The sequence below is a fragment of the Oncorhynchus tshawytscha genome, linkage group LG13 (assembly GCF_018296145.1).
Source record: "Oncorhynchus tshawytscha isolate Ot180627B linkage group LG13, Otsh_v2.0, whole genome shotgun sequence".
Lineage (NCBI taxonomy): Eukaryota > Metazoa > Chordata > Actinopteri > Salmoniformes > Salmonidae > Oncorhynchus > Oncorhynchus tshawytscha.
In genome coordinates, this window is record NC_056441.1 from 68,706,884 (window position 1) to 68,987,248 (window position 280,365).

Consider the following 280,365-nt stretch of genomic DNA (forward strand, 5'->3'; position numbering starts at 1 on the left):
ATGCTTTTGCCACCGTGTGGATTGTATTTGAGGTAGTAGTTCAAAAACTAAGTGACAGCACCAATATATAATGCTGCGTTGATGTGCTAGTCGGAACTAGGAAACTCGGAAATGTTCAACTTTCTAACTGGTTGTAGTTATACATGTGCTACGTTCAATGAATCAGTAAGTAATGCATTTCCTAGTTCCAACTAGCATTTGAACGCAGCATAAATTATTGGACATCACTGGGGCTCATGCCTCGTTTTTATTATCTCGGAAATGTCGACTTGCTAATCTAGGCGGCAGTGTCGGATCCCGAGTTACCCATTTGGGATGTATCAGGGTGTTTTCACACTTGGACCCTTTCAGACAATTTTTGTGAACTCTGTACGGTTCACTTATTTTGTGTGCAGTGTGAATAGTCCATAGGAACTCAGACCCCTCAAAAGCCCCTGAAGCGAACCAAACTGAGACCATCTCGAGAGGTGGTCTGAGTTCTGTTCCCTTTTTTGGGGGACAATGTGAACACAAGGCTCCCCAGGTTTGCTTGTCATTATTCCTGCACCACAAACTATCAAATAAAATTTTATTAGAAATACAACAGGCGACCATAAACAGGCGTCACCGTAAATGGTCGCCGTGTCTAAACACATATGGGACACAATTTGAGGGATTTTAAATGATATTATTAGTAACCAATCAGATCAGTAACCAATAGACCTTAAGGTAAAATGGTTACTTACGAGCCCCTAACCAACAATTCAGTTTCAAAAGAATAAGATAAAAGTAACAAGTAATTAATGAGCACCAGTGAAATAACAATAGCAAGACTATATACACGGGGGTACCGATACAGAGCCACTGCGGGGACACCGGTTAGTTGAGATAATATGTACATGTAGGTAGAGTTAAGGTGACTATGCATAAATGACAACAGAGAGTAGCAGTGGTGTAAAGAGAGAGGGGGGCAATGCAAATAGTCTGGGTAGCCATTTGATTAGATGTTCAGGAGTCTTATGGCTTGGGGGTAGAAGTTGTTTAGACGCCTCTTGGACCTAAACTTGGCGATCCGGTACCACTTGCAGTGCGGTAGCAAAGAGAACAGTCTATGACTAGGGAGGCTGGAGTGACAATTTTTAAGGCCTTCCTCTGACACCGCCTGGTATAGAGGTCCTGGATGGCAGAAAGCTTGGCCCCAGTGATGTGCTGGGCCGTTCGCACTACCCTCTGTAGTGCCTTGCGGTCGGAGGCTGAGCAGTTGCCATACCAGGCAGTGATGCAACCAGTCAGGATGCTTTTGATGGTGCTGTATAATATCCTTTTGAGGATCTGAGGACCCATGCCAAATCTTTTCAGTCTCCTGAGGGGGAATAGGTTGTGTTGTGCCCTCTTCACAACTGTGTTGGTGTGCTTGGACCATGTTAGTTTGTTGGTGATGTGGACACCAAGGTACTCGAAGCTCTCAACCTTCTCCACTGCAGCCCCGTCGATTAGAATGGGGACGTGCTCTGTGCTCTTTTTCCTGTAGTCCACAATCATCTCCTTTGTCTTGATCGCATTGAGGGAGAGGTTGTTCTCCTGGCACCACACGGCCAGGTCTCCGACCTCCCTATAGGCTCTCTCGTAGTTGTCGGTGATCTCTAGACTACTGTAACACCGTTTCCCCTACCATAAACCCTCTCACATTGGTGCCACAAAAGAGAGAAGTTGATGATGTGCAGGTTGTCAGAAACAAATGGGTGCTGTTTTTGGACAGGCCTATTGATTAGTGATTGTCAAGGATGCACAGAAATTCTTAAATATGAGTTTTTAGTTCAGATTATTTGTTTACAATATGTGATCTTTAGGCTAAGAAAGCTGCATAAACCTTTTATTCGATTGTAGGGTTTGAATAGTGTGAGAAGACACCAACATATTTGGTGAGAATCACAACAGAGTACAAATCAATTATAGCTCTTAACGAGGCAGTAGCCTACATGGGGTGTAAAATTTTCAATTACAGCATAATTCTTTTTTACCCCCTTTTTCAATCTTGTCTCATCACTGCAACTCCCTAACGGGCTCGGGAAGCGAAGGTTGAGTCATGCGTCCCCCGAAACATGACCTGCCAAACTGCGCTTCTTAACACCCGCTGGTTTAACCCCGAAGCCAGCCGCACCAATGTGTCAGAGGAAACATTGTTTAACTGACAACCGAGATTAGACTGCAGGTGCCCGGCACGCCACAAGGAGTTGCTAGAGTGTGATGAGCCAAGTAAAGCCTCCCCCGGCCAAAACCTCTCCTAACGCGGATGACACTGGGCCAATTGTGCGCCGCCCTGTTGGGACTCCAGATCACGGCCAGGTGTAACACAGTGACGCCTCTAGCACTGCAATGCAGTGCCTCAGACCGCTACGCCACTCGGGAGGCCCCTTTACAGCATTATTCAATCTGCAGTTATTCTTCTGTTATTTATTATTACCAATAATGTTTAAATGTTAATAGTATCTTCTGATTACAATTATTTCTCATATTTTAATTTATTTGCAATCTATTATCTTCCAAAATGTAAGTAGTGGCCATGTACTCTTATAATCTCCACCAGACACAGCCTGGTTCCTCTCAATGTTTCTTCCTAGGTTCCTGCCTTTCTAAGAAGTGGAGGAGGGCATTGATGCTATGGACTGGCCTGCCCGTTCCCCAGACCTGAATCCAATTAAGCACATCTGGGACATCATGTCTTGCTCCATCCACCAACGCCACGTTGCACCACAGACTGTCCAGGAGTTGGCGGATGCTTTAGTCCAGGTCTGGAAGGAGATGCCTCAGGAGACCATCCGCCACCTCATCAGGAGCATGCCCAGGCGTTGTAGGGAGGTCATACAGGCACGTGGAGGCCACACACACTACTGAGCCTCATTTTGACTTGTTTTAAGGACATTACATAAAAGTTGGATCAGCCTGTTTTGAGTGTCACTCCAAATCCAGACCTCCATGGGGTGATAAATTTGATTTCCATTGGTCATTTTTGTGTGATTTTGTTGTCAGCACATTCAACTATGTAAAGAAAAAAGTATTTAATAAGAATATTTCATTCATTCAGATCTAGGATGTGTTATTTTAGTGTTCACTTTATTTTTCTGAGCAGTGTACATTTGATTTGATTTAGTTATATCTAGCTGTCCAATAACGCATTGTGATGGAATGGCTTTTCCTGCACTTTGTAAAAAACCAGAGTGCATTGAGTGAATGTCCTTTCTAAACATACAGTAGCAATGTGAATGCAAAGAGGACTCAGACCACAAAATAGGTGAAGTGAACTGGTAAAAAACGTGAGTCCTCATTCAAAGGCAAGGGCAGTGTGAATACAAAGATAAGAGTTATTTTGCTTCTTTTTTTTTACACAAGAATTCACAGTAAAGAGTACTGAGATCGTTTATTTTAAAGCGGACTATATGTGATAACACCTTCAGAATTAACCAATAGGAAGCTCTACGCAAATAACCTACTTTCATTTGAATTCGGAGGTCCCAAGTTTCCGACAGGACATGAACGAGGCATAACCCATTTTATAAATCTTTCAGCACTTTCGGTACAAATTATGCTATATGTTACAGGCAAAACAATTATTTATAGTTATGCCTACCATTCCGCACCATTAAGACATATTTTGGAATATTAATGTAGTGCCAAGTTGATCAAGTAAATGTGGCAATATACATTTTGATCAATTTATAGTATTCTTCAGCACAAAAATGCATTTCCCAATCATTAGCTAACATGTGGAAGCTGTTCGCTTGACTGTCAAATTCTACCAAATGCTTGCTAAAAACATATTTTACGTTTATCACTGGATAGTTAGCTATCAACCCATCTGAAGATATCTGGATTTTGCGTGTACAATACTTAACTTTATTCTTCAGCCTAATCATTCAAAGTGGATTGGTAGCTAAATTATTGGTTAACGTTAGCTAGCATGTCCTCGAAGTCGTTTCTCCATTGTTTACAGTACTAGCAGTGTCAGTGGGTTAGTCAGTCAAGTCATCTGTAGATCGCTAATTAACGTAAGTGCCCATCATGTCAGCTTGCAAGCGTTTGCTTTACATTGTTAAACACAGAGGGATATGGCCATCGATATGGAGGAGAAATGTCACCACTTGGTCACCTGTAGGAGCTGCCTTCAATGCCAAACCTCACAGAAGACTTGAGTTGTTTGAAAAAAATGTGGTATGTTCATCAAGTCATGAAACTACAGTATTCCCAAATGTATCTTAGCCTATGTGATGTAGTTGTTGTTTTATCTAACACTACTGTATTTGATTTGCACTTGTCACTATACTGTTTTTACAAACACTGCTTTGTCCTTCAGTCAAGAAAAGTAACTAATAGTCAGATTTTTCTGTTCACATAGCATTTGGTCTAGACTAGTAACAGTATTTTAAATTCCAACCCACATAATGTAGTCAAACGGTATCCTAAAACCTTCACAGGGCTTGTTTGGAGTCCCAGAGCTGAGCTCCCCTGCTGGCTTCGAGGTGACCACTAAAAGGGCTCTGAAGGACACACAGGAGCTGGTGGATAAAGTCTGCAGCAGCCCTCCTGGAGCTGTTACTGTGGAGACTTTTGACCAACTCTCAGATGGCTTGTGCAAAGTAGCAGACCTGGTAAGATGTATACAGTACCAGTCAAAAGTTTGGACACACCAACTCATTTAAGGGTTTTTCTTTATTTTATCAATTTTCTAAAGTGTAGAATAATAGTGAAGACATCAAAATGATGAAATAACACATATGGAATCATGTAGTAACCAAATATAAATATATTTTAGATTATTCAAAGTAGCCACCCTTTGCCTTGATGACAGCTTTGCACACTCTTGGCATTCTCTCAACCAGCTTCACCTGGAATGCTTTTCCAACAGTCTTGAAGGAGTTCCCACATATGCTGAGCACTTGTTGGCTACTTTTCCTTCATTTTGCGGTCAGACTCATCCCAAACCATCTCAATTGGTTTGAGGTTGGGTGATTGGCCAGGTCATCTGATGCAGTACTCCATCACTCTCCTTCTTGGTCAAATAGCCCTTACACAGCCTGAAGGTGTTTTGGGTCATTGCCCTGTTGAAAAACAAATAATTATCCCACTAAGAGCAAACCAGATGGGGTGGGATAACACTCCAGAATGCTTTGGTAGGCATGCTGGTTGTGTGCCTTGAATTCTAAATAAATTCCTGACAGTGTCACCAGCAAAGCACCATCACACAACCACCTCCATACTTCACGGTGGGAACCACACATGCGGAGATCATCCGTTCACCCACTCTGCGATACAGCGGTTGGAACCAAAAATCTAAGGACAGATTTACACTGGTCTAATGTCTGTTGCTTGTGTTTCATGGCCCAAGCAAGTCTCTTCTGCTTATTGGTGTCCTTTAGTAGTGGTTCCTTTGCAGCAATTCGACCATGAAGGCCTGATTCACGCATTCTCTTCTGAACAGTTGATGTTGAAATGTGTCTGTCACTTGAACTCTGAAACATTTATTTGGGCTGCAATTCATCACCCCTTAGTGGCTGGTAACTCTAATGAACGTATCCTCTGCAGCAGAGGTAACTCTGGGTCTTCCTTTCCTGTGGCGGTCCTCATGATAGACAGTTTCATCATCAGGGATGCAAACTAGTCACCATTCGGCGAAATTCGCAGTTTTGAATCCAAAATAGGTTACCTACGTGGTTCGTGTAGATCCGACAAGAAAGGTTTGGGAGTTTGGCCTGTATAGGCTGTCATATAAATAAGAATATGTTCTTAACTGACTTGCCTAGTTAAATATACAGTGGGGAGAACAAGTATTTGATACACTGCCGATTTTGCAGGTTTTCCTACTTACAAAGCATGTAGAGGTCTGTAATTTATCATAGGTACACTTCAACTGTGAGAGACGGAATCTAAAACAAAAATTCAGAAGATCACATTGTATGATTTAAGTAATTCATTTGCATTTTATTGCATGACATAAGTATTTGATACATCAGAAAAGTAGAACTTAATATTTGGTACAGAAACCTGTGTTTGCAATTACAGAGATCATACGTTTCCTGTAGTTCTTGACCAGGTTTGGACACACTGCAGCAGGGATTTTGGCCCACTCCTCCATACAGACCTTCAGGTTTCGGGGCTGTCGGTGGGCAATACGGACTTTCAGCTCCCTCCAAAGATTTTCTATTGGGTTCAGGTCTGGAGACTGGTTAGGCCACTCCAGGACCTTGAGATGCTTCTTATGGAGCCACTCCTTAGTTGCCCTTGCTGTGTGTTTCGGGTCGTTGTCCTACTGGAAGACCCAGCCACGACCCATCTTCAATGCTCTGAGGAAAGGAGGTTGTTGGCCAAGATCTCGCGATACATGGCCCCATCCATCCTCCCCTCAATACGGTGCAGTCGTCCTGTTCCCTTTGCAGAAAAGCATCCCCAAAGAATGTTTCCACCTCCATGCTTCACGGTTGGGATGGAGTTCTTGGGGTTGTACTCATCCTTCTTCTTCCTCCAAACACGGCAGGTGGAGTTTAGACCAAAAAGCTCTATTTTTGTCTCATCAGACCACATGACCTTCTCCTATTCCTCCTCTGGGTCATCCAGATGGTCATTGGCAAACTTCAGACGGACCTGGACTTGCCCTGGCTTGAGCAGGGGGACCTTGCGTGCGCTGCAGGATTTGAATCCATGACGGCTTAGTGTGTTACTAATGGTTTTCTTTGAGACTGTGGTCCCAGCTCTCTTCAGGTCATTGACCAGGTCCTGCCGTGTAGTTCTGGGCTGATCCCTCACCTTCCTCATGATCCATGATGCCCCACGAGGTGAGATCTTGCATGGAGCCCCAGACTGAGGGTGATTGACCATCATCTTGACCTTCTTCCATTTTAGAATAATTGCACCAACATTTGTTGCCTTCTCACCAAGCTGCTTGCCTATTGTCCTGTAGCCCATCCCAGCCTTGTGCAGGTTATCCCTGAGGTGCTTACACAGCTCTCTGGTCTTGGCCATTGTGGAGAGGTTGGAGTCTGTTTGATTGAGTGTGTGGACAGGTGTCTTTTTATACAGGTAACGAGTTCAAACAGGTGCAGTTAATACAGGTAATTAGTGGAGAACAGGAGGGCTTCTTAAAGAAAAACTAACAGGTCTGTGAGAGCTGGAATTCTTACTGGTTGGTAGGTGATCAAATACTTATGTCATGCAATAAAATGCAAATTAATTACTTAAAAATCATACAATGTAATTTTCTGGATTTTTGTTTTAGATTCCGTCTCTCACAGTTGATGTGTACCTATGATAAAAATTACAGACCTCTACATGCTTTGTAAGTAGGAAAACCTGCAAAATGGTCAGTGTATCAAATACTTGTTCTCCCCACTGTATATTAAATACCTCATGAAGCTGCTTGAGAAAATGCCAAGAGTGTGCAAAGCTGTCATCAAGGCAAAGAGTGGCTAGTTTGAAGAATCTCAACTATAAAATATATTTTGATTTGTTTAACACTTTTTTTTGTTAACTACACGATTCCATATGTGTTATTTCATTGTTTTGATGTCTTCACTATTATTCTACAATGTAGAAAATAGTAAAAAATAAAGTAAAAACCCTAGAATGAGTAGGTGTGTCCAAACTTTTGACTAATACTGTATATATTTATTGTTATTAATGTAGAAAGCACAGGATAGAGTCAAAAAACAATCAATTTAAGTTGACAGGTACAGTTATTTTTCTCCCCAAACCAGGCTGACTTTGTGAAAGTGGCACATCCGGACCCGTCCTTCCGTGAGGCAGCAGAGAAGACATGTATAGAGATCGGCACAGTTGTAGAAAAGTAAGTGCCATTGAACTAGGTCTAGTAGAATATGTTATTGAGTGGCATATTGCATAATGATTCTTCACTGTTTGTTTCTCTCACAGACTCAACACCAATGTTGACCTTTGTAGAAGTTTAAAGAATTTGTTGGATAACAAAGACGTTTTTGCTCAGTTGGACCCAGAAACAAGGTATGCTCTCCAACCTAAATCCTTTTACCGGTAGTTAATTTAGCGTAGACTTGACAGTTTCATTCAAGTAATGTAAATGTTTCTGTCTACCTAGGAAAGTGGCTGAGCTGTTCATGTTTGACTTTGCAATCAGTGGAATTCATCTGGATGAAAAACTGGTAAGGTACCCCTTTTAATTGTTTTTTAGTGTGTTGATAACCACCCCTGTCACATGTTTCTTTCATCTCCTTACTGTCTCTTTTCTGACTTTTACATTTTGCAGCGGAAAGAGGCTGTCAAGCTTCACGTCAAGCTCTTGGATCTAAACAATGAGTTTCTTATGGGCTCTCACCTCCCAAACAGAATAGCAAAGTCGGCTATACCTGAGTACATTCATTGCCACTTTGCAACGGAGGGCAGTTTCATTCAGATTGGGGGTCTACACGCTGAGTCCTCTAATGACCTGGTATGTTTTCATTTGCAAATGTTTCTCTTTCACCACCTGGTAGCGCCAATCTCACATGATATCCAGTTGTACTGCTAGCGCTGCAGTCTATCTGGAGAAATGCCTACTTAATGCTGCTTAATGCGGTGTGAAATGCTATTGTTGAGTAATAGTCAGACACTCCTCTGTCCTGCATTTTCCTGATTTTGTCCTGATTTTATTTGATGCTCCATGCCTGGGAGGGTTGCTCTGTGATAGGGATGGCTAAGGGGTGAAGAACCTGAAACACATGCTTTTGACATTCTTTTCAGGTTCGGGAGGTTGCCTATAGGATTTTCCTCTACCCAAATGCAGATCTGATGGAGTGTCTGGAAGAGCTGTTGAAATGCAGGAACAAACTGGCCAAACTGGTGGGATATGAGTCTTACGCACACAGAGCTTTACAGGGAACCATGGCCAAAACCCCAGGTATTATGCTTCCGCCCCTGTCCCCCAACAATGACTTTCACTTCAATTAGTAAACCTTTGGCCTTTTTTGGATTCATATGTATAAGCATTGGTAGTTCTTCAGTGTATGATTAGGGGGGATATTTAGCAATGACTACCATTTCAGCCAGATACCGCCAAGTTAGTAAACACACTTGTTCAACTAGGTTTACCAGCAGTTTACATGAATGAATGAATGAATGAATGATTCAACCAATGCCCTCTATTAAACACAAACAAATCACCCAGGCAAAAACTGTCACCCAGTTAGAATATTACACTACAACTGTGCTACACTGTTGATGTTGGGAATGATAAAGCCTTTGTGTGTGACTGCTATAACATGGCCCGCCTTTCTTCTGCCCATAGAGACGGTGATGAACTTCCTCCAGCTACTGACGGACAAACTCTCCGAAAGGTACAGCACATAATACAAGTACAATAAAAAATGAGCTATGCCAAAATCAACACAATTTGTTCACCTTATATACAGTATATAGCTATAAGGAAATATGTAATCCACCTTGTCTTGAAAAGCTGACATGTATCCTCTCTACCACAAGGTGACGATATAACCTTGAAAGAGTGAAAGAGCTTTATAAGTTTAGTGAAGTGAAGGTTTGAAAAAAATGATGTTTGAATTCCAATTTATATGCTGGAGCTTTCAGAGATCCAGTTATTTGGATACAGAATTGACTATAAAGCAGAAATAATAGTTTGTTAAATAGATGAATACACTTTTCACATATTGATTTTGAATTAGGCCTGACAGTGAAGTCAGCAATCACATCAGCCACTCATTTGAAATCTCTTCCCATACAGAACCGCAATAGACTTTGAGATGATTAAAGACATGAAGACAAAACTCAACCCCCTTAATGCGGTAAATACTGCTTTGTTGTCGTTTATAAATATTTATATTCCAGCTGATGTAGCAATGTACATATAAAGATATGAGTCCATAGTGAGATGGAAAAAAGGTGAATACAAATGGTTGTGTGTTATTTATTCTTGTCACAAGCTATTAGTAATATGTTTATCTTCCATAGGAGCTTATGCCATGGGATCCTCCATACTTCAGTGGTGTGTTGCGTGCTGAAAGGTGAGTATTACAGTCCCTAGATCTATTATTCAAACAAAGCAACTGATCCAGTTATTCTCTGCCAACTGTCAATGAGATAAATCTGTTTGATTTCTATCTATCTGTCTGTAGTTGGGGTGGGTGGCAATTTTGTATTTCAGTGCAGTGCAGCGCATCATTTTATTTTTTTTACCTGGTCTTCCTCGGGTATCAATTGTGTTAGGATAGGAGCATGGGAGCTCCCGAGTGGCGCAGCGGTCTAAGGCACTGCATCTCAGTGCTAGAGGCTTCACTACAGACACCCTGGTTCGAATTCAGGCTGTATCAGGCCGTGATTGGGAGTCCCATTGGGCGGCGCACAATTGGCCCAACGTCGTCCGGGTTTGGCAAGTGTAGGCCGTCATTGTAAATAAGAATTTGTTCTTAACTACTTGCCTAGTTAAATTAAGGTTAAATAAATGGGAGCTACGTAAGTCTTCGTATATTCTTTTCAATATAATCAAGCTGGATCAACTTCCTTTGCGCTCAGTTGCGCTGTCACCTCATTTTACCTGAAGATTTTCCCCTCTGCGTTTATATAATTGAATTAATTATCCTTGCGTAATACATGTTCCCTGTCTTTTTTATTTATGTGATGGAACATATCCAAAACAATGGATTAGAATATGCAACCTGAATCACTGTTGCCATGCTACAGTATAGAAAGACAGAGTTTGAATGTGTTAGGCAGATGAGAACCATCCAAAATACAGTGAGGACCCAGACAGCATTCAACTCAGCCTGAACTCATTGCAGGACTAAATCCCATTTTAGTCTGTCGGGAAAGGATATCTCCAATAGCATATACAATATTATGTATTATCTGTTGAGACCCTATGCATTTGTTCTAGTGTGCGTAATATATTCTGCAGTTTTAATGCTGATTAATGGGCTTTGGGTGGTTAAGAAAGCGTATTATCTTTATTGTCAAGGGTAATTCTTAAATGTCATGATTTACAGATGGAGAAGTGGAATGGCCTAATCTGCTGTGAACGTTTGAGTGAATGGGAGATGTGGTTGGTCACATCTAGCGTCTCCAGTTTTGCGCCGGTCTCATGTCGTCTTTTTACGGACATTATTAATGAACTGCTTTTCCACTCAGGCGCTCACCAGAGACCAATAAGTCTAACGGTTTATTAAAGCTTTAATGCAGACATTCCAGGTCCTGGGGGATGTCCTCAATGGCTGTTTCCACAATGGGATTTGGCACAACCTCTGTCTGAGGAGGGGGAGAGGTGTTTTTTTTCTTCTTTTAACTGAGGAAAATCTGTTTCCGAATCACTTTCCCCTCAGCCCTCTTCTTGGTGTGCTATGTTGGTTGTTAGGAGTTGGGTTTAGAATGCGGTCGGTTCCCAGGGATGGCTGGTTGCCCATAGTTACCCACACCGTTAAGTGGCTCCTGTTGCCCTTTTCTCTTAGTCAGCAGCATTAGTGGTTTGCAGTTCCTACTGAAGTCAGTTGGAGAATGTTCATGTCCTACTGAAAGGAGTTTCAGATTATGTGTGGTAAATGAAGGCCCAGTAGTACATCATGTGCAAGATAGTATAAATTACTCCCTTTAGTCTTTAGGAAAGATCATATGATTACTGCTATTATTCCATTAGCAGTCGGTGAAAAAGCTTCCTGTTGCCACAGACACTGTCCCATATACAGTGCATTCGGAAAGTATTCAGACCCCTTGACTTTTTCCACATTTTGTTACGTCACAGCCTTATTCTAAAATTGATTACATATTTTATCCTCCCTCATCAACCTACACACAATACCCCATAAAGAGAAAGCAAAACATGCTTTTAGGAAAAAAAAAAGGGAAAAAAAGAAGAAATTTACATAAGTATTCAGACCCATTACTCAGTACTTTGTTGAAGCACCTTTGGCAGCGATTATAGCCTCGAGTCTTCTTGGGTATCACGCTACAAGTTAGGTACACCTGTATTTGGGGAGTTTCTCCCACTTTTCTCTGCAGATCTTCTCAAACTCTGTTAGGTTGGATGTGGAGCGTCGCTGCACAGCTATTTTCAGGTATCTCCAGAGATGTTCGATCGGGTTAAAGTCCAGGCTCTGGCTGGGCCACTCAAGGACATTCAGAGACTTGTCCTGAAGTCACTCATGCGTTGTCTTGGCTGTGTGCTTAGGGTTGTTGTCCTGTTGGAAGGTGAACCTTAGCCCCAGTCTGAGGTCCTGAGTGCTCTGGAGCAGGTTTTCATCAAGGCTCTCTCTGTACTTTGCTCCAATCATCTTTCGCTCGATCCTGACTAGTCTCCCAGTCCCTGTCGCTGAAAAACATCCCCACAGCATGATACTGCCACCACCATGCTTCACCGTAGGGATGGTGCCAGTTTTGCTCCAGACGTGACACTTGGCAGTCAGGCCAAAGTGTTCAATCTTTGTTTCATCAGACCAGAGAATCTTGTTTCTCATGGTCTGAGAATCCTATAGGTGCCTTTTGGCGAACTCCAAGCGGGCTGTTGTGTGCCTTTTACTGAGGAGTGGCTTCCGTCTGGCCAATATACCATAAATGCCTGATTGGTGGAGTTCTGTAGAGATGGTTGGCCTTCTGGAAGGTTCTCCCATCTCTACAGAGGAACTTCGGAGCTCTGCCAGAGTGACCATCAGGTTCTTGATCACCTCCCTGACCAAGTCCCTTCTCCCCTGATTGCTCAGCTTGGCCAGGCGGCCATTTCTAGGAAGATTCTTAGTGGTTCCAAACTTCTTCAATACTGCAGAAATGTTTTGGTACCCATACCCAGATCTCTGCCTCGACACAATCCTGTTTCGGAGCTCTACAGACAATTCCTTTGACCTCATTGTTTGGTTTTTGCTCTGACATGCACTGTCAACTGTGGGACCTTATATAGACAGGTGTTTGCCTTTCCAAATCACGTCCAATCAATTAAATTTACCACAGGTGGGCTCCAATCAAGTTGTAGAATAATCTCAAGGATAATCAATGGAAACAGGATGCACCTGAGCTCAATTTCAAGTCTCATAGCAAAGGGTCTAAATACTTATGTAAATACATGTTTTTATTTTTAAAAAATAAAATGTTTTCACTTTGTCATTATGGGGTATTGTGTGTAGATTGAGGATTTGTATTTATTTAATCAATTTTAGTATAAGGCTGTAACATAACAAAATGTGGAAAATTCAAGGGGTCTGAATACTTTCCGAATGCACTGTACATCAAGCAAGGAGGCCACATCATGGTAATCATGTCTGTAAAGCTGGGCGTAGGAAATGGGCTTCTCACTGGTTTTAATTCAATCCAAATTACATTTGGATATGCCTCCAGGGCAGGCATTGCTTGCTTCAAATGGCTTGCTTTGTCAACACCAGAAGTGAGTAATCGTGCATGCTCCCCAAGATTGACAGGAGCCTTGCAGATCAACTGATAGGGCTTCCCCTTTGCTAGTCTGAGAGCGTTAGTCTGAAGAGTCAGCATGACAAGTGTTAATCAGAGCATCAAGTAGCTTTAGGGGGAAATAAGAGGAATCTGTAAAACACCATCAATAACTACGGAACCTTGCTAATAGATGCCCATTTGGTTTTAGCATGAGATTCCTGCAATTGTCTACAGTAGCTTGTCACAGTCAGACAACTGAGATTAGGCTGAAGTGTTTGTCATATTGTGGTTGTGTTTTGGTTACAGGTACAACATTGAGCCCAGCCTCTACAGCCCCTACTTCTCCCTGGGGTCTTGTATGGAGGGCCTGAACAGCCTCTTCACCAAGCTCTATGGAGTCTCTATCATGTCTGAACATCCAAGTGCAGGAGAGGTGTGGAATGATGATGTCCGCAAACTGGTAAAAAAAAATATATATAACTATTCAAATGTTCCTAGTGTTTAAGCTTTAATTTGTTTGCTGTGATTACATAGTCTACATTGTGTTTCTATGGTGTGATCTCCTAAGTTTACTGTTTTGTCACTTCCTGTCCAGGCTGTAGTTCATGAGACAGAGGGGTTGCTGGGATACATCTACTGTGACTTCTTCCACAGAGCAAATAAACCTCACCAGGTAGACAGAGCCTCACACGCCACGCCCGCAACGCAACCGGCTTTCTTTAAAGATTACATGAGTTTCAGTAGATCAAAAAAAGTTAGCTAGCATGTTCAAAAGAAAAAAGTATCTGGCCCTGTGGCACTGATCTTGAAACCAGCAGTACATAGAATGTATTTCAAGGCAGGGCCTCAATGTTCTCTTTGTCTCTCCCTTCCTCAGGACTGCCACTTCACCATCCGCGGTGGGCGGCAGTGCCAGGAGAGTGGACAGTACCAGCTGCCTGTAGTGGTGCTGATGCTGAGCCTGCCCCACCCCACCAAGAGCGCCCCCACCCTGCTCACGCCGAGCATGATGGAGAACCTGTTCCACGAGATGGGTCATGCCATGCACTCCATGCTAGGGCGCACACGCTACCAACACATCACAGGTCAGCCATGCTCATCTGACATTCTCAGAGTTGAACTGTTAACTTTAGCAGCTTTAGCCTGGCATTGTGCTTATGGGTAATTCCAGAGTGATGCTGAAACGTCCAAGTCGTCCTTGTCCATAGAGTTGTATGGTTTGTTTAACTTTGCAATCATTGGTTTTTGTTTGACATATACATTTTAAAGTGAAAAATCGGATACTTAGCATCACTCTGTTACCATTGTATTGTCCCTATGTACACTGCTCAAAAAAATAAAGGGAACACTTAAACAACACAATGTAACTCCAAGTCAATCACACTTCTGTGAAATCAAACTGTCCACTTAGAAAGCAACACTGATTGACAATACATTTCACATGCTGTTGTGCAAATGGAATAGACAACAGGTGGAAATTATAGGCAATTAGCAAGACACCCCCAATAAAGGAGTGGTTCTGCAGGTGGTGACCACAGACCACTTCTCAGTTCCTATGCTTCCTGGCTGATGTTTTGGTCACTTTTGAATGCTGGCGGTGCTTTCACTCTAGTGGTAGCATGAGACGGAGTCTACAACCCACACAAGTGGCTCAGGTAGTGCAGCTCATCCAGGATGGCACATCAATGCGAGCTGTGGCAAGAAGGTTTGCTGTGTCTGTCAGCGTAGTGTCCAGAGCATGGAGGCGCTACCAGGAGACAGGCCAGTACATCAGGAGATATGGAGGAGGCCGTAGGAGGGCAACAACCCAGCTGCAGGACCGCTACCTCCACCTTTGTGCAAGGAGGAGCACTGCCAGAGCCCTGCAAAATGACCTACAGCAGGCCACAAATGTGCATGTGTCTGCTCAAATGGTCAGAAACAGACCCCATGAGGGTGGTATGAGGGCCCGACGTCCACAGGTGGGGGTTGTGCTTACAGCCCAACACCGTGCAGGATGTTTGGCATTTTCCAGAGAACACCAAGGTAGCCTGACTGCCATTAGGTACTGAGATGAGATCCTCAGACCCCTTGTGAGACCATATGCTGGTGCGGTTGGCCCTGGGTTCCTCCTAATGCAAGACAATGCTAGACCTCATGTGGCTGGAGTGTGTCAGCAGTTCCTGCAAGAGGAAGGCATTGATGCTATGGACTGGCCCGCCCGTTCCCCAGACCTGAATCCAGTTGAGCACGTCTGGGACATCATGTCTTGCTCCATCCACCAACACCACGTTGCACCACAGACTGTCCAGGAGTTGGCGGATGCTTTAGTCCAGGTCTTGGAGGAGATCCCGAAGGAGACCATCTGCCACCTCATCAGGAGCATGCCCAGGCATTGTAGGTAGGTCATACAGGCACGTGGAGGCCACACACACTACTGAGACTCATTTTTACTTGTTTTAAGGACATTACATCAAAGTTGGATTAGCCTGTAGTGTGGTTTTCCACTTTAATTTTGAGTGTGACTCCAAATCCAGACCTCCATGGGTTGATAAATTTGATTTCCATTGATAATTTTTGTGTGATTTTTGTTGTCAGCACATTTAACTATGTAAAGAAAAAAGTATTTAATAAGAATATTTCATTCATTCAGATCTAGGATGTGTTATTTTAGTGTTCCCTTTATTTTTTTGAGCAGTGTATTTGTACTGTTAATGTGAATAATAATATGGGAATGACTGTATGTAAAGCTCTCTCAAATCAATAGTCCTAATAGTGAGGAGGATTGATTTCGGTATTAATGGTTTCATCCTCTGCTTGTGTAGTGGGTGGTGTTGTGAATGACATCTTATAATGATGGTCACAGGTTAGAATGGCATGCATAGAGGCTGTGTTCAGTCATGGTGTGGAGACTTGAAAAGGCCTGTTAAATCCAATTCAGAATGATACGGCTTGGTGAGGAAATCCACACTGGTTATCATTGGATTGATTGCATGCTCCTTTACTTGTTAGATAAAGACTAAGGGTACGCCTTAGCAAGTAACTCAAGATCCTTAAAAATGTCAATTTCATGGCTAGAGACATCCACTTAGATAACATAGATCAGTAATGGAGCAACTTGAGACTGCTTTTGTCTTCTCAGGAACCAGATGTGCCACTGACTTTGCTGAGGTCCCCTCTATTCTCATGGAGTACTTTGCCACTGATTATCGTGTAGTGAACCAATTTGCCCGCCATTATCAAACAGGACAGGTACACAAACTCACCATTTTTTTGTGTTACTAGATGGGTTACTGTAGAGGTATGGTGCTGTAGTCCGGCTGAGAAATGAATGTCTTTGTGTTTTTGCAGCCTCTGCCTCAGAGCATGGTGGCTCGCCTGTGTGAGTCCAAAAAGGTGTGTGGTGCGGCAGACACTCAACTACAGGTAAATCCCCCTGACAGACAACAACAATGAACAAAATGGGTCACAGCTTTTCCTTGAATGGGATACATTAACACTCATGGGTTACGTTGACACTGAACTCTCATGAAAATGCACAATACAAGGGCAAAACATTTTGCTCTCAAACTGTTTAAAATGTACTGGCACGGCAGCAAACACTGACAACTGTTATCTGCTAATCTTTATAGTAGTTTTTTAACAAGGTATCCTATATTGTTACCGTTGCTTTAAAAACTCAAACACAAATGACATAAGTGCTTTGACTGAGTGATTGATGGTAGTGTAGAGACTTAACAGATCAAATCAAATCAGCCTTTTTCAGGCAACAGAAAATGACTTAACTCTAAGTGGGATATTTGGGAACGTTTCAAAGGTTTAACATGTAACTACATGAATGATTCAGCATGTTTATTTTTTATGTGGACAGATTTTCTACTCTGCTCTGGATCAAATGTATCATGGAAAACCCCAAAACCGGTCAACGACTGATATCTTAAAGGACATGCAGCATAAATTCTACGGCCTACCGTACACTCCAAACACGGTGGGTACCTCAGTATCAAAATGCCCTTTGCCATCACTGAGTTGGTCTGTAGAACTTTGATTAAGAGCTCAATTACAGCCTTTACAGTTAATGAACATTTGAGGGGACATTCTTTGCCTAATCCCCAAATCTTTACCACAGTGCCTTGTCCCGTGCAACAGAGGGACAAAAACAGCAGAGAGAGGGAGTTATTTTTTGGATATTCTTCTCTGGCTTTGTGGTTTTATAGCTCTTACCCAGGCGCAGCACCGTTTAAGGGATTAAAGGTTTTTTGGAGGCCCTGCTCAAATAACAAAGCAGAGGTATACTTTGAATGAGCACTCCCTGGGGGAAATATTTGAAACTCTTCTTTCTGTGGTCCTTTTAATGAAAATAGTCAGGAGGGAATAGAGAATGTAAAACACAGCCATCATTTAACAGGAATGGTCATCATAAGGCATTTATCCTCATCTGTAATTATTTGGGCCATCAGGAATAGACGGCACTCAGTCAGAACTATATTCCACCTTCTTTAATTGAGCTTACAAGCCATAGTTGCTTTACCCTCGCTAAAAGTCCTACTTCCGCTTTTATCCATGCAGCTAACGACCTCCCAGGGGAGTGTGGTTAATGTTATATACTTTCCTTTCTGTCTGAGTAATTTTTCTTTAACTATAAAACCATGCCGAAACTCAACATTTCACTCAAATTACATGTTATGATGGGATGAGTAGTTTTCCTCCTTTTAGCCCCACTTACAAAATTCCTAATTGTGTTGTTAAAGGATCTGTGATGGGATTGGAGCAAGTGAAAACAGATTTGTTTATATTAAAAGGACCATATTTAAAAATATATATATATTTTAATGTTTTATTCTCTTCTCTCCCTGCGCTCGCAAAAAAGCAGTGAAGCCAAACTTTCCACACTAAACTGAACATTTCAATGGCTAATAGGTTACAGAGAGACCCAAATGATAAACACTGGGGTGATTGTGACATGTGTATGGTTTATAGACCAGGGGTATCAGTTCTGACTGGAGAGAAAGACTATCATCTGTTGTTGAGTACATGGACCAAATGGGAATCCCTGGGCCTGCAATAATAATATTTGGAAAATGGCAGTAAGCATGACATTCAATCTGCCATGTTGATGATTCTTTGTTTTTATCTGTTTTCTCTGAGTCCTAGAAAGTCAAGACATGTTCTTTTCTCATGAGTAGTGCTGTGGGGATGATGCATAGGCCTACCCCAGCGCATAAATTCTAGCAGCCTGGTCTGCAAGTATGCCTTTTATCTAATACTTAGGAGAACAGAGTGACATGCTTCTCTAACTTTCCGGGTCTTTGTCTGTGTGGATCAAAAGGGATCTGTCGCTGAGATGTTGACTGGACTATGACCTTCTCAAGTTGGATGGCTCAAAAATAATGCAGAGCACTGGTGTCTGAACTGATTAGTTTGAGTGTTCACTGTCCCTCTAAGTTTTAGCCATTCTTTGTAATACCTGTAATTACGTTTCATGTTCTAAGGTGTTGTGCGGTTGAGGATATCTTGCCACAGCAAGATGAGGGTGAGTTCAAACCGGGTGACCCGATATATGCTATAGGCCTCTGGTACTGCTATAGGCCTCTGGTACTGCCATCTGGGCGGCTGGTGAACTCTCTCCTCATGATTTGTGCTCAGTTTCCCAATATTTTGGTTTCCCCAATGTACTGCCTCTGTCAGGAGTACTGTTTACCCTTATTAAAGTCATTACGGCCCAGATGGGACCCGTCATGCAGACACTTTGCGGCTTCAGCCTGTTTCACGCTAGAGGATCATCCGCCCAGCCTGGAGAACTCTTTCACACTGCCCGCTGTTTAAATAAGCAGCACCTCTCTCAAAGGCCGAGCACAAGGTGCTTTATACTAGCCCCTTTAAACTCAGCTATCGCACCTATCCAAGACGGTACTGTAAAGAGCACAGTCGGGGAAAAATCTTCTCCTAAGAGCTGAAGTCACTTGTTAATTTATAAAGATCTGGGCCCACATTTGGATGTTAGTTAGGGCAACTTCATTTGATGATATCTATGTGGCTCTAGCAAGGTTCGTAAGGTTCCTTATGCATTACAGGCTCAATGCTCTGATACAATACTTAACAGTACTTAGCTTTTCATTTGTGTTTTACAACAACCGTGGAGAATAGGGTATAACATAGTTTTGTTTCACTACTGCTTTCTGACTGACTGACTGAGTGTTTGCCAGGTGAATTTCCCCGGAGTCCAAAATCAGGCCTGATCATAGAGCACGTTGTCTTTACAGATAGGAAGTTGGACCCTCTAGGCAACCAGGGAAAAAGGAAATGTATGCACTCTGCCATTTAGGAATTTCCATGTTTTGTTCCTTTTAAAAGCAAAGTAAAAGGTTTAAAGTAAAATGTATACAGTTAAATCAAAGTCCATATTTGACTTAAACATGGGCCAATTGAACAGTAGCATAAATATTGAAGCAGAAAAAACAGTGACCAGACAGTAACTAGAACAAACTTCAATAGACTGTCTTTAATGGCCCAAATAATATTGGGTATTTTCCTGAGGGGGAAGTAGATGATGACAGAAGAATGTCTCTGCTTGTCTTTTCCTTTAGCAACCTTTATGGGCGGGAACAGTTAAGCCTTCAAAGCTGAATTAGCCTTTCTCTCCAAACTGAACTCTTAAAAAAACAAACATTTTTTGGTACTTTTATTTAACTAGGCTAGTCAGTTAAGAACAAATTCTTATTTACAATGACGGCCTAGGAACAGTGGGTTAACTGCCTTGTTCGGGCAGGACGACTGATTTTTACCTTGTCAGCTTAGGGATTTGATCTTGCAACCTTCCGGTTACTAGTCCAACTCTCTAACCACTAGGCTATCTGCCACCATGCGTAAGCTATTTTAATTGCATTCAATCTGTCTGTTTTTGTTATTGTTTTTTTATGTGAGATAAAATGTTTATTTGTCAGTATACATACAGTGGTGGTCTTTCTGAAATCATGGTATTCAGTGGAACCTGTTGAAAGCCAGTTTAATTTGGGTTATTTATTGGGTATGGTGTTAATGATGTTGTGATCTTGTGAAATGCTTTTTTTTCTTTCGCAGGCATGGCAGCTGAGATTCAGCCACCTCATTGGCTACGGGGCCAAGTACTACTCCTATCTCATGTCCCGCGCTGTGGCCTCCATGGTGTGGAAACAGTGTTTTGTTCAGGATCCTTTAAACAGGTGAGCCTGTGAGCCATTCAGCGTGTCCTCACATAAACTCTTCATCAGGAAATACACACTATATCAAGACATGGTTGTCTGCTGCACATACTTAACTTTTATAGGTGTGACTAAATGCAGGGTCCCTACGGAAGAAAAATCAGTTTACTGTAGCAATACAATGAACTTCCTCCGAGGCAGTCATAAATCGGTGAAACATGACTTTATTAATGTCAAAATATACCAAGACCATTTGGTGATGTATTTTTGTGTGTCCCTTAAGATTTTTTGCCATGTGTAATCACACACCGGGAACTGTTTATGCTACATTCAATGATAGTACAGTTTTATTTATTTGTTATTTTACCAGGTAAGTTGACTGAGAACAAATTCTCATTTGCAGCAACGACCTGGGGAATAGTTACAAGGGATGAATGAGCCAATTGTAAACTGGGGATTATTAGGTGACCGTGATGGCCAAATCTTAAATGATCTCAGAGAGTCAGGACACCCGTTTAACGTCCCATATGAAAGACAGCACCCTACTCAGGGCAGTGTCAATCACTGCCCTGGGGCATTGGGATATTTTTTTAGACCAGAGGAAAGAGTGCCTCCTACTGGCCCTCCAACACCACTTCCAGCAGCATCTGGTCTCCCATCCAGGGACTGACCAGGACTGACCAAGACCAACCCTGCTTAGCTTCAGAAGCAAGCCAGCAGTGGTATGCATGGTGGTATTCAGTGTCTGTTGTTATATCACTGAAAGTTACAGTACATTTGACTGCAAGGTATAAACTTGTTTGCATTTCCAAGAAGACTGAGGCAAATGCTCTCTGACAAGCAACCTTCCCTGAGTAGTGTTAAGTCTCTCAGCTTGACATTGAACTTGACATTAATATGAAATCCACACCAGCTTGGCAGGTGTGGTACAGTAATCCAGTTAGAGCCACCAGCGTCCACATTATACAGCCCCACAGTCCTCCCTATCAGTTCTGCTCTGACTTTGACTTCACAGAGGCTTTGTTTAGAGATTCACCTCAGAGATTTGAGCCCCGCAGTCCTTTTTTCTCTCTCTGTCTTACTTTCTCTCCTTTTCCTTTGACATTGTTTACGTTCCACCTGTGGTTGTTGAACCTCTGTTTCCTATCATCAGCCCTGTGAGGGGAGAGCTGAGACTTTGCTCAGGGTAGGGAAGAGGAGCTGCTGGAGGAGAATGCATGTGACTGTAATCTTATCTTTCCTCTCTCTCCCCCAGGGACATGGGAGAGCGCTACCGTAGGGAGATGCTCGCCCATGGGGGAGGGAAGGAGCCCATGCTCATGGTGGAAGGTATGTCACAGTCTTGACCAATGTGCCCTCTAAGCTGCGCACTTGTGCGGCCGAGCACCTCCTCCAGGAATGCAGCGAAGTGGTTTCTTGCATCATAAAACACCGTAGCAGTTTACAGTCATCTATTTGGCCCATGGCGTTACAGACTAAGTAAAAAATCATAAATTAATGTCTGGCCCTTCATAATGTAAAACCGTTTTTAAAAGTCTTGTGCAAATCAAATGTATTTATATAGCCCTTCGTACATCAGCTGATATCTCAAAGTGCTGTACAGAAACCCAGCCTAAAACCCCAAACAGCAAGCAATGCAGGTGTAGAAGCACGGTGGCTAGGAAAAACTCCCTAGAAAGGCCGAAACCTAGAGAGGAACCAGGCTATGTGGGGTGGCCAGTCCTCTTCTGGCTGTGCCGGGTGGAGATTATAACAGAACATGGCCAAGATGTTCAAATGTTCATAAATGACCAGCATGGTCCAATAATAATAAGGCAGAACAGTTGAAACTGGAGCAGCAGCACGGCCAGGTGGACTGGGGACAGCAAGGAGTCGTCATGTCAGGTAGTCCTGAGGCATGGTCTTAGGGCTTGGGTCCTCCGAGAGAGAGAGAGAAAGAGAGAAAGAGAGAATTAGAGAGAGCACACTTAAATTCACACAGGACACCGAATAGGACAGGAGAAGTACTCCAGATATAACAAACTGACCCTAGCCCCCTGACACATAAACTACTGCAGCATAAATACTGGAGGCTGAGACAGGAGGGGTCAGGAGACACTGTGGCCCCATCCGAGGACACCCCCGGACAGGGCCAAACAGGAAGGATATAACCCCACCCACTTTGCCAAAGCACAGCCCCCACACCACTTGAGGGATATCTTCAACCACCAACTTACCATCCTGAGACAAGGCCGAGTATAGCCCACAAAGATCTCCGCCACGGCACAACCCCAGGGGGGGCGCCAACCCAGACAGGAAGATCATATCAGTGACTCAACCCACTCAAGTGACGCACCCCTCCTAGGGACGGTATGAAAGAGCCCCAGTAAGCCAGTGACTCAGCCCCTGTAATAGGGTTAGAAAATCCCAGTGGAAAGAAGGGAACCGGCCAGGCAGAAACAGCAAGGGCGGTTCGTTGCTCCAGAGCCTTTCCGTTCACCTTCCCACTCCTGGGCCAGACTACACTCAATCATATGCCCCACTGAAGAGATGAGTCTTCAGTAAAGACTTAAAGGTTGAGACCGAGTTTGCGTCTCTTACATGGGTAGGCAGACCATTCCATAAAAATGGAGCTCTATAGGAGAAAGCCCTGCCTCCAGCTGTTTGCTTAGAAATTCTAGGGACAATTAGGAGGCCTGCGTCTTGTGACTGTAGCGTACGTGTAGGTATGTACGGCAGGACCAAATCAGAGAGATAGGTAGGAGCAAGCCCATGTAATGCTTTGTAGGTTAGCAGTGAAACCTTGAAATCAGACCTTGCCTTGACAGGAAGCCAGTATAGAGAGGCTAGCACTGGAGTGATATGATCAAATTTGTTGGTTCTAGTCAGGATTCTAGCAGCCGTATTTAGCACTAACTGAAGTTTATTTAGTGCTTTATCCGGGTAGCCGGAAAGTAGAGCATTGCAGCGCTTCTTAACACCCGGAAGCCAGCTGCACCAATGTGTTGGTGGAAACACAGTTAACTTCTTGATGCACCCATCCCTTTAGCGAGATCATTTTCGTCAACATCCACTGAATTGCAGAGCGCCAAGTTCAAATAAAATTACTAAAAATATTTAATTTTCATGAGCTTAGCTTGTTGTTAACAGCTTAGCTTGTTGTTAATCCACCTGGCATGTCAGATTTCAAAAAAGCTTTTCGACGAAAGCATACCAAGTGTTTATGTTAGGACATCTCTCTCAGCAGACAAAACATTGCAAACAGCTAGCAGCAAAGTAGATTGGTCACACAAGTCAGAAAATAAATAAAATGAATCGCTTACCTTTGATGATCTTCGGATGTTTGCACTCCCAGTTACACAATACATGTTCCTTTTGTTCCATAAAGATTATTTTTATATCCAAAATACCTCCATTTGGTTGGCGCGTTATGTTCAGAAATCCACAGGCTCGAGTGGTCACGACGGGGCAGACGAAAATTTCAAATAGTATCCGTAAAGTTCGTAGAAACATGTCAAATGTTTTTTATAATCAATCCTGTTTTTACAATATATCGATAATATTTCGATAATATTTAAACCGGACTGTAGTTTCTAGGAGAGAGAGAAAGAAAATATCTGCTCCACTCTGTTGGCGCATGCAAAACGCTGCTGGCACCCAGCCATCCAATGATGCGATGTGATCTTTCTCGCTCATTTTTCAAAATAAAAGCCCGAAACTATGTCTAAAGACTGTTCACACCATGTGGAAGCCATAGGGAAAGGAATCTGGTTGATATCCCTTTAATTGGAGCTAAGTAAAGCCCCCCTGGCCAAACCCTCCCCTAACCCGGATGATGCTGGGCCAATTGTGCGCCGCTCTATGGGACCCCCGGTCACGGCCGGTTGTGACACAGCCTGGGATCGAATCTGTAGTGATGCCGCAACACTGCAATGCAGTGCCTTAGACCCCTGCACCACTCAGAAGGCCCCCTGATGTACTTTTTTAGTGTCCATTAGACTAGGAAGGAAGGTGTCAACCAACTTAACTATATTTCAATGAATTGTGTTCAGAAGAGACTAGGTATGTCTGCTCTAGGTGATCCTTGATAACCCCGTGGAACTAGAAAGAGCCAGCAGTAGCCCACCAGATTTGGGTCATAATTCCAGTTATTCACACCTGCTGCTGTTGTGGTTAGCCTGACCTGCGATATGGGCCTCCAGAATGGAGGACATTTAGCTTTCCAGCATTTTTTTACTGCCTCTCTTACCGTGTGTATTACTGGGGCTCTGTCATTATAGAGCTATATAGCCCCTTGTTTGGTGGTGGTTAGTCTTGTATGGTGGTAACTGTTAAGCTATAACAGGACACAAGCCTTTATACATGGTGGCAGTGCCACGAGTGGAGGTCATCCTCCTGCCCCCCCCCCGGCTCAGAGCGGGGGGGACCAGCATTGTAATATCAGGTGACGACGGGTACTGTTAATCTCCCAGCAGGGTCACCCCATTTTATTGTCCTTACAGTTGTCACTCGGCCTATGAAATTACAACTGCCAGGATACTGTTCCACGTTATTAAAGCAGCTGATTAATCAAATAAAATGTTATTTGTCACATGCGCTGAATACAACAGGTGTAGACTATGAAATGCTTATTTATGAGCTATTTCCAAACAGAGTTAAAAAGTAAGACACATTTGCTAAAATGTTAATAGGAAATGGTAACACAATAAAAGAATGACTATATACAAATCAAATTTTATTAGTCACATGCGCCAAATACAACAGGTGTAGTAGACCTTACAGTGAAATGCTTACTTACGAGCCCCTAACCAACAATGCAGTTTTAAAAAATACGGATAAGAATAAGAAATAAATGTAACAAGTAATTAAAGGGCAGCAGTAAAATACAGAGTCAATGTGTGGTGGCACCGGTTAGTTGAGGTAATATGTACATGTAGGTAGAGTTATTCAAGTGACTATGCATAGATGATAACAACTGAGAGTAGCAGTGGTGTAAAAGAGGGGGGAGGGCAATGCAAATAGTCTGCGTAGCCATTTGATTAGATGTTCAGGAGCCTTGTGGCTCGGGGGTAGAAGCTGTTTAGAAGCCTCTTGGACCTAGACTTCAAATCAAATCAAATTTTATTTGTCACATACACATGGTTAGCAGATGTTGATGCGAGTGTAGCGAAATGCTTGTGCTTCTAGTTCCGACAATGCAGTAATAACCAACAAGTAATCTAACTAACAATTCCAAAACTACTGTCTTATACACACAAGTGTAAGGGGATAAAGAATATGTACATAAAGATATATGAATGAGTGATGGTACAGAGCGGCATAGGCAAGATACAGTAGATGGTATCGAGTACAGTATATACATATGAGATGAGTATGTAAACAAGTGGCTAGTGATACATGTATTACATAAAGATGCAGTAGATGATATAGAGTACAGTATATCCGTATACATATGAGATGAATAATGTAGGGTATGTAAACATTATATTAGGTAGCATTGTTTTAAAGTGGCTAGTGATATATTTGACATCATTTCCCATCAATTCCCATTATTAAAGTGGCTGGAGTTGAGTGGCAGCAGCCACTCAATGTTAGTGGTTAGACTTGGAGCTCCGGTACCGTTTGCCGTGCGGTAGCAGAGAGAACAGTCTATGACTAGGGTGGCTGGAGTCTTTGACAATTTTTAGGGCCTTCCTCTGACACCGCCTGGTATAGAGGTCCTGGATGGCAGGAAGCTTGGCTCCAGTGATGTACTGGGCCGTTCGCACTACCCTCTGTAGTGCCTTGCGGTCAGAGGCCGAGCAGTTGCCATACCAGGCAGTGATGCAAACTTGTATTTTTTATTTTTATTATTATTATTTTTAAATAATATGTTTATTATTTTCCAATAAAAAAACTAATAAAAAAGACAGCAATACTAACGATGACATTCATTGTACTGTTGAATGGGATTTTTTTATTTATTTTTATTTTACCTTTATTTAACCAGGTAGGCAAGTTGAGAACAAGTTCTCATTTACAATTGCGACCTGGCCAAGATAAAGCAAAGCAGTTCGACAGATACAACGACACAGAGTTACACATGGAGTAAAACAAACATACAGTCAATAATACAGTATAAACAAGTCTATATACAATGTGAGCAAATGAGGTGAGAAGGGAGGTAAAGGCAAAAAGGCCATGGTGGCAAAGTAAATACAATATAGCAAGTAAAACACTGGAATGGTAGTTTTGCAATGGAAGAATGTGCAAAGTAGAAATAAAAATAATGGGGTGCAAAGGAGCAAAATAAATAAATAAATAAAAATTAAATACAGTTGGGAAAGAGGTAGTTGTTTGGGCTAAATTATAGGTGGGCTATGTACAGGTGCAGTAATCTGTGAGCTGCTCTGACAGTTGGTGCTTAAAGCTAGTGAGGGAGATAAGTGTTTCCAGTTTCAGAGATTTTTGTAGTTCGTTCCAGTCATTGGCAGCAGAGAACTGGAAGGAGAGGCGGCCAAAGAAAGAATTGGTTTTGGGGGTGACTAGAGAGATATACCTGCTGGAGCGTGTGCTACAGGTGGGAGATGCTATGGTGACCAGCGAGCTGAGATAAGGGGGACTTTACCTAGCAGGGTCTTGTAGATGACATGGAGCCAGTGGGTTTGGCGACGAGTATGAAGCGAGGGCCAGCCAACGAGAGCGTACAGGTCGCAATGGTGGGTAGTATATGGGGCTTTGGTGATAAAACGGATTGCACTGTGATAGACTGCATCCAATTTGTTGAGTAGGGTATTGGAGGCTATTTTGTAAATGACATCGCCAAAGTCGAGGACTGGTAGGATGGTCAGTTTTACAAGGGTATGTTTGGCAGCATGAGTGAAGGATGCTTTGTTGCGAAATAGGAAGCCAATTCTAGATTTAACTTTGGATTGGAGATGTTTGATATGGGTCTGGAAGGAGAGTTTACAGTCTAACCAGACACCTAAGTATTTGTAGTTGTCCACGTATTCTAAGTCAGAGCCGTCCAGAGTAGTGATGTTGGACAGGCTGGTAGGTGCAGGTAGCGATCGGTTGAAGAGCATGCATTTAGTTTTACTTGTATTTAAGAGCAATTGGAGGCCACGGAAGGAGAGTTGTATGGCATTGAAGCTTGCCTGGAGGGTTGTTAACACAGTGTCCAAAGAAGGGCCGGAAGTATACAGAATGGTGTCGTCTGCGTAGAGGTGGATCAGGGATTCACCAGCAGCAAGAGCGACCTCATTGATGTATACAGAGAAGAGAGTCGGTCCAAGAATTGAACCCTGTGGCACCCCCATAGAGACTGCCAGAGGTCCGGACAGCAGACCCTCCGATTTGACACACTGAACTCTATCAGAGAAGTAGTTGGTGAACCAGGCGAGGCAATTATTTGAGAAACCAAGGCTGTCGAGTCTGCCGATGAGGATGTGGTGATTGACAGAGTCGAAAGCCTTGGCCAGATCAATGAATACGGCTGCACAGTAATGTTTCTTATCGATGGCGGTTAAGATATCGTTTAGGACCTTGAGCGTGGCTGAGGTGCACCCATGACCAGCTCTGAAACCAGATTGCATAGCAGAGAAGGTATGGTGAGATTCGAAATGGTCGGTAATCTGTTTGTTGACTTGGCTTTCGAAGACCTTAGAAAGGCACGGTAGGATAGATATAGGTCTGTAGCAGTTTGGGTCAAGAGTGTCCCCCCTTTGAAGAGGGGGATGACCGCAGCTGCTTTCCAATCTTTGGGAATCTCAGACGACACGAAAGAGAGGTTGAACAGGCTAGTAATAGGGGTGGCAACAATTTCGGCAGATAATTTTAGAAAGAAAGGGTCCAGATTGTCTAGCCCGGCTGATTTGTAGGGGTCCAGATTTTGCAGCTCTTTCAGAACATCAGCTGAATGGATTTGGGAGAAGGAGAAATGGGGAAGGCTTGGGCGAGTTGCTGTTGGGGGTGCAGTGCTGTTGTCCGGGGTAGGAGTAGCCAGGTGGAAAGCATGGCCAGCCGTAGAAAAATGCTTATTGAAATTCTCAATTATGGTGGATTTATCATTGGGTGACAGTGTTTCCTATCTTCAGTGCAGTGGGCAGCTGGGAGGAGGTGTTCTTATTCTCCATGGACTTTACAGTGTCCCAGAACTTTTTGAGTTAGTGTTGCAGGAAGCAAATTTCTGCTTGAAAAAGCTAGCCTTGGCTTTTCTAACTGCCTGTGTATAATGGTTTCTAGCTTCCCTGAACAGCTGCATAACACGGGGCTGTTCGATGCTAATGCAGAACGCCATAGGATGTTTTTGTGTTGGTTAAGGGCAGTCAGGTCTGGGGAGAACCAAGGGCTATATCTGTTCCTGGTTCTAAATTTCTTGAATGGGGCATGTTTATTTAAGATGGTTAGGAAGGCATTTAAAAAAATATCCAGGCATCCTCTACTGACGGGATGAGATCAATATCCTTCCAGGATACCCCGGCCAGGTCGATTAGAAAGGCCTGCTCGCAGAAGTGTTTCAGGGAGCGTTTTACAGTGATGAGTGGAGGTCGTTTGACCGCTGACCCATTACGGATGCAGGCAATGAGGCAGTGATCGCTGAGATCTTGGTTGAAGACAGCAGAGGTGTATTTAGAGGGGAAGTTGGTTAGGATGATATCTATGAGGGTGCCCGTGTTTAAGGCTTTGGGGAGGTACCTGGTAGGTTCATTGATAATTTGTGTGAGATTGAGGGCATCAAGTTTAGATTGTAGGATGGCTGGGGTGTTAAGCATGTTCCAGTTTAGGTCACCTAGCAGCACGAACTCTGAAGATAGATGGGGGGCAATCAGTTCACATATGGTGTCCAGAGCACAGCTGGGGGCAGAGGGTGGTCTATAGCAGGTGGCAACGGTGAGAGACTTGTTTTTAGAGAGGTGGATTTTTAAAAGTAGAAGTTCAAATTGTTTGGGTACAGACCTGGATAGTAGGACAGAACTCTGCAGGCTATCTTTGCAGTAGATTGCAACACCGCCCCCTTTGGCAGTTCTATCTTGTCTGAAAATGTTGTAGTTTGGAATTAAAATTTCTGAATTTTTGGTGGTCTTCCTAAGCCAGGATTCAGACACAGCTAGAACATCCGGGTTGGCTGAGTATGCTAAAGCAGTGAATAGAACAAACTTAGGGAGGAGGCTTCTAATGTTAACATGCATGAAACCAAGGCTATTACGGTCACAGAAGTCATCAAAAGAGAGCGCCTGGGGAATAGGAGTGGAGCTAGGCACTGCAGGGCCTGGATTCACCTCTACATCGCCAGAGGAACATAGGAGGAGTAGAATAAGGGTACGGCTAAAAGCTATGAGAATTGGACGTCTAGAACGTCTGGAACATAGAGTAAAAGGAGGTTTCTGGGGGCGATAAAATAGCATCAAGGTATAATGTACAGACAAATGTATGGTAGGATGTGAATACAGTGGAGGTAAACCTAGGTATTGAGTGATGAAGAGAGAGATATTGTCTCTAGAAACATCATTGAAACCAGGAGATGTCATTGCATGTGTGGGTGGTGGAACTAATAGGTTGGATAAGGTATAGTGAGCAGGACTAGAGGCTCTACAGTGAAATAAGCCAATAAACACTAACCAGAACAGCAATGGACAAGACATATTGACATTAAGGAGAGGCATGCTTAGTCGAGTGATCAAAAGGGTCCGGTGAGTGGAGAGGTTGGTTGGTGATTTAGACAGCTAGCCAGGCCATCGGTAGCAAGCTAGCATAGGATGGAGGTCTGTTGTTAGCCACCTCTTGCGTTCTGTCAGTAGATTAGTGGGGTTCCGTGTGGTAGAGGGGATTAATCCAAATCACACAACAACAAAAATAAAAACAATAGATATAGTTATAGATGCCCAAGAAGAAAACATAATAATAATAAAAATAAATAAATTGTCCGATTGTCTATTCAGATAGCAGCCGGTAAGATAGCTAACGGTTAGCAGGCCGCAGATGGGCGTTCAGGTAACGTCGCGACGGAGGAGCCAGCCGGATCTCCTTCGGGTAGATAACGTCGGCAGTCCAGTTGTGAAGGCCCGGTGGGGCTCCGCGTAGGCAGTAGAACGGGTCCGGATAGGTGACTGCAGCCCAGGAGTGATTGATGGAACTCAGGAGTGATTGACGGAGCTGGCTAGCTCCGGAATAATTGATGTTTGCTCCGGATGGCCAATTTAGAGGACAAAACTTAACTCACACATACACAAAATAAAACAAAATCCTATTAAGTGTTACATGTATAAGAAGACAGCATATAGTCATTACAAGCAGTGTGGTTAAGCCAAAAATAAATATTGAGTGGAGTACAGCACAGAGTAGCAGCAGATCGTCAACCCACTTATGCAGCGGGACTAGGCCATTTATCCAGTATCGGCTGCCATATTTTGTAAAACATTGGACTTCTATTGGAAGTATTGTATCGAATCTTTTCCATATGTATTACATTCCCTAAATACCGTAACCACATTTCAAAGGTAGGTACAGTCTCCAATTTCCAAAATTGCAATATGAGCCTTTTGGCTAATAGAGTACAAAGAGAGACAGCTTTCCCTTCGTGGTTATTCCCATCAACTGTACCAAACAGAGCGATCAATGGGTCTGGGGCTAGAACTCTATCAAAGGCTCTAGATAAGTAATCAAAAATGAGAGCCCAGTAAATATGTAACTTAGGACATGTCCAGAATAAGTGGGTCAACGTCCCCTCGTCCTGCTTGCACCTCTCACACAGTGGTGAGGTGTCCGGGAATATTTTATGCAGTTTTACTTTTGAGTAATGTAACCTGTGTAACACCTTAAACTGTACAAGGTTGTGTCTGGCATTCACTGAAGTGTGGTTTATATTCCTGAGAGCTTCTACCCAGTCCTCATCTGAGATTTCTGAACCAAGTTCTTGTTCCCAAGCCCTTTTAATGGTGTCTGTGGATACCTCTATGTGGGCCTGTAGCACATCATACAGTCTAGAGACCGACCCTTTTGAATGGGGTTTGACAAGGATCAGGATCAAGCTATCTAATGTAGGACTATTTGGCTTCATGCCATACCGTGGGATATGTGTCCTTACGAAATTCTTGATTTGGAGATATCTGAAAAAATGTGTTGTTGGCATGTTGAACTTTCCCTGTAATTGTTGAAATGAAGCTAACTGACCATCTATGTATAGATTACCAATTGTTGTGAGCCCCTTCTCCCTCCACTGTGAAAACACCACATCATCCAATGCAGGGTGGAAAGCATGATTCAGGCAAATCGGGCTGTCAATGTATACAGTGGGTATGTTAAGAAAATACCTAATTGGTTTCCAGATCCTAAGCATATGACAAATGACTGGGTTAGAGTCATAAGTGGATTTTTTCGCATATGATGGGCTATTAACAAGTGCAGGGAGTGAGGAATGTTGACAGGAGGCCTGCTCAATCAAAAGCCATGAAGGCATATCCTTCTGTCTCATCGCAGGTATACTTTCCCTCCAGAAAGACACAATGTTCAGATTAGCAGCCCAATAATACAGTTTAAAGTGAGGAAGGCCAAAGCCCCTCTCTATCTTGTACTTGCATAAATGCTTCTTTGAAATACTGGCTGCCTTGTTATCCCATAAAAATTGAGTTACTATTGAATCCAGTTTCTTAAAATAGCTTTGTGGTATGAAATTGGGTAGACATTGGAAGAGGTAAAGAAACCTGGGTAGGACAACCATTTTAATAGCATTTATACGACCAACCATGGAGATATGCAGAGTTTTCCAAAAATCTATATTTTGTTTAAGCTGATATATTTTCATGTCCCAATTCGCTTTCAATAGCTGATCAAGGTCTCTTGTCACTACAATGCCAAGGCTTGTGAACTTGTCCATCACTGTTCTAAACGGGGTAGATTGCAGAAATTGCATATCGACAGGCCGTGATATTGGCATCAACTCACTTTTTTGCCAGTTTATCTTGTAGCCAGAGAAGGAGCCAAATGTGTTTATCAAGTTAAGTAAGGGTGGAATAGAAGTTTTAGGCTTGGACAAAAACAAAAGAACATCGTCTGCATATAGGGAAATTTTGTGCTGTGTGTCCTTTATTTTAACAGAAGCTATATCGGCACATGCTCGAATGCGAGTAGCAAGGGGTTCCATGGCAATAGCGAAGGGAGCAGGCGAAATAGGGCACCCCTGTCGGCATCCCTTGAACAAGCGGAATGACTGCGACATTTCTTGATTGGTTACCACGGACGCCATTGGGTGTGCATAAATCATTCTTATCCAATTAATAAATTCCTTTCCAAGCCCGAAGTGCTCCAGAACCGACATCATATACTTCCACTCAATCCGATCAAACGCCTTCTCTGCATCAAGAGCTATTACCACTGCCTCAAACTTATGATCGTGATACATTACGTTGAAAAGGCGTCTCAAATTGTAGTATATATGTCGGCCCGGGATAAAACCTGTCTGGTCAGGGTGTATGATGTCGGAAATATATGTTTTCAATCGGTTTGCCAATATCTTTGTCAACACCTTGTTTTCTATGGGGAGTAACGACACAGGGCGATAAGACGACATCTCAATGGAATCTCTATCTTTTTTCAAGATCAGTGCTATTGTAGCCTCATACAGTGTTTGCGGGAGTTTGGCATTTTCTTTGGATTGTTTAAACATTCACAACATAAGTGGAGATAGACTGGCGCAGTACTTCTTATAGAATTCTATTACATATCCATCGGGCCCAGGGGCCTTGCTGTTTGGAAATTGTGCTAGCGCTGTGTTAATTTCCTCTAAAGTTATCCCTGCATCGAGTGCAGCAGCTGCCCCCCTGTCTAGTTTAGGAAGTTCACATTCAGCGAGAAAGCATTCCATAGTTTGTGGTTCAGTAGCATCGCATTTTGATTGGTATAGCTCTGAGTAAAACGGCGCAAAGCATTTATTAATATCCTGCGGATCTGTTACTATTTTACTCTTCTTGTCTTTTTTTGTGTGAATAGCTCTAGATGCCTGTACATGCCTTAGCTGTCTTGCTAATAATTTATGTGGTTTGTCACCCAGTTCAAAATAACTTTGTTGCGTGCTAGCAAGTAAAGAGCCCACCCGTTTCGAAAGGATGGTATTGTATTCATATTTTAACTTTGTGATCTTCTCAAGGACTGTATACGAGGAATTCGCCCTAAAAACTTTCTCCTGTTCCCCTAACTCTCTTTCAATTTCTCTCAGCCTAGTATTGGCGCATTTCTTCCTCTCTGATGTATAAGAAATAATGTAACGTCTAATCACAGCCTTTAGAGATTCCCAAAGGGTGGAGTCGTCAACATCCCCCGTGTCGTTAGTTCAGAGGAAAAAGACAATCTGCTCCTTCAAATACTGGCAAAAAGCCTCATCTTTCAGCAGGTATGCATCTAAGCGCCACGGTCGCCGACCTGTCGACATATTGTCGAGTTTCAGCACCATGGACAGAGGAGAGTGGTCCGTAATTAGAATAGGGTGATAGGTAACCGACTCAGCTGCTGAAATTAGTTTGGAGTCCAACAAAAATAGTCAATTCTGGAATATGATTTATGAACTGATGAAAAGAAAGAATAATCCCTGTCTGTTGGGTGCGTCAGTCTCCAAATATCGACAATGTTAAGGTTTGTCATCAATGTATTTAGACAAACACTGGCATTTGATTGTTGAAGTGACCTTGATAGCTGTTTATGTAAAAGAGGATCTAATGTACAGTTAAAGTCCCCTCCAACAATAACACTTGTATCCAAGATATTTGGTATGTCCTTAAATACCCTTTGAAAAAATAATGGATCGTCGAAGTTGGGTCCATATAAATTGACCAAGGTTACTGGTTTCGAATTCGGTGTACCAACCACAATAATATACCGACCATTAGGATCTGAAATCGAGGATGAGTAAACAAAAGGAAGTTTTTCCTTTATCAGGATTGCTACCCCTCTCTCTTTTGCAAGTGATGCAAACTTAATAATGGTTTTGGAGTCATGCCTTGTCATGCAGTCATGAGTGAACAGAGAGTACAGGAAGGGACTGAGCACCAACCCTGAGGGGCCCCTGTGTTGAGGATCAGCGTGGCGGATGTGTTGTTACCTACCCTTACCATCCGGGGGTGGCCCGTCAGGAAGTCTAGGATCCAGTTGCAGAGGGAGGTGTTTAGTCCCAGGTTCCTTAGCTTATTGATGAGCTTTGAGGGCGCTATGGTGTTGATTGCTGAGCTGTAGTCAATTAATAGCATTCCCACATAGGTGTTCCTTTTGTCCAGGTGGGAAAGGGCAGTGTGGAGTGCAATAGAGATTGTGGATCTGTTTGGGCGGTATGCAAATTGGAGTGGGTATAGGGTGTCTGGGATAATGGTGTTGATGTGAACCATGACCAGCCCTTCAAATCACTTCATGGCTACAGATGTGAGTGCTATGGGTCGGTAGTCATTTAGGCAGGTTACCTTAGTGTTCTTGGGCACAGGCACTATGGTGGTCTGCTTAAAACATGTTGGTATTACAGACTCGGACAGGGAGAGGTTGAAAATGTCAGTGAAGACACTTGCCAGTTGGTCAACACATGCTGGCAGTACACGTCCTGGTTATCCATCTGACCCTACGGCCTTGTAAATGTTGACATGTTTAAAGGTCTTACTCACATAGACTGTGGATGGCGTGATCACACAGTCTTCCGGAACAGCTGGTGCTCTCATGCATGTTTCAGTGTTATTTGCCTCGAAGTGAGCATAGAAGTAGTTTAGCTCATTTGGTAGGCTTTTGTCACTGGGCAGCTCTCGGCTGTACTTCCCTTTGTAGTCTGTAATGGTTTGCAAGCCCTGCCATATCCAACAAGCGTCAGCCGGTGTAGTACGATTAGAGATTAGTCCTGTATTGACGCTTTGCCTGTTTGATGGTTCGTCGGAGGGCATAGTGGGATTTCTTATAAGCTTCCGGGTTAGAGTCCTGTTCCTTGAAAGCGGCAGCTCTAGCCTTTAGCTTTAGTGTGGATGTTGCCTGTATTAGTGCCAGCCTCAGTCTGTGGTGGTATGTAAACAGCTACAAACAATACAGATGAAAACTCTCTAGGTAGATAGAGTATCTCATGATAAGTTATAGACCACACTATCAGGCGAGCAATAGCTCGAGACTTCCTTAGATTTCGTGCACCAGCTGTTATTTACAGAAATACGTAGTCCGCCGCCTCTTGTCTTACCAGACGCCACTGTTCTATCCTGCCAGTACAGCGTATAACCAGCCAGCTGTATTTGATAGTGTCGTTGTTCAGCCAAGACTCCGTGAAGCATAAGATATTACCGTTTTGAATGTCCTGTTGGTAGTTCAATCTTCCTCGGAGGTCATCAATTTTATTTTCCAAAGATTGCACGTTTGCTAGCAGAATGGAAGGAAGTGGGGGTTTAGAACGTTGGACTAGTAACCGAAAGGTTGCAAGGTCGATTTCCAGAGCTGACAAGGTGAAAAATCTGTCTTCTGCCCCTGAACAAGGCAGTTAACCCACTTTTCCTAGGCCGTCATTGAAAATAAGAATTTGTTCTTAACTGACTTGCCTAGTTAAATAAAGGTACAAAAATAATTAGAATTTGATCGCTTACGAATTCTCAGAAGGCAGCCCACCCTCTGGCCCCTTTTTCTCAGCCTCATCTTCATGCAAATCACGGGGATCTTGGCCTGTTCTCGAGAAAGCAGTATATCATTCGCTTCGGGCTGAAATATTCTGCCAGTCCGTGGTAAGTAATTGTAGTCCTGATGTCCAGAAGTTATTTTCGGTCATAAGAGATGGTAGCATTATGTACAAATAAGTTACAAACAACGCAAATAAACGAACGAAAAACACAATCGGTTGGGGACATGTAAAACGTCAGCCTTCTTCTCCGGTGCCATTTTTTTCAAGGAGTACCGGCACTGAGTCAATGTGCAGGGGTATGAGGTAATTGATGTAATATATACATGTAGGTAGGGGTAAAAGTGACTAGGCAATCAGGATAGATAACAGAGTAGTCACAGTGTATGTGAACATTTTAAAAGTGTCTATGTGAGGGTGTGTGTAGCGTCAATATGCATGCGTGTGTGTGTGTTGGAGTGTCAGTGTAGTATGTGTGAGTGTCTGGGTAGAGTCCAGTGAGTGTGCATAGAGCCGGTGCAAGACAGTCAGTGCAAATAAAAAGGGGGTCAATGAAAATAGTCAGAGTAGCCATTTGATTAACTGTTAAGCAATCTTACTGCTTGGGGGTAGAACCTGTTCAGGAGCCCTTATGTCCCAGACTTGACGTTCCGGTACCGCTTCGGTATCTTTTCAGCCTCCTGAGAATGAAAAGGCGTTGTCCTGCCCTCTTCACGACTGTGTTGGTATGTTTGGACCATGTTAGGTCCATAGTGATGTGGACACCGAGGAACTTGAAGCTCTTGATCCGCTCCGCTACAGCCCCATTGATATGAATGGGTGCGTGTTCGGCCCTCCATTTCCACAGTCAGCTCCTTTTGTCTTGCTAACGTTCAGGGAAAGGTTGTTGTCCTGCCACCAAACTCCTGCGGATCTGACCTCCTCCCTATAGGCTGTCACATTCTTGTAAGTGATCAGGCCTACCACCGTTGTGTCGTTAACGAACTTAAGATGGTGTTGGAGTCGTGCACGACCTAAGCAGTTGCGGGTAAACAGGGAGTACAGGAGGAACTAAGCACGCACCCCTGAGGGGCCCCTGTATTAAAGATCAGCATGGCGAATGTGTTGTTGCCTGCTCTCACCACCTGGAGGCGGCCCATCGGGAAGTCCAGGATCCAGTTGGAAGAGCTTAGTGGGTACTATGGTGTTGATCGCTAAACTGTAGTCAATGAACAGCATTCTCACATACAGTTGAAGTCGGAAGTTTACATACACTTAGGTTGGAGTCATTAAAACTTGTTTTTCAACCACTCCACAAATTTCTTGTTACAAACTATAGTTGGCAAGTTGGTTAGGACATCTACTTTGTGCATGACACAAATCATTTTCCCAACAATTGTTTACAGAGATTTTTGCACTTATAATTCACTGTATCACAATTCCAGTGGGTCAGAAGTTTACATACTCTAAGTTGACTGTGCCTTTAAACAGCTTGGAAATTCCAGAAAATTATGTCATGGCTTTAGAAGCTTTTGATAGGCTAATTGACATCATTTGAGTCAATTGGAGGTATACCTGTGGATGTATTTCAAGGCCTACCTTCAAACTCAGTGCATCTTTGCTTGACATCATGGGAAAATCAAAAGAAATCATCCAAGTCCTCAGAAAAGAAATTGTAGACCTTCACAAGTCTGGTTCATCCTTGGGAGCAATTTCCAAACGCCTGAAGGTACCATGTTCATCTGTACAAACAATAGTATGCAAGTATAAACACCATGGGACCACTCAGCCGTCATACCTCTCAGGAAGGAGACACATTCTGTCTCCTAGAGATGGACGTACTTTGGTGCGAAAAGTGCAAATCAATCCTAGAACAACAGCAAAGGACCTTGTGACGATTCTGGAGGAAACGGGTACAAAAGTATCTATATCCACAGTAAAACGAGTCCTATCTCGACATAACCTGAAAGGCCGCTTATCAAGGAAGAAGCCACTGCTCCAAAACCGCCATAAAAAAGCCAGACTACGGTTTGCAACTGCACATGGGGACAAAGATTGTACTTTTTGGAGAAATGTCCTCTGGTCTGATGAAACAAAATTAGAACTGTTTGACCATAATGGCCATTGTTATGTTTGGAGGAAAAAGGGGGAGGACCCCAAGCATACTTCCAAACTTGTGGCAAAATGGCTTAAGGACAACAAAGTCAAGGTATTGGAGTGGCCATCACAAAGCCCTGACCTCAATCCTATAGAAGATTTGTGGGCAGAACTGAAAAGTATGTGCGAGCAAGGAGGCCTACAAACATGACCCAGTCACACCAGCTCTGTCAGGAGGAATGAGCCATAATTCTCAACTTATTTTGGTGAAGCTTGTGGAAGGCTACCCAAAACATTTGACCCAAGCTAAACAATTTAAAGGCAATGCTACCAAATACTAAAGGAGTGTATGTGAATTTCTGATCCACTGGGAATGTGATTTATTTCAGCTTTTATTTCTTTCATCATTCGCTCTACTATTATTCTGATATTTCAGTGGTGATAAAGTGGTGATCCTAACTGACCTAAGACAGGGAATTTTTACTAGGATTAAATGTCAGGAATTGTGAAAAACTGAGTTTAAATGTATTTGGCTAAGGTGTATGTAGACTTCAACTGTAGGTGTTCTTTTGTCCAGGTGGGAAATGTGTGGAGTGCAATAAAGTTTGCTGTTGGTGCGTTCATGGCTACAGATGTGAGTGTTACTGGGCGGTAGTCATTTAGACATGTTACCTTGTCGTTCTTGGGCACAGGGAATATGGCGGTCTGCTTGAAACATGTAGGTATTACAGACTGGGTTAGGGAGAGGTTGAAAATGTCAGTTAAGACACTTGCCAGCTGGTCAGCGCATGCTGTGAGTATGCGTCTGGCCCTACAGCCTTCTGAATATTGACCTGTTTACTCACAATGGCTACCAAGAGCTTGATCACAGTCGTCCGGTGCTCTCATACATGGTTCAGTGTTGCTAGCCTCGATGCGAGCATAGAAAGCATTTAGCTCGTCTGATAGGCTTGTGTACCTGGGTAGTTCACGGCTGGGTTTCCCTTTGTAATCCGTGATTGCTTGTCAGCCCTGTCACATCTGACGACCGTCAGAGCCAGTGTAGTAGGCTTAGTCCTCTATTGATGCTTTGATTGTGTGTCGGAGGGCGTAGGGCAGGGGTAGGCAACTCCAGTCCTCGAGGACCCGATTGGTGTCACACTTTTTCTCCTTTCCTAGCAAACACAGCTGATTAATCCAATTGCATTCTAAACTGAAGATCATGATTAGGTGATTATTGGAATCAGGTGTGTTAGCTAGGGCTGGGGAAAAGTTATGACACCAATCAGGCCCTCGAGGACTGGAATTGCCCACCCCTGGCATAGCGGGATATCTTAAGCGTCCGGATTAGTGTCCCACTCTTTGAAAGCGGCAGCTCTGGCCTTTAGCTCAGTATGGATGTTTCCTGTATGTAATCCATGGCTTCCTGTTGGGATATGTACATACAGTCACTGTGGGGGTGACGTCGTTAATGCTGTTATTAATGAAACAGGTGACTGATATGGTAAACTCCTCAATGCTTCCAGTCTGGGCTAGCGAAACAGTCCTGTCGCTTTAATTAACTGTTAAGATACACTACATGTGGACACCCCTTCAAATGAGTGGATTCGGCTATTTCAGTCCTTTCAGGGAAAGGTTGTTGTCCTGCCACCAACTTCATGAAATGGGTTTCCATGGGCGAGCAGCCGCACACAAGCCTAAGATCACCATGCACGATGCAAAGCAGCGGCTGGAGTGGTGTAACGCTCGCCGCCATTGGACTCTGGAGCAGTGGTAACGCGTTCTCTGGAGTGATGACTCATGCTTCACCATCTGGCACTCCGATAGATGAATCTGGGTTTGGTCGATGCCAGGAGAATGCTACCTGCCCCAATGCATAGTGCCAATTGTAAAGTTTGGTGAAGGAGGAATAATGGTCTGGGGCTGTTGTTCATGCTTCGGGCTAGGCCCCTTAGTTCCAGTGAAGGGAGATTTTAACGCAACAGCTTACAATGACATTCTAAATATTCTGTGTGGAACAACTTGACTGGCCTGCACATTGCCCTGACCTCAACCCTATTGAACACATTTGGGATGAATTGGAAGGCCTACTGCGAGCCAGGTGTAATTGCCCAACACCAGTGCCCGACCTCACTAATGCTCTTGTGGCTGAATTGATGCAAGTCCCCGCAGCAATGTTCCAACAACTAGTGGAAAGCCTTCCCAGAAGAGTGGAGGCTGTTATAGAAGCAAAGGGGGATCAACTCCATATTACCATACAGTAGGTCGTTATGGCAGTGCGTGCACATCATCTTGTCTACATGATTTACTATATCATCATGACCACTTCAATTACTGTAATAAAGTAAGGTTTGTTTACATGTGTCTGTTCAAGCCTATGGTTTTGAGAAATTAGTTAAAAATCGGGGAACATTTTGAGTGAGTAAAATAATTAGTCATTGGAAGTGACATGTTTACTATGAAGATTTTTGTATCTGCACAGCCTAAAGGAAATATAATTTTAGAAACACTTACATAAACCAACACTGAGCAAACCGAACCCTGTTAAAGAAGCTTGCAGCTAAAGTGGTCTGTTTCCCTGCTGTTCCCTGTAGTATGGGTCTGGGGGTGGAGGATCTTGGTTGAAAGGTGAAGGGGCAGGTTGGGGTGAACCCGGAGCAAGCCCAGAGAGGTTCCTCAGAGGCTGGCCTGGTCTCTTTATCTGGGTGGCTCTCTGCCCGCTCCGTGCTGCGCCTGGACGTTTCCCAGGCAGCCAGCATGTGGTGAAAAGTAGCCCCGGGATTAAATGGCAGCAGAGAGCGTGAAAGGTGATCGACTGACGGCCCATGCTGACTGAAGCCCTCTGTTCTTGGACCCAGGCCACCACAGAGGGGGCTTTCATGGGCCTGCTGTTTCCCATAGCCTCCTCTGCCCACCACGGATCAGGAGGGGCACATGGGACAATGGAGATACCTAAGCAATGGAGCAGGTCCCAGGACCTGGCCTCTCAGCTCAGCCTGGCCCAGTTGGCCTAATCAGGTGTGGATATAATGACCCTGTTCTGAAGTTAATAAACCTTCTAAGCCTGATTCTATTGGCCTTGGTTCTAGTCTGCTACTCCTTTATCTCCCTCTGGTTTAATCAGAGGTTCCCTGTATGCGTAGTATGAGTCTTTAATCACCACAGTATGATTGAGTCCTTATGAACTTAGGAGGGTTTAATGTATAGTCACATTCCACTTCTTGCTGTAAATGTATAGTTACGGGTGTGGAATACACTATACTATGATGTAGAGTTGTAAATGTGTCAGTTAACTTACAATGACTACATCAATACTTATCAGAAGTTCAATCAAGGCTCTAAATGTATTTTCCTCCTCAAATAGTTAGACATCCTCCTCCAAACTGCTCTTTGCAATGTTTGTCATCACTCGTCATGTTTTTTTTTTATACTGTTTTTAAAAGCTGTTTCAAGAAAGAACGGGCTTCCTTAACTTCAAAGACATAATTATAGTGGCAATAAGAAGATAGTTTGCCGCCAGGTTAGAAAGAGGTAATTACTTAAACACCTTGACATGTTTCAAATGGTTATGATCAAAACGTAAAGTGCTAGAGAAACCAGAAATCTGTTATGAACTGTATGATTATGAGAATGATTGTTGCTCAACCCTGTTTGTTCAAAGAGCTCAGCATTATGTTATTGAGTAGGAGGGGCAATATGGTATAAGTAATAGTGATCTATTACTTTCTACTGGTGAAAGTGACATTAAAACATGCAACAATAACTTCAACACATTAAAAAACACTATCTCAGCGATGCCAAGGCAGTTCCTAATGTCTGTCTCTGCTCTAATCCTCTGCAGTCAGTCAGTCAGTCAGTCTGGGACAAGCCTAAACCCCAAAGTGTGGCCAGGCTGGGCTGCCCCAGCACCAGATGACACAGCAGAGCAGCACTCTAGAAGTAGTGGGAATAATGGCTGATCAACAAATGTGGCTCAGCCTGGCACTTTGATGCAGGCAGCTTCTACTGAGACGGAGTCCGTTTCCCTTCCGTCCATCCCCCTGAGTCCTCATTACCCTTTTGTTACTCTGCTGTTAGCCAGCCAGCCACAGAGATACACATCACCACCCTCTGTAATGTAAATAAATAGTGCTGCACTGCACATACTACCTAAATGCAGCCTTTATTTCAGTAATTTTTATGTTTTTAATGGACCTTTAGTTCTTCCGTATGTACCTGTATTTTAAGCACAGGTTAGTTACGCAACTGTTCAGCAAAGGTTCACTGTACAACAAATCGTGCATATAGCCTCTCAGCTGGACTACTGTAACATTTTCTTCTGTAGAAAGCTCAGACTGACAAGTAATTGTTCTTTCCATGGATAAAAGACCTTTGAAACATAATACTTCTGCTGTCCCAGCAAATTGCTCTTTTTCAGAATACAGAACTAGTGGATTATACATTTAATGCCATATAGACCCATTGATGTATGAGTCCGGTCTGCTTTAACCCCTGGGATATGTGGGACACTATTCAAATAAATTACTATAAAAATCAAACTTTCATGAAATCACACATGCAAGATAGCAAATTAAAGCTACACTTGTTGTGAAATCCATCAGATTTCAAAAAGGCTTTTTGGCGAAAGCAAACGATGCTATTGTCTGAGGATAGCACCTCTGTAAAGAGAGAAAAGCATATTTCAACCCTGCTGGCGCGACACAAAACGCAGAAGTAAAAATATAATTAATGTCCTACCTTTGACGAGCTTCTTTTGTTGGCACTCCAATATGTCCCATAAACATCACAAATGGTCCTTTTGTTCGATTAATTCCGTTGATATATATCCAAAATGTCCATTTATTTGGCGCGTTTGATCCAGAAAAACACCGGTTCCAACTTGCTCAATGTGACTACAAAATATCTCAAAAGTTACCTGTAAACTCTGCCAAAACATTTCAAACTACTTTTGTAATACAACTTTAGGTATTTTTTTACGTAAATAATCGATAACATTGAAGATGGGATGATCTGTGTTCAATACAGGAGGAAAACAAACTGTAGCATGTTTTCTGGTCACGCGCCTCTATCTAACAGTACACTTCAAGTGACCCTCATTCAAGATGACCGTTCTTCTTCATTACACAAAGGAAAAACCTCAAACAATTTCTAAAGACTGTTGACATCCAGTAGAAGTGATAGGAACTGCAACAAGGTCCCTTAGAAATCTGGATTCCCAATGAAAACCCATTTAATAGAGTGACCTCAAAAAAAACAATCTGAATGGTTTGTCCTCGGGGTTTCGCCTGCTAAATAAGTTATGTTATACTCACAGACATGATTCAGACAGTTTTAGAAACTTCAGAGTGTTTTCTATCCAAATCTACTAATAATATGCATATCTTATCTTCTGGGGATGTGTGGCAGGCAGTTGAATTTGGGCATGCATTTCATCCGGACGTAAAAATACTGCCCCCTGTCACCAAGAAGTTAAAGTCCTCCTCAGCGCACAGTGGTCATTTTGGAGTGTCTTGGGAGCCTTTTAAGCAGGTTGTGCAATAACCTTCATCAAGGGACATCTTGGTTAAACTTAACCTAATAGCCTGTTTACCTAAACCAGTTTAGAGTTAAATCTTGGTGTTTGTTTAAAATAATAAAAGCCCCACCTTGTGGTAATTTGATTTTGGAAAGACTTTTATTTACTAGCCACTTTGGTTAACATTATTGGCATATAAAATGACATGTAATGGGCATAGCCTCATACCTCAGAGCAGTGCCATTGTGAATGGAGAATGCCAATATCTAAAGGCAATATGACTCATTTGACAAATCCATCATTCTCTGTTGCCAGACTGGGCAGGAGCAGAACATAGCTTACAGGCCTTTGACAGGGTTGTCTCTTTTTGTGTAAACAAGAATGATTATTCTACTGCTATGGTTTCACTTGTGTTTTCCAACAGGATCCGGCACCTCTGTTTTGGACTGTTTAGTTCCAGAACCATTTGCCAGGATCCAGTACCTCTCGTGGCATGAAGAATCATTTTAGACACACCTACTCATTCCAGGGTTTTTCTTAATTTGTTGTATGTTCTACATTGTAGAATAAGTGAAGACATCACAACTATGAAAATAACACACATGGAATTATGTAGTAGCCAAAAAAAGTGATTAAACAAATCTAAATATATTTTATATTTGAGATTCTTCAAAGTAGCCACCCTTTGCCTTCATGACAGCTTTGCACACTCTTGGCATTCTCTCATCCAGCTTGGACACTGTGTTAACTAACCTCCAGACGAGCTTCAATGCCATACAACTCTCCTTCCGTGGCCTCCAACTGCTCTTAAACGCAAGTAAAACTAAATGCATGCTATTCAATCGATCACTGCCCGCACCAGCTCGCCCGTCCAGCATCACTATGGATGGCTCTGACTTAGAATACGTGGACAACTACAAATACCTGGGTGTCTGGTTAGACTGTAAACTCTCCTTCCAGACTCACATTAAGCATTTCCAATCCAAAATTAAATCTAGAATTGGCTTCCTATATCGCAACAAAGCATCCTTCACTCATGCTGCCAAACATACCCTCGTAAAACTGACCATCCTACCGATCCTCGACTTCGGTGATGTCATCTATAAAATAGCCTCCAACACTCTACTCAACAAACTGGATGCAGTCTATCACAGTGCCATCTGTTTTGTCACCAAAGCCCCATACACTACCCACCATTGCGACCTACGCTCTCGTTGATTGGCCCTCGCTTCATACTCGTCGCCAAACCCACTGGCTACAGGTTATCTACAAGTCTCTGCTAGGTAAAGCCCCGCCTTATCTCAGCTCACTGGTCACCATAGCAGCACCCACTCGTAGCACGCGCTCCAGCAGGTATACCTCACTGGTCACCCCCAAAGCCAATTCCTCCTTTGGTCGTCTTTCCTTCCAGTTCTCTGCTGCCCATGACTGGAACGAATTGCAAAAATCTCTGAAGCTGGAGACTCACATCTCCCTCACTAGCTTTAAGCACCAGATGTCAGAGCAGCTTAAAGATCACTGCACCTGTACATAGCCTATCTGTAAACAGCCCATCTATCTACCTACCACATCCCCATACTGGTATTTATTTATTTATTTTGCTCCTTTGCACCCCAGGATCTCTACCTGCACATTCATCTTCTGCCGATCTACCATTCCAGTGTTTAATTGCTATATTGTAATTACTTCGCCACCATGGCCTATTTATTTCCTTATCTTACCTCATTTGCACTCACTGTATATAGACTTTTAGTTTTCTTTTGTTCTACTGTATGTTTTCTTTATTCCATGTGTAAATCTGTGTTGTATGTGTCGAATTGCTACGCTTTATCTTGGCCAGGTCCCAGTTGCAAATGAGAACTTGTTCTCAACTAGCCTACCTGGTTAAATAAAGGTGAAATAAATATATTTAAAAATATATTTAAAAAATATGTGGGAACTCCTTCAAGACTATTGGAAGCTGGTTGAGAGAATGCCGAGAGTGAGCAAAGCTGTCTTCAAGGCAAAGGGTGGCTACTTTGAAGAATCTCAAATACAAAATATATTTTTCTTTGTTTAAATTTTTTTTGGTTATTACATGTTTTTTCATCGTTTTGATGCCTTCACTATTATTCTTCAATGTAGAAAATAGTACAAATAAAGAAAAACCCTTAAATGAGTAGGTGTGTCCAAACGTGTGTGTGTATTAGTGTTAATGTCACTGTGCCCACTACAACAACAAAATATATGTAATTTTCTCCTTGAAACAATTAAAATACTGTTGAATTTCATTCATTCATTCCTATGAAGGACTACTCCTTCTGAGGAGTACCAATATGACTGACCGGTGGCTTCAAAGCCTCTCATTGGCCAATACATAGAATTTGCAATCTGGTGTTTATATATATCATTGGCGTTTACCTGCTGGTTACTCCTTTGTCACATTGTGACTCTGGTTATGCAGATTAGTCTCCATGCTTATTTAACACACTAACCTACAGCACGGTAGGCTGCAGGCTCCCGGCCAGCCCACTGCAAATCCCCTTGTGGAGAGGTGTCTGGAAATAGCTGTCATTAGAGAAAGTGCTAGTGATGCTGCGGACAGCCTTGTGGATCCAGATCAGTGACTGCAGAGTGAGATCTATGGTGAGATACTTAGATGAGCTCACCATTCCCAGCCCAATGATGTCATGTTTTTGTGAAAATCCATTTGGGGTAAACTGCATGCATAGCATTTAGTGGTTAGCCCTCTAAGGTTCATATATGCAATATTATATTACTGCCCTATAATGTCATAGTTTTGTGAGGAAAGAAAAACATGTAGCTTTGAATAGTCCATAGATTTCTGCAATTGAAAATAGCAGGTTTAGCCAAATATTGTACTACTGCTGTATCATCCTCTAGGTCAGTGGTTCCCAAACCTTTTATAGTCCTGTATCCCTTCAAACATTCAACCTCCAGCTGCATACCCCCTCTAGCACCAGTGTCAGTGCACTCTCAAATGTTGTTTTTTGCCATCATTGTACACCTGCCACACACACTATACGATACATTTATTAAACATAAGAATGAGTGTGAGTTTTTGTCACAACCTGGCTCATGGGAAGTGACAAAGAGCTCTTATAGGACCAAGGCACAAATAATAATAATAATAATAATTTTGGTCTTTTATTTAACCATCTTACATATAAAACCTTTTGTTCATCGAAAATTGTGAATAACTCACCATTAATGAGAAGGGTGTGCTCAGTCTTATATAATGCCTGTATTTAGTTTTCATGCTAGTGAGGGCCAAGAATCCACTCTCACATAGGTACGTGGTTGCAAAGGGCATCCGAGTCTTAACAGCGTGATTTGCCAAGGCAGGATACAGTACTCTGAGCGCAGCCCAATCCAAAAATCTGGCAGTGGCTTCTGATTTGAATTCAATTTTCACAGAACCGCTTGTTGCAATTTCGATGATGCTCTCTTGTTCAGATATCGGTAAGTGGACTGGAGGCAGGACATGAAAGGGATAACAAAACCACTTGTTTGTGTCATCCGTTTCGGGAACGTACCTGCGTAATTGCGCTCCCAACTCACTCAGGTGCTTCGCTATATCACAATTGACATTGTCCGTGTGCTTGAGTTAATTTACACACAAAAAATCATACAATGATGGAAAGACCTGTGTGTTGTCCTTGTTAATGCAGACAGAGAAGAGCTCCAACCTCTTAATCATAGCCTCAATTTTGTCCCGCACATTGAATAGAGTTGCAGAGAGCCCTGTAATCCTAGATTCAGATCATTCAGGCGAGAATTAACATCACCCAGATAGGCCAGTCGTGTGAGAAACTCGTCATCATGCAAGCGGTCAGACAAGTGAAAATGATGGTAAGTGAAGAAAACTTTAAGCTCGTCTCTCAATTTAAAAAAATGTGTCAGTACTTGGCCCCTTGATAACCAGCGCACTTCTGTATGTTGTAGAAGCGTTACATGGTCTCTGCTCATATCATTGCATAGTGCAGAAAATACACGAGAGTTCAGGGGCCTTGCTTTAACAAAGTTAACCATTTTCACTGTAGTGTCCAAAACGTCTTTCAAGCTGTCAGGCATTCCCTTGGCAGCAAGAGCCTCTCGGTGGATGGTGCAGTGTACCCAAGTGGCATCGGGAGCAATGCGCGTTACCACTCCGCTATGTCTCCCTGTCATGGCTTTTGCGCCATCAGTACAGATACCAACATGAGTAGCAGCTACGTTTGGCTACATACGGACCGTTAGTGGAATTCCTACGAGAGAGTAACAGTTAATGTGATTGGATGTTAATTATTTGACTATGCTACCTGTATTTGACATTGTGTTGTTATCTCGCTGAACACTAGATGGTTTAATTTTATTTTTGGCAGTGAAATGAGGCTACTCAGGCGAGAGAAAAAAACTCACCCAAATGTGTAGCCCCATTGGAAACTATAAATGGACTGTTTGAAAATGTGAAGGATTTATAAAAAAAATTTAAAAGTATTTAAAAAAATAAATGTGTATCACATTTGGAGTACCCCCCCGTTTGGAAATACCTGCTCTCTGTGATTCAGTGGATGTTTTTCTACCAGAGAACATGTTATCCAATGCCACTATCAGCCAACCACAATGCTTACAAGCAGAACATCAAGCATGATCTAGTTTTTAATAAACCCCTATCATACGAGTGCCTGAAAGCCACCACCTTCATGTGGGTTTAGAACCTTGGTTCAGAGGTCCTGTGACTGTTCTGGTTTGTACCCCTATCTAGCTGTTGGGAGGGAGGGAGTGCGGGCAGGCAGCGTGAAACCTGCTTCTGACTCGTGGCTAAAGTGGAAGATGAACCCTGGTCTGTTTCTCATGCAAGGGTCCAGTGTGGGAGGCAGCCAGTTTAATGCAGGCCAGGGCCAAGCTGATTCAGGGCTCATTTTCCAACTGCTCAGCCAGTTTTAAGAAGGCTAACTTCTCAGAGATGGACTCCCTGCTGTGTGTGTGTGGGGGGGAGAGATGCATGCATGAATGAGTCTCTGTGTATGGGTGTGTGTGTTTTATTATTGGAACCCTTTGCATGTGGTTATAAATGCAAGTGTTTTGTTCCTGAATTTTGATTAAAAAATTGTATCTACATTTTCTTTTTAGTGCCTGTCTATTGCGTGTGTGTGTGTGTGTGTGTGTGTGTGTGTGTGTGTGTGTGTGTGTGTGTGTTGGAAGTGACCCATGCAGGAAGGAGGGAGAGAGGGGAGTGCCTATTTACATTGGCAGCAACACAAGGGGGAAATGAACTAACTTCAAAGCGAGAGTGCAGCGGAATTGTGAAGAGTGTGCACTCCGTGCATGAGCTACCAGACACATATTCCCAGAGCTGCTCTGAATGGCCTGTTAGAAACATACTGGAGCAGGCTAGCAAGGAGACACTACCCCCTAAAAAATATCACACCTTTTGACATTTGTACTGTTGCAGTGATGAAACAACAAATGAGAAATTAGGAGTGTTTACTCTTGAGGACAACTTTAAAGGTACATTAATACACTTCTCTATGTACTCTTGCATTTAATGAATTTGCTCCGTGTTACCTGATATCCACTACAGGCCATAAGCTATATCTTATTTAACTGAAAGTTCTGCTTTTATGTTGTAACTCAGGTGTTTCACTTCAATTCATTGGATGAGTTTTACTTCAGTTACATCATATAAACCTTTTTTAAAGGGCAATATGCTCAATCCCTGTCCGTGTATCTGTGTGACACAGGGATGCTGCAGAGACAGCCCACCATTGAGGACTTTGTGGACGCCCTGGTGACTGACCTGAACCCAGACTTTGAGACCTTCATCATGGACTCTACAAGCTGATTAGCTTGATCAATCTTCGACTCTTCAATTCAGTTTCAGCCACGACTTGAATTGTGTTGCTGTGGAATGGACTCACATGATCAGAAAATGCAATTAACTATTAATCCTTTCAAAAGGCAGATAACTGTAGCTGTATGCAGTCACTGTAAACGTATGTTTTTTTATGCAATTTTTGTATACGAGCTAGCTATTTAGTGATTTGGCTCAACCATAGGTTCTGTGTGGTTCATGAAAGTCTGTGCAGATCTGTGCATATACCACATGTATTATACCATACTGTCTTACACATATTTTTGTCATTGATGCATATAAATTATGGAAAGCACAAAAAGTGCATCATTTCATTCAGAATATTGCAATAATGAGCAATGTAATCTTCAGCACTGAGAATGTATGTTTGAAACATCTGTTCCAATATCCATGTAAATAGATAAGTTGAAGTATGTAGACATTATTTGTATAATCTGTCCAAGAGAAAATACTAAACTCTGTGAGCGTTGAATATCATTTTCTGCAAAAGTATGAGCAGTTCATTGTTATTTCCTGTTCAGATCAGACAGGACAAATACAACACCTGCTATTCCTGACATAGTGTTTTGACTTAAATGCAAATCTGCTCCCTCTGATTTGTCTGTGTTTCTGTTAGGGAGGGAAGGGGAGGAGGGTGGGATGGGAGGTTATGGGCTGAGAAGGAAGGATATGGTCTCTTAGGTGTTGTGAATTGGAGATTTAATTTCGGATTAATTCACACAGAGCGTGATCCAGACTGTGACGACTAGCTAAATCAAGTACTACCGGCTGTTGCATCTGTTTCAACAGATTCTGCCTCTAATTACCAGGGGCTGAGGCTGCAGCTGCTCCCCATACAATGTCCTTACTTGCCTAGCACTGATATCTGACCTGGGGCATCGCCCATCAAGGTGGGATTTACTTCAGATGGTTAATCAAGGTGTGAACATGCTATCAAAGGGAGTGAGCTGGGTAGCTGTAACCACATGTAGGCCTACTGTACATCGCACAGAGCCATGAATAAATTCCTAAATATGAAATCACTAATGGAAGCTTTATTTTCATTACTCGTATCTAGTTTTGAACCAAATTCAATCATAATATTTTGTGGCAAGTAATATCTTGAGTTTCAGAGAGACGCCACTGTATACGGAAGTGAATGTAGTGTCTGTGATGTAGTGATGATTGCAGGTTGTCTTGCAATTGGTGTAGGATTAAAGATGGGCCATTTCAATGTTAGTCACTAGAGACATTTGAACAACAATCAAAATCACCTAGTTTGTCTTGTTGAAGTGGTTTATTTACAAATATATCAAATGAAAGTGTATATGCACAACCACCAATACTACAACTGAAAAAAGCAGGCATATTTGTCATTAGTCAGTCATGTCTACATTTCAAAAATATTAACCTATTTTCTATTTTACAATATCTACAACAAATTTGATATCACACACAACATTCCTCATTGTCTTAACTTGTTCAGTATTATCTAGTTTGTCTTCCATGTGCACCAGAAATCACAGATGTACATTTTGACATGCTTCTCTTACGCCCTTTAATAAGGAGACGTTACCAGTTATTCACTTGTAACAGCGACTTCATGACATAACACATCAATAGTCACAGTCACACTGTGGTACCGATTCTGCTAGTCACCGACTTAAGCAGACATCAGAAACAAAGGGGAAGGCATCTATTTACTTTGTACCAGTCAACACTCATTTTGCATGCGTTCAACTTCATTACATCAGCCTCTGGCCCGGCAACCTCGCGTTGTGCATAGATTTCTTTTCAGTCTCTGCTCTTGTGCTTTATTTTGCCGTGAAGTCATTTGTTAGCATTTATTTGCAGTGCTGTGAAAAGGTATTTGCCCCCTTTTTGATTTTCTACATTTGTGCATATTTTTTATACGGAATATTATGAGATCTTCAACCAAAACCCAATATTAGATAAAGGGAACCTGAATTTACAATTAACAAAAAAATGATACTTTTTTAAATGTAATTAACAAAGTTATGCAACACCCAATTCCCCTGTGTGAAAACGTAATTGCCCCTTATACTCAATAACTGGTTGTGCCACATGACTGCAACCAAATGCTTCCTTTATTTGTTGATCAGTCTCTCACAACGCTGTGGAGGAATTTGGGCCCACTTCTGCAGGCATAACTGCTTTAACTCAGCGACATTTGTGGGTTTTCAAGCATGAACTGCTCGTTTCAAGTCCTGCCACAACATCTCAATTGGGATTAGGTCTGGACTTTGACTAGGCCATTCCAAAACTTCAAATTTGTTGCTTTCTAACCATTTTCATGTGGACTTGATAGTGTGTTTTGGATCATTGTCTTGCTGCATGACCCAGCTGCGCTGCAGCTTCAGCTCACAGATGGATGACCTGACATTCTCCTGTAGAATTCTCTGATACGGAACAGAATTCATGGTTCCTTCTGTTAAGGCAAGTCGCCCATGTCCTGAGGCAGCAAAGCATCCCAAACCATCAAATTACGAACACAGTTGGTATGAGGTTCTTACTGTGGAATGCAGTGTTTGGTTTTCGCCAGACATAATGGAACCCATCTTGTCCAAAAAGTTGACTCAAGTTTGCTAAGAAGCACCTGGATGATCATCAAGACTCTTGTTCTCTGGACAGATCAGTCAAAAGTATAACTTTTTAGACAACATCGGTCCCATTATGCCTGGTAAAAACCAAACGCTGCATTTCACAGTAAGAACCTTATACCAACGGTCAAGCATGGTGGTGGTAGTGTGATAGTTTGGGGATGCTTTGCTGTACACAGGGGCATTGGGTGTTGCATAACTTTATTTATGAAATAAGTATGTGATTGCTGTGTTATTTGTTCACTTAGGTTCCCTTTATCTAATATTGGGTTTTGGTTGAAGATCTGATAACATTTAGTATAAAAATTATGCAAAATTAGAAAGGGGGCAAATACTTTTTCACAGCACTGTACATAGTCCCTTCAGATGTTGTGGGTCACAAACCGCTTGAAAGAGATTGTGTACCACACACTTTTTGGGAATTGGTCTGTGGGCTAGTGTAATCTGAAACGGGATCTTTCTGGACTGTTTTCAGGTCCAGGGCGGTTCAAGGGTGGAACACGAGCCAAATAAATCCATGTCATCCTGGAAAAAGAGAGAGGAGAAAAGCACACACGGTCATTAGTAATCTATCTACCTAACAGGTCAGGCAGGGACCGAGTCCCAACATCAGAAAGCTCAGCTGGGATCGCTGCCTGGCCCTTTCTTTGCTTCTTGACTAGTCCCAGTTTCCATGGACACTGTCCCTGCCAATCAAAGGGAGTACAACATTTGTGGTAAAATACGTGTATGCCTGTGTGTGTTTGAACTATGCTGTTAGGAAACAGAATGTCTCCTCTGACCTGATTCTTCTGTGTTGTAGCTTTCTACTTGACTGTGTTTTGCTGGTGCTTCTGCTGCTCACTCACTGGATTCCATCAGTTCAGACAATCTGCTTTGGCTCTGAAGCTCCATTTGGCAGATACACTGAAGCTTTTTCCATAAATAGTGTGTATCTGTTTTAATGGACTCAACCATTTGTTATCGTTCCAATTTCATATTAAACAGGTATGCTATGCAGAAGAATTCTAAATAGTTTTTGAGGGGAAGGAGAAGCAGTGATTCTTCTTTACTTAATAGTGTTTGCACTTGTATACTTTCCTCTTTTCTTGACACAGTGAAGAATAGTGTGTTACTGTGTTTGTTAATCGCTCATTGGCTTGGTTCATGTATAACTACTGGGAAAGCTTACCCTAAGTGAGCATCTGAAGTATGTTATACACCAAGCATCGCTCAATTTCAAACTGTATTTACAATGAGGATCATTCTGTGTGTGTCTGCATTAAAGTTCATACAGTACAGCAAGACACCACTCACCTTCCAGTGAAGATGGCTGATGCTTTGGAAGGAGGACCTCTGTCAGGGCACCAGTCTTCTCCTGGCTTTGTCTAGCCTGTTCAGTTGATTTCTCCTGTGTGTCCTCACTTGACCTGCACCCCTCCTCCTCTTCTTCCTCGTCTTCCTCTCGGTTGCAGCAGGGTGATCCCAAGCTTTCGGCACAGTCGGGGTTCTGCATGAGCAGCCATGTCTCGCCAGCCTCTCTGGAGATGCAGGGCTCTGGATGGGCTTTCAGATAGGCCAGAACATTCTCCTCACAGGGGTTCACGCCACATCTGTAGGGGAAAATGGAGGCCGTGTCAGCATCATAAATCTCTCCCAGTCCCAGCTGTAATGATCCAACCACAGTCCCAGGGAGGCACTTCTCTGACAGTAATCTCCCAAACAGACCCAAAGTTAACACCATAACAAGATTGTTTTTGGCCTTGTTCGTGTTTCTCTTCCTGTTCTGAACCAGAGGTGTGTAAAGGAATGTTGTTTGGTTTCGCAAACATTATCCACCACAGAAATGGGTTACTGTATGTCTGTCTACACTTCTAGGTCTTTCTGGGAATCCAGGAGACATGATGTCAAGCAATATCAGTTGCTGTACTTGTTTACTGGTTCTTTTGACTGTCATATTTTGGCACCCATGTACTAGAATAGATGTTGATTGGTGTTGATGAATTATGATGGTGTATGGTGTTGAACAATGTTAAATGATGTAGATCGGTGGTTAATTAATGGTGGTTGATGGTTTTGAGTGGAGGTGAGGTGAGTGGTGTTGTGTCATGCTCCTCACCCCTCGTTAAGGCTGATCTGGGACTGGAAGGGGCTGGTGTCTCTGCTTCGGCCCAAACTGCAGCTTTCATCATAGCACAGGGAGGGGATCAGGTGCACTGGGCCTGGAGATCACACAGGAAAAACGTGTACCGACCGCGAACCATCAGAAAGCATGGATGACCTTGCCAAGAAACCTCAGCATATAGCGATGCCAGTACCATAGTGATACAGTCAGACTCCACACAACTTGACAGAGTGAACGGCTTGAGAACCAAGGCTCATAAAGTGTGATGTGAATGTAGAAGCCCACCAGTAATAGGACCTACCACAGGTGTGGCCTGGCCCGTGGTGACATTGGCAGCATGGGTGCTGACGGAAATCATGGAGCCTCCGTCGGTCCAGGCACGACAACTCTGCTCCACTGTATGGACCATCCTGGGACCTTAGAGATGCTGAGGCAAAAATACACTTTCATAAAGGAGACCCTAAACAAGTGCAAGATAGCCCCTGCTATTTTTCTATAGCAAAGCCACCTGTTGGTCCCAGTGCTACACTGAGATTTCCACGACATTGTAATAACTTCTTTCAAGCTCAAGTTGGTCACTCACCGCTGGGCTTCTTCTCCAGCAGCTGTCTCTTGAAGTAGATGACACAGAGGATGAGTAGGGCCAGCAGCACGGTGGCCAGAGCGCTGCAGATGACTGCTGCCAGGGCCATGTCCCGAGGGCTGGTCACCACCGGGGGGATGGGGACCAGGTTCACCCGCCCGCTGCCTGCAGGGGCAGAGATAGAGACGGTGAGAGAGACAGTAAATATGATCAACAAATGTCACCACTGTAGTTCTTCTGACATAAATAATAACATGGGAATTTACAAGGGAAGTTTTAAAAGGGAAAATAAAGTGTTTTTTGAGCTGTCTAGTTTGAGAACGACTACATTTTAGAGTTGACTGTGTCATAACCTTGCTAGTACAATCTGGCCATAATTTTCTACACCTGAATTATGTCTCCTTACTAGGTCTATGTTTATTATTGGCATGTAGTAGCTGTCTTTGACCCACTGAATCCTCCAAGGAGACAGAGGCTCAAAGAAGAAAGCCTGGAGTAGATTCTCTGTCGCTCGTTCTCTCTCCCTCCCTCCAGAGGATGAGTTATTACAGTCATTCTTCCCCCTACCCCAAGGCCCTCTCATGCCAGTCAGACAGCCCCTCATTAAGTCTGTGCAGTCTGGCCAGACGTTTGAAACAAGCCTGGTGTGTGTGTGTGTGTGTGCACATTTGTGCATGTGTGTTTATCCCATTACTGCAACTGCTGCCGCTGTCCTAGGCTAGCCCCCAGGGAAATCTGATGTCACTGTCTAGGCTCCCCACCCCAAACTGTTCACACATTCTCACATCAAGGGACCTGGCCTTGAGGACAGCTTCTCATTAAACACTTTCCCACGAATATGGAACATCAGGGCTTAATTTGCCAGATGTCATAACAAATTAGATACAATCTCCTTATGCTAAATTATGATTCAATGACTAAAATGTAATGATTCTTTATGGGATATAACTATCTGCTTAATTCCTCAACAAAGCCAACAAACTTTGTTGAGGAATAATTTGGTACATGACGAATAGTCATAAGGTAAACACGTGCAATAAGGCCACTGATATTATTTCAACAAGCAACAGAAGTATGATTGTATTATCTGTGATTGTAATTTTTGGTCAATATTACTCTCCCTCATCACAACAATGACATTCTTATAGAATTTGAAGTGAGTTACAACCTGTGCATAGTTGGAGTGTAGGTTTACATAGAGAACATAAAAAATACCTAAGGTAATAATTGTCCTACTATGAAAAAGTGACTGGCTACCCGCTCCCCATAGAGAAACTAGTTATTGTGTTGTGAGATCTGTTTAATATCTTTTTCATTTGAAAAATAATTTTCAATAGGCCCCTTCAATCGCTGTTAGCTTTTTAGTACATTAATCATAAATCCTAAAGCAAAGTGGGTTTGGCCTTTTCAAATTCAAGAGCCCTTTGTTATGCAATGTAAACATTACTTTAGCATTGGCCAATGGTTTTATATTCCAGCGGGATAGAGGATAGGGGATAAGGGTATTTGTACATTCCATCTGAGGAAGAAAAAAATCCCAAACTGCCAGCGAAGCTTAAAATTTCAGTTTGACCTGGGGGGCTAAATAAATAAGCATTTAAATATTTCATCGTAAACAAACAGGTGATAACGGCTTATTAAAACAAGATTAGGACGTTTCAGAGGAGATACTGTAGGTCTTCAAAACTGTTATGACAAAAAGTGCCGTTTTCTAACCATTTTGACAATTGAGTCAACAGGAGTGCACTGCTCACATCAAGGCAAATACATCAATTACAAGAAGCAGTTTATATAGCGGAATTTAACTTGATATAGGTTGACATGATTTTGTGAGGATACAGTAACATTCTCCACTAAATCAAACAACTTTTTTAAAAATCATTGGAATGTGCTTCCTATCAACATTTTGAAACATCCTCTATCCAAAATGACTTGCTGAAAGATTTGACTGAACACCTAAACCCATGCTTACACCTACACCCATGCTTACACAAGCAAGGCACATCATTTTCTCACCATGGTGCAGACACACTCTCAGACTTTTTCTTCCACTGTACAGTTGTTGAGACCCAATGTCAAAGCCGTCCCGCCTCTGATCCAGTCAGCCCTCCTCACTCCCCTCTGCAGCCAGCTGTGTCTTCCCCACACCCCAGCCCAGTGGCAGCACTTATCACTCCCAGAAAAGCTGCAGAAAACACAGATTTAGGCTGGCCCATTGAGGAGACCTCACTTGCTGATCGTATCAACACACCGCACTCTGCCAATAAACTGCTTGTTTTGATATATGCTCTCCTCTCTCCCTGTTGACTTTTAGGAATGCCAAACTTAAAGCCATGGCCTTATGTATGACAAGCCACAAAGAGACAGGGAACCACTAACCCACTGGGCACATACGTCAGTTCAACGTCTAGTTTTGAAATCAACAAAAAAATGGTAAGGTAAGTTGAAAGAAATACAAAATTCTCTTACATTGATAATTTTTTTCAAATCAGTTATCCACATTGATTCAACATCATCACATTCCTTTTTTTGGGTTGAAATGATGTGGAAACAATGTTGATTCAACCAGTTTTTGCCAAGTGGGAAGTATGAATGGCCCCTTCTGAAAACTAATGGTGACCCCATCTGCATACATCATTTGTGAAACTTTGGAGATTTTGACTGGAATGACTTCCCATTGCCGAAGAGGTATGAGCCCTCCACAACCAAGAGTTTGTCTTAGGCTAAACAGATCTTCCTATCATAAATACAGCCAACACCCCTTTTAGTGTTGCAAGAAAAACACACTAGCATTGCTATGCAGTTGTGGTTTTATACATTTGCAAGGATACATGATTACGCCAGTGGTGAGGAGTTTTGTTGCTCTGAGCATAAACACGTCACATGTCAAGTCTTGATTGGCTCTTGAGTGACTTTGTTTTGGTGGAGTTGATTTGAAGGGTTGACTGCTCTCATTTGGCATGCGTTGGTTTGCAACTCAATCTAGATAATTTCCTGCATGCTGCTAATGCTGTACTTTTTTACAGTCAGTGGTTAGGAGACATGGCTAGGACCTTTGAAGTGAGGAAAGTAGAAGGAAAGGTTGAGATAAAGTTGTCTGAATGTAACAAATTGAGAGAAATGAGGATGGATATCAGTTGGGTCATGAGTTTTAGGGTCTTGAGTAGCCCTGGCCACATGCCCTATCTCTAGGAAAACTGTTACAGTTGTATGAAGAGTCTGCATTGTCTTTCAACAGGCTGACCTGTACGCTTGTGGAATTTGCATCAGATTGCTTCAAACAAAATTGAACTGACTTCCTTTTGTGTATGCTGTGAAATCCTGGTTTGAGATATGGCCAAGCACGGCTCCAACACCATCATTAAGTTTGCAGACGACGATGAGACAGCCTATAGGTCGGAGGTCAGAGACCTGGCCATGTAGTGCCAAGATAACAACCTCTCCCTCAATGTGATCAAGACAAAGGAGATTATTGTGGACTACAAGAAAAAGGAGGACCGATCACGCCCCCATTCTCATCAACGGGGCTGTATTGGAGCAGGTTGGGAGCTTCAAGTTCCTTGGTGTCTACATCACCAACAAACTATCATGGTCCAAACACACCAAGACAGTCGTGAAGAGGGCACAACAACGCCTATATCGATTTGGCATGGGTCCTCAGATCCTCAAAAAGTTCTACAGCTGCACCAACGAGAACATCCTGACTGATTGCATCATCGCCTGGTATGGCAACTGCTCGGCCTCCGACTTCAAGGCACTACAGAGGGTAGTGTGTACGGCTCAGTAAATCACTGGGGCCAAGCTTCTTGCCATCCAGGACCTCTATACCAGGCGGTGTCAGAGGAAAGCCCAAAAAATTGCCAAAGACTCCAGCCTCCCCAGTCATAGAATGTTCTCTCTGCTACCACATGGCAAGCGGTACCGGAGCGCCAAGTCTAGGTCCAAAAGGCTTCTTAGCAGATTCTACCCCCAAGCCATAAGACTCCTGAACAACTAATCAAATGGCTACCCGGGCTATTTGCATTGTCCCACCCAATCTGCCATTTTTACGCTGCTGCTACTCTCTGTTTATTATCCATGCATAGTCACTTTACATCTACCTACATGTACATATTACCTCAATTACCTTGACTAACCGGTGCCCCCGCACATTGACTCTGTACCAGTACCCTCTGTATATAGTCTCGCTACTGTTATTTTATTGTTGGTCCTTAATTATTAGTTTCTTTTTTTTCTTTTTTTCTTTCAGTTTATTTTAGTAAATACTTAACCAACAATGCAGTTTTAAGAAAAAAACTGTTAAGTGCTTGTAAGTAAGCATTTCACTGTAAGGTCTACTACACCTGTTGTATTTGGCACATGTGACAAATACATTTAGAATTGATTTGATATGAAGTGCCCCAAAAATATTTATCTGACTGTTAAGCTTCCAATTTATATAAAAGGAATGTCAGGGGATAGAACAAAAAACAGCTTATAGCCAAAGCAATTATTGTTTTTTCTATTAACAAACCAACAGACTAAATTCCCATTTGACCTTGGTGTAAATCTGTTTGAAATTAGTAAAAAATGGCGAAACGGTTCTGGAGCTGGGGATTGGGGGGAATACGGTCGGCCTCTCGCCAGACAACTAATACAACTCTACCATGACACAGATAAAAACAACAGCAGAGGAAATACATTAAAACTGAAGTGCCATCCTACACAGCTGCAGCTTAGCCCAGGGCCAGTATGGCTAGAATGATCTGCCCTTTAAGTTTTCACCACCGTCCACAAGATAAAACCGGAGGAAGAGATATGAAGACTTTCAAACATTTGGAAGCATTCCACTGAGACTCCCTGTAGTAACTACCAGCTTTGCTCTCTCTGGGACACAATGGCCATTTTGTTTCATGGGCCTCTGCAATCAAAAATCAAAATGGCAAGCCAGACAGACAAGCAGACAGACAGACAGACAGACAGACAGACAGACAGACAGACAGACAGACAGACAGACAGACAGACAGACAGACAGACAGACAGACAGACAGACAGACAGACAGACAGACAGACAGACAGACAGACAGACAGACAGACAGACAGACAGACAGACAGACAGACAGACAGACAGACAGACAGACAGACAGAGCTTAGATGTCCCAAGGCCCATGTTCAGTCATGTCATATGTAGACTCTCTTACTAATACGGCATGCTTTATAGTTATTGCTTGAAAATAAATATTTTGGTCGTAATGGTAGTAATAAAACGACCTCATATTGAGGGTGGGACACAGCTTTACATACTACATTTGAGCAAACATTTTTACATCTCCAGGAAGAGTAAATGTAAACTGAGTTTGTGAGTTCAAGTTGTCTGATATCCTGGAGACATCTTCATTTATCTAACAGAGGGGTGCTAGACCTGGCTCGACGGCTCATACACACAGGCTGCCAAACCTTCTCAAGGAACAGCTGTGGCCTCCACAAGAATCAGGAAGTCACACTCAATTACCAAAGGTATAAGTTAGCTAACCCACTCTCTCTGTGTGAGTGCCGAAAATGACAAGGCTATACTTAACCACTGGTAATGGCCGGAAAAAGGTGGCTAACGAGATGTAGTAGTGGCCTACTGTGTCACGTCTGACCTTAGTTCTTTTGTTATGTCTTTGTTTTAGTATGGTCAGGGCGTGAGTTAGGTGGGTAGTCTATGTTCCTTTTTCTATGTTGTGGTTTTGTGTTTGGCCTGTTATGGTTCTCAATCAGACGCAGGTGTCGTTCGTTGTCTCTGATTGAGAATCATACTTAAGTAGCCTTTTCCCACCTGTGTGGTGTGGGTGATTATTTTCTGTTTAGTGTGCTTTGCACCTGACGGAGCTGTTTCGGTTGTGCTTTTTGTTTCTTTGTTTGATAGTGTTCAGTTTAAATAAATAACATGAACAAGTACCACGCTGTGCTTTGGTCCTCACCTTCTTTCACCGACGAACGTTACAGAATCACCCACCAAAAAAGGACCAAGCAGCGTGGTATCGGGCAGCAGCAGAAATCTCTGGACTCATTGACATGGGAGGAGATTCTGGACGGAGAAGGACCCTGGGCACAGGCTGGGGAATATCGCCGCCCCAAGGCAGAGCTGGAGGCAGCGAAAGCTGAGCGGCGGTGGTATGAGGAGGCAGCAGGGCAGCGCGGCTGGGACGAGAGGCAGCCCCAAAAATTTATTGGGGGGGGGGGGTACGGGGAGTGTGGCTAAGTCAGGTAGGAGACCTGAGCCAACTTCCCGTACTTACCATGGAGAGAGGTGGACCGGGCAGGCACCATGTTATGCCGTGAGGCGCACGCATAGTGCACCGGTGCGCAGGCATAGCCCGGTGCGTTACATCGCAGCGCCTCGTATCGGCCGGGCTAGAGTGGGCATTGAGCCAGGTGCCATGAAGCCGGCTCAGCGCATCTGGTCTCCATTGCGTCTCCTTGGGCCGGGGTACATGGCACCAGCCCTACGCAAGGTGTCCCCGGTTCACCAGAACAGCCCAGTGCGGTCTGTTCCACCTCGCCGCACTGGCCTGGCAACGGGGAGTATCCAGCCAGGTAGGGTTGTGCAGGCTTGGTGCTCGAGACCTCCAGTGCGCCTCCACGGTCCGGTCTATCCGGTGCCTCCTCCATGCACCAGGCTGTCTCTCCGTCTCCTTCCTCCAGGTGCTCCCGCCTGTCCAGCGCTGCCAGAGTCTCCCTCCTGTCCAGAGCTGCCAGAGTCTCCCGTCTGTCCCAAGCTGCCAGAGTCTCCCGTCTGTCCCGAGCTGCCAGAGTCTCCCGTCTGTCCCGAGCTGCCAGAGTCTCCCGTCTGTCCCGAGCTGCCAGTGTCTCCCGTCTGTCCCGAGCTGCCGGAGTCGCCCGTCTGTCCCGAGCCGCCCGTCTGTCCCGAGCTGCCGGAGTCGCCCGTCTGTCCCAAGATGCCGGAGTCGCCCGTCTGTCCCGAGCTGCTGGAGTCGCCCGTCTGTCCCGAGCTGCCGGAGCCACCCGTCAGTCAGGAGCTGCCGGAGCCGTCCGTCACTCCGGAGCTGACGGAGTCTCCCGCCTGTCTGGTGCTGCCGGAATCTCCCGTCCATTCGGGGCCCTCTGCTAGGGTCCCCAGTCCGATGTCGGCGGCGAGGGTCGCCGCTCCCAAGGCGCCACTTAAGTGGGCCGAGACTATGATGGAGTGGGGTCCATGTCCCGCGCCAGAGCCACCACCGCGGACAGACGCCCACCCAGACCCTCCCCTATAGGTTCAGGTTGTGCGTCCGGAGTCCGCACCTTTGGGGGGGGTACTGTCACGTTCTGACCTTAGTTCTTTTGTTATGTCTTTGTTTTAGTATGGTCAGGGCGTGAGTTGGGTGGGTAGTCTATGTTCCTTTTTCTATGTTGTGGTTTTGTGTTTGGCCTGGTATGGTTCTCAATCAGACGCAGGTCTCGTTCATTGTCTCTGATTGAGAATCATACTTAAGTAGCCTTTTCCTAACTGTGTGGTGTGGGTGATTATTTTCTGTTTAGTGTGCTTTGCACTTGACGGAGCTGTTTCGGTTGTGCTTTTTGTTTCTTTGTTTGATAGTGTTCAGTTTAAATAAATAACATAAACAAGTACCACGCTGCGCTTTGGTCCTCACCTTCTTCCACGGACGACCGTTACATACTGGAATTAAATACGCTGCTTTATGAACAAAAAACCCTTTAAGAAATGCTTAAGAAAGAAAGTGCTAGCAAAGTGCTAGCATATTGCACTACACAGTTTAAGAATGTCCTCTCTGAAGATACAGTTGAAGTCGGACGTTTGGAGTCATTAAAACTTGTTTTTCAACCACTCCACACATTTCTTGTCAACAAACTATAGTTTTGGCAAGTCAGTTAGGACATCTACTTTGTGCATGACACAAGTCATTTTTCCAACAATTGTTTACAGACAGATTATTTCACTTATAATTCACTGTATCACAATTCCATTGGGTCAGAAGTTTACATACACTAAGTTGACTGTGCCTTTAAACAGCTTGGAAAATTCCAGAAAATTATGTAATGGCTTTCGTAGCTTCAGATAGGCTAATTGACATAATTTGAGTCAATTGGAGGTGTACCTGTGGATGTATTTCAAGCCCTACCTTCAAACTCAGTGCCTCTTTGCTTGACATCATGGGAAAATCAAAAGAAATCAGCCAAGACCTAAAAAAAAAATTATAGACCTCCACAAGACTGGTTTATCCTTGGGAGCAATATCCAAACACCTGAAGGTAGAACTGCCGAAGGGGGCAGAGATGCAATCTACTGCAGAGATAGCCTGCAGAGTAATGTCATACTATCCAGGTCTGTGCCCAAACAATTTGAGCGTCTACTTTTAAAAATCCACCTTTCCAGAAACAAGTCTCTCACCATTGACACTTGTTATAGACCCCCCTCGGCCTGCAGTTGTGCCCTGGACACCATATGTGAATTGATCACCCCCCATCTATCTTCAGAGTTCGTCCTGTTAGGTGACCTAAACTGAGACATGCTTAACACCCCGGCCGTCCTACAATCTAAGCTAGATGCCCTCAATCTCACACAAATCATCAAGGAACCTACCAGGTACAACCCTAAATCCATAACCATGGGCACCCTCTTAGATATCATCCTGACGAACCTGCCCTCAAAATACACCTCTGCTGTCTTCAACCAGGATCTCAGCGATCACTGCCTCATTGCCTGCGTGCGTACTGGGTCCGCGGTCAAATGACCACCCCTCATCACTGTCAAACGCGCCCTAAAACACTTCAGCGAGCAGGCCTTTCTAATCGACCTGGCCCGGGTATCCTGGAAGGATATTGACCTTATCCCGTCAGTAGAGGATGCCTGGTTCCTCTTCAAAAGTGCTTTCCTTTCCATCTTAAATAAGCATGCCATATTCAAAAAATGTAGAACTAAGAACAGATATAGCCCTTGGTTCACCCCAGACTTGACTGCCCTTGACCAGCACAAAAACATCCTGTGGCATTCTGCATTAGCATAGAATAGCCCCCACGATATGCAACTTTTCAATGAAGTCAGGAACCAATATACTCAGTCAGTTAGGAAAGCTAAGGCTATCTTTTTCAAACAGAAATTTGCTTCCTGTAGCACTAATTCCAAAAAGGTTTGGGACACTGTAAAGTCCATGGAGAATAAGAGAACCTCCTCCCAGCTGCCCACTGCACTGAGGATAGGAAACACTGTCACCGCTGATAAATCTACTATAATTTCAATAAGCATTTTTCCACGGTTGGTCATGCTTTCCACCTGGCTACCCCTACCCTGGCCAACATCTCAGCATCCCCTGCAGGAAAACTCCCCCCCCCCGTTTCTCCTTCACCCAAATCCAGACAGCTGATGTTCTGAGAGAACTGCAAAATCTGGAACCCTACAAATCACCTGGGCTAGACAATCTGGACCCTCTCTTTCTAAAATTATCCGCTGAAATTGTTGCAAACCCTATTACTAGCCTATTCAATCTCTCTTTCGTAGCGTCTGAGATCCCCAAAGATTGGAAAGCTGCCACGGTCATCCCCCTCTTCAAAGGGGGAGACACTCTAGACCCAAACTGTTATAGATCTATATCCATCCTGCCCTGCCTTTCTAAAATCTTCGAAAGCCAAGTTAATAAACAGATCACCGACCATTTCGAATCCCACCATACCTTCTCCAATCTGGTTTCTGAGCTGGTCATGGGTGCACCTCAGCCATGCTCAAGGTCCTAAACTATATCATAACAGCAATCGATAAAAGACAGTATTGTGCAGCCGTCTTCATCGACCTGCAACAAAGCCTCCTTCACTCATGCCGCCAAACATACCCTCGTAGAACTGACTATCGTACCGATCCTTGACTTTGGCGATGTCATTTACAAAATAGCCCCCAACACTCTACTCAGCAAACTGAATCTAGTCTATCACAGTGCCATCTGTTTTATCACCAAAGCCCCATATACTACCCACCACTGTGACATGTATGCTCTCGTTGGCTGGCCCTCACTACAAATCCATCGCCAAACCCACTGGCTCCAGGTCATCTATGAGTCTTTGCAAGGTAAAGCCCCGCCTTATCTCAGCTCACTGGTCACCATAGCAACACCCACTCGTAGCACGCCCTCCAGCAGGTATATTGCACTAGTCATCCCCAAAGCCAACACTTCCTTTGGCCGCCTTTCCTTCCAGTTCTCTGCTGCCAATGACTGGAACGAATTGCAAAAATGTATGAAGCTGGAGTCTTATATCTCTCTCCCTAACTTTAAGCATAAGCTGTCTGAGCAGCTTACCGATCTCTGTACCTGTACACAGCCAATCTGTAAATAGCACACCCGACTGACTACCTCATCCCCATATTATTACTTACCCTCTTGCTCTTTTGCTCCCCAGTATGTACCTCTACTTGCACATTCATCATCTGCACATCTATCACTCCAGTATTAATGCTAAATTGTAATTATTTTTGCCTCTTGGGCCTATTTATTGCCTACCTCCCTACTCTTCTACATTTGCACAGACTGTACATAGATTTTCTATTTTTATTTTATTTAGTGTTGTTGACTGTACGTTTGTTTATGTGTTGTTGTTTTTGTCGCACTGCTTTGCTTTATCTTGGCCAGGTCTCAGTTGTAAATGATAACTTGTTCTCAACTAGCCTACCTGGTTAAATAAAGGTGAAATAAAAAATAACATAAATAAGGCCATTCTACTGACAGTGTTTATCTATGGAGATTGCATGGCTGTGTGCTCGATTTTATACACCTGTCAGCAACTAGTGTGACTGAAATAGCCAAATCCACTCATTTGAAGGGGTGTCCACATACTTTAGTATATATAGTGTATTTTGAAACATTGAAACATTTATTTGAGCAATAAACATAGTTGGCTGGCTCAATGAGACTTTACTGTATGAGCTATGATTTTCTCCACCCATTGGGGTTGTGGTTCTGATTACTCTAAGGGCCTTGTGCTGGCATGTTTTCGATGAAGGTACAGTATGTGAATTTGTTCTTAACTGACTCCTAGTTAAATAAAGGTTTAAAAAAATATTTTAAAAAATAAAATAGTGTTTTGTTATGGCTTTATGGCCTGACATGTTCTTGGGGTCTTGGCTGTACTTTTAGCATGGAGTTCAATAGTTTTCTCAATTAATGATGTTCTCAACTTCTCATTCAAGCTACGGATAGTACTTATTAACTGATGTTACACAAGAGAGTGTGAGTGCTCACAGTGTGGCTCATATGGAGGTGGACGGTCCCCACATGGTATGCACTCCATATCTTGGAATCCGCTCAGCTTAGTTTTCCTGTAAAACCTGTTAAACACAACATAGCATTGGATTATTATGAAAGTTCTCATAAATCTGCTTAATTGATTGTATGAGGTAATGAACCAACTTTGACCATTATCTGTAGTAACAGAGTAGTAGTTCACTAGTAGTAGAAGTAGAGTAGTTGTTGTAAGAGATTAAGCCCCTCCCTCACCCGGGCAGACAGTCTCCGCACACAGCATTGCTGGTGGTGGAACAGTTGCCCTTCTGGAAGCGGTTGTTCAGGCCACAGTCCAGGCAGGGCTTGCACTTCTGCAGGCTCCGGTCCTCTTTGTAGCGGTTGCTTCTGCAGGACACGCACCGGGCATCCTCTCCGTAACCAAAGCCACATTCCTGGAGGGATTAACAGGAGAAATCCCCCGGGTGAGAGGTGGGGCTGGGGGCAGCTGGAGAAAGGCTCTGAATGTGGGATACCAGGGTGTCTAGAATTAAAGAATGATCTTGGCTTCCAAGACCGCAAGGGAACAATGGTCCGAATCTTTTGAGAGTCCATTTTACACTGGCAATAATCCCCCTGACTCTCTCAGAATCAATGAGGGGCCTTCCGCTGCAGGCCCCAGAATGGCCAAGTATTTGAATGATAAAAGGCACTCGGGGACACCCACTGTTGTATTATTGCAAGTTTATTGCTGGGGTTTTGTGTGATTGGTTCTTTCTGGAACAACTCAGTGAGTGTCCTGGTGATTGAGAGGCCAGTGTATGTAGGCAACGCTTCAGTTAGCTAGGGGGCAGGGATTATGGAGAGGTGCACAAGCGTAAGAAGTTGAAAACCTCTCCTGGTCTCTACAATGGGACCTGCACTTAAAAAGCACAGCATCTCATTACTCAATGAGTGATCTAATATGGAACCAGCTTAGTTGTCAGGCTTTAACCCCTATAGCGAATCCAAAATGGCAAAATTACTAGACCCATATTGGATATATTATCACCCTGAATATATTATCTAAATAACCTGAGTGTATCTGTTTACCATTGGATTCATGGGTACACCTCAATAAATGGGGACACGAGAATATATATATATATATATTATATATATATATATATATATATATATATATATATATATATATATAGTATATCATTATATTGTTTTTGCCAGTCAGCCTGAGTACCAGTAGTTCTATTTTCTCTCCCATGCACAGGCTACCTTTCATTCCAGCCTGTACAGAAACTCTCATGACTTTCCTCTAGACACGAGAATATAGCCTTTTCTGTTCTGTCTAAAAATATATAATGAGGTGTATGTTGTAGGTCTAGTGTTAATGTGATTCCTATTTGGTACTACAAAGCATTTATTTGGCACACAGAGGCTGGCAACCTTGATTTCCTATGGTAATAGGAACATTTACATTCCTGCTGATCATCGCATCCCACGCCAAGTAAAAGGACCCTGTTGGAATGACATCAGTCATTTTATTGTCTGCAGCAGCTGCCCCCATCCACTGTTAAACCACTGTTACCACACTGCATTCCCAGGCGCGGGGGGGGTGGGGGGCTCATATATCATTAACGTGAAGGTCAGAGTCAAACAGGGAACTTCTCTCCTCGACCGTGTCCTGTTTCACCGCCTGGGCATGCAGTAGCACCGGAATGTGGGCACAGGAGCCCGGGGTTGGGCAGACTGGCAAAGAAAAAATAAGGGAGGCAAAGAGGGGATCCCATTATGGCCCTACAGAGTCAGGGCAGAAGATAGAGGAATTTGGCCATTATAGCCAAACACATGAGACGACATTGGACCTGGGCTCTGGCCAGAGGAGGGCTAGGGCAGGGCTGCAGCTGTTGTTGTGTGCTTTCCATATAAGGACCTTCACACCAGCAGAGCAGGGAACAGTGGAAAGGTGAGAGAGAGAGAGAGAGAGAGAGAGAGAGAGAGCGAGAGAGGGGAGGGGGATGATGATGACAACAGAGAGAAGGAAATACGGTTTGAATTTAGATTTGTGGATGATGTTGAACCCTGGAGCCTGAGTTTCTCCTGGTGCATGCCACGGAAGGCTAGCCGCTGCAAAGCAGTCAGAGCAGAGCTGTTTAGAGTGGTTTTGGATGGAGGATCATCGTCCCACTTCCAGATGAAGGGGCCCTAGGAGGATTGATCCCCACAAAGCTGGGTGCTGGCAAAGACTCTGTCCATGTGGCAATGCATGGCAGGAGAGGGGCTACCACGTACACAGGCCAGGGTAGGGCACAGAACAAAAGGAGCACACAACCAACTTGTCCCCTCTCCACCCAGGCAGTGCTGTAACATCCAGAAATGATCTCTTTCAGTCTTTTGGCATGAATAACAAAGGATCAAAACAAGGTCTAACACCCTGACCTGATCAGGTGTCTAATGTGAGAAAACATCTCAGATAATTGCATGGAAACACATTTTGTTTTTACTATAAAGATGCTGTCAAGGTATCCCATCTTGGGATGCAGCCAGGAATCACAGAATGCTACAGTCTCATTTAAATGGAGCTAATGGGTATAGGCAAATTAGCTTTCAAGTGTGTCATTACTTCCATGGGCTTAGGATGATCTAGCCTCAAAGTGAGCACAAAAGCCAGTGCTTACTCGTCTCATTTTACTCCCATCTCCAGATCTAGTTTTTGGTGAGAATGCCAAGCAAAACAGCACAGATGTAGAGCTATGTGGAGGGAAAAGAGAGAGCTGGTTGGCTGGGGTTAAAGCATGTTCAGACGGGGAGAGATCAGCAGGGAATCACAAGAGTCTCCAGGGGGGCCAGTCATCTGATCCAGTAATGAACAAGCTCGGGAAACAATGTGAGTTTGTTAATGCAGCGTGCCATCTAATGTTCCCCACACACTGCCACACTCTTTCAATGTCTAGTGTCGACAAATCAAAGACATGTTGCCTCTTTGCCAATGGCTCACTGCAAAGTTCCCAGTATGCATGCACTATATGTGGGGCAGTCACTCCTGTATGTATGTATGTATGTATGTATGTATGTATGTATGTATGTATGTATGTATGTATGTATGTATGTATGTATGTATGTATGTATGTATGTATGTATGTATGTATGTATGTATGTATGTATGTATGTATGTATGTATGTATGTATGTATGTATGTATGTATGTATGTATATGTATGTATGTATGTATGTATGTATGTATGTATGTATGTATGTATGTATGTATGTATGTATGTATGTATGTATGTATGTATGTATGTATGTAAAAAGTATTTAGTCAGCCACAAATTGTGCAAGTTCTCCCACTTAAAAAGATGAGAGAATCCTACAATGTAATTTTCATCATAGGTACACTTCACCTATGACAGACAAAATGAGAAAAAAATCCAGAAAATCACATTGTAGGATTTTTAATGAATTTATTAGCAAATTTTGGTGTGATTTTCTGGATTTTTTTTCTCATTTTGTCTGTCATAGTTGAAGTGTACCTATGATGACAATTACAGGCCTCTCTCATCTTTTTAAGTGGGAGAACTTGCACAATTGGTGGCTGACTAAATACTTTTTTGCCCCACTGTATGTATGTATGAATTGTAGATTTGCTCAATTGTGAAGAAATGCTGGATGAAAAACAAGGTGAAGACTTCTGTAACTTTCGTTTAAGGATTTAATAAACAGAGGAAACCAGTGCACCAGTGAGAGCTGTGGGGCTCATAAGTAAGCATTTCACTGTAAGGTTGTATTCAGCGCATGTGACTAATAAAATGTTATTTGATTTGATTTGTGTGATACTCGGAAGAGCTCGCAACAATCTGACACTCAAGGCCAGGAAGCTCGTTAAATACCATCCTCTGTTCGTTCTCCAAGTTCCTGGGCACTGGTCAAAACTTTAATGACGGTTGTTGTCGAGACCACTTGGGTCAGAGTGAATCGTATATTAGCTATATCTGTCACTTGAAACCACCGGTGGCCCGGGGTTCAACTTTTTTATAAAGGACTTCCCTGATGCTTGGGTGGTTCCCTGAACGAAGAGCTAATAGGTTTGTGAAGTTGGTATAATTACTAGAGGTCTAGCCATTATGATTTTTCAACACCAATACTGATTATTGGAGGACCAAAAAAGCCGATACTGATTAATCGGACGATTTAAAAAATGTAATAAAATGTATTTGTAATAATGACAATTACAACAATACTGAATTAACACTTATTTTAACTTCATATAATACATCAATAAAATCAATTTAGCCTCAAGTAGATAATGAAACATGTTCAATTTGGTTTAAATAATGTAAAAATAAAGTGTTGGAGAATAACGTAAAAGTGCAATATGTGCTATGTAAGAAAGCTAACGTTTCAATTCCTTGCTCAGAACATGAGAACATATGAAAGCTGGTGGTTCCGTTTAACATGAGTCTTCAATATTCCCAGGTAAGAAGTTTTAGGTTGTAGTTATTATAGGACTATTTCCCTCTATACCATTTGTATTTCATTAACCTTTGACTATTGGATGTTCTTATAGGCACTTTAGTATTGCCAGTGTAACAGTATAGCTTCCGTCCCTCTCCTGGCTCCTCCCTGGGCTCGAACCAGCAACACAACGACAACAGCCACAACATCGAAGCAGCATTACCCATGCAGAGCAAGGGAAACAACCACCCCAAGGCTCAGAGGGAGTGAAGTTTGAAACGCTATTAGCGCGCGCTAACTAGCCAGCCATTTCACTTCGGTCACACCAGCCTCATCTCGGGAGTTGATAGGTTTGAAGTCATAAACAGCGAAACGCTTGATGCACAAAGAAGAGCTGCTGGCAAAACGCACAAAAGTGCTGTTTGAATGAATGTTTATGCGCCTACCACCGCTCAGTCAGATACTTAGATATTTGTATGCTTGTATGCTCAGTCAGATTATATGCAACACAGGACACGCTAGATAATATCTAGTAATATCATCAACCATGTGTAGTTAACTAGTGATTATGATTGATTGTTTTTTATAAGATAAGTTTAATGCTAGCTAGCAACTTACCTTGGCTTACTGCATTTGCGTAACAGGCAGTCTCCTTGTGGAGTGCAACGAGAGAGAGGCAGGTCATTATTGCGTTGGACTAGTTAACTGTAAGGTTGCAAGATTGGATCCCCCGAGCTGACAAGGTGAAAATCTGTCTTTCTGCCCCTGAACAAGGCAGTTAACCCACCGTTCCTAGGCCGTCATTGAAAATAATAATGTGTTCTTAACTGACTTGCCTAGTTAAATAAAGGTGTAAAAAAATAAATAATAATAATAATCGGCAAATCGTCGCCCAAAAATACCGATTTCCGATTGTTATGAAAACTTGAAATTGGCCCTAATTAATCGGCCATTCCGATTAATCGGTCGACCTCTAATAATTACATTCCATATATCAGCCTTATTAGAAAGTCTCCCCACTGAGGTGCACTATTTATGTGCTCGGAGCTTCCCTACACTGTGAGATGGCTTCCCGCAACCACTTAGAATGAATGAGGCAGCCAATTATTAACCAGGACCCCAGGGCACCGACTATTCATGACTGTTGAACTGGCAGAGGAACATGAGGCCCACTGAAGCGTACCACCACTGACTGCATGTCTGTGTGTACCAAGATAAAAGGCAACCTGGTAGACAAGTATGTGTGCAACAGATGTTCATGAGAGGGAAATTTAGTATAAGATGGAAGGTTTTTTACCTGTTCTTAGTTGAGCATATGATTAAGTGGTAGGAGGGAAAGCATTGCTAAACTAACGTTGCTCAAGGCCTTCCAACCCATTTCTACACAGCCCACACAGAGCACCATCCATGTCTTTGGCAAGAATAGTGATAAAAGGCATACCCCTCTCACTGTACAGCACGTTTATGCATGGTTTCCATCAAACAATGGAGACAATAACTTGGACAGGGAACTTGGGAAAAAACAATGGAATCCATTCAGTAACAGAGGGTCGAAGTATGGGAGTGACTGATTAAAGAGCGGTCTGTGTTCTACAAAAGCCATTGGGCCCCTGGATAACATTCACTATTCTAAACACTGGAATCCATTCTATTCATGAACAGTTGTCTTTCAGAAAAAAAGCTGTGTTTTTTCTTACCAATGGTATATCTTATCCAGAGGTCATTCAGGTTTAGGAAGTTACAAGGAAGTTGAAGTGGTCTGTTTGTATCTAGTATTATCATGGTTTTAGTCTCTTTCCTTTTTATAGATCAAGGGAAACAGTGATAAATGTTTTCCTTTCAACTGTGATGAAGCATCCTATAAACTCGTTCAACTGAGATGGAATCATTGGGCCAACTACATTTTCCACAGATTTTTAAAGTCTGTATGTAAAGTGCAGTACATTTAAGGGCACTCATAAGGAGGTCATCATTTATTGATGTCTGAGTTTTACTGTCTATATAGCGTACATTATTAGGCTCCAAACCTTTGATAGCTCCTGCCCGGCGTCGCACTGCTTGCAGGGTTTACAGTTCCCAAGCTGATCCTTGTACTCCTGTTCCCTGCATTCACTGGTCTCCTCCTCCGCCGTTACAGGAACCTGGGAAGGAATAATCATTTGATACTGAACAGCTAGTGATTCCTGCGTTTCATCACGCCTTTCATCAGTAAGAGATCATGTGGACCGAGTCCAGCGAGGGCATAATCCCCCTACAATAGTGCCACTATTTCACCCACTGGCTTTTACCCCTCAAACTATGTAGACTACTATATCTGTCCGTCCACACATTGATGTCCATGCCAGATCTGACAACAGTAATTTAAAATGGAGACTATTACAGAGTCTATTATACGTGGGCATTACAGATCGCAGATTGGACTATACATGGCCTGTCAAAAGCCTGGAATCACACTAGTTGGGTATATTCAAAGCAGAAAGAACTCACCAGAGATGAGTATATTACATGTAACGTCAGTAGAAATAACCAAATGTGCCCAGGTGTCAAGGCCATTTTGAGGGGCTACTGCAGAATGACTCTGGAAAAGAGAGAAAGATATAGAATGAAGATGTGAATTTCTTCTCTGTTCAACAACAAAAAACAAACATAAAGGAATACTGTGGAACCTCAGATTGCTGTCAAAAAGCCCAATGTATGGCCAGTGAAAATTACCACAATACTCGTGAGCAGGTCAATTATATTTGTTCTCAGCCACTTTCCTCCAAACAGGTTGACATAGTGACCAATCACAACATAGACACAACATACCAGCTTTGCAACATATTCATCTATGTTGTAACATTGTAACAATGTTTTTTATGAGCTAGTTGATATATTCAGCAAGGACAATGATGCTTCATCCTTCCTCAAACCAGCCAGGGCTATGACAGAATGATCTTGTCAAAAGTCTAAATATGTGTTAATGGTTTCAGTTTGTTGAATGTCTCAAAATCATATTGGTTACAAAACAACTGCAGCCCTCTGCACGTTTTACCTGGTATGTGCTGCTGTAGTCTGATGGGTTCTTTAGTTGTCCTTTCCCTGCCTGAATGAGTGTAATTTCAGACAGATATCCACTCCTGTGCGTTCTGCATAGGTCTCCAGACCATTCCAGCCATGCGATGTGCTCTTTGCTCAACTGCGCTACTCCAGTCCAGGCGAATCACCGGATTGAAGACAAAATCAGAGCGGAGATCAAAGGCAGGAATAGCTGCGATCTAAAGCATGTAATCTGATCTCTGATCGGCCACTAGGCCTACATCAAAGCGCAACCACAGGGTGGACACTGCTGCTACAAACAGGTCATTATGATCATATGACAATAACCTCACATGTCGATACAATTGCATACAAGATAGAGGGCTCATTAAAATGTGGAAATGCAAAGAGTTTGCAAAGTGCAAGGCGTCGAGATCTGGTTGTGTTGTTATTCTGCTTTGAAATGCGCTTCCAGCGCCGCCTCCCTCTATGCGATCCCTGGTCTGTTTGTTTGGTTTATCTGGGGGTTCGCTGTTTGATGCCAGGCTTGGGTTTGAAGTTGAGCACAGCCCTCAACATTCCCTTTCATCTAAATGCGCTGCAGATGCTATGACGCCACTCCGCTGTTCTGGGATTGGTCGGGCGGACTGTCTGCAGTTTTTTGAGAGAAAGCCAGTGCCAGAAAGTTAACAATCTGAGAGAGGCTGAGAGCAAACTGTCTCTACTTTATAGTGGACAGTTTGGATAAGATAGGCTGCAGTTGCTACCCTTTTACGTTGAGAGTTTATGCAGGGTTCATAACCAGTTTATAAAGAGCGCATAAGATGTTTATAGACGTTTGTAAATTGTTACAATAAAGGTCAAATCATTAATGTTGTGGATTAGGCCTAAATTGTTAGGGCAACCACATTGACCTGACCAATAACACCATATAAACATTTACAAATTACCTGTCAATAATGTATGAGATTATTAACAACCTATAAACTCTTGCAATATAATACATGTAGGTCTAATGCTAATTTTAACAAATAGCACCCCTTCTCACCTAGGCCTAGCCTTCAGTGTTTCCCAAAAATCATAATTCTACTTCAGTCCTAACTAGGCCTACTAACATTTCTGCTTGTGAAGCTATTTAAATAGGAAGAACTCAAACACAGAGTGAGAGAAAAATAGGGAGGGGAGAGAGAGAGGGAGGGGGCCAGAGTGAGTGGAAAGTTCAATTTTTCAGTCAGAGTAGCCAATTTGAAGACATGTCAGGGCATGTTGTAAATAAATTCTAGAGATTTATGTCATGATTGTACAAACTTGAGGTAGGCTGCAGCATATTTTCATTATTGCCCCACATTTCAAATAATGGATCTACAGTATTTCTACAGTGGAATGTTGCTTCGCTTACTATTTCTCTAATAATGCACCTGGCAAATATATCTGGTTTGAATGCATTATAATAAAGTTGAATGGGGACATATTTCAGAAATGCAAAGTTATTTCTCCGCATAAAAACATTCTATATGTCTGTGTTTATAGTATTTAATTTGTTGTATATATTTGTGTGTATTATAGGGTTGCAGTCCTTTACTTTTTAATGAATGGTACACATCTATAAGACACATCTATAATGGAGCCAGTCACAAATAGAAAAACAACACTCTTCTGCTCTTTGTGCATGTACATAAGACCTTCTTCCAATACACAAGTATAGCAACCAGGGAAAACTGTAGGTGCTTTCACCTCTACAAGTATGTGTTACTCTCAGCCTGGTGGGCACACTGTTATGGAGCTGTAGTTATAAAACTGTCCATCAAGTTGTTTCAATGCATCATTCAATACGTTTCCATATTATCTCTTTATGAGACTGTTGACTGGGGTTTATACATTGTCTCCATCTAGTGCATATAAAATGTCATGATAATTTCATCCATGGGGATTCCTCAACTGTAGGATAGTTTATTTTGGCACACCATTCTCTTCTTCCTGACCTAAAGAGGTTTGCAACTTAAATCATCATTTTCAAAAATCTCTGCTCCCTAAAGTGAATACATGCAGGCCTGGGCCTATATTTGTCTCAGGTGTGAGGGACCACTTTGAATAAACTTATTTGTTGATATCCATAGAAACGTGTGCTAAAATAAGCTGGATGTTTTTAACACAATGTCAAATGTTTTGATAAATCCGTTGTGGTTTGAACCACCATGGTGCAACTTGAACCACAAATTATAACCCCATGTACCTTACCTTTTGGACAATTAAAAAAGTTTCAATTGCATCTGGTGATTGGTTAATTAAGGTGTAATAACACACAGGAAGTGTGTCTACATAGCATAATACAGAAGCCCATTATCAGCTGAGACTGATGGTTGCTGATTTTTATTTTACCTCTATTTAACTAGGCAAGTCAGTTAAGAACAAATTCTTATTTTCAATGACGGCCTAGGAACAGTGGGTTAACTGCCTGTTCAGGGGCAGAACTTTGTCAGCTCAGGGGTTTGAACTTGAAACCTTCCGGTTACTAGTCCAATGCTCTAACCACTAGGCTACCCTGCCGCCCCTGATAATGGGCCTCTGTATGCCTATGTAGATATTCCATAACAAATCAGCCATTTCCAGCTACAATAGTCATTTACAACATTAACAATGTCTACACTGTATTTCTGATCAATTTGATGTTATTTTAATGGACACATTTTTTTGATTTTCTTTCAAAAACAAGGACATTTCTAAGTGACCCCAAACTTTTGAACGGTAGTGTATGAATTATCTTTGCATTGTTGGAAAAGTAGCCTCAGAATTTCACTGTTAGTCTACACCTGTTATTTACGAGGCATGTGACAAATAAAATGTGACTTGATTTTGATTTGGTGTACATTCGGGACACCCATTCATTACTGTAGCTTTAAGAAATGCGTGCGGGAGTGTTGCAGTATTGAACTTGTTCAGAGATGTTTGGACAAGACCCTTCGATATAGGATTCTTTATCACATTGACAGTTTCTCTGAATATTTATGTTGGAAAGATACTGGATAGGCCAATGCATTCGTGTGATCACCCCAGTACAGGACTCCCTTTTTAGAGACTGTCAAGCAGCGACATGCACATGTGAGAGGGTGGAGAGGAAAGGGCAGATGCCGCACAATGCGTGAGAGTGATGCTTCTGGTGGAACCTTGCTCGGATGTAAGTATCCCTGTTGGTATAGGCTACTGCGGCATCAAACATATTCTGAAAATAGCGAACTGGGTCAAGCTGTTCTTTCCCCGCATCATGCATATGATATTGTTTATTTACGAGTAGGGTAGCCAAATAGGCCGAACAATGTGTGTCTGCCCTATGTTTGTTGCATACAACAGTGTCAGTCTTTAATAGATCATATCTTGCGAAAAGGTTTTTTTGACATGCTAAGCATAAAACATTTTAACGAGTGCAGATGGATGGTTTTAAAGTGCTGAAAGTCCTTGACTAAAGGTTGGATGATGTAATTATTCTACGTTGCGTTGGATACTGGTGCCAATTGCACTGCACCAAAATCCAAAAATGTTATGAAAACATTTTCAGAGATGATTACTTCATATTGACAATTATGCAACTACTTCATTCTATAAAACAGGCCTATAAAATAGATGAGAAACTCTATGTGAAATAGATTTACTGCAGACATAGAACGTGTAACATATAACCTAATGAATCACCTGCAAAATATTGCTATTATAACCATGGCATATTTTGCACCCCATAATAATATTGGTTTCTTTGAGAAAGTAGCTAGATGGACGCAATTTGAGAGACTGCAATGTGTTTCTAATCGTGTTACTGTCGTGACTACAACTACCGGAGTTCAGTCGCTTTCCACCAGCAGTCCAGCCAACCGGCAACAGCCGCAGTTATCACGTGCGCTGATAATACATTATTAGAAACAGCGCCTTTGAAGGAATTATCATGTAAGAAGTAACAATTTTGCTAGCTCACGACTGTTTTATCGATCATTTTCAGAAACGCAGATTACAGATCATGAAACAAATGTCTCGGCGTGACAAACGTGAGTAGCGGATAACTGAGCACCGCATTGATACATTGTAGCCTTAGTGGCAGACCCGTTAAGGGGGAATGGCTAAATAAAGCTACAACCGCAACATTGGCTAACTGTACTTAACTCATGGAATGTAAATTAATAGCAATAAACCTACAGTAGATATATGGATAGAGTGAAAACGTTGTGAGGTGTATTGTGAGAAAATAATGGTCCTCTTTGTTTGTGCGACAGTCTTTTCCCGGTGGAGTTTCCCAGCGCTCAGAGCATAAAATAGAAGTCCAATGAATGTGCACGCGGGGACATAGCACGAAAAACGGCTTAGAAGTGATGGCAAACTGTCGAGACCCATGGTAAGTTCTATTTTTACACATTTCAGATTGAAACATGAGGGCTGAAGTAGGTCAATTCATCACGATCCCCATTCAAACTTGCTGTCAAACTATGTTGAGTTGTTTACTCACCATTATTCTCTCTACCCTGGTGTGAGATATCACATACAACTGTTAATTATAGCCCTAATGTAATTTCTGAAGCGGCTATAGAAGACGCATTGCCATTATAGTGAACCTTTGCCTAGAACATGTTGTGTTCCATCCATCCCCCTGTTGAATGCCCCACCCATTTTTTTAAATAGAATTGTGGACATTACAGAGATGGTAGCTTGAGTCAAGTGGTTTGCAGAATAGGCAACGCTATTAACCTCTATTGCTACCTGCACAATCAATATTTGTTGCATAAGTAAATATATGCATACAGGTCTCTGTATTTAAAGACTCAGACAGAACCTAAATAGTGTTATGACTACACTAGATGTTGAAGTCAGGATCTAGCTATTCTCTTTTGGGGAAAGTGCTGCTATTTGCACTGTCTTGAAAACCTTTTTGAGATTGGTGTTTTTTTATGACATTATTTCTCACAGGCAGAGCAGAAAACAGCTGAAACACAAGCAGTATTGAAATGTTAGATAAGGTTATACACTCAGGTTTCTCTTTAATCAATACAAACTGCAAGCAAGCCTTGCTGACCCATTGTTCCTTATGTTTAAGTGCTACTAGCATTCTGTGTCCTTTACATATCAATAGAAGAGCCATCTGATCTCATGAACTCAGGATGACCAAGTAAACATGTAGTTACAATTACATACACATTTCAATTTAGCTTGGTGTTCCTCTATGCTTGTGATCTACCAAATGAAGAATGCAATGCCATCTGTGATTCACAGTGCGATGATTATTATATCTTTTTTTCTTTCTAGGTTGCCATGGGTGACAGTCCGTCATGAGTATATTGGCCGGAAAGCCTACCAGATCCCTCATTCTACAGCTGTCAGGGACATCAAGCAACTCATCTATGAAGAAACTGACCTGCCTGTCATTGAGCAGCAGCTGGTTCACAATGGGAAAGTGGTAGGTAAAAGGCAATTTTACAAATTGTAGCTATTTTAATTACAGAACATGTACAAATATTTTGTGGCAAGGTTTGACTATAGTAGTTGGCATGAGAGCACAATGGTAAGATTAATTGATAAGAGACCATCCCTTGTCTGTGCATACAACCTGTAACCCCATTGTATCATCTCATCTCATACTCATACTCCTCCATTGTTTATTGTTTTGTGATGTATTGAAAAGGTCTTTAATAGAGTAAGTTAAAGTGCTCCATCCTGACAGTGTCAATGTAGGCTACATCAGTGCTGGTTAGATTGTTAGAAAATATGTGTTCTACTAGGAAGCAACATTGGCCCCTTTGTTGGACTGCATAATAATAACAACAACAACATCCAGAAATGTAGTGATTTAGGGATTGTATCTCAGCCGGTGCTGCTGAGTAAATACCTATTTTGTTGCTAGGGCAGGATTAGAACTCATGACATCCATGTTTGTTTTTAGTGTCAATTTCTTTGTGCAGTCAAGCCTGTCTCTTTCCAACACATGTCCTTCTGCATTGTCAATTCAATATTGGAACATGTTAATACCCTCTTCATTATCGCACATCCTGTGCATTGACCTGGCCAAATTTCTCCTTACTACAGTGGCTGAGGGAATAACATGATGTATTTCCTTTATTAATATTTTTTCCAACAGATAACTGTCCAAAGTATTTAATGGCTCTCCATTGCCACAACAACATTACAATGACATAATCTTCACCATTAACAATGTTATCATTGAGAGGACTACATTTTTTTAGTGTATCACCAGTCTGATAGGACTGTGCATTGATTCAATAGTCTCAAGGCTCTTTGTTTTTCATCTTTTGATAGAATTCCAGTCATAGTGATCAAGAGCGCCTATGATTACAGACACAGTTCCTTTTCATGTCTTGCAAAAGTATGCTCTGTGATGTAGCCTGTGATGTATTCTCTAATGTGACATTTAGGATAACTCATTTATTCTGATGTGTACATTCACATACATTATCAGTGCTGCTTGCTGACATGTCTCACCTATTGCTAAACTATGCAACTAGTTTGCTTAAAGTCCCACAGATGGTATGATAGGCCTACTGCTAGGGGCAGGTATTTACACTCCGTTAGACCACCACAACTCAGGATTAAGGTTGGGATTAGACAACTGAGTGTTTGCTGCTACAGATTGATCACCATGCTGTGTGGCTATGTGGAGTATGGTATAGAGTTTCAGATCCCGTTCTGTCTTTCATGGAAACCCCTCCTGTGGGCCTGGCTCATATTATAGGAAGAATGACTGTGCAGACAACTTGCATTGTCACTTTGGCTCTAATCATGTTATGCATTACATTTTATAGCTATTCATATATTTTATCAATGCTTACATTATTTTTATTAGGTTCATGTATACAGCCTAGCAGCATTGTTGGGTTGTAATGTGCCATAATTAACATGATATAAGGACCCACTGTTCTGCTGAGCCTTTACTGACAGAGGGAAAGGAGCAGGTGGATCCCTGCCATCAGCCCCTCTGATGTCACCCTCAGAAATTAGCCACAGGCCACGCCTACAAACTATCCTATATCAGCTGCAATAGAGCCCCACAGTGGAGGTGTCATAATACTCATAAAATCTATCAATCAAACAGGACAATGGTTCCAATCATTTTTCCACCATTCATTTTTCATATAGGGAATTTTAGAAACACTTAAAATAAGGGCTGAGTTTCATGTAGGCTTATAACCATGTAAATCTCTCTCGGACAAGGTGACTTTTATCAATGTATTTGACCCTATTTACTCTCAGATTTGAAAATGCTAATTAGCGTCAAGGCAGACATTATGCAAATCTACAAGTCCCTGCAAGCTCCTGTACATCATCTCCAGCTGACACCGTTGCTAACAGCTGTTGTGTCCATTTAAAACTTGGTCATGACAGTTCACAGAATTGTCAATTTAAAGAAATGTTGCCAATTTATTCAGTACTAAGTTTAGCTAACATTACATAGTTAATACAGAGATTCTACATAGCCCACTTATAATTTAGCCCAAACAACTACCTCTTTCCCTACTGTATTTATTTTGCTCCTTTTGCACCCCATTATTTTTATTTCTACTTTGCACATTCTTCCACTGCAAATCTACCATTCCAGTGTTTTACTTGCTATATTGTATTTACTTTGCCACCATGGCCTTTTTTTGCCTTTACCTCCCTTATCTCACCTCATTTGCTCACATCGTATATAGACTTGTTTATACTGTATTATTGACTGTATGTTTGTTTTACTCCATGTGTCGTTATATGTGTTGAACTGCTTTTCTTTATCTTGGCCAGGTCGCAATTGTAAATGAGAACTTGTTCTCAACTTGCCTACCTGGTTAAATAAAGGTATAATAAAAATAATAAAAAATCTTACCTTTGCCTCAGTTCGGCAATCTCGTCCAGATTATCATGGCATTTCTACTTCTTTATGATAGCCACATTAGCAGCTAATTAGCATTTTATTTTTGGGGGCTAAATATAGGCAAATATATTGTGATGAAAGTCACCTTGTCCTAGAAAGATTTACACAGTTATCAAAATGTCACTCCAGGGTAAGCCTACACGAAACACAGCCCTTATTTTAAATGTTTCTAAAATCCCCTATGGGAAAAACGATTAGAACCATTTCCTTGTTTGGCCGCTAGGTTTTATGGGTATTATGACTCGTACTGTGGTACTCTATACCCACAGGGAGCCCTCCCTCTGTCCAGTTCAACAGAGTTGAGAAGGGTGTCTGACTGACTTTCATGCAAGTTGAGATCTAGTTTATTTGATTATGAACACAGCTATTCATCTGAAGGGTTGGCTCTGTCCCAGCGTCCATACTTAGCTTGGGAATGTCTTGCTTTGGGGGACACTTAAAGGCAGTAACAAGTTTAGTCTTGGTCTCCATACTCCCCAAACATATTCTTCAGTGTGCCTTTGAGGGTCAGCTGATTCTCCGAAAACAAATTAACTAAGAAGGTTAGCTAACCATCTGAAGGGAAAAAAACTTTGAATGTAAACTGAAAACATCTTCCTCAGGGAATGGAGTAGAGAGCCAGATTTGTTACAGCTGAAATGCTTACCTGGACAATTGGCAATGAATGATTCCAGTTATTTGGAGAATTATGGCCATTGACGCTTTCCAAGCTCAGAAGTAGGACATTGCACCACTACCAGTACCGTATTACCAGGCCTATTATGGTCAGTCAGCATATACTACAATTCATGCCTGTTTTAATCAGATTGAAAGCCCTGCCCTCTCTGTCAACCTTTTACATCTTTTATTTTGTGCTATTATTATACACATCTCATTGGTGCAACAAAAGGACATTCATTCATTCACAAGGTTAAATGAAAAGTTCATTTCAGTCCTGGCCTAGTACCTGACCTGTGTTGAATTTAGTTGTTGATTTTTACATATCAGAAACACAATATTGTACAAACCATGGCCAGCAAGAAAAGTGACAATCATCATTAGTCAGTCAGTTACAGTCGTGTAGGACTGCTTGTTCGTGTGCCAGAAGTGCTGAGCGAAATGAGTGACGCTGCAGATGAGGGGTTTCACCTTGGAGATCGAGAGATAACATACTTCCTGTAAGCCTGCCTGCTGCTGGTGCACATCCAGCCTGCTCTGCTCAGTATCGATCCTGTTAGATGCAGAGTGGGATTGTGTATCACATTGACACCTATGCAATAACACCACCCCAAGATTTAGCCTGGTTGACAGTCGAATGTTCTTTATGATGCTGTGAAGGCTGTTCAATTTAATGGTCATGCATTATGATCATAGGCTGCTACTATGGCAGCGAACAAATAAACAAATGCGATCTGATGTGCAATTCACGATATTTATCAGGTTGTTTCATCATTTGAAGCATTAATATTTAGGGTTTTGTATACAAGATGTACATTATAGTTCCAGTGCAGTTACTAAAGCTTAAGGACAAGCATATTGTATAGTACTCATGGTGTGTTCTGTCTCCCCCTACTTCAGCTGGATGACAAAGTGCAGATTGGGACCCTGGTACCCAGGGGAAGCCCTGAAGTATCCGTGACACTGGAGGGAAGGGGCCTGAAAGGGGGAGGTAAAATAATAGATAACTGGAAATAGTTCTGGGATTAATTCATTCTTACTTCTCACATAGGTGTTCATAATCCTTTAGTTTAGTTCTACATGTGTAGTATATGTTTTACATGCCGTTCTATTGCCGTGCTATTTTTACAGGGCGGTTTGGACAGACGACACCACCATTGGTCGAGTTTTTGAAAGATATCCTAAGGAGGTATCCTGAAGGTGGACAAATTTTGAAAGTAAGTTCAATGTATTAATGGTGTCTAACATACGAGTCCTTAGTAGTCCAACACGTGGATTCATTGATGGTGATGATGAACAACCATGTCTAATATTATTACATCCAGGTAAAGGTGATTATACTCTTGAGAGGAACACACATTGGCTGTGGGGGTCATGGCATTTTTTCCACCGGTTATTGTCATGCAAAAGACTGCTTGTCTCATGGAAATTGACCGTTAATTAACATAACCAATTTAGAATATCTATGCCTCCATTCATACAAGCCGCTTATGTGCGCCTGTGGAACATCTACGTTTAAAAAAGTCTAATAAAACAATTGAATATACACAATCACAAAAAATCCATTATTTATTTTAGTCAGGTCTAAATAAACATTATGATATGAAGAAAATGTATTTCAGAAGAACAGAATATGAGTTGGCCTACACTGTGGGCCTACGTTATCTGTCTATGCTCCATGGCATTGGCTGTAGGCTTGTTCATTAGCTGACAAGATATGCTTCTAAGTTCCTTCAATTTAATCTTGTCTTTACTAATATGTCAAATTACTTTCAATTTAGAATGGCCCATTGTAAAATGGGCAGGGGAAAAAATACATGTCATCTGTGTGCACTCGAATCGTGAATGGAGGCCAAGCGTTTTCCCCCCTGTCCGTTTTGTAGTCTACTTCGGTTTTTATAGCGGATTTGTACTTAATATGAGCAGCTGAAAAATAAATATAAGTACACTTATTTCACTCCAAGCATCAGCCACTGTTTGAGGAGCATGCTCTCTCTGCCTGAAAGGTGATATTCCGACCAAACTCTGTATGCCATGGGCTCTCCAACCTTGTTCCTGAAGCTACCCAGTGCTTAATTTCGGAAACAAAGTGAAATCTATTCGGGAACATCGATAGTAACATGTTTTCGCAAGGAAACATATTTCACTAAACTGTTGACAACCGGTCTGCATGCTCAAGAAATGTTTAAAAAAGAAGAGGGGGAAAAGGAAGCGCATGATGGCGTGATATTCTGTATAGCTAAAGATAATGTGCCACCCAATTAATTATTCAAATATAAAATTCCCTATTACTAGGCTATTCAAAATTAAATACAAATGCACTAATTGTAGACTAACTGTAAGCCGCCCTGCACAATCAATGAACCAACAGCATCGCCCAGCATCGCCCAGCATCGCCTATACGTTCTCTCCCAGACTCACAGATAGAAATGTTGGAGTGTAGCATAAGGTAACCAGTCCATCCAGTGTACATAATGATACAGTCCACACTCAAAGCCAATTACTCTAATTTGTTTAACTTCGGAGTATTGGGCTAGACCAGTGACAGTGCATTCGGGAAATTATTCAGACCCCTTCACTTTTTACACATTTTGTTATGTTATAGCCTTGTTCTAAATTTATATAATTGTTTTCCCCCTCATCAATCTACACACAATACTGCATAATGACAAAGCAAAAACAGGTTTTTCAAAATTGTTGCAAGTTTATTAAAATAAAACAACTGAAATATCACATATGCATAGGTTTCAGACCCTTTACTCAGTACTTTGTTGAAGCACCTTTGGCAGTGATTACAGCCTGAGTGTTCTTGGGTATGACGCTACAAGCTTGGCACACCTGTATTTGGGGAGTTTCTCACATACTTCTCTACAGATCCTTTCAAGCTCTGTCAGGTCTCCAGAGATGTTCGATCGGGTTTTCATCAAGGATCTTTCTGTACTTTGCTCCGTTCATCTGTCCCTCGATCCTGACTAGTCTCCCAGTCCCTGCCACTGAAAAACATCACCACAGCATGATGCTGCCACCACCATACTTTACCGTAGCGATGGTGCCAGGTTTCCTCCAGACGTGACGCTTGGCATTCAGACCAAAGAGTTCAATCTTGGTTTCATCAGACCAGAGAATTTTGTTTCTCATGGTCGTGAGAGTCCTAAGCGGGCTGTCATGTGCCTTTTACTGAGGAATGGTTCCGTCTGGCCACTCTACCATAAAGGCCTGATTTGTAGAGTGCTGCAGAGATGGTTGTCCTTCTGGAAGGTTCTCCCACCTCCACAGAGGAACTCTGGAGCTCTTTCAGAGTGACCATTGGGTTCTTGCTCACCTCCCTGACCAAGGCCCTTCTCCCCTGATTGCTCAGTTTGGCGGTGTGGCCAGCTCTGGGAAGAGTCTTGGTGGTCCCAAACTTCTTACAGTTAAGAATGGTGGGCAATTCCTTCGACCTCATGGCTTGGTTTTCGCCCTGACATGCAATGTGGGACCTTATATAGACAGGTGTGTGCCTTTCCAAATCATGTCCAATAAATTTAATTTACTTGTTGTAGAAACATCTCAAGGATGATCAAAACAGGATGCACCTAAGCTCAATTTTCTCATAGAAAAGGGTCTGAATACATATGTAAATAAGGTATTTCTGTTTTGTATTTTTAATACATTTGCTAAAATTTCTAAACTAGTTTTTATTTTGTCATTATGGGTTATTGTGTGTAGATTGATGAAAAAAATACAGAATTTAATACATTTTAGAGTAAGGCTTTAATGTAACAAAATGTGGAAAATGGGAAGGGGCCTGAATACTTTCCGAATAACCTGTACGTACCAAAGACATCTTAATCTAACTGCACTGTCCAACTTACAGTAGCTATTACAGTGAAATAATACCATGCTATTGTTTGAGGAGAGTGTACAGTTTTGATCAGGTAAAGTTATTAATGAACAAATTAGGCACATTTGGGCAGTCTTGATACAACATTTTGAACAGAAATACAATTGTTCATTGGATCAGTCTAAAGCTTTGCACATACACTGCTGCCATCTTGTGGTTAAAATCTAAATTGCAGCTGGGCTAGAATAATACATTATGTTCTTTCTCTTTTATTTCAAAGATGATGGTATAAAGAAAATACAAAATAACGTTTTTTTTCTTTGAATTATCTTTTAACAGATCGATTGTTATATTCTCCAACATTCCTTTGACATTTCCACAAACTTCAAAGTGTTTTTCTTTCAAATGGTACCAAGAATATGCATATCCTTACTTCAGGGTCTGAGTTACAGGCAGTTAGATTTGGGTATGTCCTTTTAGGGGAAAATTGAAAAAAGGGCAGGATCCTTAAGAGGTTATTAAATCAGTTTTGTTTTAGGTTTTTCTGCCATGTGTAATATGAGGTAGGCTATATATTGTACATATAAGGGCACAATCATAATTTTTATTACGTTTTTTTGTGGGGATTCGGTTAAAAAACCTATGCATATGCTGTAATATGCGTATGGATGTTTTTGAATTAATCATCACCTTAGAAAGTCCTGTCCATTTAATTTGTTAGGCTTTGAAACAACATCCACAACAACCATGTTTTATACTGTTTAAACCTGCTGTTGAACTGCTTTCTTCAAATTGATCATCACAGTGAGGTGAGTTTGATAGGCCTGCTGTTTTGATGATAAGTGTTTGATGTGATTTTCCATTTAATTTGCATTGATGTCAGAGTGGTTAGAGGGACAATAGAGAACTGAGTAGCAGGCCATTAGGAGCTGATGGTAGTTAGCACGTTGGGTACTACCGAAAGCATGTCCAGGGTGCATAAAAGGAGATTACCATGACTCAATGGTCACGTGGAATTTTACTGAGTTCATGACTCATGACCGTCAGTGTGGCGTTAATATGGTCACTGCAACAGTCCTAGGTTTGGATCCGAAAATATGCCTGACACTCTCTCTCACTGTTAGACAATTGAAGCTCATTACCTAGCAACCTTCCACTCATTTCACACTGCCATGGAAGATGCAATACCTCTGGGGGACGAAAAGGCTCCTTAAGGTTGAACCTTGCCGTGAAGTTGATGGTTCAGAGGCTCTCTAACTATGTAATAGTGTGATAGAGAAAAAATATCAACAACCACAATACACTGTATGCAATAACATATTTCTGTATGCATGTTTGTGTTTACAGTACCAGTCAAACGTTTGGACACACCTAGGCATTCAAGGGTTTTTCTTTATTTTTACTATTTTCTACATTGTAGAATAATTGTTAAGACATGAAATAACACATAACACAAGACTGAAATAACACATATGGAATCATGTAGTAACCAAAAAAGTGTTAAACAATTTATATTTGAGGTTCTTCAAAGTAGCCACCCTTTGCGTTGATGACAGCTTTGCACCCTCTTGGCATTCTCGAACACCAGGAATGCATTTCAATTAACAGTTGTACTTTGTTAAAAGTTAATTTGTGGAATTTCTTTCCTTCTTAATGCGTTTGAGCCAATCGGTTGTGTTGTGACAAGATAGGGTTGATATGCAGAAGATTTGGTAAAAGACTAAGTCCATGTTATGGCAAGAACAGCTCAAATAAGCAAAGAGAAACAACAGTCCATCAGTACTTTAAGACATGTATGTCAGTCAATCTGGAAAATTTCTAAAACTTTAAAAGTTTCTTCAAGTGCAGTCGCAGAAACTATCAAGCACTATGATGAAACTGGCTCTCATGAGGACCGCCACGGGAAAGGAAGACCCAGAGTTACCTCTGCTGCAGAGGATAAGTTACCAGCCTCAGAAATTGCAGCCAAAATAAATGCTTCAGAGTTCAAGTAACAGACTCATCTCAACATCAACTGTTCAGAGAAGACTGCGTGAATCAGGCCTTCATTTTCAAATTATTGCAAAGAAAACACCACTAAAGGACACCAATAAGAAGAAGAGACTTGCTTGGGCCAAGCAAAACGAGCAAATGGCATTAGACTGGTGGAAATCTGTCATTTGGTCTCATAACGGAGGAATTGTGATGGTGTGGGGATGCTTTGCTGGTGACACTGTCAGTGATTATTCAGAATTCTAGGCACACTTAACCAGCATAGCTACCAAAGGATTCTGCAGCAATACGCCATCACATCTGGTTTGCGCTTAGTGGGAGTATTATTTGTTTTTCAACAGGACAATGACCCAACACACCTCCAGGCTTTTTAAGGGTTATTTGACCAAGAAGGAGAGTGATGGCGTGCTGCATCAGATGACCTGGCCCTCCACTAACTTTAAGCACCAGCTGTCAGAGCCGCTCACAGATCACTGCACCTGTACATAGCCCATCTGTAAATAGCCCATCCAATTACCGCATCCCCATAGTGTTATTTATTTTATTTATTTTGCTCCTTTGCACACCAGTATCTCTACTTGCACACTCATCTTCTGCACATCTATCACTCCAGTGTTAAATTGCTATATTGTAATTATTTTGCCACTATGGCCTATTTATTGCCTTACCTCCCTTATCCTACCTCATTTGCACACACTGTATATATACTTTTTCTATTTTATTATTGGCTGTATGTTTGTTTATTCCATGTGTTACACTGTTGTTGTTTGTGTTGCACTGCTTTGTTTTATCTTGGCCAGGTCGCAGTTGTAAATGAGAACTTGTTCTCAACTAGCCTACCTGGTTAATTAAAGGTGAAAATAAATAAAATATCACCCGACCTCAACCCAGAGTGAAGGAAAAGCAGCCAACAAGTGCTCAGCATATGTGAGAACTCCTTCAAGACTGTTTGAAAATCATTCCAGGTGAAGCTGGTTGAGTAAATGCCAAGAGTGTGCAAAGCTGTCAAGGCAAAGCGTGGCTACTTTGAAGAATCCAAAATATAAAATATATTTTGCTTTGTTTAACACTTTTTGGGGGGTTACTACATTATTCCATATGTGTTATTTCATAGTTTTGATGTCTTCACTATTATTTTACAATGTAGAAAATAAAAACCCTTGAATGAGTAGGTGTCCAAACATTTGACTGGTACTGTATTTATGTATGCATCTTAATGTTATAAAACAAGGCCCTGAACCTTTAAGTCGTTTTAAATTAGCTCACTGTTTTTCTCTGCAGGAGCTGATACAGAATGCTGAGGATGCTGGAGCCACAGAGGTTAAGTTTATGTACGATGAGAAAGAGTATGGAGTGGAGTCACTTTGGTCACATGACATGGCTCAGTATCAAGGTAGGTTTTAGTCATTCTCACAGATTATTCAGTTTACCAGATATAGGGCCATTTTTGTTTTCAGTAATTAAAGTTTCAGTGTCGTGAGATATTGTGCTGTTTCGTTGGTTTACAAAATATCTGAAAACTGTCATCAAGATTTATCTTATTTGGATGATTTTATTTCATGTTTTGGTTCTAGGAACGGCCTTGTATGTGTATAATGATGCAGTGTTCACGACTGAGGATTGGAATGGAATTCAGGAGATAGCAAGGAGCAGAAAGAGAGATGATCCTTTGAAAGTTGGACGATTTGGTATTGGGTTCAACTCTGTATACCACATAACAGGTGAGGCATTTATTTAAATATTATTTTACCTGCATATGAGTAAGGTGATTAATCAGTATTATGTTTCAAATATCTTTCAATCTGTACTTTTTTTAAAAGTTACATTTAATCAGTAAATTAAAAAAATATTGTTTGAATGTTTCAGATGTCCCCAGTATATTCAGTGGAGAACAGATCGGCATGCTGGACCCTCACCAGACGCTGTTTGGTGCCCATGAGTCTGGGCAGTGTTGGAATCTGAAGACAGACATGAAGGAGATCACAGAGCTCACTGACCAGTTTGCACCCTATGTTGGCTTATTTGGAAACTCCGGTAAAACTATCAAGGACGGCAGCTTCTCTGGAACTCTGTTCCGCTTCCCCCTCCGCATTAAACCCTCCCAGCTGAGCGCCAACATCTACAACAAAGAGAAGGTGCTGGAGCTCTTCGAGTCTTTCAAAGCCGACGCTGACACAGTTCTTCTCTTCCTCAAGAGTGTTCAGAAGGTCTCCCTGCATGTGCGTGAGTCAGACGGTACAGAACGCATGCTTTTCCAGGTGACCGCAGGAGAAAACCCAGAAGACAAGCTAGAGCGTCCTAACTCTCTAAAGACCCTGGGCCTGGCCACAGACAGCTACAGCAACGGAGTGCCCAGCGGTACTGTCACGTGCGCCACCTACCAGGTCAACATCGAGACCCAGGACGAGACAGCCAAGGAGACCCAGAGGACCACCTGGCTGGTGTGTAATGGAGTGGGGGGTCGGGGCTTGTGCAGTGACTTGGACTCCCTGGCAGATGACCTGAAGTTCATCCCCACCATCGGCATCGCCCTTCCTCTCACCCGCATTGATGAGGACAAGGGCGCCACGTCTGGTTTCTCAGGGCGAGCGTTCTGCTTCCTGCCTCTCCCCCCTGGAGAGGAGAGCCTGACGGGGCTGCCAGTCCACGTCAGCGGCTTCTTCGGCCTCACAGACAATCGCAGGAGCATCAAATGGCGGGAGGTGGACCAGTGGAGGGACCCTGCAGCGCTCTGGAATGAGCTACTCATCGTCACCGTCATCCCCAGGGCCTATTTCACCCTCATCATGGAGGCCATCAAGAGGATCCAGACCAAGACGGACCAAGACTTCCCCCTCTCCCCCAGAGGTGCATATGGGGCCTGGCCAGACCCCAACCAGATCAAGCCTCGCTGGAAGCCCATACTGGAGCCTCTGTTTCATGACTTGCTACAGCAGCAGGTCATCTACTCTCTCACTAACAGCTGGATCCAGGTGGATGAGGCTGTGTTTTCGGAGCTGGACACTGATGTGCACACCACAGAGATGGTTATCAGCTACCTCCAAAGCTCAGGGATGCAGGTGGCCAGGGTGCCTGCTGCTGTGGATACGGTTGTGAACACGTACGTGACTGGTCCTGCCTCTGTGAAGAAGGTGACCCCTCCCCTGGTGCGGCAGGTGATCAGGAAGGCCAAACACAAAGGGTCCTCTCAGGAGAAACTGCTTCTGCTGGAGTTTGTCCTCAGCGACAATAGTTACAGCGACCTAATTGGTCTAGAGCTGCTGCCGTTGCAAGATGAGACATTTGCAGCGTTCTCCTCCTCTGTCAGTGATAAGGATGCAGTTTACATTGCTTCAGAAGAGTACCCCAGGTACAGAATTAAAGTTCTGAGACTTTCTCTATGCCTTTTCAAAACCACATAAAGCCTCAAATTTGAATGCAACTATTGTTGACTGTCAGCAATATGCTAGATTGCAGCCTGAGTGTGTACTCTCTGTTTTGTGTTAAGGTCTCTTTACCCTGGACTGGAGGGACGATTCATACTGGAGGGCATTAAACCATCAGTTATGAGCAGCCTGAAGGATGCAGCCAAAAGCAGAGGTAAACCCCCACTCAGATGTTAAATGAATATCCTTTTATTTTTATATTTGGTATGTGTGTCATCGGAGGAGCCACCTTAGTCCTATTATTACATTTGGATACCAACATTATTTCTAGGAAATAAGATCGATGAATCTTGAAGACATGCACTCTAAACTGTAGCTCAACTTACAGTAGAAGGGTTACACGGCAGCTTCATTGACTTCACTGCCTAGTTCATAAACTCAATGGCTGTGGTCTGTGAGGGATGTGTAGTAAGGTTTGTAGCCAGGTAGTAGTAACGCCTGGTCATCCCATTGCCCTGCTGCCCCCTGTGGGACATTAAACCTGGTGCACTGCTGATAGATCATACATAACTGCTGAGTGCGTGTGTGAGCTGGCAGATGGGGGAGTTGGTTTTGTGCCTCACATTCCACTCACTGCTATCAGATCCTGGACATGCTCGCTCCCATACCCAACCTGGAGTTTGCCAAAAGGGCCAGGAGCCAGTCGGGGAATATGCTGAATTTTTTTATTTGTCCATTAAAGCCCTATGCTGCACGGTCCAGATAAAACAATGTGTCCACATCCTGACCGCTATGTGTGAGTAAAACCATTTTCACAGTGTGTATAATCTGGACATAATATGGCATTGAAGGATTCTTTGTATTGAGCTAGTTGTCTGTGAAACTGTTGAAAGGTCTAGCCTGGGCAGAGAGGTACACGTCATTCTGACTGCCAGTGGTAGGTAATATGAAGGGGTAAGGCAATAATAGGCTGCTCTAACTGTAGCCATTGCATTTTTGTAAATAAGCATTGTGGATTAATTTGGAATATTGCCTTTCAGAACAAGACTGGAAACCTGAATAATATTGATCCATTATCAGATTTATCCTTTTAGGTTTACGAGTTGACACGGTTCTAACTTTCTACTCAGTCATTTTCCTGATGCCTCTCTGGCTCTCTGCTGGTCTGTCAATGCCACCTCATAGCTAGGACATCACTTTGGGAGCTACTGCATGTATCAGGGATTGTACTATCCCCATTACACTTCATTAAGTGGGTCACATAGAAGGTTGTCTCACACAATAGACCCTTCACACATAGCCATGCAGACCGGCATTTGTATGAACCTCAGCCAGAGACACTAGAATTCCCCTACCTCAGCTGTGTTGTATGATCGCTGCCCTACAATAGCTGTTACAGGCATTGACTGTCTGCTACTGCAGCTCTGTAACCTGCTGCTGCAGCCTGAAGGCCTACCCCACCCAATAGGGCTCTATGGGCTCATCCTCAGAATTGCCAACTCATCATCAGAGTCTCTTGGTAGATTGATTGTATCCTCTGCTATCAATGCAAACTAGTACTTCAAAGTAAAATCCAGTACAGTTACATTTTAAAATAAAATGTATACAACTAAAATGACAATTTGATTTGTGGGAATCAGGGGATGTAGTTACATTTAAATTTAAATGGTTATCAACGTGATAACCTACATGTTTAAAACATGTACTTTAAATGTAATTGCAGTGCAACAATTTCTTTGGGGGTGTTCAGGTAGGTACTTCGACGTGTTGTGTTGTGTCCCGGAATCATTTTTGACATTAACCCAAACCAATACACTGCTTTTAATGGACACTATGCAAACTCTAATCCAATCTATATCATACATTTAATGTGAACAGTAGCTAACATTGCCTCAACATTGATAAAGACAATAGAATACCTTTGTGGAAGTGAGAGCATTTGAAAAATGATGTTCCCTTCCATCTAATTGGAAAAATGTCCCATTTCATAGTGCCCATATTGTGTTTGTATTGGTTTAGCTGTGTGAGTTCCCAGAAAAGTGTCTCTGGCAGTGTGAATTCTCACTGGAACGCATTTTGTCTTTGCTCATTGCAGGAATCTTTGTGTATCAGTAATTTAGTTAGAACTCATTATAGAATTGTGATGTGACACTGTGAGTCTACTAAATATTAGTTTACAATTGGCTCTTTCATCCCCCTCCGCTCCCCTATAACGATTCCCTAGGTCGTTGCTGTAAATGAGAACGTGTTCTCAGTCAACTTACCTGGTAAAATAACGCATAAATAAATATAAAGCATATTAAGTGTGTGTTATGCTTGCCATGCTGTGCATGGTAACTTAATGTAGTTGTCATGTTTTGCTGTGCTGTGAATTTTTTGAGTGTTGTAGTTAATCAAAATCTATTTACTAGAAATATTTGTAATGAAAGGGTTGTAGTTTGCCTAATTGAGCCCATATGGTCTTGATAGAAATTATCATATTTTATTTAACTTGATTTTCTAATGTTCTGTCGATCCCTACTACATTGCAGAGCCAAAATGCAAATATATCTTGTTGATACAGGTGGTGTTGATGGGAATGAACCTGGGGCTGTGCAGTAAAGCTAATAAATCACCTACCATGCCTGCAGGACAAACATTGTTAGATTCAACTTTGGGCTTCTATATACTGTGCATTCGGAAAATTCAGACCTTTTCCACATTTTATGAACATTTACAGCCTTGTTCTAAAATTGATACAATTGTGTTGTTTCCTCATCAATCTACACACAATACAATGACAAAGCAAAAACAGGTTTGCAAAAAAGTGCAAATATAACATTTACATATGTATTCAGACCTTTTACTCAGTACTTGAGTAAGAAGTACCTTGAGTAAGGTAAGATTAAAGCCTTGAGTCTTATTGGGAATGACGCTACAAGCTCAGCACACCTGTATTTGGGGAGTTTATACCATTCTTCTCTGCAGATCCTCTCAAGCTCTGTCAGGTTGGATGGGGAGCGTCGCTGCAGCTATTTTCAGGTCTTTCCAGAGATGTTCAATTGGGATAAAGTCTGGGCTCTGTCTGGGCCACTCAAGGACATTCAGAGACATGTCCCGAAGCCACTCCTGCGTTGTCTTGGCTGTGTGCTTAGGGTCGTTGTCCTGTTGGAAGGTGAACGTTCGCCCCAGTCTGAGGTCCTGAGCGCTCTGGAGCAGGTTTTCATCAAGGATCTCTCTGAACTTTGCTCTGTTCATCTTTCCCTCGATCCTGACTATTCTCTCAGTCCCTGCTGCTGAAAAACATCCCCACAGCATGATGCTGCCACCACCATGCTTCACTGTAGGAATGGTGCCAGGTTTCCTCCAGACTTGGAGCTTGGCATCCAGGCCAAAGAGTTCAATCTTGGTTTCATCAGAACAGAAAATCTTGTTTCTCATAGTCTGAGAGTCTTTTTAGGTGCCTTTTGGCAAACTCCAAGCGGGCCATCATGTGCCTTTTACTGAGGAGTGGCTTCCATCTGGCCATTCTACCATAAAGGCCTGATTGGTAGAGTGGTGCAGAGATGGTTGTCCTTCTGGAAGGTTCTCCTATCTCCACAGAGGTACTCTGGAGCTCTTTCAGAGTGACCATCAGGTTTTTGGTCACCTCCCGGACCAAGGCCCTTCTTCCCCGATTGCTCAGTTTGGCCGGGCGGTCAGCTCTAGGGAGAGTCTTGGTGGTTCCAAACTTCTTCCATTTAAGAATGATGGAGGCCACTGTGTTGTGTTCTTGGGGACCTTCAATGCTGCAGAAATGTTTTGGTACTCTTCCCCAGATCTGTGCCTGGACACAATCCTGTCTCTGAGCTCTACGGACAATTCCTTCAACCTCATGGCTTGGATTTTGCTCTGACATGCACTGTCAACTGTGGGATATTATATAGACAGTTGTGTGCATTTCCAAATCATGACCAATCAATTGAATTTGCCACAGGTGAACCACAGTTTTTTTTATTTAACCTTTATCAAATGGTAAACATCTCAATGATGATTGATGGAAACAGGATGCACCTGAACTCAATTTCAAGTCTCATAGCAAAGGGTCTGAATACTTATGTAAATAAGGTATTTCTGTTTTTAATTTGTAATAAATTTGCCACATTTTTTGAAAAAACTGTATTCGCTTTGTTATTATGGGGTATTGTGTGTAGATTGATGAGGAAATGTAATGTAATTGGAATGTAATGTAAATTGGAATGTAATTGTAAATAGGAATGTAATTGAATCAATGTTAGATTAAGGCTGTAACGTAACAAAATGTGGGAAAAGTCAAAGATCTGAGTGCTTTCTGAATGCACTGTATGTAGTTCCTGTAAATGATCATTGAGAAAGTTATTAAGATTTATATTAACTTGTATGTTTATCTTCTACAGGAAGACCCTGCACTCAGGTACAATTGCTAACACCTGAACGGTCAGCTCGACTCATAAAAGAGATCCTCTCAACAGTCTGGCCTACCAGAGACTTCACAGTCCAGTGGGAACCTGGGAACCGAGAGAAGAAGCATCCTACACATGCTTGGCTAAAGATGGTTTGGAAGCATCTGTATATTAACTTTGCTGATGACCTTAGTACCTTTGAAGACATGCCTTTGATCCCAAATGTGCCCCTGGTGGAAAATGTGAACTCAATCGAGCTCCATCGTCTCAAAACTCCATCCCCTATTATCATTGTGGATGAGGAGGAGGCCCCACTCTCTGAAAGCCTTCTTGAAATCATGAAAAAACTTGGAGTAGTAGTAATGAAAAGGTTGGACCTGTGTTTGCAGCATCCTCTACTGAAGAACTACATCCATCCTTCATCTCCCAGTATGCTACTGCAAATCATGGACAGGTCATCAACCCAGAGAGTCGCCAGCCTGGTCTCATCTTTCTCTAGCAAACAGAAAGTGGCACTGAGGGACTTCCTGGCAGGACTGTCTGACATTACAGAGAAAGAGAAGCGTATCCTCCTGGAGCTGACCATCTTTGAGAAAGTAGGGCCTTGTTCAGAGAAAGGCATCCCAACATATACCTCACTGAGAGGAGCCAGGGCTTTACACCATACTGCCAAGTATCCACCAGATGTCAAACTATCCATCAATGTTGTGGGCTGCAGTGATGAGGCATCGATTCGTCTCATTAAGATGCTGACCGTGGAACAGGTGAAAACCACTGAATGCTTGAAGTTGGTTGTTCAAGACATGGAGAAAGGGTTTTACTCAAAAGAGGATATCAGTAAAATCATGCTCTGGGCCCTTAAGCATCTGTCATTCCTAAAGAATGAAAACAAAGCTGTGATTGGATGGCTTTCGGCTCTAAAGTTCATTCATACATTTGCAGGGAAATCTGTTGCTGCTACAGACCTTTTTGACCCTGAGCTGGAGATTTTACAGAATCTGTTCTACATGGAGGAGAAGAATAGGTTTCCCACAAATACATATGCATCCTCTCCTGATATGCTACATTCACTGAGACAACTTGGACTTAAAAGTGAAGTGCAACTCAGCGAAAAAGATGTACTTCATGTGGCACAGAAGATCGAGGAATTACAGGGTGGCAACGAGCCAGAATGGGAACCAGTTATACAGAAAGCGAAAACACTGCTGCAAATTCTGAATAGACAAACCAAGCTGGTCAAGTCTTCAGAAGCTCAGACATCCTTGCAAAAACTGAAATGGGTGCCAGTCTGCAAGGACAGACCTGTAAATTACCCAAAGTCGCTTGCCTGGATGGGAGACACCCATAACATCTGCTCATTCTCAGAAATGTGCGATATATCCCATGCAGTGCTGGTAGGCTCTTCAGTTGCACTTGTGGAGCGCACTTCTTCCGGCATGAAGAAGGCCCTGAAGTTATCTATAGAGCCACAGATTGATCAAGTGTTACAGCATTTAAAGGCAGTGAATGACTGGCACAGATCTCAAGCATTTACCACAGAAGACTGGTATCAATTCCAACAGATCCTTATTGAGATTTATGATTTCATGCAAGCACACCTTGAAGATGCAAGAGAGGCAATGAAGTCACTGCCATTTGATTGGGTGTGGACTGGCAAGACCTTCTCATCACCAAGCCACACAGTTCTAAAACCCATTGCTGACCTAGATTTGCAACCCTACCTGTACTCTTTGCCAAAGACCATAGCAAAGTTTCACACACTTTTCAAATTCTGTGGTTCGGTTGAAGAGGTTGTCCCAAACCATGTCTTCGATGTGATCAAAACAGTAAGGCAAAGGTGTGAGGAAGAAATGACACAAGAAGAAAGTAAGCATGATCTCCTCCTCCTGATAAATATTCTGAGATGGCTGTATAACAGTCACATTTCTGTGGACATTGACATGCATGTACCAATCCTTTGCTATAAGGATCCAAGCAAACTGGCCATGAAACCCATTCACGAATGCACCTACTGCGACATTAAAGTGGAGGATCTACATGACTTGCTTGATGATACATCAGAACCCATTATCTTAGTCCATGATGACATCCCCATGAAAACAGCAGAATGGCTTAACGTACCATGTTTGAGTACAAGACTGATAAACCCAGAAAACCTTGGCTTTGAACAATCAGGCCAACGGGAGCCTCTGACAGTGAGAATAAAGAACATTCTAGAAGAATATCCATCTGTCGCAGATATTTTCAAAGAACTTCTTCAGAATGCAGATGATGCGAGTGCTACAGAGTGTAGCTTCCTGATAGACATGCGGAAGAATATTGACATTCGAGAGAACCTGCTTGACCCTGGCATGATTATATGCCATGGCCCCTCCTTGTGGTCATTCAACAATTCTACATTCTCTGACACTGACTTTCTGAACATAACAAGGTTAGGTGGGTCAATGAAGAGATGTGAGGCAGACAAAGTTGGCAAATTTGGCCTAGGTTTCAACTCAGTTTATCACATCACTGACATCCCCATCATAATGAGTAGAGAGTTCATGATCATGTTCGATCCAAACATCAACCACATCAGCAAACACATTAGAGACCGGTCAAACCCAGGAATCAAGATCAACTGGAGCAAACAACAGAAACGGCTACGAAAGTTCCCCAATCAATTCAAACCCTTCATCAATGTCTTCAATTGCCAACTTCCTCTTGCACAAGAGTCTCCGTACAAGTACGATGGAACACTGTTCAGACTCCCCTTCAGGACTGAGCAAGAGGCATCAGTGAGTGAAATCAGCAGTGTCTACTACAACACCCCAGACATCTACTCCCTTGTTGATGAGTTCAGTATATGTGGCCACCGGCTCATTCTCTTCACACAGCATGTGGGCTCCATGGTACTGAAGTACCTGAAATATGAAGAGCCCAATCCAGCAGCAGCACAGGATGTTGTTACTATCAATAAAAGTGTATGGTCATCCAAAGCTGCATATGGGCCTCTGAGCATCCTGAAATCTGCAGCAAAAGTCATGAAAAAGGTTGCAACCACCAACAGGGTACCGGCTGACACTCCCAAGTCTGGCTGTATCATACGCATTGTGGTGGAGGAGTTTCACAATGTGTTCAAGCGCATAGTTGATCTCCAGTCACCCCTCTTCAGAGGTTCAGAGGAGGATCCTTCCTCATACTTTGAAATGGCTGCCAAAGACGGAAAGAACAGAAGACTCACAGACGAAATGCCCCAAAAGGCAGTTGATCTTACAAACTGGCTCATTTGTTCATGTATGGATGTGACCGAAGCGCTAAAATTTTCACTTGGTGAGAGTGGAAAACGACTTGGACTAGTGCCTTGTGGGGGTGTAGCTGTTCTGCTCTCAGAGGAGGAGAATCGAAAATGGACAGTGAAGGCAAACACCAACCACACCAACCCGATAGGAGAGGTGTTTTGCTATTTACCTCTCAGAATCAAGACAGGCTTGCCAGTTCATATAAACGGCTGTTTTGCTGTGACATCTAACCGCAAAGAGATCTGGAAGACGGACACCAAAGGACACTGGAACTCAGTGTTCATGAGACATGTGATTGTCCAGGCATACATAGCAGCACTCAATATGCTGCGTTCAATGGCAGAAAGTGGAGAACTACTTGACTACAGCTACTATGTAGCATGGCCTGATCCAAGTGTGGTACACGATGACTTTACAGTGATCAGCCAAGGAGTCTACCAAGAGATTGCCAAAGGGGGTGACTGTGACCATGCAAAGGTTTTCTCAGATGGCAAAACCTGGGTATCAATCAAGTATGTCAGATTCCTAGATGACTCCTTGCTCAGTAGACCAGACATTGGTCCTGCTGCTTTCAAGATTTTCCTAAAATACCTCAAGAAGAGCAGCTCGCAAGACCTCTGTGCTGTTGAGCTGCCTGAATGGGTCAAAGAAGGTTTTGATGATGCTGGATGCAAAGGGAAGCTGATAGAGAACACCCTGACAGAAAAGCAGTTCTTCTTAGATGTCTTTTTCCCCCATATCCAAGACATCGACAACGAACTTCGTAATCCCCTAATGCATTATGTCTTGAATGACAAACTGGAGGAATTTGCATCAATTCTTAGGGAGACTCCATGCATCCCATGCTCTGGCCCCAATCAACAATTAGTCTTACCATCCAGACTAATCCATCCAGAAGGAAGAGTTGCAAAACTGTACAACGCTGATGATGGAAGATTTCCAGAAGGAACCTCGAAAGACTACATGAATCCAGTGTGCTTGGTCAAGCTAGTACAGCTGGGAATGGTCAAAGATGACCTCTCTTGGGAGGATTTGATTGATCGTGCTGAATCTGTGTTCGATCTAAATGAAAATGATCACACTGCTGCATGTCTTCGGAGCAGCATTATTCTCAGTCTCATTGATGAGAAGCTGAAAATGACAGACTCAGGAGCAGGTAAACTACTGGAGAAGCTACAGGACATAAAGTTCCTTCCTTTTCTGACAAAGCCCGCAGGGTTTTCACTACCATGGCATGGAAATACATTCCCCCCGTCCACCATGTTTTCTGCCAAAGAGCTCTTTACGACTGACCACCAGGACACAGTGTGCTTGATGAAGCCCATCCTTAATGAGAACTCTCCATCTTTCAAAGGGTGCGGCCCGATCACATTGGCTGTAAAAGACTCTCTCGGATTGATAAGAAAGCCAACAGTTGGACTAGTTGTCAGTCAACTTAAGGAACTTGCTAAGTCATTTGACGGAGTTACTTTATATCAGGAAAATATTACCAATGCCTGCTACAAATACCTACATGAAGAAATGCTCCAGGATGCCAAAGCAAAGACAGAGATCAATGAGGAGCTGAAAACCTTTTGCTCCATTCTGGTGGAGAACACTTACGTTGAGCCCTCCAAAGTTGCATTCTACCAGAACTTTGATGCAGCACCATATCTCTACCAGCTTCCCAACAAGTACAGAAACAGTTGCCGTGAGCTCTTTGAGAATGTTGGGGTTCAGTCAAGCTTCACAGTTGAGAACTTTTCAGCTGTCCTTGAATTAGTGAAACAGGAGTGTGGGAGAAGAGCACTCTCTGAGGATAGCTTTCAGCTCTCTCGCAGAATCATTAGTGAAGGAATATGGGGCTTAATCAGAGACAAAAAACAAGAATTCTGCCAAGCCACCTACAGGGAAATTCTCCTTCCTGACATCCATCTTACACTGCAGCCATCAAAGTCTCTGTGTTACAATGACTGTCCTTGGATCAAAGTCAGAGACACAACTGTGAAATATTGCCATGCAGATATTCCAAGAGAGGTTGCTGTGAAATTAGGAGCAGTTCCCAAACGTCACAAAGCCCTGGAAAGGTATGCCTCAAATATCTGCTTCACTACTCTTGGAAGTGAGTTTGGACAAAAAGAGAAACTCACAAGTAGAATTAAAAGTATTCTCAACGCTTACCCATCAGAAAAGGAAATGCTAAAGGAGCTCCTGCAGAATGCAGATGATGCTAAAGCCACTGAAATCTACTTTGTGTTCGATCCAAGAACCCACCCCACAGACAGAATATTTGATGACAAATGGTTGCCAATGCAAGGCCCATCATTGTGTGTCTACAACAATCAGCCTTTCACTGAGGATGATGTCAGAGGAATCCAGAACCTAGGAAGAGGAACAAAAGAAGCAAACCCTGGCAAAACTGGACAATATGGCATAGGATTCAACTCTGTGTATCACATCACAGACTGCCCATCTTTCATGTCAAACAATGACATTCTTTGCATCTTCGATCCACATGCACGATATGCACCCGGGGCGACATCTGTTAGTCCGGGAAGAATGTTTAGGGACTTGGACTCTGACTTTAGATCTCAATTCTCTGACGTGCTAAATCTTTACCTGGGATCTCATTTCAAACTTGAACATTGCACAATGTTCAGATTCCCCATACGCTCAACAGAAATGGCCAAAATATCAGAGATCAGCTCTGTTCCTGCATCAGACAGAATGGTGCAAAACCTTCTGGATAAACTAAAAACCGATGGGGCAGAACTCCTCATGTTCCTCAACCACATGGAGAAAATTTCCATCTGTGAAATAGAGAAAGCCTCAGGAGACCTGAAGGTGCTATACTCTGTGACTGCTAAAATCACAGATGGTGACCGTCTAAAACGCAAGCAATTTCACACATCAGTGGTGGATAGTGTGACAAAAAGGAAGCAGCTCACTCAAATTCCAGTCCAACAGATAACCTACTCAATGGATATAGAGGACTCCGATGGCAATCTAACAACTTGGATGGTCTGCAATCGATCTGGCTTCTCCTGCATCGAGAAAGTCTCAAAGAGTGTGATTTCAGCCCACAAAAATGAAGACATTACTCTCTTTCCACGTGGAGGGGTGGCTGCATGTGTAAGCCACAACTACAAGAAGCCCCACAGAGCATTCTGCTTTCTGCCCCTTTCAATGGAGACTGGCTTGCCCTTTCATGTTAATGGCCATTTTGCATTAGATTCTGCCAGGAGAAACCTATGGCGGGACGACAATGGAGTAGGAGTGAGGAGTGACTGGAACAACAACTTGATGACATCGTTGATAGCTCCTGCCTATGTGGAGCTGTTGATTCAGCTGAAACGACAGTACTTCCCGGGACCCGATCCCACCATGACTGTGTTACAGGGAACACCAATTCACATCGTTAAAGACACTTTGAGGAAATTCCTGTACTTCTTCCCAGTCAACAGACTTGACATCCAGCCAGATTGGTACTGTCTTGTCAAAGCAGTTTACACCTGCATTCATGCTGACCTGAAACGTCTCCTTCCTGTCGTTAGGGCTCCCCACATTGACAACACAGACATGCACTCTGCCGTATACATCTCCTGGGTGAACACATCCTCTGCCAACAAAGGTCGTGCATTCTTTGACAATCTACTGCAGGATGAACTTCAACATCTGAAGAACACAGAATACAACATCTCCTCACGCAAGTCTGTTGCAGAAAACATCTTCCGACTCAAGGCCTTGCTTTCGGATGTGGGCTTCAACTTGGTCCACAGTTGTGATGAAACAGCAAGTCTTTACTTCTGTTTGGATGATGCAGGCATTCCTGTGAGCTATGTTACCCCAGAGGATGTACGAAGATTTCTCCTCACATTCTCGTCCCCAGACACATCTTGCCAAGTTGGGAAACTTCCCTGTCGACTCCAGCAGTCGAATTACAAGCTCTTCCACAGCCTGAAGCTTCTGGTTGACTACTGCTTCAAAGACGTAGAGGAGAATGAAATCAACATAGAGGGGCTACCACTGCTGATGACAATGGACAACATACTCCAGGTGTTTGATTCCAAGAAACCAAAGTTTCTGTCCACACACCACGAACTGATCTCATCAAGGAAAGAGCTGTTCATGAATACACTGTACATAAAGTACAACAACATCCTGATGAATTCAGGTGTTGCAAAGGTCTTCGACATCAGCAGTTTTGGGGAACTGTTGAGTTCTGTTCTACCACGTGAATACAGAACAAGAATCCCTGTGAAGTGGAGAGACAGCTACGCCAGTGAGTCTTGGCTGAAAGGTGCGTGGAACTTCATCAGTGAGAACATTGCAGTCAAGGAAGAGCAGGCAGGCATCAAACCCAATTTCGAGACTGTACTTGAGCTACTGAAAGACTGGGCTTTGCTGCCAGGAATCAAATTCATGGTTTCAAGCAACAAGCTGGTTGTCCCTGATCACGATGTGTTGCTTCCCTTGAGTTTGATAAGCGCAGCTATCTTTCCAAATGGGCAAAATGACAAAGTCTTTCACATCATAATGAAAGGGGGATGCATTCAGCTTGCTGTCAACAAAATATGCTTCAAAGAGAATCCTGTCCTGCCTTTTCTGGCACAGCATACAGCAAACATAGACAATCCATCCAGCATCCTCAAAGCACTGGAGTACATGATTCAGACGGCAGCTTTCAAAACAGGAAGCTTAACTGACAAAGACTTTGAGGCTCTTCTGTTGTACTTCAACTGTAATTTGATCAACCTCTCCCAAGAGGACATTCAAACTCTGAAATTGCTCCCATGCTTCAAAGCAGTCAGTGGCAGATACATCAGTATTGCAAACTTTGGGTCATGCTATGTTCTGGCAAAAAGCATTCCCTCTGCAGATATGGAAAAATGGGCCCATACAACATCCTTCGCCTTCCTTGCTGACAATCCACAATTGAAGGAACTGTACAGTTTCCTTGGATGTTTCCCAATTGATGATCTGGAAGTCTACCTGAGGCATCTCCTTCCAAAGTTTGACAGCCTGTCATACGATGCAAAAATTGAGCACCTTGTATATCTGAAGGAGAGACTTTTGGCAATGGAGGAGTCATGTGGGATGAAGGATCAGCTGTATGACAAACTGGAAGGTCTGCCATTAATCTATGACCACACCAACAGACTCAGGTCTACCAAAATGTTCTACGATCAAACTATAAAGGTGTTCGAAGTGATGCTCTCTCCAAAAGCATTCATACCCAATGACTTTTTCAAGAAGGTTGAGCAAGTGTCAAAGCCAAAAAATGGAACAGCATTTCTCACCTCATGGATCACATTCCTAAGGAATATAGGTCTCAAACACATTGTCTCTCAACAGCAAATTCTCCAGTATGCAAAAGAAGTCAGCATCAAAGCTCAAACAGAGAACTGGTCCAAAGAAAAAGCCCAAATGATTGTTGATGTTCTCCTTAACCACATATTCAATGAGAGGACAGACCTATTTGTTGGAGCTTTCCTCAAAGAGCTGTCAATGATAGCATTCCTTTGTCCTGAGCGTGCACCCACTGAGCTGATCCGGCTCCATGCTCAATTCCAAGAGATGAATGGCACTCTCCCTCTGATACGTTTCAGTGAGTCTCAAGTCAATCCAAAATTCAAACAAACTGATATCATTCAATTGCTATGGACATCATGTCCCATTCTCCCAGAGAAGGCCACACCAGCAGCCATTAAAGACCAGGAGGGAAGCACACTGACTGGCCAAGAACAACTGGACTTAGTGCTGCAGATATTAAGTGTCAACTTGGAACCCCCCTTGGACAAAGTGATAAGCAACTGCAAAAATATCTGCAACATATCCAATCCTGACGATGACATGGTGAAAACAAGAAACAAAGTCTTGAGATCCACCTACGAATTTCTCAATGCAGATAAAAGAGACTTTCGCTTGCAGCTACTAGGGGTGAGTTTTGTCATGGTTGAGGAGGGCTGGAAACTTCTAAAGCCAGAGGAGGTTGTTATCAACTTGGACAATGAATCTGACTTCAAGCCATACCTATACAAACTACCACTAGAGCTTGGCATCTTCCATCAGATGTTTAAGCTTTTGGGCACAGAGGATGTTGTATCAACAAAACAATACGCTGAAGTGCTGTGCCGCATTCACAGAAATTCAGAGGGTAAGCAGCTCGATCCGAATGAAATGAGAACTGTGAAAAGGGCTGTCTCAGGGCTATTCAAAAGCCTACAGAATGACCCAGTTCAGATACGCAAAGACCTTGAGAGCCTCAAAGATTTTATATTTTACCTGCCAAGTCACGATGGTAGATTAACCAAATCCAACAGTTTAGTGTTTGACGATGCCCCACATTACAAGAGCAGAATTCAGGGTAATGTAGGTGTTCAGATGCTTGTGGACATGAGTCAGTGTTATCTTGGCAAGGACCATTCCTTCCACACAAAGCTGATCATGCTGCTCCCACAGAAGCTAAGGCCAAGACTCCTGAGTAGTATCCTCGAGGAGCAACTGGATGAGGAGTCTCCCAAAATGTGCCAGTTTGGAGCTCTCTGTTCGCTTCAGGGTCGCCTTCAACTTCTACTGTCATCAGAACAGTTCATCACAGGACTGATACGAATAATGAAGCATGAAAATGACAATGCATTCCTTGTGAATGAAGAAAAAGCCATACGATTGTGCAAAGCACTTTGTGAGGGATTGAAGGTGTCTTGTTTTGAGAAACTCCAGACGACACTAAGAGTGAAAGGTTGCAGCCCTATCCCACATAGCCGGAGTGAAACTCTTGCCTTCCTGAAAAGGTACGGGACAGCTGTGATTCATCTCTACATCCAACACTCAGACAGCAAAGACATCAATTTTCTCTTAGCACTGGCGATGACACTAAAATCTGCAACAGACAACTTGATATCTGACACCTCCTATCTAATTGCTATGCTGGGCTGTAACGACATCTACAGAATCACAGAGAAGCTGGACAACCTTGGCGTCAAGTATGACTCCACAGAGGCCTCAAAACTCGAGCTTCCTCTCCCTGGAACACCCATACCAGCTGAGATACACCATATACTCCTTATGGATCCAATGAATGTGTTTTACCCAGGAGAATATGTGGGTTACCTTGTGGACTCTGAAGGAGGGGATGTCTATGGTGGATATCAGCCCACGTACACGTATGCCATCATTGTTCAAGAAGTAGAGAAAGATGAGGAGGACAACCCAAGCTTCCTTGGGAAATGCTTCCAAATTGACATTGGATATAGTGAGTACAAAATAGTCAGTTCTCTTGATCTGTACAAATTCTCTAGACAAGAGGAAAGTACTCATATCCGAGACAGCAGAGCCCCATCGACTCCAACAACCCCCCAAGAATGTCAATCTCCTGGTCCTGGTCCACGATTGGTGCCTCCCCTTTTTACTAGAAAGGAAAATCACAAAGTACCTCCCACAAAACAATCTCCCAAAAAGATAAGACTTAGTGCATTGCCAGAAATCCTAAAAGATATGACTTTAGTTATTGAGCAAGCTTGGAAACTCGCTGAAACGGAAAGGAAGAAGATCATTCGCCGGTTGTATCTCAAGTGGCATCCGGACAAGAATGCAGAGAATCTAGACGTAGCTACAGAGGTCTTCAAGCATTTACAGAATGAAATCAACAGGATGGAGAAGCAGACTCTGACAGATCAGCAGAACACTGACCGAGCATCCAGGAGAACTTTCTCAACTTCTTCCACCCGCTTCCAGTCAGAGAAGTTTTCATTTCAAAGATTTTACACATCGTGGAACCAAGAGGCAACAAGCCATAAGTCTGAGAAACAGCAGTTCCGGGAGCAGTTCACTACTTATGCAGGTTCATCACATTCTAATCGCTTCTTTGTGCCCCCGACCTTCAAGTCTGTTGGCAATCCTATGGAAGCCCGCAGGTGGCTCAGGCAAGCAAGAGCCAACTTTTCTGCTGCACGGAATGACCTTCACAAAAATGCCAATGAGTGGGTGTGTTTCAAATGCTACCTAGCTACGAAACTAGCCTTGATAGCTGCCGACTATTCTGTCAGAGGGAAATCAGATAAGGATGTGAAACCCACCTCACTGGCACAGAAAGTGGAGGAGTACAACCCACAGCTAGCAGGACTTGCCAAGGATGTCAACATCTTGGAGGGATATGGTGTGGACAGCCTAAGAACTCGCTATCCTGACCTCTTACCCTTTCCCCAGATCCCCAATGACAGATTCACGTCTGAGGTGGCAATGAGAGTGATGGAATGTACAGCACGGATCATCATCAAACTTGAAACTTTTGTGCAACAAAAAATCTAATTCTGCCATGTGATTGGAACATATTAGACCATTTAAATAAAACAAATATGCATAGATCCACTGAACAACAGAAGATTATAGTAGCTGTGTGCAATACTGATTAGTATATTATTGTTTTGAGGCAAAATGAAGTATCCAGCTGGCAGCTTAGATATGCAGCACGCCAGTACCAATATTGGTTCTGTGGCCAATGCATAATGTATACATGTATGGCTCTTCATATCCTAACAACAAGCTGCCTGAAAGTAATTTGATGTGGCTGAACCATTCTACAAAGACATAAATTATCTTTAGCTGCAATGCTGTACATACAAATGCCCCAGCAATACTTTTTTTAACCAAAGTCCCATGTTGAATATATTTGCTCTCAGATAATTGAGTACAACTATGCTGCTTTTTTACTTGACCTTTTATACAAGTATATTTTTCCTGCCATTTGTCTGTATTTTGTTTGTTACCATCTATAAAGTCAAGTTTATTGATTCTTGACAATTCTCTCATGTTGTCACTGTTGTCATGCAGTGTGTTCTATTTGCAACATCTGAAAATCAACCAACACAATTACAATCCTATTTGTACTTTTAAAATGTCATTTTTATATTTTAAAGGTGGTTTATTTTTTATTTCTAATAAGTTGTAAATGTTCTGTATCATAGTCTTTGCTTGTAAATGGACAAAGCCCTATCTGAAAACTCCTCCGGTTCTTGCACTTGTAGAGTGCTTGTGACACCCCAGCAGATTGGGAGAAATAGACTGAATGGAAAATTCTGAATGTTACTTCTAGCTTTCATGCATCTATACTTTAGATTCTGTTTTATCATCATTGACTGTGTCTCCACTGAACTGTTTGTCGGTTTATCATACTTTGAATGGTGTCTTTTAGGAGCACAACTGTACACTACATCTACTGTAATTATCTGTATGCTGACGAGTATGTATGATACATCAGGTACTTTTTGTAGTACTCACGATAAGTAAGCAGTTACTTGCTTTGAAAACGTCATGGGTCAAAATGATTAATTACGGATTGGGCTGACCAAAATGATTTAGGGCAAGAATTCATCCTTAAGAAAAATCTTGATTACCATAACGAAGATCCATGGTGTTCTATAGATAGGTAATGTAACACATGTTTATTTTGCCAAAGTTGAATCAAGCTCTGTTTCATTTGGTTGTCTGATCTTTTCATATTAGAGGAATATTGCAGGTGGCATCCTTGTGTGGTGCCTGTTTTTGTTAATTTTCATGAATGATGTTTGGGACTAGAAATCCACTGGCAACATATTGTTGATACACTAAAAAGACATGTTTTTTTGTGTTTTTTTTCATATGTTTAATGCCAAGGGGAATCCTTTGAAGAGATCTTTGACAAACTTTAGCAGAGGAAAATGTAAATCTTGATGTATGCAGTGCCACAGTTAATAAATTCCCCCCACGTAAATTGAGTCAACCCTCCTTCTGTATAATACATAACCAGTATAATACACTTAATGGTAACCTTAAAAGTGAGAATCTATTAAATAATTAAAAGGTACAGTTGCTGGCATCCAATTACATACATATATATGTTTTGTTTAATTTGAACTGTAATAGCGTAACTAATGAATTGGTTATAACTGGAACAGGAATTAAGTTCAAACACTGGAGAAGTAACAAGAATGTATGGGCATGTATTCTGTGATTATAGGCAGTGGCATGGGATTGTCTATAGACATGTAAACAAAGAACAGGAAATACTGCATGTTTGGCTATTGCCTCTGAGCCATGGCTGGGGAATTTTCATGATGTACTACTGTTGCAGAGATGCTCCACTAGAGTGCATCACTGCTATACATTATGCAAGAAAAGTAATACGCATTGGACATCACTGTAGAAAAGCTTCCAATCGATTGTCACAAGACAGAAATAATAGGATGATTATGGAACTTTCAAAATAAAGACATTATCCTTTTTCCCCACCCTGGTATTTATAATGTTAATGGAAAATGTATTTTCAGATACATAATTTCAAACAATGGTATACATTTTATTATGTTAAAGACAGTAGCTTTTTACAAGAATAGCACAAATGTTTTATTCAAACATACAAAACCTGGCACACGTTCCACAATTTATCAAAACATCGTCAACTTCACAATATTAACTTTCATACCGTGCTGTACAAGTACAAGCAAACGCACATAAAACATGGGTTAACAGTGAACAGTAATGCATTAGAATCTATGTCAGAGTCAAAGTGGTGACAATATAACTAACAAGCTAACATTTTTGATCAAATCTAAATGTACAATAAATATTCCCAAAAGTAGTAGAACACAGGCTACAGGGGCCTCATTTATCAAAGGTGTGTGTGCACAAAAAAATACTCTAAACCTTGCGTATGCCACTTTTTCTGCAAAGGTTGGTATTTATCAATTGTGAACATGACAGGAAAGTGTGCATATCTCCACGCAAATCCCAAACCATGTGTGTGCGCAACTCTTCAAAGGTTGATCAACTGTATTGCAACAAATAGGCTTATTGTTTGTTTGGGGAAAATGGGAGGTGTTTGATGCGCAGGAATTATAATGGTAGGGAAATAAAAAACATTCAAATGTAGGCCTAATGATAAAACAGTTGCATTTGCCATTGGTAAGGAGATCGCAGCATGCTGTCTAATATTTATTTGACTTTTATTATATAGGCCTAAATCATAATCATATTGCAGGATGTCTCCTTTTCTGACATAACTGATTTAAATTATTCTCGCTATACAACAAATAGTAGGCTACCATTTATCAATCGCTAATTAAATAGCCAAGCATGCTCGAAAGTGAATAGACCGGTAGCCTTGATAGTATGTGACAGTAGGCTATGGGTAGGCTACAGTATTGCAGTGCAATCGTATTAGGAGTGCGACATAGCCTATTTCATTTCAGAGCCTATACCAAGACAGAAGATAGAAACACAATGATGTATTGATAAACAAAATATAGAACATTTGAGAGAGTGTTGAAAATGCATGCTTGCTGTTCCTGTACACTTCCAGTCATTGCACTCGTTAGCAATGGCTCCAGAAAGTACCTTCGACTTCCTTCAAACTGCAGCAGACACATCCAAATCGTATCCATGAGTGCATCTGACTGGGTAAGTAGAAAAAGTTGCCAAAATGTTGCACTATCCCTTTAATTTCCCATTATTACAAAGTTATTACTTATAATACTGATTAGTTTGACTATACTCGAAACCCCAATATAAAAACATTTCACACAGTAAATGCATAAATGAAAAAAAACAAACAGTGGCAGCTGGTGAACTGTGAGATGAAATTAAGTACTTGGGAAAACAGTAACTTTTAAAATCTCGAGCAACAGGATCAGATGTATCAGATTGCTCAATGTTGCATAATGAATGTGTAACAAACACATTCAACTGTACCTCTATTTTCTACTCTATTTCTTAGACAATAACTAGGTTGTATTTGTACTAACTATATTATACACTTAGTATACAAAACAATAAGAACACTTGCTCTTTTCATGACAAACTGACCAGGTGAATCCAGAGGAAAGCTATTGACCTCTTATTGATGTCAAATCCACTTTAAATCAGTGTAGATGAAGGGGGAATACAGGTTAAAGAAGGATTTTTAAGCTTTGAGACAATTGAGGTAAGGATTGTGTATGTGTGCCATTCAGAGCGTCAATAGGCAAGACAACATAATTAAAAGTGCCTTTGAACGGGGTATGGTAGTAGGTGGCAAGCGCACTGGTTCGTTTCAAGTACTGCAACGCTGCTGGGTTTTTCCACACTCAACAGTTTCCTGTGTGTATCAAAAATATTAGGAAGGTGTTCCTAATGTTTGGTATACTCAGCTTATCTACAGACTAGATCATATAATGCTTTTCTGCTCATATGCACAACATATTAATACACTACGGGCCGGTTTCCCAGCCCCCGATTAAGCCTACACTAAAAATCACTTTCAATGGGAGATTCTCCATTGCAGACAAGGCTTCATCTGGGTCCAGGAAACTGGGCCCACACAAAGTCCTATATTATTGCATATAAAAAAAACATATTGCATAGGATGTAATCTGTTAACCAGCTCCTTATTGCCCAGCCATAATACCATAATTATAAAATAAACAATCTCAACTCAGTGTAAACATAAGATGGTATCAACAACTATACTGCTTATTGTGGTATAAAGTTGTCATGTCACTGTTTCAGTTACATAGTAAAATGGTCTCAAATTTAACCATGCACCATGAAATAATTACTTAGGAGGATATGTCTGCAGTTTAACTGGCAGTTTTGTTAAGTTGTGGTTTTGCCTTTTTGAGGATTCATATGAAAGTGTTTCAGAGTACCCAATATAAAGGCATTTTCATTTACCAGGGTATAATCTGATGCCAAAGACGCTCACTAGCACTCTTGGCTTTCGCTGCACGTGGAGGTGACCCCGGCCTTGGACAGGAACAGCTTTCCGCTGGGACAAACACACACTTCGTAGAGTACCTGAGCGTTTCCAGACACACCTCCTTGTCCCAGGGGGAGATTAGGCAGACGCACTGTCTCGGCATCCAGAATCACCTACACAGACAACACACAACAAAGGGCGTGGTCACATACACGTGAAACACATACAGTGGGGCAAAAAAGTATTTAGTCAGCCACCAATTGTGCAAGTTCTCCCACTTAAAAAGATGAGAGAGGCCTGTAATTTTCATCATAGGTACACTTCAACTATGACAGACAAAATGAGAAAGAAAATCTGGAAAATCACATTGTAGGATTTTTAATGAATTTATTTGCAAATTATGGTAGAAAATAAGTATTTGGTCAATAACAAAAGTTTCTCAATACTTTGTTATATACCCTTTGTTGGCAATGGCAGAGGTCAAACGTTTTCTGTAAGTCTTCACAAGGTTTTCACACACTGTTGCTGGTATTTTGGCACATTCCTCCATGCAGATCTCCTCTAGAGCAGTGATGTTTTGGGGCTGTTGCTGAGCAACACGGACTTTCAACTCCCTCCAAAGACGTTCTATGGGGTGGAGATCTGGAGACTGGCTAGGCCACTCCAGGACCTTGAAATGCTTCTTACAAAGTCACTCCTTCGTTGCCCGGGCGGTGTGTTTGGGATCATTGTTATGCTGAAAGACCCAGCCACGTTTCATCTTCAATGCCCTTCAAATCAAAATCAAATCAAATCAAATTTTATTTGTCACATACACATGGTTAGCAGATGTTAATGCGAGTGTAGCGAAATGCTTGTGCTTCTAGTTCCGACAATGCAGTAATAACGAACAAGTAATCTAACTAACAATTCCAAAAAAAACTACTGTCTTATACACAGTGTAAGGGGATAAAGAATATGTACATAAGGATATATGAATGAGTGATGGTACAGAGCAGCATAGGCAAGATACAGTAGATGATATTGAGTACAGTATATACATATGAGATGAGTATGTAAACCAAGTGGCATAGTTAAAGTGGCTAGTGATACATGTATTACATAAGGATGCAGTCGATGATATAGAGTACAGTATCAACGTATGCATATGAGATGAATAATGTAGGGTAAGTAACATTATATAAGGTAGCATTGTTTAAAGTGGCTAGTGATATATTTACATCATTTCCCATCAATTCCCATGATTAAAGTGGCTGGAGTAGAGTCAGTGTCATTGACAGTGTGTTGGCAGTAGCCACTCAATGTTAGTGGTGGCTGTTTAACAGTCTGATGGCCTTGAGATAGAAGCTGTTTTTCAGTCTCTCGGCCCCAGATTTGATGCACCTGTACTGACCTCGCCTTCTGGATGACAGCGGGGTGAACAGGCAGTGGCTCGGGTGGTTGATGTCCTTGATGATCTTTATGGCCTTCCTGTAGCATCGGGTGGTGTAGGTGTCCTGGAGGGCAGGTAGTTTGCCCCCGGTGATGCGTTGTGCAGACCTCACTACCCTCTGGAGAGCCTTACGGTTGAGGGCGGTGCAGTTGCCATACCAGGCGGTGATACAGCCCGCCAGGATGCTCTCGATTGTGCATCTGTAGAAGTTTGTGAGTGCTTTTGGTGACAAGCCGAATTTCTTCAGCCTCCTGAGGTTGAAGAGGCGCTGCTGCGCCTTCCTCACGATGCTGTCTGTGTGAGTGGACCAGTTCAGTTTGTCTGTGATGTGTATGCCGAGGAACTTAAAACTTGCTACCCTCTCCACTACTGTTCCATCGATGTGGATGGGGGTGTTCCCTCTGCTGTTTCTTGAAGTCCACAATCATCTCCTTAGTTTTGTTGACGTTGAGTGTGAGGTTATTTTCCTGACACCACACTCCGAGGGCCCTCACCTCCTCCCTGTAGGCCGTCTCGTCGTTGTTGGTAATCAAGCCTACCACTGTTGTGTCGTCCGCAAACTTGATGATTGAGTTGGAGGCGTGCATGGCCACGCAGTCGTGGGTGAACAGGGAGTACAGGAGAGGGCTCAGAACGCACCCTTGTGGGGCCCCAGTGTTGAGGATCAGCGGGGAGGAGATGTTGTTGCCTACCCTCACCACCTGGGGGCGGCCCGTCAGGAAGTCCAGTACCCAGTTGCACAGGGCGGGGTCGAGACCCAGGGTCTCGAGCTTGATGACGAGCTTGGAGGGTACTATGGTGTTGAATGCCGAGCTGTAGTCGATGAACAGCATTCTCACATAGGTATTCCTCTTGTCCAGATGGGTTAGGGCAGTGTGCAGTGTGGTTGAGATTGCATCGTCTGTGGACCTATTTGGGCGGTAAGCAAATTGGAGTGGGTCAAGGGTGTCAGGTAGGGTGGAGGTGATATGGTCCTTGACTAGTCTCTCAAAGCACTTCATGATGACGGATGTGAGTGCTACGGGCGGTAGTCGTTTAGCTCAGTTACCTTAGCTTTCTTGGGAACAGGAACAATGGTGGCCCTCTTGAAGCATGTGGGAACAGCAGACTGGTATAGGGATTGATTGAATATGTCCGTAAACACACCGGCCAGCTGGTCTGCGCATGCTCTGAGGGCGCGGCTGGGGATGCCGTCTGGGCCTGCAGCCTTGCGAGGGTTAACACGTTTAAATGTCTTACTCACTTCGGCTGCAGTGAAGGAGAGACCGCATGTTTTCGTTGCAGGCCGTGTCAGTGGCACTGTATTGTCCTCAAAGCGGGCAAAAAGTTATTTAGTCTGCCTGGGAGCAAGACTTCCTGGTCCGTGACTGGGCTGGGTTTCTTCCTGTAGTCCGTGATTGACTGTAGACCCTGCCACATGCCTCTTGTGTCTGAGCCGTTGAATTGAGATTCTATTTTGTCTCTGTACTGGCGCTTAGCTTGTTTGATAGCCTTGCGGAGGGAATAGCTGCACTGTTTGTATTCAGTCATGTTACCAGACACCTTGCCCTGATTAAAAGCAGTGGTTCGCGCCTTCAGTTTCACACGAATGCTGCCATCAATCCACGGTTTCTGGTTAGGGAATGTTTTAATCGTTGCTATGGGAACGACATCTTCAACGCACGTTCTAATGAACTCGCACACCGTATCAGCGTATTCGTCAATGTTGTTGTCTGACGCAATACGAAACATCTCCCAGTCCACGTGATGGAAGCAGTCTTGGAGTGTGGAGTCAGCTTGGTCGGACCAGCGTTGGACAGACCTCAGCGTGGGAGCTTCTTGTTTTAGTTTCTGTCTGTAGGCAGGGATCAACAAAATGGAGTCGTGGTCAGCTTTTCCGAAAGGGGGCGGGGCAGGGCCTTATATGCGTCGCGGAAGTTAGAGTAACAATGATCCAGGGTCTTTCCACCCCTGGTTGCGCAATCGATATGCTGATAAAATTTAGGGAGTCTTGTTTTCAGATTAGCCTTGTTAAAATCCCCAGCTACAATGAATGCAGCCTCCGGATAAATCGTTTCCAGTTTGCAGAGAGTTAAATAAAGTTCGTTCAGAGCCATCGATGTGTCTGCTTGGGGGATATATACGGCTGTGATTATAATCGAAGAGAATTCTCTTGGTAGATAATGCGGTCTACATTTGATTGTGAGGAATTCTAAATCAGGTGAACAGAAGGATTTGAGTTCCTGTATGTTTCTTTCATCACACCATGTCACGTTGGCCATAAGGCATACGCCCCGCCCGTCTTCTTACCAGAAAGATGTTTGTTTCTGTCTGCGCGATGCGTGGAGAAACCCGCTGGCTGCACCGCTTCGGATTGCGTCTCTCCAGTTAGCCATGTTTCCGTGAAGCAGAGAACGTTACAGTCTCTGATGTCCCTCTGGAATGCTACCCTTGCTCGGATTTCATCAACCTTGTTGTCAAGAGACTGGACATTGGCAAGAAGAATGCTAGGGAGTGGTGCACGATGTGCCCGTCTCCGGAGTCTGACCAGAAGACCGCTTCGTTTCCCTCTTTTTCTGAGTCGTTTTTTTGGGTCGCTGCATGTGATCCACACACTGGTTGTAAGGCAGAACACAGGATCCGCATCGCGAAAAACATATTCTTGGTCGTACTGATGGTGAGTTGACGCTGATCTTATATTCAGTAGTTCTTCTCGGCTGTATGTAATGAAACCTAAGATGACCTGGGGTACTAATGTAAGAAATAACACGTAAAAAAACTGCATAGTTTCCTAGGAACGCGAAGCGAGGCGGCCATCTCTGTCGGCGCCGGAAGTTCCATCAGCCCTTGCTGATGGAAGGAGGTTTTCACTCAAAATCTCACGATACATGGCCCCATTCATTCTTTCCTTTACACGGATCAGTCGTCCTGGTCCCTTTGCAGAAAAACAGCCCCAAAGCATGATGTTTCCACCCCCATGCTTCACCCCCCTGCTCTCTGCAGGTCATTCACTAGGTCCCCCCGTGTGGTTCTGGGATTTTTGCTCACCGTTCTCATGATAATTTTGACCCCGCGGGGTGAGATCTTGCGTGGAGCCCCAGATCGAGGGAGATTATCAGTGGTCTTGTATGTCTTCCATTTCCTAATAATTGCTCCCACCGTTGATTTCTTCAAACCAAGCTGCTTACCTATTGCAGATTCAGTCTTCCCAGCCTGGTGCAGGTCTACAATTTTGTTTCTGGTGTCCTTTGACAGCTCTTTGGTCTTGGCCATAGTGGAGTTTGGAGTGTGACTGTTTGAGGTTGTGGACAGGTGTCTTTTATACTGGTAACAAGTTCAAACAGGTGCCATTAATACAGGTAACGAGTGGAGGACAGAGGAGCCTCTTAAAGAAGAAGTTACAGGTCTGTGAGAGACAGAAATCTTGCTTGTTTGTAGGTGACCAAATACTTATTTTCCACCATAATTTGCAAATAAATTCATTAAAAATCCTACAATGTGATTTTTCTGGATTTTTTTTTCTCATTTTGTCTGTTATAGTTGAAGAGTACCTATGATGAAAATGACAGGCCTCATCTTTTTAAGTGGGAGAACTTGCACAATTGGTGGCTGACTAAATACTTTTTTGCCCCACTATATACACGCCACTGCTGAAAAACACACATATACAGTACCAGTCAAAAGTTTGGACACACCTACTCATTTAAGGGTTTTTCATTATTTGTACTATTTTCTATATTGTAGAATAATAGTGAAGACATAAACAATGAAATAACACATATGGAATAATGTAGAAACCCCCAAAAAGTGTTAAACATATCAAAATATATTTTATATTTGAGATTCTTCAAATAGCCACCCTTTGCCTTTATGACAGCTTTGCACACTCTTGGCATTCTCTCAACCAGCTTCATGAGGTAGTCACCTGGAATGCATTTCAATTAACAGGTGTGCTTTGTTAAAAGTACATTTGTGGAATTTCTTTCCTTCTTAATGCGTTTGAGCCAATCAGTTGTGTTGTAACAAGGTACGGGTGGTATACAGGAGATAGCCCTATTGAACATCTCTGGGGAGACCTGAAAATAGCTGTGCAGCGACGCTCCCCATCCAATCTGACAGAGCTTGAGAAGATCTGCAGAGAAGAATTGGAGAAACTCCCCAAATACAATTGTGCCAAACATGTAGCGTCATACCCAGGAACACTCAAGGCTGTAATTGCTGTCTAATGTGCTTCAACAAAGTACTGAGCAAAGGGTCTGAATGCTTATGTAAATGTAATATTTCCGGGGGGTAATTCTTAAAAACTGTTTTTGTTTTGTCATTATGGGGTATTGTGTGTAGATTGATGAGGGAAAAACTATTTGATCAATTTTAGAGAAATGCTGTAATGTAACAAAATGTGGAAAAGGTCGAGGGTCTTAATACTTTATGAATGCACTGTACATTTACATGCCACTAGGGGGACAGCATCGCGGCTATTTATAGATTTTCAAGGCCAGTAAGTAAATGTACATGTCTCTGTCACATGTAGTGTAAAATATAAGTACAGTACTGCCAGTCAATAGCAAGTAAATCACACATTGCCTCACCAGTCCTTCACTGGAGTGCAATAGAAAATCCATGTTAGATGCAGCCTCGATGTTCCCGGCCAGTGCTTTGACAAAGACTCCCTTTGGTGCATCCATGCTGAGAGAGCGGGTTGGAGACTCCAGCCTGGAACACACAGGAGAACATCAGTTTTGATCAATTCCACATATGACTGTGATAAAACAATCAATAAACTGCTTGGAATTAAGAGTTCATATTTCATATTGGCCTATTCCAAGATGTCAACGGTTATGGGATCCAGCATCTACCTCAAGTCTTTGAAGGGCTCAGCTTTGAGCAGGGGCGTCTCTACAGAGTGTTCAAACAGGGCACCTTCTAGACCTAAATAAAAGCAAACACACAAGGTGCTCCTTATTGAGTTGATAGTCAATTACAATGAAACATCATTGGTGTTACCATAGAGATACAGGTTACATATAGTATTCTATTTCATTCTGCTATGTACTGTGAGTGGGTCTACAGGTCCTGGCAGTCAATTCTTCCCCTGGGTGCTTGTCAACTGGTGTTAGTGAGAGGATGACATGTGGACTGGCTCAGAGTCACCTCCAACCACCAGACTTGAAGGAGAGAGAGAATGTTTGCAGTGCTTTAATCACTGTGGTTGACAGCTCCCTTGGCTAGCTAATTACATCTTTATTTTCCACAAGCCTTTGCCAATCGTATGTTACCATAGCATGCAAAGCTGCTCACCTGACATCACACTATAGAGTCTCTCTAGGTCTGATAGGGATATTGTAACAGTATACACATATTTAGCTTTGTTCTGTTTGTGCATGGTTTTCTGGCCAAGGTTGTGTTAACTTTTGCTCAGTGTCTTGCTAAAGTGAAATGACCGTCACCGTTCAGCGGTACGTCAGGCTCCAGATGTCCGAGACATAATGAAGCTATCAAAGGACACTCTCTTCAGCTAATTACCCCACACAGCACGAGGGCACTGACCTCCCATCAATACTAAAACTGGACACAACAAAGAGATTTAGGCAAAATAGACAACTTGAGCATACAGTCTATAATCAATTGGGTGGACTCTGATATGTTTAACTTCAGTTCTTAGTTACTGTTGCTTCAATTGACGTTATATTATAAATATACTTTAATTATAAACCAACAAATTAAAAAGCAGTGTTTCTGTCACCTTTCCTTTCATTTTAAGATGAATGAGCTTGAATTTCAATACCTTTTCAAGGACAACTTTGCAGAAAAAGTAAAACTGCTCCAGTCCAGTAACTACCATGTCAAATGAAAATGTATTACTTTGATATGTAAGAAAACACTCAGTGATTCAGTACATTGCTCTCATAAATTACAATAAAATGAATGAAAACCCTGTTTGTAGTTCATATCTGTAATGCTGTATACCCATGTATGGGCTTAGTGGTGTGACACTGACACTGTAGACATGATTGTACCTGTGACACGGAGCTTGTCTGTCCCAACAACCACCTCTTTGTCATCTGCAGAAAACAGCGTCTTGGTGTTGGAGCTGATGATAAAATTCTGTGCATTTCCCTGGGCCACATCTGGACCTAAAATGACACCAGGGAGAATTATTAGAGACCAGAAGCAGTTAAAGCTGTGGGACTGGGAGACATAGGCTTAGCATAATTGAGATATCATATGCTGTATCATTAAAACATGTACATTTTGCACGCAGCTTTGTCACCTCTCTCTCAGAAGAAATAAAGCCAGGGTGCCGATAGGCCTACTGTCTCTGGGCAGAAATAGGCCAGTGAGATATTTAATACACTTCAATACCATTTTCTATAGAAGAACAGAACAAGATGTTCTTTCCAAACAACTTACAGTATGTCTGAGGGGGAATAGACCAAATAACTGGTCTTTAAAACCCGTAAACTTCCTTCACAGAGGGTCACATAGATAGGTCAATGCCTTTGATGGCATAATGACCAAGAATACCTAACAGTCTCGTGAAACACTGTAATTAGTTTAGTCATTTGTTACCCCTCTAATTATGGCACACTCCTCTACGAACCCCTGGCCAGCCATAAAATGTGCGCAAATAATAGTCTCTGTAGAACTGAGGCCCCTGGTGTAACAGATAGGCCATTCTGGTACTGATGACAGAAAGCTGGGCATGGGGTATTAATGGCAATCTGATGGAATATGAAAGGGGAGATGCGTTTCGTCATTGCTAATGTTGTATTACATACAGTACAGCTGCAGGACAAGTCAATGAATGAAATTGCCGAAGTGTCCATATATCAGTTGAATAGTGCAATTTATAAACATTGCTAGCCTGCTGTATGTGTCTAGGTGTGTGTGTTTTCTGTCCACTTACCTACAGAGAGACTTCCTGTGACATCATTATTTTCATTGCGGGCATTGAGGGTGACGTTTTCAGACGAGTTCACCAAGAGAGAGGAGTCCTGGAAAAAAATAACTCTTTGGTCATCAATAAGCATCCTGTGCATGTCAGATATCACTGGACAGGACTTTAATTGAACATGGGGCACAACACAAAATTATGCATTGCCAATGAATGCTACAAAATGCATCGTTATGCTCACAGGTTCAAGTATCTGGTCTTTATTCATACCTTTCAGAAAGCACTACTGAGTTACAATAGGCTAAAGAGATGTAGCCTATTTGGGCAAGTCTTGAAAAGCAGGTTGTGTATAATGAACACTGAATCTAATTCAAAACTGTCGACTTCAGTGATGAAAGTGTCAGTCCATAAATGGTGAATACATTGCCTTTTTAATGAAGCTCAAAGATAGAGTGGAGGAAAACACAGCACAATGAGAAAAAACCATAAACATGTAGACAACTGCTGCAAAGTGTTACCATCTGCTGCTCGATTGCACACCATTGACTGTTTTCCACCACAAATATCCAGGAGGTAAATAAGGAACTTGCTACACTGTACATCCACAGGGACTGCCAAAGCTTATTGAGTAAGACACATTTCCCAACTGCGCAAGAGAACGATGTCAAAATACAGATCATCTGACTATACCTCAGGACAGTTGTTTGATGTAATTGCCCAGCAGTTTTAACAGGAAGCGCTCCTAGATTCAACAAACAATCAACTTTGATTTCTATGGTTTCCTGACAATGAGTCAGAGCTTGGGAAAACAGACCACTTTAATCAACACAACCCTATTGGACTGGGTATGAGTGTTTGAGGAGAAGGAGGAGGAAGGAAGAGGAGTGTAGGAGCCTGTTTGCTTACCTCTCTGGAGTGGATCTCTTGGGCGTAGAGAGGAAAGAGGAACTCTGACTCGCCGTCCTCAAGCCTCACTCCGTCCGATGTTACTTTTAGGTGTCCCATCCCTTCCTGCAATGACAAGCAGAAAGAATTAACTCAGCAAGGCAGTGCACAGGGTCCTACAAGAAATTCTCTCTGTAACCATGACCATACTGTGTCCCCAAGGATTTCTGTGACACCATGTGTTGCTTCTAACTCTGGATGGTGAGTGGATCTATTTTAGGTGATGGTCTCTGCTGGGTATAGTGTTGGGAGTTAAACACACTGCAGTGAATATATGATTCATAGCACCTCAGGCAATAGTGACTTTGATAATGATCCAGTGTGAAAGAAAAGCAGAATCTCTGATTTCAATTTCACATAATAACTACTTCTCTCAGGCTATATTCCAAAAGGACAGAGGAATCATGAAATGTGTATAAAACTAAGCTTACTGTGCTAGAGGGCGAATGTTGGTTTTTAGTCATCCCACCAGGCAGCCATTGGATGCCAAGGATAAGAGACATGTGGCTATACCCCCCAGGACTGAGGGTAAACTCAACCTAAAGCAGCAGAGATCTATGTGTTTGCTCTGCCAATGCAGTCACTACATTCCCAGGGTGTGTTGTGATGTTTCAGTTACTCCTAAGCCCAATTTATACCTGGGGCTAACATGTGTCCTTTGTCCTGATCTTGTCTAAATTCTAATTGTGTCTACACATGGTATTAAAATGTGTCTGCTATCTGTCCACTGTGTCTGCATTGTGACCTGATTTCCGGGTCTCTTCCTTTATATAAATGATTTCACAGCTAAATAGTATGTATTTATTGTAAGACACATATTGATGTAATCAGTTAATGGTTCCACCTGTCAAGGATTTTAGAGAGCCGAATAATGATGATTTAAATGGTTTCTCTGTCCAGATCTGTCTACACTTGTAAGATATCCAGACACAATGCGTTTTCTGACTACTTCCAGAGGGTGGAAGGATGATCTGATCACAATCAGATCACAATGTGTCTTTTGATTGTCTACACCTGTCTAAAACTGTGGGTACAATAAGAATGTGGACAAAATCAGGACAAAGGACGTAAGTTAGAAGCAGGTATAAGCGGGTCTTCTATCACTTTTAAACATTGCTTAAATTGTAAATCAATGCAAAATTAATCAAAACCGTTTTGGCCTAATACATTATCACATCATATTGGCTATATGCTTGGCCTGACAATATTGTTAATCTCAGACCATATTATATTTCCAAACTCGAGCTTTGATAACAAAATAGATTAGTTGTTGTATCACTTGTGAGGCACAGCTGAGCATAAATTGAAATAAGTTGCTTTTTATTTTACTGAACTGATAGTACCTGCACTGGATGGTCAGTCTCAGCGGAGGGAAGGAGAGAGCAACAGAGGATCCGCCTCTCACGGTCCCTGCTCTCTTCTTTCCTCCAGTTGAGTGACCAGAGAGAGGGTACACCTCTTCCCATTGATGGCGAAACTCGAGTCTCCGCATTATTTCTGCCTCTTGGACAAATTCATGTTGTTCCTATGACCAGAGAATGTGAAATATTCCTCGATTTTAATATAGACAGGAGGAGCTGCTAGTAATACAAAACGTTGGCCTGTCGATACACTTGGCTACTAAGAGCCAATTTATGTTTGATCAGAAATGAGGTCGTGACGCAATTGCAGAGCCTCCCGAGGAATGCAAAGGCCACGACGGAATCTTCGTGCGCCTCCGACATTTTTTTAACAATGCAGAGGGCTCAGTCAAATATACTTATAGCTAAATCAAGATAGACCACAGCCTGTCGTTTCAAACGGGAACAAATGAGTCATAGTGGGCAGAACAAGCAAGGAGGGGCAAGAGCCAAGCACGGGCTAGAGAGATACTATTGGCGAGTTTTAGCATGCATTCGCATATTTCCGTTAGGGAACGCCTACTCTGAAGTGCGCGTGTGCAATAACTCAATTTGCGCTTGCACTCCTAAACGCAATTTTTTTAAACGTTGGCGAAGGGGAAATTCTTCAAAACGTAGTTCACTCTGTTCGTAACAAAGTGTAGTTTCGGGAACAGAAAACTGTATTGAGATCAAATGTTTAATCGAAGAGAAAATGTGTAGAATGTCGGCCAAAATCCATCTCGTTCCATCTTCTCCCACTTACCACCCCTGTATAGCCGTCGCAAGATCCACTTATTGATTGATGCTTATTTATAAAAAAAACCCTCTTAAGCCTCAAACCCCCTATCTAAGATACATACTGCAGCCCTCATCCTCCACATTCAACACTCTGCCAGTCACATTCTGTTAACAGTCATCGTCTTTTAAATTCGCTGCAGCTAGCGACTGGAACTAGCTGCAAAAAAACGCTCAAACTGGACCGTTTAATCTCCAACTCTTCATTCAAAGACTCAATCGTGGACACTCTTACTGGCAGTTGTGGCTGCTTCACGTGGTGCTGTTTTCTCTACCTTCTTGCCCTTTGTGCTGTTGTCTGTGCCCAATAATATTTGTAACATGTTTTGAGCTGCTACCTTGTTATTGTCATGCGTTGCTACCATGCTGTGTTTTCATGTGTTTCTGCCATGCTGTTGTCTTAGGTCTCTCTTTATGTAGTGTTGTCTCTCTTGTCGTGATTGTGTGTTTTGTCCTATTTTATATTTATGTTTTAATCCCTGCCCTGTCCCCGCAGGAGGCCGTCATTGTAAATAAGATTGTGTTCTTAACTGACTTGCCTAGTTAAATAATAATATCAAACTCTTGTGGGTCGTGGAATCTATAGGCACGGTGATTCGAGCTATCTGATTGGCTATCCTTGTCAGCCTGGTAGGCGGAGTTTGTCACTACAGACAAATGAAAAGGTTAAAATGGGAACACGCTGTGTATCCAGCGCGCAGAGCTTCTAAATCAAATTCACCTTCCGCCAAAAAGCGCAGTCGAATAAAAATAACAAAGGAGCGCAAAATCCTTTTATCGTTGGCTTTTCTACAGAAATGTTAGGTGATCTGACTAGGAATGCCTAGAAGATCGGCCAGTCGATCGCGATGGACCGGTTGGTGACCACGGTTCTAGAGCATCTTCATAAATCTACATTTGTATTTGGAGGGATGTTTCTTTGTCTCATTAACAAACATTTCTAATTTTTCATTAATTCAGGAAAAATATTATATGGCGTTTTGTCCATACAACCACTCCAAAATATAGCTTCCTGCCATCCAGGACCTCAATACCAGGTGGTGTCAGAGGAAGGCCCTAAAAATGGTCAAAGACTCCACCCTAGTCAAAGACTGTTCTCACAGCAAGTGATACCTGAGCGCCAAGTCTAGGTCCAAGAAGCTTCTAAACAGCTTCTACCCCCAAGTCATAAGACCCCTGAACAGCTAATCAAATGGCAACCTAGATTATTTGCACTGCCCCCAAAGTTTTATTTTCTTAAATGCATTGTTGGTTAAGGGCTTGTAAGTAAGTATTTCACTGTAAGGTAGAATTTGATTTGATTTTAAATCTGTCTGTAGTCTACAGTAAAGGTCAGGTAACGTGTTATTAATGAACTAGAGCTAAGCAGTTTTTGGAGAGCCATGTCAGTGACCCAACATACCGTGTTAAACCACATGACCCGGAGGATCCATATGGTAAGGGCAAAGTTCACAGTGAGGATGATAATGAGCAGCAGGACAAACAGGTAGAGGCAGCGCTTCCTCCAACCGTAGATCCCGATCTTATAGATTGAGTCAGGGACCGGGGCAGGGACACTGCTGTCCTGGGTGGTGTTGACATACTGCTCCCTCACCATCTGCTGGGGAAAACACATGGACAAGAAAAGAGGCTGTTTAGATCAATGGACATGTATAGTCTGACTGACTATACATTACCCTGAAGTGGCAGTTATTTAAAATCATCATCATCATCATGCATCACCAGTGGACTTGCTTAGTTAAATAAAAGGTTGAATAAATCATAATCTATTGGAATTTGCTTCATATTATTAGCAACCATGTACAGTACAATGCCTGTTCTTATGACTCTAAACACCTCCGTCACTAATAATCAGCTGGATATCTGGCCAGAACACATGGAAAACGTGAATATATTTCTGACATCTCAAAGATGGCTAACAGCAAGAGAGAACTCCTCATTACATTGGCTTTAGTTTTAAATCCAGCCCCTATACTGTAGAACTGAACAGAGCGTGATTCTTGTGTTCTATTGGAATGCACACTCATATAAATCAACAGTACTAGAGATATAAATGGCAAAGGCTTTGCTGCTTCTTCATATTTGTCATATAAGAGCAAAATTATCTCAATTATTGACCAGTTACAGCTTCTTCTTTTTTCAAGCATTATACTCTTCTGTAAAGGGTGGATTGATGATGACACAGAGACATAAAAACCCCAGTAATATTTCTAAAGGATGCGCTGAGAATATAGTCTGAGGGCTGAGCACAAAGCCATAGCTTTTTTGCCCTACAATAATGGAGCCAGGGCTGGTGTCACATTTAATTGATTAATCAACATTGATACTTTCATTCAAGTCAATGCCTGAAGAAAATTAATTGAGTTGTAGGTAGTAGCTAAAAAAATGCCTTTCACAAACAATGACAACGAAACAAGCCCTTTCACCAAATAATCTCCACACTGAATCCTAGAATCATGTTTAACACTGAGTGAATAATGTATATACAGACACCATGATTAAATGTGACTGATAAAGGTGATACAAATGAATTAATTTGTTCAATTACTTTAATCTCCGTCATCACCAGTGGAGGCTGGTGAGGGGAGGACAGCTCATAGTAATGGCTGGAATGGAATTAATGGAATGAAGCATATTTCATTCCATTCCATCTACTCCATTCCAGCCATTACTATGAGCCATCCTCCCCTCACCAGCCTCCACCAATACTGCAAAATATTTCACACAACATAGTTTCTGTATCATCCCAGTTTCCCCCAAAATCTGCTGTTAACTTCATACTGACATTAGCTTGTTGACAAAAACGAAACAAATGGTAAACTGACTGTCTGGTTGATTTGTTTCATGCCAGTGTGGAATGAAGACATAGCAGCTTGGGTGATTTACATATGGACAGATGCTCCGCCTCATTGGAGGAGTAAACATGGTCTCCACCATGTTTAAGGAGCAACTTTTCATTGTGATCTATAATTCTTTCCTGACATGAACAGATGCTAAGCTAGTACAGCAGCTCTGTGTAATTTGGCTGGCTCCCAACCAATAACAATAAGGTTAGACCTACCTGGAGAGGCTGGGGAAGTTAACTGGCAATGTGTGGCACTATTATAGCTCTTTGTTTTTATTATAACTCCTCATTTTTGTTTTTTAAGACAACATTTGTTACTGAATACCACCATGTTGCTCCCTCAGCGGTATATCTTAGTGACTATATCAAAGGTAGATGGATTAATAGTATACATGCTCCTTACTTGGGTCCGTCCCCTAAGAAGAGATGTTTCAGAGAAGATGATAAACGCCTAGTCATTGCGTATACAAACAGCTTGTTTCCTGCTGTTACCATAAAAATGCAAACTTGCAAAGGCAGCAAGTGTGTTGGCATAAAGGATAGAGAGTATCTCTCACCACCAGGTCCCACCTTTCCTCAGGACCTGTCACACTGTATTCACAGACTAGCAGTGATAAATAACCATTATTCACACAAATGATGAAGCAAAAAAAACTAACCCAAGGAAATGTGGAGGTAATCTTTGTTGTGTGGTAGGCTTTTTTTTTATACCAATGCTCATTGGTATTATTAATTGGACTGAGTCATCAGAATAAATCATAATGACAAATTGGATTGCAACAGTTCACAAAATTGGTTTCCTCTTGACCCATCTTATAGTGAATACAAACTGCAACTAACTGAAAACAACCATCCACACGGGGCTTATACCCTTTCTTTATAAAATGGTACCATAGAATATAAATTATAGATGCCCATACAGTGTGTTAGCAGTATGAATTTAAGAAAGTGCATACATGTGCTAAAACAATTACACTGTAATAATACTCTGTGGAGTGCCAAAATTAATAATAAAGGTTGAATAACTGAAATGTAAATTGAGGTGTTAATGAATCTTCTTTCCCTAATTCATTTAAAGAGAAGCATTGGGAGGAGAGCTACTGCTAAAACAACAGCGTGGGAGCAGCCTGGTGGCAGAATTTCTTAAGGTTTTCAGGCTCCAGTTTCAGCGTGCCAGCCCAGCCACAGACCAATCTTACCATAGCAACCCAAATAAACATTCCTTAAACAACCTCACCACTGGACTGCAATGGAAAGAATCCTCCTCAGCTAATGTGCTTTAGGAAACAAAATGCTAGTCATGTCACTTTCACAGAACACAAACCTAGTCGTTGAACGTAACACTTTATGAGGCCTGATCACATGAAACGGGTTTTAAAACAAATTTAAAAAGCCCAATAAGACTTCACTGTCCTCCTAATATGAAGAGTATTGAGTTCACCTTATAGACTTTTCACATTGCTTTTCATCTTGGGGCCCTTGTCCATTAACCTCAAACCAGTGATGCTACGATTACTGCCATGTTCAGTCACCTCACTTTGACCTGCTCAGGTGCCAGCAAAACTTCCAAAGCCCCATAGTGAGTTAGCTGGAGGATATTCACATAAAGACCGCTGAGGGAAAAAAAACAATACTCAGGAGCTCAGATGGTAGCTGTCGGAAAGAAGGCGATCGAAGGCCAAGCCCTTTTAGTTCTCTGCTAAGTGTTTTGTCTCCGTCTAAGCTGCTGTGTCCATGTCTCACATCTGCTGTAATGCTTCCACTTCTAAAAATAGGGCATAGCATTGGGTTCTAAATTTAAAAAGAGCCACAGGACATAACATGAGTAAAACTAATCAACAGAATATGATAGAGTAACAAGGGAAATGAACTTAAATTGGAACAAGTACACTGACAACTTTTTTCTGTCTCCCAATATTCTTGACCATGTATGGTAAAATTATTACAAGCACATAAAACAATAGTTCTGGGACAATAAATCCACTTGCATTGAAATTCAAGAGTTTTTCTTTCTATAAAAATTACACATCTAAAATAAAAAAGTGAAAACAAAGAAGCAAAACAATAAGGACACCAATGTCACCACCAGACAATCACAAGACAGGTCAAAGTTTAAACTGTGAAGACTTGAGTTTAAACACTAGAGTATTCAAAAGCTGCAGATATTCACAGAGCACTGACTAGTACAGTAGCAATGACAATGAGAGCATGTTGCCTACCTTTGTGTGCTGAGACAACGAGCTCCCTCTCCAGTAGCAAACAGAGCTCTTCTGAAGCAGCAGTAAAAGGGGTAGCAGCAGTGGATCCCTTGCCTCGGATGTCTGTCAGGCGTTCAACAGCTGCGTGCCATAAATCTAGCCATGGAACTGCCCCAACTAATCACCATGAGATGGCGCTCCCACTTCCTGCATATCAAATGTGCCTCTCTCTCTACCTTGGGCTTCCCTTATTTTGATTACCCTCTCAAATCATCTCTGCGAGCAGCCAGCGCTCATTGATACAGCAGGGTATCTGTGACTCTGAGAAATATTTTCAAAAGTGTCGAGGTGGGAAATCAGTTGTCTGGAATGTGATGTGCCCTTAGCTTCCATGAATACCAGTGTGTCACTTGCAAAGCATGAGCTTGAGTCTAATTTAAGAAGCTTCAGTTATAGCTTTCACTTGGGAGTTTGGCAGTAGTCTTCTTGACAGCTTCAGTATGACAGGTAGACCTGGTCGACAACTACAGCATGTATTAAATACTTACGCTAAAACATTTTGTTCTATTTACATTATGTTCCACAGGAGATTAGTGGCACCTTAATTGGGGAGGACGGGCTTGTGGTAATGGATGGAGCTAAATAAGTGGAATGGTATAAAATACATCAAACACACGGTTTCTATGTGTTTGATGACATTCCATTGGCTCTATTCCAACCATTATGAGCCATCCTCCCCTCAGCAGCCACTGCATAAATTCGTATTGCTATCTTTTATTTGTTATTGTTGCATTGTCGAGAAGGAAACTGCAAGTAAGCGTTTCTTTGGATGATATATACAATGCGTAGCCCATACATGACTAATACAACTTGTATGAATAGATAGGGGCGTTACTGTAGCAGAAGTTGAAATGGAAGCAGTGGGGAGTTTGTTATGCATTGAGCTTTGTATCATTTCACTGAACCTTGATTCATACTGTCATATATGAAGACATGACAAATTGCTACCAGCAGAGATGGAACAGTAACAAAATACAAACAGCTTAGTCCATATGCTAATCTGTTTCTAGGTCAAATATTTATTTAAATGCATTTCTTGGTCATTTAGCAAAAAGGTTATTTGCCCACCCAGACAGAGAAAATGTTTACCACTACTCAACACAAAGTGCCATCTGATTGGATGGTTTATAGTTTGCAAAATGAACAGAGACAATAAAACTCAATGAAAGATCATTTAGAGCGCAAAAACAAAATTACATGTGAATATTAATGTGACATTTAACCCCTGTTGCATACAGTTAACCATATAAATCAATACGTAAACGGGAGAAAAATTAAGGAAACAAAAATTGTGCTCTCATAGGTGTGATGCCAGAGGACCCGATGGTGGCAGAAGAGGTTGAGCATCTGTCAGTGTCCCGCGGACTTATTTTCCCCCATCGCCGCTCAAGGTACTGCTGTGCAATGACAAGCGGCAGCATCCATCAGTAAGCTACCCTGCGTCTCACCCACCCCCGGCTCAAGCCCCTAAACTGAAGCAGAGAAATTCATTTATTTCATGCCATTTGTCAATAACTCACTCTTTAGTTGCCTGTAGCAGCTCTTTACATACATCCACCGCTGACTCCTAACATGGATGAAAGCAGAAACGCATTGGTCTCTCTTTATCCGGGACCATTGGACCCCCCCCAAAGTTTAAGTTAAAAGGTCCCCTGTAGGGATTATGGTTAAGTTCCAACCCTACCAGAAATGCATCAGAAACAACCCACCTTATTTGGAATACAGGAACCTGGAGGTCCTACTGAATTTAATGGGTGACAAAATTAACAAACACAGCTCAAGTGAAAGCACAAATGTAGGGTTGGGCGAGTTCCATTATAAAGGGAAGCATTGATACTAATTGAACACAACACACTAAGTGAGGTGTAAACATCCTCAGCAGTGGGCCTCCAAGGGGACGCCTCAGCCCGCTCGTCTTCAGTCCCAAAGCACCATTTTGATAGTGTAATACCTCCACAACACTTCACACCACTTAGTTTTATGTTACACGCCACAGCACTGTCCTCTCCCATCGGGATTACATTTTCAAACTTATTTGATGCAAGGGCAAAAAAAAAAAAAAAAAACACCAACAGTCAATGGCAGGGTTTGTTATTCCTGGATTTGGCAATGATGTTCATAGTGAAGTGAGTTTAAGTGTTTTCATGCAGAGGAAACATTGTATGTGATATTGCAACCCCAATTTGTTCAAAATCAAGGTTTGCACCTTGTGGATATTGCTAGATCAATTGCTGTGTACATTAGAATATCAAATAGAGTTGTCATTCTGAAACTAGATTCACAGATCTCCAGCCAAATGCAATCGAGTGTCAACTCATTCAAGCTAAATGATCTGGAGCTACATCAGGGAGAATATCACAAGGAATACAAAAAAACTAAATGCAAATCTCTTAAGAATTTTATTCACCTTACATCACATCTGAACACAGGAATCACAACCTAAAAATAAATAAAAACAGGATTTTAGATGGTATTTATAGCATAAGTCCTCCAACCTGCCTGTTAATATGTGTGTAACATGTTTAACGCCAACACATTAAAATCAGGTAATACCAGCAATAGTGAATTGCAGTGAGGAATATTCAGTTTGTTCCAATACAATGTAGGCTAGTTCCATCAGGACCAATATCATAACATACCAGTTTATGCTTTCTCTTCCTTTTCTCCCTTCTCTCCCTTCGCTGCCTTAGGTGCCTTCTCAGGCTTCTCTGGCTTGTCTGGAACCACAACACCACCCTCCTCCTCGGGACCCTTGGTGTTACGTGTGTAGATCACCTGCGATCTGTGTTTTGACACCAACTTGATCATGCCTAGAGGGGTGGCAGAATGGAATTCCATTTATTCTGTACAGATATTGAAATACTTTGGTCCCACATTACCAACTCACCCAGAAAAGTTAGACCCACTCACCGCCCTGACACAAGTTAGGACAATATACACAACACTTGATGCTGAAAGAGCAGACATCAAGTTACAGTGCCAGTCTTAGTAGTCACTGATCAGCGCCAATGTTCACCAAAATGATGGTATCCCCCCCCGAGGGAAGACTATACTGCCGACAGGGGTTAGAAGTGACATTGATGGGAACAGGACTTATGAACATTACAAAACATGTTAATTTTGCAGTAAGAGTTGCAAGTACGAAATATTTAGTGTTCCATTTGGATGGCAAGCGAGAGGAGTGCTAAACATCGGTATATGCAAGTGGGGCTTACTGGCTTTGTAAAAGTATCTGTACCAGTTGGCTCTGCGGCAGACCCACAAGAGTCAGTGCCTTGTTGAGTCAAACTGGGGTTCACTGTAGCAAAGCTCAAAATTGAACCAGATCATTGTCCTCAGACTACTGACACAGAGTGTAGCATGCCAAAAAACAACACTATTGTAGATAAACATGACAGTAGTGTACCAGCACTCCATTAAAAAGAGTGTATATGCCTATTCTGACAAACATGTACCATCTGCACTTTGATGTTAGGGCCTGTCTTACATAAAGTCAGATTTGGCTACGAGTAAACACTATGGTTGAGAATCAAGAGCAGGGGGTCAGGGTTTACCTTTGCTGAGCAGTTCCTGCAGGGCAGCCCTGGCCAGAGACCCTCTGATCTTTAGCCTCTCGGACACAACTGCTGGTGTGATGAGCTTGTAGTTGGGCACTTCCTTGTTCAACTTTTCATAGGTGGCCTTGTCGAAGAGGACCAGGTTGTTGAGCTTATCCCTCACCTTTCCCTTGGACCACTTCTGCTCAGAGGAAATGGGAGAAGTTGCTCACTCCTGACAGTGCAACCATTTTACGACACCAAAGGAATAAACCCCCAAGAAGAGATCAATGGATATCTGGACATACCTTCTTCTTGGCTTTGCCTCCGGATTTGTTGGCTGGATCCTTGTCCTTTTTGGACTTCCCGGAATCCTTCCCCTTCCCCTTGGCGTCTTTAGGAGGCTGGAATAAGCCACATCACAGTACCATTACCTAACTGATGCGGAATGAACCACCACACATTTCCCAAAACTAGCAAACTTCTGCTGGTAATTTGTAAGTGCACTATAACATTTTATTTTATTTATCCGTTATTTTACCAGGTAAGTTGACTGAGAACATGTTCTCATTTGCAGCAATGACCTGGGGAATAGTTACAGGGGAGAGGAGGGGGATTAATGAGCCAATTGTAAACTGGGGATTATTAGGTGACCATTATGGTTTGAGGGCCAGATTGGGAATTTAGCCAGGACACCGGGGTTAGCAACCCTACTCTTACGATAAGTGCCATGGGATCTTTAATGACCTCAGAGAGTCAGGACACAGGGCAGTGTCCCCAATCACTGCCCTGGGGCATCGGGATATATTTTTTTAGACCATAGGAAAGAGTGCCTCCTACTGGCCCTCCAACACCACTTCCAGCAGCATCTGGTCTCCCATCCAGGAACTGACCAGGACCAACCCTGCTTAGCTTCAGAAGCAAGCCAGCAGTGGTATGCAGGGTGGTATGCTGCTGGCAACGTACAGAAGACAACGTCAGTTGGTTTGCTAATTCAGATAGTCACTAACGTTAGTCCAACAATTGGAATTTAACCAAATAGGATATACGCCTGTGCATATTTTAGTAGTGTCTGTAAATGTAGTTGGACCTAAATTAACTAGCGACGGCCTAGTCACAGGCTAACAACTAGCCAGCTAATCAACAACCGACTCCAGTTAAACCAACAGTGGTCTAGACTCCAGCCAACCGTGGTCTGCAGAGAACTAGCGGGCAGTTTGCATAATCTGTTTAATTGATACATGTGTGGGAAAGGTCAGACTATGAGATATCTACACATTGGGACATAAGACAATTGATTGTCTGCAACATAAACCGATGGTTGGCTGATCACGCAGTGCACCATCAGCCGCAGGTCAGCTAATGTAGCCAAGCCAGCTACCGTTAGCTAGAAAGCATGGCCAACTGGAATCGTAAAGTGAGCTATTCCATCCATAATCACGGTCAGAACGCTGCGGACAAAGAATATTTTCCACCTACCCATTCCGATCTATCTAGAATCTGAACTTTTTCGAGTCAAATATTTTTTCCGCCCTCGAATTTAATGAAAAATCACGCTAACACTCTTACCATGATGTCCCACCGTTAAGATGTCGGAGTGAAAGGAAGTTCAACCCGTGCACGAGCCTCTTAGAGAACCCGTACATGTGGATGTGGAAGTATGGTTCTGGGAAATGTAGTTTATTCTTGCTATACTGTTTCTATCGATTGGTTTTTAGAATGAATAATAAACAAATCTTGAAAATAAATATAGATGCCATATTAAACAAAAATAATAATAAGAATGAACACGCATGTAAAGTTATCTCTGTTCAAGATTATTTTAGATTTTGTCTGAAATATTTCCTGTCACGTGACAATTCTGTCAGCTGTGCGGGAAAAAAGGGCAAAGATGGCGATATTCAGTGTGTATGCTGTAAATAAGTCTGGGGGGTTCATTTACCAGTATGACAATTATGTACACAGAGCAGAAGCAGAGAAAACATTCAGATATCCTTTAGATTGTGTGTTAAAGATCCACGATGAGAAAGTTGTTGTATCATTTGGTCAACGCGATGGAATCCGAGGTAGGTTGTCCGCAACTGTCAAGTGATCACATCAGTGCTTACAAAGTTGACATAGTGATAGCTGGTAGTACATGTCATGGCTGGAACTCAAATGTTGCATTCTGTATGCTTCTATTTATTGTTAACATTGTGCACGCATAATTATATTAATCTAGTGGGCAATGCTTTACTGTCCATCAATGGATTGGACGTCAACGGTAAATTCACGGCGGATGGGAAGGAGATCATCGAATACTTGAAAGACTCAACAAACTATCCGTTGTCCATACTGTTCGGAAGGGCTCGCTTGAGCTCCAATGAAAAACTTATGCCTGCTTCAATGTTTCATTCGTAAGTAGTTACACTTCTCGTAAGTAGTTACACTTCTCGTAAGTAGGTACACTTCTCAGGTGATTACAACTGTCAGCTCTGACATGAATAAATCCTTTGGTCTATGGTTACATTTGCTTTTCCATGATCTTGCTACATGTTGTGTTGTACTTTTCCTAGGTTGTTTGCTATTGGTTCACAGCTGTCCCCTGAAGTTGGCAGTACAGGAATTGAGATGCTGGAGACAGATATGTTCAAACGGCACTGCTTTCAGACACTCACTGGTAAAGCCATGCATTCAAACACTGCTATCAGTCTCTGTGTGTGATGCCTACATGCAATGCACTTGGTTTGAAAAACGAAATCTGCCTCAGTGTCAACTTATTTTTCAGGTATAAAGTTAATTGTGCTGACAGACCCCCGGCAGTCTGGCATTGATGAACTCCTGAGGAAGATTTACGAGATCTATTCAGACTTCGCCCTCAAGAACCCCTTCTACTCTTTGGCGATGCCTATCAGGTAACTTTCACATGTCAAATATCTGCCCTCTGTCACATGAGTCTCTATCAGTTATCCATTTCATTGATGAGCAATCATGGCAAGATATATATTGCCCTCTCTTGTTACAGGTTTGAACTCTTTGATCAGATTTTTAAGGGTGCATTTGAGATACCAGCTTTATCTGCTAACTTTGGACCTGGATCTTGAGTAGGAACAGGGATTAATTGCTCCTGAAATGTTGTTGTTGAACCAATCATTGAATTGTGTTTGTTATGACTGGGAAGCTACAGTACAAGCATATGGGTCAACATGTCTCCAAGCAGTGCTGCTATTTCAGAACTAATGTTGATTTTTATTTTTTATTTAACTAGCAAGTCAGGTAAGAGCAAATTCTTATTTTACAATGACGGCGAAACCCAGACGACGCTGGGCCAATTGTGCGCCGCCCAATGGGACTCCCGATCACGGCCGGTTGTGATACAGCCTGGGATCGAATCGGGGTCTGTAGTGATGCCTCTAGCACTAAGATGCAGTTCCTTAGACCACTGCCTTAGACTGCTGTGCCACTCAGGAGCCTTGATGAACTTGTATATGATAAGTATATGTTCTACTGGGATACAATGTAAATACAGATTTGAAAAACAAAATTGTACATACTTTAAGAATGAACACCATTATGTAATGTTTTCATATCTCATCTCTCTTTTCAATGCAATCCTTTAGAAGTAAAGATAAGCACAACATAAGGTATTTTATTCAAGTCTTTTATCGAATCAAAATGATTGCACCCATATAAGGAGATGTGTCAAGTGCCATTTTCAGAAATGAACCGTACATTAAAGTGCCTTGGTTTCGAATGATAAGATTATGCTCAAATTAAAATCGTATTGACACACATTTTCAATAATTAAATCTTGGATCTATTTTAAGCCATGAGCATTGAAAATAGTTTTAAGTAGCACAACATAGTTGATGTACTTGCACCTGAATACTGTCTTAATACATCTTCAGTGAAAATAAATAATCCCTGGATCAACTCCATGTCTCACCATCTCTTAAAACAAGAATATACAGGACGATGTCTCCTGTCAATTCCAAAAAACTTCACAAATAAGAAAATGTACATTCTTATCCTTAGTTTCCCATATTGGCAACAGAGAGTTATGAGGTGTAATAATCAGTCCGCCTTCCTTGGGATGTGACCCATCTTGCTTCTGATGTTCCTAAGCAAGAAGAAGCTAATGGTAGTGACGAGACAGGTGATCTCTGCTACCCAGAAGGCCATTTCCCAGCCGTGGTGCTTGGCGATGGTGCTGAATGGCAGTCCAGAGCAGAAGCCACCAACTGATAACAATACAGGGATGTCAATTAGGCTGGTTCTCATAAATAAATAGGATATACAGATTTAGTCATTGAACTACATGTCTGGTATGCTAGTAAAGCCAAGACATTACACACAAATGTGTGAAAAGCATTCATTAGAATTTGAGACAATTAGGTTGAGATAAACCTACTATTGGCCATTAGTGCAACGATAGCATGTGATGTTCCACAATAGTTTGAAGGAGCACTCTCTTTGGCTATCACGCCAAACAAGGCTATTGGTCCGTAAGATGAGAAGCCAAAAGTAGCCCCCAAGAAGAAGATCCATATCAATTTATAACATAAAAAAGAAAGACTGATAGTGTACTGGCTCTGAAAGGAGATTTGAGGAACATAATGTCTTTACTATACCTTGGCTGTCTGGAGTGACAGTGACCCGGAATAGATACATGGAACCAAACATCCCAGCCATCATGGAGATCAAGAGAAAATGACGGGGGTTTCCATGGCTTTGTATAGCCTGGTTGTACAAAAATTGATATAGTACCTAACAAACACTGCTTTGATTTTTTTATAGATCTCTGAATTAATGTATGATGCCACTGTCAACCCACTTGTGCCAAAGCCTTGTCAGTGAAGTATCCTGCAGCTAAACTGCCCAACAGGCCTCCAACCTCCAGGGCACTCATGTAGGAACTGCCTGTGAAAAAGAGCTGCATTCAGGCAAACCTAACAAGAATCAATTATTATTGAGTTATCAACAGTAAGCTATTGCACACTAGTAAAACAGGCAGGTTAGCGTTTTCCGTCATGAATCTTGTTCTGGAGGTAGCTCTGCAGAGTGGTCACTAACCTTTATTTTTTTTAACCTTTATTTTACTAGGCAAGTCAATTAAGAACAAATTCTTATTTTCAATGACAGCCTAGGAACAGTGGGTTAACTGCCTGTTCAGGGGCAGAACGACAGATTTGTACCTTGTCAGCTCGGGGATTCGAGCACATAGCTTAGAGAGTGGCTCCTGAGTGGCGCAGCAGTCTACTGGCACTGCATCTCAGTGCTACAGGTGTCACTACAGACCCTGGTTTGATTCCAGGCTGTATCACAACCGACCGTGATTGGGAGTCCCATAGGGCAGCTCACAATTGGCCCAGCGTCGTCCAGGTTAGGGTTTGGCCGGGGTAGGCCGTCATTTTAAATAAGAATTTTTTTCTTAACGGACTTGCCTAGTTAAGTAAAGGTAAAATAAAATCTTGAACTCGTTCACACTAGCATGTGAGGGGCACACTGTGTGCAGAGTAAATTCTCACAGTGTCACTGATTTTACACACAATTTCACATGCAGACAATACTCAGAAAAGCATGTGTTCAAATGAAAACCTGTGCATATCACATTCACACATATCACACATTTTGAAATGTTTCAACCACAGAACCAAATGAGGTTAGCTCCAAGCTCTGACCTGCTTTGACCTTCTAGGCCCCCCCCCCAGTGTCGATGTTGGGCAAGCCCATGTTCTTGAGCTCGTTCCTGATCAACAGCAGGCAGACGAAGGAGACCACACAACAAGAGAGACCTGAGATGGACAGGGTCGTCCTCCAGCTGTGGCTCTGGGCCATCAATGTTGCAATAATGGGGCATATACTCCCAGCCAGGTTCATACTGCAGGACAGAATTGCCCACTATGTCCCAAACTGAGAGGGCTCGAACCACTGAGGAGCAGAAGGGAATGACATATCATAATATCAGACTAGTGATGTGCTGCGTGGCTTGACACGACTGGTATTGAGTGGACAGAGATATACAGTGCATTCGGAAAGTATTCAGACCCCTCAACCTTTTCAAAATGTTGTTACGATACATCCTAAATCTAAAATGGATTAAATCTTCTATTTTTCTCATCAATTTACACACAATACTCCATGGTGAAGCACGGTGGTGGCAGCATCATGCTGTGGGGATGTTTTTAAGCGACAGGGACTGGGAGACTAGTCAGGATCGAGGGAAAGATCAACAGAGCAAAGTACAGAGAGATCCTTGATGAAAACCTTCTCCAGAGCGCTCAGGACCTCAGGCTTGGGAGAAGGTTCACCTTCCAACAGGACAACGACTCTAAGCACACAGCCAAGATAACGCAGGAGTGGCTTCTGGACAAGTCTCTGAAAATCCTTCAGTTGCCCAGCCAGAGCCTGGACTTGAACCCGATCAAACATCTCTGGAGAGACCAGAAAATTGCTGTGCAGTGACACTCTCCATCCAACCTGACAGAGCTTGAGGATCTGCAGAGAAGAATGGGAGAACCTCCCCAAATAGAGGTGTGCAAGCTTGTAGCGTCATACCCAAGAAGACTCAAGGCTGTAATCACTGCCAAAGGTGCTTCAACAACGTACTGAGTAAAGGGTCTGCATACTCATGTAAATGTGATATTTCAGTTTTTATTATTTTATACATTTGCAGAAAAATTTAAAAAACAGTTTTTGCTTTGTTATTATGGGGTATTGTGTGTAGATTGATGGGGGGTGAGGGGGGGCAATTTAATTCATTTTAGAGTAGAGTATTGTAACAAAATGTGGAAAAGTAAAGTGGTCTGAATACTTTCCAAATGCATTGTACAAAATATCGTAATTTAAAAGGTTTCTAGACCGGAAAGGTTGCTAATTCGAATCCCCAAACTGACAAGGTAAGAATCTGTCGTTCTGCCTCTGAACAAGGTAGTTAACCCACTGTTCCTAGGCCGTCATTGTAATTAAGCATTTGTTCTTAACTGACTTGCCTAGTTAAATAAAAATATGAACATAATATGCTTGTCAACATAGTATATATATTTTTACCTGTAGCCTAATCTGACTGACTGTAACCGTCAATCTAATACATTCTAACAACTGATCGTCAATTGCGATATAGCTTTGATAACTTCCAATTTAATTAACAAAACATGGCCACAACAACAATACACTGAAGTTGTAGGCTATTTATTAAATCAGTTTGTCAGCTCCAGGTAGGCTAAACAAGTGGAACAAATTGATTTGCAAAGACTCCAGTGATATAGTAATTTCAACATATTTATTGTATTAAACTGTAGACTACAGTGGCCTAATGGGAAGTTATGGAACTCCCTCGCGTGCTTCTGTTATTGTCACGTGTGCTCCCTCTCTGGCCTCTAGGTCACCAGGCTGCTAGTGATGGCGCACAACTGTCACCAACGTTACGCGCCCCTGCTCTTCATCACTTCCCTGATTACCTTCCCTATATATATCGTTACAGTTATAGGGAAAAGTCCTAAAAGAAACTGACATTAAATGCGGAGAATGACACATTTGCATCTGTTGGCCATCAAGTAGCCTATTAATTAAAAATATACTATGTATTGGTGCATCAAAATAAATTAAGTTGCCAATATTATGTTTAAATGTTGTTTTTTTGTTTGCCCGCGTTACCGACCATTGCTAGGTAAAGTGGGACAGTCTTATAGGCTTTTCCAATGGAGGAAAGAGATCCAGTTTACATTAGGGACCCTATACGTAGGGTAGGCAGGGCTCTGGTTTTTGTTGTACTGTTATCCTGGTTAATTTAGATATTTTCTAGAGTACAATGGCACCAAACAGAACTAATAGTAGGGTGATGTCTTATTTTTTTTGAATTTGCGTCTTCTTTAACCTCTTTCGACATCTATCCAACATATTAGCCCAACACATGATACATTTCTGAAATCTTCAAGATCATAACATAACAACAAAGTGTGAATTGAATTATCATTGGGGTACAATTAGGACTATAAAAATGGTGTCCCAGTTTATCTAACCTGTGGTCCTAATTTAATGAACTCACACTGAAAATAGGGTTTTGGTTCAGTGTACACACATGAGTGTGTTATACCCCCTGTGAATATGATATCAACATTTGCCCTGTTTGTGTGATTTAGGAAATATCTTGAGTATTTCCCGAAATGTAGCTATTATGTGTTGGGCTAATATGTTGGATAGATGTCGAAAGAGGCTACAGATGACAGAAATGCAAAAAAAGTGTTCCACTTTTTCTGAATTCACCCTGTTTATGACCCATACAATAAGTAAGGGTTAATTAACGAGGGGCTATGCATTCTATTGAAAATAATGAATGGCAGAGAAGGTGTTCCACGACGTGCTAGCGGAAATCTCCCATAGGATAACATTGGTTTACAGGTTATGCTCTAACTCTGCTCACGTGCATGCGATTTGCAAAATTCCTTTTGCCATGTGTTCAGGGCCACTGGTACCTCTCCAGATATTGATATGATGAGAGTACGCGGTCCCCTCCATATCCTAAAAAGGAAGTATGAACCTGCAATATATCATATGGCCAATGCCATTGTACCATTTTGCAATTGGACAGCCATCAAGTCAGCCATTTAAAGGGCCAAATCATCATAAACAGTCAAAGGACAGCACAATTAAATTTTATTTGTACTGTACAGTATCCAAGTAGTGGACTTTTTGAGTTTCAGCACTTTAACTACGTGTCCAATTTGTGATGATGATTGCCTGTTGTAATATATTTTAAATGGACAGTGTACATTAGACATATGATACAGATGATGCAATCTCGATTGCACTCCACACTGCCCTTTCCCACCTGGACAAAAGGAATGCCAACGTGAGAATGCTTTTAATTGACTACAGCTCAGCGTTCAACACCATAGTATCCTCAAAGCTCATCACTAAGCTAAGGATCCTGGGACTAAACCCCTCCCTCTGCAACTGTATCCTGGACTTCCTGACGGGCCGCCCCCAGGTGGTGACGGTAGGTAGCAACACATCTGCCACGCTGATCCTCAACACTAGAGCCCCTCAGGGGTGCGTGCTCAGTCCCCTCCTGTACTCCCTGTTCACCCACGATTGCATGGCCAGGAACGACTCCAACACCATTAAGTTTGCTGACGACACAACAGTGGTAGGCCTGATCACCGACAATGATGAGACAGCCTATAGGGAGGAGGTCAGAGACCTGGCTGGATGGTGCCAGAATAACAACCTATCCTTCAACGTAACCAAGTCTAAGGAGATGATTGTGGACTACAAGAAAAGGAGGACCGAGCACGCCCCCATTCTCATCGACGGGGCTGTAGTGGAGCAGGTTGAGAGCTTCAAGTTCCTTGAAGTCCACATCACCAAAAAACTAGAATGGTCCAAACACACCAAGATAGTTGTGAGGAGGGCACGACACAGCCTATTCCCCCTCAGGAAACTAAAAAGATTTGGCATGGGTCCTCAGATCCTCAAAAGGTTCTACAGCTGCAACATCGAGAGCATCCTGACTGGTTGCATCATTGCCTGGTACGGTAATTGCACGGCCTCCGACCACAAGGCACTACAGAGGGTAGTGCGTACGGCCCAGTACGTCACTGTGGCTAAGCTGCCTGCCATCCAGGACCTCTACACCAAGCGGTGTCAGAGGAAGGCCCTAAAAAATGTCAAAGACCCCAGCCACCTCAGCCATAGACTGTTCTCTCTACTACCGCATGGCAAGCGGTACGAGAGTGCCAAGTCTAGGACAAAAAGGCTTCTCAACAGTTTTTACCCCCAAGCCATAAGACTCCTGAACAGGTAATCAAATGGCTACCCGGACTATTTGCATTGTGTGCTCCCGCCAACCCCTCTTTTACGCTGCTGCTACTCTCTGTTTATCATATATGCATAGTCACTTTAACTATACTTTCATGTACATACTACCTCAATTGGCCCGACCAACCAGTGCCCTCGCACATTGGCTAACCGGGCTATATGCATTGTGTCCCACCACCCACCAAGCCCTCTTTTACACTATTGCTACTCTCTGTTTATCATATATGCATAGTCACTTTAACCATATCTACATATAAATATTACCTCAATCAGCTCGACTAACCAGTGCCTGTATATAGCCTCGCTACTGTATATAGCCTCGCTACTATTATTTTTCACTGTCTTTTTTACTGTTGTTTTTATTTCTTTACTTACCTATTGTTCACCAAATACCTTTTTTTGCACAGTTGGTTAGAGCCTGTAAGTAAGCATTTCACTGTAAGATCTACACCTGTTGTATTCGGCGCACGTAACAAATAACCTTTGATTTGATTTATTTATACAGTACCAGTCAAAAGTTTGGAAACACCTACTCATTCAAGGGTTTTTCCTTATTTTTTACTATTTTCTACATTGTAGAATAATAGTGAAGACATCAAAACTATGAAATAACACATATGGAATCATATTAGCCACCCTTTGCCTTGATGACAGCTTTGCACACACTTGACATTCTCTTAACCAGCTTTACCTGGAATGCTTTTCCAACAGTCTTGAAGGAGTTCCCACATATGCTGAGCACTTGTTGGCTGCTTTTCCTTCACTCTATGGTCCAACTCATCCCAAACCATCTCATTTGGGTTGAAGTCAGGTGATTGAGGAGGCAAAGTCATCTGATGCAGCACTCCATCCCTCCATCCATCACTCTCAAATAGCCCTTACACATCCTGGAGGTGTGTTTGAAAAAAAATGATAGTCCTGGAGGTGTGCTGTTGAAAAACAAATGATAGTCCCATTAAGTGCAAACCAGATGGGATCGCGTATCGCTGCAGAATGCTGTGTTAGCCATGCTGGTTAAGTGTGCCTTGAATTCTAAATAAATCACTGACAGTGTCACCAACAAAGCACCCCCACACCATCACACCTCCTCTTCCATGCTTCATGGTGGGAACCACACGTGCCTCCAGAAAGTATTCATACCTCTTGACTTACTCCACATTTTGTTGTGTTACAGCCTGAATTCAAAATGGATTCAATTTATATTTTTTCTCACCCATCTACACACAATACCCCATAATGACAAAGTGAAAACATGTTTTTTTTAAACATTTTGGCAAATGTATTGAATATGAAATACAGAAATATTTAATTGACTTAAGGATTCAAACCCCTGAGTCAATACATGTTGGAATCATATTTAGCAGCTGTGAGTATTTCTGGGTAAGTCTCTAAGAGCTTTGCACACCTGGATTGCACAATATTTGCACATTATTGTTTAGAAAATTCTTCAAGCTCTGCCAAGTTGGTTGTTGATCATTGCGAGACAGCCATTTTAAAGTTTTGCCATAGATTTTCAGGCCCATTCAAGTCAACTCTAACTAGGCCACTAAAGAACATTCAATGTCATCTTGGTAAGCAACTGCAGTGTATATTTGGCCTTGTGTTTTAGGTTATTATCCTGCTGAAAAGTGAATTTGTCTCCCAGTGTCTTTTGGAAAGCACACTAAACCAGGTTTTCCTCTAGGATTTTGCCTGTGCTTAGCTCTATTCCATTTTATCAACAACAACAAACTCCCTAGTCCTAGCCAATGACAAGCATATCCATAACATGATGCAGCCACCATCATGCTTGAAAATATGAAGAGTGGTACTCAGTGACATGTTGTGTTGGATTTGCCCCAAACATAAAGCTTTGTATTCAGGACATAAAGTTAATTTCTTTGCCACATTTTTTGCAGTTGCAAACAGGATGTATGTTTTGGAATATTTGTATTCTGTACAAGCTTCCTTATTTTCACTTTGTCATTTAGGTTAGTATTGTGGAGTAACTATAATGTTGTTGATTCATCCCCAGTTTTCTCCTATTACAGCCATTAAACTCTGTAACTGTTTTAAAGTCACCTTTAGCCTCATGGTGAAATCGCTGAGCGGGTTCCTTCCTCTCCAGCAACTGAGTTAGGAAGGACGCCTGTATCCAAAGTGTAATTAATAACTTCACCATGCTCAAAGGGATATTCATTGTCTGTTTTCTTCTTCATTATTTTTTTGAGAAAACCTCTCTGGTCTTTGTGGTTTAATCTGTGTTTATAATTCACTGCTCGACTGAGGGACCTTGCAGGTAAATGCAAGCATGGGGTACAGATATGATTATGTTATTATTGCACACAGAGTGAGTCCATGCAACTTATTATGTGACTTGTTAAGCACATTGTTTTGCTCCTGGGGTGAATTTATTTAGGCTTGCAAAAACAAAGGGGTTGAATACTTATTCAATCAAGACATTTAAGCTTTTCAATTTAAAAAAAATAATTTGTAAAAATGTCTTAAAACATAACTCCACTTTGACTTTATGGGGTATTGTGTGTCTGCCAGTGACACAAAATCAAAATGGAATATATTTTAAATTCAGGCTGTAACACAACAAAATGTGGAAAAAGTCAAGGGGTGTGAATTACTTTCTGAAGGCAATGTACAATACATTATAATTTTCCCTGAATTTCATGCAATTTGTTTTCTGCTGTTTACCTATATCGTGAGTCCACGTTTCCTGTTAACATAAACTGCCGCCCACTGGGCACACATTGGTTGGATCAACGTTGTTACGTTGAACCAATGTGGAATATACGTTGAATTGACTGACGTCTGTGCCCAGTGGGCTATTTCTTTCAATCTCTGTACACCAAACCCGATATTCGAGTCAATGACCACGCCACCACATACACCTACTATCGAAAATGCAATGAACTATGTTTTGTCATAACAACGGTGTGTTACATAGTTGTTGGGTATTCTAATTTGCAGAGATGAGGTACTTTAGCGCCACTTAGTGAGCACAAAGTGTGATGCACCACCTCCACCATACAGCAACATGCATTGCACATACTGTATATAATATCGCACATGCTGCATGCTTGCATGTACTGAAGCCAAATATTATTTCACATTGTATCAAAGCACATCTGATTCACCTTGATACAAAGTATCCAAGACAAGAGATGATTAATATGGCTTGTGCCAAAAAGGACACCGAGGCCACATACTCTTCCCCTGTTGAAGATGGGGGTTTCCATGGATACTCAACAACAAAACATCTCTCATTTTTAGGGACATGCCAAGCACTTAACCCATAATAAAGAGACGAAAAATAGCTAACTAGGTGCTTCACAACATTGGATAATCGTTGTGTTATTATAATGGTTACATTCCTGTCAATATTATAGCTGTTATTTCTTTCAGTTGATGAGAGTGGACCATTTGTGAAGATCATCATGGTAAGTGGAATCAGAGAGGCCCACAATCTTGCATGACCTAACAATTACATACACTACCTGTCAAAAGTTTTAGAACACCTACTCATTCAAGGGTTTTTCTTTATTTTTTTTACTATTTTCTACATTGTACAATAATAGTGAAGACATCAAAACTATGAAATAACACATATGGAATCATGTAGTAACCAAAAAAGTGTTAAACAAATCAAAATACATTTTATATTTGAGATTCTTCAAATAGCCACCATTTGCCTTGATGGCAGCTTTGCACACTCTTGGCATTCTCTCAACAAGCTTCACGAGGTAGTCACCTGGAAGGCATTTCAATTAACAGGTGTGCTTTGTTAAAAGTACATTTGTGGAATTTCTTTCCTTCTTAATGCGTTATAGCCAACCAGTTGTGTTGTGACAAGGTGGGGGTGGTATACAGAAGATAGCCCTATTTGATAAAAGACCAAGTCCATTTTATGGCAAGATCAGCTCAATTAAGCAAAGTCCATCATTACTTTAAGACATGAAGGTCAGTCAACACGGAAAATTTCAAGAACTTTGAAAGTTTCTTCAAATGCAGTCGCAAAAACCATCAAGCTCTATGATGAAACTGGCTCTCATGAGGACCGCCACAGGAATGGAAGACCCAGAGTTACCTCTGCTGCAGAGGATAAGTCCATTAGATTTAACAGCCTCAGAAAATGCAGCTCAAATAAATGTTTAAGTGACAGACGCATCTCAACATCAACTGTTCAGAGAAGACTGTGTGAATCAGGCCTTCATGGTCGAATTGCTGCAAAGAAACCACTACTAAAGGATACCAATACTTGCTTGGGCCAAGAAACATAAAGAATGGACATTAGACCAGTGGAAATGTGTCCTTTGGTCTGGAGTCCAAATTTGAGATTTTTGCTTCCAACCGCTGTGTCTTTGTGAGACGCGGAGTGGGTGAATGGATGATCTCTGCATGTGTATTTCCCACCGTAAAGCATGGAGGAGGAGGAGTTATGGTGTGGTTGTGCTTTGTTGGTGACACTATCAGTGATTTATTTAGAATTCAAAACACACTTAACCAGCATGGCTGCTACAGCATTCTGCAGTGATACGCCATCCCATCTGGTTTGGGCTTAGTGGGACTATCATTTCTTTTTCAACAGCACAATGACCCAACACACCTCCAGGCTGTGTAAGGGCCACAATCCCCCGACCTCAACCAAATTGAGATGGTTTGGGATGAGTCTGACCGCAGAGTGAAGGAAAAGCAGCCAACAAGTGCTCAGCATACAGTGGAGCAAAAAAAGTATTTAGTCTGCCACCAATTGTGCAAGTTCTCCCACTTAAAAAGATGAGAGAGGCCTGTAATTTTCAGCCCCAAAACATCACTGCTCTAGAGGAGATCTGCATGGAGGAATGGGCCAAAATACCAGCAACAGTGTGTGAAAACCTTGTGAAGACTTACAGAAAACGTTTGACCTCTGTCATTGCCAACAAAGGGTATATAACAAAGTATTGAGATAAACTTTTGTTATTGACCAAATACTTATTTTCCACCATAATTTGCAAATAAATTCATTAAAAATCCTACAATGTGATTTTCTGGATTTTTTTTCCTCATCATGTCTGTCATAGTTGAAGTGTACCTATGATGAGAATTACAGGCCTCTCTCATCTTTTTAAGTGGGAGAACTTGCACAATTGGTGGCTGACTAAATACTTTTTTGCCCCACTGTATGTGGGAAGCCTTCAAGACTGTTGGAAAAGCATTCCAGGTGAAGCTGGTTGAGAGAATGCCAAGAGTGTGCAAAGCTGTCATCAAGGGAAAGGGTGGCTAGTTGAAGAAACTCAAAAATAAAATATATTTAGATTTGTTTAACAATTTTTTGGTGTGTTATTTCATAGTTTTGATGTCTTCACTATTATTCTACAATGTAGACAATAGTAAAAAATAAAGGAAAACCTTTGAATGAGTAGGTGTTCTAAAACTTTTGACCGGTAGTGTACATGACAGCTACATGTAGCTAGCAATTATTTCCTCTTCTGTACACACTTTCAATTACTGTGTAACTCTACCAGTACCAACACTGTTGACTTTCTCACAGCCACAGAGTGCAGGGTCTTCATCAAGGCTCTCTGGTAGCTCCCATTCACGTCGCTATCACACTCGTGCCCTCACCTCTCATGTGGATGAGAGCCTCTTTGGAACCATAAAACAGGTGGGCCGGCATGTGTCAGCCATCTCTTTGATCTGCATTTCATAAAACACATATCAGTAACCTGTGACAATTGAACTGTGCAAGTTCTGTGTGTGTGTATATGTGTGTTTTTGAGAGAGAGATAGAGAATTGGTGGAAATGTATGTTGGATTTTCACACTCAAGGCGCTGTCAGCCTGCGATGTCAAGGATACTGAGAGGGGTGGCCGGTCTGGACTCAGGGGCCAGTCCATGTCTTCTCCAAGTCAGAAAACTCAGAAACCAGAGACAGTTCGCATCATCACAAGGGACCTCATCCGAGATCTGAAGCAAGTATCAGTCTATACCTCAATTTCTCATTTGGTTGCAATGTGATCATCAAGTCTAATGCTTTGTGAACATACCAGTACTACACTTGGCAGTGTTTATCACGGTTTACTTATTATAAAAGATAATGCCATCCAGTTCCATAAACCTACATTGCACCAATAAACATATCCCACAATCACATTTTAGAAGTGGTGGTGAATTACAACATAAAAACAATGCTGTCATTTTGCCAGGATCCCAAGTAAGGATCCGTCTGGGCTGTCTGTCTTTCTCCACCCAACTGAGATCGAGCGGATCACAACAGCTTCTCGGGTTTCAACCAAGGAAGAGCTGGAGGCCATGCTGGAAGTCCAGAGGAGAGAGAGAGAAGCAGCTATGGTGAGAAAGGACAAATGTACCTGATGAATTTGTAAGCAACCTTTCCCTCATGAAAGCTGGGTGACTAACTGGCAGTACAGGGTCCCAGCTACAGCACTAACACCCTTGTGGAGATGTAACAGTAATAAACCAAACTAACTTCTACACTGTTCCAATGTTGCTGTTTTTCCTGACCAGGATGCTGCTGAGGATAGGAAGGCCCATATCAGCCAGGCTGACATGTCTTGTCAGAAGAACCAGGACCTAAGTGAGCTGGAGGCTGAGGCCAAGGAAAGAGCTCAGTACCTGCTGGAGAGGGCCAATGCCATGAGGATGGAGCAGGAGGACGAGGTCAAGAAACTCAATGAGGTACAACAAGAGAATTTCATTGCTCACATTTCTCTTTACTTTGATACTCTTTGTTATTCGTTTTATCTCAGCTTCAGTCCCAATATCACTGCAATATCACACATTTACCCAGTTATTTTACCCATGCCCTGTCCAGACTCTTCCATCTCTGTGTCCTTGTGTGTGTTGTATATGGTACTTTATTGTTGTGGACAGTTGATCCTGGATGCCCATTGCCACGCGTTGAGGGATGCCCAGATCCTAGAGAGGCTGCAGATCCTGGCTGAGCTGCAGGACGAGGAGAGGCGACTGGATGCCATGATGATCCAGTTTCAACTTCCACCTGACTGTGCTGCTGCTCCAGTTTCAACTGTTCTGCCTTATTATTATTCGACCATGCTGGTCATTTATGAACATTTGAACATCTTGGCCATGTTCTGTTATAATCTCCACCCGGCACAGCCAGAAGAGGACTGGCCACCCCACATAGCCTGGTTCCTCTCTAGGTTTCTTCCTAGGTTTTGGCCTTTCTAGGGAGTTTTTCCTAGCCACCGTGCTTCTACACCTGCATTGCTTGCTGTTTGGGGTTTTAGGCTGGGTTTCTGTACAGCACTTTGAGATATCAGCTGATGTACGAAGGGCTATATAAATAAATTTGATTTGATTTGATTTGATTTGATGGAGGTGGACCATAGGAGAGCCCTGGAGGCCCTGGAGCAGATCGACGAGCTGCGCAAACACCAGAGGATCCAGTGAGGAAACACATGCTCATACACATGCTCACACACACCCACACAATACACAACATCTCTTTTCCATACTGTAACACCTCAGCTGTCTTCCCTGTGTGTGTCTATAGGGGAAATCAGCTGATTATAAATCAGATTGAGGAGCGTCTGGAGGACAGGATGTTGCAGAATGAGATGAAGGAGCACGAAGGCCAGCAGATGCTGGAGAACCTGGAGAGGATGCAGATGGAGGAGCTGGAAGTATTATTAGCTAGAGACAAGTCTCTTTGTACAGTACACCATTCTTATAGCCAGGCTTATGTATTTCCACTTTGAATTTCAGTTAGAAATTCCTCATTAATTAGCCTGGTCCAAGATCTGTTTGTGCTCTTGCAACTCATGAATATCATTAATGAATGAATCGTAATGCAGTTACTGTAGGCATAATGAATAATAAACAACAGAAGGGTGTGGTGTGTGTGTCTCCCAGGCTCTGGTGAGGAAGAAGGAGGAGCAGCAGCGTCTGCAGCAGGAGATCCTCCGTATCAATGAGGACAAGCTGCTGGCCAAGGAGCGCAAGAAAGAGGATTATGAACATCTTCATAATAGGTATTTGGCCTTCTTGTTTTTGGGTCAGAAAGCAGAAGGGCAAAATAGTTGTCTAAGGCTGCATTTATACATGCAGCCTAAGTCTGATCTTTTTCCACAAATTGGTCTTTTGACCAATCAGATCAGCTCTTTTGCCAATAATTAAGTAAAAGATCAGAGTTGGACTGCCTGTGTTAAAAACATCTTATGGCTGGGAGGCAGTATTGAGTAACTTGGATGAATAAGGTGCCCAGAGTAAACTGCCTGCTCCTCAGTCCCAGTTGCTAATATATGCATACTATTAGTATATTTGGATAGAAAACACTCTGAAGTTCCTAAAACTGTTTGAACGATGTCTGTGAGTATAACAGAACATATGGCAGGCAAAAACCTGAGAAAAAAATCCAACCAGGATCTGAGGTTGGTCGCTTTTCAACTCAGGCCCTATTGAAGTTAAGGTGGGATATTGGTCATCTTGCACTTCCTAAGGCTTCCACGAGATGTCAACCGTCTTTAGAAACTTGTTTGAGGCTTCCACTATGAAGGGGGGATGAATGAGAGGGGAATGAGTCAGAGGTCTGCCAGCAGTCACGCCCTGGTCACGCGCATTTCACATGAGCAGTATCTCCCGTTTCTTTGCTTTTCTGAAGACAAAGGAATTCCCCGGTTGGAATATTATTGAATATTTATGTTAAAAACATCCTAAAGATTGATTCCATACATCGTTTGACAAGTTTCTACGTTATGTAACAGAACTTTTTGACATTTCGTCTGCAACTAGTGAACGCGCTTCGTGAGTTTTGATTTGTTTACCAAAGGCGCTAACAAAAGTAGCTATTTGGACATAAATGATGGACATTATCGAACAAATCAAACATTTGTTGTGGAACTGGGATTCCTGGGAGTGCATTCTGATGAAGATCATCAAAGGTAAGTGAATATTTATAATGTTATTTCTGACTTCTGTTGACTCCAAGATGGCGGATATATGTATTTGTTCTCTGAGCGCCGTTCTCAGATTATAGCATGGTTTGCTTTTTTGAAATCTGACACAGCGGTTGCATTAAGGAGAAGTATATCTTTAATCCCATGTATAACCCTTGTATTTTCATCAACATTTATGATGAGTATTTCTGTAAATTGATGTGGCTCTGCAAAATCACTGGATGTTTTTGGAACTACTGAACATAAAGCGCTTAATGTATTTTTTGATAAATATGAACTTTATCAAACAAAACATACATGTATAACATGAAGTCCTATGAGTGTCATCTGATGAAGATCATCAAAGGTTAGTGATTCATTTTCTCTCTATTTGTGCTTTTTGTGACTCTTTGGCTGGAAAAATGGCTGTGTTTTTCTGTGAATAGGCACTGACCAAACAATCTTTTGTGGTGCTTTCGCTGTAAAGCCTATTTGAAATCAGACACTGTGGTGGGATTAACAACAAGATGACCTTTAAAATGGTATAAAATACTTCTATGTTTGAGGAATTTTAATTATGAGATTTCTGTTGTTTTGAATTTGGCACCCTGCACTTTCACTGGCTGTTGTCATATCGATCCCTGCGCAGGGAGGTCTACAAAGAAGGAGACCGGCTGGACGAGGAGGCCCGGCATCGACGAGATCAAGGAGAAGAAGCTCAGGGAGCTCAAGTAAGTACAGAGACTGGGTGGGGGCTAACTATGTATAGGGACTGGGTAGGGACTAACCATGTACAGGGACTGGGTAGGGACTAACTTTGTACAGGGAATGGGTGGGGACTAGGTATGTACAGGGATTGGGTGGGGCTAACTACATATAGGGATTGGGTAGGGAATGCCATTTACTAGGACTGGGAGGGGACTAACTATATACAGGAACAAGGTGGTATGTAGAATTGAGAGGAACAGAGGATAGTCAGGATGGTCAGGTTTAGTTTTGTAATTGTTTGTTAATTTTACTTGTAGGGCTGCTGGACTTCCAGAGAAGTATTGCAATAAAGTGGAGAGAAGGGTCCATGCTCTTCCTGCTCTGGCTCACTAGAACACAAACCCTGATACTAATGAAAGACTTCAACAATGGAGATAAATTGGCACCCCCATCACTTTGACAGGGTAGAATGAAGAAAATGAATTGGTACAGAATAGAAATCTAATGTAGTACATTTATATTAATTATCATGTAATTTCTGAATAAAGAGGACCGTATACATTACATACTATGAACCTTTATTTTACTGTAGGCATGACCTTGATTAAGCAGTGCACATGAACTACTCAACTGACTGAAGGAAAAATACTAATGGATTGCTTATATAGACTGATGTGAAAACGTCAATTCTATTATGACATGTTTTCTTTGTAGGATAAAATAATTTGACTGTGCCTAACAACTTCGTCATACAGGGACCAAGATTTTATCTACAGGATAGACTTTCGTCTTTTATATTTCTCTTCCAGCATGGTCTTTATGAAAATGTTTTATTGTTAATATAATAGAAAGGAATGTTCAGAGATTAGGATGATACTTTACACACAGCTCAAAGCACTTTGGGAATACATCAAGGTAAATACAGGCTTTTATTTCAGACCATTCTTGACAAAGAACTGTATGCTGTAGTACTGAACTAATTCTTCATAATAACCATTGAAATACATAACCTACAGGAGTGTTACTGATCTAAACAAGTTGACATTAGGACACCAAAGGAGAACGGCCCTGTCCTCCAATTCCTCCATTTGTTCTCAGATCCAATCGCACTGACCGAACCAAACGGGACAGGGCCGTGGAGGACGACGAGCAAGATCCATCCTTTTTTTATTTTTAAACGATCGTCCTTCTGTACACACAAAAATATGGTGACCTAGAACACCACAACACCTGGCATACACAGACCTCAGCACAAGGAGGGTGGTGACTAAATACAAACGTACAGGTCTGAAGAGTCAGCCTTCGATCCCCCTGCACATACACAGTCTCACACAAGCACTGTACACGGCACAACAGAAGGTCACCTAGATTAAACACATGGAGCCAACAAAGGAGGACTAACATCTATTGGGGCTGACTGGAGAGCCAGTATAGAACAAGGGGGATTAAAATTCTTATTTAGATCACACACACACTCAGACACATACGTCCGTACGCATTTCAAACTCAAAGCTACACGCCTGTGCAGAATATACTATTGTTACTTAGTGTTGAAGTGGCAATATATGTTCAAATATTATATGTAACCTTTTTTCAGAATATACAATAATGAAATGCATTATACAGACAGACGAATAGACAATGTAAGCTGTTCACACGTTCAGTACATCAAAATGAAGAGTTTCTATATTAGTTTCTTCTCACGACAGAGTGCAAATTAGATGCTTCTCCAACTACTTCAAAAAAAGTTACTTGCTTCTTTCTCAAGTCCACTTACATACATAACCCCATTAAAAAAAAAAAACACAAAAATGATCATTCTAGTAAGTGTTAAGTAGTCAAATATGGAATGTGAAGAAAAAAAGTCAAATTTCTGTTCAAAACAATACAAATAAAAGTCCATTGCTGTTTAAAGGAGAACATAAAACAAATAATTTAAAAGAACGCAGATTCTTGTTGTTTGTATCCCCTATTGTGAGCATGGTAAGCTAGTGAGGAACACAAGGAGAGACAAACAGGTGACTAAGGGGTCAGGGGTGGTGGGCGTTCACATGCCATAGCCAAAGCCAGGCTGGGGAGGTTGGCCATAGCCGGTGGGTGCTGCTGGGTAGCCGTAGCCTCCATAGCCAGGCTGAGGGGGCACAGCCTGACCAGGGCCTGAAGTGAGCATGAGCTGGGGCGTGCCTGCAACACAAACACAGGACACTAGCATGAGCTTCGTGACAAGACTACTAATATACAAACAAACTCCAAAGGGTTAACACTGCCCAGGTGCTACAACTTCAAAGCATTATTCAACCAATAGAGCGGCAGGGTTATGTAGAGGTCAGGCCACCGTACCATAAACAATGGGCTGGGACTCTGTGTTCTGCTCCTCCTGTTTCCTCAGGGACTCGGAGGCGTCAAGCTTGTCGACCTGAGAGGCAGGGAGAGAGGTGAGCATGTTAACCACAGACACAACCAGCAAGGGGAGCTCTAATGAGATGCCAATATAACTGACCTCTGGGTTATTTCACTGGCTGGCCGATGGGACCATTCCTGACAGGCAGAGATGAATAAAGTCAAGATAAAAATAAAAAAAACAGGCCGCAAAAGGCAGGCCATGCTACGGTGTGTGGGAGGGTTTAGTCAGGCACGGTTACTAGTGGCGATACTAGCTACCAAGCTTGACCACGACAGCCCAGCATTAGTGTTGTAAAGGAGTCTAATTTCATATTAGATACACAGCTAAGCCTAAACAGAACACTAATTAATATATACAGTACCAGTCAAAAGTTGACACCTATTCATTTAAAGGTTTTTCTTTATGTTTACTATATTGTAGAATAATAGTGAAGAAATCAAAACTATGAAATAACACACATATCATGTAGTAACCAAAACAAGTGTTAAATCTAAATATTTTATATTCTTCAAAGTAGCCACCCTTTGCCTTGATGACGGCTTTGCACACTCTTGGCATTCTCACCCAGCTTCACCTGGAATGATTTTCAAACAGTCTTGAAGGAGTTCCCACATTTGCTGAGCACTTGTTGGCTAATTTTCCTTCACTCTGCAGTCAAACTCATCCCAAACCATGTCAATTGGGTTGAGGTCAGGTGATTGTGGATGCCAGGTCATCTAATGCAGCACCATCACTCTCCTTGGTCAAATAGCCCTTACCACAGCCTGGAGGTGTGTTTTGGGTCATTGTCCTGTTGAAAAACAAATGATAATCTGCTAAGCGCAAACCAGATGGGATGGTGTATCACTGCAGAATGCTGTGGTAGCCATGCTGGTTAAGAGTACCTTGAATTCTAAATAAATCACAGACAGCAAAGCACTATCGCACCTCCTCCTCCATGCTTCACAGTGGGACCCACACATGTGGAGATCATCCGTTCACCTACTCTGCGTCTCACAAAGACGGCAGTTGGAACCAAAAATCTCAAATTTGGATTCCAAACCAAAAGGACAGATTTCCACCGGTCTAATGTCCATTTCTCGTGTTTCTTCTTACTGGTGTCCTTTAGTAGTGGTTTCTTTGCAGCAATTTGACCATGAAGGCCTGATTCACGCAGTTTCCTCTGAACAGTTAATGTTGAGATGAGTCTGTTTCTTGAACTGTGAAGCATTTATTTGGGCTGCAATCTGAGGTGCAGGTAACGCTAAATAACTTATCCTCTCCAGCAGAGGTAACGCTGGGTCTTCCATTCCTGTGGCGGCCCTCGTGAGAGGCAGTTTCAGCATAGCGCTTGATGGTTTTTGCAACTGCACTTGAAGAAACTTCAAAGTTCTAGAAATCTTCCAGATTGACTGATCTTTAAGACACGAAGTAGTGATGACTATTTTTTCTTTGCTTATTTGAGCTGTTCTTGCCATAATATGGACTTGGTCTTTTATCAAATAAGGCTATACTCCCCCACCATGTCACAACACAACTGATTGGCTATAACGCATTAAGGAAAGAAATTGCACAAATACAATTTTAACAAAGAACACCTGTTAATTGAAATGCCTTCCAGGTGACTACCTCATGAAGCAAAAGCTGAGAGAATGCTAAGCTGCCATCAAGGCAAAGGGTGGCAACTTTGAAGAATCTCAAATATATTTAGATTTGTTTAACACTTTTTTGGTTACTACAAGATTCCATGTGTGTTATTTCATAGTTGATGTTTTCACTACTATTATACAAAGTAGAAAATAGTAGAAATAAAGAAAACCCCTTGAATGAGTAGCTGTGACCAAACTTTTGACTGGTACTGTATACATACACACAGTGCCTTAGGAAAGTATTCAGACCCCTAGACTTTTTCCACGTTGTTACGTTACAACTTTATTCTAAAATGGATTAAATAAATGAAAATAAATGAACAAAAATGTAAAAGAAATCCTGTTTTTGCTTTGTTATTATCGGGTATTGTGTATAGATTAAATGGGGGGGAAGTTATTTAATAAATTTTAGGATAAGGCTGAATCCTAACAAAATGTGGAAAATGTCAAGGGGTCTGAATACTTTCCGAAGGCACTAAATAAAAATAAATAAAGATGGTCCCACCATCCAGCCACCAGATGCATCTATTTCCATGTGTTTGGACAGTATGTAGAGAACCAAACCCATTTCAACAGCTCTAATATGGGCCAACATCACAGAAAAACTACCAGGGATTACAAGAACTATCACAATGCTAACACCAACAAGAAACTTACCCTACCATGAAGTTGAACAGATTCAATGAATCAACTGGAAACCTCAATAATAATAAAAAAGTTCTAAATGGGAAGATTATATTTATACTAAAATGATCAATAACCAGCAAATAAGGGAAATCTTTATCATGTTGGTCTGCTTGATTAGTTAAGCAGCTTAGAGCAGGAATTGTAAAAGAAAAAGCAAGACTGACAATTCACAGATTCAAGCAAGCAGCATCTTGAATATGAGAGACATACACAACCTATGCATCCTGAAAATTCACAAGATCACTTCAACAAAACCATAAGTCATCTATGAATATACTTCTCTCCTGTTAGATCACAACGTAGGGTTCAGTTCTCTACATACTTGCCTTCTGCCAAAACAGTCAGTACATTGTTTTAAGATGCAGGTAAACAGGCTGTAGGTTCATTGAAGGGGAAAGAGACATGCTGAAGCAGCAGTTAAGTCATTTCTCTGTTTAGAAGAGTGCATGAGAAAGGCAGAGAGCCACAGTGGAGGGAGTGAGAGGATGGAGTGATGGTTTGTACGGCCAGTCAAGGCGTCCAGAAGCAGGCACAGCCAACAACAATGTCTCCAAGCCTGTCCAAAAATACTGCTAATGCTATGGGCGGGGGAAACGCATGCTTTCCCTGAATACAATGTAAGTATGTTACACGCGTTCTACACACTATGTACACACAGTACCCCACTTTTCATTGAACAGACCACACTTTACAGTTCTGGAGTAGCAAAGACACTACAGTACAACTAATAAATAAAAGGAACACAATTATAATAAAATGCAAAAAATATCTCCATACATGTCACAATTTGTTGAGGATATTTACATCTAAATCTAGGCATTTTTTACTTTGAGAGTTAACTCCGTAAACCGTTACATAAAAGGGTACTCTGAAAGAATGATCAAAATTTCCATACACAATGTGTTCTATTCTCCCACTTTGCAGCTGTCTCCAGCTGTGCATAGCCCAAATATGAGGCTACATTACTTCACTATAAAAGGACCAAATTGAACAATGTTGGCCCTAAGCTCTGGTCAAACCACATTCATAGTGGTCCCAGGGCTGTTTCAGCATTCATTTCAGTACAAATCAAACCCCAGTACTCTACCAAGGTTGACCACTAAATGGCAAGTGGTAGAGATTATCACAGCCTCAAGCCAACAGCAGACCAGTGATATTACAGACAGTGGTAGTTTTTCATTAGTATCTACAGGTCTAAGGGAGAGTATTGTCTGACTACAGTAGGTTATCCAGAGTAGAGCTCTCCTTTCCTGCTCCTGGACAGTTACTGAGTTTGCTGGTTTATGTGGACAGCCTCAATGGAACGGAACTAAACATCCCTCTGTTTGGGTGTTGCTGGGGTGAATGAGTTCCTGAATCCTGAATGGTCAGTCACTGATTCAACCCTGGAACAAAGAGCAATAGCTAATAGAGCCATCCCAAACCCCAGCATGCCCAGCAGCTCCCCAGAGGCAGGGTGGGAGAGCCCCACTCCAGACCATTCTGGGTCTAGTCAAGGTGTGGAGTCAGAAGCAGCAGTGACATGGGGAGGGGACAGACTCATGCAGTTTCCTCTAGTTTCACTCCTCCAAACTACAGACTACAGAGGGTCAAAAAGAATGACTGGAAATGGATTGGACTTTCACCTTTTCCTTAATCGCATCAACCTGAAAGGGAATTCAGAGAGGCAACTTAAGAAGAAAAACAAAACCAACTCTCTCCCAACAGAGAGAACAAATGTGGAATCAGAAAAGAAAAAAACTATCAGTGAGAGATGGAAATAAGCCACTTTTGATACAAATGTGGTACTTTTAAGTTATAAAATATCTATCAGCAGACCTGTTTTTAAAATATCATTACAGTAATCATACAACATGCATAATTATGTACAATTGGTCTAGATAGCAGTCTATTTCTTCCTGTTCGTCCTGGATCCCAGCAGACTATAGCCGATACTACCATTATGTTCTACCACAAGAAGTGATATTTCTGTTATTTCTTGCCATATGACAAATATATGTGGCATGGAAGAATACTAAGCAGTATGAATCTCCTGACGTTAGCATTTGTATGGAAAAGTAGCAGAGATGAAAACCCAAATCAAAACGGAAGACATGATTACCGGTAACATGACAGAGAAACGGAACAGGATGAGATCGGCTGAAGTTGTGGTTGTTTACAAGATCCTAAAAGGTGACCTCCTCAAAAAGGTAAATTGGTACATTAAAAACATCACCTGACAACAAATTGCCTCACCATGTTAATAGTAACCTACTTTTCACTGTAGACACTGATAACCTAAGCACAAAAAACCCTTACCACACTCTGTATAAAATACCCTATGGGGTGAACTGCCATCCAAGGCGTGGCCAACCTAACCCACCTTGGAGAGGTACTCCCTCATGACCTGGATGAAATAGGGCATGGAGAAGTCCATAATGTTGTGCCTCCAGGCCGTCTCCAGCACCACGTCAGGCCTCAGCAGGTCGTAGCAGGTGAAGAGGCAGGCGGCAAAGCACTCCTTCTTGTCCTCCTCCAGGAACCAGGCCAACAACTCCTCAGCCAGCTCCAGGTCTTTCGACTCAGACGCATACTGCATGGCGTCCTACACACAAAAACACCACAGACATACACATCAAAACAAGGGAGACACAGGGAAAGAATTCAGACAGTGACGTCAAAAAGCAATGTTATGATCCAAACATTTTACAAAAACAACAGCAGCATGGGTATCTGTGTGAGCTGATGATCACTGGTCTTTAGACAAAATATTAGTATTTGATATAAAGTTGAGGAGAAGCTGGACCTTGTAGAGTTTGTCCTTCTTGCAGAGTTCCACGCTCTGCTTCCAGCGGTTGTTGCCTTTGAAGAGGTAGGCAGCGATCCTCCTGAACTCAATCAGCTCGTGCTTCTCCAGGCCCTGGGCAAGGGTGATGTTGTCAAAGTTGTCGTAGGCATCAATGGAGGCACGCAGGGCCTGGACAGGACAGAGGTGTAACAATAAGAGAGAAAGTCATTTCTGCATGACAGAAATTGAATGCAGACTTTTTTTCAACAAAGGAACTTTCTCTTTTCACAATGGTAATTTCAGTGTTTTCACAGATTCTTCTCGCCAAAGTATGAAAAACTAAGCTTATGTTAAAAGATCTTAGTACCGCATAGTCTTCCTCTGTGATGAAGAGGTTGTTAAGTGCTTCGTTGACACCCTTGTTGTTGTGGTTCTGCACTGACCGCAGATACGGCTTGACCAGTGACAGTTGCTTGGTCTGGAGGTGGACAGAGAAAATAAGTCCAGTCAGTGAACAGTCAAACAGTCTGAATGCCAAAGATTGCCATACAAGAAGCTGTCAAGTATGGACAGAGTAGCATCCTAGTACCTTCATGAAGAAGTTGACTGCGCGGGTGTGGTCGAGTCGTGGTGACAGCACTATGAGCAGGTCGTTCAGTAACAATGGTTTGAACTCCAGGTAGAACTGGATAGCCTTGTAGTATAACTCCACATTGGCCACCTGGAATCAGAAGCCTCATACATTCAGCTGCAGGATGTGGATTTCTAGTCAGTGACAAATACTTGGCCTCATACAATGACCAAGGAATACATCATGACAACAACTAATACGAAATGTTTGCAAATCTAAAATATGACATGCTGAGCTTGTGTTGTTGTAGTCAGTTACCTTGGTGACAATGTCTTTGAACTGTCCCTCCTTCCAGGCGTCTGAGGGGTGGCTCATCATGGTGAGGATGGCGTTGTCAAACTCCTCATACTTGTCATAGAGGAAGACCAGCTCCGCCCACAGGTGGGCCTGCTCTGCAGCCCTCAGGACCTGCGGACACGCATTAACATTATCGTCACCCACCCCAAAAACAGCACACAAAGATATCACTAAATCACACATTGCTGCATTCAAATAACATATGAACAAATATCAAAATATAAAGACTTTGCAGATCATTTCAATCCGCTTGCAAATAGACATTATCTCGTAACGTTCTTCCCCGCTCTTACCTTTGGAATGTTGACTCTGGACCAGAAGAGCTCCAGGTGCTCCCTCATCTTCTGGGGTTTGAACTTGGAGTAGAGGATGGCCAGCTCGGTGAACATGCCCATGTGAGCCCGCTCCAGACCCAGGGCTGCCTCCAGCATGGTGATCAGCTCCTCAAAGTAAGCACGGTCCTAGAGACAAACACAACCATGGATCTTCAATTAACACAGGACCATTAAAAACACATTTATCACATGCTATGGTATGATTTGGTAAATTATTTTCTTTAACTCTGGCCAGGATAAGGCAACTGCTATGAGAGCGAATATTGGTAGTAATTGAACCAAATGAGCCTTACCTGGTAGTAGTTGATGAGCTCCTCCAGTTCATCAGCATGGACAACAATATGCAGGCCACACATCTGTGCCAGGCGGAACTCATTTCCATCCACACAGGCAAAGCACACCTCTTTCCAGGTGCGGGTGCTGTTGGCTTTGCGGGCTCCATCCACGGCGGCCTGGTACTCTCCCAGGTGGACCAAGGTGGACGCTAGCCGCCCGAAGTTGGACACGTTGTTGTAGAGCAGCTTGGCCGCATCATACATCCTCTCATCATAACACCTGTCACCCACCTGGAATACAGAAATACTTCATAAAAAGGTATGATACTGGTCAGCAGTGATGGAGAAGGATGTGTCAGGTAAACGTGTGTGGGGGTATGCCGGTGTGTGTATGCGCCAGTATGTGTATTTTGTGTTCAGAGCGTACTTGTTGGATGTGGGCGTTGTTGGGTCCATTGATGAACTCCTCCAGTTCAGCCAGGCGGTTGGTCTTGGCCAGGGCGAAGATGAGCTCTGTCTCCACGTAGGACTCACGGGACTTCTTACGGGCCATCTGAAGGAACTTCACCAGGTCCTCCCAGTTACCTGACGATTGTAGAGGAACATTTATATTTACTTCACTAAACCCTTTTCTCCTAGCCTGGATTCTGCAACTGAGATTGCAGGAAGTCTCTTCTCTTTAGCATATGACACAAGGAGTGAAATGTTAGAGACTGATACCTAGACTACTTTTCCCCCAAATTGGATGCAGGTGAATACCTTCCCCTCTAATAGCAAGCCTACATTGAAAAACCCTAATGTTGGTTGTATGCTGGACAATACGTGGATCATTTTCTTTGTCTCTTACCACTCTGGGCTGCAGCCTGGCCCACCTCCATGTAGGCAGAGGGGTCATCAGCCTTGATGTAGGAGTCGATGGCCTCCTTCACCAGACCCTTCTGCAGCTGAGCCTTGGCCAGCTGGCTCCACACTGGAGGCTCGTTGCAGCGCTCAGCAAATTCGTAGGCCCGGTCCAGGTTCCCAATGTGCTCAATCAGAACCTAAACACACAGAAATGACTTTTGTCAAGTTCACCTCTTAATCCATAGAACTCAGACAGAACAGTAGCATTGCCCACAATGGGAATTGAACAAGCAACATTTTGGTCAATGGTCCATTTGCCAGAGCAAAAGACTCAACCACTGACCTGCACGGCGGAGGTGTTGACGTCAAACTTCCTGAAGATGGCGAAGGCCTCCTCGAAGAGCTCGTTGCTGATGGCGATGTTAGCGATGTCGGGGGCATCGTAGTTGTCTAGGCGGTTGATGTACTCCATCACACGGGTACGGTCCGCCTTGATGGCTGTCAGGATCAGCAAGTTCTGCAGGTTTCTGAATAAAAACAGATGAACTCTGCTCAGCATGACAAACTAAAACAACAAGTTTAAAGTTACAAACAAGCCTGATATTGAAAGAGCAGACACACAATGGACAGCTCAGTCTGCCAGTGAGCACAGGTAGCAGAGCTTCAGTAGCCCTAGTACCTGTGTTCACTGAAGACCGAGTTATCCAGAACGATCTTCTCCAGCAGCTCAATGAGTTCGTTGGGGAGGTCTGCAGTCATGAAGGCCTTGACTGTGACGGACACCTCCTCTGGGTCCTGTGTCTCAGACAGGGCCGTCTGAACAACCTGAATGAAAGACAACAAACGTCATTCCAGAATGGAGAGAATAGTCACCATTCTGCAAACTTATAGCCAAACAAGTCACAAATAACAATTTAACCATCGTGCGAAATATAAGCAACGTTTTGGTGGGACATCACAGAACATTTTGGGCCATGGTTTTAGTGAGGATGAGGTTTGCATTTCAAACAGGCAGGAACAGGTCCATACCTGGTCGATGAGGGGTCTTCTAAACGGGTTACTCTCCAGCAGCACGCTGGCCCACAGCTCAGGATCTTTACGGCGAACCAGGTAGCGAGACAGACTCTTGAACAGAGAGTTCTCATTGCACACCTGTAAAAGGAAATGTAAGATGATCAGTATTTGAGGGAAAACATACGCAAACAGTATAAAATTAACATTTCAATGTATTAGTCAAGTAAAAATGTCATTCTTATTTCCCCACTCACATTAATGAGCTCCTGGTCACACTGTCCTCTCTCGTAGGCCACGCAGGCCAGGTGGGGGTCCCTCTTCTCACAGTACTTGCCCACCACGCGGCTGTCGTAGAAGGTGTTCTCACGCAGGAAGCGCTCTGGGTTGTTGTTGCTGTCGATGTAGATCTTGGCCAGGGCATTGTGGGTAGCTGGCTCCTCACAGCCCTCATGGATACGGGCCTCCAGCCAAGGCAGAAGCAGCTTCAGTCTGGAGCCAACAAATATACACATCTTGAAGTTTCAGGTGCTCATAAACTAGATATATTTACACTTTTAAGTGGGTCAAACAGCACCCCTTCATCCTACTTTCTCTTTCAGAAGTAATGTCACAATTAAATACACTACAGCATAAAGCCAGTCTGGGCTGAGACATTCCTCTCCCCACAGTCCTTACCTGTTCCTCTTCTCCACCTCAGCCACTAGTTCATCAGTGGAGAACTGTCCTTTCACCACCAGGATCAGGTTCTTAATCACATCCTCAGCACAGTCCACATCCAGCAGCCCGCCAATCACCACCGGCAGACGGCTGGGGTTCACCTGACACACACACATTTTTCTTATAGAAAATTCACATATCGTACAATGGTGTGTGTGTGTATACAAACAAAAAGCTGTTACGCAGGTTAATATGAGTTTATGTACCTTCTGCACATAGATCTCAATGTATTTCTGCAGGGTGTTGCGGTACAGGTAGAGGACTAGGTCGTGGACAAAGTCAAAGCGGTCACACACGATGATCAGGGGGAGCTGATCAGTCAGCTTAGCTTCCTGTGAAGAGAGGAAATATTGATATCAGCTCACAGAATCAAACTAACAGCTAGACTTGGCTTTCAGGGTAATTAACCAAATAAAGACTGAAGTAAGCTGTGATGTCATACTATAGTATGCCTACTTCTCTTCCTTACCTTGAGGAAGTTCTTGACTCGTTCGGGGTCGTAGCAGTTGCTCTCTCTGCAGATCCTCTCCACCTCTTTGATCTGTCCCGTCTTACAGGCTGCCTGGATGTACTTGAAGTGGACCTCTGGGTCCTGGCTGAAATTAACGATGGAACCCAGGAAGTAGAACAGACCTGGAATGAATAGAGACAGAACTCAGTCCCCATAGATAGAGAGGTAGGATGAACAACTATGTGGTTGTTGAGACAGTCATGACCATGTTCCATGCAGGTGAGGACAGGACTAGGTGGTTTGCGTCAGGTGTATGGTCTACTTACCTTCGAAGCTCTTGAAGGACTCAAAGAGCTCAGTGAGGGAGTTGGTGGAGAGCTGCTCGTGGTACTTAGAGGCCACCTGGACACAGATCTGCAGGTTCTGACGGATGTTGGCCGACAGCATGGCCCGAAGACACTCCAGAGAGTCCTCCACTGACAGGGAGCCAAAGAAGTTCACCAGCCACTGCAGGACAGCGTCAATACACAGAGTCAGTGCACAGACAGGAAAAATACCAGAATGCACACATTAGTCGATAAAGCTTATGTTTATTAAGAGCAAAACACAGCAAGTACACACTTGTTCACCAAGACCATGAACACTCCAGGACATTCTATTCCATGCAGTGTGTGGTTGTGTTAGATAGTGTCCTATACCTCAGGGTTGAGCAGGTGTGTGTGCACCACAGCCCGTTTGATATCGTACAGGTCGGTGTAATGCTCCAGAGCCCTCTGCAGCAGACCAGCCTTCTCACACAGCTGGGCAACGTGGGCACGGTCGTAGTGGGTGAACATCTGGTTGCCCAGGATGGCATCAGCCACCTGAAGCAGAAAAAAACATCAAACATGAATTTAAAATCCATGACATCGAGTCAGTGGAAGAGAAGCAAATAAGAGTGTGGCACTAAAATAAAAAAACATGCATACAATTGCTGTGTAAGTGTTGGGTCTGTGTGGAATGGGGTGTGATGTGTGTGTACCTGTGGGGCGTGGACCAGGTTCATCTCCAGCAGGCGTGTCTGCAGAGGCCCCTCAGCAGGCCTGTTGTTCTTCAGGGCATCCAGGAGGAAAGAGGTACACTGCTGGATCAGGTTATACTCCATAAACACGTCAACGATCTGAACAGGGAGACAGACAATACATCAGCTACCACACAATCATATTACTGTATACAGCACCTCACAGCGCAGCACTGAACAAGGTTTTTTTCCTTCAGAAAATGTATATGTAAGGGAAATAGGACGATAAATGAATGGTTGAGGTGGTGAAGACGTTTAGCCGTCTGACCTGTGTGATGTCGGCCAGGGGCTCCTCATCCTGCACCAGCATCTGGGAGAACTGCAGGCCTTGTTCTGGACTGATCCTCATCACATTCCGGAGCAGGAACATCCAGTCTGGAGTGTAGCCCACCTAAAAAGGAAATGCGGAAAACGCATCCGTGAGTTAAAAACGGAATACAATCTAAATTGACCATATTAAAGAATTCCATTTTGTGTCAAGTCAAATGTTATATTGGAAAGGACTTAGAAAGATAGAACCACCACAACTAACCTTTTTGGCGTAGAGGACAATTTTCTGGAACTGTCCGGTCTCAGCGAAGCACTGAATGACCTTGTTGGGCACGTTGGCCCTGAGGTAGACGCTGAGAGCCAGAGTGGGGTCCACTGATTTCACCAGGTCCCCCAGCTCCTCTGAACACTCCAGCTATTAAAAAAACACATGCAATTTTCATAAATCCCTAACCAACACTGTCGCAAATAAAGTCCTAGCCAGCCCAATAGTTATAGGGATATTTGAACAGCCCAGTGCTATATGTTGAGCAATACATAATTGGAAAATAAAACTGTTAAGCTCAATGTTGAACATCCAAACTCAACAGTAAGCGACAACTATAGTCTCAGTTTATTATGATAACTATGGTTTCCTTGCCTTGTCCTCTTTGAGCCATTTCTCCAGCAGCTGCTTGCGTCCCTGCTGTAGGACGGGCCTGCACAGCTCCAGAGACTCAAACTTGTTGAGCTGGCCCTGATCCAGCAGGATGCCAAAGTACTGCAGCAGTGGAGAGGTCTGGCCCGGCTGGGCCGGCACACTCTGGAACTTACGGATGGTGTCCGGGGTACGCAGGATACCCTGGGGAGGAGGAGGAAAGGAGCGTTTTGACTTTCAAAAAAATGTGAACATGACAGAAGACTGTAGTAGTAGAAACCTTATTATACACAAGGCAGTTGAAATATCATCCAAAAAACATTTACCAGATCATGATTTTAATTGTTTGTGCATTTTGGTGCATTGGCAGTACCTTGGGAGCGTTTGCGGCCACCTTGGCAGCCTCAGAGTAGTTCCCTGCAGCAAACAGGGTGTTGAACTTTCTGGCGAACAGCTCCTCGGCCCCAGCCAGGTTGTTGCGCACGGCCATGCGCAGGGCTAGGTCTGGGTTCTGGAGCACGTTGGTGATGTAGGGGATGATGTTCTCCTCCTCCACACACACTGACAACACCTGGACAAACACATTAACACACAGACAGGGTTAGAGAGTCCACTACTATACAGACATGAAAATATGTGTACCATTACATTAGTTTATATGTACTGACAAATTTAACAAAACTGGTATATAATTCCTTTGTTAAACTCACATATTTATTCAGAATTTAATTGAACGTGTAAAAAGAATGTTGCTAGACTAGAGAATAGCATTTGTGAATTAACTACACAGAAACACACTGCTCCATGGTGATGTCTGTGTGTGTTACATTAAGATATAAAGGAGCAGCAGACTGGAGGGTTAGAGAGCCAGGAGCTTTAAGGAGATTAGGACGCCCGGCCTGACAGGATCTCCAACTGTGTTTCACATGCTGCTATCTGCTGGAGGTGCCGTTAGATCAGTATTAAAAAAGGCTTCCCTCAGCCAAGGTCACCAAGTGACAGACACACACGTCAATTTGGGGCGGCATGTAGCCTAGTGGTTAGCGCGTTAGACTAGTAACCGAAAGGTTGCTAGATCGAATCCCCTTGCTGACCAGGTAAGAATCTGTCGTTCTGCCCCTGAACAAGGCAGTTAACCCACTGTTTCTAGGCCGTCATTGAAAATAATAATTTGTTCTTAACTGACTTGCCTAGTTAAATAAAAAAGGTTAAAAATACCTTTTTTATTTTTTTATTTATAAAAGCACACTTCCACACAAACACACCCTGTTTTTCCACTGTCACATATATGGGACTCTCAGCCATCATCACACAGGTACAGTATACAGTGTTTGTGAATTCTGAGGAGGAGACCTGGAGCAGTAGGCTCTACAGACATGGATCAGCTTTCCATCCTCCTGAATATTTAATGGGTCTGTGTGTTTTGGACAGGAAACTCATTGATCAGCCCACTGGCATCTGGTTACTCCTGATAAAAGGACTAAAACACTCCCATTTACCAGTGGAGACATACCTGTCCTTTCCTGTTGACTCCAATGATGCCAGCGGTTGGTTCATGTGGGGCCGTAACAAAGATGGTCTCCCCGCTGATCCGGTTCATGTAGATACAGGTGCCCGTCTCCAGGTCATACAGGTGGATGTAGCCATATTTGGTGATAAGAAAGACAACATCTTGCTTAGAGCTGATCTAGAGGACAGAGAGCAGGGACACAAGGCTTCAGAAGCTGTAGCATAACAGGTATTAATGCAGAGGGCCTGCATGACTGTATGGATCAGGTTTGAGTTCTTGTCTGTGAAGTGGTTCCAGTACCTGCATGGCTACAGGGAAGTCATTCTGGGCCTCAGGAGGGAAGAACACGTCCACTGCCTTCTTTGGAAACGGCTGATTGCCTGTTGGTGGGGTTCCCACTTCAATTATGTGTAACTAGGAAAGCAAAAACACATTCAGAGGAAAAAAACAAAAACAATGAGATCTCCCGGTCTTCTTTGCTCATTTTTATTTTTCCATTCCATTCCATTCCAGCCCTCCCTGAGTACTCCATGTCCAAGCTGGAGATTCCTACCTTTCCTCCAGCTTGCCCTCGGACAGCGAAACAGAACAGTGTGGATTCCTCTGTATTACCCTCCATTTTGAACTGGGCGAAGCCGGCGGCGTGGCCCTCAATGGGCTGGGACACCTTCCTGTCCACAGAGTACAGCTGCATGGCTCCCACCACACGGTTTTGCTATAATGAAGGAATACACATACTGTACAAGAGCTTGTGCTACAGCAGTATTTTCCAGAGGTACATTAAGTCTTATCAGGGCAGAACATTTCATAATGCTGTGCAAGCTTCAAAACAGCCAAAAAGCATGTTATTAGCATCTATCAGGTCAGTGTATTGCTGTACATTAGTGTTAACACTCACACGGATTAACTTCTATGACAAACTCATAAAAAAAAAAACACAAGTCACTTCAGTAGAATACAGCTAGCGTCAACAATAAATCCAATCTAATTCCCTCTATTTCAGTACCTGTGCTGAAATCCCAATGAGAAGCAGCCATTTCTGTTTGGCGTCAGTGCGGTAGTTGATGATTTGACAGCCTGCTAGGCTGGAGTGTCTGTCAAAGACTTTGACTGGCTGGGAGTCTCCCTCCATGCTCCAATGGTAGACGGCGTTGTCTGTGACCAGTGCTACAGTGTTGAGGGAGATCCACTTCCAGAAAGTGACGTCATCAGTCATGGTGTGAGCCTTCATCTTGCTCTTCATCTCAATGTTGAAGATCTGGAGGGTTTTTGCAGCTGAAAATTCACACATTAAAAGGTTTAGCAATATGATGATCTAACACTGTATATCCACAAACTAATGTAAACTACTAATCACCACACACAGACAGACTAGAGTGGAAATGAAAATACTGTAATACCAAATTTCACTTGATTTAGAAATAGTGGTAGTCATGGTTTGGTGCGAGTGCCACCAAATGACCAAACAAAACAGCACTTGCAATGCAGAAAGCAAGACCACAACGACGGGCAACCAATAACGTGGCAAGATCTGCATTCAGGAAGGAAAAGACTCAATACAAAAAAAAAAGGTAAGACATCACCAATCCACATGAGGCTAATAAACAGCAACCACAAGTGACTGGGTGAACTGATCATTTACAAACCAGTTCCTTCAGAAAGTTCACACTTCTTGACTTATTCCACATTTTGTGTTACAACCCGAATTGAAAATGGTGTTAATAGATTTCTCACCCATCTACACACAATACCCCATAATGACAAAGGGAAAACAGGATATTTTGAGTAATGGTAATGTGCGTTTTTCTCAGGAGTGGCTTCCGTCTGGCCACCCTCCAATAAAGCCAATATTGGTGAAGTGCTGTAGACACGGTTGTCCTTCTGGCAGCTTCTCTTATCTCAGTCAAGGAACTCTATAGTTCCGTCAGTGGTCACTGGGTTCTAGACCAAGGTCCTTCTTGCACGGTTGTTTAATACCCTTCCCCAGACATATGCCTCATCACAACTCTATTGTGGAGATCTATTGACAAATCCTTGGACTTCACATTGTCATGACGTTGCCCTCTTTGGGTACAGCAAGCCCCATCCCCCTCTCCCGGCCTTCTACACCCAGGCTGCTGTGGTCAGAGAGCGGTTGAAAATTCCTAGAGGAGATTATCTCCTCATGGCCACAGTATAGAGACAGAGTGGATTTTCATAGAGAACAAAGGAATTTCTTCCACCGCACAGAACTTAAGGTCCGAACAACATTTATGTTCTGGAGAAGGTATAACAGATCGGTGAAGAATTCAGCTACGAACTGGTCCGTTTGGTGAAACTCACGGGAGACAATACAGCCACATTACCATAACGCTGTTTATCTTTTAACCATAAGATGTGGTTAAACTCTTAGACTATCGATACCGACAGAATAAGAACAAGTCTTTGATATGAATTACTAGTCTGCAGCTAGGAATTCGGTATCATTGAATGCGGAGAACGACAACCGCCGAAACATCTATTCTATAACGACATGAATGAATGTCACTCTGAACTATCCATTCTAACCACGACAGAGAGAGGACGGACACTCTCCAACAGAAACAAACTTTTCAACAGAGACCCGACGACACACTGAGCGTAAATATATATATTGATTGCAATTGTTCCCGAATGAGTGAGCGTTCATGTGCAAAGGATTAGCATTTCAATTGTTATAATTATCAACTGTGTGTTATCTTCTCAGACAACCCCAACTTCCCTTTTGTACACCAAGCCGCCGATGCCGGTTATCCCACTAGGGAAACTCCGTTATCATTTCCTTGTAACTAGGTTTGTTTATGCATTTCTGTGAATTACTTAGTTAAATCATTTATTTACTTAAACGATGCATGGATGACTCAGTGAAGACTGGGTTCGTGCAGATAACCAACAATTTACGACGTTTGGAATGAGACTAACGGGAGGTAAAATAAATAATTCATTAATCAGAAGACTTGATCAGATATGAAAATATCTGAAAACTTTTATTTTCCTACTTTGTAATCTGAATATTTTCCTTGGTGCCCCGACTTCCTAGTTAATTACAGTTACATGATTAATCAGTTTAATCGCGTAATAATAATTACAGAGAGTCATTTGATAAAGATTCATCTTCAGTTTAATGATGCCAAAGACACGACAACAGTATAGTTTCTGCTTTGACATGCACTGTTAACTGTTAACCTTATATTGAAAGGGGAGTTTTTCTAAATCATGTCAAACCAATTGAATTGTCCAAAAGGTAACTACAATAAAGTTGTAGTGATATCAAGGATGATCAAAGGAAATTGGATGCACCCGAGCTCAATTTAGAGTGTTATAGCAAAGGGGTGTGAATACTTGTATTTATTTTCAATAAAATTTGCAAGCATTTCTAAAAACATGTTTTCACTGCCATTATGGGTTATTGTGTGTAGATGGTTAAGATTTATTTTAATACATTTTGAATTCAGGCTGTAAATACAAAATGTGTAATAGGTCAAGGGGTATGAATACTTTGATGGAACTATATAAGGTCTTCCATTAATTACTGTTAAAAAGTCCTACTATTGTATGTGCCTAGTCATAGGTGAACTTCCAGGAGTTAGAGCAGCTCTACAGGATTCCTAACCACAGTATGCTCATCCTGAGATGAATTAAGAAGTTTGGGATTGGGTCTGAATGCTGATTAACGCAAGACCACAAAACACAAACTGATGCGATGACGTACGAGAAGTGTCTTTGGATGCACTGACTGACAACCATTCCATTTCAGGCTTTCCAATCACTGGGTTATTATTGGAGCAAGGAAAGGGTTTCCTATTAATTAATTTCCTGTGTCTGTAGCCTATGATGAACCTGCTATTGTTAACAAATTGAACCACTAAGTCTATAGGCCTACATTTCCTGTTGTGTAATGCTATACACCTGGACTACAAATCAGAGCTACATTTAAAAAAAAAAAAAAAAAAAAAACTAGCCCATCTAATGCAAAGAGAAATGACACATTGATCACTTACATTATACAATTGCTTTTTTTTGCATCGGAACCCTTTGGAATTACCTGGAATTCTACATAAATTGGTTTAAAAAAAAGTGATCTGTTCCTCTAAGTCACAAAAATAGACAGTGTGCTTAAACTAATAACACACAAATTATTGTATCTTTCTTGTCTATATTGAATACATCATTTAAACATTCAGTGTAGGTTGGGAAAAGTATGTGAATCCATACGCTAATGACTTCTCCAAAACCTAATTGGAGTCAGGAGTCAGCTAATGTGGAGTCCAGTCAATGAGAGGAGATTGGAGATGTTGGATAGAGCTGCCCTGCACTTTAAAAACCACTCAAAAATGTTGAGTTTGCTATTCACAAGAAACATTGCCTGATGTGAACCATGCCTCAAACAAAATAGATCTCAGAAGACCCAAGATTAAGCATTTTTGACTGGAATGAAGCTGGAAAGGGTTACAAAGTATCTCTAAAAGCCTTGATGTTCATCAGTCCACGGTAAGACAAATTGTCTATAAAAAGAGAAAGTTCAGCACTGTTGCTAGGAGTGGCTGTCCTGCAAAGACGACTGCAAGAGCACAGCACAGAATGCTCAATGAGGTTAAGAAGAGTCCTGGAGTGTCAGCTAAAGACTTTAAAAAATCTCTGGAAAATGCTAACACATCTGTTGACAAGTCTACAATATGTAAAACACTAAACAAGAAAGGTGTTCATGGGAGGACACCATGGAAGAAGTCACTGCTGTCCAAAGAAAAACATTGCTACACATCTGAAGTTCGCAAAAGAGCACCTGAATGTTCCACAGCACTACTGGCAAAATATTATGTGGACTGATGAAACTAAAGTTGATCTGTTTGGAAGGAAGGAACACACAACACTATGTGTGGAGAAAAAAAAGGCACAGCACACCAATATCAAAACCTCATCCCAACTGTGAAATATGGGGGAGGGAGCTTAATGGTTTAGGGCTGCTTTGCTACCTCAGGGCCTAGACAGTTTGCTATCGTCGACAGAAAAATGAACTCCCATGTTTATCAAGACATTTTGCAAGAGATTGTTAGGCCTGTCCGCCAATTGAAGCTCAACAGAAGTTGGGGTGATGCAACATGACAACGACCCAAATCACAGAAGTAAATCAACAACAAAATGGCTTCAGAAGAAAATACGCCTTCTGGGGTGGTCCTGACCTCAACCGGACGGAGATGCTGTTGCATGACCTCGAGAGCGGTTCACACCAGACATCCCAAGAATATTGCTGAACTTAAATAGTTTTGTAAAGAGCAAATGGTCCAAAATTCCTCCTAACCGTTGTGCAGGTCTGATCCACAACTACAGAAAATGTTTGGTTGAGGTTATTGCTGACAAAGGAGGATCAACCAGTTACTAAATCCAAGGGTTCACATACTTTCCCCACCCTGCACTGTGAATGTTTACATAGTGTCTTAAAGACATAAAAACATATCATTGTTTGTGTTATTAGTTTAAGTAGACTATTTGTCCATTGTTGTGACTTAGATGAAGATTAGATCAAATTTTATGACCAATTTATGCAGAAATCCAGGTAATTCCAAAGGGTTCACATACTTTCTCTTGCCACTGTATATACACAGTACTATTTCAAAAGTTTGGTCACACCTACTCATTCAAGGGTTTTTCATATTTTCTACATTGTAGAATAATAGTGAAGACATCAAAACTATGAAATAACACACATGGAATCATGTAGTAACCAAAAAAAGTGTTAGCCACCCTTTGCCTTGATGACAGCTTTGTACTCTCAATCAGCTTCATGAGGTAGACCCCTGGAATGCTTTTCCAACAGTCTTGAAGGAGTTCCCACATATGCTGAGCACTTGTTTGCTGCCTTTCCTTCACTCTGCAGTCCAACTCATCCCAAAACCAGTTAAATTGGTTTGAAGCCAGGTGATTGTGGAGTCCTGGTAATCTGATGCAGCACTCCATTACACCCCTTCTTGGTCAAATAGCCCTTACACAGCCTGGAGGTGCATTTTGGGTCAATGTCCTGTTGAAAAACAAATGATAGTCCCCATCTGGTTTGCGCTTAGTGGATGGCATATCGCTGCCAAATGCTTTGGTAGCCATGCTGGTTAAGTGTACCTTGAATTCTAAATAAGTGAATCACAATCAGTGTCACCAGCAAAGCACCACCACACCTCCTCCTCCATGCTTCACGGTGGGAACCACACATGCAGAGATCATCCATTCACCTACTCTGCATCTCACAAAGACACGGTGGTTGGAACCAAAAATCTCACATTTTAACTCCTCATACAAAAAGGACAGATTTCCACCTGTCTAATGTCCATTGCTTGTGTTCCTTGGCCCAAGAAAGTATTTTTATTGGTGTCCTTTAGTAGTGAATTCTTTGCAGCAAATTGACCATGAAGGCCTGATTCATGCAATCTCATCTGAACAGTTGATGTTGAGATGTATCTGATACATCAAGTCTGAAGCATTTATTTGGGCTACAATCTGAAGTGTAGTTAATTGCCGATTTCTGAGGTTGGTAAGTCTCATGAACTTATCCTCTGCAGCAGAGTTAAGTCTGGGTCTTCCTTTCCTATGGTGGTCCTCATGAGAGCCAGTTTCATCATATCGCTTAACGGTTTTCACGACTGCACTTGAACAAACTTTCAGTTCTTGACATTTTCCGGATTGACTGACCATCACGTCTTAAATTAACGATGAACTGTCGTTTCTCTTTGCTTATTTGAGCTGTTCTTGCCATAATATGGAATTGGTATTTTACAATCTTCTGTATACCACCCCTACTGTGTCCCAACACGCATTAAGGCATACCTGTTAATTGAAATGCAATCCAGGTGACTACCCCATGAAGCTGGTTGAGAGAATGCCAAGAGTGTGCAAAGCTGTCATCAAGGCAAAGGTTGACTACTTTGAAGAATCTCAAATATATTTTGATTTGTTTAACACTTTTTTGTTTACTACATGATTCCATGTGCAATTACATTGTTTTGATGTCTCCACAATTATTCTACAATGTAGAAAATAGTGAAAATAAGGAAAAACCCTGGAACAAGGTGTCCAAACTTTTGACTGGTACTGTACACACAAAAGTATGTGGACATCCCTTCAATTAGTGGATTTGGCCATTTCAGCCACACCCGTTGCTGACAGGTGTATAAAATCGAGCACACAGACATGCAATCTCCGTAGACAAATATTGGCAGTAGAATGGCCTTACTTTAGAGCTCAGTGACATTCAACGTGGCACCGTCATAGGATGCCGCCTTTCCAACAAGTCAGTTCGTAAAATTTCTGCCCTGCTATAGCTGCCCCGGTCAACTGTAAGTGCTGTTATCATGAAATGGAAACGTCTATGAGCAAAAATGGCTCAGCCATGAAGTGGTAGGCCACACAAGCGCACAGAAAAGGACCGCAGAGTGCTGAAACAGGTAGAATGTAAAAATCTATTCTCGGCCACAACACTACCTACAGAGTTCCAAAATGCCTCTGGAAGCTACGTCAGCACAATAACTGTTCGTTGGGAGCATCATGAAATGGGTGTCCATGGCCGAGCAGCCGCACACAAGCCTAAGAGCAACATGCGCAATGACAAGCTTCTGTTGGAGTGGTGTAAAGCTTGCCGCCATTGGACTCTGGAGCAGTGGGAATGAGTTCTCTGGAGTGATGAGTCACGCTTTACCATCTGGCAGTCCGACAGACGAATTTGGGTTTGGCTGATGCCAGGAGAATGCTACCTGCCACAATGCATACTGCCAACTGTAAAGTTTGGTGGAGGAGGAATAATGGTCTGGGGCTGTTTTTCATGGTTTGGGCTAGGCCCCTTAGTTCCAGGGAAGGGAAATCTTAATGCTACAGCATAAGTCATTTTATACGATTCTGTGCTTCCAACTTTACGGCAACAGTGTGGGGAAGGCTCTTTCCTGTTTCAGCATGACAACGCCCTCGTGCACAAATCGAAGTCCATACAGAAATGGTTTGTCGAAATCGGTGTGGAAGAACTTGACTGGCCTGCACAGAGCCCTGACCTCAACTCCATCTAACACCTTTGGGATGAATTGGAAGGCCGAAGTCCTGTGAGCCAGGCCTAATCACCCAACATCAGTGTACGACCTCACTAATGCTCGTGGCTGAATGGAAGCAAGTCCCTGCAGCAATGTTCCAACATCTAGCGGAAAGTCTTCCCAGAAGAGTGGAGGCTGTTATAGCAGCAAAGGGGGGACCAACTCCATATTAATGCCCATTATTTTTTAATAAGATGTTCGACGAGCAGGTGTCCACATATACTTTTGATCATTAGTGTCTTGTCTGACAAGTGAACGCTTAAAATAGAATACATAGTGTCAAATCAATATTAATCAATCAACACAAATACAAATTAATTTGGCTACAATAGTCTAGTATTGAAATGTTGCATTGCATATCTGATTTTCTTGAAGTCTAATCTGCAATACACTGTCTCTGAATGCAAGGTTCTTACACTGCAGCCCAGGATGCACTGACAAAAATCATGCAAACCATGACTATTTTGGCCTATAGTCCAAGACCAGCTCTCAAACTGGATATAGTCATAATAGGGGAATGAATAATACATTATCAAAAGTTATCACAAGGCTCTTGCTTCAGAGGAATGTTTCACTGGCTCAGTCTGTGCATTAGCCTTGACCTCTACGCAATTGAGATAGTAGTGTGCAATATAAAAGGTGCACAAGGTATTCTCAGATGTTTTTACTTTAACCCTTTTTCCCTCAAACCTAGAGGTCTTGATGAACTCCTTGAACATCCCTATTCTGTTTGCCATTTACCCTATAGCCTCCTGTTAAAAATAAAAAAATCAATCCCCTTGTGTTCGAAAGTAGAATGGAAGCACTCTTTCCTATGTAAGCAGAACATAAACAGTACTGGGCAGACATTCCAACACAGTGCATAAATGATTACAACTTCCACAACTCATGATATATAAAATCCAACTCACCGTCTGCAAACATATAAGAAAGCATTAAGAAACGAAAAGAGCAAAAACAAGCAAAAATAGAAAAAGCATTCATGATAGTATGACAATTTTATCAGTGTACAAAAAGGGGTTCAATTGTTTCAAATGTAGACTATAAATTGCAACTCACAAAGCAGTTTTACTTCTGATTTTTTAAAACAAAAAAATAAATGGACAGGCCTGTATATGGTCATCAACAGGTGAAGCAGAATGTGACAGGCCTAGATTATTAACTTGCTGACAAACAAAATCGTACATACACAAACTCCCTTTAATATTAGGACAGCAACACATAGGAAAATGAAGGCCTACAGCAGTGAAAGTTGAAGTTAACCACTTAGTTTGGGTGAATTAAGTTGTTAAAAACACAGCCTCTGTACATATTAGTTCAGTCAAAGGAAACAAGTCAGGCTCAGTGGAAGTCCTTACCTTTGAGGGCAATAACTTTGCTAGCAGGGTTCATGATGGCGCTATCTGCAGAGATGGGCCTACGGATTGGAGTGTTGGGGTCGGCCATATCAATGATGACAACCTGTGCCTGCTCGCCCACCTTCTCTCTTATACAGATGAACTTATCAGACTCCATAGTCAGGGTGCTGAATCCAATGTTAGCTGGGTTGATCCCCAGGTTCTGGAGCTAAAGGAAATGGAATTACATTGTTAGAAAGATTTTGATTGAAAAAAAACAATTGCTAGTGTGACTGTGTAGCAGAGGTGATTCAGTGAACTACGCTTGCATGATGAGTGAGTGATCTTGTCTGAGACCTGAAAACGTGTTGGCTCCTGTCCTGGAACTAATGCCAACACTTTAGTTCAGTGGGCTAACCGACCTTAAGGCTCATGCACAGGTTAATGATCATTGCAGAGATTAAGATTTTATGTTGATGATAATTCGTACTGTAGCTATCCATTTGTACTGACTCAAACCCATTATCCTTTTATCATCCTATGGCCATAGATATAGCAACTACATCAAAATAAATAATACTAACTAGCTAGGCATTGTAGAAAGCCATGTTGTTTTAACCATAGAACATCGGTCTGTGGATTAAACCATTTTAGTTTACTGAACAACTGCCTCACTTGAATGTCAGGGTAGGGGTAATGTAAGATCAGTGTCAACACTAGCAGAAATAGCTAAATGTATCTGGCTGTTATTGAATGGACTGTCAAACAGAAACGTATCTATCTAGTTAAGTAGTTAGCCATTACTTAACATGACATATGTTTGAGTTAGCAGGACAATTAAAATCAAAATAGCAGCCATCATATAAAAGCAGTTAACGTTACGTTTGATGGCAACCACAGAAAGTTAACGTTCACTGTCACTCTGTCTTTTCGCTAGCTAGCTAGCTAGCTAGCTAGCTAGCATAATATGGCAACGGGGAGGAGAGGTCATTCATTTCGCTGCGGGTGTTGGACTGCCAGCTACAGTTAGCTTAGCTAGCTAACAGTTAGCGAAAATCGTCAAGCAACCGATAAAGATATGGAGGGGTTTAGTGCGATAGTTACGAGCCCTCGCCACGACTAGTATTTCGCTATATTGTTTTCATACCTGCAGATGCTCCTGGAAGCGAATAGGTAGTATTTGAGCCATTGCGGATTTCCTTTGCTTCTACGGAGTCCTGGAATTCTAGCTAAAAAGCTAGCTGGCTAGGTTAGCACCGTGCTAGCTACGACCTCCTCGCTCACCGATTCGTAAGCCGTAGTCAGACAATGAATATTTACGTCCAAGCAAGCTGTTATTGGAAATATTTTCCAAAATATTATGTCAAGTGTAGCCGCCGGATGTTTATGCGTTTTCTCCACTGCCGGAATGGATGGATAGCAGTGTCTTAAACACTGATCTCAGTCCAAACCTGCAATGGCGGCGGAAACGGATCAAAATCTGAGACGGAAGAGGAAGCAAGACATCCAACTCCGTAATCGTTTTTGTTCATATACAGTCAGTGAACTAAACCGATAAGACACAGCTGCTATCGCATTGAGAGCCACCCCCTTAAGCAAACCGGAACTGGGACATTTTTTTCGAAGTTAAACGGCCTGAGTTAGATGTCTTCATTTAGCCACCATCTTTGTCAGAATGTTATCAATCCGGAAGCCGCTAGGGATATCTCTGGAAGGAAAGACAAAGCAATATGATTGTTCCACCTGTCATTTCATCTTTGGCTTTGGCCTCTGAACAGTCTAAAACAAACCTTAATTTATCTAAGATGGCAAACACTTATTTATTTCACATTGACTTCCAATTTGTGCCACATCATTCGCCCTTTTACGTCAGTTCCGGATAATTCAAGCTTCATCATAGGCAGCGGACTTTAAAAGTGGATATGTCCTCTCTGCATGTTGTTCATACAGTGTAGGATTTTCATGTTCATATGTTTAAATATCGTGTCTGTCACACGGTCTCAGCTCTAGAGTGACTCGTTTTAAGTCATGAAATGAATTCTAAACTCATAAGTGCTGTTATCATGCATGCTACTGTCCTGTAGCATGAATAAGGTCTCATGTATGTCCTGTCAGAATGATTGGACCAGTTGATCATAAATGGGATCCTACTCTAACCATAGATCTAACCCTGACACAACCGTTTTAGTTGGGTCCCCAAGCACACTTTAATAGAGAAAAACATTTGATCCCTCACTCTGGAAGGAACAAAACTAGAAAAACATTCCTATATCCCCCACCCCTATGCTGTGTCATATTGAAAATATCTAAATACATTTAATTCTTTCCTATTTAAAATGTTCATAAATGCGTTTGAGCTGTATTGAATACATGCACAACATCGTAATTCAATTCAATGCCTTGACAGCCAGAATATCCTGAAAATATTAAAGGCTTGAAAAGGATGGAAATGCACTTCAATGGAAAGACCAACAAAAGGTAAAACCCAAGACTCGGGTTACAAGAAGCGGCTGTATTTGACTATAAAAGGCATCTCCAATCCAGTGTCTCTACAAAGTTTTATTTGTATTTCAGTGTAAAAAGCTTAAACTCTATTAGAAAAAAAAACAGTAACCCAAAATATTCTCTTAAAAAGAAATCAAAACAATTCCCATTCACCTCAAATTAAAATAAAAACAGCAATTCAGTTTTGCTAATATTTTCCCTCAAAACAAATATATATTCTCCAAGGCAGTTGGTCATGGCCAATTGACATATTTAAAAAATTCCATAACTATTTCAATGTAGTTAGAAAACACACCTAAAAATGAAAACAGTACAGTTTAGGACAACTGCACTGGCCAATGATTAGTGTCTTGTTTTGAGCAGAAGGTAAAGATGAGTGTGTGGCACAGGGAGTGGCACACAAAATTCACACTTTCTCTAGGCCAAGTACATTGCAGAAAGAACAAGGATTCCCTCCATAGCACAGAACCACAGCACTCTCCTCTCTCACAGCACTCCGGGCAGTCATCCATCACATTCCCTTTGCATGTCTCCTCTGACTTCTCCAAGTCTGTAGAATTGAAGTTTGCGTAGTCTCTCGATTTTGGCCATTGACAGAACAGACCACTTGGGAGCGGTAGACTTTGCTTCAAGGCAGTATAAGCTCTTGCCATTGTGCACCAGGCCTGCAGGGAGCAGTGTGTGCTGTGGATGAAAGCCATCAACCACAGGGTCCATGAACAATCTGGTAGGGTCCTCCCACATTCTCAAAATAGGCCAAGACAACATAACCCTTGAAAGCTAGGCCTATCTAAAAGTTTTTATTTGAAGGCCGTATGAGGTTGAAGTTGTGCCAGGTTAAAGAGGATTCTTACAAAAGCCAACCATCCACTCTGCCATTACAGTAACAAGAATGAATGATATAATCTTCCCTGATTACTGAATACCCCAGTAAATGGTCTGTCTGACGAAGGGAGTGAATAGGAGCATGATTTCTATGGGACAGATACATGGGGGGGGAAAGAGATACAACTGTACATGACAAGGAGTAAGAGCAACAACAGCCGTGATTATGTGCTCTGCAGTGGTTGTCATGAAATGAAGGAAAAGTTGGAGACAAGAAGGGATGAGCAAGGAGAGCTGGTATCAACGCAGCAGGTGATCTAGTCCTTTGTTTGGATGTGGTTGTTAAATCGGTTCCCTGGGTTAAGGTACAATTAAATGCAATTATGTAGGTATGTGAATGTGAGGAAGATAAAGAAAAATCCCTGGGGTACACTGGAGGGGGTGATGGGGGAGAGGTCCACAACCTCCTCTATCCATTCTATCCCTCCCGCCACACTAGCAGAACTATGTGGAGCCCCTCTTCTGTAGCTCCTCAATAAAGGCTGTGGATCAGGAGACAAAGAACAATCAATACAACATCTGACAAAATAAGTAGTGCCTTTGCTATTATCTCCCTCACTTAATTTGGAGTTTTATACTACCGTCATTGGAACAGTCTGTGTGAAACATGGTTGTGGCCCAAAACAAATATCTGCAGTCTCACCTCCGATTATCTCCTCCTTGACTTTTTGTAACTCCTTCCGCATCTCATCAAGAATCTCCTACAAGAAGCAATCAAAACATTCTATAATTTACAGTATTAGTATTGTATATGATTATGTCTTTACTAGTCTTGGCATTAGAGGTGCAGCAGAAAATAATATTTACCTGTTTAATCCTCTCAATATCGGTCTCTTCACCACCTCCAGCATCATTATTAACACCTGCTTGCTTCACCCTAGATGAGGTGTGGCAATGGGGGGGAAAGAAAGCGAGTGGGTAGGGGAGGCAGAGAGAGAAAGGGAGGGACTGATTAAGATCGAGCATAGTCTCATCACTGTGACAACCTATGCTGTCAATCCAACCCATCACCATAGCACCACCAAAGAGGCCTCAGGAAGCACCACACATACAAAACCACATTCTGTGAAAAACAGACAACCCAAGGATGGCTTTCAAAGTTTCAATGACATTTGACCACAACACCAAATGTCCAGAAATAACAGGCCAAACATACAATATTCCATTCTATACTACATCAAGGGATATCAAATTCCAAGAATCCTTAAATAATATAAAGTAACCTTGGAAAATCATCCCTCAACTGTTGAATAAGAAAAAGGCATCTACAGTGTAATCAGAAAGGATTCAGACCCCTTGACTTTTTCCACATTTTGTTACGTTACAACCTTAAATTGATTAAATAAATAAAAATCCTCGGCAATCTACACACAATACCCCATAATGACAAAGTGAAAACAGAGTTTTAGAACAGAAATATCTTATTTACATAAGTATTCAGACCCTTTGCTATGAGACTAGAAATTGAGCTCAGGTGCATCCTGTTTCCATTGATCATCCCTTGAGATGTTTCTTCAACTTAGAGTAAACCAGTGGTAAATTCAATTGATTGGACGTGATTTGGAAAGGCACATACTTGTCTATATAAGGTCCCACAGTTGACAGTACATGTCAGGGCAAAAACAAAGCAATGAGGTAGAAGGAATTGTCTGTAGAGCTGAGTCAGGTTTGTGTTAAGGCACAGATCTGGGGAAGGGTAGCCAAAACATTTCTGCAGCATTCAAGGTCCCCAAGAACACAGTGGCCTCCATCATTCCTAAGTGGAATAAGTTTGGAACCACCATGACTCTTCCCAGAGCTGGGTGCCCGGCCAAACTGAACAAACAGGGGAGAAGGGCCTTGGTCAGGGATGTGCCCAAGAATCTGATGGTCACTGACAGAGCTCCAGAGTTCCTCTGTGAACCTTCCAGAAGGAAAACCATCTCTGCAGCACTCCACCTTTATGGTAGAGTGACCAGACGGAAGCCACTCCTCTGTAAAAAGGCACATGACAGCCTGCATGGAGTTGCCAAAAGGCACCTAAAGGACTCTCAGACCATGAGAAACAAGATTCTCTGGTCTGATGAAACCAAAATAGAATTCTTTGGTCTGAATGCCAAGTGTCACATTTGGAGGAAACCTGGCACATTCCCTACAGTGAAGCATGGTGGTGACAGCATCATGCTGTGGGGATGATTTTCAGCAGCAGGGACTGGGAGACTATTCAGGAGAAGAAAAGATTAACAGAGCAAAGTACAGAGAGATACTTGATGAAAACCTTCTCCAGAGTGCTCAGGACCTCCGATGAATGAGAAGGTGCACCTGCCAAATGGACAACGACCCAAAGCACAGAGTCAAGACAACGCAGGAATGGCTTCGGGACACGTCTCTGAATGTCCTTGAGTGGCCCAGCCTGAGCCCAGACTTGAACTCGATCGAACATCTCTGGAAAGAGCTGAAAAAAAGCTGTGCAGCAACATTCTCAATCCAACCTCAGAGCTTGAGAGGATCTGCAGAGAAGAACAGGAGAAACTCCCCAAATACAGGTGTGCCAAGCTTGTAGTGTCATACCCAAGAAGACTTGAGGCTGTAATCGCTGCCAAAGATGCTTCAAAGTACTAGGTAAAGGGTCTGAATACTTTTAAAACGTTTGGGGTCACTTAGATATGTCCTTGTTTTTGAAAGAAAAGCCTATTTTTTGTCCATTAAAATAACATCAAATTAATGTCAACAGTGAAGAGGCGACTCCGGGATGCTCGTCTTCTAGGCAGAGTTGCAAAGAAAAATCCAGATCTCAGATTGGCCAATAAAAAGATAAGATTAAGATGGGCAAAAGAACAGATACTGGTCAGAGGACCTCTAGAAGGCCAGCATCCCGGAGTCGCCTCTTCACTGTTGATGCTGAGACTGGTGTTTTGCAGGTACTACTTAATGAAGCTGCCAGTTGAGCACTTGTGAGGCATCTGTTTCTGAAACTAGACACTAACGTACTTGTCCTCTTGCTCAGTTGTGCACCGGGGCCTCCCAATACTCTTTCTATTCTGGTTAGAGCCAGTTTGCGCTGTTCTGTGAAGGGAGTAGTACACAGCGTTGTACGAGATCTTCAGTTTCTTGGCAATTTCTTGCATGGAATAGCCTTCATTTCTCAGAACAAGAATAGACTGACGAGTGTCAGAAGAAAGTTCTTTGTTTCTAGCCATTGAGCCTGTAATCGAACCCAAATGTTGAAGCTCCAGATACTCTAGTCTAAAAAGGTCAGTTTTCAGCTGTGCTAACATAATTGCAAAAGGGTTTTCTAATGATCAATTAGTCTTTTAAAATGATAAACTTTGATTAGCTAACACAACATGCCACAGGGGTGATGGTTGCTGATAAATGGGCCTCTGTACGCCTATGTAGATATTCCATAAAAAAACATTTTCTTTAAAGCCGTTTCCAGCTACAATAGTCATATACAATATTAACAATGTATACACTGAATTTACTGATCAATTTGATGTTATTTTAATGGACAAAAAGTGTTTTTCTTTAAAAAACAAGGACATTTCTAAGTGACCCCAAACTTTTGAACGGTAGTGTATAATTGGTTATATAGTTATGTTTATGGTAGAGAACAATGTGTTTATTCAAATGGCTGTGCATCTACCAGGGTCAAGATATCGATAATTGGACCTTTGTTATCCCTAATCTATATCAATGACCGTGCTGCTGTGTCTTCTACTGTACTTCATTTTCTTTACAATAAGAAATATTGTAAAAACATTTTATTTATTTATAAAGAGCCAAAATCTCAATTGAATGAAATGGAAGTCACATCCACTAGATTCCTTGGAGTTGTAATTGATGAAAAGTTATCCTGGAAAGATCATATTCAATTTGTCTGCAGCAAAGTGATGAAATCTGTTGGTATCATCAGAAAGATTAGTGGTTTGGGTCATCAGGCTCGCTTCCTAACTCTATACTATAGTTTACATTTACCCATATCTCATTTACTGTAATATTGTCTGGGCCAGTACACATGCCTCCTACCTACACAAATTACTCAAGACTAGCTACCTCCTCTAATTACCTGGCTCCATCTGCACCTTTGTTTAAGAAACTCAATATTGTGTCTATTTACGACATTAATGTACGCCAGTTGTGCACTTTCATCTACAAATATTCATACCTCCCGAGACAGTTTACCTAAACCCGTCAATGGATTCTTCCAGGTAAATTCTGAAATCTCTCACATAGTCAATTATCTATCAGATATAGAGGTAACATACTCTGAAATGCTTATCTTCACATTGAGGGATTCTGTTTTGGCAATAACCTTAAGCGATAACTGGGGGTCTGCCTGATGAACCAAACTATTCAGTAATCCCCTCCATATAGCCTAACTCATACTAAAATGGTTTGCGTGATTACTGATCAATTAATTTATAATTAGTAGGTTTTGTTATCCGTTTTAACAAACGCTTTTGTACTCATGTATTGTATTTTGTTTTTTTGTGGTGTTGTTTTAATAGAAGCCCTTGGGCTTCCAACCACACCTCCACAGCATTTAAAAAATATATTTAACAAATCTGTATTGTTGTCCATCACTTGTTTTCTTTGGTACAAATAAATAAATACAAATTTAAAAAATATTAATTCACATATCAGAATGGAATCCTGCAGCTTTTTGAGCAGAGATGATAAAAGCTGTCACAGAAGTCACAGCGTTCTGCAGTCCACTAGGTGGTGCTGTCAACAGAACAATGGCCCAGCACCACTCTTTGAAGCTGTGCCCCTGTTGACCTGACAGATGGAAGGGAGGTGGGACGGTATGTTAGGAAGAGCAGCAAAGCGTCAGTCCTGTTGTCTTGTCAGGGAAGGGACTTTGTACCTGGGACCTTGGGACAAGGGAGAGGTGGAGTCCATGCTCTTGGAGATGGAGTGATTCCTGTTTGTGAGACACACACTGCTCTTAGAACGGGACACAATCAACACACACACACACACACACACACACACACACACACACACACACACACACACACCTCTTTGAATTCTGAGATTGACATGCGTCCACACAGGCTGTTCTTACTACAGACACGGAGAGCATAGGAAGCTGAAACCTTACCTTGGCATAGTGGCTGATTTCTCCCAAGGTCTTCGTCCAAGAGTGTCTAAAAAGCAGAGGCATATTTTAAATCCAAACTGTATAAAAGTCTAATATTAAGCAAATTTGTCTTCCAGATACAAGCAAAACAGACTGACACACAGACGGTTCTCACCACTTTGGCCTTGGGACTCTGAGTATTCCTGTAGGGAGAAAAGAAACAGTTAGACAAGCAAAACATGTGTTTTCTGACTACATGGACACCTTTCAAATCTGTATTCACAACATAGTTGGCCAATAAACTAACAAATACTTACATTATCTGCCATTTTAGCAGGTGGCTTAGCCCCACCGTCTGCCATTTTTTTCCTGAACAAGACAGACAGACATGAAAGGAGAGTAAGAGTTTGAGACAACACTTAAAGATTCACCAAGCTAGATCAGCGCCATAGAGGGGCATACACAGCGCTATAGACTGAGGCGTATGGATCTGTTCATTTATAGGAGTGCGCTCTTCAGTGCCACCTACCTCCGTGCCAAGATGGATGCCATCTCACCCATCAAGCCTCCTCCACCACCACCACCACCACCGATGGAGGCACTGGTGTGGCTTTGATCAGGCTTGGCAGCCGGTGCTGCAGCAGCAGTAGCACCACTATCCTCCTACAGAGGGCGGTAAGAAGACACAGGAGATGTTAGAGTATCAGTATCGACACAACACTTTAGCTCTTGCTAGCATTGCAAAACAGAGGCTCCGCATTCAAAATGAATGGCATTGAAGTCCAAATCAGAAATGAATGGTGGTTGCATAAATGTGGAGATAGATACAAAACTATCGTTAAGCTAATTCTAATCCTGATGCCACTTTCTCTCTCTCTCACCTTGGCCACTCTGCGGAGCTTGGCCCCGGCTAAGGCTGCCGCCAGGCCCCCTGCACCTCCCCCTAGACCCCCATCTCCTCCCGGGGAGGGCAGTGGTGGGGCGGGCGGGGGTCCTGATCCTGCGGCCGGGGGTCCTGGGGGAGGAGGTCCCGGGGGTGGAGGGGGCCCAGACGGAGGAGGGCCGGGGGGTGGAGGAGGGCCCGGAGGTGCTGGGGGAGCCAACGATGCAGCGGGCACTAAAAATAAATAAAAAGTTAAGACAGTCAGTGTACTACGTTCAGGGAATGGGTAAAACAAATAAAAGGTGTGTTCAAATAGGCTAATTGTATTGCCGTCAGTGTGACCTCTGACCTGCTGCAGCTTGTCTCTCTCTCTCCTGCCTCTCTCTCTCCTGACGCTCTGTCTCCTGCTGTTCCAGCCTCTGCTGCTCCAGCCTACAGGGATAAAACTCATGGGGATTAACATTAAGAGGCAAACAAACAAACAAACTAAACACACCCAAACAGTCAATAGATTAAGAGGCACAAATAATATAACAATGTATCTGGTGAAGGGATGAATGGGAAGGCACCACATCCTCCCTGAAAAGGAGGTCTCAAGCCAGAGGTGACCTGGCAGAGAAATTACATTTTGGTTTTCATCTTTCCACACTAATGACATGGCAAGTGTACCAGCAGTTATTTAATTAAAGCAACAACCATGTTCAAACAATCCTTGTGGGCACTGTCTAATTGTGACAAATGGCTCTGGAGCAGCGTTAGACTGAAGAGCATATCTGTTATTAACTTGTGCTGAATATGCAGCTATGCTGGGTTGGTGAAGGAGCTCCTGATTAGTCCAGCACTGAAATGAAAGTACACATTTGGCCAAGAAGCCCTAATCCGGTGTCAATCCAGGTCCCCTACCCCAGCACATCTGTCACCCACAGGACCTGCAGCTGCCACACACACACACACACTTTGAAAGCACTCTTGGTTGACTGAAGGCTGGTGTAGACTTTACTGTGAAACATTTGCTTACGAGCACTTCCCAATGATGCAGAGTTTAAAAATAAAAGTCACAAAAGGAATGAAATACACAAGAATGGAGCTACATACAGGGAGTACCAGTACCAAATAAAATGAGCAGAGCTACGAGGTACTTGAGGTAGATACTGTATGTACAAGCAGGGTAAAGTGACTAGGCATCAGGATATATAATAAGAGTAAAATAAAGAACAGAGTTGCAGCAGCAAATGAGTGTAAAAGTGTGCGTGCATGCTGTGTCGGTATGCGCGTGTGTGCACGTATGTAGTGTATGACAGCTGATATTCCGGTACTGTTTGCCGGACGGTGGCAGAGTGAACAGTCTATGGTTTGGGCCTTCCTCTGACACTGCCTGATAGAGGTCCTGGATGCCAGGGAGTTCGGCCCCAGTGATGTACTGGGCCGTACGCACTACCCTCTGTAATGCCTTGTGGTCAGAGGCCGAACAGTTGCCATACCAGGCAGTGATGCAACCCGTCAGGATGCTCTTGATGGTGCAGCTGTAAAACCTTTTGAGGATCTGAGGACCCATGCCCAATCTTTTTAGTCTCCTGCGGGGGAATAGGTTTTGTTGTGCCCTCTTCACGACTGTCTTGGTGTGCTTGTTAGTGATGTGGACGCCATGGAACTTGAAGCTCTCAACCTGCTCCACTACAGCCCTGTCGATGAGAATGGGGGCGTGCTCGGTCCTCCTTTTCCTATAGTCCACAATCATCTCCTTTGTCTTGATCATGTTGAGGGAGAGGTTGTTGTCCTTGCACCACACAGTCAGGCCTCTCATCGTTGTCTGTGATCAGGCCTACCACTTGTGCCATCTGCAAAATTCATGATGGCGTTGGAGTTGTGCCTGGCCGTGCAGTCATGAGTGAACAGGGAGTACAGGAGGGAACTGAGCACACATCCCTTAGGGGCCCCTGTGTTGAGGAGCAGCATGGTGGATGTGTTGTTACCTACCCTTACCACCTGGGGCGGCCCGTCATGAAGTTTAGGATCCAGTTGCAGGGGGAGGCGTTTAGTCCCAGGGTCCTTAGCTTAGTGATGAGATTTGAGGGCAATATGGTGTTGAACGCTGAGCTGTAGTCAATGAAAAGCATTCTCACATAGGTGTTCCTTTTGTCCAGGTGGGAAAGGGCAGTGTGGAGTGCAATAGAGATTGCATCATCTGTGGATCTGTTGGTGCAGTATGCAAATTGGAGTGGGTTTCCGGGATAATGGTGTTGATGTGAGCCATGACCAGCCTTTCAAAGCATTTCATGGCTACAGACGTGAATGCTACGGATTGGTAGTCATTTAAGCAGGTTACCTTAGTGTTCTTGGGCACAGGGACTATGGTGGTCTGCTTGAAATATGTTGGTATTTCAGACTCCGACAGGGAGAGGTTGAAAATGTCAGTGAAGACACTTTCCAGTTGGTCAGCGCATGCTCGGAGTACACGGTCTGGTAATCCGCCTGGCCCAGCGGCCTTGTGAATGTTGACCTGTTTAAAAAGGTCTTGCTCACATCGGCTACGGAGAGCGTGATCGATCACACAGTTGTCTGGAACAGCTCATTTCCAGCAATTGAACATTTCTGTTCAAAAAAAGATAAACACGATAAAAGTCACTATATAGCAAAGGAGTTGGAGCTCGTAAGATGGTACCGACTGTAAGGGGCGACATCTTGACAATCATATCTGTGACCATTACTACCACCATTTGATGGACAATCTCGCCAGCCTATCCCAGAGCCTCCCCAGTGTGTTATATATTGCCCATTAGACTAAATGAGATGAGGGGTAAAAGCTGGGCGTATCCTTGGCGAGTGTGGGGTCCACAGGGAGAGGAGTTGGTGGGAAAGGATAGATTTCGACGTCAAAGAGTTGACCTTCTTTTGCTTTCCAGACTCCGTCCTCAAGAGGCTGGCTGAGGGCTAAGCAGCGGAAGGCTAATGCCGACAAATCCTTTGAGTCAGTGTGCATGTGTGGTTATGTAAAACCAGATCAGTGGGACTCTGGTCATACGAAGATATTTTGTCATGATACTTGTATTGACCCTTAATTACAACTCAATCTGGAAGTAAAGGCGAGTGTACTGTACTCCCCCTCCCACCCCAGATATCCCACACTTGGTACCTCCGCTGCTGTTCCAGTTCCTCTGGGGAGGGTCCATTTGACACTGGGCGTGGGAGGGTAGCGTAACCTGGAGATCGAGAAGGGAGAGAGAGTATGACTTAGGAAGAAAGCTGTGAGATGCAAGTCATGCTCATGTTTCTACACATGCATCTCTCGCAATTCTTTCTCAGACAGTGCTGTGCCTTTAGGTAATTGCAAAGCATGTTGAGGCTGCATGTACGATCCATTCTAATAGTACCTGCGTCTGACAGGGAATTGAGCACTTCCAGTGCGTGGGCGATTCCGTTGGCGAAGAGGGCAGCATCCTCCTTACTGCCAAAGTTGAGGCCCCACACCTGCCGTGCGTCTCGCCACTGATGAAAGTTGGGCGTGGCCTCATTGTACTTCAGGCCTTTCACAATCGGACAGTTAATCACCACCTTAGAGAGAGAAGGGGGTCGGAGTCAAGACATGACACTCCCAACATTGGCATATCATGGATACCACTTCTTTATCAAAAAACAAGGTGGGGCTCCGTATAGTTGAAATGGAGATTTTAGACAAGAGAACAGTCTTTACTCATGTTGTATGGAAGGAACTACATTGGTTATGGCAATACTAGACCTTAATACTGACACTCAGTGATAAAAATCCATACCAGTATGTGGATCCATTAGATGATATATCACCCTGCTCTAAGTGTTCGTGTTTAGGGTGCATCTCAGTCTAATCTTCCCTAATTGAAAGCTTTTCCCATATTGCACTCAGCCTGTGCTTTCAGATCAAGGAGAGGAAGCCAGTTTGGACAAGAGAAATGTACCCTAGGTTTATATCCGTCCAGCAGGTGGCACCAGCCTGGTGATTCAATACAAGTCACGGTGCTCTGGGTTTGAGTGACTCAGTCTGAATGTGCTGATGCATCGTTTCTGTTTTACAACCCCTGAATTCCACAGAGCGGAGGAGCGAGCGCCTTAACTTCCCGCGCCAAAAGAGTCAGGGAGAGAGAGACGCAGACACAGAGAGAAGGGACAGAGATACTCAGAAAGAGAGAGAGCAAGAGAACAAAGGGGCGGGAGGGAGGGGAGAGACGCAAACAGAGGCGACAGTAATGAGAGATGGGGAAGGCATCCTTAAATTGTCACAGGAAGTGGTTGAGCTGGCCAACCACCTCTCAGGAAACATACGTCTAGGGGGAACACTCAGGCGACTGGATGTTTAATGAAAGGATGATATGGAGAGAGGGATGGGGTGGTGAGATACTGTATCTATTAATGAACATAAATGCAACGATTTTACTGAGTTACAGTTCATAAAAGGAAATCATTAAATTTAAATAAATTCATTTGGCCCTAATCTATTGATTTTACATGACTGGGCGGGGGGGGTGCAACCATGGGTGGGAATAGGCCCACCCATTGGGGAGCCAGGCCCAGCCAATCAATTTTTCCCTACAAAAGGGCTTAATTACAGACAGAAATACTCCTCAGTTTAATCAGCTGTCCGGATGGCTGACCTCAGATGATCCCTCAGGTTAAGAAGCCAGATGTGGAGGTCCTGGGCTGGCATGGTTACACATGGCCTGCGGTTGTGAGGGTGGTTGGATGTACTGCCAAATTCTCTAAAAAACATGACATTCTCTGGCAAGAACTCTTGTGGAAATTATTGCAGGCATCATGCCAATTGCACACTCCCTCAAAACTTTAGACTGTGGCATAGTCTAGTGTACCAAAACTGCACATTTTAGAGTGGCCTTTTATTGTCCCCAGCACAAGGTGCACCTGTGTAATGGTCATGCTGTTTAATCAGCTTCTTGATATGCCACACCTGTCAGGTGGATGGATAATCTTGGCAAATGAGAAATGCTCACTAGCAAGGATGTAAACAAATGTGTGCACAAAATAGGAGAGAAATAAGCTTTGTGGGTATGGATAATTTATGAGATCTTTTATTTCACCTCATGAAATCAACACTTCACATGTTGCGTTTATATTTCTGTTCAGTATATATAGTGGTGTTTGTCTAGTTTTATTGTTAAAGCTGTAACAGTAGAGGTGGTGTAAGTATTGATAGGCCCCATGTGCTCCATGCCACCCAGGCCTGTATTAGCCTAATGGCCCTTATGGGGGAACTATAGGAGACAGAACACAGCCTTTTGACCCAGCACAGAGAACCTGGTGTAGAGTCTGTGCTTGTGTTACTGAGGAAGTTAGTGGTGTTCGTGTGCCTGCGCATGGCCACAGGTGGAAAAAGGGCTGATTCACAGTTGTACAGCTGGCAGGGCTTGTTGGTACTGTTGATGTACAACATCACACAATCAGTGAAACATGCACGCACACACACAACCTGTTGATCTGTCTGCATCTTGCGTCCCACCACTCTGAAGGCGTTAGTAGAGGGGTTGTGGTAGATCTGGACCCTGCTGAAGTTCTGAGGCCCGGTTCCTGCCGGGAGCCACTTCTTATTCCCATCATCATAGATCATCACCGTGGCCCGAGCCTGGCAGATACTGGACTCACTAAGGGAGAGGAGACAGAAAGAGAGCTATTGTTAGAGGTCGACCGATTAATCAGCATGGCCGATTTCAAGTTTTCATAACAACCGGTAATCTGCCTTTATGGACACCGATTATATCCACGAGGAGACTGGGTGGCAGGCTGACCACATGTTACGCGAGTGCAGCATCAAAAGGACCTTGTGGCTGCAAGGAGCCAAGGAAAGTTGCTAGCTAGCATTAAACTTTTTTTCTTTTTTAAATCAATCTCACTACTTTGTTATATACCCTTTGTTGGCAATGACAGAGGTCAAACATTTTCTGTAAGTCTTCAAAGTTTTCACACACTGTTGCTGGTATTTTGGCCCATTCCTCCATGTAGATCTCCTCTAGAGCAGTGATGTTTTGGGGCTGTTGCTGGGCAACACAGACTTTCAACTCCCTAAAAAGATTTTCTATGGGGTTGAGATCTGGAGACTGGCTAGGCCACTCCAGGACCTTGAAATGCTTCTTACGAAGCCACTCCTTCAATGCCCGGGCGGTGTGTTTGGGATCATTGTCATGCTGAAAGACCCAGCCACATTTCATCTTCAATGCCCTTGCTGATTGAGTGAAAACCTCCTTCCATCTCATGATACATGGCCCCATTCATTATTTCCTTTACACGGATCAGTCGTCCTGGTCCCTTTGCAGAAAAACAGCCCCAAAGCATGATGTTTCCACCCCCATGCTTCTGGGTGGTCATGTATGTCTTCCATTTCCTAATAATTGCTCCCTCAGTTGATTTCTTCAAACCAAGCTGCTTACCTATTGCAGATTCAGTCTTCCCAGCCTGGTGCAGGTCTACAATTTTGTTTCTGGTGTCCATTGACAGCTCTTTGGTCTTGGCCATAGTGGAGTTTGGAGTGTGACTGAGGTTCTGGACAGGTGTCTTTTATATAGTGATAACAAGTTCAAACTGGTGCTTCTTGCGACTAGCAATCCCGTATCCGGGAGCGTAATCATAGCCTCAAGCGCATTACCATAACGCAACTTTTCCTATTCATGAAAATCGCAAATGAAATGAAATAAATATATTCAAACACAAGCTTAGCCTTTTGTTAACACTGTCATCTCAGATTTTCAAAATATGCATTACAGCCAACGCTAGACAAGCATTTGTGTAAGTTTATCATGGCATAATGCTATGCTAGACTCTGCTGGCAGCAGGCAACATTTTCACGAAAAATAAGACAAGCAACCAAATTAAATAATTTACCTTTGAAGAACTTCAGATGCTTTCACTCAGGAGATTCCCAGTTAGATAGCAAATGTTCCTTTTTTCCCCAAAAAAATATTTTTGTAGGCGAAAAAGCTCCTGTTTGTTCATCATGCATGGCTGAGAAATCGACCGAAAAATACTTAAACTATAACGCCAAACTTTTTTCAAAATTTTCTCCATAATATCGACAAACACGGCAAACGTTGTTTAGGATCCATCCTCAAGGTGTTTTTAACATATGTATTCGATAATATATCCATCTAGGCAATTGGTTTCTCATAAGAAACGATTGGAAAAATGGCTACCTCAGTATTTTACGCAAGATTTTCTCCGGGAGACACCATGTGACCACTCGCTATATATGGTCCCTTACAGCCATTCTCCAATAGAAATGCCTAAAAAGACGTCACAATGCTGTAGACACCTTGGGGAATGCGTGGAAAACGTAAGCTCATTCGTAGCTCATTCACAGCCATATAAGGAGTGATTGGCATGAGGCGGTTTCAAAAAATGCGGCACTTCCTGATTGGATTTTTATCTGGGTTTCGCCTGTAACATCAGTTCTGTGACACTCACAGACAATATCTTTGCAGTTTTGGAAACGTCAGAGTTTTCTTTCCAAAGCTGTCAATTATATGCATAGTCGAGCATCTTTTCGTGACAAAATATCTTGTTTAAAACGGGAACGTTTTTCATCCAAAAATTAAAATAGCGCCCTCTATATCCAAGAGGTTAATACAGGTAACGAGTGGAGGACAGAGGAGCCTCTTAAAGAAGTAGTTACAGGTCTGTGAGAGCCAGAAATCTTGCTTGTTTGTAGGTGACCAAATACTTATTTTCCACCATAATTTGCAAATAAATATATTAAAAATCCTACAATGTGATTTTCTTTCTCATTTTGTCTGTCATAGTTGAAGTGTACTTATGATGAAAATTACAGGCCTCATCTTTTTAAGTGGGAGAACTTGCACAATTGGTGGCTGACTAAATACTTTTTTGCCCCACTGTAACTACACATGGTAATGCAATTACTAGGTTAACTAGCTTGTTCTGCGTTGCATATAATCAATGCAGTGCCTGTTAAATTTACCATTGAATCACAGCCTACTTAACTTGATTTAACAAAAGCGCATTAGCGAAAAAAGCACAATCGTTGCAATAATGTACCTAACCATAATCAATATATATTTTTAAACCTGCATATGTAGTTAAATTAATGTTAGCAGCAATATTAACTAGGGAAATTGTGTCAATTCTCTTGTGTTCAGTGCAAGTGGAGTCAGGGAAAATGCAGCAGTTTGGGCTGCCTGCCTCGTTACAAACTGTTGAAAGGACATTTATTCCTAACAAAGACTGTAATTAATTTGCCAGATTTTTTACATAATTATGACATAACATTGAAGGTTGTGCAATGTAACAGTAATATTTAGACTTAGGGTTGCCACCCGTTCAATAAAATACGGAACGGTTCCGTATTTCACTGAAAGAATAAATGTTATGTTTTCGAAATGATAGTTTCCAGATTTGACCATATTAATGACCAAAGGCTTGTATTTCTGTGTGTTTATTATAATTACGTATAAGATTTGATAGAACAGTCTGACTGAGCAGTGGTAATTGTCATTAATTACAACAAAAAAATAAAATTGTTTTTTTTTTAATTGGCCGATCAAGCGGTACCGGCTTTTTTTGGTCCTCCAATGATCGGTATTGAAAAATCAGTTATTGTACAATGTAATTATTTAGTATTACTTATTATGCAAAAAAACACTTAATTAAGGGATGTGTTGGGGGAGGGGTAAATGGAGGAGGGAACCAGGGGCAAGTATGGTAGAGTACAGAGGAGTAGGAAGAGAAGGAGGGGAGAAGACAGGACAGGGAGCAGAGGGGGAGAAAGAATCAGAAACATTAGCCAGTTCACATGCTGCCATAAACAAGACAAGCTTGAGAGTTGAGCCAGTCCATCATCCAGTTGCTCTGGTCAAACTCACCCAGCCACTGTCACACTATGGCTGTCAATGGACCCACTGATGCAAGCCAGCACAATAAACTCTTAATGAAGGGAGGAGGCAACAGGTAATACACCATATTGAATGGTGTCTCTTCATCACAATCAACAGGCCATTTATACACCTGTGGGTGTATAGTCAAAGTGTAGGCCCTCTCTTGACGTGTATTATGACAATATATGCACTGATGCATTTACCAGACGTTAGTGTGTGTGAACGACAGTGTGGGAAGAGATAGAGGAAGAGTAGGCAAAACAGACCAGACAGAGACAGAGGGAGTAAAAGAGCAAGAACACAGTAGGGTCATTCCACCAATTTGGTGCCTTTTGAGACATGTAACTTGGTAAAAAAAAATACATATATTTACTTTTGATCAAATGTTAAAATGAGGTGAAATGTCAAAAAGCACATGTTCAATTTCATAAAAAAACCTGTTTTCCCATCTCAAGAAGTTAAATGAAAAAATGACTATAATAAGTGCCAAATTGAACGTAAGAGTTGACGATTTCATCTTAAAATCATCCATGAATCTCCTGGTGATGGGGAATGGAAACTTGTTTGCAACAGCGAGTGGCAATTGAATGCAAGCTTCATAAAAATGTTTCAAATTGTTAAAACATTTCTAGCCCCCTATGAGTAACAGGGTTGACGTGTTATAACTGACCCGCTGGGTTTTCCAACACAAAACAGCAGAAATTGGACAAAAAGAATAGAAGCAGCTCACCAGCTTTTACACAATGATTTGTTTGATTTACAATGTTTCTTTTGAAAATAATATTTTAAAAAGTAATAATTTCAGCGTATTAAAACAAGAGTTCAGTAAAAGTAACAGGGTTGACCTTAAAAACGAGGGACAGATGTAAATGAATCACTCAATCAGATTATGATTTATTTAATCTTCAGAAATTACTTTGTCAAGCAACAAAATAACTAGGGCTTTACAATGATTGTCAAAACTTGGTGTTAAGTGGGTTAAATGTTGGGGTTAAGTGGGTTAAAATCTTCCTAGAACTCACAGGCAGTAGGTAGCCTAGTGGTTAGAGCGTTGGACTAGTAACCGAAAGGTTGCTAGATCGAATCCCTGAGTTGACAAGGTAAAAATCTGTCGTTCTGCCCCTGAACAAGGCAGTTAACCCACTGTTGCTAGGCCATCATTGATAAGAATTAGTTCTTAACTGACTTCCCTAAATAAATAAAAGGTAAAATAAATAGAGGACACACAAAAGGGACATGTCAAAATTAAGAATTTTGGCACTTTAGCAAGTCTTAAATCATATTTAAAATCTTATTGATTTCGCCATGGGGTCTATGTTAAAATGCACTTCATTTAATAGAACAGGCTTTTAAAATTCAATATTGGTCCACAATTTCTACTTAAAATATCAAAAGGGACACAAAAAGGCACTCTTCATGGAAGGACCCATTAAATTGCAAATTTTATGACAAGAGGAGAGATGGTTTGATCCAAAACAAGATTGTTTGGTAACAACAATGGAGGCTGACAAAGACCGGAAGCTTGGCTGTGCTCCGGGTCTGAGAGGAGGATCTGGAACCTTCCACCTGCAAAACATCAACATCTCCTCCCACCCACCCACAGGGAGAGCCCCTACAAATAGCTGACTGCCATGCAGGCTCCTGGGGCAGCTTTGCATTAAGTCCCACAGACAGAAAAATAACACTGGAAATGCAACCTGTTCTTAGGGAAAATGTACCAGCTAATACAAACCGTGGCACTTTCACAGCACCTGGTATATAAGAGAAATTAAACAAAATGTAGACACTACTGGAAATACAAAACCGATCTATAGGAGAGGACTGCAGTGTTACGCAAGTAGGCTTATGTGCAGTGGCACTGACAGACCAGTGTCACTAACTAGAGCCAGGCATGGTGACATGGTGCTGGCAGGGTGACAATGACAGATGGTGAGGGCCTCCCAGATGCTCTGGCTCATGTCAAGGCTCACACACACAGGAGAAGTCAAAACTGGTTATTCAACCACTCCACAAATTTCTTGTTAACAAACTATAGTTTTGGCAAGTCAGTTAGGACAAGTCATTTTTCCAACAATTGTTTAGAGATTATTTCACTGTATCACAATTCCAGTGGGTCAGATGTTCACATACAAAGTTGACTGTGCCTTTAAACAGCTTGGAAAATTCCCGAAAATTATGTCATGGCTTTAAAAGCTTCTGATAAGCTAATTGACATAATTTGAGTCAATTGGAGGTGTACCTGTGGATGCATTTCAAGGCCTACCTTCACTCAGTGCCTCTTTGCTTGACATCATGGGAAAATCAAAAGAAATCAGCCAAGACCTCAGAAAAAGAAAATTGTAGACCTCCACAAGTCTGGTTCATCATTAGGAGCAATTTCCAAAACGCCTGAAGGTACCACGTTCATCTGTACAAACAATAGTACTCAAGTATAAACACCATGGGACCACGTAGCCGTCACACCGCTCAGGAAGGAAAAGTGTTCTGTCTCCTAGAGATTCATGTACTTTGGTGCAAAAAGTGCAAATCAATCCCAGAACAGCAGCAAAAGGACCCTGTGAAGATGCTGGAGTAAACAGGTACAAAAGTATCTATATCCACAGTAAAAATGAGTACTATATCGAATTAACCTGAAAGGCTGCTCAGCAAGGAAGAAGCCACTGCTCCAAAACCCCTATAAAAAAGCCAGCCTACAGTTTGCAACTGCACATGGGGACAAAGATCGTACTTTTTGGAGAAATGTCCTCTGGTCTGATGAAACAAAAATAGAACCGTTTGACCATAATGACCATCGTTATGTTTGGAGGAAAAAGGAGGCTTGCAAGCCAAAGAACACCATCCCAAATGTGAAGCACAGGGATGGCAGCATCATGTTGTGGGGGTGCTTTGCTGCAGGAGGGACTGGTGCACTTCACAAAATAGATATTGAGGAAGGAAAATTATGTGGATATATTCAAGCAACATCTCAAGACATCTTGGTCGCAAATGGGTCTCCCAAATGGACAATGACCCCAAGCATATTTCCAATGTTGTGGCATAATGGCTTAAGGACAACAAAGTCAAGGTATTGGAGTGGCCATGACAAAGCCCTGACCTCAATCTTATAGAAAATTTGTGGGCAGAACTGAAAAATTCTGTGCGATCAAGGAGTCCTAGAAACCTGACTCAGTTACACCAGCTGTCAGGAGGAATGGGCCAAAATTCACCCAACTTATTGTGGGAAGATTGTGGAAGGCTACACGAAACATTTGACCGAAGTTAAACAATCAATGCTACCAAATACGAATTGAGTGCATGTAAACTTCTGACCCACTAGGAATGTGAAGAAATAAAAGCTGAAATAATTCTCTACTATTATTCTGATATTTCACATTCTTAAAATAAAGTGGTGATCCTAACTGACCTAAAACAGGGAATTTTTGCTGGGATTAAATATCGGGAATTGTGAAAAACTGAGTTTAAATGTATTTGGATAAGGTGTATGTCAACTTCCGACTTCAACTGTAGATTTCTACTTTTGAAATCACATTACATCCTTGCCTTACCTTCCACAGTAGCCACTAAGCAAGCTACTTAATCCGAGCAATCGTTCTTCTAAAACATTACAATATTGAATAACGCAACAATCCACAAGCATGTGCAGACAATTGAAAGGGTTTATTTTCTCATCCCTACACATCAAATTAGCTGACAATACACATAAATCCTGCTAGCTAGTTTCAAGTTATTGTCACGTTCACTAGTACAGTGAAATGCCTTACTTGCTCTTTCACAACAATTTCGCCAGTTTACATTGCAGTATGTGTAGCCCACAGTATTTTGGCTTAAAGTCTAGTAAGTGTGATGAGAGGAAGACAGAGCGAAGGAGAGGGAACAGACCATCAGAGAGCATGCCTCATTTCTCTCCTTTTCCAGCTCTTCTCCCATTTCACCACTCTCCAGTCTGTGATACAATCTCCCACTTCCTGTGACACAGCTCTGTAGCCACAGCCCACTTCCTGCTCCCAGCAATGCCTAATAAGGGTTGACTCAGCCTGACTAGTGAACAATAGACACACGCTCACACAAACTCACCCATTCAGGTTTACCCAGTCATGTGCCCACTGTTGACCTAAATGTTTGTTAGGTAAGCATGTGCAGAAAGGAGGAAGTGCTAGAAAGAAAAATTAAATAAAGATGTCCCTGGCTGGGGACAACATGTGAGGAAAGAGATGTGGATCATGGTCAATAGACACAGAAGTACAAGCCAAACTTTTCCAGCAAGAATGCCAATATTCCATTTAAAAAGGTTTGCTCACATTTGTTTTTAGTGAATGCAACCCACCCAGGTATGGAGCAGTGAGGGCAGCTCCAAACTGGTACGGTACAGAGAAAAGGGACTGGGAAATGGATGCATTTTTAATTGGAGAGAAAGTGAGGAGTGAATTATTGATACATCTACAGACATTGAGACTCCCATGTTAAAGCAGGCCACACACACACAGTTCACAGGGTTGGCAGGCATGCTACATGGATGCACATGTTTTTCCACACGTTAACATCTGAATGAACCATGGGGGAAAAAAGTCCATAAACAACTTATTCCTGTGACAGTGTCCAAGCAGCACACATAACTAACTTTCAAGGACTGCATTAAGAGTCCAGACTAGCAATTAAGCTAAGCATTAACTAGCTGACCAGTTCATTTAATTAAGAGGTGTTGTACTGTGAGAGCCAATAGGTCACTGGCTGGCTGAGCATTAAAATAACTCAAACAAGGAATGGACAGTCTTAATCTGAGGAATTTTCACATACCCTTGAAAAATTAACTTTGTTGGACGTGGCTGCTGCACATGTCAAAATCATAACCAAGTGCTGCTGCAAAGGTTATGAAAATATCCTGTTTGTCAAGATGACAAATTAGCAACCTAACTGATAAACATTATGATAAAGTTTACAGTCTGAATACACAGACAGACAACACCTACCAACAAACCAAACTCAATGACAACGTTTCGTTGAATAAATAAACAAAATATAGAAACTCAGACATTTAGAGCCAGAATCGGAGCCTATAATTTCTCAGTCAGTGAGGGGTTAACAGGAAACTGCAGTGCACAGAGGCACACGCTCTGAGAAGTCTGTATAAGGCTTTGCTCGGAGCTTGTACTGACAAGTACAGCCAGGTCCAGTGTCTCTCCTGCTCGCTCTGTTTACCTGGCCCTCCCACCATGCTCTTCTCCACACTCCTCATTTTCTTCCCTCCCCCTCTCTGTCTCTACGTCTGTTCCCCATCGTCCCTCTTAATCCCCCAATCCTCATCTCTGCGTTCATACTTAGGCTACCAGTTAATCAGTCAACCATTATTTTTTATCTCAAGCCCTGTGCTAACTTGTTAGCAATTTGGACTTTCCCTCCACTGTTCCACTTTGGCAGAACATGTTGGATACTCATATGTTGAGTGCTTGCTATGTACTGTCAGTGTGCTATGATGTTGTGGGGTCAGTCATGACAGACAAACTGTCCAGTCTAGCACATCAAATCAACAGAAAGTCTAATGCGCTTTAATTTGCTCACAGATGGAGTCATGTACCAACCAAAAAGGGTGCTTGAACTCCAAAAACGTTTTATTATTCTAATTTGTATATCATGAGAAGATCAACATGACTAACGATAATGAAATAAGATGCATCACAGCTCAGTTTATTCAGATCTTAGGACTTCACGCCTAGTGGAAATGTGAACAAAAGTTATTCCACTCATATTACCTCTTCCCACTAAAAAATGTCTAGTTTAAAATGAGCTAAAACAAAAAGTAAAGCAATGCTAACTCCCTCTCTCAGCCTTGATAAAAGTAAAGACCCCAGTCCCAAGTCGTGGATGATGAAGATGCCGATCACACACATTCTTAAAGGCAGAGTAAAAATAACCTGGTCCTGTCTCTCCAGAATACAGCGCACAACCTGGGTATCTCTAGCACCACAAGGTGAGTACACACACAAACAACGTGGGCATAGGTGACCAACCATGTGTGACCTCTTATTCAGTTTACGTACAAAAACAATTGCATTAGTTTTGAAGTTTCCAGTATCATCTGACAGTATTGTCCTCAATGAAATTACCCTCCAGTCAAGTGCAGGGCTGTCACAGTGACAGACTCCGTGATATATTTTTCATGTAGTGTATGTGGACACCTGCTAATTGAACATTTCATTCTAAAATCATGGGCATTATTATAGAGTTGGTCCACACTCCCTTCGCTGCTATAACAGCCTCCACTCTTCTGGGAAGGCTTTCCACTAGATGTTGGAACATTGCTGCGGGGACTTGCTTCCTTTCAGCCACAAGAGCATTAGTGAGGTAGGAAACTGATGTTGGGCAATTAGGCCCGGCTCGCAGTCAGTGTTACAATTCATCCCAAAGTTGTTCGATGGGGTTGAGGTCAGGGCTCTGTGCAGGCCAGTCAAGTTCTTCCACACAGATCTCGACAAACCATTTCTGTATGGACCCCGCTTTGTGCCAAGGGCATTGTCATGCTGAAACAGGAAAGGACCTTCCCCAAACTGTTGCCACAAATTTGGAAGCACAGAATAGTCTAGAATGTCATTGTATGCTGTAGCATTAAGATCTCTCTTCATTGGAACTAAGGGGCCTAGCCCGAACCATAAGAAAACAGCCCCAGACCATTATTCCTCCTCTACCAAACGTTATATTTTTGCACTATGCGTTCTCCTGGCATCTGCCGAACCCAGATTTCCTGTCGGACTGACAGATGGTGAAGACTCATTCATCACTCCAGAGAACGCGTTTCCTCTGCTCCAGAGTCCAATGGAGGCGAACTTTACATCACTCCAGCCAACGCTTGGCATTGCGCATGGTGATCTTAGGCTTGTGTGCAGTTGCTCGGCCATGGAAACCCATTTCATGAAGCTACCGACCAGAAGTTCTTGTGCTGACGTTGCTTCCAGAGGCAGTTTGGAACTCTGTAGTGACAGACGATTTTTATGTGGTACGCACTTCAGCACTTCCATTCTGTGAACTTGTGTAGCCTAACACTTTGTGGTTGAGCCGTTGTTGCGCCTAGACGTTTCCACTTCTCAATAACAGCATTTACAATTGACCAGAGCAGCTCTAGCAGGGCAGAAATTTGACCAACTGACTTGTTGGAAAGGTGGCATCCTATGACGGTGCCACATTGAAAGTCACTAAGCTTTTCAGTACGGGCCATTCTACTGACAATGTTCCCTATGGAGATTGCATGGCTGTGTGCTCGATTTTATACACCCGTCAGCAACGGGTGTGGATGAAATAGCTGAATCCACTCATTTGAAGGGGTGTCCATATACTTTTGTAGTGTACCTCTAGCCCAATTGACACTAATACAGTGGGACACAGGCAGTAACAGGACTGAATAACAAGTAGTGTTAAAATCGGTCAAACACAAAAACACATAGGCTGTACACTGAATAGGATGATAAATGGACAGAATACCTCAGATCCTTGAAGAACAGGTAGTTTTTGTAAGAGGCAAACCGTATGGACTGACTGGCTGACTACTGAAGCCTCAAACTAAAGATTGAGGAGGACCAGGAACCTTGTTGTAATCCTTTGCCTACTGCTGTTAACTTTCCTTCTCTCCATCTCCCTTCCTCGTGCCTGCTCCTCCTCACACAGGTCCTAGCATGCCGCTACATGCAGACTAGGGCTTTTAGTCTCTCCCCTGTGAGGCACACAGCACCAGGCGCCTGAGTGGCACAGCAGTCTAAGGCACTGCATCTCAGCGTCACTACAGACCCTGGTTCGAGTCCAGGCTGTATCACAACCGGCAGTGACTGGGAGTCCCATAGGGCGGCGCACAATTGCCCCAGCATCGTCCAGGTTAGGGTTTGGCCGCTGTAGACAGTCATTGTAAATAAGAATTTGATCTTAACTGACTTGCCTAGTTAAATAAACACAGCACCAGGCTCGCTCTCTCCCTCTCTAAGGTGTTGGATTCTCTGTCTCTTGTTATGTTCTGCCTCTCAAACTCTTTCCTGCGCCAACTCTCACTTTTTCCTCTTTCTTTCTCGGTCAGGTCCAAACCACTCAGCATTCTTTGTGTGCTGACTCATCGGTGCCGGAGTTTCTCTGGAATCGTCTCTCCAATGTTGTGGAAACGTTCCTTGGCTGTCTGGGCCAGGCCTCTGACCACTTGAAAGAGGCCGAGGAGCAAAAGCAGCATTCCAGCTCCTGAAGCGCTCTGGGGGTGCCATGACTGGCACTCACTATGCCCTTATTTGGACCACCGAATCATCTCTTCGTTCACTTAATTCCTTTTACAGGGCCAAGCGTATCCTCCCTGAGAGGCTGAGGAGGAGGCATAGCCCCTTGGAGAAGATCCCCCCCCCCCCTCCCCATTAGGGGGTGGGGACATGATGAGAGTATCTCCCCACTCTTTCAGTTGTCCAGACATATAGCTCTGTCCCCATCTCTAGAGAATATGTTATGGGTATGAAGCTGTGTGCACAGAGCATAAAAGAGCAAGGGAGGAACTAAATTGAGTTGATACCCCACCTTTATGGAGGTCTGCGAGTGCTGCATGCCTGTGGCTTGACACTTAGCATTCCCTATATAGATGCTGAGTAGTAGAATTTTCTTTATCGGCTTCAAAAGGGTCAACGCTGGTCAAGACTCAGGAAGTACATTTTTTTTTGCTGAAGTACACAATCAAATCATGGATCTATGAAATGTTGCTGTCTTACTCTTTGATAGTATGCACACACTATCTTATAAAGTGTCTTCTAAATGGTTCAACTTGCCTCGTGGTCACTAAGGTTAATTGCATGAACATGCATGTTAGTTGAGAATGATGCAATGGAATGAGGATCAGTAAATCTACCTTTTAAAAGAGGTGGTACTTTACAGCTATATGCCATGGTGGACATTCAGTAGAGATGATTCACAAATTCACTACCCATTGAAAATGTATCCAAATGACTAAACCTAGAATTATTCAACACAGATCTGACAGAGAGACCCAACTGGGAGATGTGAAGAAGCAACCAGTCCAGCGATAGCACAAAAGCTGATAGTTTCTGTAAACATTAGTCGCTTCGCTAATTATTCACAAAAAATGTCACCCATGCAGGAAATAGTTTGATGTCAAATCTAAAAAAATAAACTCCCCATTTAACCAATAGTGGCATCGCTTGAGCCTCTATTTTAATCTTCCAAACAAAATATAGCTTGTATCCAGTTAATGCATTGTCTTAGCATCCTCGTGTGTGGCAGAAGGGAAAGTCAGTATTTGTGACAGAGTTTTTGGCGATGGCTGACGCTATAAAGCTGTTTTCCACAGATCTCCCTTTCCATTTTTACCTAGGGAGGAAGAGCGAGTTATGAATGGAGAGCGACAAAGAGAACAAGAGGGAGAAATTGCAGCCATTGCTGACTGTGCATTAAAACTTTACAGTATAGCTTCCGCAACAAGCTTTAGCGTCACCAGGTCAGACCTAGCCCATCCCATAGCAGCTAATTAGACCCAGCAATAGCCACATCAGACAAGCCAGGATGCCCCAGAGCAAAGTGCTATCCCGACACGCACTGCGAAATGTTGAGTTTGCGCAACTTCATAGGAAGAATTGAGAGGTGAGCCTAATTATGAGACATGCATTTCATTCACCGTCAGTATACCGTACTATAGGAGGGTGTAGAGGATTCTTTGGTCAGTGACCAAAGCCAAACTGTTGCTTCCTGTTTACCATGCCCTAGCCACCATTCTGCACCTGCCTAGACGTGTGAGTGACAGCGCTAAACAAGGGGTGGATATTATAATCTAGATGCTTAGTAATAGAAGAAAACCCACAACCAAGGAAACTGTCTGTCCCTATTGTGACAATATAGGCTTATTTTTGTACATTGTGCACTGCATCTAATCGCTTTAAATGGGAGAGCTTGTGATGAAGCATGTCACAGATTGCTTGGCCACAGTGTCATTCAGTGTTAATGATGACGCACAAAGTATTTTCAGTGAATACTACCACACGCAACCACATAAGTTCAATTGATTTCCACACAAGTCCAATTGATTTTCGTACAGGGAACCCATCTGAATCTACTTTGATGAACAAAGGAATTAAGGAAATAGTCTACTTATGGAGACATGAACAAATAAATCATACCAACAATTGGTGATGACAAATACACAATGATTATGTGCCATAAAATGACTGTTACATGACCGTGTCATCAAAGAGAAAGTTAGAAAAACAACATCAGCCATAATAAGTTCTGACTTCTCAGCTAGGGGTTAAAAGTTCACTTATGATGGTAAAGGGGGAGGGGAGGAGAGGGTAGCAAGTGAAATACACTCCCTGTGAATCTACACAAGCCAGTCTGGCCTTCATAGCCCATTTCAATAGACAGGCAGGCAGACAGAATGACGTGAGAGAAATAAAAGGAGACTGTAGGCGAGTCAGAGTGTGTGTTCCTGCTTTTAAGTAGATCAATACTATACGTGCTCAGCATGGAGAGAGTGAAAGGGGAATAATTTTAAACTCGTGAGAGAAGCCTTTTATCACCCCAAACACACGTCGGCAGGTAGCCGTCCTGTGTGTTTGGGGCGATTTGAATTTAAGAGCGTTGAGCCAGTAATTGAAAGGTTGCTGGTTTGAATCTCAGAGCAGACTAGGGGAAACATCTGTTGATGGGCCCTTGAGCAAGGCATGTAACCCTGTAAGTCGCTCTGTATAGGGTTGCAAAGGGTTGGAAAACTTTCCAGGAAATTTCTGGGAAATTTTCCATGGCAAGTTAAGTCCGGGAATTTGGGGAATTTTGCTTTAATTCATCAAAGAAACCTTTTTTTGCGGGATACACAAGGCAATTCTAGGTCTTGTGGCATATTTTGGTTAAACTATCCCCAATTCAATGGAATTGCAACCCTCTGCATGCACAGTGCATTCTTCCATCACATGCACAGCTGATTCTCAAGATCTTGCACACTAATGAGATTCTATTGAGCCCACACTACTACACTGTCTGAGCCTAGGACTACATACTTTCTGGTAAGTTTTGATTGCAATACTGAGTGGGGTGAATACATTTTATATGACATACATGATTTTTTGTTGACTAGTAAATAGTAGCCTACAGCAAAGTGGGTTTAAATAATGTCTAACTTGTTAACAATTCCTGATACTTAGTTTTTGCTACCATGTGGTTTTAGTTAGCTTGAGCCTGTTAACTGAGTGTTAATTCACTTGTTTCCATACATGTTTCATTTTAAAACATTTATCTTACAAAAGAAGTTGTTTAATCTAACTGTACATGGAATTGTATGTTTTTTATTTAATCATCTTTACAGGAAAATGCCACGGGCACTATCTGATGTGTGGAGACATTTCACTACAGCTAATGTAGAAGGAAAAGATGTGTACATTTGCAAATATTGTGACAAATCATATGTGAAGAATGCAAAGATGCAGAATCATCTGGCCAAGTGCATAAAGTTCCCCCAGTGCTCACAACAAACAAACACTGACAAAAGTCCCTCTACTTCTATTCGAGGTGAAAATGATGAACCAAACACCTTATCGATAGCAACAGCTCATGGTCCTCCTGGAATCAGAAGTTTTTTCACTCAATGGAGGAACGTAGTCAGAGATATGCTGATGAATGTCTTGCTCGAGCTGTGTATGCAACTGGTTCACCTCTGATGCTCACAGGCAATGTGTATTGGAAGAGAATTCTAAATGTGCTCCGCCCAGCATACACCCCTCCAAATAGAAATGCATTATCTACTAATTTGCTGGATGCAGAGTTCAGAGTTCAAGTGAAGGTCAAGCAAATCATAGAGAAAGCAGACTGTATTGCAATCTTCTCTGATTGGTGGTCGAATGTTCGTGGGCAATGAATAATTAATTGCATCATCTCCACCTCTCAACCAGTATTCTACAAGAGCACAGACACAAGGGACAACAGACACACTGGTCTCTACTTTGCAGATGAGCTGAAGGCAGTCATCAATGACCTTGGACCACAGAATGTATTTGCACTGGTGACAGAAAATACTGCGAACATGAAGACTGCTTGGTCTAAAGTGGAGGAGTCCTACCCTCACATCACACCCATTGGCTGTGCTGCTCATGCATTGAATATGCTCCTCCTCATGGCACTGAAAACAATGGATACACTACATGAGAGCCAAAGAAATGGTTAGGTATGTGAAGGGTCATCAAGTTATAGCAGCCATATACCTCACCAAGCAAAGTGAGAAGAATAAGAGCACCACATTGAAGCTGCCCAGCGACACCGGTTGGGGTGGTGTTGTCATGTTTGACAGTCCCCTAGAGGGGAAGGCGTCTCTTGAAGAAATGGACATATCACAGTCTGCTGATATGGACAGCCCCATCAAGAGGATCCTCCTGGATGATGTATTTTGGGAGAGAGTGGTAAAGCAGCCCGAAACCTATAGCAGTAGCCTTTGCACGGATTGAGAGAGACAATGCCATCCTGTCTGATGTTCAGACTTGCAGATGTAAGAGAAGAAATCCATACTGTCCTGCCCACTTCACTGTTGCTCCAAGCAAAGGAAACTGCAGTTCTGAAAAACATCATAAAACGTGAAGACTTCTGCCTGAAGCCCTTACACGCCACAGCGTACATGTTGGGCCCCAAGTAATGCTAGCAAGAGCATCCTGTCTGGTGCAGATATCAACCAGCCCTATGGTATCATCACTACCGTGTCTCGCCACCTTGACCTGGATGAGGGCAAGGTTCTTGGCAGTCTGGTGAAGTATCTTCCAAGCAAGGGCTTTGGGATGGAGATGCAATATGGCAGTCTGGCCAACATATCTCATCAGCCACCTGGTGGTAGGGACTTTGTGGATCTGAGGCTCTTTCCCCTGTTGCCTCAGAGCGCAACTGGTCCTTGTTTGGGAACACACACACGTTGAAAAATTGGTGGCCATCTGGGCAAATTTGCAGCTTTTTGATCCTGACAATGAGCCATCCTCAACAAGTTTGGAAAGGGACAGTGAAGATGAGGCCTCAGAGTCTCTGATGTTCAAGAGGTGGACATTGAGGAGGTCCAGGGAGAAGACATGGAAGCCTGAGAGGAAGACAATACCCATATATTCCCATTAATTCCCACAGAAAGTTTCCACCTCTGAATATTCTCCAAAATGTTTAAAAAATATATATACATTTTAACTGTGCTCAACATGGTAAGAGTGAAAGGAGAACATTTGTAACTGATGAGAGCAGCCTTTTATCACCCCAAACACAGTTCCTTGCTAGACACTATATATCCTGATGCCTAGTCGCTTTACCCCTGCCTACATGTACATATCTACCTAAATTACCATGTATCCCTACACATTGATACTGTAATGGTACTACTTGTATATATCGTCATTCTTGTGTTTTCTATTCTTATTATTTAACTCTGCATCATTGGAAAAGAGCTTGTAAGTAACCGGGTTGGGCTCAATTCAAATTGAAAGCTGTCAATTCAGGAAGTGGCATAAATTTAAAATTCAGAAAATTTATACAAAAAAATGTTTGAAATAAAATAGCTTCTGCTTATGGCACATGTGACATAACCAAATAAAATGTTTTGACAGCGTGCATGGAGCAACTTCTTAGATCGAATGTTTCACACCCACCTTACACCTGAAGGGTGTGTGTGTGTGTGTGTGTGTGTGTGTGGGGGGGGTCACAGCAGGCGTCGCTTTGATAACAACAATGAATCCTCCAGCTGCCATTAACGAAGACTGATGCATTTCCTGTGTGACAGTGTAGTCTGAGATAGAGAAACATGGAGGAAACTGTCTCAGCTGATTATGGTTATAGGGAGGATGTATGCACTGCCAGGGTGGACAGAGAATATGGTTCTCTTTGTGTAATAAAACCTCCTTGGATGTATTGACTGAGATTGCTATTTATTCAATTTGGGTAACCTCAGGATCTAGGCCTACCTGTATTGGGAGAAACCATGGAACATTTAACCAGCTGGCTACACTTGTCTCAACATTCACACATATTAAACTATGCTGAGGACAATGAACTTGATTACATGACAGACAACATTACATTCCTCACCCATTATGTAAGCAAGGTAAATGACATGACCTCAGATTGGGCCAGAGCCCATTCATTCATTAGGCCTAGAAATTAGTGTTGGCTTTAACAAAGTAAACCAAAGTGACCAGCAACAGGTTAAAAACAATACAAGGCCTTACTTACCCAACTTGGTTTTGCAAAAGAAGCGAGAGATTCAAGATTGGTTAAGGATAAATAACTTGTTGCACAGGTTATAGAATCACAACAAATATACATTGTGGATTGAGTCCCAGATAGATTATAGAATACAAATGTATATAGGCCCAGGTGATATGCGAGGGGCCATTGTGTTTGAGTCAGGGAAAAAAATAACATTCCAGAAAAGGCCTAACTAGTCTTGGCTTCAAATCGTGTAATTGCCAACTTCACAGGCTGCAACAGGATGTGGAATTCGTAGACTGGCTTGTTCCATGCTCGGCGCAATTTGGTTGTGTGTACAGGCCTGGTGGGCCAACTACGGGGGAAATAGGGTCCTTGAATGGATACGTGGAACTATGGCAGGCCAGCTAACCAGACAACTCCACGTCTAGCATACACAACAGCGTGCTCTACCACAGGGCACCATTACAGATAGCAGTTCCATTTACCACCAAAATGTCCGAAATAGGACACAATAAATATTGATTCCATGATACATGTAAATCACCATGGGACACAAATTGTAATTCAAGTAAAGTACAAATTACCCGGTCTAATGCTCTCTAGGCTTAGGCCTATTGTACTGGAATTAGGCCACTTGACAATATGTTAAACTATGACAGAGCAACAGGCTACTACCGTATGACAAGGGGACAGACACCGCTCGAGCTGGCATTTCTCTTTTTCTTCTCTCACTCATGGGCTACAAAGTGATACGTTGTATAAGGTGCTCTGCATTGAAACAAGTTGATTTAGTCTGGCGGTCACTTTGATGATGACATGTTTAGGCTATCTCGAGTCAAAACTAGACTACCAAAACAGTTCGAGATCTATCGAAGTTACAATATGATAAATCATATGACTTTAAAAAAAACTTGCACCAGGCATGCTCGATCACTACAAGCGCACAAAATCGATATGTTGTATTGTAGTCACAAAACAAAATGAACAGACCGATCAGATTTGAATCGCTTTACCTCATTGTTAGAGAGTGGAGATCCTCTCCGATGCAGCTTTTTCGGCCTCAGATCTAAGCCCGGGGTTCAAAAACAAAAAAATAAAATAAAAACGACGATATCGGCAAGATACACATCTATATACACGTAAAGGGATAGCCTTCGATCCACAAGCAGGATAAAGAGAAGCACACCTCGATGATTTCCTGGTTTCAGGGAGAGAGGAGTTGAAAAACTGGATACAGTAGCGGAGCGCGCTTGCCAACTCCAATCAGGATCCAAGACTCATCTCTCCTTTCTAAACAGACTACCATACACGAGCGAACACTGTCAGGACAAACTAAAGGCTCTTTCTCAATTTTGTCAACGTGGGAACGTTGATCGATAATGCTGTGAATCTTCTCCAGACCTTCTCGGTCTGTGTAATTTAATTGGTGTTTAAACTCAACCCGCCTCCAGCTTTTAATTCGAAGTAGGCTTTCTTTCCATGTTCACCCGCCCCTTCTCTATGTAGTTAGAAAAAAAACGTATTGCAATACGGGATCCTTAGGACGTCCCTACCCCCCATTGAAGTGTACGTTTTAAGTGGGTTAAGGTTTGGGTTTTGGCTAGGGATGTCCATGTCCCAAGGATCCCGGATAGCACTAACCTTGGGAAACATCCACACCACTCTGCCTTTCCCTAGTGGTTGAAAGGCATAACTCCAATTCGGGTGTTCAAGGCAGTTGTTGGAAAGTTGAGAACATACTGTACTTTGAATTTAAGCAACATAGGCCTGTTGCACTAAACAAGACTGCCCTATCTATAGTCAACGTTGTGCACATAACGTTAATAATGGTGAGACAAGTAAGTTCAAGAAACTAGCTGTAGACTCAATGTAGGCTAAAACAAATAATTATATTGCCACATACACCAGATAGTAGTACAGTGCACCTGGAGCAAATTAGGGTTAAGTGCCCTGCTCAAGGGCACATTGACAGATTTTTCACCCTCCTGGCTCAGGTGTTCAAACTAGCAACCTTTTGTTTACTGGCCAAACGTTCTAACCGCTAGGCTACCTGCCACCACTATAGGCCTACTAACTTCATACATAATGAAGGAGGAAGATAATGGGAAAGACTATTTAAGCAATAAGGCCCAAGGAGGTGTGGTATATGGCCAATTATACCACGGCTAAGGACTGTTCATTGGCAGGATGCAAGTGAATTATAAACTGGTGGTGGTATATGGTATATGGCCCGTGGTATATGGTCTGATATATCACAGCTGTCAGCCAATCAGCATTCAGGGCTCAACCCACCCCACCCGGGTTGAGCCCTGAATGCTGATTGGCTGACAGCTGTGATATATCAGACCATATACCACGGGTATGACAAAACATTTATTTTTACTGCTCTAATTATGTTGGTAACCAGTGTATAATAGAAATAAGGCACCTCAGGTTTGTGATATATGGCAATATACCACGGTTAATGGCTGTGTTCAGGCACATAAGAACAGCCCTTAGCCGTGGTATATTGAACATATACCACACCCCCTTGGGCCGTATTGCTTAATTAAACAGTGTTGTCACCGCCATGAAATATTGCACTCCATTTTCTCCGTATGGGGGAGAGGGAACTGGAGCAGAAAAGGGAGGAATGCATTACGTCTCAATGGCTTGTGTAAACATCTGAAGCACTGATAGGCCTTAATACACACACACACACACACACACACACACACACACACACACACACAACAGCTGACCATTCTACAATCTACTGAGCAACTGACAGCCTGTCACACAATTTTAACACCCTCCATTCAATCTGCTTTCTGCTGGCCACTACAGAAACTGCACCCAAAAATAGAGTACACATTTTCAAGCTCATGTTAATTATATAATCAGATTTTCCTCAGAAAAGCATGTCATTTTGTGGAAGACTGGGGAGAAAATGAAAATGTATTTGTGTGTCAAAGACAGTCCCTCTACTCCCAGAAAGTGGTTCACCCAGAAGAAGACCGTGCTGTAATGTTAGGATTCTCCCCTCCTGTCCTCTGTACCATGTTTCCACAGTGTGACGTCAGCTCTCTCCATAGTTGGCACAGTTTCACATGGGGCCTGATGGACTTGGACACCAATGATTAGATAATATGAGAGTTAGATTAAGGTAGAGACCAAGGTTATGTTAGAGCGGCTGGAGAGTGATAAATAAAAGGAAAACTCGGGTACATTGTGTGTGTGTGTGTGTGTGTGTGTGTGTGTGTGTGTGTGTGTGTGTGTGTGTGTGTGTGTGTGTGTGTGTGTGTGTGTGTGTGTGTGTGTGTGTGTGTGTGTGCCCTCGTGTCAGTGAGTCTAGGACTGTAGCAAAAATGAGAGAAGAGATTGAAAATTAGTCTGGGGAAAAACTGGAATGGTGGTAGAGGCAGGGGGCTTGAGTACTAATCATTTTAATAGGGATTAATATGGGTCATGGATTATTTCACTGCGCATAATAGATAATAGAACCATATGCAAGAGTTATTTTGACCACAGATTATTTTTCAGGAAATTTCAGAAACAGGTGAGACAAGGTAATGATCTTCTCACCTAACACAATGTCCAAAAGATTGTTTGTTAATACAGCCTAGATTCATAAGAAGATTTTAATTATAATAACATGCCATTCAGTTAAAAGTAGTGTGTGTGGACAGGAGAGGGGTAGAGACACTATGTTTTAATTTTAACCTTTATTTTACCAGGCAAGTCAGTTAAGAACACATTCTTATTTTCAATGACGGCCTGGGAACAGTGGGTTAACTGCCTGTTCAGGGGCAGAACGACAGATTTGTACCTTGTCAGCTCGGGGGTTTGAACTCGCAACCTTCCGGTTACTAGTCCAACGCTCTAACAACTAGGCTACCCTGTCGCCCCGTGTTTGAGATCTGGGCTGGTCGCCAGGCAGAGGGAAGCTAAAGAAATTTAGCCCAAATGAGTTGACCCGGACTAAGTCTATGACCTCTACTAGGGGAATTGGGGAGGGGAGGATCACCTCAAATATGTAAGTCACTGCAGTGGAAGAAGATAGGTCTACCTTAAGGAAGATACACAGCTGAAACTCTTCATTTTGTCTTCATGGGGACAATGCTTTATCAAACCTTAGAGGTTTATCCCTCTATAACTTTTTGTTCGTCTGTAAACTGGTGGGACACGCACATTGAGTGTTGCTCCGCATTCTGCACTCATGTAGCCTGCAGTAGTTAAAAAATTTAAGCAAGCCCTCTACTGGGCGGCCAAACAACATACAATACTAATATGCACCGCTAGATGGCAGAAGATACTAAAGGTTTTAATTAAGAGGAGAATGGTTTTATGGGTTGACATTGATGAAGTTTAGACCTACTATTTTGTTAGAGAAAAAAACAACATTCCAGTCAGGTTGTATACAGAAAATACATTTGTCTCTATGTAGTCTATAATTGCACCTTTATCTGATTGATAACAAGAAAAAGAACAACACATAATAGCAGAGCAACATAGCTGGCCTGGCCATGTAGCAGTACACATTGTCTCCACATTTTCCTTTAGTCTGCCAGTAACATATGGGATGTCTATGTATTAATACTTCTATATTTAGGCCTAATTAAATTAATTTAAAAAATCATTAAATAATGTTGGCCTTGATGTGTGGGGTAGCAGCACTTTTTCACTGGGATGAGGTGACCTCAAGTGTGTGTCACAGGAGGTTAGTGGCACCTTAATTGGGGAGGACTGTAATGGCTGGAGCGGCATAAGTGGCATGTATCAAATATTCCATTCGCTCCGTTCCAGCCATTATTATGAGTCGTCCTCCCCTCAGCAGTCTCCACTGCTGTGTTATAGAGTTGCTACTTTATCACTCTTTCTCCACCTGCCTCGCTGCACTGACACCCCGACCATGGATCTGCTTGGAAACAAACTGTGGCAGCTCGGGTTACCGAGCACGATCGATGTCGAGTGTGTGCTTCATGCCGGGCGAGGGTGTTGCGTTGCGCGGAGTATCGACACATGCACGAATGCTATCATAATCACACTTCCCCTCTTACGCGCCTTCTGCCCCAGCTGCCTACTGAATAACACATCCCCCTTCCTGCTGAAGATCCACACCCCAAAATCTGGAGGGAACTGGACTCAAGAAGTCTCACGTAAAGAGACATGGCACCCTTTTCTAGAACTCAATAGGAATGAATGAATAGGTGTGCATGTTTGTATCTAAACAGAACACTCAAGAGACTGAATGTACTGTATTATTGGTGATAACATGAACTACTGCAGTAATATACTGTATTATTGGTGATAACATGAACTACTGCAGTAAGAGAACAAAAAATGATAAATGGGAATGTTTCTCCCATTTCTAATCAGATACATAATGAGTTGGTTTACACATATCCCAATCCCAGAAGGCTTCACCCGAGGGCTGTAAATCAGGCAGAGCACCCCCCCCCACACACACACACACACAAAGTGATACCACAGGTATAGGGACCCTTAGGGTGAGCAGATAACAGGGAAAGCGGGTGTGGGACATGAAGAGGATGTATTTGTTATGAGGATATGTTCCTTCGTATGGGGGAGACCTGGAGGACAGGCCCAGGCTTTGAAGGGCTAGGTGGGCCAATAAAGATCATGGGAAAACTCTCAAAAGCAGAAAGCATATGATGCAGAACAACAATCACGAATAGGAATGGAGTAGCTGTGGGAATAGAGAAGCACAATAGTTATAGTCAGCTATAAGAGGACTCGCCCCAATGGGAAATATGGAATAGGGATCAACACTTAAGACTGAGTGAGATTTAGGCTAAATTGCATACAGGGAACTGTGAGATCTTGCTTCTGACAGCTCTGCAAACATGCTAAAATTCCAATGCACATTCAATTAAACTTAAATGAAAATGGCATCAACTTCACAACATTCAAGATGGGAAACTTGTTATTTTGGAGAAAAGGAAGTGTTTGCCAAAATTCCTCAACAATGTTAATTTATCATGTCCCTCCTCCTCTGGGACTCTAAAGGTTAGAGGATGCCAATCATGAAGACATAATTGGATTTATGTAAAACTAACTGTCCTATTATTTATGCCCAGCAGGGAATACTCTGACCTTTGACCAAACCTAAAGAGACATGCAGTCTGTTAATTCAGACGTGTGATTTAATGAAAATGATTGTGTTCTTGCATATATGCCACTTAATGGAAATAACCTTGGCACACAAGCCAACCACACTGGTTTAAGTGCCAACTGTTTGAGAAGAAATAGATGCTATTGCGACAATTAGCTAACAAAGTGGTCAGGAGAGGGTGAGCCACAGCGAGGGACAAGATGATATGGAGAACAGAGCGGGGTGTGAAGTGACAGTCATCACATCTGGTCTCATCTATAATGCACGGGTCTTTAAAACGGCAGTTTGTCACATATTGAGCGCTGCCGTCTGAAATCAACACTGACACCCAAGCTTCTGCCAGAGGAAACAGGCTAGAGGATGGAGAGAAGGAATGAGAAAGAGGAGTCAAGAGTCAGAGTGCTGTTCATCCTAACATATCCCTTGCTTTCGAGCCTGAAATGATTTTGAGATAGCCATATGTATTCTCTACTGTATGTTCTAAGAGTGTGTAAACATACAACACTTTGAATACCATACTTCTCATCTTTTATTATTAAAATGAAAAACTAAAAGAGCACCCTAAACAAAATAGAATCCCAAGAACGATCCTAATCAGCAATCCAAAGAGTGAAGTTATCATTTTCTCACACTAAATTCTAAACACACAGCTCAGATTCCTCTCTGACTCAAAACAAAACATAATTTTCACATAATGACAGTCAACCCACTGCCTGCCATCATCTATTTGACAAAGACAGGTGAAGTGGGCAAATTAACAGTCTATTTTCCTGTGATGAGGGGGTTTCTCAGCACCACAATTACAGAGTCTCCTCTCAGGAACATCTTAGAGATGTAACGGTCCTTGTTTACTGGTTTGGACTTCTTCTTGCCCTTGCCACTCTTGGGAACTTCTGTCCACATCTCCTTCACATTCTCCAGGACCATGTTGCAGTGTCTGCATTGAGAAGGGAATACAAATGTATGCAGTTAACCAAAAAGTATTAAGAATGAAGCATTTGGGAGGATATAGGTAACATGTGATGACAAAATGCAGACATTATCTTGTGTCTCTATTTGCTGGACATTTGTGATTAACTGTATAACTCCAATGGATGACTTCCCAACTCAGTGGACTAACTACATAAATACCTGTCAAATGCCTTGACACGGCCAAGCAGCTTCTTGTTGTTTCGGCAGTTGACGAGGACCTGTGTGTTGTTTTTGACAGACTGGGTGAGCACAGACAGGGGCCCAGTATTGAACTCCTCCTCCTCCCGCTTCTGGAGCTCCTCAGGAGTCATCTCAGACTTAGGTTTATTTAACAGGCTCCTGGAAGGATTATTGAGGATACTCATTGTTAACATAGTTCAACTCCAGGCAATTCAAACATTGTTTATAGACATCATGATGATGATGATGATGGCGACTTGACACAACTAAAGTTAATTCAGACCAACAGTTAGCTGCTAACAAAGTTTGAAAACTGTTTAACATGAAGAGGCCAATGTATTAGCTTGCTGGCTAATAAGTTCCTATTTTTTATTATGATCATTATGGGTCATCTACAATACATGTTAGCTAGCTACACTAGTTACTGTCGCTAATAACGTTAGATCATCATGGATGGGTAACGAACAGCTATCGTTAGCCAGCTAGCCAAATTTAGCTACACATCTTTCCACAGTGATGAGGTCTGCTTTACTGTATCCAAACAAAGCACACATAGGTTTTTTAAAGTACTTACATATTTTCTTCAAGGAATGGCGATTTTAGCTGTGAAACTAGCTAGTAAATAGGTTAGCTTTTTCCCGGCTTCTTTAACCGCTCCAACGCCACACTCGTGTGTTGTCTGTCCAACGGCTTCCGGGTCCCGTTTAAAAAATATTACAATAACTTCCGGGTTTCCTTAACATTTATTTAGAATACATTATCTGGATACATTTGTATTAATTATGCAATACATTTGAATTAATTATGCAATTATGTAAATGATGTCTCAGTTGTAGAATGCAGTAGAGTAAATTAACTATAATTTAGAGCTTATTCGTATTAATCTCAAGATGATTTTAGAAGAAAACTATTATTTGTGAGAGAAAGAACATGTAATTTGATGCTTAAAACACACAGGAGATTCCCAACCTTATTTCACAGGGTGGTGGCTCTACCTTGTTAGGTGATCACACCCACAGTTTGCTGATTTGGGAGGCCCAGGTCTGGGATTGATTTACAGTGCTTGACTATCATTATGAAACATACCAAATAGCTTAGACTTGCCCCTCTTCACTCACTCACTTCCTTAATGTCTCCCATAAGCCCCGGATGAATTATTCCAGAGGGGCTGGAATTTTTGACTGTTTCTTGTAAAGTTGACTTTTTAGACTGTTAGCTGTCCATACACCTATGTCAAGGTGTGTGTGTGTGTGTGTGTGTGTGTGTGTGTGTGTGTGTGTGTGTGTGTGTGTGTGTGTGTGTGGTCTAGCTACAGGGTCCCTCTCCTCATGTGAGCACAAGCTGCCCCTGAGTGCTCAGACGCATCTTGAGGCCTGCCTCAGTCCCTCTCCTCATGTTGATTTACTCTCTTCCCTGTGGTACTGTGAGTCTGCTGGCTGAGGGATTCATAGGTGTGGGGTTATTATCAACGCCTGTCAGAGGATAGCTGTTATTTATTACTGAATTAACAGCAAACAGGACCGTATTACAGTTGCCCCAGGATACACAAAGCCCCATTCTGTACTAGCTTACCTGTTGATTAACTCTCTCCCTCTCTATCTCTATACCACATTTACTCATGTGAGTAATGAAAATGTTATTATAATCTTTGTATCTAGATGCTAAGTTTGCCAACAGTGTTGGTGTAAGGTTACATGATCCACCCTAAGAGCAGTATCCTGGTCTAACCGCAGCCGTCTAGGAAAGGTGGCTACAGTACCCATGAAGTCTATTTTGTTTGATAGAGGCACACTTCGTGTTTAATTGCTATATTGTAAAATACTTTGCCACCATGGCCTATTTATTGCCTTACCTCTCTTACCCTACCTCATTTGCCCTTTCCTGTTTTAGCATGTGCTTCCAGGTTTGTGACAACACTTTTGGGAAGGCCCTTTCCTGTTTTAGCATGTCAAAGCGAGGTCCATACAGAAACAGTTTGTTGAGATTGGTGTGGAAGAACTTGACTGGCCTGCACAGAGCCCTGACCTCAACCCTGGAACGCTGACTGGGGCTGAATGGCTGAATGGAAGCAAGTCCCCCCCAGCAATGTTCCAACATCTAGTGGAAGCCTTCCCAACAGAGTGGAGGCTGTTATAGCAACCAAGGTGGGACCAACTCCATGCCCATGATTTTGGAATGAGATGTTTGATGAGGAGGTGTCCACATACTTTTGTTCATGTAGTGTTTATTTCCACAATATGAGGATGGACTAATGCTTTGAAATTATGAAAATGAAGATCATCCTAGCAAAACAGGCTGAAATATCAGGCAGTCTTTTCAAACAGCTCTTACACTGAAACAGCATTGAGTTTTGGTCTGCCTGGTGACATCACCATGCAGTAAAATAGTTAATTGGCCAATAGGAAAGAGAGTTCCAATCCTCTCTGCCAAAAACAGCTAGTTTTCAGTTTTCCCCTCTCCACTCCCAGACAGTCCTTGCAAAATTATTGCTTGATGAATTTCTCTTTGCTAAGAAGCTATTTTTTTTTTTTTTTACCATTTTAATAAAAATATATATAAAGCAAGGTACTTAATTGTTACCTTGAAATGCTTGATATTGAGATAAAAATGGCTGCGTTAGAACTTGAATACTTACAGAAACAGCAGCATGGCTATTTGTGGTGGTAATAGTGGGTTTCTTCAACAGGTGCTATTGAAGTTTCTGTCGAAATATGACCGTGAGTCTGACACAGAAACATGTTGAATGGGGTGGGGGAATGTGTGTTTGTCTTTATTCCTTGATACTCACTTCCTGTACCTCAAGTATCACAGAACCGACTCTTATGTTTTGAATGCATATGTCATACAACACATCACTTTTATATCACTATTTTTGTTTTTATTGCACACACATTATAAAATGGATCACATTATTACACATATAGCCTACAGTATATGTATGACATGCATGGAGTTCCCTGTACACAAACATTTGCACGCTTTAAAGGGAAAAAGATAACAAAAATAGCTAGTGTAGATATAGTACAAATCATGCAGAACATAGTCACCACCTCTGGGATGAAGCACTTCTCAAAGCATAAAGTGGCAAGAAAAAGTATGCAAACTCTTTGGAATGATCTGGATTTCTACATAAATTGGTCATAAAATTAGATCTGATCTTCATCTAAATCACAACAACAAACAGACAAACAAACTAATAACTTAAACTAATAACACACAAATTATTGTATCTTTCTTGTCTATATTGAATACATAATTTAAACATTCAGTGTAGTTTGGGAAAAGTATGTGAATCCCTACGCTAATGACTTCTCCAAAACCTAATTGGAGTCAGGAGTCAGCTAATGTGGAGTCCAGTCAATGAGAGGAGATTGGAGATGTTGGATAGAGCTGCCCTGCACTTTAAAAACCACTCAAAAATGTTGAGTTTGCTATTCACAAGAAACATTGCCCGATGTGATCCATGCCTCGAACAACAGAGATCTCAGAAGACCCAAGATTAAGAAATGTTGACTTGCATAAAGCTGAAAAGGGTTACAAACGTATCTCTAAAAGCCTTGATGTTCATCAGACCACGGTAAGACAAATTGTCTATACATGGAGAATGTTCAGCACTGTTGCTACTCTCCCTAGGAGTTTGTCCTGCAAAGATGACTGCAAGAGCACAGAGCGCTCAATGAGGTTAAGAAGAATCCTGGAGTGTAAGAGCACAGAGCGCTCAATGAGGTTAAGAAGAATCCTGGAGTGTCAGTGTAACGGATGTGAAACGGCTAGCTTAGTTAGCAGTGTGCGCTAAATAGCGTTTCAATCGGTGACGTCACTTGCTCTGAGACCTTGAAGTAGTAGTTCCCCTTGCTCTGCAAGGGCCACGGCTTTTGTGGAGCGATGGGTAACGATGCTTCGTGGGTGAATGTTGTTGATGTGTGCAGAGGGTCCCTGGTTCGCGCCCGGGTATGGGCGAGGGGACGGTCTAAAGTTATACTGTTACATCAGCTAAAGACTAACAGAAATCTCTGGAACATGCTACCATCTCCATTGACGGGTCTATGAAACAAGAATCGTGTTCATGGGAGGACAGCACAGAAGAAGCCACTGCTGTCCAAAAAAACCATTGCTGCACATCTGAAGTTCGCAAAAGAGCATCTGGATTTTCCACAGTGCTACTGGCAAAATATTATGTGGACAGATGAAACTAAAGTTGAGTTGTTTGGAAGGAACACACAACACTATGTGTGGAGAAAAAAATGCACATCACACCAACATCAAAACCTCATCCCAACTGTAAAGTATGGTGAAGGGAGTATCATGGTTTGGGGCTGCTTTGCTGCCTCAGGACCTGGGCAGCATAGACGGAAAAATGAATTCCCATGTTTATCAAGATATCTTACTGGAGAATGTAAGGCTATCTGTCCGCCAATTGAAGCTCAACAGAAGTTGGGGTGATGCAACATGACAACGACCCAAAACACAGGAGTAAATCAACAACAGAATGGCTTCAACAGAAGAAAATACTCATTCTGGAGTGGCCCATTCAGAGTCCTGACCTCAACCGGGCAGAGATGCTGTTGCATGACCTCGAGAGCGGTACACACCAGACATCCCAAGAATATTGCTGAACTTAAATAGTTTTGTAAAGAGGAATGGTCCAAAATTCTTCCTGACCATTGTGCAGGTCTGATCTGCAACTACATGAAACGTTTCGTTGAGGTTATTGCTGACAAAGGAGGGTCAACCAGTTATTAAATCCAAGGGTTCACATACTTGTTCCACCCTGCACAGTGAATGTTTACATGGTGTGTTCCATAATGACATGAAAAGTATAATTGTTTGTGTGTTATTAGTTTAAGCAGACTGTGTTTGTCTATTGTTGTGACTTAGATGAAGATCAGATCAAATTTCATGACCAATTTATGGAAGTCCAGGTAATTCCAAAGGGTTTTTCTTGCCACTGTATTTAGTTTAGTTGTATTCTAAAACGTAGGAAATGCTCAACACAGCATTGTGTTCATATTGAGACACAAATGGAGACAATCCCTATAGTTTTGATTTTGACGAAATAGACTAGTGCAGGAGAGACAATTCTTAGCCAATGTTTTATTTTTAATCCTGGAGTATCAAAACAATTATTGACTTTTGTTTCTAATTTATACATTATTTTAGTTGCATCAGAGTAAATACTTTATTCTAATACCTTTCCAGACGTGACTAAAGATTTCGTTAAGATTTCGTTTTAAATGAATTACGCACATCCTTCCTCAAGCAATACGATTGATAGAGGACATTTAAGAAGACGATTGTTATCTAAGTTTGTTTTAAGTTAACAGTGAATTGTTCAAGCACATCAATTTCTCAATTTATATTAATGGAAATAAGGCTATCATTGGACAATCTCGCCAGTTTTCTACAGATATCTGGAGAGCACTCATGGGACACTGTTGTACAAGTTATTTTCATTATTTTATATATATTTTAAATGATGTTCCATATAGCCAACATCCCTAAGACTTAGGCCTAAAAATCGCAAAACGGAGTTACGACACCAAGAACGAAAAAACGAATACAAATGTCAGCGAGTGATGAGCCTGTGCGTAAATGTAGCCTAAACGGTGATGCAACATCTCGCAATAGCAATCTCGACCCTGTTAATTAGCTTAACAGATGCCAAATAGTTGTATTTTACGACATCATTCACCATTGTGAAACTATCTTACAGCATCTCTCATCTTGTGACGTATAGTTGGTATTATATTTGGTATTTTAAAAGGCTACTAACGAAATGCTATCAAAGGAAAATACACTTTTAATTATCTGAACGCACCACAAATATTGCCCATTATTCGTGAAATAATACAACATTATTCTAGGTTATTGCACTGAAAAAAAAATTGAAATGGTGAGTGGTGATTTTACTAATACGTTTAGATGGAAATTGCACATTCACGCGTGACTGGCGATTATTTAAAAACGGATGATGAAATAAATGTTTTCTTTCCAAAGACAGATAGGACTATTTGGATAATAGCAAACTCACATCAATTATTTAAATCAATTTCGCAGTATTGGTAGACATTAGAAAGATACAATACTTAAAGAGAAACATACATTTTAAATTTAAATAGATAATTAAATATGGTCATTTCCCTGCATCCCAAGAAAGATTGGTGTTGAGGGTGCTCGTGTGGCTACTTGGAAGAAAATAATTAGGGAACTCCATGCATAAACTCCCCAAGCAATCCGATGGTCCATTCTTTCCGGAGTAAATGTGTCCGGCAGGAGATGCCTTGGATGAGGGGTACTCCTCCTGGCACCATGCATTGAACGTCACCGGGTGGGGTACCTGGTGATGCGAGTAAAAATAACTCGCTTGTCCGGAGAGCAGGTTAAAGGAACAAGGGTTAGCGAGAGACAAAGTGCATGGCAACGATGAAGAGGCGAATGTTGTGGCTGCGCTCATTTGGTGATGGCGACAGTACTGCGCATCTCCACCCATGCCAACATAAGACGACTCTTGGTTTGTTTGGAAGATTCGGTCTGCCCTAGCATTTATGGCACTCACGGTGGTGTGGTGTGACCGTTGAGAAAGGATCGAGGTGGCATAGTTGGACTGATGGGGCCCTACATATGACCCTGTGCCCGGGTATGAGTGCGCAGGATGTTGAAGGTTTAGAAACGATGGCACCGGCCAATAAAATGACCCAGTGAACGCCAGCCCGGCGGCAGTGGTGGTCAAACGCGAATCCCGTTTAATTTCCAACTTTGCCCGGGTGCCCGCCGTGGAACGGCACCGGAGTTTACCAGTTGTGCCAGCTATGAACATGTTCTCACTTGAAGGGTCAAGCATCCAGTAGTTGCCTTTGCCTGGGTCATCATAATGGCGAGGTATTTTGACAAAGCACTTGTTCAGACTCAGGTTATGTCGGATGGAATTCTGCCATCCTTTTCTATTTTCTCGATAGTAAGGGAAATTACCTATGATGAACTCATAAATGCCGTTGAGGGTAAGCCTTCGCTCCGGGCTCTGGCTAATAGCCATCATTATCAGAGCGTTATAGCTGAAAGGAGGTTTCTCCGGTTTGTCTTTTCCCTCTACTCCTCCACATGTCTTCACCTCTCCAACTCTCTCCGTATCTTCTCCGTCTTCTCTTTTGCCATTTCTGGAGACTCGTTTGTCCTCTTGGACGGCGTATTCTTTATTATCACAGTTTTTGTCTCTATGTAAATCATATTTTCTATCTTGAGCACTAACTTCTTTAGGCCTAGCAGATAGACCCGAAGAAATGTGTTTTCTGGAAAGGGGCTTGGAGCATCCGGAAAGGATCCCATCCAGTGCGGCGCCGTCGTCACTCATCACTCCCTCTCGTCGAAACAGCAGGCTGCTGATGCTGAATGAAGACTTGTTGAAAAATCTGACAGGGGCTTTCAAATCCTCCATATTCAACATCACCCAGTTCCCACGGTGTCTGGCAGTCTGAAGAGAAGGAATGTCTAAATCCACGAATAAGACGCACAACGTATTAGGGTGCGAAAGACTAAATGCGCCCCTCGTGCGCTGCCAAATTCACTGACTGATCGATGAACTCACAGGCTCAATTATAACACTTCCGAGGAGCGTGACAGTCAAACCTCTCACCTGCGTCTCGCCCTTTGGTACTGCCTCTCTCTACTCCTTTCCATTTGTTTACACAATAACCTGGCAAACAGCCAATCAAATACGAATTAGGTGAAGGTGTGTAAGTAATTCAGGAGGAGGTAAACTCTTAAGGTAAGTAAACAAACCGAGAATTTAAAAGAGACATAGGTGCGGGGCAGCTTGTGACGCCTAGACGTCTGCCTGCAGGGCATGCGGCTTCCTGCATAACAGTTGACAAGTAAGAATTGTTGTAACGTCAAGGCGTACAGCATGAAGCTGCATTTATGTTTCATATTTTCCTCTCTTTTCTCCCCCTTAATCCTACACCATGCAATACAAGCGTACACTTGTTTGGAATGTTGTGCCTTTAAACATCGCTTACAATGTTGAAACATTTACAGGTAGGCCTACAAGCTTTTCTCCCTTTGACAAATTATGTTTTTTTTTGTGTGATTTGCGAAGTCATTTCAATTTAATTCCAAAAGCTTAAACTCATCCAGCACAACACAGCAAGTCAGGACAATATAATATTTTGGGCACCCAAAATTGAAGTCCCATCCAGTTTTCTGTCAATAGTTAGTATTTGTTCAGCAGCATATTTTTTATTTATTTACTCTATTAATGTGAGTTACTCTTACACCTTTCTCAGTTCTTATTTCCTAGAAAACTTTATAGCAGCACACTCATAGAAAAAGGAATATAATGGTATGTGGACAATTTTATGTGAATACCAAAATAAATAATAACGTTTAGTCTTAATATTTCTACTAAACAGATGCATTTTACAACTTTAATATTTTACCTCTACAATTACACTGTGAATGGGTGGCAATAATTTCAGAATCTGTTTGCACATCAATTGCCACATCAATTTCCAGGACCGAGTTTAGGTAACCCTGCTAGTATCGGCCATGGCTACGATGTTCTGGGTAATCTCTTCCATCAGCCAATTCTCTCTGTCTTTCGAACCAGTAACAATTGAGTCTGTGGATGATGTTATGTTCAGGGAAATTTGAGATGTTTTAGTGCAGCATATAGTCTCTCCCCAGGACATTCGGTGTCCCTCAAGTCTCTGTGCCCAAGTAGGATAAATACAGGGTGAAAATGTCCCTGGGAAACCCCACACTGCAGGAGCTGTTTAACAGATGACTTGGCTGCTGGACTGGGGCTCTCATCTGAAACAGAGAAGCATAACCCATTGGTACCAATGCCTTACACACTGTAAGGACCGGGAGATGGAAAGTCCAATATTGTGTTTTTTACTGTTGAAGTTGCCCATGAAGGCAATGGCCAAAGAGTTGTGGTTGTTGCCCTTGGTATGTGTGCCCACAACACCCCAGCCACGGCCCTCATACACTGTGCAATCTCCCCCAATAAGAAAGCTGCAAATGCCAGAAAACAGTTATTATGCATATAGTATTATCCTAAGACAATGAATGATGGAAAATACCTGGAAAGGAGAGGTCACTCACTTGTATCCAATGTCATCAAAGTTCCTATCCTGCATATGCATTCTCTGTATGTGGATGAGCTGATGCCCCCACAATGCAGTGCCGTGTGGTGTATGACAACTCTTTGAGCAGGATACTTGAGGGTCTCCCGGCATTGAGGGGCTGCTGCTCCCCACTGTCCCCGAGTAACCACCTCTACTGAAATGCATACATATGGGTAACTAACCACAGTAAATCTGTACCATATCCAAACTGTAGACCTAACAATTCACTTTAGTTTACCCATTCATAACAAAGTATCATCAGATATCATAACCTTTCGACAGAACTCATATAGGTACTTCCTTACCAGTGACTCTTACGTCCATGTATTATACTATCCATAATTACTTTTCATTCCGTCGCTAGAGGTCATTGAAAAGAGGCAGTTTCCTTGACGTTCCTCAGAATAAGTGACTTGTTAACAACATATTGTTAAAGGGTATGTGGACTGTGTTTCTCCAGCGGGTTATTACATGTTATGCGTACTTTCCTTTCATGTGCATGCCAATCATATTACTCATGCTTTCCCCAATGACACTATTACACTCAGTGGGTCTAAAACGCTTTGAAAAATACACATTTGGAAATACACTGCAGTGCCAAACAGATATGCCTAGATACAAAAAGGGAAGTCGAAGCTACACCAATAAAGAGTAACATTTCATATGCCCAACTATAAAAGATAATACCCTTTTTACCTTCTATATTTCAGCTCTTTTTTTTGGATGCAAGTATTGCAACAGAGATCAGGTCACATGATTGCGTAACAATGGAAATTCAGGAAACATTTCAAATACACAACAGTGGCATGCAGTCTTAGAGAAGTCTTTCAATCAAGTTTTTGAAAGAAAACAGAAGCATTTCACAACAAAAGTTTGTCTTATTTAATTTCAAATACATGTAAAAAGTACTAGAGCTAATACATTAACAAAATGATGTCCCAACAGGTGTTCCTCCACAACATGGTAAGAAATGGCATTTAAATGGTCCATACAAATCTTAGCAGTTCCTGTACGTACACTCCAACAAGATGATGAAGATCTAACACACAAAGTTAGTATTCCTGTAAAGGTTTCTGATTTGGTAGAGTATTTTAGGCCCACACAACCACCAGTCTTTCTGTTTTCAGCAACAGTGAACCCCAATGAGACATAGTGGACTGTTGGGCAACAGCAGAGACTGTGGATGCATACATCAGACCTCCTCTTCATCCTCCTCACTCTGTCCAGCGATGTCCACAGTGAGGGGCTGTGCAGACATAGTACAGCCTCATGACATCCTGCATAGAAAATAAAGCAGTAACTTTCATATACACCACATACCAATGTCTCCATATAGCTCAGTGGACTCTATAATACTCTAGTATTTCTAGATTTACCAACTATTTGGGGACAGTGGGTGTTCTATGATTAGCAACGTACCTCAGCCTTCATACTGTGTGACTGGAAAAACACTGCCACCTTGTGGCCGCACATGAAAAGAGAGGGAAGAGATCAATATTTTAGATTTATCTGGAAGGGAGATACCTTGTCAATTGTACAACTGAATGCATTCACAAGAAATGTATCTTCCGCATATAACCCAACCCCTCTGAATCAGAGAGGTGCGGGGGGTGCCATAATCGACGTCCACGTCTTCGGCGCCCGGGGAACAGTGGGTTAACTGCCTTGCTCAGGGGCAGAATGACAGATTTCTACCTTGTCAGCTGACATTATTTTGAAATGATATAGTTTGTGAATATAAATAGTGTGGAGAAATTGCCTGGTTTCAGAGAGCTAGAGGAGGGAGATAGAGAACAAGGGTTTGTTTGAGTGTGGTTGTGTTGGCCACCCTCACTTTGGGCAGGGGTGAACCTCTGTCTGAGGTAGCGTTGGATCCTGGAACACATCTCCAATGATCTGCTCAACTCACTGAGGAGAGAAGAGACAGAGAGGTGAGACTGAGAGAAGAGTTATAGAGAAGAGACAGACCTGCCAACCCTGTCCAAGTTAAGAGTACCCTCAGCGCTCGTGCGTGTGCTGTTTGTGAGTCTGATCGCAAAATGTCTTTCTTGACAGCGTTCCATTTACACATATGGTGAAAGTCACAATCAATATCTAATTAGAAAGAACGCACAAAGGGCCTTTATTCTTGGAGTTTTTAAAAAACATTTTATTAAACAAATAATAACAAGTTATTTGTTTAAAAACCTCTTGAGGATAGGGAGACACTAGCGTCTCAACTGGCCAATTGCCAGGGGAAATGCAGAGCGCCAGATTCAAATAAAATGCTATTAAATTCAAACTTTCATTAAATCACACATGTAAGATACTCAATTAAAGCTACACTCGTTGTGAATCCAGCCAACATGTCAGATTTTAAAAATGCTTTTCGGCGAAAGCATAAGAAGCTATTATCTGATAGCATGCACCCATCTTCACCAGTAGTAAACAAAAGAGCTAGCGTAGCAGGCGCTACACAAAACGCTGAAATAATGCATTACCTTTGACGAGTTTCTTTTGTTGGCACTCCAGTATGTTCCATAAACATCACAATTGGTCCTTTTGTACGATTAATTCCATCCATATATATCGAAAATGTCCACTTATAAAGCCCGTTTGATCCATAAAAAAAACAGCTTAAGAAAAACCCAACGTCACTACAAAATATTTCAAAAGTTGCCTATAAACTTTGCCAAAATATTTCAAACTACTTTTGTAATACAACGTTAGGTATTTTTAAACGTTAATAATCGATCAAATTGTAGACTGGGCAATCTGTATTCAATACATTGAACGAAAAGAAACCAACTCTGCTCATCACGTCTTGTGCAACTCACAAAAGGGTCCCCCGTTCCGAGTTGGCCTACTTCCTGTTAAGACAAAGAAATAACCTCAGCCATATTCCAAACACTGGGACATCGTGTGGAAGATGTAGGAACTGAAAGTATATTTCTATTAAATTTCCAATGGCAAAGATAATATAGGGAAGAGAGATGGGAAAAAAAAAATAATAATTCTGAACAGTTAGTCCTCTGGGTTTTGCCTGCTACATAAGTTCTGTTATACTCATATACATGATTCAAACAGTTTTAGAAACTTCAGAGTGTTTTCTATCCAAATCTATGAATAATATGCATATTTTATATTCTTGGCATGAGTAGCAGGAAGTTGAAATTGGGCACTATTTACCCAAAAGTGAAAATTCTGCCCCCTAGCTTTTTAAGGTACAACATGTACAAACGTCTTATCTGCGATAAAAAAAAAACACTCTGATATAAGAACAAGGGCATCAGTATCAAATAAACATGTTATCCATAATAAAAACAAAAAAGCTATGATAGGAAACAGTGGGTAGAGGAACGCTTGTCACCTCTCAAACAGGGCCAATCACTAGGGCTAGCTCACAAGTATTGGATTTTTAGACACGGTTCCTAATCAACACTAAAAGCAAACTCATTTTGAAAACATAAAAACAAAATCAAATTATAGCATCGACACAGACCGCAAACTGGCTACACAAAGCATAAGTAGGCTACCGTAAGGGGAATCTGAACGCTGTTCGCTAGAAGAGTCAGGTGTTTCAGACTATGCAAATGTGCCTATTGTATTTCTTTGCAGCGCGTACGTAATTTCAGATTTTCGAAATTGATAAAATCTCAAATCTAGTGCAAAGGCATTTTAGAAGCATTGCCTCTATAGCTAATACCGGACACTCATTCATTCTTCATCGCGCAGTCTTCTAAACTCCCGACTCCATTTAATGCCAAGATGTTTATATTTATTATTATACCTTTGTAATGATTTTGTGACGTAGATCATGATTACAGTTCCAGTCTATCAGGTTGCGTGATCCTCGTAATGTTACGTGAAAAATGCAACTAATGGGACGCAGAATTAAATGTATATCACACTCGCACAAATACGACCAGTTATTTTTCCTATTAGCATTTAATTTATTTCACTAGCAAATCTATTGAACTGCTGGCACTTTAGAGCCCACTGAATGTCCATCTTATGATCGCTAACGTTAGCTTAAAACAATTACTGTTTACCTTTCCACAACACACGGAGTCGAAAAGGGATTTGTCCATGTGTTAACGCACACCAATATCTCTACCTGTACATGACCATCTGATCATTTATCACTCCAGTGTTATTAATCTGCAAAATTGTAATTATTCGCCTACCTCCTCATGCCTTTTGCACACAATGTATATAGACTCCCCCTTTTTTTCTCTCTCTCTACTGTGATATTGACTTGTTAATTGTTTACTCCATGTGTAACTCTGTGTTGTCTGTTCACACTGCTATGCTTTATCTTGGCCAGGTCGCAGTTGCAAATGAGAACCTGTTCTCAACTAGCCTACCTGGTTAAATAAAGGTGAAAAAAACAAACAAAAAACAGCTGACAGTCGGCAAACTCAGCATCACAACAAACAGGAGGGGCAGACACGAGGTAGCTACGTCGAATGATGATGTATTAATTTCCAAGTCCTTTGACGCAAACTCCGTACATGTCTGCGTGTTGCAGCTTGAGAATCGGGATGTTAGATTTACTCAGTGGATTTATTTTTATTAAATGTTTTGTTTTAAACAAAAAAACAGGCCCTATTAATTTATGCGTACTTTTAACTCGGATCTCGTACCTGCATACATGGACAGAGAATTGCGTATTTGGTACGCAAAATGAGTGCATGTTGGCAGCCCTGCAGATATGAGACAGATGTGAGACAGAGAGAAGAAACAGATATGAGACAGAGAGAAGATACAGATACGAGACAGAGAGTGTGAGAGAGAGATGAGCAGTGCTTAATTTGAGCAGGATCCCGCACCTCTCAGATTTGACTTTATTTGTTCCGGCACCTATTTGCCCATATCCGGTACCTCTCGCGGCATGATTTATAAATTATTTCACTGTTCGCACTGTAGTCATTCTAATGAAAGCGATCAGCATTAAATCGAGCTGCCTCGTTATTTATCCCGTACCCCAGAAAGACCATCATGTAAAAGCGCGGTGAGCCTTCTATGTAATCCTCCTATCCTCTTATTTGTACATATAGGTTATGGGGTAGGGCCAGTGGCATAAGTAACGAGGAGTAGTGTCGTGAAGATGTCTCTAAGAAATAACGTCACGTAGCCTAGTCGTCTCCCTACTGAATTTAAATCGTGGGAAAGACAAACAATTTTTTAAATAATCAAAGGCAAACTAGTTTGACATTTTTCAAGTCCAAAAAAACAGAGAAAGAAGGTGAATCGAACCCAGAACGAGCCAGAGAACTGTCAGTGCAGGACGAGAGGAGTGAGGGGAAAACTGTTCCTGATGGCGATGCTAATCCCGCCAGTTCAGCATTACCATCGGCACCTCCACTAGCTAGTAGGCCTATTAGCAGGCCTACCTACTCAACCGAGTGGGTGATCTTTTTTAAATTTATTTTTATTTCACCTTTATTTAACCAGGTAGGCCAGTTGAGAACAAGTTCTCATTTACAACTGCGACTTGGCCAAGATAAAGCAAAGCAGTGCGACAACAACAACAACACAGAGTTACACATGTATAGTCAATAACACAATAGAAAATCTGTATACAGTGTGTGCAAATGAAGTAAGGAGGTAAGGCAATAAATAGGCCGTAGTGGCGAAGTAATTACAATTTAGCAGTTAACACTGGAGTGATAGATTTGCAGATGAGGATGTACAAGTATAAATACTGATATAAATACTGGTGTGCAAAAGAGCAGAGAAAAAACAAAAATATGGAGATTAGGTATTCTTTATTTCACCTTTATTTAACCAGGTAGGCAAGTTGAGAACAAGTTCTCATTTACAATTGCGACCTGGCCAAGATAAAGCAAAGCAGTTTGACACATACAACGACACACATGGAGTGAAACAAACATACAGTCAATAATACAGTATAAACAAGTCTATATACGATGTGAGCAAATGAGGTGAGATAAGGGAGGTAAAGGCAAAAAAAGGCCAAGGTGGCAAAGTAAATACAATATAGCAAGTAAAACACTGGAATGGTAGATTTGCAGTGGAAGAATGTGCAAAGTAGAAATAAAAATAATGGGGTGCAAAGGAGCAAAATAAATACAGTAGGGAAAGAGGTAGTTGTTTGGGCTAAATGATAGGTGGGCTATGTACAGGTGCAGTAATATGTGAGCTGCTCTGACAGTTGGTGCTTAAAGCTAATGAGGGAGATAAGTGTTTCCAGTTTCAGAGATTTTTGTAGTTCGTTCCAGTCATTGGCACCAGAGAACTGGAAGGAAAGGTGGCCAACGAAAGAATTGGTTTTGGGGGTGACCAGAGAGATATACCTGCTGGAGCACGTGCTACAGGTGGGTTATGCTATGGTGACCAGCGAGTTGAGATAAGGGGGGACTTTACCTAGCAGGGTCTTGTAGATGACATGGAGCCAGTGGGTTTGGCGACGAGTATGAAGCAAGGGCCAGCCAACGAGAGCGTACAGGTCGCAATGGTGGGTAGTATATGGGGCTTTGGTGACAAAACGGATTGCACTGTGATAGACTGCATCCAATTCGTTGAGTATGGTATTGGAGGCTATTTTGTAAATGACATCGCCGAAGTCGAGGATTGGTAGGATGGTCAATTTTACAAGGGTATGTTTGGCAGCATGAGTGAAGGATGCTTTGTTGCGAAATAGGAAGCCAATTCTAGATTTAACTTTGGATTGGAGATGTTTGATGTGGGTCTGGAAGGAGAGTTTACAGTCTAACCAGACACCTAGGTATTTGTTGTTGTCCACGTATTCTAAGTCAGAGCCATCCAGAGTAGTGATGTTGGACAGGCGGGCAGGTGCAGGCAGCGATCAGTTGAAGAGCCTGCATTTAGTTTTACTTGTATTTAAGAGCAGTTGGAGGCCACGGAAGGAGAGTTGTATGGCATTGAAGCTTGCCTGGAGGGTTGTTAACAGTGTCCAAAGAAGGGCCAGAAGTATACAGAATGGTGTCGTCTACGTAGAGGTGGATCAAAGACTCACCCGCAGCAAGAGCGACATCATTGATATATACAGAGAAAAGAGTCGGCCCGAGAATTGAACCCTGTGGCACCCCCATAGAGACTGCCAGAGGTCCGGACAACAGGCCCTCCGATTTGACACACTGAACTCTATCTGAGAAGTAGTGAACCAGGCGAGGCAGTCATTAGAGAAACCAAGGCTGTTGAGTCTGCCGATAAGAATACGGTGATTGACAGAGTCGAAAGCCTTGGCCAGGTCGATGAAGACGGCTGCACAGTACTGTTTTTTATCAATGATAGTTATGATATCGTTTAGGACCTTGAGCGTGCCTGAGGTGCACCCGTGACCAGCTCGGAAACCGGATTGCATAGCGGAGAAGGTACGGTGGGATTCAAGGTGGTCGATGATCTGTTTGTTCACTTGGCTTTCGAATACTTTAGAAAGGCAGGGCAGGATGGATATAGGTCTGTCACAGTTTGGGTCTAGAGTGTCACCCCCTTTGAAGAGGGGGATGACCGCAGCCGCTTTCCAATCTTTAGGAATCTCAGACAATACGAAAGAGAGGTTGAACAGACTAGTAATAGGGGTTGCGACAATGGCGGCGGATAATTTTAGGATGAGAGTGTCCAGATTGTCTAGCCCAGCTGATTTGTAGGGATCCAAATTCTGCAGCTCTTTCAGGACATCAGCTGTCTGGATTTGGGTGAAGGAGAAGCGGGGGGGGATCTATGCATCTATGTCTTATTGACATGGATGCAGCTGTTGTCTGCTTCTTGTTTATGGTCACAGTTCCTGCACTGTTGAGATACACACAACAGTCAAAAATGTCGACTACATTCATGCATTTACTTGTTTAAACAATTTAATGCCCAAACACTTCCAAACCAATAAGGTAGTGCATGAAACTAGCTAGCTAATCCATTTGGAGGGGGTATGAATGAACATCAGTCATCACACTTACTGCATAGAGCAGGATGCGATTCTCCTTGTCTTCTTTAGGATACAACATGTTGTTGTTGTAACAGAATGGAACAATTTTGTTATAATATTATAACTAGGTAGACTATCCTGGTCCTGTCAGAGAAGGAGACTGCAACAAAATATAATAGATACTAGCTAGTCTTTAGCTAGCAGGATAATGTTATCTAGCTACTACTAACTTAGTTATACATCTTCTAACTTCTTTCGAGCTTCTTGCCGTTCTTGACAAAATCGGATCCCAACAAATCCTCTATAGCCATTTGAATTTGTTTACAAATATAATCTACTAAATAATATCATAACTCAGTTTCAGGCTATCAAGCTAGCTATCTAGCATCAGCGTCTCGTCAGCAACACATAAATGGTTTTTACGGTTCACGGGATTTCAGAAACGTTCTAAATAAAAGTTCCCCACTTATTAGTAGAAAAGTGTCAATAACCTGTATTTGTTAATGATATATGAAAAAGAATTGTCGAAACATGAACAATTATTCATATTTGTTCATATTTAAGTGGCATTTGTATTAAATTGCGGTCAAATAAATTCCCCCAATGTGAATCACTGCATATGGAATACATAATGGCTTATAGAGCAAAAACTATTCTGGGTGCCGCAGTAAAAGTATTGTAGGGAATACTCAGTAGGCTCTGTCTATAGAATGTATATATGGTGTCATGTCATGGGGCTCTGAATAATACGGAGTGTTGCTGGCCTTATACTCCACCCATTCCATTGGCCACAGTGCAAATTATTGTATATGGAATACATATTGGCTTAAAGGGCAAACACTATTGCAGTAAAAGTAATGTAGGCAATACTCAATAGGGTCTGTATATATACTCAATAGGTAAAGTATATATGGTGTCATTTCATGGTGCTCTGAATAATTACTCCATCCTATAAACCAATATGTATTCCAAATACAGGGATTTACATTGAGGCCAATGTAATGAGTGGAGTAAAAGGCCAGCAACACTCAGTATTATTCAGAGCCCCATGAAATGACAACAAATAGGTTCGACAGACCCTATTGAGTACTCCCCAACCCACTTTTACATTGGAACAAATCATATTTTTTCTCTATAAGCCAATATGTAATGCATATAAAGTGATTTGTACTTTGGCTTATGTAATGGGTGGAGTAAAAGGTCAGCAACACTCCGTATTATCCAGAGCCCCGTGAAATGACACCATATATACATTCTACAGACCCTACTGAGTACTCCCCAACCCACTTTACATCGGCATAAATAATCTTTTTTCCTGTACATTGCTATATTGGTACAATTTAGAGTCCAGGCACTCCATTTTAAGCTGTTTGACCACAGTAAAAGTCCAGCAACACTTTCTATGAACTAGCTTTTGTTCAAACTCCTCTGAATTGCACTCCTGAGACTCTAGTAACTAGACTGGACTCTGGTTTTATGGTCACACATCGATCGTTTTTGCTGTACAGTGCAATGTTTTGTGCAATCCAACAAAAATACAATAAGACTTTTTTTAAACATTCATTTCAAATTGCATCCTTGAACAATATATAGTAATAATGTAGTTATAATAACATACGTTTAACATTATGCAATATGCAAAGAAAAAATATAGATTTTGTATCATACACATAGCGTTTTACCGCACGCTTTTATTTTAAAGGCAAACTCCAAAAACTGGAAGTGTGGATAGATAACAGCTAGTGTTGACGCTAATCTATCTCCCGTTTTGATTTTTTATTCATTTAATATTTTAGAAAAAAATGATCGAAGTATATATTCTTGGGGGGTTCTTTTTTACATTTTATTTGTATTAACAACAAATCAATAAGTACATGGGGGACTTAATAAATTCTTATTTATAATGATAGCTTACCCCGGCCAAACCCTAACAACGCTGGGCCAAACCCTAACGACGCTGGGCCAAACCCTAACGACGCTGGGCCAAACCCTAACGACGCTGGGCCAAACCCTAACGACGCTGGGCCAAACCTTAACGACGCTGGGCCAAACCCTAACGACGCTGGGCCAAACCCTAACGACGCTGGGCCAAACCCTAACGACGCTGGGCCAAACCCTAACGACGCTGGGCCAAACCTTAACGACGCTGGGCCAAACCTTAACGACGCTGGGCCAAACCCTAACGACGCTGGGCCAATCACGGCCGGTTGTGATACAGACTGGAATCAAACCAGAGTCTGTAGTGACAACTCTAGCACTGAGATGCAGTGCTTTGGACTGCTGTGCCACTCGGGAGCTAAGAGGTACAATATCACATTACACAAGGACCTTAATAAGGGACAAACAGCTTTTTTGTTGGTAGAGTATTTAATTGTCTTAAAATATAGTTCAATATATTTTTGTAAGGTAAGAAAATTAGGTGTTTTGTTTGTAAATTTACATTTGTGAATATGAAATTTGGCCAAAAGGATAATGAAATTAATGACATAAGTAGGGTAGTGGTTGTTCTGGCTCAGGTTCATGGAGACATGCCATTCCACTGAACCTGCCCAGGAGACGCTTCCTTAGCCACTGAAGATCCTCCAGTGTGGTACCTTGGGACAGAGGGTTGTAGTCTTCGACTGGCTTCCTCCACTTGCATTCCACATCCGTACCCGCGATATTGTGAACTGCCAAAATAGGCTGCATGGCTACACTTATGAGCTCCACAGAAGCATTCACATGTGGCAGAGAGAATCCTCTGGTCACCTACTTGCCAAGAGGAAGGTGCCACATGCCTTTCAATGCATAACTTTGAACACCTTGAAATGCATTTGTTGTAAGAAATCTTCTTTGTAAAAAAAGTTTGATTTGATTGATGACATTACAGCTGTAATTTTCACGAGGACAAGTAGTGTTTTTACATAAACTTAATTGATAACTTTAGATTATATTGCTTGACATATCAATCATATAGTGGGAAGAATCCTATGAAAACGGTCATAAACATGTCATAATGTCATAACAGCTGACATAACTTGTCATAACCTGTCATAATGTGGTCATAGCACTGTCATGACCCATATATTTACACCGGTTGTGACATATATTGCGTTATTTTATGGCTGGTTATGTCAAAACCCACATTTATTCAAATGATTTTTCCTTTAGTTTGAAAGTTTGTTTCTTAAATCTTTAGTAGTTTTTGTAATTAATTCTTTACAGTCATGTTTTTTTCATCATATTTTCAATAACTTGTAGAAAATACACTTTATGACACTCATGAAGCATTATGACCATCCTGTGTCATTTTACTTGGACTAAGAAAAAACACTATGACACGGTCAAGAAGCATTATGACCATCATAATCAAATAAGCCAGATAGGCCTATCACGTACAGGCCCTTATATCAGTCAACAATCAAAAATAGGGTGTCTTGTCCTGCTCCTGAAATCTGTTCCTGTATTCATCACAGTCATCAGCAACAGAGCATTGGGGTAGGTACATGTCTGACATAAATGTATACGCAATTACAATGATAATTTAATATGGTAAATAAAAAATAAATATATACAGTGACTTCATTTACATAAGTATTCAGACCCTTTGCTATGAGACTCGAAATTGAGGTCATGTGTATCTTGTTTCCATTGATCATCCTTGAGATGTTTCTATACCTTGATTGGAGTCCACCTGTGGTATATTCAATTGATTGAATATGATTTAGAAAGGCACACACTTGTCTATATAAGGTCCCACAGTTGACAGTGCATGTCAGAGTAAAAACCAAGACATAAGGTCAAATTAATTGTCCGTAGAGCTCCGAGACAGGATTGTGTTGAAGCACAGATCTGGGGAAGGGTACCAAAGAATTTCTACAGCATTGAAGGTCCACAAGAACACAGTGGCCTCCACATCATTCTTAAATGGATGAAGTTTGGAACCACCAAGACTCTTCCTCGAGCTGGCCACCCGGCCAAATAGAGCAATCGGGGGAGAATGGCTTTGGTCAGGTCGGTGACCAAGAACCAGGTGGTCACTTTGACAGAGCTCTAGAGTTCATCTGTGGAGATAGGAGAACCTTCCAGAAGGACAACCATCTCTGCAGCACTCCACCAATCAGGCTTTTATGATAGAGTGGCCAGACGGAAGCCACTCCTCAGTAAAAAGGCACATGACAGCCCACTTGGAGTTTGCCAAAAGTGAGCTAAAGACTCTCAGACCATGAGAAACAAGATTCTCTGGTCTGATGTAACAAAGATTGAGCACTTTGGCCTGAATGCCAAGTGTCACGTCTGGTGGAAACCTGGCACCATCCCTACGGTGAAGCATGGTGGTGGCAGCATCATGCTGTGGGGAGGTTTTTCCATCGGCAGGGACTGAGAGACTAGTCAGGATCGAGGCAAAGATGAATGGAGCAAAGTACAGAGAGATCCTTGATGAAAATCTGCTCCAGAGCGCTCAGGACCTCAGACTGGGGCGAAGGTTCACAAGTCTCTGAATGTCCTTGAGTGGCTCAGCCAGAGCCCGGACTTGAACCCTGTGCAGCAACGCTCCCCATCCAACCTGACAGAGCTTGAGAGGATCTGCAGAGAAGAATGGGAGACTCCCTTAGGCTATGGTGTAATGGAATGTTTAGCCTTGTGTGGTAAGTTGTGGGTTTTGACACTCCTATGTATGTGTCATACCCAGCCATAAAATAACTACGGTGGTCGTTTTTGTGGGTTTTTACACTCTTATGTAGCTAGGTGTCATAACCAGCCATAAAATGTGCAATATATTTCCCAACAGGTCTAAATATACTGTATGTGTCATGACAGTGTTATAACCATATTATAACAGGTTATGACAAGTTGTGTCAGCTGTTATGACATATTATGATATGGTTATGACCGTGTCATAACATGTTATGTTGCTGCAAGTAAAGCGTTCCCACATGTACCACTCCTTATAAATAAATACTGTGCCTTTGAAGATGTGTCTCGGGTCATGAAACTAGAATACAGGCTGGATGTCTAAACAAAGTCAATTCTGAATGTCAATACCACTCACGGAAACATCGGCATGTTGTTCACATAGTCGGCTCAGTGATTTGAACTAGCGCCCTTTCAGTTACTGGCCCAATGCTCTTAACTGCTAGGCTACCTGGAATCGTTTCATTTCCTTCACTGACACTCAGACTATTTGAAGAGTACATGGAGTTTGGATTGCAGCCTATAGCCTAATTTCGTCTGTCAAATAGGTAGGCCTACCTCTTATTCTTAAATAGGAAGAAAATTGCTCCAATATAAATCCCTCTTGTTGTTAGTAAAGTCAAACTATAATGAAGACAGTTTAAATGAATTATTCCTACTCTAATATGCCTACTTTCAGCACCATGATTGTTTCGATTTCTTGTGCCGCGGCTGCCTGCTTCAAGTTTCAGCACCAAGTTACTTGAATCTGTCTTTCTGTGAGGTAATACCTCTGATAAAAAAATAATGGGCAAAAAACATATTGTTTTTCTTAAAATCAATTATAGTGGTAGCAAGCTATCAAATTAACATCAGGTCCTCCTTTTCATAGTCATGCTGTCCTTCTCAAGCTGAACAGAACATATAGTCTAATCCGCAAGCACGATATTGCATTTGTTGGACTAGGCCTAAATCGACAATTATTTATCACACCATCCCAGCAGTGCACACACATTGGGCACACATATTTAACCTAATAAACCACAAATTCTAAAACAGAGAAATATTGAAATTTCATCAATTACAAATTAGATGACCCTTCTCTAGACTAGAGTAAAGAAATTCAAAACCCTCCCCCTGACTAGAATGTAAAAAACATGATCCTCCCCCCTTTTCCTCCAGGTCCCCATTATGTAAATTGAGATCCATCCCTTTTATTCTCTGAAAATTACAAATGCGTTATTGATGTTAACTGATAAAATATGATGAGTTGAACACAAGTAAATGGGCACTGCATACATACAGACCAGGACTACCCCATAAGAAACCCAACAAACACAGTGTCATTATCTTCAGTAGCAAAAATGTCATGCTTTGTAGGCCCCCACAGATTAACCCAAACATGGTCTCCTTTAGGGAGCTCAATCACACTACCAATGCTGGCTACCTGGCAACAATTGTCTGGCAGGCTGGTATGGTATGCTGAGACTACCCACTGGCCGTTCTTTAAGATACTATACTGGGCACGCCCGTAGGTGGACATATACAGTGTGAAGTGGTACAAGCCAGCTAGTAGCCTTTTGTGACTAGGGGGCAGTATTTTCATTTTTGGAAAAATAACGTTCCCGTAGTAAACGGGATATTTTGTCAGGACAAGATGCTAGAATATGCATATAATTGACAGCTTAGGCTAGAAAACACTCTAAAGTTTCCAAAACTGTAAAAATATTGTCTGTGAGTATAACAAAACTGATATTGCAGACGAAAGCCTGAGAAAAATCCAATCCGGAAGTGCCTCATGTTTTGAAAGCGCTGCGTTCCAATGCGTCCCTATTGAGCAGTGAATGGGCTATCAACCAGATTACTTTTTCTCTGTATTCCCCAAGGTGTCTACAGCATTGTGACGTAGTTTTACGCATTTATGTTGAAAAATACCCGTAAGCGGCTACATTGCGCAACTGGTCACCTGATGGCTCCCAGAGTGATTCTCGCGTAAAATACAGAGGTAGCCATTATTCCAATCGGTCCTACTGAAAAACCAATTGTCCCGGTGGATATATTATCGAATAGATATTTGAAAAACACCTTGAGGATTGATTATAAACAACGTTTGCCATGTTTCTGTCGATATTATGGAGCTAATTTGGAATATTTTTTGGGAGTTTTCGTGACTGCAATTTCCGGGCGATTTCTCAGCCAAATGTGAAGAACAAACTGAGCTATTTTGCCTACAAAAATAATATTTTGGGAAAAAAGGAACATTGGCTATCTAACTGGGAGTCTCGTGAGTGAAAACATCCGAAGCTCATCAAAGGTAAACGATTTAATTTGATTGCGTTTCTGATTTCCGTGACCATGTTACCTGCTGCTAGCTGGACAAAATGCTATGCTAGGCTATCGATAAACTTACACAAATGCTTGTCTAGCTTTGGCTGTAAAGCATATTTTGAAAATCTGAGATGACAGGGTGATTAACAAAAGGCTAAGCTGTGTCTCAATATATTTCACTTGTGATTTTCATGAATAGGAATATTTTCTAGGAATATTTATGTCCGTTGTTTTATGATAATTAGTGTCGTTGATGATTACACTCGCTCATGCGGGATGGGGAGTCACTAGAGGCTAGCGAGCAGGTGAATTTTCCTGTGTCAGTACTGTAGCCATCTCCCTCATTGACCAGGATGTTGGCAAACTTCAGGATACCTCTGTGAGTTGGGTAGCTGTCACAGATGTTAAGTTTGGCTGTGAAGGCTACAATCTTTCCTAGAATGGAAGAATGAACAGAGAGAGAGAGAGAGAGAGAGAGAGAGGGAGAGAGAGAGATCATTCCAGGCCTAGGGTATTTCATACATACTCAATGTAACGGTTGTCATCTTCCTCTTCTGAGGAGGAGTAGGAAATATCGGACCAATATGTTGCGTGGTAAGTGTTCGTCATATTTATTACACTGAACACAGGAAACAAAAGAACAAGCGAATGAAGAAAAAAACGAAACAGTCCCGAATGGTGAAAAAACACTGAAATGGAAAATAACCACCCACAAACAAGAGTGGGAAAACAGGCTACCTACGTATGGTTCTCAATCAGAGACAACGATTGACAGCTGCCTCTGATTGGGAACCATACCAGGCCAAACACATAGAAATACAAACATAGAATACCCACCCACATCACACCCTGACCAAACTAAAAATAGAAACATACAAGCAATCTAGGGTCAGGGCGTGACACTCAAAGATTTGCCAATAAGATACGTGCAAATTCTTCCTTTTCACAGCAATTATGATGATTAAATACAGGAAAATACAGATGCCATAAGATATATATGTTATGCACTTATCTTGTCAACTTTATAACAGCATAAAATAGAGTTAGAAGGCCTACTTGGTATAGGACTCGCTGGGCCACCGCTGCAACCCTCGGTTGGATCAGGATTGGTGGATTTGGGTTCTGTGTTCCAGAATACAATATAGTTGTTTAGTTCCCTTTCACTGTAAAGATTTGTCAGGGACATTCATCATATGCCATATACAAATGCATTGGACTATTGCATACACACAGAGATCTAGGATATATTATATATATATATTTCTTATACATTTCACATCATAGGCCTCTTAGAAAACAACTACGTAGGTGAACAAATGATACATGACATTCAATTACAAGGATTACTTGCACAACTAACCTGTTTTTCATAAGAAATGTAGTTAGGTATTTAGGTCACTATTGTGTGTAGGTTAGTACCAGGCTTAAGGTTTCCATTATTTTCTCCACAGCCATGTTCAAAATCCATGTGCAACTACAGCTGAGGATGAGTTTACTTCTATAGAAAAGATAAATGCATTGAAATGGAGCAGAGGCAAAGTAATTGTTGTTGTGTTAGAAAGTCATATGTCATTTCATTCTGTTAGGTTCTAATTTTTCAGAGTAAATAACTCACAGACACTAGAAAAGCTTAACCAAGTTTAATTCTTCCCAAAGTGTCGATACAGCTGTGTCCAGACAAAGACATGTTCCCACCAGGATTGATGGGTTAAATACTCCACTTTGGACACTCCTCCTTCTCTCCAATCCTTACATCTTACGGTTCCACAGGAAGAGGATAATAGGGTAATAAACCATCATTTCTCCCTTCAGGGGTTCTGACCTGACCTCAACCCCTCCTTCACCTAATCCACAGAATTCCATTTGAGTTCCCCTATATCAATGCTGTGACCTCCTCCCATCCACCCAACACATTCCAAAGTCATCTGTCTTTCTACAGAGAACCATTAACCTCTGACATATAAACCAGTCTCTTCCACTTTTGTTATATACTATGCTTATGCATATAACAATGTTCAAAGTTGACCCAGAATCCAACAATTCCCATGCATTAATGAACTAGCTGTTGTAAAATATGAATTATGTCTGCATTATGAATGTACATTTGGAAAGAAATCTCATTACATCAAATATATTTTTTATGTATACAACAGTAGTTAGTTTTATGTTCTAAATATTCTGACTGGTTTGACGACTTGGCTGCTTGCAGACAGACATGTAGAGGTGGGCCTAGTTTTTAAGGTGTACAAGATGTAACCAGAATGAAAGCTAGAATAAAATGATAAAGCTTGGAGATGATTTGCGTAAATTCCATTTAGATAATTAAGATAAGAGGAGAATGTGGTGTGTTTGAAAAATGTACAGTTGTAACAACTTTACGCCATCACAACATGTACTGTATATGCAGAGTGTAAGCAAAATAAACAGGAGTTGAACTGCACCTTTGAAAAAAGGTGTATTGTCAAGCAGGCAGAGCACAATGTCCTCTGTTATCACCAACATTCTTGAGATTATTTTCAGCACATTCAACACTCTAATAACAATAGCAGAGTTTTTGTGAGTGAAGGGGTTAAGTGTTGACATTCAGAAAATGTGTTATGTCATTTGATGCAGGGATGAAAAGGAGATTTTGGAGTCCCCAAACTTTTTAATTACATATTTTTATAAGAAATATATTGTCAAAATTTCAACCTAAAGTAGTAGAACTCTGCCCCAAGTAAGTAAAAGGGAAGTGGACAAAAAATGACAATTGGACAAAAAAATGATTCAGACAGGAAACAAAAGAGCAGTTGGTGAGCTATGTTTCTGGATGAATGAACCAGTACAACGGGTACTGTTGGCAAAATGTGTCCACTGATAGTCAAACATGATGACAACACTCGGACTCAACGACATTTTCACAAGATTGATACTGACAAAAATGTCAGAGGACAGAACAATTTGCTTGATCCTCTGATTGTAAAAAGAGTATAGCAGGTGTCTGTAAAGGGGTGAGGTACACAATGATACAATGTGTTCTTACCCTAATAAACCGGTCAACATTAGGACATGGCATGGTCCTCTCCACTGTGGAGAATGTGTAGATATCACATAGATGGTATAGAAAACCATCTTTGTAGATACCATTCTGACTACATAACCTCATGGCTCTTGACCTCTCATGTCATGTCTCAATCTGTGTCTGAGGTTTGATATCATGATTTTGATTGTGACCATCGGGGGGGTTACATTAGAGAAATTGGGAACCAGTTCATATGCGTCATACCAAACTGTCAGTACTTATTGTGACATCGACATAAACAGCTGAGCTGTTCTTGTTTATTCATGTTCTGTACGTAATATGTCATGTTTCATGTTTTGTGTGGACCCCAGGAAGTGTGGCTGCTGCTTTTGCAACAACAACAAAAAGAACCATTGACGTACATACTGTTAGGTTCTAAATTAACCTTATCAAATTTAACGGACGATTAGTAAAGCTCAAACCAAAATTATTCACCCATTGAGTCATTCAGCTACAGAAGACAAAAACCATTGTCATGACGTTGGCCTGGGGGGTATGTTTATGACAGTCATAAATACCTCTTCCCCTCTTTTTCCTCTCTCTACCCTACTGAGGTTACATTTGCAAAACCCTTGGTTAACATAGAGATTCGGGGAACATCAGAAGGTGGGGGGAAACAAACTATATTCTGGTAATGCGACCAATTGAACATATGCAGTGGTACTTAATGAATATGATGTCAGTTCGGTTGTCATTTGAGACATTCTCATCAATGATCAGATGACATAAACTATACAGTGGAAAGTCTACACATCAGAGTTATCGGATTCACATGGAATTGTTGTTCAATTTAAATGTTTGAATATGAAATTATTTGTGATGCGATGAAATGTGATTTTAGCTGCTAAAATGTGAGATGTGGGTTTTCATAAGATAGGGCTGCTCAATCAGTGGCCCGCCCTGTGAAGGGACATGGGCTATAAAACTTTACAAACACGCCTTCCTCTCCCTTCCTATATAAGCCCTTGATGACAATATAACTTTCTGTTCCGAAGATGTGAGGATGACGGTCCTATGTCAGAATGGTTCAGATAATAACTACAGAACGAAGCCAACATCAGTGTGAGCTTTGGTTGCGAATGGTATGAACTTTGAACTCTTATCCACTACAGAAGTGATACCTCCTAGCCGTTGAGTTAGCAACAGCAGATGCAAACGAGGGTTAGGAAGGAACAGAAAGAGTAACCCGTCTATCACACAACGACGTTACTACAACATATCCAATTGACCACCAGAGACATTCTTCAAAGGACTCGGTTGGTCAACACGGCCCTCCATCTACCACCAACCTACCGAAGCGCAGCTCAGAGTAAATGTTTATTGCATTTTCCTTTTCCAAATGGGCGGTAATTTAGAATGCATAAGATACTGTATTTACGATAGCACAGCTTCTTCCCTTTCTTCCTCAGTCTTCCCGCTCTTTCACTCAAACCCTGCCCCTTTTCTTTTGTGTAACAAGCTGTCATATCTGTTCCGCCCACTAGGGACGTTTTCCTTTATGACGTAATTTGTAATCAAGTTATGATTTAATTATGTGTATGTGTAATTCTGTGTGATTAGTTAGGTATTTAGTAAATAAATAATTAAACCCAATTTTGTATTGCTGATTCAACTTGTTAGCCAGGGTTCGTGCAGATAACTAAGAATTTACAACTTTCAGATGAGACTGAATTAAGATGAGGATTAATATTGACTGCTATTGATGTAAAATATTACTAGGTCTTTAAGAGTTTATTCGGAAGATAACAGCTCTATAAATATTATTTTGTGGTGTCCGATTCTCTAGTTCATTACATTTACATGATTAGCTCAATCAGGTGATATTAATTACAGAGAAATTATTTTATAGAATAGCATGTCATATCACTTAATCCGGCATAGCCAAAGACACGACACCATATTCACACAAGCACTGATATTTAACCCTTTCTCCTATGCTGATCCCCTCCTTACACATCTGAACCAATAAACCTCTGTTGATATCCAGAAGATTAGTGATATATGTTCTTCCTCACTTCATATAACCTGACTTCTTCCCAAATTCCTCACTCCTCTCCAACTCATGGCTGTCATGGTGACTTATACCAGACTGTGTCTCTTCTCCTCCCATAGGATCCCTGATGGCTAACAATAACATATCCTGACATAATGTAAACGTTATACATTACCCTCTCTCTCAGTGAAATGAATAAGTATATTTCATAATTTCAGATGTTAAGAAATCGAACCAATCAATTCTATGATGTCATATAGTTCACGGAGATAAATCAATCAGGCAACTAGGTTAATAGTATCATGCGTTAACATATCAATCAGTGGCTTCTGCACAGGTGCGTGATTGGAAAATCAATCAGTGAGGCCATTAAACAGGTTGGCTGGCCGTGGTCGGTCCTTTCTCTGCCTGAACCACAGGATGTGTACTGTGAGGATCACAGTGCTGTGACTGATGTTGCGTTTGAGTGGACATGGCTTTCCTCCTGCCTGCTGCTATATATATCTCCACCACACCACTGAGCCTTTGATCCCAGGGCTAATTCCCTTGAATTGTCCAAATCCACTCTGACGAGAGTGACAGCACCCACTGGGAGAGAGAGACAGAAAAAAATATATATAGAGAGAGAGAAGGGGAGAGAGAGAGAGAGGGAGAGAGAGAGATGTGGTGGGGGCACAGCCTACCTAGTCTTGACTGAAGGAGTGAAACGTCTCTTCAGCAGACTGCGTGTGAGCAGCCGCACACTTACACTCACTGAGCTAATGTAACAGTGCTCAGTCAACGCCGGGCTGTATGGTGTGCCTGTTTCATGTTCCCCAGATCTTCTGCACTGTGTGCCCACTTGGCGGAGGGACAAGCAGGCCTGGCTGACGTCACCCACCCAGCCCCCGTAATCAAAAGAGACAATAATCCCACAATCACACTACTGCAAAGCCCTGCCCGTGGAGAGAGAGAGCGAGCGAGAGGGAGAGGGAAAAGGAGAGGTGGAGAGAGAGATAGAAAGAGGTGGAGGGAGAGAGGGAGAGGGAGAGGGTGAGGGAGAGAGGGGCAGCTGTTAGACAGAGAAGCCCGGAGGCTGTGGACTAGTGGACACATGTTTCTTATCTTTTAGGTCAGTCCCGTGTTGACCCACAGAGGGAGCGACCTTACTGACCACAGAGTCTCCACCGTCAGAACCCCTCCCACGTGGACCCCATCACAGCCCATCCAGGCGTCGCCCTGGAGACCAGCTGCTCTCCTGAGGGGCCGGCGGAGGGAGAGTGCTGTAGGAGCTGCACCCCTCCGTCTGCACCACCTCCTCTGCCCTCTATGCCCACCATGGGAGTGACCACCTTGGAAGGCGTGGAGGTCTGCCAGGATGGGGAGGACTTCTGCCTGGCCACAGAAGGGTAAGACTCCTCTCTGATTGTGTGTGTGGATCACACAGGTATGCAGTGATACTCTAGTTATAGTTGATGATGACTGTTATGGAGATGGAGACCTGTGTCAGGACCTCATAGTAGAGTGTAGAAATTATACTAAGAAGGCACCAGTAGCAAAGTGTGGGCTTGATGGTTTGGGGAAGTAGAGAGTCAAACTGGTGAATGGGTGTGTGTATCAGTAGTGGAACTGAAAATGTTTGTGTTATCTGTGGTCTGTCATCAGTTTACACATGGTGATTTGTTCCTGTTTCCTGCCCCCAATCCTCCCATGCTACCGTGAAGTGAGTAACTGTGTTAGCTTGTTACTGACAGGCTGGCAGAGGATTGTTCAGGAGGCAGAGAGGAGATTACATCTAGGCTAAGCCAGTTGAAAATGTTACGTCACAGACGACACACAAACAGCTTAGCCATGCACATAGCACAGATACTATGTCAATAACATATCATAAAATGAATCAGGTCAAGAACATGGTATCTGTTAAGCTGAAACCAATTTCACAGAAATCTGGCTGTAAAAGTGACTGTAAAAGTGGTTTATACAGTTGTTCTGCCACTTTGAAAGAGTCTCTTACAGCCCAGCCTCATTAGAACGAAAGACATGTCAACAGGAGTGAGTGAGGGCCACAGTGACAGTAGGCCATAATACTAGACTGGCACTGGGAGGAGCGGTGAGGGTTGGGAGACAGATATTCAGTCCCTCTCAATCCTCTGGCAGCTTTTTTGGAAAACATAAACATATTTAAAGAGGATATAACTCAGGCTCATACAGTGAATGTGAAAATAAGTTTCTCCCTGATTTAACAGTGTTATCTAACATGGAAGTTGGAGGCCATAGATCCCCAGGTTAAGAAGGGACAGTCGAACCAGATGGGTGTGTGTGTGTGTGTGTGTGTGTGTGTGTGTGTGTGTGTGTGTGTGTGTGGGGGGTTACATTTCACCTGGATCTGACCCATGTATGGCAGATGACTCTCAGGCAATGTGTCTGTTTGGCCATCAGAGGATAGCTGGCATCACAGGGAAGTCATATGGGCTTTTAGCATGGAAGCTCAGCTTTGGACGCATTCTGATGGCCACATTCTGCCAATCCGTGACATAATGAAAAAAAGATGGACGAGGACATATTCTATTTTTATATGATCAAACCGCCCTGGCAGCCATAAGCAATCTAATCTGAAGCTCAGCGCTCAGTGCTAAGTGTGTGTGTGTGTGTGTGTAGGGGCCATGTGAAAGTGGCGACTAACCTCACCACAACTGGGATTCACTCTGGTACCTCAAAGACCAGCCCCAGCCAATCCGCTATAGCACTGACTCCTCTGGCCAAAGAAGGGCCTGTTTCAAATTGATAAGGGGCATGTAATGTGGCCTCCATTTATGGGCATGAGGGGCTAGAGAGAATTATGCTGAGAAAACCAGATGTGGTTGTCATGAGGTACACTAGTGAATATGTACTTAAAGAGGTCATTGGGGTGAGTAGTTTCCTGCTGTCCATTTGTAACTGGGAATATGCTTGAGCCAGTTTGACAAGACCAGAGTGACAGAGACAGTGTGTGTATAGTACTAGCACCAAGTTGGTCTCACTGGGAAAGGTGTGTGTACGGGAGGGGTTGGTCGATGAGAGGGATAAGGGGAGCAACAGGAAGAGGGAGGGAGGGATAGAGGGTAAGCAAGCATCTGTCAACAACAACTGTGTGACTGCAGGATGTCCAGAGCCTGCTGGTTGAAGTGACAAGGCTTCTGAGCATCGTGAGAAAGTCAATTAGTCATCCAGGTAAAAACATGATGATCCTTCAAGGTTGTGTCTGGTAAACACAGGGAGGTTCCATATAAGGGAAAAATCTAGGGTTTACTCTGGTGCCAGGATAGCCAAACTAGGGTTCAATCAGTTCCACCTGTTCCAAGGTTTTCTGTAGGTCAATGTATGTCAATGTATGTATTCCTATGTATTCCTCTCTGAGACACTTGTGCATGCAGAATTGTGTATGTGTACAGTGTAGTGTCATGTATTCCTCTCTGAGACACTAGTGCATGCAGAATTGTGTATGTGTACAGTGTAGTGTCAAGTCATCAATCAAACGTTAGGTAATCGATTTGATAAAATAGCCTGTCATATAATTTAATCGGTCAGAGACACGACATTAGTATGAGTATGCTACTCAGCCATGTAAAGTGATACATCAATGTTGAGTGTGAATGTGTTTTTGTCTTCATGTGCCGTGTTCCTGTAGTTCATCCCAGTGGCTTTCTATACTGTGTGTGTGTGTTATCAGTTAGCTGAACTATCTTTTACACACAGAAGGATGGAGGTGCTTGGTGCCCAGGAGTCATCGATGGGCGAGATGTCACCGCAGAGGAATAACGAGAACAGGTTATCTTTCCAGGTACATATCCGCCCAGCCACCCAGCCACCCATCCACCTCTGCATCAATATTCAACATCACAGACATGTTTCTCATTCCAAACACCCTTAATAAATGGCATGCTGTTGAACAATAGATTCTGATGGGTCTTTTAACTAATTTTTACAATACAAGAATCTATACCGGTGAATTAATGTCACCATCCATGTCACCAAACATTCAATCACCCACCTCTGGACCCTCCCTCTGCCTCCAGATCTTCCCAGACCCAGTGGAGGTGTATCTGAGTCCAGAGGGCTCTCCCAATCACCTGCAGCAGTTCAGTCCCTCTGAGAAGGAGCGGCTTCCCTCCATCGTGGTGGAACCCACGGACGTGAGCGAAGTGGAGAGTGGCGAGTTACGGTGGCCCCCGGAGGACATGGACTTCTGTTCTGAGGAGGATGAAGATCTGTTCCTGGAGCAGTGTATCCCCCCGGCCAATATTGCAGACTGGGGAGAGGAGGAAGAGACGTCTGTTCTCAACCACGAGCAGAACACATCCCTCATTGGTACGTTGTGTGTGGATTTCTTTGTCTGTATTTCTGTCTCTCTCTTTCTCTCCCTCTTAAATCTCTCTCTCGCTCAATCTCTGTAAATGCATGTTCTCATTCTCTTTTCAGAATCTCTTAGTTTCATACATCCATGCTTCTTTGCTTGCATAGATGAAAGATCAATAGGATAATCAGTCGTTCTTTATATGTCTTTGGTAAAGTATTATTATTTCTGTCTTACAGACCTCCAGTCAGATGCGTTCAGGGATGAAACACCCATTCTACCACCAAGCAGTCCACCTGCTCTGAACTGAGCCACCAACCTCACCCCTATACCCCTGCTATCTTCCTGAGGAAACCCCTCACAGACCATGGGTCACAAGTCAACATGAAACAGATTCCTGGACAGAATGGAACTACAGTTCAAATATTGTCCAACAATGAAAGGGGATAAGCTTCTATGTTATGTAAATAAGTTAAGTTAGGCAGTAGTGTAATGTCCTATGCAAAATGTCATAAATAAAACCAAGGACAGCTCTGAGGGAGAAGTGTTATCTGAAGGAGTAGTGTGAAGGAGAATATCTAACAATATCTAGCAAGGGTATTTAATTTAAGGAAAAGGACATTTTTGTTTGGACACACCTACTAACACACCTACTAACACACCTACTAATTCAAGGGTTGTTCTTTATTTTTACTATTTTCTACATTGTAGAATAGTGAAGACATCACAACAATGAAATAACACATGGAATCATGTAGTAACCAAAAAAGTGTTAAACAAAGCAAAATATATTTTAGATTATTCAAAGTAGCCACCCTTTGCCATGATGACAGCTTTGCACACTCTTGACATTCTCTCAACCAGCTTCATAAAGAATGCTTTTCCAACAGTCTTGAAGGAGTTCCCACATATGCTGTGCACTTGTTGGCTGCTTTTTCTTCACTCTGCGGTCCAACTCATCCCAAACCATCTCAATTGGGTTGAGGTTGGGTGATTGTGGAGGCCAGGTCATCTGATGCAGCAGCCCATCAGTCTCCTTCTTGGTCAAATACCCTTACAAAGCCTGGAGGTGTGTTTGGGGTCATTGTCCTGTTGAAAAACAAATGATAGTGCAAACCAGATGGGATGGCGTATTGCTGCAGAATGCTGTGTGCCTTAAAATCTAAATAAATCACAGACAGTGTCACCAGCAAAGCACCCCCGCACCATCACATCTCCTCCTCCATGCTTCACGGTGGGAACCACACATGCAGAGATCATCCGTTCACCTACTCTGCGTCTCACAAAGACACGGTGGTAGGAACCAAAATTCTCAAATTTGGACGAAAGGACACATTTCCACTGTTCTAATGTCCACTGCTCGTGGTTTTGGCCCAAGCAAGGCTCTTCTTCTTATTGTGTCCTTCCTTGCAGCAATTTGACCATGAAGGCCTGATTCACACAGTCTCCTCTGAACAGTTGATGTTGAGATGTGTCTGTTACTTGAACTCTGTGAAGCATTTATTTGGGCTGCAATTTCTGAGGCTGGTAACTCTAATGAACTTATCCTCTGCAGCAGAGGTAACTTATTCCTTTCCTGTGGCGATCCTCATGAGAGCCAGTTTCATCATAGCGCTTGATGGTTTTTGCGACTGCACTTTAAGAAACTTTCAAAGTGATTGAAATGTTCTGTATTGACTGACCTTCAAGTATTAAAGTAATGATGGACTGTCATTTCTCTTTGCCTATTTGAGCTGTTCTTGCCATAATATAGACTTGGTCTTTTACCAAATAGGGCTATCTTCTGTATACCACCCCTACCTTGTCACAACTGATTGGCTCAAACGGAAATAAATTCCACAAATTCACTTTTAACAAGGCACACCTGTTTATTAAAATGCATTCCAGGTGACTACCTCATGAAGCTAGTTGAGAGAATGCCAAGAGTGTGCAAAGCTGTCATCAAGGTAAAGGGTGGCTACTTTGAAGAATCTCAAATGTCAAATTGATTTGTTCAACACTTTTGTTCACTACATGATTCCATATGTGTTATTTCATAGTTGATGTCTTCACTATTATTTTACAATGCAGAAAATAGTAAAAATAAAGAAAAACCCTTGAATGAGTAGGTGTGTCCAAGCTTTTGACTGGTACTGTATTTATTTAATTGTTTTAATTATGGGGTTGAAGCCTGGTACTCCACACCACTTTGGACAAAAGAGTTGTCAGCCAGGTTAGCGAATATGGGCACTCCACCCATAAGGGTTAGACCCTTCAAACTCAACTCTGGACCTCGAAGCCAGGTCCACTGCTTTTTTTCATTGTTCCCCTCTAATCACTGACCGATTTAGACCTGGGACACGCTGGGTGCACGCTGGGTGCACGTCTAGATTTTTGCCCTAGCACTACACAGCTGATTCAAATATTCAAAGCTTGATAATGGGTTGGTTATTTGAATCAGCTGTGTAATGTTAGGGCAAAAATCAAGACGTGAACCGGGGGGGGCAGGACAGAGGTTGGGAAACGCTGCTCTAGACCACTGTTTTATGGACACCCATAGCCTAGTCAGTCGATAGTGGACGCTAGATCTAGTGGTCGCTACATGGTCTAGGGTTGATGTGCATTCCCAGTAAATACACTCCGGTCCCCATGGACTGACTCGTACATAAAGCATCCACCATTCAGGCTGCAAAAGACATCACTTTCCTCCTTAACTAGCTTAAATGGCGAGGTGACGGAAAAAGACGGAAAAAAACTGGAAAATGTGTGTTGGTTGAATACGGTGTGCAACATTTTAAACTGCTGAAAATGGTGGTGGATTTTTTTCTTTATTAAGACAGTACACATATTTGACCTTTTTTTCAGGCAGCTCGCCCTTAAAGCTAGTCGCCTTCCTAGGCTAGGGCACACACATGAGTAAACACATGCAAACCCTGAAGGTGCTTGTTGATATCAAAAGGGAACACAGCTGTTGTATCTGCTGTTGACAGTTTAATATGTAGATACATCTAGATATTAAACAAATTTGCAGTACAGGTGCTGTCATCATAATCAACACGTGTGTGTATAGCTTTGGCTTCCCAGCCAATTGTAAATATAAAACAATGTTGTCAACATCTTTTATGTAACAGTACAGTAATAACCATAATGACTTTAACAATAAAATTGTGAAATTCAGATTTAATAGTGTAGTTGGACTATGATTTTATAAGGCTTGATGTGAACATAACAATGATAGTAATAGGTGCTAGCATTAGCAATGTGGCTCTGGGGAAATTCCTTATTTTTTGGAGCTGCCTGAAAAAAAAGTATTCAGACCCCTTGATTTTTTTCCACATTTTATTACGTTACACTAAAATGGATTTTTTTAAATTATCCTCAACAATCTACACACAATAACCCATAATGACAAAGCGAAAACAGGTTATTAGAATTTTTTGCAAATGTATTAAAAATAAATACAGAAATACCTTATTTACATAAGTATTCAGACCCTTTGCTATGTTTCTACAACTTGATGGGAGTCCACCTGTGGTAAATTCAAAGGTACCAAAACATTTCTGCAGCATTGAAGGTCCCCAAGAAGACAGTAGCCTCCATCATTCTTAAATGGAAGAAGTTTGGAACCACCAAGACTGTTCCTAGAGCTGGCTGCCCGCCCAACTGAGCAATCGTGTGAGAAGGGTCTCGGTCAGGGAGGTGACCAAGAACCAGATGGTCACTCTGACAGAGCTGTAGAGATGGGAGAATCTTCCAGAAGGACAACCATCTCTGCAGCACTCCACCAATCAGGCTTTTATGGTAGAGTGGCCAGACGGAAGCCACTCCTCAGCAAAAGGCACATGACAGCCCGCTTGCAGTTTGCCAAAAGGCACCTAAAGTCTCTCAGACCATGAGAAACAAGATTCTCTGGTCTGATGAAACAAAGATTGAACTCTCTGGCCTGAATGCCAAGCGTCACGTCAGAAGGAAACCTGGCACCATCCCTACGGTGAAGCATAGTAGTGGCAGCATCATGCTGTCAGGAGTCAGGATCAAGGCAAAGATGGATGCAGAAAGTTCAGAGAGATCCTGGATGAAAACCCATTCCAGACCTCAGACTGGGATGAAGGTTCACCTTCCAACAGGACAACGACCCTAAGCACACAGCCAAGAAAACACAGGAGTGGCTTCGGGACAAGTCTCTGAATGTCCTTGAGTGGCCCAGCCAGAGCCTGGACTTGAACCCGATCGAAGAGACCTGAAAATAGTTGTGCAGCAACACTCCCCATCCAACCTAACAGAGATTGAGAGGATCTGCAGAGAAGAATGGGAGAAACTCCCCAAATACAAGTGTGCCAAGCTTGTAGTATTATACCCAAAATGACTCGAGGCTGCAATTGCTGTCCAAGGTGCTTCAACAAAGTACTGGGTAAAGGGTCTGAATACTTATGTGATATATACATCTTTTGTATATATATATATGAATTTTAAAAAATAAATCCATTTTAGAATAAGGCTGTAAGCTAACAAAATGTGGATAAAGGTCAAGGGGTCTGAATACTTTCCAAAGGCACTGTATCTGCCTGTCTATATTTGGTAATGTTTTGACATTTTGACAATTCCTGATCATAAGGAGGTTAGGTCATACTTGTCAAGGGGTCTGTGGACAGAAATTGTGCAAAAGAAGAACAGTTCCTGGTTTTAAAGGGTGTGTACAGTCATCAACAAGAGGACGTCCGAGCCATACGTCTGAAATCTAAGGTAAACGACAACCTTTACTGTCACCTTAACTTTAGTGTTTGGTGATTAGTTATCTGATTCTAATTATTTCATTTTAGAGGTATTGTTCACTTGAATGATGACTTTTAAAAGTCATATTGTTTAGTAAAATTCTGACTGGATTTGTGTCACTTCATAACTATGCCAGCATGAATGACATGATAATAGTCCTATGGTTATTTATTTTGGTCTGGAAATGGACACTTATGGATTCAATCTTTCAAATAAAACAATAGCAGATAGCAATTCATCAAAATAGTATGTAATTATAAACATATAATGCTTACATATGTATACAATTCTCAATTCCAGGATTCTTGAAAGGTGGGACAATCCTTGTCATGCAGTGAAACTTTATTTTATAGTAAAAAAATGTTTTTTTTTTGTTGCATTATTTGAGCTTAAAAATTACATTTAGTGGAATTTTATAAGGGGAAAGATTTGCTTTTGGAAATTTCAAAATATTGCCCAGAAATGCCCTTGTACAGAGCAAAGGATCCCAATTTCAAACTCTCGTAAAAACGAGCAATATTTAATATGAACTGAAAAGGAATGTTATGCAATTTCTTGCTCCTGGTTACCACGCTGCTTGGTCCGGTTGTGGTGGGCGGTTCTGTAACGAATCTTTTCGTCGTCTGAGGAGTAGGAAATATCGGACCAATATGTTGCGTGGTAAGTGTTGGTCATATTTATTACACTGAACACAGGAAACAAACGAACAAGCGAATAAAGAAAAACCGAAACAGTCCGAATGGTGAAAAACACTGAAACGGAAAATAACCACCAACAAACAAGAGTGGGAAAACAGGTTGCCTAAGTATGGTTCTCAATCAGAGACAACGATTGACAGCTGCCTCTGATTGGGAACCATACCAGGCCAAACACATAGAAATATAAACACAAGAACAAAACATAGAATGCCCACCCCAACTCACGCCCTGACCAATCTAAAATAGAAACATACAAAAGAAACTAAGGTCAGGAGGTGACAGGTTCCTAAAACACGTGTCCGGAGATTTGGGGCTCTATTCAGTATGTGTCACGGAAGTTCAGTATTAAAACGTGATTGAAATATAAAGACAATGTTCTCGCTTTAGCGGAGACTGCGTTTGGTTTAAAAAGAAATTACCTCAAAATGTTGTTATGCTACAACGATACAGATGGAATAGAGCCCTTGGTGACCTGTAAAGCCCTTGGTGGCCTGTAAAGTTTTCTACTTTTGATAGAATTAAACAAATAATATTGAAATTACCATGGTCACACCCATAATCTGTCAACTCCATCTCCCTTATACACTGAACAAAAATATAAACGCAACATGTAAAGTGTTGATCCCATGTTTCATGATTTGAAATAAAAGATCCCAGAAATTTTACATACACACAAAAAGCGTATGACTCTCAAATTTGTTTACATCCCTGTTAGTGAGCATGTATCCCTTTTAATCCATCCACCTGAGAGGTGTGGCATATCAATAAACTGATTGAACAGCATGATCATCACCAGGTAAACCTTGTGTTGGGGACAATAACAGGCCACTCTAAAATGTGAAGTTTCAAGGGAGCGTGCAATTGGCATACTGACTGCAGGAATGTCTACCAGAGCGGTTGCCAGAGAATTTGGCAGTACGTCCAACCAGGCCTCACAACCGTAGATTATGTGTATGGCGTTGTGTCAGGAAGCGGTTTGCTGATGTCAACGAGTGCCCCATGGTGGTAGTGGGGTTATGGTATGGGCAGGCATAAGCTACGGACCACAAACACAATTGCATTTTATCATGGACATTTTTCTGCATGGACATGGACATTTTTTTTAGGTATCTGTGACCAACAGATGCATATCTGCATTCCCAGTCATGTGAAATCCATAGATTAGGGCCTAATGAATTCATTTAAATTGACGGATTTCCTCATATGAACTGTAACTCAGTAAAATCAATGAAATTATTGTATGTTGCATTTATATTTTTGTTCAGTATAGATTAAGATAGGATATTCATTTTGGTTCAAATATGTTTATTTTAATTAGGTTTTGAAGTCATAAAGCAACTGAGGGAAAACAAACCACTTGAATGAAGAATAATCGTTTTTTTGTCAACTCTGTCAAACATAAACTCGTCTAACGTTACCTCCGTCAGAGTGCTGAAAGATTGTGTTATAATGTTATAGAACTTTTATTTTTAGAGGCAAAAATATGTCTGTTTTAAATGTTTTTCTCAACTCTGTTAGTAGCTTGTCAACAGAATTAAACAAAAATAAGTTTGGAGATTTGTATTACGTATTTGAATAATCTAATGTTATCATGAAACTATCAATGCCTTTAACCTTTAAACACTTTTTGGATAATACATGTAAAAATAAAATGCCTTTTAAGGTGTCTGACAGAGTTTATATACATCCTATGAAAATATCTATTTCAAATGTTGTTAATATTAGGAAAAGTATTTGTGAAAAAAGTAGAGATTGTCCCTTCTATCAAGAATTATATTATAGTAGCTATCAAATGACTGTCTTTTCCTTTCCCCTCAACAGTCACCTCCAATCATGGATGATATGTGCTCGATTCTCACTGAAGAGGAGTTGAGTCTCTACAACATCACTGATTGTGAATTCATCAGGCCTGGGGGCCTTGGTCCTGTGCTCGGGCCCCGTCACCTGTCCGCCCTGGTGTTCTATGGCTTGGTCTTCCTGCTGGGTGTCCCGGGCAACGCTCTGGTGGTGTGGGTGACGGGCTTCCGCATGCCGCGCTCCGTCACCTCTCTGTGGTTCCTCAACCTGGCCCTGGCTGACCTGCTGTGCTGCCTGTCCCTGCCCCTCCTCATGGTGCCCCTGACCATGGACCAGCACTGGCCCTTTGGCCCCGTGGCCTGCAAGCTGCTCAAGGGCCTCATCTACCTGATTATGTTCTGTAGCGTGCTGCTGCTGGTACTCATCAGCCTGGACCGCTTTCTGCTGGTCAGCCGGCCCGTGTGGTGCCAGAACTGGAGGAGGCCTCGCAAGGCTGGTTGGGTATGTGTTGGGGTGTGGCTCCTGGCCCTGCTGTGTAGCATCCCCCAGTTTGTCTATGTGAAGGAGGTCCAGTTAAGCACCAGTAAGTCAGAGTGCCTGGGATTGTACACTGTAGCCAGCGCCTGGGCTAACACTACAGTACGCTTCCTGGTGGGTTTCGTGCTGCCATTCATCACCATTGTGACTTGTCATTGGGTTGTGTACAGCAGGGCCAGGCAGGGTTCTGGGGTGGGGCCTGGGAGGGTGAGTGAGGCGCGCTCCAGACGCACCTTGAGGGTCATTGTTGCCGTGTCGCTGAGCTTCTTCCTGTGCTGGCTTCCACTGCACATACTGGACTTCCTGGTTCTATCAACCCCCCGGCACTCATCGCACAGCGCCAACGTACAGCTGGTCCACACTCTGGCCCTCTGTCTGGCCTACTGTAACAGCTGCCTCAACCCTCTGCTCTATGTGTGTCTGGGACGAGGCTTTAAGCAGAGTATCAATCGCTCCCTGCGCAATATGTTCAACTTTGCCACAGAGGAGTCGGTAACCAGACAGAGCATGTTCAAGAGCACATCAGAAAGAACCCAGGAGATGAATATGTGAAGTTCTGTGTGTGTGCATGTGAGTTTTTGCGTGTCGGAGGTGGAACTGCGTTAGAGCTGTCAAATCTACAAGCGGCTCCTGGCATTATAACTAAAGTGGACATTGCAAATTTGCTGCATGGAGTCGCATTAAGAGAAATCCCATGCAGCCTTGTTTACAAGTTTTAACACTGGAATGTGAGATGCAATCAACACCTTGATTAGGCTGATAGAAATCCTCATTCATCATTTTAATGATTTTCAACTTAAGCGTAATAACTTTATATATATCGTAACGCAAGGGGGACAGGTGTGGCTTTGTGACAAGGATCAAGAGCAGCTGCTCACCGAATTGACAGCTCCAACGCATTTACACCTCCATAACATCAGCTATGTTTAGATTTTACTTCATTTTCATAGATATGTCATTTTGACAAATATGTCATGTTTTTGCCTTCAGATAACAAGAACTGTTAATGAGCACACCAGAACATGAATTGTGTTAAACATTTAAATTAAGAAAATAAATACATGTATTTCTGTTGAAATAAAATGTTTTATGAAACAAATTTGCTCTTTAAAATGCTTTCATCCCACACCCATGTTGTCTTCCTCTGGCACAACTGTGATAAACTCTCTCTTTCAGATATCTGTGGTAATCAGCAGTGCAACTTTCTCAATAAATCACCCCTGCATTTCCTAGAGTTCACTGGAGTGCCACTTGGAAATTGTTAATCATTCACAATCTCTGTGCTCTGTGCCCTGTGCTCTGTGCTCTGTGCCCTGTGCTCTGTGCTCTGTGCTTGCCTAAAGATGAGGGGGTTCAGAAACTCTAATACAGGAACTTTAATACAGTGTTGTGCAACAGAACAGGAAGCCCTGTCCTCTCTGCAATATGTCTCTGCCAGCAATCACACTTGTGCAATTACAGGCTTTATTTAATCAGATCCGATTTAGCTGACATCCCCATAGCGGTTGTTTTGGAGTGTCGGAGGTGGAACTGTGTCAGAGCGGTTAAATCGACAAGCGACTCCTGGTATTATACCTAAATTGGACATTTACCATATGTGGTAATCAACAGTGCCACTTCCTCAATAAATCACCCCGGCATTCCCTAGAAATACAGTTCACTGGTGCCATTTTGAAATGGTTGTTAACACTTTATTTGGATAGTCCATATGTAGATGCTCTATAGACTATCAGTAACATTTCAACTAACTACTAACCCTAACCGTAATCCTAATCTTTAACGTAACCCTTACCCTAACCTTATCCTAACCCTTATTCTAAACCCCATTCTAACCGTAAGCTTAGCAGGCAGTTTGTTGACAGTATGACCATCTGTAGAACATCTACAGATGGAAAATCCGGACTATCCAAATAAAGTGTGACCAAATTGTTTATCATTCACAAGCTCTGTGCTCTGTGCCCTGTGCCCTGTGCTCTGTGCCCTGTGCTCTGTGCCCTGTGCTCTGTGCCCTGTGCTCTGTGCTCTGTGCTTGCCTAAAGACGAGGGGGTTCGCATTTGGGACATAAAAAAACCGAATAGAAATAAAAAGCTTAAGGCCTGGGTTAGGGTTAGTTAGTATACCATCAATCATCAATCAATCATGTACAACATTTTAGAATGCACATATTTTCATATCTTGGTACATGAAAATATGCAGATGTTCTGAGCAAAGTTTAAAGCAGTTTTACTGATACACCACAGGGGGGTGATGTACACTTTCTGTTATACAACTAGCACACTGAAAGCAGTTTAGGCTGCCAGAGAGAGGCTATGTCTAACAGGCAGCTCAATCCTGATATTTTTGTCATTGATCTTTGATCAATCAGATCAGCTCTGAATAAGATCTAATGTGAAAATAACTAAATAACTAAATAAATAAATATCCAGCAGGCATTCTGGAGTCCACTATTCTAGGTTGAATACTAGAAAGTGTAAAATGAATCACATGGCCTAAAAGACCACAACATCTTTATTTACAAACTACATTCATACAAACAAGGCCACACGTAGGTATTTACAGAAATGAGTGTGTTGACCCCTCACTATAGTCACCAACAGGGCCAGTGCTACAGACATGGGCTTCAGGTCCAGGTGGTGGTGGTGCAGCTGAGAGAGGCGAGGTAGCGGTTCACTTTCAGGTGTCCATATGTGACATGGCAGTGTTACCATCAGTGGATGACTTTCATAAACTAATGAATGGTTAATGCACAGTCTGATGGTGAAATGTGGTTTAGCTAGATGATATCATGATACTGATCTTAGGCCAGTTACAGACATCTGAGTTTTTCCTGACGGTAAAATAGATTTAGATTTTATGACAATGCTGCACGGACCAGCAGAGGTAGACGTTAGGGTGTGAACTGTAGGTGATGTAGGTTGAACCATCAGACTATGCAGGATATGGGCAGTAGAAACAATCAGGGACTGACATATTTTCAGACTGTTGTCATGACTTTGAGAGAGCCGGCGCGGAATCGCAGAATCTTCTTCTTCAGGGCATGAGAGGCTTTGATTTTAACAAAGGCCTTGGGCTGCGTGGAGTCCTTTGAGGAGGCCTGAGGTGAGGAGGAAGAGGAGGAAGAGGGGGCCAGACAAGGGGGCAGCTGCTGGGGCCACACCAGCCCCCCCTCATCAGAGTCACTAGAGAGGGAGCTGGAAGCAGGGGAGTACACCTCACTCATGCTGAACTCTGACTCCCCAGGGGCAGCCTGCACACGGCCCTCCTCTCCCCGACACAGAGGTGCTCTCTCCGGGTACTCTGAGAGGCGAGGCTGGGCATGGACCTGAGAGAGGTGGTTGGGGTTTGTATGAGAGCAGGCCTGGGTGTAGCGGACCCTACGAGGTGGGTATCTGTGGGCCTGCTCACCCTGGGTCTCCCCTTCCTCCTGGCTGAGCTCCAGGGTGGAGCACCAGCGTTGCCCCCCAGCGGTGTTGTTGTGCTGGGGGCCTGTGTGTGGATCCTGGCACCTCTGGTGCTGGGGGCGCTCGGCTGTGCTGTACCTGTGCTTAGGGAAAGCCCTCTGCCCCATCAAACTGTTCTCAGACTGGGAGCGGCAGGTCCTGTCATCAGGCTTCTTGGAGCTCTGTCCCTCCTCATGACTCTTCTTCCCCGTGGCCCTGGCCTTTGAGCTGCTTTGGTCTGGGGACACAAAGGTTTGGCTGGGCTTGGAAGGCTCTGGAGGATAATGTGAGGGGGAGTATTCTGGAGGATAGTGTGAGGATAGTACAGGGGCGTGGCATGCCTGCCCAGGAATGTACTGCGCTCTGACAAGGTGTTTATGTGAAGCTGGGGAGTGGGACAGTGGATAGTGCTGGGGGGAATCAGACTCACTACTTAAACAAGGGTCCATTGCTCCACAAGGGGGGTCCAGGGAGGGCGGATGCCCCCCGGCCAGGGAGTGAGGTCTGGAGTGAGGGTAGGGTAAAGACAGATAACAGTCCTCCTCCATGGATGGGGCCTCCCCCCCCCACGCCTCCCTGTCTAGAGGGTCACACCCCCAGGCCTGGCACTCACGGTCAGGGTAGAGGTCCTGTGGGTCAGGGATGCAGTGCTCAGGGGTGTGAAGAGGGGGTTTCCTTTGCAGGCTGCTCTGCCTGTTAATGCTGGATGAGGAGGAGATGGAGGGGTCAGGCCCCAGGCTGGTACGAGGCATGCAGGGCCGGGGTGAGAACGCGTAGCGATGGATGAGACCCAGGATGTAGCCTTCTACCCTCAGAGCCTGCTGGAAATCCTCCTCAGTGGCCTGGTCCTCCCAAACCTGGGCAGAGTGTGGGTCCCACTGCCAGGGCTCCTCAGCCGTCACTTCCTCAGCGATGCCCTCCAGGGGTGGATAGGGGGCAGAGATGGAGTGGGGCACAGTGGCACGAGGGGCTGGCTCCATCAGACTCTCACTTGTCAGTTGGAGGGCATCTTCTGTAGATGGAGAGCACAGAGAGAAGTTGTGTTTGTTTTACTACTGATACCAGTACCTAATGCAACTATAATAACAATGTAATAAAGTAAAGACAGCCCATGGTATTGTTGCTATGATACCATGAACCCTATTGGGGTTGAAAGAGAGCTGTTGATAGTGAGAGTGAGCTGAACTCACTCAGAGACTTGGGCCTCTCAGTGCTGCTGTAGCCCCAGCCAGAGGGGGGCTCTGGGAACTCAGAGGGACAGGAATGCCCCTTTGGAGACTGGCCCTCACTCGACTCATAGAACCCTGGGAAACACAGATGATGTCACTCATTAGACCTCGGCTCTTTCAGGCTTTCTCAAACCATATGTTGACAAACTAATTTCTGACGTCTCGGCTCTTTCACAAATCACAGAACCAATAACAGCAGAAAGTAGGGCATACAAACAACATTTGTTCAAACTAATGAAATGTTAAAGTCATTATACATGTACTTCAAAGAAATATAGGGCCACAATTAATGTAAAAAGAGTATACAGAAAATATACAGAACATGAGTCAAACACACAAAAAAATTGTGTTACTACATTAAGAAAAATATAAGTACCCCATGCCCCTCTGATGTGGTTCAGGGGTTAAAGTTCTGAGGTCAGACATTGACAGGTGGTAGCATAAGAAGTTGAAAAATAAAAGGAGAGCTGCACACTCTAGGAGCTTGGATGTAATAATTTAATAACCTAATAACCAACGTTTCGACAGACAAGCTGTCTTCATCAGGGTATTATCATGACACAAGGCAACACCCAGATGCAGACACAGGAGGCAGATGGTTGGAGTCTTACAATATTTGTTAATCCAATAGGGCAAGGCAAGAGAATGGTTGTGGACAGGAAAAAGGGTCAAAACCAGTTCAGAGTCCAAAAGGGCAGGCAGAATCAAGGTCAGGGCACGCAGGATGATCAGGCAGGCAGGAAAGTAGTCCAGAGTCAGGCAGGGGCCACACCGGGAAGAGTATTAAAAAGAGAATAGCAAAAGGAGTACGGGAAAACACGCTGGTTGATTTGATTAACATACAAGACGAACTGGCACAGAGAGACAGGAAACATAGGGATAAATACACTGGGAAAAATAAGTGACACCTGGAGGGGGTGGAGACAATCACAGGAACAGGTGAAACAGGTTCTTGATTCTTCACAAAAAAATACAGTTTTATATCTTTATGTTTGAAGCCTGAAATGTGGCAAAAGGTCGCAAAGTTCAAGGGGGCCGAATACTTTCGCAAGGCACTGTATATAAATACAACATATAAAAACATGGATAGCATACAATCATAGATACAGTTTGTTGAGGGCATTTAGCTGTTCCCAGTTTCCATTGAAAACAGTTTTCCCCTTTAGCCAATTCTGTCGAATCAAATATGGCTGAGATGCAAAGAAAATTAAATGAAAGGGTGTACAAAAAGGGTCAGATTAATACTGTCATTGAGAAAATCCAAAACAAATCGAGATACGATCTCTTTCAAGGACAGTCTCACAAAAGAAGCATTCTTCCGTTCTTACTACTATTCAAAGTGCTCTGAACAAATTAAGAGAATCGTTCACAAACATTGACACATTCTAAGATCCGTTGTCAGTATCGGTATTGTGTCTTTGGACCCTCCCTTGATAGTATTCTTGCGGGGCAGAAATCTCAGAGATCAGTTGGTAAACTCTGATTTACCACCCCAAAATACCCTTCCACAACATCTATTTGCACCTTCCCGGATGGAAACTACAACTGTAATGGCTGTGCTCAATGTAATGGCACTTACAAATGTAGATCCTTCAAACACCCCCAAACAGGAAAACAGATCCCAATCAAAGGTGTTATCACATGCTCCACTAAGGCAGTTATTTATCTTCTAACTTGTCCTTGTGGTAAAAATTATGTGGGTAAAACGAAGCGCATAGTAGCACCAGTAGGTTCAAGAACTCAACGTACTGTACCCAGTAGCAGACCACTTTTTGGAAGCCAACCACTCTATTTCGTTCCTACGTTATATCCGCATGGAACCCGGCATCCTCCCTAGGTGAGGGGGTGACCTTGACAATTTATTGTTAAAACGAGAGGCTGCCTGGATTTTTAAGACCTTTGCTCCCTTCGGTCTCAAAGTTGACTTTGATCTGAAGCCATTTTTGTGATTATTTTGATTTTGCTATTCATTGTTTAATGTTTGTAGGCATATGTAGCCAAACTGTATCTATGATTGTATGCTATCCATTCATGTTTTTATGTGTTCTATTCATATCTGTAAATTAAAAAATTATATCAAGCCATACCCAGCCATGATTTCAGACACCTGGGTGTTCTTTGACACTATATAAAGTAGTAACCCACAGTGTTTATAAAAAAATTAAAAATTGTAATCTTTTTTTAATTATTATGTTTTTTTTAAGGGTTGGATCAGCTTTAATATTGCAGATTGTTGCTTCCATCAATTTAATTGTCTGCATCATTTCCAATCCCCCATATATGTTTTGGGTAAATATATATATCCATAAACATGCATACTATATATACATAAACATTCATACATATACAGTGCCTTGCGAAAATATTCGGCCCCCTTGAACTTTGCGACCTTTTACCACATTTCAGGCTTCAAACATAAAGATATAAAACTATTTTTTTGTGAAGAATCAACAACAAGTGGGACACAATCATGAAGTGGAACGACATTTATTGGATATTTCAAACCTTTTTAACAAATCAAAAACTGAAAAATTGGACGTGCAAAATTATTCAGCCCCCTTAAGTTAATACTTTGTAGCGCCACCTTTTGCTGCGATTACAGCTGTAAGTCGCTTGGGGTATGTCTCTATCAGTTTTGCACATCGAGAGACTGAAATTTTTTCCCATTCCTCCTTGCAAAACAGCTCGAGCTCAGTGAGGTTGGATGGAGAGCATTTGTGAACAGCAGTTTTCAGTTCTTTCCACAGATTCTCGATTGGATTCAGGTCTGGACTTTGACTTGGCCATTCTAACACCTGGATATGTTTATTTGTGAACCATTCCATTGTAGATTTTGCTTTATGTTTTGGATCATTGTCTTGTTGGAAAACAAATCTCCGTCCCAGTCTCAGGTCTTTTGCAGACTCCATCAGGTTCTTCTTCCAGAATGGTCCTGTATTTGGCTCCATCCATCTTCCCATCAATTTTAACCATCTTCCCTGTCCCTGCTGAAGAAAAGCAGGCCCAAACCATGATGCTGCCACCACCATGTTTGACAGTGGGGATGGTGTGTTCAGGGTGATGAGCTGTGTTGCTTTTACACCAAACATAACGTTTTGCATTGTTGCCAAAAAGTTCAATTTTGGTTTCATCTGACCAGAGCACCTTCTTCCACATGTTTGGTGTGTCTCCCAGGTGGCTTGTGGCAAACTTTAAACGACACTTTTTATGGATATCTTTAAGAAATGGCTTTCTTCTTGCCACTCTTCCATAAAGGCCAGATTTGTGCAATATACGACTGATTGTTGTCCTATGGACAGAGTCTCCCACCTCAGCTGTAGATCTCTGCAGTTCATCCAGAGTGATCATGGGCCTCTTGGCTGCATCTCTGATCAGTCTTCTCCTTGTATGAGCTGAAAGTTTAGAGGGACGGCCAGGTCTTGGTAGATTTGCAGTGGTCTGATACTCCTTCCATTTCAATATTATCGCTTGCACAGTGCTCCTTGGGATGTTTAAAGCTTGGGAAATCTTTTTGTATCCAAATCCGGCTTTAAACTTCTTCACAACAGTATCTCGGACCTGCCTGGTGTGTTCCTTGTTCTTCATGATGCTCTCTGTGCTTTTAACGGACCTCTGAGACTATCACAGTGCAGGTGCATTTATACGGAGACTTGATTACACACAGGTGGATTGTATTTATCATCATTAGTCATTTAGGTCAACATTGGATCATTCAGAGATCCTCACTGAACTTCTGGAGAGAGTTTGCTGCACTGAAAGTAAAGGGGCTGAATAATTTTGCACGCCCAATTTTTCAGTTTTTGATTTGTTAAAAAGTTTGAAATATCCAATAAATGTCGTTCCACTTCATGATTGTGTCCCACTTGTTGTTGATTCTTCACAAAAAAATACAGTTTTATATCTTTATGTTTGAAGCCTGAAATGTGGCAAAAGGTCGCAAAGTTCAAGGGGGCCGAATACTTTCGCAAGGCACTGTATGTAAATTAACCAATGATATCAAGCCACACCTGGCCATAATTACACACACCTGTGTGTATCCTTTGAAACTATATAAACTAGTGACCCACTGTGTTTGTCTGTCACGTTCTGACCTTTATTTCCTTTGTTTTGTATTTAGTTAGTATGGTCAGGGCGTGAGTTGGGTGGGCAGTCTATGTTTGATTTTCTATGATTTGGGGATTTCTATGTTTCGGCCTAGTATGGTTCTCAATCAGAGGCAGGTGTCATTAGGTGTCTCTGATTGAGAATCATACTTAGGTAGCCTGGGATGCACTGTTTGTTTGTGGGTGATTGTCTATGTTAGTGGCTTGTGTCAGCACAGGTCTGATTGGTAGCTTCACGGTCGTATTTGGTTTATTGTTTTTTGTTACTCTTTTGTATAGTGTTCAGTGTTCTCTTTATTAAAATTCACTATGAACACATACCACGCCGCATATTGGTCCTCTGATCCTTCTCGCCTCTCCTCTTCAGATGAAGAGGAGGAAGACCGTGACATTGTCATTATAAACTGGGTGGTTTGAGCAGTGAATGTTGATTGGCTGACAGCAGTGGTATATCAGACCATATACCACAGGTATGACAAATCATTTATTTTTACTGCTCTAATTACGTTGGTTACCAGTGTATAATAGCAATAAGGCACCTCAGGAGTTTGTGATACAGTATATGGCCAATATACCAAATCAATCAATATACCAACCATATCAAATCAAATTGTATTGGTCACATGCACATGGTTAGCAGATGTTAATGCGAATGTAGCGAAAAGCTAGTGCTTCTAATTCCGACAGTGCAGTAATATCTAACAAGTAATCTAACAATTCCCCAACAACCACCTAATACACACAAATCTAAAGGGGTGAATGAGAATATGTACATATAAATACAGTGGGTAGAACAAGTATTTGATACACTGCCAATTTTGCAGGTTTTCCTACTTACAAAGCATGTAGAGGTCTGTAATTTGTATCATAGGTACACTTCAACTGTGAGAGACAGAATCTAAAACAAAAATCCAGAAAATCACATTGTATGATTTTAAAGTAATTAATTTGCATTTTATTGCATGACATAAGTGTTTGATCACCTACCAACCAGTAAGAATTCCGGCTCTCACAGTCCTGTTAGTTTTTCTTTAAGAAGCCCTCCTGTTCTCCACTCATTACCTGTATTAACTGCACCTGTTTGAACTCGTCACCTGTATAAAAGACACCTGTCCACACACTCAATCAAACAGACTCCAACCTCTCCACAATGGCCAAGACCAGAGAGCTGTGTAAGGACATCAGGGATAAAATTGTAGACCTGCACAAGGCTGGGATGGGCTACAGGACAATAGGCAAGCAGCTTGGTGAGAAGGCAACAACTGTTGGCGCAATTATTAGAAAATGTAAGAAGTTCAAGATGACGGTCAATCACCCTTGGTCTGGGGCTCCATGCAAGATCTCACCTCGTGGGGCATCAATAATCATGAGGAAGGTGAGGGATCAGCTCAGAACTACACGGCAGGACCTGGTCAATGACCTGAAGAGAGCTGGGACCACAGTCTCAAAGAAAACCATTAGTAACACACTATGCCGTCATGGATTAAAATCCTGCAGTGCACGCAAGGTCCCCCTGCTCAAGCCAGCGCATGTCCAGGCCCGTCTAAAGTTTGCCAATGACCATCTGGATGATCCAGAGGAGGAATGGGAGAAGATCTTGTGGGCGGATGAGACAAAAATAGAGCTTTTTGGTCTAAACTCCACTCGCCATGTTTGGAGGAAGAAGAAGGATGAGTACAACCCCAAGACCACCATCCCAACCGTGAAGCATGGAAGTGGAAACATCATTCTTTGGGGATGCTTTTCTGCAAAGGGGACAGGACGATTGCACTGTATTGAGGGGAGGATGGATGGGGCCATGTATCACGAGATCTTGGCCAACAACCTCCTTCCCTCAGTAAGAGCATTGAAGATGGATCGTGGCTGGGTCTTCCAGCATGACAACGACCCGAAACACACAGCCAGGGCAACTAAGGAGTGGCTCCATAAAAGAAGCATCTCAAGGTCTTGGAGTGGCCTAGCCAGTCTCCAGACCTGAATCCAATAGAAAATCTTTGGAGGGAGCTGAAAGTCTGTATTGCCCAGCGACAGCCCTGAAACCTGAAGGATCTGGTGAAGGTCTGTATGGAGGAGTGGGCCAAAATCCCTGCTGCAGTGTGTGCAAACCTGGTCAAGAACTACAGGAAACGTATTCCTGTAATTGCAAACAAAGGTTTCTGTACCAAATATTAAGTTCTGCTTTTCGTCAGTGTATCAAATACTTGTTCTCCCCACTGTATATGGATGAGCGGCGAAGAACTGTGCCTAAGAACAGCCCTTAGCTGTGGTATATTGGCCATATACCACACCTCGTCGGGCCTTATTGCTTAATTGTACCCTGATGAAGACAGCTTGTCTGTTGAAACATTAGTTATTAGGTTATGAAATTATTGCATCTGAGCTCCTAGAGTGTGCGGCTCTCCTGTCCTTTTTCAAATATTCTACTCTGCTAGCCAGCACCTTGCCTAAACAGGTGTGCATTTCTTTTGCCTCCAGGTTGCATGAGGAGTACCTGAGCTGGGCCGACTGTCCATCGTGTCACCTTGGGTCCCCTCATAGGTGACATCATCTGTGTCCACTCTCAGCTCACAAACCTGCTGTTCCAGTGCCAGCATTAGCCCCCAGGGGGAGCTCTGGAGCGCCCTCTGAAACAGACCAACACGCTGGCATGATAACACATACACTAGACATACATATTTATAAGTCAATGTGAATTATGACCAAGTGTAGTAATTTTTCATACATTTACCTGGATGACCAAAACACACCATTAACCTTAAACAAATAACCGTATACAGAATGTTTTATCCACACCTTTGGATAGTGGTCATAGTATAGGCCTATACACATCAGTGTGCATGGCCGCATGCATGCTACTATAGCCCAATCCCAGTTGTGTAAGATACCTGAGGATGCAGCCAGCTGGAACATGAATAATTCACTGTAGTGGGAACTGTGTTGAGATGTTATTTCTGTGGATGCACATGCAGCAGGACACACACATCTCATACACCAGGGGGTTGTTTAATCAGCCAGGCAATTTCAGGTCATCTGAGTACTCACAGTCAACACACACTATGCATGGCCTCCCCAGCACGCACACGCACACACACTTCAATTTGCCTGTTCTGACTTTTGCTACATTAAATTATGTAATTAACAGATGTCAGCAAAATGATGTGACACTCTACATTACAGAGTCTTGGGGATGGAGAGGCTGTTAGACAACTGACAGGAGACGCTTCACTGTAGAGAGTGTGTGTGTGTGTGTGTGTGTGTCTGAGTGTGTAGTGTTTCTGTGTGTGTGTGTGTGTGTGGGGGGGGGGGGGGCTTACTTAAAAAAGGATGTAGCTGTACACTGCTGGGATGCAAATTATTAATTGAAAGTTACCAAGGTTTCAGCAGTGTGGCGGGGAGGGAAAATCTTCCTTGAATTAAATGAGCATACAGTATGTGGAGCGTGCAGTGACAGATGAATGAAAAATACAGCCTGTCATTTTGGCATTACAAGGAGCCAACCTTCACATGAGCCAAACCAGCATCATACCAATGAAAGCTAACATAATGAGCTAGAGAGTATAAAAACACTCCACATACTGTAGATCTCAACTTTCCTATTCATATCGACACTGAGTAAAAAAACAACAAGCAGCACCATATCTGGTCATCAGGATGGCTGTTTTTCTGGTCACTCAGCAGCGCTGGAATAATTGCTGGGATTCTGGGTGCTTTGTCTCAGCCAGATTAGAATAGATCAGTTTGATAGCGGCGCTGTGTTTATGAACAGGCAAAAGACCCAAGCCAGGCTGTCCGCCTAAGCATTCATTGTGCAATAAAACCTATTGGAGAGATGTTTTCTGCCACTAAACTAATATCAAATACAAAACCATTGTATTATGGTGGTTCCTAATAGGAGAGTGGAAGAGATCTCTAGGTTTTTATATCTACCTGAGTCCGAACAAAATAAATAATACGAGGAAGGAAGGAGAGAGAGAGAGGAAAAGAGAGAGGAAAACAGTGTATTGGAAATCAATTTATCCGTGACACACTTTCACAAAATGGATCATTAGGCCTAGGTCCTCTGGCAAGCTATCCTCACACGGATAGAACTAGCAGACACTGTGAAAGGCTGGCTTATTAAAACGTAATGACACTGTGACGTAGAAGTCCGTCACTGGCCGCATTTGGTTCTTTAACGCACACACATATTCATCACTCCTTCCTGCGCCATTATACCATAAGTTAACAATGTGGGTCGACACACAATTTAACTTCTGTCTTGGTGCATGCATTTCACACTTGTCAATGTTCATATTTGAGAGATACAATAATTATTATACTTATCCATGTTGTGGATGAGCGCATTGTTTGTTTGTTCTGTTCCTCTCTCTCCATCTCTGTAGCTTCTGGGTATGCTGGAAAAGGACCCGAGCTAAGGGAATTGGGTTGGCTTTATAGTGCCTGTCCCAAATGGCTCATTAATGCATATGGGCATATTGAAAGATAGTCAGTAATGATGTAATGTTGTAAATGTTATGTTGTGATATTGTTTAAAACCGTGTTGCAATGTATATCCTTTAGTATGTTTAGTTCATGGAAAATGTAGGTTTGTATTGTTAATTGATTAATTAATTAGGGTTAATTGTTCTGAGGGGAGGGGCTAGCCCTACAAAAGGAGCCTCTCTCCAGTCTCTAGAGGGGATTTTTTGGATTGAGCTGTGGATGGGGCAGCATTGTTGTTAAGCTGTCCCATAAGGTAGACGTTGATGGCAGTACTGTTATTTTCTGTTCCGGAATCACTTGTAAATAAACACCTTTGCACAGAAGAACTTTTGCGGTTCCGCCATCTTTTTATTTTTATAGAGGTTAGGTTATCCAGTTTAGCCATCTGGCCTACTCTACGTGACAGACACAGAACACAAACAAAGCTTTGAGGACACACAAACAAATATACAGTCAACATACTGCTGACTTCCAGAGTGTGTAGCTCTGGAGGGATCTCAAGCGGGCTCCCTTTCATGCGATAACTTTGATTCTGCTGCATTATTAATTGACGCCTCCTGGCTCCCAGATCTCATACCGCACACTGCCTGTCATCATTACTATTTGACTGCCTCCTGTGCTCTCTCCGTTAGAGAGGGGGATGGGAAGGGGAGCAGCCAGGCAGCTTTGTGGCAGAGAGCCGGGGAGCCATGGAATCAGGAACACAGCCCCACTATAATTAAAGCAATGTTGTGACTGGCACCAAAGGGAGAGGACTGTGGGAGGCCGGAAACTACTGCTATACATACAATACCACCCTGGCCCCCACTCCTCCACCGCTTGACTAAGCCACCGTTCACACACATACGCGCACACACACATGCATGCATGCACACACACCATGTTTACATAACAGGCGTGAATGGGGCATGCAGGCTGCACACTCTGGCCTCAGTGGCCTGCCTCCTCAGCAGGGACAACTGGCTCTGAATGGACTCTATCCAGCTTGACTTCCCAATCAGTCAGTCAGTGCTCAGGTGACACATCTGCTAAGAGCCTCCAGCTCAGGGGGAAGCTAGGCTAATGAAGAAGGGGTATGTTACGAGAACAAAGCCCCAGGCCCAGGCAGCTCTCACCCACCCAGACATCAGTCACTCACCGCTGAGAGGGGTAGTCTCACGAATGATGTTGCCCTCTATGGAAGACACATGGGCACAGGATGTCGTAGACATGCCAAAATCACTACAAACTGAGGCCAAGCACATACATCAATAGAGACACAGAAGCACACACACACACACATATGCACATGCCCATTCAGTGAATATGAACACACACAAAGGCTAGCTAATGATTGAGATCTTCAAACACACACAGCAGGGTGTCTCAGAGTGGGGTCAATGTCTTGTGCTTTACCAGCTGCTGTCTGGCATGGCATGGCTGTCAGCAACTTCACACTGGGTCATTATAAACAGGACAGGCGGCCCTGAGGCCAGAGCCCCTGCCAAGGAAACTGTCCCCCCCCCTCCCAGTAGAGGGCAGCATGGGTCAGTTGCTTCTGTGTGAACCTGTCTTAAAGCCTCCACACAACATTGACTCTCTACATGCAATATGAGATTGGGTCCAGTGGTGAACATGGAGAAGTGATGTTTGGGTTGGGTAGATGAGCTGAATAGAGGTGGTTCAATTAGACCTTGATGTCAGATTATTCTCCAACCAATACTCCCCAAGGAATTTTCTGTGTAATTACTTGCATGCTTGGATAGACAATGTAGTTAATATCCATCGATCCAAATGACAGATCCCTCTAATGGACCGACCAGAATGACTTGATGAAATGCGCACTGCACATTGTGAGAAAATATGCAGCATTTAGGGGTACTCAGTCACTCCACGCACAGTCTAAGAAATCGTCTTTACCATCCCATTCGAAGCAGAGACAGTTTGCTCTACGTTGACATCTCATTGGTGATCTGTTTCAGTTGTGTTTTTAAAGTTGCGGCATGATTCCCCTGTCTGCGCACCGAGGCCCTTGGGTTCATTAGTATTCTGCTCCATATGCGCCCATTGTTTGGGCCGCGGCCGAGGAGAGGAACGCGGGGGAGGCTGGAGGAGAGGAAGGTGGCTGATTTAATTGCTTTCACCCTCTTTTATATGAGCTTTCTATTGAAGACAGTGGGACGTGTGCGAGTCGAGGGTGTAGTGTAGTCTGAAGGCTGCTAAACCTGCGTGTATTTTAGTTGGGCAAAAGGAGAAAATTGTGACATCCCATTCATTCCAAAGAAAATATGTATTATTTGAAGAGGTTTTAGTTTTTACAGAAGCCCATTAGCTCTATAATAGGCTAATTCTATGCGTGTGTAATAGTTGCCGTCATGGATAGCTAGAGATATTTTTTATTATTATTTGGGATGACATCGGTTGGATGGCCGGATTCTCTATACGCGTGGTGATAGCCTACTCATTTGAGTGGTGGGACACGGATAACGCCCATTTCTGGCAGCATAATCATAGGCTAGTTCCCATAAGGACATCGAAAATCTCCACATGCGAAAGAAACGTGCCTCATAACTTATATGTACATTATATATGATGCTATGCTATTAATATCACATAAAGACATAGGCCTGTCAACATTGATTTAATAGAAATGTAACTGTTCATATAGTCCATCATCTCCCGTTATAGACGAATTTGAAAAAGAAAAGTCAACGAATTAATTGGTATAAACACTTGCTAAGTAAAATACCACATACATGTAGGGCCATGCAGGGAACAATGGGTAATTAAACAGTGGACCGCTCCACCCCCCATTTCGTTGCTCCAAAGGTATAAATCTGCGCCCGAAGGATGGGAACGATTAGATCCTTTCAGATGGGGATACCATTAATCAAGTTAAGTAACTTGCAGATAAGTGTCGTCGCTGAACAATAGGCGCACACCACCAATGCATTGTCCACTAACGGCAAAAAAAATAAGTCGTATTTTATATAGGCGATGTAATACGATACATAGCCTATATAAAATACGACTTTTTTTAACCGGTGGTCGACAAGGCATTGGTGGTGGGGGTTAATCGCGGTGGCGACCGACCACCCTGGGCAAATAACCATTCTGCGCACTACAACGATGTTTCCACGAAGTATATTTGCCACAAAAAAAAGCAACAATGTCCAAACTACCTCCATCTCTCTAACTTCTTACCAGCTGACGTCTCAATGTCAAGTTTTCTTGCCCCCAGCTGCTGAAACCCGATAGCTCGTTCCTTGTGGAATTTTCGAGCATGGGCTCCCCCAGAGCCAGAGCACCAAGGACCAGGCACTCCTGCCTCTGCTTGCTGAGCTCCAGTTCACCGAGTCCGGCCAGACTGGCCTCCAGGTGCTCCTTATTCCGACTGCGCTCCGCAGTCATTGGGAAATTAAAGGCATGATACATGGTTCCAAATCCTCTTCCAATGGTTTGATAGAAAAACCTGAATTACTTTCAATATTTATTTTACAAAAAGGTTTTAACTCCACTCCGTATCTTACATGTTTTTTAACCCCGGTGTTGCATCCAATTTTGTTCTTCATCGCACATGTGGATATCCATTCTGCTTTCTTTGCATTCGGCTATAGTGATGGTTGCCTATTGCAGCAAGGTGACTGTGACTGTGGGCTAAACCTTTTCTATTTCGCAGCTGCCAGACGTAGAATGGTGTGCTCCGCCCTTCTTCACACCCTATTGGCTCATATATAACAGTGATGATTAAAACCGGGACGGCATCCACCTCTTGCAATCATGCCTCAACTGTCATGGGATGAAAAATGCCGTGTGTCTTGATGGGTTGGCTATAGCCCATTCCCTATGTATGTTCTCACTACTTTTAAGCACTACACATCTACCCCAGCCATGCACACTCGAATATTGTGGGTTGAGGCTGGCTGGATATCTGGTTATCCTGTCGATGGCATGCTTGAAGATGAAGATTGAAGATGAAGAGACATCGAAAAGACATATTTTCCAGATGTTGAAAATACAAAATGACTTTGACAATACGGGTTTTTTTGTCATTTATTCTATGGCGAAATGTAAATTACACATACATTCTCAATAAAGTAAGCGTTATATCACAATATATTTTTTCAAGCCATTTAATATTGGAAAGAGGAGCCAACTGAAAATTGTAACAGAATATTTACTTTTGCTCCCACCTGTCAGATTCAATTACAAATCTGAAGCCATTATAAACATCTATGCTTTGGCTAAATATAGCCCAGTCGGGGATTTTTCAAAAGGTTTAAATCTGGCAGCAATGACGTCCAAATTTAAAGAATAAACCAACAGACCACTTCAACTGGAATAACATTCTCAATAATGGTTACCAAATACTTATTTTATTGCTATGACTGTCAGCCTATATGTTGTTGTTTATCTACCTTAGTTGAATGCACTGATTGTAAGTCACTCTGGATAAGAGCATCTACTGATTGACCAAAATGCAAATGTAAAACCAAGCAATTGCAAAGCATGTTGAATATCATTCTAAGGAGCTCAGCCCCCAAACGAGTACCAATTTGTCGTTGCAGACCACATCCAAAACTGAAGGAATCATAGACTTCTAGGCTGTTTCACAAGTTTTAACATCACAGTATGGTACGGTACAGGACAGTAGCGTTTTATTCAGTAGAGTACAGTAGAGTACAGTACAGTATAGTTTACTGCCCTGTGTACTGTATTGTAATGCAGGGGTTCCCAAACTTTTTCACTCAGGCCCTCCTTCCAGCATTGGGGAACATCCCATGCACCCCTGCGCACCAGATGTATTTCTATGGGCACAAGCACTGTTCATGACACAAACTGTTCACACCCCTCTTGTTGGCAGAGAGAACATTTTGCAGGCTGAAAGCTTATTTCCTGTAATTGTACGCATTTTGTCATGGGGTGCAGAGAACATTTTGAACATTTTGATGTTTTAAAGCTCATTTTCTTGCAATTCTATACATGTGATAGTTGAGTGACTCAAACATTACAATTCTATGGGATGAAAAGCCTAGCTAAAAAAACGTTTCTGACAAGTTATAAATAACTTTCTAAGGTATGCAATGACTAACATGACAAGAGAAAAACTGATGATGCACTAGCCAATTTTGAAATTGCACCTTGTGCTTTCTACTATTACAACTTTCAAGAGTAATTTGAAATGTACTTTTAATTTTTTTTAATTTGACCTTTATTTAACCAGGCAAGTCAGTTAAGAACACATTCTTATTTTCAATGACGGCCTGGGAACAGTGGGTTAACTGCCTGTTCAAGGGCAGAACGACAGATTTGTACCTTGTCAGCTCGGGGGTTTGAACTCACAACCTTCCGGTTACTAGTCCAACACTCTAACCACTAGGCCACCCTGCTGGACTGAGTTCATTAAAATTATTATTATTATTATTTATTTTATTGGATTAGGACCCCTGTGCCCTGCCTGCCGACCCTTCACGCCCCATCACTGTTTGGGAACCACTGGTATAATGTAATGTATTCTGCTGTATTCTACTGAGCTCTGTTGTGCTGTACTGTACTGTCCAAACTTGTGAAACATACGTAGATGCATTTAATTGGTTCAGATTTGGTCCGATCCAGACCAAATCTGAACCAATGATAGACGTGTATGTTTGTGCCAAATCAAGGCCGGTCCGGACCAGATCAAATCTGATAGATGTCTATGTTTGGGCCAAATATACGCCGGTCCGGACTGGACTTCTGTAAATGTTGAAATCAAGGCCGGTCCAGATCCGACAAAATCTTAACCAAACATAGACATCGATTATTAATTCAGATTTGGCCCAGGTCCGACCAAAATTGAAATCCTTAGATGTTGAAATCAAGGCCGGTCCAGACTGCACCAAAAATAAAGACAAAAAAAGACGTCCTAAACGTTGGTAAATGCTTAGTCGGATCTTTGTAAGCAATTCATCATATCAGAATGGGTCTGAATCTGAAACATCCAACAGACCATCCCACACAGCCTAACGCCTCCTTCTGCCCCCACACAGCCTAACGCCTCCTTCTGCCCCCACACAGCCTAACGCCTCCTTCTGCCCCACACAGCCTAACGCCTACTTCTGCCCCACACAGCCTAACGCCTTCTTCTGCCCCCACACAGCCTAACGCCTACTTCTGCCCTCACACAGCCTAACGCCTCCTTCTGCCCCACACAGCCTAACGCCTACTTCTGCCCCACACAGCCTAACGCCTCCTTCTGCCCCCACACAGCCTAATTCCTCCTTCTGCCCCCACACAGCCTAATGCCTCCTTCTGCCCTCACACAGCCTAACACCTCCTTCTGCCCCCACACGGCCTAACGCCTCCTTCTGCCCCCACACAGCCTAATGCCTCCTTCTGCCCCCACACAGCCTAATGCCTCCTTATGCCCCCACACAGTCTAATGCCTCCTTCTACCCCCACACAGCCTAATGCCTCCTTCTGCCCCCACACATTCTAACCCCTCCTTCCCTCACGGTCCTGGGTCTGAGCCTCCTGGGGACTGTGCGAGCACGAGAGGAGCATCTGCGTCCTGGTAATATGATGATAGACGATATTTCAAACTATACAGATTGAGCGGCTGAACCCGCTATTTGCAGCTTTCCTCGGCAATGGCATAATCACATTCACTTGATGCAACAACCAACAATGCAAATCCCTTGTGACATCATACCCATTGAACTATAAAATGGGACTGCACTGCATCCCTCATAATTTAGACAATCTTTTGAAACTATCATGTATTCAATAGTTTTATACTAAATCAGAAACATCAAGAGTAGCTGCAAAGCAGATGTGGTTCCATTCAGAAGCAGATGTGGTTCCATTCAGAAGCAGATGTGTTTCCATTCAGAAGCAGATGTGGTTCCAACCACAGATGTGGTTCTATTCTCGGGCCAGAATGAGAAGTTACACCCAAAAAGTTGCTTCAGTGAACAATAGGGGCTTTGGTTGGGCAATATTTGTCTGGCAGGCCAGCCTTGACAACCAGGGCGGCGGCCTCAAAAACACCTTGAGTGCCTATTGCTTGGTCAACAATCACCCATTGAAAATCTGGATGATTTTCCAATTTATTTCTTAATAAAAAATAAAAAACAATCTATTTATTTTAATAAATAAATAAATTTTAATATAACTTCCCTTATTTCAAATATTATTTTTAAATAGTTATTTAAAAAATATATATAAACTCAACATGCAACAATTTCAATGATTTGCTGAGTTACAGTTCATATAAGGAAATCAGTCAATTGAAATAAATACATTAGGCCCTAATCTATGGATTTCACATGACTGGGAAGGGGCGCAGCCATGTGTGACCTGGCAGGGCATACCGATGTGTTGTTGTAGAATAATGCCTGAAGCAGGAACAGACCAGGCTATAGTGCTAGAGGTATATTTATTTTACATGCTACAAAGGCTAATATTAGTCTGGTAAATATGTCTCCAGTACTACAGCGTGGGATGCTTGTACATTTGCCATTATTCTACAACACGTCTATCCTACTGTGTGTGGAGATGAACCATGTCCCCATCTTGTGGTGTAAATAATAATTGCATTACCATGGGCACCCTGAGGGTTAAATACTGTATATCTCCCCTGGGCAGATACTGGGTGTAGACCGAGAGAATCAGCCATGGCTGAATGGGTTGCGTGAGATCTGAGCAGCGTTAGTTGCAGCATTAACTGTTGCAACAAAGTTGGAAGCACAGAATCATCTAGAATGTCACTGTATGCTGTAGCATTCAGATTTCACTTCACCAGAACTAAGGAGCCAAAACCATGAAAAACAGTCCCAGACTTTTATTCCTCCTCCACAAAACTTTACAGTTGGCACTATGCATTGGGACAGGTAGCGTGCTTTTGGCATCCAACAAACCCAGATTCCTCACTCCAGAGAACGCATTTCCAGTCCTCCAGAGTCCAATGGCGGGAAGTTTTACACCACTCCAGCCGACGCTTGGCATTGCTAATGGTGATCTTGTTTGCGGCTGCTCGGGCCATGGAAACCCATTTTATGAAGCTCCCGACTAACAGTTCTTCTGCTGAAGTTGCTTCCCAGAGGCAGTTTGGAACTCGGTAGTGAGTGTTGCAACCGAGGACAGACGTTTTTACACGCTGCGCTTCAGCACTCTGTGGTCCCATTCTGTGAGCTTGTGTGGCCTACCACTTCGGGGCTGAGCCATGGTTGCTCCTAGATGTTTACACTTCACAATAACAGCACATACAATTGACCGGGGCAGCTCTAGCAGGGCAGAAATTTGACAAACTGACTTGTTGGGAAGGTGGCATCCTGACAGTGCCACATTGAAAGTCACTGATCTCTTCAGTAAGGCCATTCTACTGCCAATGTTGGTCTATGGAGATTGCATGGTGGTGTGCACGATTTTATACACCTGTCAGCAACGGGTGTGGTTTAAATAGCCAAATACACTCATTTGAAGGGGTGTCCACATACTTTAATATACATAGTGTAGGTTGTTATCAACCAAGACAGTAAGAACCCCTGAAGCTAGCTAGCTTATTCATCAAGATAGATTCCTAAACTACTGTATGTTCCACTCACCAATGGTCCCCTATTTGCCTTGCATGTCCAGTTGTTGATGATGTAGTTCTTGTTGGCTTCATCAAGAGGAAAAACTATTTTAAAAGAGTAAACTTCACAAATCTTGAATGTTTTTGTGCAATACTTTTTTATTCATACTTCCCATCTCTACTTCACATCTACCAGAAAACCATTTTATCTTAGTTTCTATTAGGCAAAGGTCTCGGCAAGTCAAAACCCACGCACAGCGCAGGTTTTATTCTCTTGTCATTGTGTGTACACTGCAGATATACACAACGTATACTCACAGTATATATATATATATATATATATACACACAATCATTCAAAAGTTGTCCTTGTTTTTGAAAGAAAAGCACATTTGTTGTCCATTAAAATAACATGAATCGATCAGAAATACAGTGTAGACATTGTTATTGTTGTAAATGGCTATTGTAGCTGGAAACAGCAGATTTCTAATGGAATATCTATATAGGCGTACAGAGGCCCATTGTCAGCAACCACACCTGTGTTTCAAAGGAACGTTAGCTAATTCCAATGTCTCGTTAGCAGAATCATTAAATAGTACCCGGAAAAACACCAATCTCAATGACAAAAGTGAAGAGGTGACTCCAGGATGCTGGCCTTCTAGGCAGAGTTGCAAAGAAAAAGCTATATCTCAGACTGGTCAATAAAAATAAAATATTTAAGTGGGCACAAGAACACAGACCCTGGACAGAGGAACTCTGCCTAGAAGGCCAGGATCCCGGAGTCGCCTCTTCACTGTTGACGTTGAGAATGGTGTTTTGTAGGTGCTATTGGATGAATCTGCCAGTCGAGGACTTGCGAGGCGCCTGTTTCTCAAACTAGACACTTTAATGTACTTGTTCTCTTGCTCAGTTGTGCACTGGGGCCTCCCACTACTCTTTCTATTCTGGTTAGAGCCAGTTTGTGCTGTTCTGTGAAGGGAGTAGTACACAGCGTTGTACGAGATCTTCAGTTTCTTGGCAATTTCTCGCATGGAATAGCCATTTCTTAGAACAAGAATAGACTGATGAGTTTCAGAAGAAAGTTCTTTGTTTCTGGCCATTTTGAGCCTGTAATCTAACCCACAAATGCTCCAACTAGTCTAAAGAAGGACAGTTTTATTGCTTCTTTAATCAGCACCATAGTTTTCAGCTGTGCTAACATAATTGCAAAAGGGTTTTCTAATGATCAATTAGCCTTTTAAAATTATAAACTTGGAGCTAACACAACGTGCTATTGGAAAACAGGAGTGATGGTTGCTGATAATGGGCCTCTGTATGCCTATGTAGAAATTCCATAAAAAAATCAGCTGTTTCCAACTACAATAGTAATTTGCAACATTAACAACGTCTACACTGTATTTCTGATCAATTTTATGTTATTTTAATGGACAAAAAATGTGCTTTTCTTTAAAAAACAAGGACATTTCTAAGTGACTCCATCTTTTAACGGTAGTGTATATACCATGAATAAATCGAATTAAGATACATTCTACAGATCAAAACAGGACAGAAAAACATACATTAGGTTTCTTTTTGAACTGAGCTAAACCAGTAAGATAATGCCAAGACACACTTGTAGAACGTTGCTATAAATTTGTTCAGGACTACTTTTGTGCGTTAGCCAGAGATTTCAGTACGAGTGGGACAGCGCCTTGCTACTGCTCTAATCGTAACAGCAAGGCAGATTTCAATTCATGTAGTCAGTGAAGCACACAATGTATGCAGTGTTGATGACAACAGAATGGCGCTGTCAAGAGAGCT

At 42.4% G+C, this 280,365-nt stretch overlaps 14 protein-coding genes and 1 pseudogene across 40 annotated transcripts; 5 read left to right on the forward strand and 10 right to left on the reverse strand.

Moving 5' to 3' along the window:
* The first annotated feature begins 3,713 nt into the window (after positions 1–3,713).
* Positions 3,714–50,119, forward strand: LOC112265591 (mitochondrial intermediate peptidase). 4 transcript variants are annotated; one of them, XM_024443067.2, is made up of 20 exons: positions 3,715–4,188; positions 4,452–4,625; positions 7,725–7,813; positions 7,900–7,986; positions 8,081–8,144; positions 8,249–8,431; positions 8,722–8,878; positions 9,266–9,314; positions 9,719–9,779; positions 9,946–9,998; positions 13,666–13,819; positions 13,955–14,032; positions 14,237–14,444; positions 16,481–16,590; positions 16,690–16,764; positions 17,210–17,326; positions 20,419–20,540; positions 21,775–21,848; positions 49,104–49,159; positions 49,393–50,119. In XM_024443067.2, the coding sequence occupies exons 1-19, from the start codon at positions 4,039–4,041 to the stop codon at positions 49,127–49,129; spliced, it is 2,031 nt and encodes a 676-aa protein (XP_024298835.1). In that variant the 5' UTR covers positions 3,715–4,038; the 3' UTR covers positions 49,130–49,159; positions 49,393–50,119. The 4 variants fall into 4 exon arrangements, with proteins under 4 accessions (XP_024298832.1, XP_024298835.1, XP_024298831.1 ...); XM_024443064.2 differs by lacking the exons at positions 49,104–49,159; positions 49,393–50,119 and adding an exon at positions 44,091–44,213 and having other exon boundaries at positions 3,714–4,188; XM_024443063.2 differs by lacking the exon at positions 49,104–49,159.
* Positions 50,120–50,780: 661 nt separating this feature from the next.
* Positions 50,781–74,091, reverse strand: LOC112265592 (tumor necrosis factor receptor superfamily member 19). The gene is made up of 10 exons (XM_024443068.2): positions 73,481–74,091; positions 72,934–73,024; positions 72,474–72,587; positions 66,275–66,453; positions 66,020–66,105; positions 54,811–54,975; positions 54,529–54,654; positions 54,222–54,324; positions 53,420–53,715; positions 50,781–52,648 (listed from the first exon to the last, which is right to left on the reverse strand). The coding sequence occupies exons 2-10, from the start codon at positions 72,997–72,999 to the stop codon at positions 52,644–52,646; spliced, it is 1,140 nt and encodes a 379-aa protein (XP_024298836.1). The 5' UTR covers positions 73,000–73,024; positions 73,481–74,091; the 3' UTR covers positions 50,781–52,643.
* Positions 74,092–83,152: 9,061 nt separating this feature from the next.
* LOC112265595 (sacsin) lies at positions 83,153–108,612 on the forward strand. Its single transcript, XM_024443072.2, has 6 exons — positions 83,153–83,238; positions 89,118–89,229; positions 89,411–89,557; positions 89,703–91,185; positions 91,324–91,415; positions 95,596–108,612. The coding sequence occupies exons 2-6, from the start codon at positions 89,166–89,168 to the stop codon at positions 107,169–107,171; spliced, it is 13,362 nt and encodes a 4,453-aa protein (XP_024298840.2). The 5' UTR covers positions 83,153–83,238; positions 89,118–89,165; the 3' UTR covers positions 107,172–108,612.
* A 564-nt stretch (positions 108,613–109,176) lies between these two features.
* LOC112265593 (gamma-sarcoglycan) lies at positions 109,177–128,303 on the reverse strand. 2 transcript variants are annotated; one of them, XM_024443070.2, is made up of 8 exons: positions 128,066–128,303; positions 124,404–124,598; positions 120,786–120,890; positions 119,892–119,979; positions 119,002–119,118; positions 117,841–117,913; positions 117,574–117,697; positions 109,177–111,746 (listed from the first exon to the last, which is right to left on the reverse strand). In XM_024443070.2, exons 2-8 carry the CDS (start codon positions 124,596–124,598, stop codon positions 111,579–111,581), a joined length of 870 nt encoding a protein of 289 aa, XP_024298838.1. In that variant the 5' UTR covers positions 128,066–128,303; the 3' UTR covers positions 109,177–111,578. The 2 variants fall into 2 exon arrangements, with proteins under 2 accessions (XP_024298838.1, XP_024298837.1); XM_024443069.2 differs by having other exon boundaries at positions 124,404–124,601.
* Positions 128,304–130,480: 2,177 nt separating this feature from the next.
* On the reverse strand, positions 130,481–133,296 carry LOC112265598 (40S ribosomal protein S25). The gene is made up of 5 exons (XM_024443083.2): positions 133,210–133,296; positions 131,949–132,044; positions 131,659–131,842; positions 130,744–130,914; positions 130,481–130,543 (listed from the first exon to the last, which is right to left on the reverse strand). Exons 1-4 carry the CDS (start codon positions 133,210–133,212, stop codon positions 130,748–130,750), a joined length of 450 nt encoding a protein of 149 aa, XP_024298851.1. The 5' UTR covers positions 133,213–133,296; the 3' UTR covers positions 130,481–130,543; positions 130,744–130,747.
* Positions 133,297–133,401: 105 nt separating this feature from the next.
* On the forward strand, positions 133,402–151,598 carry LOC112265597 (trafficking protein particle complex subunit 4). Of its 10 annotated transcripts, XR_006078702.1 has the most exons (8): positions 134,430–134,534; positions 144,835–144,869; positions 146,960–147,073; positions 147,238–147,380; positions 147,615–147,759; positions 147,937–148,107; positions 148,946–149,075; positions 149,305–149,416. XR_006078702.1 is itself a non-coding variant. In XM_042296268.1 (7 exons), the coding sequence occupies exons 2-7, from the start codon at positions 144,867–144,869 to the stop codon at positions 148,973–148,975; spliced, it is 606 nt and encodes a 201-aa protein (XP_042152202.1). In that variant the 5' UTR covers positions 134,430–134,534; positions 144,835–144,866; the 3' UTR covers positions 148,976–149,423. The 10 variants fall into 10 exon arrangements, 9 of the variants coding, with proteins under 9 accessions (XP_042152200.1, XP_042152204.1, XP_042152203.1 ...); XM_042296268.1 differs by having other exon boundaries at positions 148,946–149,423; XM_042296266.1 differs by lacking the exons at positions 144,835–144,869; positions 147,615–147,759; positions 147,937–148,107; positions 148,946–149,075; positions 149,305–149,416 and adding exons at positions 133,402–133,706; positions 133,862–134,036; positions 134,196–134,299 and having other exon boundaries at positions 134,408–134,534; positions 147,238–147,369.
* Positions 151,599–151,944: 346 nt separating this feature from the next.
* LOC112265596 (clathrin heavy chain 1) lies at positions 151,945–177,481 on the reverse strand. 6 transcript variants are annotated; one of them, XM_024443078.2, is made up of 34 exons: positions 177,126–177,481; positions 176,000–176,207; positions 175,553–175,555; positions 167,567–167,835; positions 167,114–167,275; positions 166,861–166,974; positions 166,564–166,737; positions 165,424–165,621; positions 165,054–165,254; positions 164,676–164,828; positions 164,412–164,534; positions 164,105–164,242; positions 163,782–163,946; positions 163,410–163,590; positions 163,102–163,265; positions 162,839–162,964; positions 162,591–162,733; positions 162,170–162,404; positions 161,931–162,053; positions 161,581–161,726; positions 161,245–161,428; positions 160,906–161,098; positions 160,486–160,643; positions 160,077–160,349; positions 159,742–159,909; positions 159,410–159,559; positions 159,110–159,241; positions 158,888–158,998; positions 158,539–158,709; positions 158,116–158,337; positions 157,379–157,399; positions 153,535–153,572; positions 153,375–153,450; positions 153,076–153,218 (listed from the first exon to the last, which is right to left on the reverse strand). In XM_024443078.2, the coding sequence occupies exons 1-33, from the start codon at positions 177,165–177,167 to the stop codon at positions 153,420–153,422; spliced, it is 4,920 nt and encodes a 1,639-aa protein (XP_024298846.1). In that variant the 5' UTR covers positions 177,168–177,481; the 3' UTR covers positions 153,076–153,218; positions 153,375–153,419. The 6 variants fall into 6 exon arrangements, with proteins under 6 accessions (XP_024298841.1, XP_024298842.1, XP_024298844.1 ...); XM_024443073.2 differs by lacking the exon at positions 153,535–153,572 and having other exon boundaries at positions 151,945–153,218; XM_024443079.2 differs by lacking the exon at positions 157,379–157,399.
* Positions 177,482–178,522: 1,041 nt separating this feature from the next.
* LOC112265600 (vasodilator-stimulated phosphoprotein) lies at positions 178,523–209,887 on the reverse strand. 5 transcript variants are annotated; one of them, XM_024443086.2, is made up of 15 exons: positions 209,551–209,887; positions 209,378–209,430; positions 190,763–190,943; positions 188,688–188,868; positions 188,450–188,516; positions 185,666–185,748; positions 185,315–185,550; positions 184,963–185,096; positions 184,751–184,802; positions 184,609–184,636; positions 184,455–184,500; positions 184,218–184,292; positions 180,176–180,245; positions 180,012–180,069; positions 178,523–179,850 (listed from the first exon to the last, which is right to left on the reverse strand). In XM_024443086.2, the coding sequence occupies exons 2-15, from the start codon at positions 209,380–209,382 to the stop codon at positions 179,813–179,815; spliced, it is 1,254 nt and encodes a 417-aa protein (XP_024298854.1). In that variant the 5' UTR covers positions 209,383–209,430; positions 209,551–209,887; the 3' UTR covers positions 178,523–179,812. The 5 variants fall into 5 exon arrangements, with proteins under 5 accessions (XP_024298854.1, XP_024298853.1, XP_024298856.1 ...); XM_024443085.2 differs by having other exon boundaries at positions 209,378–209,885; XM_024443088.2 differs by having other exon boundaries at positions 184,218–184,274; positions 209,378–209,880.
* Positions 209,888–214,990: 5,103 nt separating this feature from the next.
* On the reverse strand, positions 214,991–216,328 carry LOC112265601 (small nuclear ribonucleoprotein Sm D2). The gene is made up of 3 exons (XM_024443090.1): positions 216,206–216,328; positions 215,611–215,790; positions 214,991–215,416 (listed from the first exon to the last, which is right to left on the reverse strand). Coding segments are annotated over exons 1-3 (357 nt in total). The 5' UTR covers positions 216,208–216,328; the 3' UTR covers positions 214,991–215,241.
* Positions 216,329–220,511: 4,183 nt separating this feature from the next.
* Positions 220,512–223,246, reverse strand: LOC112265972 (forkhead box protein G1-like). Its single transcript, XM_024443483.2, has one exon. It carries the CDS (start codon positions 223,070–223,072, stop codon positions 221,765–221,767), a length of 1,308 nt encoding a protein of 435 aa, XP_024299251.1. The 5' UTR covers positions 223,073–223,246; the 3' UTR covers positions 220,512–221,764.
* A 484-nt stretch (positions 223,247–223,730) lies between these two features.
* LOC112266146 (peptidoglycan recognition protein) lies at positions 223,731–225,326 on the reverse strand. Of its 4 annotated transcripts, XM_024443612.2 has the most exons (4): positions 225,062–225,326; positions 224,734–224,910; positions 224,525–224,643; positions 223,731–224,436 (listed from the first exon to the last, which is right to left on the reverse strand). In XM_024443612.2, exons 1-4 carry the CDS (start codon positions 225,094–225,096, stop codon positions 224,264–224,266), a joined length of 504 nt encoding a protein of 167 aa, XP_024299380.2. In that variant the 5' UTR covers positions 225,097–225,326; the 3' UTR covers positions 223,731–224,263. The 4 variants fall into 4 exon arrangements, 1 of the variants encoding a protein (XP_024299380.2); XR_006078533.1 differs by lacking the exon at positions 224,525–224,643 and having other exon boundaries at positions 223,732–224,436; positions 224,712–224,907; positions 225,062–225,317; XR_006078531.1 differs by lacking the exon at positions 224,525–224,643 and having other exon boundaries at positions 223,732–224,436; positions 224,712–224,910; positions 225,062–225,281.
* A 316-nt stretch (positions 225,327–225,642) lies between these two features.
* LOC112266147 lies at positions 225,643–235,288 on the reverse strand (annotated as a pseudogene).
* A 10,202-nt stretch (positions 235,289–245,490) lies between these two features.
* Positions 245,491–249,693, forward strand: LOC112266148. The gene is made up of 5 exons (XM_024443613.1): positions 245,491–245,571; positions 245,841–246,070; positions 248,397–248,481; positions 248,717–249,008; positions 249,234–249,693. The coding sequence occupies exons 1-5, from the start codon at positions 245,491–245,493 to the stop codon at positions 249,302–249,304; spliced, it is 759 nt and encodes a 252-aa protein (XP_024299381.1). The 3' UTR covers positions 249,305–249,693.
* Positions 249,694–253,611: 3,918 nt separating this feature from the next.
* On the forward strand, positions 253,612–258,055 carry LOC112265602 (C5a anaphylatoxin chemotactic receptor 1). Its single transcript, XM_024443091.2, has 2 exons — positions 253,612–253,716; positions 256,266–258,055. The coding sequence occupies exon 2, from the start codon at positions 256,278–256,280 to the stop codon at positions 257,328–257,330; it is 1,053 nt and encodes a 350-aa protein (XP_024298859.1). The 5' UTR covers positions 253,612–253,716; positions 256,266–256,277; the 3' UTR covers positions 257,331–258,055.
* A 1,195-nt stretch (positions 258,056–259,250) lies between these two features.
* Positions 259,251–273,670, reverse strand: LOC112265603 (dapper homolog 3-like). Of its 2 annotated transcripts, none has more exons than XM_024443092.2 (4): positions 273,217–273,670; positions 268,043–268,175; positions 261,410–261,523; positions 259,251–261,231 (listed from the first exon to the last, which is right to left on the reverse strand). In XM_024443092.2, exons 1-4 carry the CDS (start codon positions 273,445–273,447, stop codon positions 259,754–259,756), a joined length of 1,956 nt encoding a protein of 651 aa, XP_024298860.1. In that variant the 5' UTR covers positions 273,448–273,670; the 3' UTR covers positions 259,251–259,753. The 2 variants fall into 2 exon arrangements, with proteins under 2 accessions (XP_024298860.1, XP_042152206.1); XM_042296272.1 differs by lacking the exon at positions 273,217–273,670 and adding an exon at positions 269,871–269,917.
* Positions 273,671–280,365: the final 6,695 nt, after the last annotated feature.

Coding starts and splice junctions, on each gene's coding strand:
- LOC112265598 (XM_024443083.2), bottom strand. Junction 131,843..131,948: donor GAGGCAAAGCCAAGAAGAAG/GTATGTCCAGAT, acceptor TCCTCTGAGCAG/AAGTGGTCCAAGGGAAAGGT. Junction 130,915..131,658: donor GCAGGAACTGCTCAGCAAAG/GTAAACCCTGAC, acceptor CCACCCCTCTAG/GCATGATCAAGTTGGTGTCA.
- LOC112265593 (XM_024443070.2), bottom strand. CDS start 124,598: ATGGTGAGGGAGCAGTATGTCAACACCACCCAGGACAGCAGTGTCCCT. Junction 119,980..120,785: donor AAGAGATCCACTCCAGAGAG/GTAAGCAAACAG, acceptor ATTTTTTTCCAG/GACTCCTCTCTCTTGGTGAA. Junction 119,119..119,891: donor CACAGGAAGTCTCTCTGTAG/GTAAGTGGACAG, acceptor GTGTCATTTTAG/GTCCAGATGTGGCCCAGGGA.
- LOC112265597 (XM_042296266.1), top strand. CDS start 133,532: ATGGCGATATTCAGTGTGTATGCTGTAAATAAGTCTGGGGGGTTCATT. Junction 133,707..133,861: donor TCAACGCGATGGAATCCGAG/GTAGGTTGTCCG, acceptor ATATTAATCTAG/TGGGCAATGCTTTACTGTCC. Junction 134,535..146,959: donor TCTTTGGCGATGCCTATCAG/GTAACTTTCACA, acceptor ACTTTCTCACAG/CCACAGAGTGCAGGGTCTTC.
- LOC112265596 (XM_024443073.2), bottom strand. CDS start 177,167: ATGGCTCAAATACTACCTATTCGCTTCCAGGAGCATCTGCAG. Junction 162,965..163,101: donor GAGTCAAGAACTTCCTCAAG/GTAAGGAAGAGA, acceptor CTCTCTTCACAG/GAAGCTAAGCTGACTGATCA. Junction 153,451..157,378: donor TTGATGCGATTAAGGAAAAG/GTGAAAGTCCAA, acceptor CCTGCCTCTCAG/GTCGACAAGCTTGACGCCTC.
- LOC112265602 (XM_024443091.2), top strand. CDS start 256,278: ATGGATGATATGTGCTCGATTCTCACTGAAGAGGAGTTGAGTCTCTAC.
- LOC112265601 (XM_024443090.1), bottom strand. Junction 215,417..215,610: donor CGTGTCAAGGCATTTGACAG/GTATTTATGTAG, acceptor TTCTCAATGCAG/ACACTGCAACATGGTCCTGG.
- LOC112265591 (XM_024443063.2), top strand. CDS start 4,039: ATGTCAGCTTGCAAGCGTTTGCTTTACATTGTTAAACACAGAGGGATA. Junction 9,315..9,718: donor ACGGACAAACTCTCCGAAAG/GTACAGCACATA, acceptor CTTCCCATACAG/AACCGCAATAGACTTTGAGA. Junction 20,541..21,774: donor GTTCAGGATCCTTTAAACAG/GTGAGCCTGTGA, acceptor TCTCTCCCCCAG/GGACATGGGAGAGCGCTACC.
- LOC112266148 (XM_024443613.1), top strand. CDS start 245,491: ATGTTCCCCAGATCTTCTGCACTGTGTGCCCACTTGGCGGAGGGACAA. Junction 246,071..248,396: donor TTCTGCCTGGCCACAGAAGG/GTAAGACTCCTC, acceptor TTTTACACACAG/AAGGATGGAGGTGCTTGGTG. Junction 249,009..249,233: donor GCAGAACACATCCCTCATTG/GTACGTTGTGTG, acceptor TCTGTCTTACAG/ACCTCCAGTCAGATGCGTTC.
- LOC112265972 (XM_024443483.2), bottom strand. CDS start 223,072: ATGTTGAATATGGAGGATTTGAAAGCCCCTGTCAGATTTTTCAACAAG.
- LOC112265592 (XM_024443068.2), bottom strand. CDS start 72,999: ATGGCCTTGACACCTGGGCACATTTGGTTATTTCTACTGACGTTACAT. Junction 66,106..66,274: donor TGCGGAGACTGTCTGCCCGG/GTGAGGGAGGGG, acceptor TGTGTTTAACAG/GTTTTACAGGAAAACTAAGC. Junction 54,325..54,528: donor CGGGCCAGGCCACACCTGTG/GTAGGTCCTATT, acceptor TGTGATCTCCAG/GCCCAGTGCACCTGATCCCC.
- LOC112266146 (XM_024443612.2), bottom strand. CDS start 225,096: ATGGATAGTATAATACATGGACGTAAGAGTCACTG. Junction 224,644..224,733: donor TTTGATGACATTGGATACAA/GTGAGTGACCTC, acceptor TGGCATTTGCAG/CTTTCTTATTGGGGGAGATT. Junction 224,437..224,524: donor CTTCATGGGCAACTTCAACA/GTAAAAAACACA, acceptor TCTCTGTTTCAG/ATGAGAGCCCCAGTCCAGCA.
- LOC112265595 (XM_024443072.2), top strand. CDS start 89,166: ATGTACGATGAGAAAGAGTATGGAGTGGAGTCACTTTGGTCACATGAC. Junction 89,230..89,410: donor TGACATGGCTCAGTATCAAG/GTAGGTTTTAGT, acceptor TTTTGGTTCTAG/GAACGGCCTTGTATGTGTAT. Junction 91,186..91,323: donor GCTTCAGAAGAGTACCCCAG/GTACAGAATTAA, acceptor TTTTGTGTTAAG/GTCTCTTTACCCTGGACTGG.
- LOC112265600 (XM_024443086.2), bottom strand. Junction 184,637..184,750: donor CTGCTAAAATGGCAGATAAT/GTAAGTATTTGT, acceptor TTCTCCCTACAG/GAATACTCAGAGTCCCAAGG. Junction 179,851..180,011: donor CAAGGAGGAGATAATCGGAG/GTGAGACTGCAG, acceptor CCTGATCCACAG/CCTTTATTGAGGAGCTACAG.
- LOC112265603 (XM_024443092.2), bottom strand. CDS start 273,447: ATGTATCATGCCTTTAATTTCCCAATGACTGCGGAGCGCAGTCGGAAT. Junction 261,524..268,042: donor GGACAGTCGGCCCAGCTCAG/GTACTCCTCATG, acceptor TGTGTTTCCCAG/GGTTCTATGAGTCGAGTGAG. Junction 261,232..261,409: donor TGAGAGGCCCAAGTCTCTGA/GTGAGTTCAGCT, acceptor CTCCATCTACAG/AAGATGCCCTCCAACTGACA.